The sequence below is a fragment of the Tripterygium wilfordii genome, chromosome 17 (genome assembly GCF_013401445.1).
Source record: "Tripterygium wilfordii isolate XIE 37 chromosome 17, ASM1340144v1, whole genome shotgun sequence".
NCBI lineage: Eukaryota > Viridiplantae > Streptophyta > Magnoliopsida > Celastrales > Celastraceae > Tripterygium > Tripterygium wilfordii.
In genome coordinates, this window is record NC_052248.1 from 8,131,500 (window position 1) to 8,419,857 (window position 288,358).

Here is a 288,358-nt window from a genome sequence, read left to right on the forward strand (position 1 = left end):
ATTTCAAACGTAACTTGGTCCACTCGCATCGTTACCTCGTGAAATGTTGAACGAAACCTAAACTAGCAAGTCAGACTTCTAAGAACACTTAATGAAGCAGAACGGCACACATTGATCCTTTGAAATTGCTCAACTCTCTCCATAGACGAGTGCGTCACGTTTTTGTGCCATTTGAAACGTAACTTGGTCCACTCACATCATTACCTTACGAAACATTGAACGAAAGCTAAACTAGAGAAGTCAAACTTTTAAGAACACTAAATAGAGTACAATGGTACACATCGATGCTTTCGAATCTCTCAACTCTCTCCATGGATGAGCGTTTCACCTTTATGCGCCACTTCAAACATAACTTGGTCCACTCGCATAGTTACCTTACGAAACGTTGAACGAAACCTAAACTAGCATGTCGGACTTCTAAGAACAATAAATAGAGTACAACGATACACATTAATGCTTTGGAAATGCTCAACTCTCTCCATAGATGAGCGTTTCACATTTTTGTGCCATTTCAAACATAACTTGGTCCTCTCGCATCGTTACCTTACGAAACATTGAACAAAACCTAAACTAGCAAGTCAGACTTCTAAGAACACTAAATGCAGCACAACGGGCCACTTTGACGCTTTAGAATTGCTCAACTCTCGCCATATACAAGCATTTCACATTTCTGAGCAATTCCAAAATAACTTGTTCAACTCGCATCGTTACCTTACGAAACATTGAACGAAAGCTAAACTAGCAAGTAAGACTTCTAAGAACACTAAATAAAGGATAAAGGTCCACTTTGACGCTTTGGAATTGCTCAACTCTCACCATAGACAAGGATTTCACATTTCTGAGCAATTCCAAACATAACTTGTCCTACTCGCATCGTTACCTTACTAAACGTTGAACGAAAGCTAAACTAGCAATTTAGACTTCTAAGAACACTAAATGGAGTAAAACATTACCCATTGATGCTTTGGAATTGCATATTTCTCTCCATATACGATCGTTTCTCGTTTTTGTGCAATTTCAAACATAACTTGGTCTATTCACATTGTTAACTTACGAAACGTTGAACGAAACCTAAACTAGCAAGTCAGACATCTAAGAACACTTAATGGAGTACAACGGTACACATTGATGCTTTTGAATTGCTCACCTCTCTCCATAGATGAGAGTGTCACTTTTTTGTGCCATTTGAAACATAACTTGGTCTATTCGCATCGTTACCTTACGAAACGTTGAACGAAAGCTAAACTAGCAAGTCAGACTGCTAAGAACACTAAATAGAGTACAACGGTACACATTGATGCTTTGGAATCTCTCAACTCTCTACATAGATGAGCGTTTCACGTTTATACGCCATTTCAACCGTAACTTGGTCCACTCGCATTATTACCTTACTCAAGGTTGAACGAAACCTAAACTAGCAAGTCAGACTTCTAAGAACACTAAATAGAGTACAATGGTACATATTGATGCTTTGGATATGCTCAACTCTCTCCATAGATGAGCATGTCACGTTTTTGTGCCATTTGAAACATAACTTGGTCCACTCACGTCGTTGCCTTACGAAACGTGGAACGAAAGCTAAACTAGTACGTCAAACTTCTGAGAACACTAAATGGAGTACAATGGCACACATTGGTGCTTTGGGATCTCTCAACTGTCTCCATGGATGAGCATTTCACGTTTATGCGCCATTTGAAACATAACTTGGTCTACTCGCATCGTTACCTTACGAAATGTTGAACGAAGCCTAAACTAGCAACTCAGACTTCTAAGAACACTAAATGGAGTACAACGGTACACATTGATGCTATGGAATTGCTCAACTCTCTCCATAGATGTGCGTGTCAAGTTTTTGTGCCATTTGAAACATAACTTGATCCACTCACATCGTTACCTTACGAAACGTTGAACAAAACCTAAACTAGCAAGTCAGACGTCTAAGAACACTAAATGCAGCACAACGGTCCACTTTGACGATTTAGAATTGCTCAACTCTCGCCATAGACAAGCATTTCACATTTTTGAGCAATTCCAAACATAACTTGTTCTACTCGCATCGTTACCTTACGAAACGTTGAACGAACGCTAAACTAGCAAGGCAGACTTCTAAGAACACTAAATAAAGGATAAAGGTCCACTTTGACGCTTTGGAATTGCTCAACTCTCGCCATAGACAAGGATTTCACATTTCTCAGCAATTCCAAACATAACTTGTTCCACTCGCATCGTTACCTTACTAAACGTTGAACGAAAGCTAAACTAGCAATTCAGACTTCTAAGAACTTTAAATGGAGTACAACGGTACACATTGATGCTTTGGAATCTCTCAACTCTCTCCATAGATGAGCGTTTCACGTTTATGCGCTATTTCAAACGTAAGTTGGTCCCCTCGCATCGTTACCTTACGAAACGTTGAACGAAATCTAAACTAGTAGGTCAGACTTCTAAGAACACTAAAGGGAGTACAATGGTACACATTGACACTTTGGAATTGCTAAACTCTCTCCATGGATGAGCGTTTCACGTTTTTGGGCCATTTCAAACATAACTTGGTCTATTCGCATCGTTACCTTACGACGCGTTGAACGAAACCTAAACTAGCAAGTCAGACTTCTAAGAACACTAAATGGAGTACAATGGTACACATTGATGCTTTGGAATTGCTCAACCCTCCCAATAGATGAGCGTTTCACATTTTTATGCCATTTCAAACATAAGTTGGTCTATTCACATTGTTACCTTACGACCTGTTGAACGAAACCTAAACTACTAAGTCAGACTTCTAAGAACACTAAATAGAGTACAACAGACATATTGATGCTTTGGAATCTCTCAACGCTCTCCATAGATGAGCGTTTCACGTTTATGCGCCATGTCAAACGTAACTTGGTCCTCTCGCATCGTTACTTTACGAAACGTTGAGTGAAAGCTAAACTAGCAAGTCAGACTTCACAGAACACTAAATGGAGAACAAAGGTCCATTTTGACGCTTTGGAATTGCTCAACTCTCGCCATCGACAAGGATTTCACATTTATGAGCAATTCCAAACATAACTTGTTCTACTCGCATCGTTTCCTTACGAAACGTTGAACAAAAGCTAAACTAGCAATTCAGACTTCTAAGAACGCTAGATGGAGTACAACGGTACACATTGATGCTTTGGAATCTCTCAACTCTCTCCATAGATGAGCGTTTCACGTTTATGCGCCATTTCAAACGTAACTTGGTCCACTCGCATCGTTACCTTACGAAACGTTGAATGAAACCTAAACTAGCAAGTCAGACTTCCAAGGACACTAAATGGAGTACAATGGTACACATTGATGCTTTGGAATTGCTCAACCCTCTCCATAGATGAGCGTTTAACGTTTTTGTGCCATTTCAAACATAACTTGGTCATTCACATCGTTACCTTACGACACGTTGAACAAAAGCTAAACTAGCAAGTCAGATGCTAAGAACACTAAATAGAGTACACCGGTACACATTGATGCTTTGGAATCTCTCAACTCTCTACATAGATGACCGTTTCAAGTTTCTGCGCCATTTCAAACGTAACTTGGTCCATTCAAATCGTTACCTTACAAAACGTTGAACGTAACCTAAACTTGCAAGTCAGACTTCTAAGAACACTAAATGGAGTAGAACTGTACACAATGATGCTTTAGAATTGCGCAACTCTCTCCATAGACGAGCGTGTCACGTTTTTGTGCCATTTGAAACATAACTTGGTCCACTCACATCGTTACCTTACGAAACGTTGAACGAAAGCTAAACTAGTAAGTCAAACTTCTGAGAACACTAAATGGAGTACAATGGTACACATTGGTGCTTTGGAATCTCTCAACTCTCTCAATGGATGAGCGTTTCACGTTTATACGCCATTTCAACCGTAACTTGGTCCACTCGCATTATTACCTTACTCAACGTTGAACGAAACCTAAACTAGCAAGTCAGACTTCTAAGAACACTAAATGGAGTACAACAGTATACATTGATGCTATGGAATTGCTCAACTCTCTCCATAGATGAGCGTCTCACGTTTTTTTGCCATTTGAAACATAACTTGGTCCACTAGTATCGTTACCTTACGAAACGTTGAACGAAACCTAAACTTGCAAGTCAAACTTTTAAGAACACTAAATGGAGTACAACGGTACACATTGATGCTTTGGAATTGCTCAACTCTCTCCATAGATGAGCGTTTCACATTTTTGTGCCATTTAAAACATAAGTTGGTCCATTCGCATCGGTACCTTATGGAATGTTGAACGAAAGCTAAACTAGCGAGTCAGACTTCTAAGAACACTAAATGGAGAACAAAGGTCCACTTTGACGCTTTGAAATTACTCAACTCTCGCCAAAGACAAGGATTTCACATTTCTGAGCAATTCCAAACATAACTTGCTCTATTCGTATCATTACCTTACGAAACGTTGAACGAAAGCTAAACTAGCAATTCAGACTTCTACGAGCGCTAAATGGAGTACAATGGTACACATTGATGCTTTGGAATCTCTCAACTCTCTCCATAGATGAGCGTTTCACGTTTATGCGCTATTTGAAACGTAAGTTGGTCCGCTCGCATCGTTACCTTACGAAACGTTGAAAGAAATCTAAACTAGCAAGTCAGACTTCTAAGAACACTAAATGGAGTACAATGGTACACATTGATGCTTTGGAATTGCTCAACCCTCCCAATAGATGAGCGTTTCACCTTTTTGTGCCATTTCAAACATAAGTTGGTCTATTCGCATTGTTACCTTACGACACGCTGAACGAATGCTAAACTAGTAAGTCAAACTTCTAAGAACACTAAATAGAGTACAACGGTACACATTGATGCTTTGGAATCTCTCAACTCTCTCCATAGATGAGCGTTTCACGTTTATGCGCCATGTCAAACGTAACTTGGTCCACTCAAATCGTTACCTTACGAAACGTTGAACGGAACCTAAACTACCAAGTCAGACTTCGAAGAACACTAAATGGAGTAGAACGGTGCACGTTGATGCTTTGGAATTGCTCAAATCTCCTCATAGATGAGTGTTTCACGTTTTCGTGCCATTTCAAACATAACTTGGTCCACTCGCATCGTTACCTTACGAAACGTTGAACAAAACCTAAACTAGCAAGTCAGACATCTAAAAACACTAAATAGAGTACAAATGATACACATTAATGCTTTGGAATTGCTCAACTATCTCCATAGACGAGTATTTCACGTTTTTGGGCCACTTCAAACATAACTTGGTCCTCTCGCGTCGTTACCTTACGAAACATTGAACAAAACCTAAACTAGCAAGTCAGACTTCTAAGAACACTAAATGCAGCACAACGGTCACTTTGACGCTTTAGAATTGCTCAACTCTCGCCATAGACAAGGATTTAACATTTCTGAGCAATTCCAAACATAACTTGTCCTACTCGCATCGTTACCTTACTAAACGTTGAGCGAAAGCTAAACTAGCAAGTCAAACTTCAAAGAACACTAAATGGAGTACAACAGTACACATTGATGCTTTGGAATTGCTCAACTCTCTCCATGGATGAGCGTGCCACGTTTTTATGCCATTTGAAACATAACTTGGTCCACTCACATCGTTACCTTACGAAACATGGAACGAAAGCTAAACTAGTAAGTCAAACTTCTGGGAACACTAAATGGAGTACAATGGTACACATTGGTGCTTTGGAATCTCTCAACTCTCTCCATGGATGAGGGTTTCACGTTTATGCGCCATTTCAAACATAAGTTAGTCCACTCGCATTGTTACCTTACGAAACGTTGAACGAAACCTAAACTAGCAAGTCAGACTTCTAAGAACACTAAATGGAGAACAAAGGTCTGCTTTGACGCTTTGAAATTGCTCAACTGTCGCCATAGATGAGCGTGTCCCGTTTCTGAGCAATTCCAAACATAACTTGCTCTACTCGCATCGTTACCTTACGAAACGTTGAAGGAAAGCTAAACTAGCAATTCAGACTTCTAGGAACGCTAAATGGAGTACAATGGTACACATTGATGCTTTGGAATTGCTCAACCCTCCCAATAGATGAGCGTTTCACCTTTTTGTGCCATTTCAAACATAAGTTGGTCTATTCGCATTGTTACCTTACGACACGCTGAGCGAAAGCTAAACTAGCAAGTCAAACTTCAAAGAACACTAAATGGAGTACAACAGTACACATTGATGCTTTGGAATTGCTCAACTCTCTCCATGGATGAGCGTGCCACGTTTTTATGCCATTTGAAACATAACTTGGTCCACTCACATCGTTACCTTACGAAACATGGAACGAAAGCTAAACTAGTAAGTCAAACTTCTGGGAACACTAAATGGAGTACAATGGTACACATTGGTGCTTTGGAATCTCTCAACTCTCTCCATGGATGAGGGTTTCACGTTTATGCGCCATTTCAAACATAAGTTAGTCCACTCGCATTGTTACCTTACGAAACGTTGAACGAAACCTAAACTAGCAAGTCAGACTTCTAAGAACACTAAATGGAGAACAAAGGTCTGCTTTGACGCTTTGAAATTGCTCAACTGTCGCCATAGATGAGCGTGTCCCGTTTCTGAGCAATTCCAAACATAACTTGCTCTACTCGCATCGTTACCTTACGAAACGTTGAAGGAAAGCTAAACTAGCAATTCAGACTTCTAGGAACGCTAAATGGAGTACAATGGTACACATTGATGCTTTGGAATCTCTCAACTCTCTCCATGGATGAGCGTTTCACTTTTATGCGCCATTTCAAACGTAACTTGGTCCCCTCGCATCGTTACCTTACGAAACGTTGACGAAACCTAAACTAGCAAGTCAGACTTCTAAGAACACTAAATGGAGTACAACGGTACACATTGATGCTTTGGAATTGCTCAACTCCCTCCATAGATAAGCGTGTCACGTTTTTGTGCCATTTGAAACATAACTTGATCCACTCACATCGTTACCTTACGAAACGTTGAACGAAAGCTAAACAGTAAGTCAAATTTCTAAGAACACTAAATAGAGTACAACAAAATGCATTGATGCTTTGGAATTGCTCAAATCTCTCCATAGATGAGCGTTTAACGTTTTTGTGCCATTTCAAACATAACTTGGTCCACTCGCTTCGTTACCTTATGAAACGTTGAACGAAACCTAAACTAGCAAGTCAGACTTCTAAGAACACTAAATAGAGTACAACTATACACATCAATGCTTTGGAATTGCTTAACTCTCTCCATAGATGAGCGTTTCACGTTTTTGTGCCATTTCAAACATAACTTGGTCCTCTCGCATCGTTACCTTACGAAACGTTGAACAAAACCTAAACTAGCAAGTCAGACTTCCAAGAACACTAAAGGCAGCACAACGGTCCACTTTGACCCTTTAGAATTGCTCAACTCTCGCCATAGACAAGCATTTCACATTTTTGAGCAATTCCAAACATAACTTGTTCTACTCGCATCGTTACCTTACGAAACGTTGAACGAAAGCTAAAGTAGCAAGTCAGACTTTTAAGAACACTAAATAGTGGATAAAGGGCCACTTTGACGCTTTGGAATTGCTCAACTCTCGCCATAGACAAGGATTTAACATTTCTGAGCAATTCCAAACATAACTTGTTCTGCTCGCATCGTTACCTTACTAAACGTTGAACGGAAGCTAAACTAGCAATTCAGACTTCTAAGAACATTAAATAGAGTACAACGGTACACATTGATGCTTTGGAATTGCTCATTTCTCTCCATATACGAGTGTTTCTCGTTTTTGTGCAATTTCAAACATAACTTGGTCTTTTCACATTATTGCATTACGAAACATTGAACGAAAGCTAAACTAGCAAGTCAGACTTCTAAGAACACTAAATAGAGTACAATGGTACACATTGATGCTTTGGAATTGCTCAACTCTCTCCATAGACAAGCATTTCACTTTTTTGTGCCACTTCAAACATAACTTGGTCCACTCGCATCGTTATCTGACGAAACGTTGAACGAACCCTAAACTGGCAAGTCAGACTTCTAAGAACACTAAATGGAGTACAATGGTACACATTGATGCTTTGGAATTGCTCAACCCTCTCCATAGATGAGCGTTTAACGTTTTTGTGCCATTTCAAACGTAACTTGGTCTATTCGCATCGTTACCTTAGGACAAGTTGAACGAAAGCTAAACTAGCAAGTCAGACTGTTAAGAACACTAAATAGAGTATAACGGTACTCATTGATGCTTTGGAATTGCTCAAATCTCTCCATAGATGAGCGTTTCACGTTTATGCGCCATTTCAAACGTAACTTGGTCCACTCGAATCGTTACCTTACGAAACATTGACGAAACTTATACTAGCAAGTCAGACTGCTAAGAACACTAAATAGAGTACAACGGTACACATTGATGCTTTGGAATCTCTCAACTCTCTCCATAGTTGAGCGTTTCACGTTTATACGCCATTTGAATCGTAACTTGGTCCACTCGCATCGTTACCATACGAAACGTTGAACGAAACCTAAACTAGCAAGTCAAACTTCCAAGAACACTAAATGGAGTACAACGGTACACATTGATGATTTGAAATTGCTCAACTCTCTCGATAGATGAGCATGTCACGTTTTTGTGCCATTTGAAACATAACTTGGTCCACTCACATCGTTACATTACGAAACGTGGAACGAAAGCTAAACTAGCAAGTCAAACTTCTGAGAACACTAAATGGAGTACAATGGTACACATTGGTGCTTTGGAATCTCTCAACTCTCTCCATGGATGAGCGTTTCACGTTTATGCGCCATTTCAAACATAATTTGGTCCACTCGCATCATTACCTTACGAAACGTTGAACGAAACCTAAACCAGCAAGTCAGACTTCTGAGAAAACTAAATGGAGTACAACGGTACACATGGATGCTTTGGAATTGCTCAACTCTCTCCATAGATTAGCGTTTCACGTTTTTGTTCCATTTAAAACATAAGTTGGTCTATTCGCATCGGTACCTTACGGAACGTTGAATGAAAGCTAAACTAGTAATTCAGACTTCTAAGAACACTAAATAGAGTACAACGGTAGACATTGGTGCTTTGGAATTGCTCATTTCTCTCCATATACGAGCGTTTCTCGTTTTTGTGTAATTTCAAACATAACTTGGTCTTTTCGCATTGTTACACTACGAAACATTGAATGAAAGCTAACCTAGCAAGTCAGACTTCTAAGAACACTAAATAGAGTACAATGGTACACATTGATGCTTTGGAATTGCTCAACTCTCTCCATAGAGCAGCATTTCACGTTTTTGCGCCACTTCAAACATAACTTGGTCCACTCACATCGTTACCTTACGAAACGTTGAACGAACCCTAAACTAGCAAGTCAGACTTCTAAGAACACTAAATGGAGTACAATGGTACACATTGATGCTTCGGAATTGCTCAACCCTCTCCATAGACGAGCGTTTCACATTTTTGTGCCATTTCGAGCATAACTTGGTCTATTCGCATCGTTACCCTACGACAAGTTGAACGAAAGCTAAACTAGCAAGTCAAACTGCTAAGACCCCTAAATAGAGTATAACGGTACACATTGGTGGTTTGGAATCTCTCAACTCTCTCCATGGATGAGCGTTTCACGTTTATGCGCCATTTCAAACAAAACTTGGTCTACTTTGACGCTTTTGAATTGCTCAACTCTCACCATAGACAAGGATTTCACATTTATGAGCAATTCCAAACATAGCTTGTTCTGCTCGCATCGTTACCTTACTAAACGTTGAACGAAAGCTAAACTAGCAATTCAGAAATAGAGTACAACGGTACACATTGATGCTTTGGAATTGCTCATTTCTCTCCATATACGAGCGTTTCTCATTTTTCTGTAATTTCAAACATAACTTGGACTTTTCGCATCGTTACCTTACGAAACGTTGAACAAAAGCTAAACTAGCAAGTCAGACTTCTAAGAACACTAAATGGAGTACAACGGTACACATTGATGCTTTGGAATTGCTCAACTCTCTCCATAGATGAGAGTTCCACATTTTTGTGCCATTTAAAACATAAGTTGGTCTATTCGCATCGGTACCCTACGGAACGTTGAACGAAAGCTAAACTAGCAAGTCAGACTTCTAAGAACACTAAATGGAGAACAAAGGTCCACTTTGACGCTTTGAAATTGCTCAACTCTCGCCATAGACAAGGATTTCACATTTCTGAGCTATTCCAAACATAACTTGCTATACACGCATCGTTAACGTACGAAACGTTGAACGAAAGCTAAACTAGCAATTCAGACTTCTTAGAACGCTAAATGGAGTACAACGGTACACATTGATGCTTTGGAATCTCTCAACTCTCTCCATAGATGAGTGTTTCACGTTTATGCGCCATTTCAAATGTAACTTGGTCCACTCGCATCGTTACCTTACGAACCGTTGACGAAACCTAAACTAGCAAGTCAGACTTCTAAGAACACTAAATGGAGTACAACGGTACACATTGATGCTTTGGAATTGCTCAACTCTCTCCATAGATGAGCGTGTCACGTTTTGTGCCACTTGAAACATAACTTGATCCACTCACATCGTTACCTTACGAAACGTTGAACGAAAGATAAACTAGTAAGTCAAACTTCTAAGAACGCTAAATGGAGTACAACAAAATACATTGATGCTTTGGAATTGCTGAAATCTCTCCATAGATGAGCGTTTAACGTTTTTGTGCCATTTCAAACATAACTTGGTGCACTCGCTTCGTTACCCTATGAAACGTTGAACGAAACCTAAACTGGCAAGTCAGACTTCTAAGAACACTAAATAGAGTACAACGATACACATGAATGCGTTGGAATTGCTTAAATCTCTCCATAGATAAGCGTTTCACATTTTTGTGCCATTTCAAACGTAACTTGGTCCTCCGCATCGTTACCTTACGAAACGTTGAACAAAACCTAAACTAGCAAGTTAGACTTCCAAGAACACTAAAGGCAGCACAACGGTCCAGCACAACGGTCCACTTTGACCCTTTAGAATTGCTCAACTCTCGCCAAAGACAAGCACTTCACATTTTTGAGCAATTCCAAACATAACTTGTTCTAGTCGCATCGTTAGCTTACGAAACGTTGAACGAAAGCTAAAGCAGCAAGTCAGACTTTTAAGAACACTAAATAATGGATAGAGGGCCACATTGACGCTTTGGAATTGCTCAACTCTCACCATAGACAAGGATTTCACATTTCTGAGCAATTCCAAACAGAGCTTGTTCTACTCGCATCGTTACCTTACTAAACGTTGAACGAAAGCTAAACTAGCAATTCAGACTTCTAAGAACACTAAATAGAGTACAACGGTACACATTGATGCCTTGGAATTGCTCATTTCTCTCCATATACGAGCGTTTCTCGTTTTTGTGTAATTTCAAACATAACTTGGTATTTTCGCATTGTTACACTACGAAACATTGAACGAAAGCTAACCTAGCAAGTCAGACTTCTAAGAACACTAAATAGAGTACAATGGTACACATTGATGCTTTGGAATTGCTCAACTCTCTCCATAGAGAAGCATTATACGTTTTTGCGCCACTTCAAACATAACTTGGTCCACTCACATCGTTACCTCATGAAACGTTGAACGAAAGCTAAACTAGTAAGTCAAACTTCTACAAACACTAAATAGTGTACAACAAAATACATTGATGCTTTGGAATTGCTCAACTCTCTCCATGGATGAGCTATTCGTGTTTTTGTGCCATTTCAATCATAACTTGGTCCACTCGCATCGTTACCTTACGAAACGTTGAACGAAACCTAAACTAGCAAGTCAGACTTCTAAGAACACTAAATGGAGTACAACGGTACACATTGATACTTTGGAATTCCTCAACTCTCTCCATAGATGAGCGTTTCATATTTTTGTGCCATTTCAAACATAACTTGGTCTATTCGCATCGGTACCTGACGAAATGGTGAACGAAAGCTAAACTAGCAAGTCAGACTTCTAAGAACACTAAATGGAGGGCAAAGGTCTACTTTGACGCTTTGGAATTGCTCAACTCTCGCCATAAACAAGGATTTCACATTTCTGAGCAATTCTAAACATAACTTATCCTACTCGCATCATTACCTTATGAAACGTTAGACGAAAGCTAAACTAGCAATTCATACTTTTAAGAACAATAAATGGAGTACAACGGTACACATTGATGCTTTGGAATCTCTCAACTCTGTCCATAGATGAGCGTTTCACGTTTATGTGCCATTTCAAACGTAACTTGGTCCAGTCGCATCGTTACCTTACGAAACATTGAACGAAACCTAAACTAGCAAGTCAGACTTCTAAGGACACTAAATAGAGTACAATGGCACACAATGATGCTTTGGAATTGCTCAACCCTCTCCATAGATGAGCGTTTCACGTTTTTACGCCATTTCAAACCTAACTTGGTCCACTCGCATCGTTACCCTATGAAACGTTGAACAAAACCTAAACTAGCAAGTCAGACTTCTAAGAACACTAAATAGTGTACAACAAAATACGTTGATGCCTTGGAATTGCTCAACTCTCTCCATAGATGAGCGTGTCACATTTTTGTACCATTTGAAACATAACTTGGTCCACACACATCGTTACCTTACGAAACATTGAACGGAAGCTAAACTAGTAAGTCAAACTTCTATGAACACTAAATGGAGTACAATGGTACACATTGGTGCTTTGGAATCTCTGAACTCTCTCCATGGATGAGCGTTTCACGTGTATGCGCCATTTCAAACATAACTTGGTCCACTCGCATCGTTACCTTATGAAACATTGAACGAAACCTAAACTAGCAAGTCAGACTTCTAAGAACACGAAATGGAGTACAACGGTACACATTGATGCTTTGGAATTGCTCAACTCTCTCCATAGATGAGTGTGTCACGTTTTTGTGCCATTTGAAACAGAAGATGATCCACTCACATCGTTACCTTACGAAACGTTGAACGAAAGCTAAACTAGTAAGTGAAACTTCTACAAACACTAAATAGTGTACAACAAAATACGTTGATGCTTTGGAATTGCTCAACTCTCTCCATGGATGAGCGTTTCGTGTTTTTGTGCCATTTTAAACATAACTTGGTCCACTCGCATCGTTACCTTACGAAACGTTGAACGAAACCTAAACTAGCAAGTCAGACTTCTATGAACACTAAAAGGAGTACAAAGGTACACATTGATGCTTTGGAATTGCTCAACTCTCTCTATAGTTGAGCGTTTCACATTTTTGTGCCATTTCAAACATAACTTGATCTATTCGTATCGGTACCTTACGAAACGTTGAACGAAAGCTAAGCTAGCAAGTCAGACTTCTAAGAACACTAAATGGAGGGCAAAGGTCCACTTTGACGCTTTGGAATTGCTCAACTCTCGCCATAGGTAAGGATTTCACAATTCCGAGCAATTCCAAACATAACTTGTTCTACTCGCATCGTTACCTTATGAAACGTTGAACGAAAGCTAAACTAGCAATTCAGACTTTTAAGAACGCTAAATGGAGTACAACGGTACACATTGATGCTTTGGAATCTCTCAACTCTCTCCATCGATGAGCGTTTCACGTTTATGCGCCATTCCAAACATAACTTGGTCCACTTGCATCGTTACCCTACGAAACGTTGAACGAAACCTAAACTAGCAAGTCCGACTTCTAAAAACACTAAATGGAGTACGACGGTACACATTGATGTTTAGGAATTGCTCAACTCTGTCCATAGATGAGCGTGTCACATTTTTGTGCCATTTGAAACATAACTTGGTCCACACAGATTGTTGCCTTACGAAACGTTGAACGAAAGCTAAACTAGTAAGTCAAACTTCTATGAACACTAAATGGAGTACAATGGTACACATTGGTGCTTTGGAATCTCTCAACTCTCTCCATGGATGAGCGTTTCACGTGTATGCGCCATTTCAAACATAACTTGGTCCACTCGCATTGTTACCTTATGAAACGTTGAACGAAACCTAAACTAGCAAGTCAGACTTCTAAGAACACGAAATGGAGTACAACGGTACACATTGATGCTTCGGAATTGCTCAACTCTCTCCATACATGACTGTGTCACATTTTTCTGCCATTTGAAACATATGATGATCCACTCACATCGTTACCTTACGAAACTTTGAACGAAAGGTAAACTTGTAAGTCAAACTTCTACAAACACTAAATAGTGTACAACAAAATACATTGATGCTTTGGAATTGCTCAACTCTCTCCATGGATGAGCGTTTCGCGTTTTTGTGCTATTTCTAACATAACATGGTCCACTCGCATCGTTACCTTACGAAACGTTGAACGAAACCTAAACTAGCAAGTCAGACTTCTAAGAAAACTAAATGGAGTACAACGGTACATATTGATGCTTTGGAATTGCTCAACTCTTTCCATAGATGAGCGTTTCACATTTTTACGCCATTTCAAACATAACTTGATCTATTCGCATCGGTACCTTACGAAACGTTGAACGAAAGCTAAACTAGTAAGTCAGACTTCTAAGAACACTAAATGGAGGGCAAATGTCTACTTTGACGCTTTGGAATTGCTCAACTCTCACCATAGACAAGGATTTCACATTTCTGAGCAATTCTAAACATAACTTGTCCTACTCGCATCGTTACCTTATGAAACGTTATACGAAAGCTAAACTAGCAATTCAGACTTTTGAGAACGCTAAATGGAGTACAACGGTACACATTGATGCTTTGGAATCTCTCAACTCTCTCCATGGATGAGTGTGTCACGTTTTTATGCCATTTGAAACAGAAGATGATCCACTCACATCGTTACCTTACGAAACGTTGAACGAAAGCTAAACTAGTAAGTGAAACTTCTACAAACACTAAATAGTGTACAACAAAATACGTTGATGCTTTGGAATTGCTTAACTCTCTCCATGGATGAGCGTTTCGTGTTTTTGTGCCATTTTAAAAATAACTTGGTCCACTCGCATCGTTACCTTACGAAACGTTGAACGAAACCTAAACTAGCAAGTCAGACTTCTATGAACACTAAAAGGAGTACAAAGGTACACATTGATGCTTTGGAATTGCTCAACTCTCTCTATAGTTGAGCGTTTCACATTTTTGTGCCATTTCAAACATAACTTGATCTTTTCGTATCGGTACCTTACGAAACGTTGAACGAAAGCTAAGCTAGCAAGTCAGACTTCTAAGAACACTAAATGGAGGGCAAAGGTCCACTTTGACGCTTTGGAATTGCTCAACTCTCGCCATAGGTAAGGATTTCACAATTCTGAGCAATTCCAAACATAACTTGTTCTACTCGCATCGTTACCTTACGAAACGTTGAACGAAAGCTAAACTGGCAATTCAGACTTTTAAGAACGCTAAATGGAGTACAACGGTACACATTGATGCTTTGGAATCTCTCAACTCTCTCCATCGATGAGCGTTTCATGTTTATGCGCCATTCCAAACATAACTTGGTCCACTTGCATCTTTACCCTACGAAACGTTGAACGAAACCTAAACTAGCAAGTCCGACTTCTAAGAACACTAAATGGAGTACGACGATACACATTGATGTTTAGGAATTGCTCAACTCTGTCCATAGATGAGCTTGTCACATTTTTGTGCCATTTGAAACATAACTTGGTCCACACAGATTGTTCCCTTACGAAACGTTGAACGAAAGCTAAAGTAGTAAGTCAAACTTCTATGAACACTAAATGGAGTACAATGGTACACATTGGTGCTTTGGAATCTCTCAACTCTCTCCATGGATGAGCGTTTCACGTGTATGCGCCATTTCAAACATAACTTGGTCCACTCGCATTGTTACCTTATGAAACGTTGAACGAAACCTAAACTAGCAAGTCAGACTTCTAAGAACACGAAATGGAGTACAACGGTACACATTGATGCTTCGGAATTGCTCAACTCTCTCCATACATGACTGTGTCACATTTTTCTGCCATTTGAAACATAAGATGATCCACTCACATCGTTACCTTACGAAACTTTGAACGAAAGGTAAACTTGTAAGTCAAACTTCTACAAACACTAAATAGTGTACAACAAAATACATTGATGCTTTGGAATTGCTCAACTCTCTCCATGGATGAGCGTTTCGCGTTTTTGTGCTATTTATAACATAACATGGTCCACTCGCATCGTTACCTTACGAAACGTTGAACGAAACCTAAACTAGCAAGTCAGACTTCTAAGAAAACTAAATGGAGTACAACGGTACATATTGATGCTTTGGAATTGCTCAACTCTTTCCATAGATGAGCGTTTCACATTTTTACGCCATTTCAAACATAACTTGATCTATTCGCATCGGTACCTTACGAAACGTTGAACGAAAGCTAAACTAGTAAGTCAGACTTCTAAGAACACTAAATGGAGGGCAAATGTCTACTTTGACGCTTTGGAATTGCTCAACTCTCACCATAGACAAGGATTTCACATTTCTGAGCAATTCTAAACATAACTTGTCCTACTCGCCTCGTTACCTTATGAAACGTTATACGAAAGCTAAACTAGCAATTCAGACTTTTGAGAACGCTAAATGGAGTACAACGGTACACATTGATGCTTTGGAATCTCTTAACTCTCTCCATAGATGAGCTTTTCACGTTTATGCGATATTTCAAACGTAACTTGGTCCAGTCGCATCGTTACCTTACGAAACATTGAACGAAACCTAAACTAGCAAGTCAGACTTCTAAGGACACTAAATAGAGTACAATGGTACACATTGATGCTTTGAAATTGCTGAACCCTCTCTATAAATGAGCGTTTCACGTTTTTGTGCCATTTTAAACATAACTTGGTCTATTCGCATCGTTACCTTACGACACGTTGAACGATAGCTAAACTAGCAAGTCAGACTGCTAAGAACACTAAATAGAGTACAATGGTACATATTGATGCTTTGGAATCTCTCAACTCTCTCCATAGATGAGCGTTTCACGTTTATGCGCCATTTCAAATGTAACTTGGTCCACTCGCATCGTTACCCTCTGAAACGTTGAACGAAACCTAAACTAGCAAGTCAGACTTCTAAGAACACTAAATGGAGTACAACGGTACACAATGATGCTCTGGAATTGCTCAACTCTCTCCATAGAAGAGCGTGTCACATTTTTGTGCCATTTGAAACATAACTTGGTCCACACACATCGTTATCTTACGAAAAGTTGAACGAAAGCTAAACTAGTAAGTCAAACTTCTATGAACACTAAATGGAGTACAATGGTACACATTGGTGCTTTGGAATCTCTCAACTCTCTCCACGGATGAGCGTTTCACGTGTATGCGCCATTTCAAACGTAACTTGGTCCCCTCGCATCGTTACCTTATGAAACGTTGAACGAAACCTAAACTAGCAAGTCAGACTTCTAAGAACACGAAATGGAGTACAACGGTACACATCGATGCTTTGGAATTGCTCAACTCTCTCCATAGATGAGTGTGTCACATTTTTGTGTCATTTGAAACATAAGATGATCCACTCATATCGTTACCTTACGAAACGTTGAACGAAAGCTAAATTAGTAAGTCAAACTTCTACAAACACTAAATAGTGTACAACAAAATACGTTGATGCTTTGGAATTGCTCAACTCTCTCCATGGATGAGCGTTTCGTGTTTTTGTGCCATTTTAAACATAACATGGTCCACTCGCATCGTTACCTTATCAAACGTTGAACGAAACCTAAACTAGCTAGTCAGACTTCTAAAAACACTAAATGGAGTACAACGGTACACATTGATGCTTTGGAATTGCTCAACTCTCTCCATAGATGAGCGTTTCACATTTTTGTGCCATTTCAAACATAACTTGATCTATTCGCATCGGTACCTTACGAAACGCTGAACGAAAGCTAAGCTAGCAAGTCAGACTTCTAAGAACACTAAATGGAGGGCAAAGGTGCACTTTGACACTTTGGAATTGCTCAACTCTCGCCATAGGCAAGGATTTCACAATTCCGAGCAATTCCAAACATAACTTGTTCTACTCGCATCGTTACCTTACGAAACGTTGAATGAAAGCTAAACTAGCAATTCAGACCTTTAAGAACGCTAAATGGTGTACAACGGTACACATTGATGCTTTGGAATCTCTCAACTCTCTCCATCGATGAGCGTTTCACGTTTATGCGCCATTTGAAACGTAACTTGGTCCACTCGCATCGTTACCCTACGAAACGTTGAACGAAACCTAAACTAGCAAGTAAGACTTCTAAGAACACTAAATGGAGTACAACGGTACACATTGATGTTTAGGAATTGCTCAACTCTCTCCATAGATGAGCATGTCACATTTTTGCGCCATTTCAAACATAACTTGGTCCACTCGCATCGTTACCTTACGAAACGTTGAACGAAACCTAAACTAGCAAGTCAGACTTCTAAGAACACAAAATGGAGTACAACGGTGCACATTGATGCTTCGGAATTGCTCAACTCTCTCCATACATGAGTGTGTCACGTTTTTGTGCCATTTGAAACATAAGATGATCCACTCACATCGTTACCTTACGAAACGTTGAAGGAAAGCTAAACTAGTAAGTCAAACTTCTACAAACACTAAATAGTGTACAACAAAATAAATTGATGCTTTGGAATTGCCCAACTCTCTCCATGGATGAGCGTTTCGCGTTTTTGTGCCACTTCAAACATAACATGGTCCACTCGCATCGCTACCCTACGAAACGTTGAACGAAACCTAAACTAGCAAGTCAGACTTCTAAGAACACTAAATGGAGTGCAACGGTACATATTGATGCTTTGGAATTGCTCAACTCTTTCCATAGATGAGCGTTTCACATTTTTGTGCCATTTCAAACAGAACTTGATCTATTCGTATGGGTACCTTACGAAACGTTGAACGAAAGCTAAACTAGCGAGTCAGACTTCTAAGAACACTAAATGGAGGGCAAAGGTCCACTTCGATGCTTTGGAATTGCTCAACTCTCTCCATAGATGAGCGTTTGACGTTTATGCGCCATTTCAAACGTAACTTGGTCCACCCACATCGTTACCCTACGAAACGTTGAACGAAACCTAAACTAGCAAGTACAACGGTACACATTGATGTTTAGGAATTGCTCAACTCTCTCCATAGATGAGCGTGCCACATTTTTGTGCCATTTGAAACATAACTTGGTCCACTCACATCGTTACCTCACGAAACGTTGAACGAAAGGTAAACTAGTAAGTCAAACATCTAAGAACACTAAATGGAGTACAATGGTACACATTGGTGATTTGGAATCTCTCAACTCTCTCCATGGATGAGCGTTTCACGTTTATGCGCCATTCCAAACATAACTTGGTCCACTCGCATCGTTACCTTACGAAACGTTGAACGAAACCTAAACTAGCAAGTCAGACTTCTAAGAACACGAAATGGAATACAACGGTACACATTGATGCTTTGGAATTGCTCAACTCTCTCCATAGATGAGTGTGTCACGTTTTTGTGCCATTTGAAACGTAACTTCATCCACTCACATCGTTACCTTACGAAACGTTGAACGAAAGCTAAACCAGTAAGTCAAACTTCTACAAACACTAAATAGAGTACAACAAAATACATTGATGCTTTGGAATTCCTCAACTCTCTCCATAGATGAGTGTTTCGCGTTTTTGTGCCATTTCAAACATAACTTGGTCCACTCGCATCGTTAGCTTACGAAACGTTGAATGAAACCCAAACTACTAAGTCAGACTTCTAAGAACACTGATTGGAGTACAACGGTACACATTGATGCTTTGGAATTGCTCAACTCTGTCCATAGATGAGCGTTTCACTTTTTTGTGCCATTTCAAACATAACTTGGTCTATTCGCATTGGTACCTTATGAAACGTTGAAAGAAAGCTAAACTAGCAAGTCAGACTTCTAAGAACACTAAATGGAGAACAAAGGTCCACTTTGACACTTTGGAATTGCTCAACTCTCGCTATAGACAAGGATTTCACATTTCTGAGCAATTCCAAACATAACTTTTTCTACTCGCATCGTTACCTTATGAAACATTGAATGAAATATAAACTAGCAATTTAGACCTTTAAGAACGCTAAATGGAGTAAAACGGTACACATTGATGCTTTGGAATCTCTCAACTCTCCCCATGGATGAGCGTTTCACGTTTATGCGCCATTTCAAACATAACTTGGTCCACTCGCATCGTCACCTTACGAAACGTTGAACGAAACCGAAACTAGCAAGTCAGACTTCTAAGAACACTAAATGGAGTACAATGGTACACATTGATGCTTTGGAATTGCTCAACCTCTCCATAGATGAACGTTTCACATTTTTGTGCCATTTCAAACATAACTTGGTCTATTCGCATCGTTACCTTATGACACGTTGAACGAAAGCTAAACTAGCAAGTCAGACTGCTAAGAACATTAAATTTTGTACAACGGTACACATTGACGCTTTGGAATCTCTCAACTCTCTCCATACATGAGCGTTTCACGTTTATACGCCATTTCAAACGTAACTTGGTCCACTCGCATCGTTACCCTACAAAACGTTGAACAAAACCTAAACTAGGAAGTCAGACTTCTAAGAACACTAAATGGAGTACAACGGTACACATTGATGTGTTGGAATTGCTCAACTCTGTCCATTGATGAGCGTGTCACATTTTTGTGCCATTTGAAACATAACTTGGTCCACTCACATCGTTACGTTACGAAACATTGAACGAAACCTAAACTAGCAAGTCAGACTTCTAAGAACACGAAATGGAGTACAACGGTACACATTGATTCTTTGGAATCTCTCAACTCTCTCCATGGATGAGCGTTTCACGTTTATGTGCCATTTCAAACATAACTTGGTCCACTCGCATCGTTACCTTACGAAACATTGAACGAAACCTAAACTAGCAAGTCAGACTTCTAAGAACACTAAATGGAGTACAACGGTACATTTGATGCTTAAGAATTTCTCAACTCTCTCCATAGAGGAGCGTGTCACATTTTGGTGCCATTTGAAACATAACTTGGTCCACTCACATCGTTACCTTACGAAACGTTAAACGAAAGCTAAACTAGTAAGTCAAACTTCTAAGAACACTAAATGGAGTACAACGGTACACATTGGTGATTTGGAATCTCTCAACTCTCTCCATGGATGAGCGTTTCACGTTTATGCGCCATTTCAAACATAACTTGGTCCACTCGCATCGTTACCTTACGAAACGTTGAACGAAACCTAAACCTGGAAGTCAGACTTTTAAGAACACGAAATGGAGTACAACGGTACACATTGATGCTTTGGAATTGCTCAACTCTCTCCATAGATAAGTGTGTCATGTTTTTGTGCCATTTGAAACATAACTTGATCCACTCACATCGTTACCTTATGAAACGTTGAACGAAAGCTAAACTAGTATATCAAACTTCTACAAACACTAAATGGAGTACAACAAAATACATTGATGCTTTGGAATTGCTCAACTTTCTCCATATATGAGTGTTTCGCGTTTTTCTGCCATTTCAAACATAACTTGGTCCACTCGCATCGTTAGCTTACGAAACGTTGAATGAAAACCAAACTACCGAGTCAGACTTCTAAGAACACTAAATGGAGTACAACGGTACACATTGATGCCTTGGAATTGCTCAACTCTCTCCGTAGATGAGCGTTTCACTTTTTTGTGCCATGTCAAACATAACTTGGTCTATTCGCATCAGTACCTTACTAAACGTTGAACGAAAGCTAAACTAGCAAGTCAGACTTCTAAGAACACTAAATGGAGAACAAAGGTCCACTTTGACGCTTTGGAATTGCTCAACTCTCGCTATAGACAAGGATTTCACATTTCTGAGCAATTCCAAACATAACTTGTTCTACTCGCATCGTTACCTTATGAAACATTGAACGAAAGATAAATTAGCAATTTAGACTTTTAAGAACGCTAAATGGAGTACAACGGTACACATTGATGCTTTGGAATCTCTCAACTCTCTCCATAAATGAGCGTTTCACGTTTATGCGCCATTTCAAACGTAACTTGGTCCACGCGCATCGTTACCTTACGAAACGTTGAACAAAACCTAAACTAGCAAGTCAGACTTCTAAGAAAACTAAATGGAGTACAATGGTACACATTGATGCTTTGGAATTGCTCAACCTCTTCATAGATGAGCGTTTCACGTTTTTGTGCCTTTGCAAATCTAACTTGGTCTATTCGCTTCGTTACCTTACGACACGTTGAACGAAAGCTAAACTAGCAAGTCAGACTGTAAAGAACATTAAATATAGTACAACGGTACACATTGATGCTTTGGAATCTCTCAACTCTCTCCACAGATGAGCGTTTCACGCTTATGGGCCATTTCAAACGTAACTTGGTCCACTAGCATCGTTACCCTACGAAACGTTGAACAAAACCTAAACTAGCAATTCAGACTTCTAAGAACACTAAATGGAGTACAATGGTACACATTCATGCATTGGAATTGCTCAACCCTCTCCATAGATGAGAGTTTCACGTTTTTGTGCCATTTCAAACATAACTTGGTCTATTCGCATCGTTACGTTACGACAAGTTGAACGAAAGCTAAACTAGTAAGTCAAACTTCTAAGAGCACTAAATGGAGTACAATGGTACTCATTGGTGTTTTGGAATCTCTCAACTCTCTCCATGGATGAGCATTTCACGTTTATGCACCATTTTCGACATAACTTGGTCCACTCGCATCGTTACCTTACGAAACGTTGAACGAAACCTAAACTAGCAAGTCAGACTTCTAGGAACACGAAATGGAGTACAACGGTACACATTGATGCTTTGGAATTGCTCAACTCTCTCCATAGATGAGTGTGTCACGTTGTTGTGCCATTTTAAACATAACTTGATCCACTCACATCTTTAGCTTACGAAACATTGAACGAAAGCTAAACTAGCAAGTCAAACTTCTGCAAACACAAAATAGAGTACAACAAAATACATTGATGCTTTGGAATTGCTCAACTCTCCCCATGGATGAGCGTTTCGCGTTTTTGTGCCATTTCAAACATAACTTGGTCCACTCGCATCGTCACCTTACGAAACGTTGAACGAAACCTAAACTAGCAAGTCAGACTTCTAAGAACACTAAATGGAGTACAACGGAACACATTGATGCTTTGGAATTGCTCAACCCTCTCCATAGATGAGCGTTTCACATTTTTGTGTCATTTCAAACATAACCTGGTCTATTCGCATCGGTACCTTACGAAACATTGGACGAAAGCTAAACTAGCAAGTCAGACTTCTAACAACACTAAATGGAGGGCAAAGGTCCACTTTGACGCTTTGGAATTGCTCAACTCTCGCCATAGACAAGGATTTCACATTTCTGAACATTTCCAAACATAACTTTTTCTACTCGCATCGTTACGTTACGAAACGTTGAACGAAAGCTGAGCTAGCAATTCAGACTTTTAAGAACGCAAAATGGAGTACAACGGTACACATTGATGCTTTGGAATATCTCAGCTCTCTCCATAGATGAGCGTTTCACGTTTATGCGCCATTTCAAACATAATTTGGTCCACTCGCATCGTTACCCTACGAAACGTTGAACGAAACCTAAACTAGCAAGTCAGACTTCTAAAAAAACTAAATGGAGTACAATGGTACACATTGATGCTTTGGAATTTCTCAACCCTCTCCATAGACTAGCGTTTCACTTTTTGTGCCATTTCAAACATAACTTGGTCTATTCGCATCGTTACCTTACGACACGTTGAACGAAAGCTAAACTAGCAAGTCAGACTGCTAAGAACACTAAATAGAGTACAATGGTACACATTGATGCTTTGGAATCTCTCAACTCTCTCCATAGATGAGCGTTTGACGTTTGTGCGCCATTTCAAACGTAACTTGGTCCACTCGCATCGTTACCTATGAAACGTTAAACGAAACCTAAACTAGCAAGTCAGACTTCTAAGAACGCTAAATGGAGTACAATGGTACACATTGATGCTTTGGAATTGCTCAACTCTCTCCATTGCTGAGCGTGTCACATTTTTGTGCCATTTGAAACATAACTTGGTCCACTCACATCGTTACCTTACGAAACATTGAACGAAACCTAAACTAGCAAGTCAGACTTCTAAGAACACGAAATGGAGTACAACGGTACACATTGATGCTTTGGAATCTCTCAACTCTCTCCATGGATGAGAGTTTCACGTTTATGCGCCATTTCAAACATAACTTGGTCCACTCGTATCGTTACCTTACGAAACATTAAACGAAACGTAAACTAGCAAGTCAGACTTCTAAGAACATGAAATGGAGTACAACGGTACACATTGATGCTTTGGAATTGCTCAACTCTCTCCATGGATGAGTGTGTCACGTTTTTGTGCCATTAGAAACATAACATGATCTACTCACATCGTTACCATACGAAAAGTTGAACGAAAGCTAAACTAGTAAGTCAAACTTCTACAAACACTAAATAGTGTACAACAAAATACATTGATGCTTTGGAATTTCTCAACTCTCTCCATAGATGAGTGTTTCGCGTTTTTGTGCCATTTCAAACATAACTTGGTCCACTCGCATCGTTACCTTACGACACGTTGAACAAAAGCTAAACTAGCAAGTCAGACTGCTAGGAACACTAAATATAGTACAACGGTACACATTGATGCTTTGGAATCTCTCAACTCTCTCCATACATGAGCGTTTCACGTTTATGCGCCATTTCAAACGTAACTTGGTCCACTCGAATCGTTACCCTACGAAACGTTGAACAAAACCTAAACTAGCAAGTCAGACATCTAAGAACACTAAATGGAGTACAACGGTACACATTGATGCTTTGGAATTGGTCAACTCTCTCCATTGATGAGCGTGTCACATTTTTATGCCATTTGAAACATAACTTGGTCGACTCACATCGTTACCTTACGAGACATTGAACGAAACCTAAACTAGCAAGTCAGACTTCTAAGAACACGAAATGGAGTACAGCCGTACACATTGATGCTTTGGAATCTCTCAACTCTCTCCATGGATGAGCGTTTCACGTTTAAGCGCCATTTCAAACATAACTTGGTCCACTTACGAAACATTGAACGAAACCTAAACTAGCAAGTCAGACCTCTAAGAACACGAAATGGAGAACAACGGTACGCATTGATGCTTTGGAATTGCTCAACTCTCTCCATAGATGAGTGTGCCACGTTTTTGTGCCATTAGAAACAGAACTTGATCTACTCACATCGTTACCGTACGAAATGTTGAACGAAAGCTAAACTAGTAAGTCAAACTTCTACAAACACTAAATAGTGTACAACAAAATACATTGATGCTTTGGAATTGCTCAACTCTCTCTATGGATGAGCGTTTCGCGTTTTTGTGCCATTTCAAACATAACTTGGTCCACTCGCATCGTCACCTTACGAAACGTTGAACAAAACCTAAACTAGCAAGTCAGACTTCTCAGAAAACTAAATGGAGTACAATGGTACACATTGATGCTTTGGAATTGCTCAACCTCTTCATAGATGAGCGTTTCACGTTTTTGTGCCTTTTCAAACCTAACTTGGTCTATTCGCTTCGTTACCTTACGACACGTTGAACGAAAGCTAAACTAGCAAGTCAGACTGTAAAGAACATTAAATATAGTACAACGGTACACATTGATGCTTTGGAATCTCTCAACTCTCTCCACAGATGAGCGTTTCACGCTTATGGGCCATTTCAAACGTAACTTGGTCCACTAGCATCGTTACCCTACGAAACGTTGAACAAAACCTAAACTAGCAATTCAGACTTCTAAGAACACTAAATGGAGTACAATGGTACACATTGATGCATTGGAATTGCTCAACCCTCTCCATAGATGAGAGTTTCACGTTTTTGTGCCATTTCAAACATAACTTGGTCTATTCGCATCGTTACATTACGACAAGTTGAACGAAAGCTAAACTAGTAAGTCAAACTTCTAAGAACACTAAATGGAGTACAATGGTACTCATTGGTGTTTTGGAATCTCTCAACTCTCTCCATGGATGAGCATTTCACGTTTATGCACCATTTTCGACATAACTTGGTCCACTTGCATCGTTACCTTACGAAACGTTGAACGAAACCTAAACTAGCAAGTCAGACTTCTAGGAACACGAAATGGAGTACAACGGTACACATTGATGCTTTGGAATTGCTCAACTCTCTCCATAGATGAGTGTGTCACGTTGTTGTGCCATTTGAAACATAACTTGATCCACTCACATTTTTACCTTACGAAACATTGAACGAAAGCTAAACTAGCAAGTCAAACTTCTGCAAACACAAAATAGAGTACAACAAAATACATTGATGCTTTGGAATTGCTCAACTCTCCCCATGGATGAGCGTTTCGCGTTTTTGTGCCATTTCAAACATAACTTGGTCCACTCGCATCGTCACCTTACGAAACGTTGAACGAAACCTAAACTAGCAAGTCAGATTTCTAAGAACACTAAATGGAGTACAACGGAACACATTGATGCTTTGGAATTGCTCAACCCTCTCCATAGATGAGCGTTTCACATTTTTGTGTCATTTCAAACATAACCTGGTCTATTCGCATCGGTACCTTACGAAACATTGGACGAAAGCTAAACTAGCAAGTCAGACTTCTAACAACACTAAATGGAGGGCAAAGGTCCATTTTGACGCTTTGGAATTGCTCAACTCTCGCCATAGACAAGGATTTCACATTTCTGAACATTTCCAAACATAACTTTTTCTACTCGCATCGTTACGTTACGAAACGTTGAACGAAAGCTGAACTAGCAATTCAGACTTTTAAGAACGCAAAATGGAGTACAACGGTACACATTGATGCTTTGGAATATCTCAGCTCTCTCCATAGATGAGCGTTTCACGTTTATGCGCCATTTCAAACATAATTTGGTCCACTCGCATCGTTACCCTACGAAACGTTGACCGAAACCTAAACTAGCAAGTCAGACTTCTAAAAAAACTAAATGGAGTACAATGGTACACATTGATGCTTTGGAATTTCTCAACCCTCTCCATAGACTAGCGTTTCACTTTTTGTGCCATTTCAAACATAACTTGGTCTATTCGCATCGTTACCTTACGACACGTTGAACGAAAGCTAAACTAGCAAGTCAGACTGCTAAGAACACTAAATAGAGTACAATGGTACACATTGATGCTTTGGAATCTCTCAACTCTCTCCATAGATGAGCGTTTGACGTTTGTGCGCCATTTCAAACGTAACTTGGTCCACTCGCATCGTTACCTATGAAACGTTAAACGAAACCTAAACTAGCAAGTCAGACTTCTAAGAATGCTAAATGGAGTACAATGGTACACATTGATGCTTTGGAATTGCTCAACTCTCTCCATTGCTGAGCGTGTCACATTTTTGTGCCATTTGAAACATAACTTGGTCCACTCACATCGTTACCTTACGAAACATTGAACGAAACCTAAACTACCAAGTCAGACTTCTAAGAACACGAAAAGGAGTACAACGGTACACATTGATGCTTTGGAATCTCTCAACTCTCTCCATGGATGAGAGTTTCACGTTTATGCGCCATTTCAAACATAACTTGGTCCACTCGTATCGTTACCTTACGAAACATTAAACGAAACGTAAACTAGCAAGTCAGACTTCTAAGAACATGAAATGGAGTACAACGGTCCACATTGATGCTTTGGAATTGCTCAACTCTCTCCATAGATGAGTGTGTCACGTTTTTGTGCCATTAGAAACATAACATGATCTACTCACATCGTTACCATACGAAAAGTTGAACGAAAGCTAAACTAGTAAGTCAAACTTCTACAAACACTAAATAGTGTACAACAAAATACATTGATGCTTTGGAATTGCTCAACTCTCTCCATAGATGAGTGTTTCGCGTTTTTGTGCCATTTCAAACATAACTTGGTCCACTCGCATCGTTACCTTACGACACGTTGAACAAAAGCTAAACTAGCAAGTCAGACTACTAAGAACACTAAATATAGTACAACGGTACACATTGATGCTTTGGAATCTCTCAACTCTCTCCATACATGAGCGTTTCACGTTTATGCGCCATTTCAAACGTAACTTGGTCCACTCGAATCGTTACCCTACGAAACGTTGAACAAAACCTAAACTAGCAAGTCAGACTTCTAAGAACACTAAATGGAGTACAACGGTACACATTGATGCTTTGGAATTGGTCAACTCTCTCCATTGATGAGCGTGTCACATTTTTATGCCATTTGAAACATAACTTGGTCGACTCACATCGTTACCTTACGAGACATTGAACGAAACCTAAACTAGCAAGTCAGACTTCTAAGAACACGAAATGGAGTACAGCCGTACACATTGATGCTTTGGAATCTCTCAACTCTCTTCATGGATGAGCGTTTCACGTTTAAGCGCCATTTCAAACATAACTTGGTCCGCTTACGAAACATTGAACGAAACCTAAACTAGCAAGTCAGACCTCTAAGAACACGAAATGGAGAACAACGGTACGCATTGATGCTTTGGAATTGCTCAACTCTCTCCATAGATGAGTGTGCCACGTTTTTGTGCCATTAGAAACAGAACTTGATCTACTCACATCGTTACCGTACGAAATGTTGAACGAAAGCTAAACTAGTAAGTCAAACTTCTACAAACACTAAATAGTGTACAACAAAATACATTGATGCTTTGGAATTGCTCAACTCTCTCTATGGATGAGCGTTTCGCGTTTTTTTGCCATTTCAAACATAACTTGGTCCACTCGCATCGTCACCTTACGAAACGTTGAACGAAACCTAAACTAGCAAGTCAGACTTCTAAGAACACTAAATGGAGTACAACGGTACACATTGATGCTTTGGAATTGCTCAACCCTCTCCATAGATGAGCGTTTCACATTTTTGTGTCATTTCAAACATAACTTGGTCTATTCGCATCGGTACCTTACGAAACATTGAACGAAAGCTAAACTATTAAGTCAGACTTCTAACAACATTAAATGGAGGGCAAAGGTCCACTTTGACGCTTTGGAATTGCTCAACTCTCGCCATAGACATGGATTTCACATTTCTGAACATTTCCAAACATAACTTTTTCTACTCGCATCGTTACGTTACGAAACGTTGAACGAAAGCTGAACTAGCAATTCAGACTTTTAAGAACGCAAAATGGAGTACAACGGTACACATTGATGCTTTGGAATATCTCAGCTCTCTCCATAGATGAGCGTTTCACGTTTATGCGCCATTTCAAACATAATTTGGTCCACTCGCATCGTTACCCTACGAAACGTTGAACGAAACCTAAACTAGCAAGTCAGACTTCTAAGAAAACTAAATGGAGTACAATGGTACACATTGATGCTTTGGAATTTCTCAACCCTCTCCATAGACTAGCGTTTCACTTTTTGTGCCATTTCAAACATAACTTGGTCTATTCGCATCGTTACCTTACGACACGTTGAACGAAAGCTAAACTAGCAAGTCAGACTGCTAAGAACACTAAATAGAGTACAATGGTACACATTGATGCTTTGGAATCTCTCATCTCTCTCCATCGATGAGCGTTTGACGTTTGTGCGCCATTTCAAACGTAACTTGGTCCACTCGCATCGTTACGTATGAAACGTTAAACGAAACCTAAACTAGCAAGTCAGACTTCTAAGAACGCTAAATGGAGTACAATGGTACACATTGATGCTTTGGAGTTGCTCAACTCTCTCCATTGATGAGAGTGTCACATTTTTGTGCCATTTGAAACATAACTTGGTCCACTCTCATCGTTACCTTACGAAACATTGAACGAAACCTAAACTAGCAAGTAAGACTTCTAAGAACACGAAATGGAGTACAACGGTACACATTGATGCTTTGGAATCTCTCAACTCTCTCCATGGATGAGCGTTTCACGTTTATGCGCCATTTCAAACATAAATTGGTCCACTCGCATCGTTACCTTACGAAACATTGAACGAAACGTAAACTAGCAAGTCAGACTTCTAAGAACACGAAATGGAGTACAACGGTACACATTGATGCTTTGGAATTGCTCAACTCTCTCCATAGATGAGTGTGTCACGTTTTTGTGCCATTAGAAACATAACATGATCTACTTACATCGTTACCATACGAAAAGTTGAACGAAAGCTAAACTAGTAAGTCAAACTTCTACAAACACTAAATAGTGTACAACAAAATACATTGATGCTTTGGAATTGCTCAACTCTCTCCATAAATTAGTGTTTCGCGTTTTTGTGCCATTTCAAACATAACTTGGTCCACTCGCATCGTTACCTTACGACACGTTGAACAAAAGCTAAACTAGCAAGTCAGACTGCTAAGAACACTAAATATAGTACAACGGTACACATTGATGCTTTGGAATCTCTCAACTCTCTCCATACATGAGCGTTTCACGTTTATGTGCCATTTCAAACGTAACTTGGTCCACTCGAATCGTTACCCTACGAAACGTTGAACAAAACCTAAACTAGCAAGTCAGACTTCTAAGAACACTAAATGGAGTACAACGGTACACATTGATGCTTTGGAATTGGTCAACTCTCTCCATTGATGAGCGTGTCACATTTTTATGCCATTTGAAACATAACTTGGTCGACTCACATCCTTACCTTACGAGACATTGAACGAAACCTAAACTAGCAAGTCAGACTTCTAAGAACACGAAATGGAGTACAGCCGTACACATTGATGCTTTGGAATCTCTCAACTCTCTCCATGGATGAGCGTTTCACGTTTAAGCGCCATTTCAAACATCACTTGGTCCACTTACGAAACATTGAACGAAACCTAAACTAGCAAGTCAGACTTCTAAGAACACGAAATGGAGTACAACGGTACGCATTGATGCTTTGGAATTGCTCAACTCTCTCCATAGATGAGTGTGCCACGTTTTTGTGCCATTAGAAATAGAACATGATCTACTCACATCGTTACCTTACGAAATGTTGAACGAAAGCTAAACTAGTAAGTCAAACTTCTACAAACACTAAATAGTGTAAAACAAAATACATTGATGCTTTGGAATTGCTCAACTCTCTATATGGATGAGCGTTTCGCGTTTTTGTGCCATTTCAAACATAACTTGGTCCACTCGCATCGTCACCTTAGGAAACGTTGAACGAAACCTAAACTAGCAAGTCAGACTTCTAAGAACACTAAATGGAGTACAACGGTACACATTGATGCTTTGGAATTGCTCAACAATCTCCATAGATGAGCGTTTCACATTTTTGTGTCATTTCAAACATAACTTGGTCTATTCGCATCGGTACCTTACGACACGTTGAACGAAAGCTAAACTAGCAAGTCAGACTGCTAAGAACACTAAATAGAGTACAATGGTACACATTGATGCTTTGGAATCTCTCAACTCTCTCCATAGATGAGCGTTTGACGTTTGTGCGCCATTTCAAACGTAACTTGGTCCACTCGCATCGTTACCTATGAAACGTTAAACGAAACCTAAACTAGCAAGTCAGACTTCTAAGAACGCTAAATGGAGTACAACGGTACACATTGATGCTTTGGAATTGCTCAACTCTCTCCATAGATGAGCGTTTCGCGTTTTTGTGCCATTTCAAACGTAACTTGGTCCACTCGCATCGTTACCTTACGAAACGTTAAACGAAACCTAAACTAGTAAGTCAGACTTCTAAGAACACTAAATAGAGTACAACGGTACACATTGATGCTTTGAAATTGCTCAACCCTCTTCATAGATGAGTGTTTAACGTTTTTGTGCCATTTCAAACATAACTTGGTCTATTCGCATCGTTACCTCACGACACGTTGAACGAAAGCTAAACTAGCAAGTCAGACTGCTAGGAACACTAAATAGAGTACATTGGTACACATTGATGCTTTGGAATCTCTCAACTCTCTCCATAGATGAGCGTTTCACGTTTATGCGCCATTTCAAATGTAACTTGGCCCACTCGCATTGTTACCCTACGAAACGTTGAACGAAACCTAAACTGCCAAGTCAGACTTCTAAGAACACTAAATGGAGTACAATGGTACACATTGATGCTTTGGAAATGCTCAACCCTCTCCATAGATGAGCGTTTCACGTTTTTGTGCCATTTCAAACATAACTTGGTCTATCCGCATCGTTACTTTACGACACGTTGAACGAAAGATAAACTAGCCAATCAGACTTCTAAGAACACTAAATGGAGAACAAAGGTCCACTTTGATGCTTTGGAATTGCTCAACTCTCGCCATAGACAAGGATTTCACATTTCTGAGCAAGTCCAAACATAACTTCTTCTACTCGCATCGTTACCTTACGAAACGTTGAACGAAAGCTAAACTAGCAATTCAGACTTTTAAGAACGTTAAATGCAGTACAACGGTACACAGTGATGCTTTGGAATCTTTCAACTCTCTCCATAAATGAGCGTTTCACGTTTATTCGCCATTTCAAACGTAACTTGGTCCACCCGCATCGTTACCTTACGAAACGTTGAACGAAACCTAAACTAGAAAGTCAGACTTCTAAGAACACTAAATGGAGTACAATGGTACACATTGATTGTTTGGAAATGCTCATCCTCTCTATAGATGAGCGTTTCACGTTTTTGTGCCATTTCAAACATAACTTGGTCTATTCGCATCATTACCTTAAGACACGTTGAACGAAAGCTAAACTAGCAAGTCAGACTGCTAAGAACACTAAATATAGTACAACGGTACACATTGATGCTTTGAAATCTCTCAACTCTCTCCAAACATGAGCATTTCACGTTTATGCGCCATTTCAAACGTAACTTGGTCCACTCGCATCGTTACCCTACGAAACGTTGAACAAAACCTAAACTAGCAAGTCAAACTTCTAAGAACACTAAATGGAGTACAACGGTACACATTGATGCTTTGGAATTGCTCAACTTTCTCCATTGATGTGCGTGTCACATTTTTGTGCCATTTGAAACATAACTTGGTCCACTCACATCGTTACCTTACGAAACATTGAAAGAAACCTAAACTAGCAAGTAAGACTTCTAAGAACACGAAATGGAGTACAACGGTACACATTGATGCTTTGGAATCTCTCAACTCTCTCCATGGATGAGCATTTCACGTTTATGCGCCATTTCAAACATAACTTGGTCCACTCGCATCGTTACCTTAGGAAACCTTGAACGAAACCTAAACTAGCAAGTCAGACTTCTAAGAATACGAAATGGAGTACAACGGTACACATCGATGCTTTGGAATTGCTCAACTCTCTCCATAGATGAGTGTGTCACGTTTTTGTGCCATTAGAAACATAACATGATCTACTCACATTGTTACCTTACGAAATGTTGAACGAAAGCTAAACTAGTAAGTCAAACTTCTACAAACATTAAATAGTGTACAACAAAATACATTGATGCTTTTGAATTGCTCAACTCTCTCTATGGATGAGCGTTTCGCGTTTTTGTGCCATTTCAAACATAACTTGGTCCACTCGCATCGTTACCTTAGGAAACGTTGAACGAAACATAAACTAGCAAGTCAGACTTCTAAGAATACTAAATGGAGTACAACGGTACACATTGATGCATTGGAATTGCTCAACTCTCTCCATAGATAAGCGTTTCACATTTTTGTGTCATTTCAAACATAACTTGGTCTATTCGCATCGGTACCTTACGAAACATTGAACGAAAGCTAAACTAGCAAGTCAGACTTCTAGGAACACTAAATAGAGTACAATGGTAGACATTGATGCTTTGGAATCTCTCACCTGTCTCCATAGATGAGCGTTTCACGGTTATGCGCCATTTCAAACGTAACTTGGTCCACTCGTATCGTTACCTATGAAACGTCGAACAAAACCTAAACTAGCAAGTCAGACTTCTAACAACACTCAATGGAGGGCAAAGGTCCACTTTGACGCTTTGGAATTGCTCAACTCTCGCCATAGACAAGGATTTCACATTTCTGAACATTTCCAAACATAACTTGTTCTGCTCGCATCGTTACCTTACGAAACGTTGAACGAAAGCTGAACTAGCCAATGGAGTACAATGGTACACATTGATGCTTTGGAATATCTCAACTCTCTCCAAAGATGATCGTTTCACGTTTATGCGCCTTTTCAAATATAATTTGGTCCACTCGCATCGTTACCCTACGAAACATTGAACGAAACCTAAACTAGCAAGTCAGACTTCTAAGAAAACTAAATGGAGTACAATGGTACACATTGATGCTTTGGAATTGCTCAACCCTCTCCATAGATGAGCGTTTCACGTTTTTGTGCCATTTCAAACATAACTTGGTCTATTCACATCGTTACCTTGCGACACGTTGAACGAAAGCTAGACTAGCAAGTCAGACTGCTAAGAACACTAAATAGAGTACAATGGTACACATTGATGCTTTGGAATCTCTCAACTCTCTCCATAGATGAGCGTTTCACGTTTATGCGCCATTTCAAACGTAAGTTGGTGCACTCGCATCGTTACCTACGAAAGGTTGAACGAAACCTAAACTAGCAAGTCAGACTTCTAAGAACACTAAATGGAGTACAACGGTACACATCGATGTTTTGGAATTGCTCAACTCTCTCCATAGATGAGCGTGCGACATTTTTACGCGATTCGAAACATAACTTGGTCCACTCACATTGTTACCTTACGAAACGTTGAACGAAAGCTAAACTAGTAAGTCAAACTTCTAAGAACACTAAATGGAGTACAATGGTACACATTGGTGCTTTGGAATCTCTCAACTCTCTCCATGGATGAGCGTTTCACGTTTATGCGCCATTTCAAACATAACTTGGTCCACTCGCATCGTTACCTTACGAAACATTGAATGAAACCTAAACTAGAAAGTCAGACTTCTAGGAACACTAAATGGAGTACAATGGTACACATTGATGCTTTGGAATTGCTCAACCTCTCCATAGACAAGCATTTCACGTTTTTGTGCCATTTCAAACATAACTTGGTCTTTTCGCATCGTTACCTGAAGACACGTTGAACGAAAGCTAAACTAGCAAGTCAGACTGCTAAGAACACTAAATAGAGTACAACGGTACACATTGATGCTTTGGAATGTCTCACCTCCCTCCATAGAAGAGCGTTTCACGTTTATGCGCCATTTCAAACGCAACTTGGTCCACTCGCATCGTCACCCTACGACACGTTGAACAAAAGCTAAACTAGCAAGTCAGACTGCTAAGAACACTAAATAGAGTACAATGGTACACATTGATGCTTTGGAATCTCTCAACTCTCTCTATAGATGAGCGTTTCACGTTTATACGCCATTTCAAACGTAACTTGGTCCACCCGCATCGTTACCCTACTAAACGTTGAACGAAACCTAAACTAGCAAGTCAGACTTCTAAGAACACTAAATGGAGTACAATGGTACACATTGATGCTTTGGAATTGCTCAACCCTTTCCATAGATGAGCGTTTCACGTTTTTGTGCCATTTCAAACATAACTTGGTCGATTCACATCGTTAACTTACGACACGTTGAACGAAAGCTAAACTAGCAAGTTAGACTGCTAGGAACACTAAATGGAGTACAATGGTACACATTGATGCTTTGGAATTGCTCAACCCTTTCCATAGATGAGCGTTTCACGTTTTTTTGCCATTGGAAACATAACTTGGTCTATTCCCATCGTTACCTTACGACACGTTGAACGAAAGCTAAACTAGCAAGTAAGACTGCTAGGAACACTAAATAGAGTACAATGGTACACATTGATGCTTTGGAATCTCTCAACTCTCTCCATAGATGAGCGTTTCACGTTTATGCGCCATTTCAAACGTAACTTGGTCCACTCGCATCGTTACCCTACGAAACGTTGAACGAAACCTAAACTACCAAGTCAGACTTCTAAGAACACTCAATGGAGTACAATGGAACACATTGATGCTTTGGAATTGCTCAACCCTCTCCATAGATGAGCGTTTCTCGTTTTTGTGCCATTTCAAACATAACTTGGTCTATTCGCATCGTTACCTTACGACACGTTGAACGAAAGCTAAACCAGCAAGTCAGACTACTAGGAACACTAAATAGAGTATAATGGTACACATTGATGCTTTGGAATCTCTTAACTCTCTCCATAGATGAGCGTTTCACGTTTATGTGCCATTTCAAACGTAACTTGGCCCACTCATATCGTTACCCTACGAAACGTTGAACGAAACCTAAAGTAGCAAGTCAGACTTCTAAGAACACTAAATGGAGTACAATGGTACACATTGATGATTTGGAATTGCTCAACTCTCTCCATTGATGAGCGTGTCACATTTTTGTGCCATTTGAAACATAACATGGTCCACTCACATCGTTACCTTACGAAACATTGAACGAAAGCTAAACTAGTAAGTCAAACTTCTAAGAACACTAAATGGAGTACAACGGTACACATTGAGGTTTTGGAATTGCTCAACTCTCTCCATAGATGAGTGTGTCTCGTTTTTGTGCCATTTATAACATAACTTGATCCACTCACATTGTTACCTTACAAAACGTTGAATGAAATCTAAACTAGCAAGTCAAACTTGTACAAACACTAAATAGAGTCTAACAAAATATATTGATGCTTTGGAATTGTTCGACTGTCTCCATAGATGAGCGTTTCACATTTTTGTGCCATTTCACACATAACTTCGTCTATCCACATCGGTACCTTACGAAACGTTGAACGAAAGCTAAACTAGCAAGTCAGACTTCCAAGAGCACCAAATGGAGAACAAAGGTACACTTTGATGCTTTGGAATTTCTCAACTGTCGCCATAGACAAGGATTTCACATTTCTGAGCAATTCCAAACATAACTTGTTCTACTCGCATCGTTTCCGTACGAAACGTTGAACGAAACCTAAACTAGCCATTCAGACTTTTAAGAACGCTAAATGGAGTACAATGGCACACATTGATGCTTTGGAATCTCTCAACCCTCTCCATAGATGAGCGTTTCACGTTTATGCGCCATTTCAAACGTAACTTGGTCCACTTGCATCGTTACCTTACGAAACGTTGAACGAAACCTAAACTCGTAAGTCAGACTTCTAAGACTACTAAATGGACTACAATGATACACATTGATGCTTTGGAATTGCTCAACCTCTCCATAGATGAGCGTTTCACGTTTTTGTGCCATTTCAAACATAACTTGGTCTATTCGCATCGTTACCTTACGACACGTTGAACGAAAGCTAAACTAGCAAGTCGGACTGCTAAGAACGCTAAATAGAGTACAACGGTACACATTGATGCTTTGGAATCTCTCAACTCTCTCCATAGATGAGCGTTTCAAGTTTATGCGCCATTTCAAACGTAACTTGGTCCACTCGCATCGTCACCCTACGAAACGTTGAACGAAACCTAAACTAGCAAGTCGGACTTCTGAGAACACTGAATGGAGTACAACGGTACACATTGATGCATTGGAATTTCTCAACTCTCTTCATAGATGAGCGTGTCACATTTTTGTGCCATTTGAAACATAACTTGGTCCACTTATATCGTTACCTTATGAAACGTTGAACGAAAATTAAACTAGTAAGTCAAACTTCTAAGAACACTAAATGGAGTACAATGGTACATATTGGTGGTTTGGAATCTCTCAAGTATCTCCATGGATGAGCGTTTGACGTTTATGCGCCATTTCAAACATAAGTTGGTCCACTCACATTGTTACCTTACGAAACGTTGAACGAAACCTAAACTAGCAAGTCAGACTTCTAAGAACACTGAATGGAGTATAACGGTACACATTGATGCTTTGGAATTGCTCAACTCTCTCCATAGATGAGTGTGTCACGTTTTTGTGCCATTTGAAACATTACTTGATCGACTCACATCGTTACCTTACGAAATGTTGAACGAAACTAAACTAGTAAGTCAAACTTCTAAGAACACTAAATAGAGTACAAAAAAATATATTGATGCTTTGGAATTGCTCAACTCTCTCCATAGATGAGCGTTTCACGTTTTTGTGCCATTTCAAACATAACTTGGTCCACTCGCATCGTTACCCTACGAAACGTTGAACGAAACCTAATCTAGCAAGTCAGACTTCTATGAACACTAAATAGAGGACAACGGTCCACTTTGACGTTTTGGAATTGCTCAACTGTCGCCATAGACAAGCATTTCACATTTCAGAGCAATTCCAAACATAACTAATTTTACTCGCATCGTTACATTATGAAACGTTGAACGAATGCTACACTAGCAAGTCGGACTTCTAAGAACACTAAATGGAGTACAATGATACACATTGATGCTTTGAAAATGCTCAACTCTCTCCATATACGAGTGTTTATCCTTTTTGTGCAATTTTAAACTTAACTTGGCCTATGTGCATCGTTAGCTTACGAAACGTTGAACGAAAGCTAAACTAGCAAGTCAGACTTCTAAGAACACTAAATAGGGTACAATGGTATAGATTGATGCTTTGGAATTGCTCAACTCTCTCCGTAGATGAGCGTTTCACGTTTTTGTGCCATTTCAAACATAACTTGGTCTATTCGTATCGTTACCTTACGAAACGTTGAACGAAAGCTAAACTAGCAAGTCAGACTTCTAACAACACTAAATAGAGAACAACGGTCCACTTTAACGCTTTGAAATTGCTCAACTCTCGCCATAGACAAGCGTTTCACATTTATGATCAATTCCAAACATAACTTGTTCTACTCGCATCGTTACATTACGAAACGTTGAACGAAAGCTAAACTAGCAAGTCAGACTTCCAAGAACAATAAATGGAGTACAAGGGTACACATTGATGCTTTGGAATTGCTCAACTCTCTCCATATACGAGCGTTTCTTGTTTTTACGCAATTTCAAACATAACTTGGTCTATTCGGATCATTACCTTACGAGACGTTGGACCAAAGCTAAACTAGCAATTCATACTTCTAAGAACACCAAATAGAGTACAATGGTACAGATTGATGCTTTGGAATTGCTAAACTCTCTCCATAAATGAGCATTTCACGTTTTTGTGCCATTTCAAACATAACTTGGTCTATTCGTACCGTCACCTTACGAAACGTTAAATGAAAGCTAAACTAGTAAGTCAAACTTCTACGAACACTAATTAGAGCACAACCAAATACATTGATGCTTTGGAATTGCTTAACTCTCTCCATAGATGCGCGTGTCACGTTTTTGTGCCATTTCAAACATAACTTCGTCCACTCGCATCGTTTGCCTTATGAAACATTGAACGAAAGCTAAACTAGTAAGTCAAACTTCTAAGAACACTAATTAGAGTACAACCAAATACATTGATGCTTCGGAATTGCTCAACTCTCTCCATAGATGAGTGCTTCACGATTTTGTGCCATTCCAAACATAACTTGGTCCACGCGTATCGTTCCCTTATGAAACGTTGAACGAAACCTAAACTAGCAAGTCAGACTTCTAAGAACACTAAATAGAGTACAACGGTACACATTGATGCTTTGGAATTGCTCAACTCTCTCCATAGATGAGCGTTTCACGTTTTTGTGCCATTTGAAACATAACTTGGTCCACTCGCATCGTTACCTTACGAAATGTTGAACGAAAGCTAAACTAGCAAGTCAGACTTCTAAGAACACTAAATAGAGTACAACAAACTACATTGATGCTTTGGAATTGCTTAACTCTCTCCATAGATGAGCGTTTCACGTTTTTGTGCCATTTAAAAGATAACTTGGTCCACTCACATAGTTACCTTATGAAACGTTGAACGAAACCTAAACTAGCAAGTCAAACTTCTAAGAACACTAAATAGAGTAGAACGGTACACATTAATGCTTTGGAATTGCTCAACTCTCTCCATACATGAGCGTGTCACGTTTTTATCCCATTTCAAACATAACTTGGTCCTCTAGCATCGTTACCTTAGGAAACGTTGAACGAAACCTAAACTAGCAAGTCAGACTTCTAAGAACACCAAATGCAGTACAATGGTCCACTTTGACGCTTTGGAATTGCCCAAATTTCGCCATAGACAAGCATTTCACATTTCTGAGCAATTCCAAACATAACTTGTTCTACTCGCATCGTTACCTTACGAAACGTTGAACGAAAGTTAAACTAGCAAGTCAGACTTCTAAGAACACTAAATGGAGCACAATGGTACATATTGATGCTTTGGAAATGCTCAACACTCTCCGTATACAAGCGTTTCTCCTTTTTGTGCAATTTTAAACTTAACTTGGCCTATGTGCATCGTTAGCTTACGAAACGTTGAACGAAAGCTAAACTAGCAAGTCAGACTTCTAAGAACACTAAATAGGGTACAATGGTATAGATTGATGCTTTGGAATTGCTCAACTCTCTCCGTAGATGAGCGTTTCACGTTTTTGTGCCATTTCAAACATAACTTGGTCTATTCGTATCGTTACCTTACGAAACGTTGAACGAAAGCTAAACTAGCAAGTCAGACTTCTAACAACACTAAATAGAGAACAACGGTCCACTTTAACGCTTTGAAATTGCTCAACTCTCGCCATAGACAAGCGTTTCACATTTATGATCAATTCCAAACATAACTTGTTCTACTCGCATCGTTACATTACGAAACGTTGAACGAAAGCTAAACTAGCAAGTCAGACTTCCAAGAACAATAAATGGAGTACAAGGGTACACATTGATGCTTTGGAATTGCTCAACTCTCTCCATATACGAGCGTTTCTTGTTTTTACGCAATTTCAAACATAACTTGGTCTATTCGGATCATTACCTTACGAGACGTTGGACCAAAGCTAAACTAGCAATTCATACTTCTAAGAACACCAAATAGAGTACAATGGTACAGATTGATGCTTTGGAATTGCTAAACTCTCTCCATAAATGAGCATTTCACGTTTTTGTGCCATTTCAAACATAACTTGGTCTATTCGTACCGTCACCTTACGAAACGTTAAATGAAAGCTAAACTAGTAAGTCAAACTTCTACGAACACTAATTAGAGCACAACCAAATACATTGATGCTTTGGAATTGCTTAACTCTCTCCATAGATGCGCGTGTCACGTTTTTGTGCCATTTCAAACATAACTTCGTCCACTCGCATCGTTTGCCTTATGAAACATTGAACGAAAGCTAAACTAGTAAGTCAAACTTCTAAGAACACTAATTAGAGTACAACCAAATACATTGATGCTTCGGAATTGCTCAACTCTCTCCATAGATGAGTGCTTCACGATTTTGTGCCATTCCAAACATAACTTGGTCCACGCGTATCGTTCCCTTATGAAACGTTGAACGAAACCTAAACTAGCAAGTCAGACTTCTAAGAACACTAAATAGAGTACAACGGTACACATTGATGCTTTGGAATTGCTCAACTCTCTCCATAGATGAGCGTTTCACGTTTTTGTGCCATTTGAAACATAACTTGGTCCACTCGCATCGTTACCTTACGAAATGTTGAACGAAAGCTAAACTAGCAAGTCAGACTTCTAAGAACACTAAATAGAGTACAACAAACTACATTGATGCTTTGGAATTGCTTAACTCTCTCCATAGATGAGCGTTTCACGTTTTTGTGCCATTTAAAAGATAACTTGGTCCACTCATATAGTTACCTTATGAAACGTTGAACGAAACCTAAACTAGCAAGTCAAACTTCTAAGAACACTAAATAGAGTAGAACGGTACACATTAATGCTTTGGAATTGCTCAACTCTCTCCATACATGAGCGTGTCACGTTTTTATCCCATTTCAAACATAACTTGGTCCTCTAGCATCGTTACCTTAGGAAACGTTGAACGAAACCTAAACTAGCAAGTCAGACTTCTAAGAACACCAAATGCAGTACAATGGTCCACTTTGACGCTTTGGAATTGCCCAAATTTCGCCATAGACAAGCATTTCACATTTCTGAGCAATTCCAAACATAACTTGTTCTACTCGCATCGTTACCTTACGAAACGTTGAACGAAAGTTAAACTAGCAAGTCAGACTTCTAAGAACACTAAATGGAGCACAATGGTACATATTGATGCTTTGGAAATGCTCAACACTCTCCGTATACAAGCGTTTCTCCTTTTTGTGCAATTTTAAACTTAACTTGGCCTATGTGCATCGTTAGCTTACGAAACGTTGAACGAAAGCTAAACTAGCAAGTCAGACTTCTAATAACACTAAATAGGGTACAATGGTATAGATTGATGCTTTGGAATTGCTCAACTCTCTCCGTAGATGAGCGTTTCACGTTTTTGTGCCATTTCAAACATAACTTGGTCTATTCGTATCGTTACCTTACGAAACGTTGAACGAAAGCTAAACTAGCAAGTCAGACTTCTAACAACACTAAATAGAGAACAACGGTCCACTTTAACGCTTTGAAATTGCTCAACTCTCGCCATAGACAAGCGTTTCACATTTATGATCAATTCCAAACATAACTTGTTCTACTCGCATCGTTACATTACGAAACGTTGAACGAAAGCTAAACTAGCAAGTCAGACTTCCAAGAACAATAAATGGAGTACAAGGGTACACATTGATGCTTTGGAATTGCTCAACTCTCTCCATATACGAGCGTTTCTTGTTTTTACGCAATTTCAAACATAACTTGGTCTATTCGGATCATTACCTTACGAGACGTTGGACCAAAGCTAAACTAGCAATTCATACTTCTAAGAACACCAAATAGAGTACAATGGTACAGATTGATGCTTTGGAATTGCTAAACTCTCTCCATAAATGAGCATTTCACGTTTTTGTGCCATTTCAAACATAACTTGGTCTATTCGTACCGTCACCTTACGAAACGTTAAATGAAAGCTAAACTAGTAAGTCAAACTTCTACGAACACTAATTAGAGCACAACCAAATACATTGATGCTTTGGAATTGCTTAACTCTCTCCATAGATGCGCGTGTCACGTTTTTGTGCCATTTCAAACATAACTTCGTCCACTCGCATCGTTTGCCTTATGAAACATTGAACGAAAGCTAAACTAGTAAGTCAAACTTCTAAGAACACTAATTAGAGTACAACCAAATACATTGATGCTTCGGAATTGCTCAACTCTCTCCATAGATGAGTGTTTCACGATTTTGTGCCATTCCAAACATAACTTGGTCCACGCGTATCGTTCCCTTATGAAACGTTGAACGAAACCTAAACTAGCAAGTCAGACTTCTAAGAACACTAAATAGAGTACAACGGTACACATTGATGCTTTGGAATTGCTCAACTCTCTCCATAGATGAGCGTTTCACGTTTTTGTGCCATTTGAAACATAACTTGGTCCACTCGCATCGTTACCTTACGAAATGTTGAACGAAAGCTAAACTAGCAAGTCAGACTTCTAAGAACACTAAATAGAGTACAACAAACTACATTGATGCTTTGGAATTGCTTAACTCTCTCCATAGATGAGCGTTTCACGTTTTTGTGCCATTTAAAAGATAACTTGGTCCACTCACATAGTTACCTTATGAAACGTTGAACGAAACCTAAACTAGCAAGTCAAACTTCTAAGAACACTAAATAGAGTAGAACGGTACACATTAATGCTTTGGAATTGCTCAACTCTCTCCATACATGAGCGTGTCACGTTTTTATCCCATTTCAAACATAACTTGGTCCTCTCGCATCGTTACCTTAGGAAACGTTGAACGAAACCTAAACTAGCAAGTCAGACTTCTAAGAACACCAAATGCAGTACAATGGTCCACTTTGACGCTTTGGAATTGCCCAAATTTCGCCATAGACAAGCATTTCACATTTCTGAGCAATTCCAAACATAACTTGTTCTACTCGCATCGTTACCTTACGAAACGTTGAACGAAAGTTAAACTAGCAAGTCAGACTTCTAAGAACACTAAATGGAGCACAATGGTACATATTGATGCTTTGGAAATGCTCAACACTCTCCGTATACAAGCGTTTCTCCTTTTTGTGCAATTTTAAACTTAACTTGGCCTATGTGCATCGTTAGCTTACGAAACGTTGAACGAAAGCTAAACTAGCAAGTCAGACTTCTAAGAACACTAAATAGGGTACAATGGTATAGATTGATGCTTTGGAATTGCTCAACTCTCTCCGTAGATGAGCGTTTCACGTTTTTGTGCCATTTCAAACATAACTTGGTCTATTCGTATCGTTACCTTACGAAACGTTGAACGAAAGCTAAACTAGCAAGTCAGACTTCTAACAACACTAAATAGAGAACAACGGTGCACTTTAACGCTTTGAAATTGCTCAACTCTCGCCATAGACAAGCGTTTCACATTTATGATCAATTCCAAACATAACTTGTTCTACTCGCATCGTTACATTACGAAACGTTGAACGAAAGCTAAACTAGCAAGTCAGACTTCCAAGAACAATAAATGGAGTACAAGGGTACACATTGATGCTTTGGAATTGCTCAACTCTCTCCATATACGAGCGTTTCTTGTTTTTACGCAATTTCAAACATAACTTGGTCTATTCGGATCATTACCTTACGAGACGTTGGACCAAAGCTAAACTAGCAATTCATACTTCTAAGAACACCAAATAGAGTACAATGGTACAGATTGATGCTTTGGAATTGCTAAACTCTCTCCATAAATGAGCATTTCACGTTTTTGTGCCATTTCAAACATAACTTGGTCTATTCGTACCGTCACCTTACGAAACGTTAAATGAAAGCTAAACTAGTAAGTCAAACTTCTACGAACACTAATTAGAGCACAACCAAATACATTGATGCTTTGGAATTGCTTAACTCTCTCCATAGATGCGCGTGTCACCTTTTTGTGCCATTTCAAACATAACTTCGTCCACTCGCATCGTTTGCCTTATGAAACATTGAACGAAAGCTAAACTAGTAAGTCAAACTTCTAAGAACACTAATTAGAGTACAACCAAATACATTGATGCTTCGGAATTGCTCAACTCTCTCCATAGATGAGTGTTTCACTATTTTGTGCCATTCCAAACATAACTTGGTCCACGCGTATCGTTCCCTTATGAAACGTTGAACGAAACCTAAACTAGCAAGTCAGACTTCTAAGAACACTAAATAGAGTACAACGGTACACATTGATGCTTTGGAATTGCTCAACTCTCTCCATAGATGAGCGTTTCACGTTTTTGTGCCATTTGAAACATAACTTGGTCCACTCGCATCGTTACCTTACGAAATGTTGAACGAAAGCTAAACTAGCAAGTCAGACTTCTAAGAACACTAAATAGAGTACAACAAACTACATTGATGCTTTGGAATTGCTTAACTCTCTCCATAGATGAGCGTTTCACGTTTTTGTGCCATTTAAAAGATAACTTGGTCCACTCACATAGTTACCTTATGAAACGTTGAACGAAACCTAAACTAGCAAGTCAAACTTCTAAGAACACTAAATAGAGTAGAACGGTACACATTAATGCTTTGGAATTGCTCAACTCTCTCCATACATGAGCGTGTCACGTTTTTATCCCATTTCAAACATAACTTGGTCCTCTCGCATCGTTACCTTAGGAAACGTTGAACGAAACCTAAACTAGCAAGTCAGACTTCTAAGAACACCAAATGCAGTACAATGGTCCACTTTGACGCTTTGGAATTGCCCAAATTTCGCCATAGACAAGCATTTCACATTTCTGAGCAATTCCAAACATAACTTGTTCTACTCGCATCGTTACCTTACGAAACGTTGAACGAAAGTTAAACTAGCAAGTCAGACTTCTAAGAACACTAAATGGAGCACAATGGTACATATTGATGCTTTGGAAATGCTCAACACTCTCCGTATACAAGCGTTTCTCCTTTTTGTGCAATTTTAAACTTAACTTCGTCTATTCGCATCGTTACCTTACGAAACATTGAACGAAAGCTAAACTAGCAAGTCAGACTACTAAGAAAACTAAATGGAGTGCAATGATACAGATTGATGCTTTGGAATTGCTCAACTCTCTCCATAGATGAACGTTTCACGTTTTTGTGCCATTTCAAACATAACTTCGTCCACTCGCATCGTTACCTTACGAAATGTTGAACGAAAGCTAAACTAGCAAGTCAGATTTCTAAGAACAATAAATGGAGTACAATGGTACACATTGATGCTTCGGAATTGCTCAACCCTTTCCATAGATGAGCGTTTCACGTTTTTGTCCCATTTCAAACATAACTTGGTCCTCTCGCATCGTTACCTTAGGAAACGTTGAACGAAACCTAAACTAGCAAGTCAGACTTCTAAGAACACCAAATGCAGTACAATGGTCCACTTTGACGCTTTGGAATTGCCCAACTTTCGCCATAGACAAGCATTTCACATTTCTGAGCAATTCCAAACATAACTTGTTCTACTCACATCGTTACCTTACGAAACGTTAAACGAAAGCTAAACTAGCAAGTCAGACTTCTAAGAACACTAAATGGAGCACAATGGTACACATTGATGCTTTGGAAATGCTCAACACTCTCTGTATACATGCGTTTCTCCTTTTTGTGCAATTTTAAACTTAACTTCGTCTATTCGCATCGTTACCTTACGAATCATTGAACGAAAGCTAAACTAGCAAGTCAGACTACTAAGAAAACTAAATGGAGTGCAATGATACAGATTGATGCTTTGGAATTGCTCAACTCTCTCCATAGATGAACATTTCATGTTTTTGTGCCATTTCAAACATAACTTCGTCCACTCGCATCGTTACCTTACGAAATGTTGAACGAAAGCTAAACTAGCAAGTCAGACTTCTAAGAACACTAAATGGAGTACAATGGTACACATTGATGCTTCGGAATTGCTCAACCCTTTCCATAGATGAGCGTTTCACGTTTTTGTGCCATTTCAAACATAACTTGGTCGATTCGCATCGTTACCTTACGACACGTTGAACGAAAGCTAAACTAGCAAGTTAGACTGCTAGGAACACTAAATGGAGTACAATGGTACACATTGATGCTTTGGAATTGCTCAACCCTCTCCATAGATGAGCGTTTCACGTTTTTGTGCCATTTCAAACATAACTTGGTCTATTCGCATCGTTACCATACGACACGTTGAACGAAAGCTAAACTAGCAAGTCAGACTGCTAGGAACACTAAATAGAGTACAATGGTACACCTTGATGCTTTGGAATCTCTCAACTCTCTCCATAGATGAGCGGTTCACGTTTATGCGCCATTTCAAATGTAACTTGGTCCACTCGCATCGTTACCCTACGAAACGTTGAACGAAACTTGAACTACCAAGTCAGACTTCTATGAACACTAAATGGAGTACAATGGTACACATTGATGCTTTGGAATTGCTTAACCCTCTCCATAGATGACCGTTTCACGTTTTAGTGCCATTTCAAACAAAACCTGGTCTATTCGCATCGTTACCTTACGACACGTTGAACGAAAGCTAAACCAGTAAGTCAGACCGCTAGGAACACTAAATAGAGTATAATGGTACACTTTGATGCTTTGGAATCTCTCAACTCTCACCATAGATGAGCGTTTCACGTTTATGCGCCATTTCAAACGTAACTTGGTCCACTCACATCGTTACCCTACGAAACGTTGAATGAAACCTAAACTAGCAAGTCAGACTTCTAAGAACACTAAATGGAGTACAACGGTACACATTGATGTTTTGGAATTGCTCAACTCTCTCCATAGATGAGCGTGTCACATTTTTGTGCCATTTGAAACATAACTTGGTCCACTCACATCGTTACCTTACGAAACATTGAACGAAAGCTAAACTAGTAAGTCAAACTTCTAAGAACACTAAATGGAGTACAATGGTACACATTGGTGCTTTGAAATCTCTCAACTCTCTCCATGGATGAGCGTTTCACGTTTATGCGCCATTTCAAACATAACTTGGTCCACTCGTATCGTTACCTTACGAAATGTTGAACGAAAGCTAAACTAGTAAGCCAAACTTCTAAGAACACTAAATGGAGTACAATGGTACACATTGGTGCTTTGAAATCTCTCAACTCTCTCCATGGATGAGCGTTTCACGTTTATGCGCCATTTCAAACATAACTTGGTCCACACATATCGCTACCTTACGAAATGTTGAACGAAAGCTAAACTAGCAAGTCAGACTTCTAAGAACGCTAAATGGAGTACAATGGTACACATTGATGCTTCGGAATTGCTCAACCCTTTCCATAGATGAGCGTTTCACGTTTTTGTGCCATTTCAAACATAACTTGGTCGATTCGCATCGTTAACTTACGACACGTTGAACGAAAGCTAAACTAGCAAGTTAGACTGCTAGGAACACTAAATGGAGTACAATGGTACACATTGATGCTTTGGAATTGCTCAGCCCTCTCCATAGATGAGCGTTTCACGTTTTTGTGCCATTTGAAACATAACTTGGTCTATTCTCATCGTTACCTTACGACACGTTGAACGAAAGCTAAACTAGCAAGTCAGACTGCTAGGAACACTAAATAGAGTACAATGGTACACATTGATGCTTTGGAATCTCTCAACTCTCTCCATAGATGAGCGTTTCACGTTTATGCGCCATTTCAAACGTAACTTGGTCCACTCGCATCGTTACCCTACGAAACGTTGAACGAAACCTAAACTACCAAGTCAGACTTCTAAGAACACTCAATGGAGTACAATGGTGCACATTGATGCTTTGGAATTGCTCAACCCTCTCCATAGATGAGCGTTTCTCGTTTTTGTGCCATTTCAAACATAACTTGGTCTATTCGCATCGTTACCTTACGACACGTTGAACGAAAGCTAAACCAGCAAGTCAGACTACTAGGAACACTAAATAGAGTATAATGGTACACATTGATGCTTCGGAATCTCTTAACTCTCTCCATAGATGAGCGTTTCACGTTTATGCGCCATTTCAAACGTAACTTGGTCCACTTGCATCGTTACCTTACGAAACGTTTAACGAAACCTAAACTCGTAAGTCAGACTTATAAGAATACTAAATGGAGTACAATGATACACATTGATGCTTTGGAATTGCTCAACCTCTCCATAGATGAGCGTTTCACGTTTTTTTGCCATTTCAAACATAACTTGGTCTATTCGCATCGTTACCTTACGACACGTTGAACGAAAGCTAAACTAGCAAGTCGGACTGCTAAGAACGCTAAATAGAGTACAACGGTACACATTGATGCTTTGGAATCTCTCAACTCTCTCCATAGATGAGCGTTTCAAGTTTATGCGCCATTTCAAACGTAACTTGGTCCACTCGCATCGTCACCCTACGAAACGTTGAACGAAACCTAAACTAGCAAGTCAGACTTCTAAGAACACTAAATGGAGTACAACGATACACATTGATGCATTGGAATTTCTCAACTCTCTTCATAGATGAGCGTGTCACATTTTTGTGCCATTTGAAACATAACTTGGTCCACTCATATCGTTACCTTATGAAACATTGAACGAAAGCTAAACTAGTAAGTCAAGCTTCTAAGAACACTAAATGGAGTACAATGGTACATATTGGTGGTTTGGAATCTCTCAAGTATCTCCATGGATGAGCGTTTGACGTTTATGCGCCATTTCAAACATAAGTTGGTCCACTCACATTGTTACCTTACGAAACGTTGAACGAAACCTAAACTAGCAAGTCAGACTTCTAAGAACACTGAATGGAGTATAACGGTACACATTGATGCTTTGGAATTGCTCAACTCTCTCCATAGATGAGCGTGTCACGTTTTTGTGCCATTTGAAACGTAACTTGATCGACTCACATCGTTACCTTACGAAATGTTGAACGAAACTAAACTAGTAAGTCAAACTTCTAAGAACACTAGATAGAGTACAAAAAAATATATTGATACTTTGGAATTGCTCAACTCTCTCCATAGATGAGCGTTTCCCGTTTTTGTGCCATTTCAAACATAATTTGGTCCACTCGCATCGTTACCCTACGAAACGTTGAACGAAACCTAATCTAGCAAGTCAGACTTCCATGAACACTAAATAGAGGACAACGGTCCACTTTGACATTTTGGAATTGCTCAACTGCAGCCATAGACAATCATTTCACATTTCAGAGCAATTCCAAACATAACTAGTTTTACTCGCGTCGTTACATTATGAAACGTTGAACGAATGCTACACTAGCAAGTCGGACTTCTAACAACACTAAATGGAGTACAATGATACACATTGATGCTTTGAAAATGCTCAACTCTCTCCATATACGAGTGTTTATCCTTTTTGTGCAATTTTAAACTTAACTTGGTCTATGTGCATCGTTAGCTTATGAAACGTTGAACGAAAGCTAAACTAGCAAGTCAGACTTCTAAGAACACTAAATAGGGTACAATGGTATAGATTGATGCTTTGGAATTGCTCAACTCTCTCCGAAGATGAGCGTTTCACGTTTTTGTGCCATTTCAAACATAACTTGGTCTATTCCTATCGTTACCTTACGAAACGTTGAACGAAAGCTAAACTAGCAAGTCAGACTTCTAACAACACTAAATAGAGAACAACGGTCCACTTTGACGCTTTGAAATTGCTCAACTCTCGCCATAGACAAGCATTTCACATTTCTGATCAATTCCAAACATAACTTGTTCTACTCGCATCGTTACATTACGAAACGTTGAACGAAAGCTAAACTAGCAAGTCAGACTTCTAAGAACAATAAATGGAGTACAACGGTACAAATTGATGCTTTGGAATTGCTCAACTCTCTCCATATATGAGCGTTTCTTGTTTTTACGCAATTTCAAACATAACCTGGTCTATTCGCATCATTACCTTACGAGACGTTGGACCAAAGCTAAACTAGCAATTCATACTTCTAAGAACACCAAATAGAGTACAATGGTACAGATTGATGCTTTGGAATTGCTAAACTCTCTCCATAAATGAGCATTTCACGTTTTTGTGCCATTTCAAACATAACTTGGTCTATTCGTACCGTCACCTTACGAAACGTTAAATGAAAGCTAAACTAGTAAGTCAAACTTCTAAGAACACTAGATAGAGTACAAAAAAATATATTGATACTTTGGAATTGCTCAACTCTCTCCATAGATGAGCGTTTCCCGTTTTTGTGCCATTTCAAACATAATTTGGTCCACTCGCATCGTTACCCTACGAAACGTTGAACGAAACCTAATCTAGCAAGTCAGACTTCCATGAACACTAAATAGAGGACAACGGTCCACTTTGACATTTTGGAATTGCTCAACTGCAGCCATAGACAAGCATTTCACATTTCAGAGCAATTCCAAACATAACTAGTTTTACTCGCGTCGTTACATTATGAAACGTTGAACGAATGCTACACTAGCAAGTCGGACTTCTAAGAACACTAAATGGAGTACAATGATACACATTGATGCTTTGAAAATGCTCAACTCTCTCCATATACGAGTGTTTATCCTTTTTGTGCAATTTTAAACTTAACTTGGTCTATGTGCATCGTTAGCTTATGAAACGTTGAACGAAAGCTAAACTAGCAAGTCAGACTTCTAAGAACACTAAATAGGGTACAATGGTATAGATTGATGCTTTGGAATTGCTCAACTCTCTCCGAAGATGAGCGTTTCACGTTTTTGTGCCATTTCAAACATAACTTGGTCTATTCGTATCGTTACCTTACGAAACGTTGAACGAAAGCTAAACTAGCAAGTCAGACTTCTAACAACACTAAATAGAGAACAACGGTCCACTTTGACGCTTTGAAATTGCTCAACTCTCGCCATAGACAAGCATTTCACATTTCTGATCAATTCCAAACATAACTTGTTCTACTCGCATCGTTACATTACGAAACGTTGAACGAAAGCTAAACTAGCAAGTCAGACTTCTAAGAACAATAAATGGAGTACAACGGTACAAATTGATGCTTTGGAATTGCTCAACTCTCTCCATATATGAGCGTTTCTTGTTTTTACGCAATTTCAAACATAACCTGGTCTATTCGCATCATTACCTTACGAGACGTTGGACCAAAGCTAAACTAGCAATTCATACTTCTAAGAACACCAAATAGAGTACAATGGTACAGATTGATGCTTTGGAATTGCTAAACTCTCTCCATAAATGAGCATTTCACGTTTTTGTGCCATTTCAAACATAACTTGGTCTATTCGTACCGTCACCTTACGAAACGTTAAATGAAAGCTAAAATAGTAAGTCAAACTTCTACGAACACTAATTAGAGTACAACCAAATACATTGATGCTTTGGAATTGCTTAACTCTCTCCATAGATGCGCGTGTCACGTTTTTGTGCCATTCCAAACATAACTTCGTCCACTCGCATCAATTGCCTTATGAAACATTGAACGAAAGCTAAACTAGTAAGTCAAACTTCTAAGAACACTAATTAGAGTACAACCAAATACATTGATGCTTCGGAATTGCTCAACTCTCTCCATAGATGAGTGTTTCACGATTTTGTGCCATTCCAAACATAACTTGGTCCACGAGTATCGTTCCCTTATGAAACGTTGAAGGAAACCTAAACTAGCAAGTCAGACTTCTAAGAACACTAAATAGAGTACAATGGTACACATTGATGCTTTGGAATTGCTCAACTCTCTCCATAGATGAGCGTTTCACGTTTTTGTGCCATTTCAAACATAACTTGGTCCACTCGCATCGTTACCTTACGAAACGCTGAATGAAAGCTAAACTAGCAAGTCAGACTTCTAAGAACACTAAATAGAGTACAACAAACTACATTGATGCTTTGGAATTGCTTAACTCTCTCCATAGATGAGCGTTTCACGTTTTTGTGCCATTTAAAAGATAACTTGGTCCACTCGCATAGTTACCTTATGAAACGTTGAACGAAACCTAAACTAGCAAGTCAAACTTCTAAGAACACTAAATAGAGTAGAACGGTACACATTAATGCTTTGGAATTGCTCAACTCTCTCCATACATGAGCGTGTCACGTTTTTGTCCCATTTCAAACATAACTTGGTCCTCTCGCATCGTTACCTTAGGAAACGTTGAACGAAACCTAAACTAGCAAGTCAGACTTCTAAGAACACCAAATGCAGTACAATGGTCCACTTTGACGCTTTGGAATTGCCCAACTTTTGCCATAGACAAGCATTTCACATTTCTGAGCAATTCCAAACATAACTTGTTCTACTCGCATCGTTACCTTACGAAACGTTGAACGAAAGTTAAACTAGCAAGTCAGACTTCTAAGAACACTAAATGGAGCACAATGGTACACATTGATGCTTTGGAAATGCTCAACACTCTCCGTATACAAGCGTTTCTCCTTTTTGTGCAATTTTAAACTTAACTTCGTCTATTCGCATCGTTGCCTTACGAAACATTGAACGAAAGCTAAACTAGCAAGTCAGACTACTAAGAAAACTAAATGGAGTGCAATGATACAGATTGATGCTTTGGAATTGCTCAATTCTCTCCATAGATGAACGTTTCACGTTTTTGTGCCATTTCAAACATAACTTCGTCCACTCGCATCGTTACCTTACGAAATGTTGAACGAAAGCTAAACTAGCAAGTCAGACTTCTAAGAACACTAAATGGAGTACAATGGTACACATTGATGCTTCGGAATTGCTCAACCCTTTCCATAGATGAACGTTTCACGTTTTTGTGGCATTTTAAACATAACTTGGTCGATTCGCAACGTTACCTTACGACACGTTGAACGAAAGCTAAACTAGCAAGTCAGACTGCTAGGAACACTAAATGGAGTACAATGGTACACATTGATGCTTTGGAATTGCTCAACCCTCTCCATTGATGAGTGTTTCACGTTTTTGTGCCATTTCAAACATAAATTGGTCTATTCGCATCGTTAGCATACGACACGTTGAACGAAAGCTAAACTAGCAAGTCAGACTGCTAGGAACACTAAATAGAGTACAATGGTACACATTGATGCTTTGGAATCTCTCAACTCTCTCCATAGATGAGCGGTTCACGTTTATGCGCCATTTCAAACGTAACTTGGTCCACTCACATCGTTACCCTACGAAACGTTGAATGAAATCTAAACTACCAAGTCAGACTTCTAAGAACACTAAATGGAGTACAACGATACACAATGATGTTTTGGAATTGCTTAACTCTCTCCATAGATGAGCGTGTCACATTTTTGTGCCATTTGAAACATAACTTGGTCCACTCACATCGTTACCTTACGAAACATTGAACGAAAGCTAAACTAGTAAGTCAAACTTGAAATCTCTCAACTCTCTCCATGGATGAGCGTTTCACGTTTATGCGCCATTTCAAACATAACTTGGTCCACTCGTATCGTTACCTTACGAAACGTTGAACGAAAGCTAAACTAGTAAGCCAAACTTCTAAGAACACTAAATGGAGTACAATGGTACACATTGGTGCTTTGAAATCTCTCAACTCTCTCCATGGATGAGCGTTTCACGTTTATGCGCCATTTCAAACATAACTTGGTCCACACGTATCGCTACCTTACGAAACGTTGAACGAAACCTAAACTAGCAAGTCAGACTTCTAAGAACACGAAATGGAGTACAACGGTACACATTGAGGTTTTGGAATTGCTCAACTCTCTCCATAGATGAGTGTGTCACGTTTTTGTGCCATTTGAAACATAACTTGAGCCACTCACATTGTTACCTTACGAAACGTTGAATGAAATCTAAACTAGTAAGTCAAACATCTACAAACACTAAATAGAGTATAACAAAATACATTGATGCTTTGGAATTGCTCAACTCTCTCCATAGATGAGCGTTTCACATTTTTGTGTCATTTCACACATAACTTGGTCTATCCGCATCGGTACCTCACGAAACGTTGAACAAAAGCTAAACTAGCAAGTCAGACTTCCAAGAGCACTAAATGGAGAACAAAGGTACACTTTGACGCTTTGGAATTGCTCAACTGTCGCCATAGGCAAGGATTTCACATTTCTGAGCAATTCCAGACATAACTTGTTCTACTCGCATCGTTACTATACGAAACGTTGAACGAAAGCTAAACTAGCAATTCAGACTTTTAAGAACGCTAAATGGAGTACAATGGCACACATTGATGCTTTGGAATCTCTCAACCCTCTCCATAGATGAGCGTTTCACGTTTATGCGCCATTTCAAACGTAACTTGGTCCACTTGCATCATTACCTTACGAAACGTTGAACGAAACGTAAACTCGCAAGTCAGACTTCTAAGAACACTAAATGGAGTACAATGATACACATTGATGCCTTGGAATTACTCAACCTCTCCATAGATGAGCGTTTCACGTTTTTGTGCCATTTCAAACATAACTCGGTCTAATCGCCTCGTCACCTTACGACACGTTGAACAAAAGCTAAACCAGCAAGTCAGACTACTAAGAACACTAAATAGAGTACAACGGTGCACATTGATGCTTTGGAATCTCTCAACTCTCTCCATAGATGAGTGGTTCATGTTTATGCACCATTTCAAACGTAACTTGGTCCACTCGCATCGTTACCCTACGAAACATTGAACGAAACCTGAACTACCAAGTCAGACTTCTAAGAACACTAAATGGAGTACAATGGTACACATTGATGCTTTGGAATTGCTCAACCCTCTCCATAGATGACCGTTGCACGTTTTTGTGCCATTTCAAACATAACTTGGTCTATTCGCATCGTTACCTTACGACACGTTGAACCAAAGCTAAACCAGCAAGTCAGACTGCTAGGAACACTAAATAGAATATAATGGTACACATTGATGTTTTGGAATCTCTCAACTCTCTCCATAGATGAGCGTTTCACGTTTATGCGCCATTTCAAACGTAACTTGGTCCACTCGCATCGTTACCCTACTAAACGTTGAACGAAACCTAAACTAGCAGTCACACTTCTAAGAACACTAAATGGAGTACAACGGTACACATTGATGTTTTGGAATTGCTCAACTCTCTCCATAGATAAGCGTGTCACATTTTGGTGCCATTTGAAACATAACTTGGTCCACTCACATCGTTACCTTACGAAACATTGGACGAAAGCTAAACTAGTAAGTCAAACTTCTAAGAACACTAAATGGAGTACAATGGTACACATTGGTGCTTTGAAATCTCTCAACTCTCTTCATGGATGAGCGTTTCACGTTTATACGCCATTTCCAACATAACTTGGTCCACTTGTATCGTTACCTTACGAAACGTTGAACGAAAGCTAAACAAGTAAGTCAAACTTCTAAGAACACTAAATGGAGTACAATGGTACACATTGGTGCTTTGAAATCTCTCAACTCTCTCCATGGATGAGCGTTTCACGTTTATGCGCCATTTCAAACATAACTTGGTCCACACGTATCGTTACCTTACGAAACGTTGAACGAAACCTAAACTAGCAAGTCAGACTTCTAAGAACACGAAATGGAGTACAACGGTACACATTGAGGTTTTGGAATTGCTCAACTCTTTCCATAGATGAGTGTGTCACGTTTTTGTGCCATTTGAAACATAACTTGATCCACTCACATTGTTACCTTACGAAACGTTGAATGAAATCTAAACTAGTAAGTCAAACTTCTACAAACACTAAATAGAGTATAACAAAATACATTGATGCTTTGGAATTGCTCAACTCTCTCCATAGATGAGCGTTTCACATTTTTGTGCCATTTCACACATAACTTGGTCTATCCGCATCGGTACCTTACGAAACGTTGAACAAAAGCTAAACTAGCAAGTCAGACTTCCAAGAGCACTAAATGGAGAACAAAGGTACACTTTGACGCTTTGGAATTGCTCAACTGTCGCCATAGACAAGGATTTCACATTTCTGAGCAATTCCAAACATAAGTTGTTCTACTCGCATCGTTACCTTACGAAACGATGAACGAAAGCTAAACTTGCAATTCAGACTTTTAAGAACGCTAAATGGAGTACAATGGCACACATTGATGCTTTGGAATCTCTCAACCCTCTCCATAGATGAGCGTTTCACGTTTATGCGCCATTTCAAACGTAACTTGGTCCACTTGCATCGTTACCTTACGAAACGTTGAACGAAACCTAAACTCGCAACTCAGACTTCTAAGAACACTAAATGGAGTACAATGATACACATTGATGCTTTGGAATTGCTCAACCTCTCCATAGATGAGCGTTTCACGTTTTTGTGCCATTTCAAACATAACTTGGTCTATTCGCATCGTTACCTTACGACACGTTGAACGAAAGCTAAACTTGCAAGTGAGACTGCTAAGAACGCTAAATAGAGTACAATGGTACACATTGATGCTTTGGAATCTCTCAACTCTCTCCATAGATGAGCGTTTCACGTTTATGCGCCATTTCAAACGTAACTTGGTCTATTCGCATCGTCACCCTACGAAACGTTGAACGAAACCTAAACTAGCAAGTCAGACTTCTAAGAACACAAAATGGAGTACAACGGTACACATTGATGTATTAGAATTTCTCAACTCTCTTCATAGATGAGCGTGTCACATTTTTTTGCCATTTGAAACATAACTTGGTCCACTCATATCGTTACCTTATGAAACGTTGAACGAAAGCTAAGCTAGTAAGTCAAACTTCTAAGAACACTAAATGGAGTACAATGGTACATATTGGTGCTTTGGTCTCAAATCTCTCCATGGATGAGCGTTCGATGTTTATGCGCCATTTCAAACATAAGTTTGTCCACTCGCATTGTTACCTTACGAAACATTGAACGAAACCTAAACCAGCAAGTCAGACATCTAAGAACACTAAATGGATTATAACGGTACACATTGATGCTTTGGAATTGCTCAACTCTCTCCATAGATGAGCGTGTCACGTTTTTGTGCCATTTGAAACATAACTTGATCGACTCACATTGTTACCTTACGAAATGTTAAACGAAACTAAACTAGTAAGTCAAACTTCTAAGAACACTAAATAGAGTACAACAAAATACATTGATGCTTTGGAATTGCTCAACTCTCTCCATAGATGAGCGTTTCGCGTTTTTGTGCCATTTCAAACATAACTTGGTCCACTCGCATCGTTACCTTACGAAACGTTGAACGAAACCTAAACTCGCAACTCAGACTTCTAAGAACACTAAATGGAGTACAATGATACACATTGATGCTTTGGAATTGCTCAACCTCTCCATAGATGAGAGTTTCACGTTTTTGTGCCATTTCAAACATAACTTGGTCTATTCGCATCGTTACCTTACGACACGTTGAACGAAAGCTAAACTTGCAAGTGAGACTGCTAAGAACGCTAAATAGAGTACAACGGTACACATTGATGCTTTGGAATCTCTCAACTCTCTCCATAGATGAGCGTTTCACGTTTATGCGCCATTTCAAACGTAACTTGGTCTACTCGCATCGTCACCCTACGAAACGTTGAACGAAACCTAAACTAGCAAGTCAGACTTCTAAGAACACTAAATGGAGTACAACGGTACACATTGATGTATTAGAATTTCTCAACTCTCTTCATAGATGAGCGTGTCACATTTTTGTGCCATTTGAAACATAACTTGGTCCACTCATATCGTTACCTTATGAAACGTTGAACGAAAGCTAAGCTAGTAAGTCAAACTTCTAAGAACACTAAATGGAGTACAATGGTACATATTGGTGCTTTGGTCTCAAATCTCTCCATGGATGAGCGTTCGATGTTTATGCGCCATTTCAAACATAAGTTTGTCCACTCGCATTGTTACCTTACGAAACATTGAACGAAACCTAAACCAGCAAGTCAGACATCTAAGAACACTAAATGGATTATAACGGTACACATTGATGCTTTGGAATTGCTCAACTCTCTCCATAGATGAGCGTGTCACGTTTTTGTGCCATTTGAAACATAACTTGATCGACTCACATCGTTACCTTACGAAATGTTAAACGAAACTAAACTAGTAAGTCAAACTTCTAAGAACACTAAATAGAGTACAACAAAATACATTGATGCTTTGGAATTGCTCAACTCTCTCCATAGATGAGCGTTTCGCGTTTTTGTGCCATTTCAAACATAACTTGGTCCACTCGCATCGTTACCTTACGAAACGTTGAACGAAACCTAATCTAGCAAGTCAGACTTCTATGAACACTAAATAGAGGACAACGGTCCACTTTGACTCTTTGGAATTGCTCAACTGTCGCCATAGACAAGCATTTCACATTTCAGAGCAATTCCAAACATAACTTGTTCTACTCGCGTCATTACATTATGAAACGTTGAACGAATGCTACACTAGCAAGTCGGACTTCTAAGAACACTAAATGGAGTACAATGATACACATTGATGCTTTGAAAATGCTCAACTCTCTCCATATACGAGTGTTTATCCTTTTTGTGCAATTTTAAACTTAACTTAGTCTATATGCATCGTTAGCTGTTGGGTCTAAATTAACCTTACTAGCAAGTGTACTAGTCGGCGACTACAGCACAATGATAAGCAAGGGTCGAATCCACAGGGACGGTGTTATGTCTAATCCAAATGTATATTTATATGTATATATGGACAATGCAATCAAAAGTAAAGTTCAACTCAAGATTGTTTGGTTTGGTAATTAAACTAAAACAAGCAAATAGCAAAGTGTTTTTGGAATTTTCTTAGAATAAGGATGCAACTAATGCAAATGAGATTAGTTAACGAATATGAGATGAACACCAAGGCTTTGGAATCCCCCTTGGGAAATGACTTGCAATGACACAAATTCACACACATATTTGCTAATTCGGGCATAACGAATCCGTACCTAAGTCGGTTTTAGCGCACTTAAGCCAAATCACCCTAAAATCGATTACTAGCCATCTTATTGGTCTAGGTCGGATCTTCCTAAATACATTCTAGCCATCTTATTGTTCTAAACATGCATAGGAATTCATGGAGTTCTATGGAGATTAGAATTCATACAAATTGTCACCTAATTAAAGGGAGACACATTCATAATCAAGTGTTTCAAGAAGCATAATCTACTTGACATATTATTGTCTAAGCAAATTCTCCAAACAATTTCATCCAAAAACCTGAAGTGTTGGCCAAACACTACAAGCATGAAGAAATTGCAATCAAACATAGAAACACAAGATTTATACCCAAATCAACTCATATATATGTAAATCAAGTCATAAACAAAGTCATCAAACCCAAGGCTTCAACCTAGCCTTGGCAAAGAGGTTTAGTTACACATAATAAGAGAAAAACACAAGAAAAGAGATGAGAAAATCATGAATAAACCCAATTAGTTGAGTAAATCCAAGTTGAGCTGAAGAATCTCTCCTCCTAGCTCCAAGAGTCGCCTTCCCCCTCTGGTTTCGCTCTCCAGAAAATCAGTTCGAAGTCAAAAAGTCCCTTCCGCTCGGGAAAATTGCGAATTAAAACACACCCAAAATCTGCCTTTTGCGCCTAGGCGTGTTGAATTCACGCCTAGGCGCACCACGCCTAGGCGCACACCTAGGCGCACGCCTAGGCGCGTTCCTAGGCGTGCACCACTTCACTTTCAAGTCGATCTCTCTGGACTGGGCGTGCAGGAGTGATTCTGGGCGTGCACAAATATTGCGCCTAGGCGTGGAATGATTCCAAAATCTCCATACGACGTCCAATTTGCACGATTTTAGCGTCTACGGAAAGCTTGAGATGTCTAGTTTCCAATGCCTTTTATTTCGCTCGATTCCGATAACATGACAAAAAGTTATAAGTATTTGAACACACGAAGGTCGGTGGACATTTTCTTCAATTCAGCCCTTTTTTTCATCACTTTTCATCCAAACCGCAATCAACCTATCAAAATACAAATCAACACATAAATACACTCATTATTTATTTAAAGGAAGCTTAAGAGGGGGAAATTCCTACCAAAAACAATAGGTATTATCACACCTATCAAACACCCCACACTTAAACCTTACTTGTCCTCAAGTAAAACTAGACTAAGTACATGTACCACTAACATCTTAACTCACTAACGCAGGAATCGCGGTTGCATTTAGCATATGCAACAAGCCTTTAAACCCCTAGGTGTCCCTAGTGGAGGAGTTGTGTCTCCTGAGGGCTTAAAAGAACGACACCCGCAAACGTTTTAGTCTCAAGATATCAAGCACCCCACACTTCATCCGCACGATATACTCATGGAAAAATTTCAGCCTACTCAATTAATCTTTTTAGATGGCATGAAGTGCTAAGAGGAAATGCATAAAAATGTGGCTTCCAAGAGTTTATACATGCTAAACATAGTCACATTCCAAGACTCCCAAGAACAACCAAGCAATGATACCAAGGCACATTTATTTATATACATACTACTCTGTCTAAATGTCTTCTCTTTTTTTTTATCTAGGACTGTGCAATGCTCACTCCATTAAACTTTCTAGTCAACCCATGTAGCGAGTTCTCAACCAATGACTCCCAACCAGCTGGTTTAGGGCATTAGGTGACAAAGCACCCCTCGGATCAATTTCTCGAGTTGACAAGGTTTCGAAGTTAAGCTGGCCTAGTATGTTCATCATGACTGCCTCACCTTTTTACGCGAAACTCAAGTTGGTTAGACAAGAGCCCCGGTTACTCAGCAAAAACACATGAGCGGAACATGATTTTCATCAATTTTCGAGTCTTCTTCTTCTTCTTCTTTTTTTTTTTTTTTTTTTTTTTTTTTCGTTGTAATTGTATACAAATAATTAGTGCCAATGATATTACTGACATGATGTTCTGGCTCATCTAAGAGAAAATCCATATTCCACACATACATCCAACCAAGTCATACCCCACTACATTTCAATGCAAGTGAATCAATTTCGTAAATAATCAAGTAGGCATCAATGATTCCTCAAGCATATAAGGGGATAAGATGGGTTCGCAACTCAAATATGAAACATAAGGGAGTCCATCCAAGCACAGATTAACAGAAAATAAGTGGGCATCATCCATAGTACTTGACCGTAATAACAGCATAAAATAAGACTACCCAACCACCCCACTGTTAGAACAAGCTTTGTCCTCAAAGCATAAGATAGGAAGAAACTGAACAAAATAAAATGGAGGACAAGCGTAGAACAATACAACCTGCAGGGGAAACTACTGAGAGGGGCCACCAGAGGTCTTGTGGCGAACATAAGTGAGATTTTTGTCGCGCCGCATCTCCTGGAGCGTGGATAGGACATCAGCAATCTGCTGACCCTGAGTCTGGAACTGCTGCTGGACATACTCAGCATGAGACTGGAAGGTTTGCTCAAGACGAGTCAGCTGGTCGCTCATCTCCTTGAGCCGAGTATCATGATCAGCAGCATCGGCATCACTCTGAGCGGTGTCATCCTCCTCGTCCTCCTCCGCATACTGCTGAACACCCGGAGCATATCGAGCTCTCCCAGCAGGGGCAGAGCGAATACGAGCTATACTAATACGCCAGTTGCTCAAATCATACGCCTCCATGGGAAGAGGGACAGACTGCAGAGTCAGAGGTAGCACCTGGAGATATTTCAGCAAGCAAGTGATGATCCGCGGCAGAAAGAGCCTCTTCACCTTTACTTTGGTGTCCTCCACGCTCCGACGGATAGCCAAAAAGGACTGAATATAATATTGGCCGAGATCAAACCAAGTACCAGTCCAGATACAATAAAGAATCTCCAATGCCTCCTCCCTCCTCTCACTCTGGTGCCCAGTTGGCCATAAGTTTCCATGCACTAGCCGGTCCACAAGATACATAACCTGCGGAAGAGCAGATTTCCGAACAAATTTTCCCCGCCGACTAGTAAAATGTTGGACAATCCACTCATGATTTTCCAGCTGGGCAGAAGGAATAGGTGGCTGGAAACCACTATCAGGAGGCTGGGAAGTAGGATGTCCAATACTGGCACTAACATCAGCAGCAGAAAAAGTAATCATCCCGGAAGGCAATATAGCTTGGTAGAGGCCAGTCCCTGTTGCTTCCACGGTGCGATAGAATGCATGCACCAGGTTTGGATAGACCGGAACATCAGCAGCAGAAACATCCGGGGTAGCAATGAAAGAACAAAAGTGGCAGAGCCGGCCGAAAGGCTCACTTCTTACCCCAACCTTGTTCAACAGATCAGCTGATAAATATATCTTCGACACAAGAGTAGCAATGTCAAAGTAATCAGTGGCAGCTCCAGAAGTAGACCCCTCTGCTGCAGGAGGTGGCTGAGGTGTTGTAGACTGAGAAGTGCGCTTCTTGCGCATGGTTGCCAATATCTTTTGCCGCGGCATAATTCCTGATGCGCTTAGACAGTCGCTTAGGCGAGGATTGGAGAGGTGCGCCTAGGCACGCGGTAAAGAGAGAGCTCGGCGTGGGTATGTGAGTGAGTGTACAGTTTGTGTGGTATATAATCAAGATTTTTATTTTTTTATTTTTTATTTTTTTATTTTTTTATTTTTATATATATGTATACACGCCTAGGCGTGGATAAGCTGCGCCTAGGCGTGGATATGCACGCCTAGGCGTGGTATGGCTGTAACATATTGCCCAGAAATTTCAATTTTCCTGCAGCCAGATTCCAGCACATGCAAACTAACATCCACACAAAATTTTGCCAATAAAAATACACAAAAGGATATACTGCATTGGGTTGCCTCCCAAATAGCGCTAAGTTTAATGTCTTCAGCCAGACGTAGCGGTACTGAGATCTTCAAAGGGATGGAGGATCTTCCAAGCGTAACTTGTACTTTTCCATATCAAAAGAAGTCTCAAAATAGGGCTTGAGGCGGTGACCATTTACTTGTTGCTCAAAACCTGTGCGAGGGTCCTTGATAAATATAGATCCATAAGGAAGAACTTTAATCACCTCATACGGACCACTCCACCTTGATCGAAGCTTTCCCGGAAAAAATCGAAGGCGAGCATTATACAGCAAGACTTTTTGACCTGGTTCAAATACCTTCCTTGAGACATGTTTATCATGAAAGAGTTTGGTCTTTTCCTTGTAGATTTTAGCATTCTCATAGGAGTCATTCCGAAGCTCATCAAGCTCATTAAGTTGGAGCTTCCTCATATTGCCAGCTTCCTGGAGATCAAAGTTCAAAACCTTGATTGCCCAGTATGCTCGATGTTGCAGCTCCACCGGTAAATGACAAGGCTTCCCAAAGACTAACCGGTAGGGAGACATGCCAATAGGAGTTTTAAAAGCGGTCCGATAAGCCCAAAGAGCATCATTAAGCTTAATACTCCAATCCTTTCTATTAGAGGAAACCGTTTTCTCAAGAATATGCTTGATCTCCCGGTTCGATATCTCCACTTGGCCACTCGTTTGCGGGTGGTAAGGTGTAGAAACCTTGTGAGTTACCCCACATTTTTTCATCAATTTCTCAAAGTACTTGTTGCAAAAATGCGATCCACCGTCACTAATAATAGCTCTTGGAGTTCCAAGCCTTGCAAAGATCATATTTTTCAAGAAATTCACAACCACACCATGATCATTGGTTTTGCACGGTAGAGCTTCCACCCATTTACTCATATAATCAACCGCCACCAAAATATATAGATTTCCATGGGAATTGGGGAATGGACCCATGAAGTCAATCCCCCACACATCAAATAGCTCAATAGTCAATATATTGTTCAATGGCATTTGATCTCTTGCTGAAATATTCCTGGTGCGTTGGCATCGATCACATGTCAAACAGAAAGAATGAGCATCTTTGAACAAAGAGGGCCAATAAAATCCACATTGAAGTACCTTGGCAGAAGTTTTCTTCCCCCCAAAATGCCCTCCACACACATGAGAGTGGCAAAAGTGAAGAACACTTTCTTGCTCATTAACAGGAATACATCGTCTGATAATCTGATCAGGACAACATCTGAATAAATAAGGATCATCCCAATAGTAATATTTGATGGAGGATAGAAACTTGTTTTTCTCATGTGTGGTCATGCCTGGAGGTAACTTTCGGCTTACCAGGTAATTAACTATATCTGCATACCAAGGAACCTCCTCGACCTCAAATAAATGCTCATCTTGAAAGGTCTCATTGAAATCCATATCTCTTTCACCGCTTTCCTTGATAGCGAGCCGAGAGAGATGATCAGCAACTATATTCTCGCACCCCTTTTTATCCCGAATCTCCAAATCAAACTCTTGGAGAAGCAGTACCCAACGAATGAGCCTTGGCTTGGAGTCTTTCTTTGACAATAAATACCGCAATGCTGCATGGTCAGAGTAGACAATCACTTTAGAGCATGCTAAATATTGACGAAACTTGTCCAAGGCAAAGACAATGGCCAACAACTCTTTCTCGGTGGTGGTATAATTAACTTGAGCATCATTGAGTGTTTGGCTTGAATAATATATAACATGAGACTTCTTGTCAACTCGTTGACAAAGCACCGCTCCAATGGCAAAGTCAGAAGCATCGCACATAATTTCGAATGGCAAAGAAAAATCCGGAGGCATCATAATTGGAGCAGTAGTAAGTTTCTCTTTCAACAAATCGAATGCCCTCATACAAGCTTCATCGAATAGAAAAATTGCATCTTTGGCCAAAAGGTTGCATAAAGGCCTAGCAATTTTAGAAAAATCTTGAATGAACCTCCTATAGAACCCTGCATGTCCCAGAAAAGAACGAATTCCTTTCACATTGATCGGAGGAGGAAGCTTTGATATAAGCTCAATCTTTGTCGGATCAACTTCAATTCCATTTTTGGAGATAATATGCCCCAACACATTTCCTCGTTGCACCATAAAGTGGCATTTTTCCCAATTTAGAACCAAATTGGTTTCTTCACATCTCCTCAACACAATAGACAGATTTTTAAGGCAATTGTCAAAACTTGACCCAAAGACAGAAAAATCATCCATAAATATCTCAATAAAACGCTCCACCATGTCAGAGAAGATGCTTATCATGCAACGCTGAAATGTTGCAGGAGCATTGCATAGGCCGAAAGGCATCCGACGATAAGCAAATGTTCCAAATGGACAAGTGAAAGTAGTCTTGTCTTGATCTTCGGGAGCAATGGCAATTTGGTTATAACCAGAATAACCATCCAGGAAGCAATAATACTCATGCCCTGCCAGTCTCTCAAGCATCTGATCAACAAAAGGTAATGGGAAGTGATCTTTTCGGGTAACTAAATTCAGTTTCCAATAATCAATACAAACTCGCCACCCTGTGACCTTCCGAGTAGGAATAAGCACATTGTTCTCATTGGCTTCGACAGTAATCCCAGATTTCTTCGGCACAAGATGAACTGGACTCACCCATTTGGAATCAGAAATAGGATAAATAACGCCAACATCCAAGAGCTTCAAAATCTCACTCCGGACAACTTCTTTCATGTTGGGATTTAATCTTCTTTGTCCTTCTCTAGTGGCTTTAGTTCCGTCCTCCATCAAAATGCGATGCATGCACACAGAGGGGCTAATGCCACGAATATCCGCAATGGTCCACCCAATTGCACTCTTGTATTCTCTGAGAACACGGAGCAATTTCTCTTCTTCCAAGAGAGAAAGATTAGAAGAAATAATAACAGGAAGAGTTTTAGAGTTACCTAAGAATGCATATCGCAAGTGTGCTGGCAAAGGCTTCAACTCTAGCTCTGGCGGACTCACTATAGATGGTACTAGCTTCTCAAGATTTGGAGAGTCCCTCAAATTTTCAAAAGTCGGACGCCACTTGTGTTGATAACTAGGAGAAGCCTCAAACATGTTTACAACTTCTTGAGTATCATTGTCCAAAGTCCTCTCAATATATCCCATTAGAAAAGCTTCCAAAGCAATGGTTTTATCATTTCTATGCAGCTCCATGTCGACTCTTCTATCGACCACATCCACCCAAAAACAAGTCTTTGAATCATTAGAATGTCTCATGGCCTCAAAGAGCCGAAACTGAATAGTTTTATCAAAAACTGTCATAGTAAGAACTCCCATCTTGACATCAATGATGGTGTTGGTGGTTGCCATAAAACCGCGGCCCAGAATGATTGGTACATCTTTTCCCGGATTAGGTTCACCCTCCATATCAAGCACTAAAAAATCCACCGGAATAACAAACTCTCCCACCTTCACTAGAACATCTTCAACTAGCCCAAAAGGATGCACTAAAGAGCAATCCGTTAATTGGAGAGTGACTGAGGTTGGTTTCAACTCATCGATCTTCAATGTAGTGTAAACAGAATAAGGCATGATATTCACACTTGCACCAAGATCCATCAAGGCTTTTTCAATTTCTTTCTCTCCAATAATACAAGGAATGGTAAAGCTACCCGGATCTTTTAATTTGGGTGGGAGCTTCTTTTGTAAAATAGCACTTGTCTCTTTGGAGAGAAATACTTCTTCATGATCACCAATCTTTCTTTTGTTAGTGCACAACTCCTTCAAAAATTGTTCATATGCGGGAATAGACTTAATTGCCTCAATAAGTGGAATATTAATCTCCACTTTCTTCAAAACTTCAAAAATATCTCGATTATACTTGTTTTTCTTAGCTGGTGCAAGACGAGATGGAAAAGGCACTATTGGAACAACCTCTTCTTCTTCCGGCTTTTCCTTCTCAACATGAGGTGTGGTGGGAGCACTCGGTTCCACCACTATAGGTTCATCATGACCCTCACCATCAAGCCCTTGATATTCAATCTTGTTATCCACCTTTTTCCCACTTCGCAAGACAGTAATAGCATTAGCATCTTCATGCTGTTTAGGATTTACCTCAGGTTGACTCGGAAGCTTTCCCGGCTGTCTTTCACTCAAAGCCTGAGCAAGTTGTCCTACTTGCATTTCAAGCTTTGCGATGGACTGAGTATTACTGGAAACCGTTTGTTGCAATTGAGTCATCGAATTGCTCATCTCTGCTTGGGAATGCTGCATTGTGACTTGTGATTGAGCAAGTTGGGTGATAAGGTCCTCCATAGCAGACTTCTTTGCATCTTGAGAAGGTGGTCCTTGTCGTGGAGCTTGCCAAGGTCTGGGCCCCTGATTGAAATTCTGGGATGAAGCATACGAGAAATTTGGGTGATTCTTCCATCCTGGGTTATATGTGTGAGAAAATGGATCATTCTGCTGCCTATGAAAAGGTTGAACTGCATTAACTTCAGCTTCAGGAAATGTCCCACTTCTAGAACATACATGAGTAGGATGATCGGTGCCTCCACAAATGCCACAAGGCTCCAAATTTCTGCTCAGCAAAGTTACTACCGCATCCAATTTCCTAGCCACAGATGCCATCTCTGAATTTGAAGCACTGTCCTCATAAACCATGTGTCTAGGAGCATCAAGATCACGATTATCCCATTGTGAGGAATTTGCTACCACAGTCTCAATAATTTCATTGGCTTCAGTCGGTTCCTTAGCCATAATATTTCCTCCGGCAGCTGCATCTAACCTATGGCGGCATTCATCAGCCAGATGTTGGTAAAAGTATGATATAATCTGCCATGGCAAGAATTGATGATGTGGGCAACCAATCAATAAAGTTTTATATCGCTCCCAAGCCTTAAAAAGTGGTTCTCCCTTGTTCTGCCTGAAATGGAAAATCTTATCCCTAAGCCTCTGTGTCCTTGACTGAGTATAGAACTTCTGAATAAACTTAGCAGAAAGTTGATCCCAAGAAATGATAGAATTTGGTGGCAAAGTCTTGAACCAGATCTTAGCACTTTCCTTAAGAGAAAAAGGAAATAGCTTCAACCGTATGAACTCTTCAGATATGCCTTGAATTTTTTGAGTGCCACAAATCTCCAGAAAATTATCAATGTGATCACTAGCATCTTGATTTTCCGCTCCTGAGAATGATGGGAGCATGTTAATCACATGACATTTAAGCTCATAAGATAGATTTGGCGGAATGGTTGGTAATACGATGCAAGATTGTCTAGTAGAGAATTGTGGCATAGAGTAGTCCATGATGGTAACAGGAGCATTTGCATTGTTGGCATTGTTGCCAACTTCTTCACGATTTTCAGCCATGCTCGCTTGTTCAGAATGTTCTCCCAAAGTATTGTCACTAGATGAACTAGAGCTGAATGTAGGAGAGATAGACCGAGTGGAAGATTGCTCCTCAAGGGGGTCCTTGTCTCTCTTGTTCCTTCGTGCACGTTCCAAGTCTAGATCAACAGGAAGAATTTCTGTATCTTGAGAACGCCTTCCTTGCATGAACTACAAACAAGAAGGAATCGTATAAGGATCACTAATTGTCAAGTAAGTAAAAACTAAACTAAGTATGTAAGTATCTATGTATATAAACAAGAATGGATCAAATATAAGCAACCGTCCCCGGCAACGGCGCCATAAACTTGTTGGGTCTAAATTAACCTTACTAGCAAGTGTACTAGTCGGCGACTACAGCACAATGATAAGCAAGGGTCGAATCCATAGGGACGGTGTTATGTCTAATCCAAATGTATATTTATATGTATATATGGACAATGCAATCAAAAGTAAAGTTCAACTCAAGATTGTTTGGTTTGGTAATTAAACTAAAACAAGCAAATAGCAAAGTGTTTTTGGAATTTTCTTAGAATAAGGATGCAACTAATGCAAATGAGATTAGTTAACGAATATGAGATGAACACCAAGGCTTTGGAATCCCCCTTGGGAAATGACTTGCAATGACACAAATTCACACACATATTTGCTAATTCGGGCATAACGAATCCGTACCTAAGTCCGTTTTAGCGCACTTAAGCCAAATCTCCCTAAAATCGATTACTAGCCATCTTATTGGTCTAGGTCGGATATTCCTAAATACATTCTAGCCATCTTATTGGTCTAAACATGCATAGGAATTCATGGAGTTCTATGGAGATTAGAATTCATACAAATTGTCACCTAATTAAAGGGAGACACATTCATAATCAAGTGTTTCAAGAAGCATAATCTACTTGACATATTATTGTCTAAGCAAATTCTCCAAACAATTTCATCCAAAAACCTAAAGTGTTGGCCAAACACTACAAGCATGAAGAAATTGCAATCAAACATAGAAACACAAGATTTATACCCAAATCAACTCATATATATGTAAATCAAGTCATAAACAAAGTCATCAAACCCAAGGCTTCAACATAGCCTTGGCAAAGAGGTTTAGTTACACATAATGAGAGAAAAACACAAGAAGAGAGATGAGAAAATCATGAATAAACCCAATTAGTTGAGTAAATCCAAGTTGAGCTGAAGAATCTCTCCTCCTAGCTCCAAGATTCGCCTTCCCCCTCTGGTTTCGCTCTCCAGAAAATCAGTTCGAAGTCAAAAAGTCCCTTCCGCTCGGGAAAATCGCGAATTAAAACACACCCAAAATCTGCCTTTTGCGCCTAGGCGTGTTGAATTTTGCGCCTAGGCGTGCACCACTTCACTTTCAAGTCGATCTCTCTGGACTGGGCGTGCAGGAGTGATTCTGGGCGTGCACAAATATTGCGCCTAGGCGTGGAATGATTCCAAAATCTCCATACGACGTCCGATTTTCACGATTTTAGCGTCTACGGAAAGATTGAGATGTCTAGTTTCCAATGCCTTTTATTTCGCTCGATTCCGATAACATGACAAAAAGTTATAAGTATTTGAACACACGAAGGTCGGTGGACATTTTCTTCAATTCAGCCCTTTTTTTCATCACTTTTCATCCAAACCGCAATCAACCTATCAAAATACAAATCAACACATAAATACACTCATTATTTATTTAAAGGAAGCTTAAGAGGGGGAAATTCCTACCAAAAACAATAGGTATTAACACACCTATCATTAGCCTACGAAACGTTGAACGAAAGCTAAACTAGCAAGTCAGACTTCTAAAAACACTAAATAGGGTACAATGGTACAGATTGATGCTTTGGAATTGCTCAACTCTCTCCATAGATGAGCGTTTCACGTTTTTGTGCCATTTCAAACATAACTTGGTCTATTCGTATCGTTACCTTACGAAACGTTGAACGAAAGCTAAACTAGAAAGTCAGACTTCTAACAACACTAAATAGAGAACAACGGTCCACTTTGACGCTTTGAAATTGCTCAACTCTCGCCATAGACAAGCATTTCACATTTCTGATCAATTCCAAACATAACTTGTTCTACTCGCATCGTTACATTACGAAACGTTGAACGAAAGCTAAACTAGCAAGTCAGACTTCTAACAACAATAAATGGAGTACAACGGTACAAATTGATGCTTTGCAATTGCTCAACTCTCTCCATATACGAGCGTTTCTTGTTTTTACGCAATTTCAAACATAACTTGGTCTATTCGCATCATTACCTTACGAGACGTTGGACCAAAGCTAAACTAGCAATTCATACTTCTAAGAACACCCAATAGAGTACAATGGTACAGATTGATGCTTTGGAATTGCTAAACTCTCTCCATAAATGAGCATTTCACGTTTTTGTGCCATTTCAAACATAACTTGGTCTATTCGTACCGTCACCTTACGAAACGTTAAATGAAAGCTAAACTAGTAAGTCAAACTTCTACGAACACTAAATAGAGTACAACCAAATACATTGATGCTTTGGAATTGCTCAACTCTCTCCATAGATGCGCCTGCCACTCTTTGTGCCATTTCAAACATAACTTCGTCCACTCGCATCGTTTGCCTTATGAAACATTGAACGAAAGCTAAACTAGTAACTCAAACTTCTAAGAACACTAAATAGAGTACAACGAAATATATTGATGCTTCGGAATTGCTCAACTCTCTCCATAGATGAGCGTTTCACGATTTTGTGCCATTTCAAACATAACTTGGTCCACGCGCATCGTTCCCTTATGAAATGTTGAACGAAACCTAAACTAGCAAGTCAGACTTCTAAGAACACTAAATAGAGTACAACGGTACACATTGATGCTTTGGAATTGCTCAACTCTCTCCATAGATGAGCGTTTCACGTTTTTATGCCATTTCAAACATAACTTGGTCCACTCGCATCGTTACCTTACGAAACGTTGAACGAAAGCTAAACTAGCAAGTCAGACTTCTAAGAACACTAAATAGAGTAGAACGGTACACATTAACGCTTTGGAATTGCTCAACTCTCTCCATAGATGAGCGTGTCACGTTTTTGTCCCATTTCAAACATAACTTGGTCCTCTCGCATCGTTACCTTAGGAAACGTTGAACGAAACCTATACTAGCAAGTCAGACTTCTAAGAACACTAAATGCAGTACAACGGTCCACTTTGACGCTTTGGAATTGCCCAACTTTCGCCATAGACAAGCATTTCACATTTCTGAGCAATTCCAAACATAACTTGTTCTACTCTCATCGTTACCTTACGAAATGTTGAACGAAAGCTAAACTAGCAAGTCAGACTTCTAAGAACACTAAATGGAGAACAATGGTACACATTGATGCTTTGGAAATGCTCAACACTCTCCATATACAAGCGTTTCTCCTTTTTGTGCAATTTTAAACTTAACTTGGTCTATTCGCATCATTACCTTACGAAGCATTGAACGAAAGCTAAACTAGCAAGTCAAACTACTAAGAACACTAAATGGAGTACAATGATACAGATTGATGCTTTGGAATTGCTCAACTCTCTCCATAGATGAAAGTTTCACGTTTTTGTGCCATTTCAAACATAACTTCGTCCACTCGCATCGTTACCTTACGAAACGTTGAACGAAAGCTCAACTAGCAAGTCAGACTTCTAAGAACACTAAATGGAGTACAATGGTATGCATTGATGCAATGGAATTGCTCAACTCTCTCCATGGATGAGCGTTTCATGTTTTTGTGCTATTTCAAACATAACTTGGTCCATTCGCATCGTTATCTTATGAAACGTTGAACGAAAGATAAACTAGCAAGTCAGACTTCTAAGAACACTAAATGGAGTACAACAGTACACATTGATGCTTTGGAATTGCTCAACTCTCTCCATAGATGAGCGTTTCTCATTTTTGTGCCATTTCAAACATAACTTGGTTTATTCGCATCGTTACCTTACGAAACGTTGAACGAAAGCTAGACTAGCAAGTCAGAGTTCTAAGAACACTAAATGGAGGACAAAGGTCCACTTTGACGATTTCGAATTGCTCAACTCTCGCCATAGACAAGGATTTCACATTTCTGAGCAATTCCAAACGTAACTTGTTCCTCTCGCATCGTTACGTTACGAAACGTTGAACGAAAGCTAAACTAGTAAGTCAAACTTCTCAGAACACTAAATAGAGTACAACGAAATACATTGATGCTTTGGAATTGCTCAACTCTCTCCATAGATGAGCGTTTCACGTTTTTGTGCCATTTCAAACATAACTTGGTCTATTCGTATCGTTACCTTACGAAACGTTGAACGAAAGCTAAACTAGAAAGTCAGACTTCTAACAACACTAAATAGAGAACAACGGTCCACTTTGACGCTTTGAAATTGTTCAACTCTCGCCATAGACAAGCATTTCACATTTCTGATCAATTCCAAACATAACTTGTTCTACTCGCATCGTTACATTACGAAACGTTGAACGAAAGCTAAACTAGCAAGTCAGACTTCTAACAACAATAAATGGAGTACAACGGTACAAATTGATGCTTTGCAATTGCTCAACTCTCTCCATATACGAGCGTTTCTTGTTTTTACGCAATTTCAAACATAACTTGGTCTATTCGCATCATTACCTTACGAGACGTTGGACCAAAGCTAAACTAGCAATTCATACTTCTAAGAACACCCAATAGAGTACAATGGTACAGATTGATGCTTTGGAATTGCTAAACTCTCTCCATAAATGAGCATTTCACGTTTTTGTGCCATTTCAAACATAACTTGGTCTATTCGTACCGTCACCTTACGAAACGTTAAATGAAAGCTAAACTAGTAAGTCAAACTTCTACGAACACTAAATAGAGTACAACCAAATACATTGATGCTTTGGAATTGCTCAACTCTCTCCATAGATGCGCCTGCCACTCTTTGTGCCATTTCAAACATAACTTCGTCCACTCGCATCGTTTGCCTTATGAAACATTGAACGAAAGCTAAACTAGTAACTCAAACTTCTAAGAACACTAAATAGAGTACAACGAAATACATTGATGCTTCGGAATTGCTCAACTCTCTCCATAGATGAGTGTTTCACGATTTTGTGCCATTTCAAACATAACTTGGTCCACGCGCATCGTTCCCTTATGAAATGTTGAACGAAACCTAAACTAGCAAGTCAGACTTCTAAGAACACTAAATAGAGTACAACGGTACACATTGATGCTTTGGAATTGCTCAACTCTCTCCATAGATGAGCGTTTCACGTTTTTATGCCATTTCAAACATAACTTGGTCCACTCGCATCGTTACCTTACGAAACGTTGAACGAAAGCTAAACTAGCAAGTCAGACTTCTAAGAACACTAAATAGAGTAGAACGGTACACATTAACGCTTTGGAATTGCTCAACTCTCTCCATAGATGAGCGTGTCACGTTTTTGTCCCATTTCAAACATAACTTGGTCCTCTCGCATCGTTACCTTAGGAAACGTTGAACGAAACCTATACTAGCAAGTCAGACTTCTAAGAACACTAAATGCAGTACAACGGTCCACTTTGACGCTTTGGAATTGCCCAACTTTCGCCATAGACAAGCATTTCACATTTCTGAGCAATTCCAAACATAACTTGTTCTACTCTCATCGTTACCTTACGAAATGTTGAACGAAAGCTAAACTAGCAAGTCAGACTTCTAAGAACACTAAATGGAGAACAATGGTACACATTGATGCTTTGGAAATGCTCAACACTCTCCATATACAAGCGTTTCTCCTTTTTGTGCAATTTTAAACTTAACTTGGTCTATTCGCATCATTACCTTACGAAGCATTGAACGAAAGCTAAACTAGCAAGTCAAACTACTAAGAACACTAAATGGAGTACAATGATACAGATTGATGCTTTGGAATTGCTCAACTCTCTCCATAGATGAAAGTTTCACGTTTTTGTGCCATTTCAAACATAACTTCGTCCACTCGCATCGTTACCTTACGAAACGTTGAACGAAAGCTCAACTAGCAAGTCAGACTTCTAAGAACACTAAATGGAGTACAATGGTATGCATTGATGCAATGGAATTGCTCAACTCTCTCCATGGATGAGCGTTTCACGTTTTTGTGCCATTTCAAACATAACTTGGTCCACTCGCATCGTTACCTTACGAAACGTTGAATGAAACATAAACTAGCAAGTCAGACTTCTAAGAACACTAAGTGGAGTACAACAGTACACATTGATGCTTTGGAATTGCTCAAATCTCTCCATAGATGAGCGTTTCTCATTTTTGTGCCATTTCAAACATAACTTGGTTTATTCGCATCGTTACCTTACGAAACGTTGAACGAAAGCTAGACTAGCAAGTCAGAGTTCTAAGAACACTAAATGGAGGACAAAGGTCCACTTTGACGATTTCGAATTGCTCAACTCTCGCCATAGACAAGGATTTCACATTTCTGAGCAATTCCAAACGTAACTTGTTCCTCTCGCATCGTTACGTTACGAAACGTTGAACGAAAGCTAAACTAGTAAGTCAAACTTCTCAGAACACTAAATAGAGTACAACGAAATACATTGATGCTTTGGAATTGCTCAACTCTCTCCATAGATGAGTGTTTCACGTTTTTGTGCCATTTCAAATATAACTTGGTCCACTCGCATCGTTCCCTTAGGAAATGTTGAACAAAACCTAAACTTGCAAGTCAGACTTCTAAGAACACTAAATAGAGTAGAACAAACTACATTGATGCTTTGGAATTGCTCAACTCTCTCCATATATGAGCGTTTCATGTTTTTGTGCCATTTAAAAGATAACTTGGTCCACTCGCATAGTTACCTTACGAGACGTTGAACGAAACCTAAACTAGCAAGTCATACTTCTAAGAACACTAAATAGAGTAGAACAGTACACATTAATGCTTTGGAATTGCTCAACTCTCTCCATAGATGAGCGGGGCACGTTTTTGTCCCATTTCAAACATAACTTGGTCCTCTCGCATCGTTACCTTAGGAAACGTTGAACGAAACCTAAACTAGCAAGTCAGACTTTTAAGAACACTAAATGTAGTACAACGGACCACTTTGACGCCTTGGAATTGCTCAACTCTCACCATAGACAAGCATTTCACATTTCTGAGCAATTCCAAACATAACTTGTTCTACTCAATCGTTACCTAACGAAACGTTGAACGAAAGCTAGACTAGCAAGTCAGACTTCTAAGAACACTGAATGGAGGACAAAGGTCCACTTTGATGCTTTGGAATTGCTCAACTCTCGCCATAGACAAGGATTTCACATTTCTGAGCAATTCCAAACGTAACTTGTTCTACTCACATCGTTACGTTACGAAACGTTGAACGAAAGCCAAACTAGTAAGTCAAACTTCTCAGAACACTAAATAGAGTACAACGAAATACATTGATGCTGTGGAATTGCTCAACTCTCTCCATAGATGAGTGTTTCACGTTTTTGTGCCATTTCAAACATAACTTGTCCACTCGTATCATTCCCTTAGGAAACGTTGAACGAAACCTGAACTAGCAAGTCAGACTTCTAAGAACACTAAATAGAGTACAACGGTACACATTGATGCTTTGCAATTGCTCAACTCTCTCCATAGATGAGCGTTTCACGTTTTTTTGCCATTTCAAACATAACTTGGCCCACTCGCATCGTTACGTTACGAAACGTTGAACGAAAGCTAAACTAGCAACTCAGACTTCTAAGAACACTAAATGGAGGGCAAAGGTCCACTTTGATGCTTCGGGGTTGCTCAACTCTCGCCATAGACAAGGATTTCACATTTCTGAGCAATTCCAAACGTAACTTGTTCTACTCGATTCGTTACGTTATGAAACGTTGAACAAAAGCTAAACTAGCAATTAAGACTTCTAAGAACACTAAATGGAGTGCAACGGTGCACATTGATGCTTTGGAATTGCTCATTTCTCTATATACGAGCGTTTCTCATTTTTTTGCAATTTCTAACATAACTTGGTCTATTCGCATTTTTACCTTACGAAACGTTGAACAAAAGCTAAACTAGCAAGTCAGACATCTAAGAACACTAAATAGAGTACAATGGTACACATTGATGCTTTGGAATTGCTCAACTCTCTCCATAGATGAGCATTACACTTTTTGTTCCATTTCAACCATAACTTGGTCCACTCACATTGTTACCTTACGAAACTTTGAACGAAACCTAAACTAGCAAGTCAGACTTCTAAGAACACTAAATGATGTACAATGGTACACATTGATGCTTTGGAATTGCTCAACTCTCTCCATTGATGAACGTTTCACGTTTTTGTGCCATTCCAAGCATAACTTGGTCTATTCATAACGTTACCTTACGACACGTTGAACGAAATCTAAACTAGCAAGTCAGATTGCTAAGAACACTAAATAGAGTACAACAGTATATGTTGATGCTTTGGAATTGCTCAACTCTCTCCATAGATGAGCGTTTCACGTTTTTGCGGCATTTGGAACATAACTTTGTCCACTCGCATCGTTACCTTGCGAAACATTGAACAAAGCCTAAACTAGCAAGTTAGACTTCTAAGAACACTAAATGAAGTACAACGGTACACATTGTTGCTTTGGAATTGCTCAACTCTTTGCATAGATGAGCGTGTCACGTTTTTGTGCCATTTGAAACATAACTTGGTCCACTCGTATCGTTACCTTACAAAACGTTGAACGAAAGCTAAACTAGCCAGTCAAACTTCTAAGAACACTAAATGGAGTATAACAAACTACATTGATGCTTTGGAATTGCTCAACTCTCTCCATAGATGAGCGTTTCACGTTTTTGCGCCATTTCATAGATAACTTGGTCCACTCGCATAGTTACCTTACGAAACATTGAACGAAACCTAAACTAGCAAGTCAGACTTCTAAGAACACTAAAAAGAGTAGAACGGTACACATTAATGCTTTGGAATTGCTCAACTCTCTCCATAGATTAGCGTTTCACGTTTTTGTCCCATTTCAAACATAACTTGGTCCTCTCGCATTGTTACCTTAGCAAACGATGAACGAAACCTAAACTAGCAAGTCAGACTTCTAAGAACACTAAATGCAGTACAACGGTCCACTTTGACACTTTGGAATTGCTCAACTCTCGCCATAGACAAGCATTTCACATTTCTGAGCAATTCCAAACATAACTTGTTCTACTCGCATCGTTACCTTACGAAACGTTGAACGAAAGCTAGACTAGCAAGTCAGACTTCTAAGAACACTAAATGGAGGACAAAGGTCCACTTTGATGCTTTGGAATTGCTCAACTCTCGCCATAGACAAGGATTTTACATTTCTGAGCAATTCCAAACGTAACTTGTTCTACTCGCATCGTTACGTTACGAAACGTTGAACGAAAGCTAAACTAGTAAGTCAAACTTCTCAGAACACTAAATAGAGTACAACGAAAGACATTGATGCTGTGGAATTGCTCAACTCTCTCCATAGATGAGTGTTTCACGTTTTTGTGTCATTTCAAACATAACTTGGTCCACTCGCATCATTCCCTTAGGAAACGTTGAACGAAACCTAAACTAGCAAGTCAGACTTCTAAGAACACTAAATAGAGTACAACGGTACACATTGATGCTTTGGAATTGCTCAACTCTCTCCATAGATGAGCGTTTCACGTTCTTGTGCCATTTCAAACATAACTTGGCCCACTCGCATCGTTACGTTACGTTAGGAAACGTTGAACGAAAGCTAAACTAGCAATTCAGACTTCTAAGAACACTAAATGGAGTATAATGGTACACATTGGTGCTTTGGAATTGCTCATTTCTCGCCATATACGAGCGTTTCTCAATTTTGTACAATTTCCAACATAACTTGGTCTATTCGCATTGTTACCTTACGAAACGTTGAACAAAAGCTAAACTAGCAAGTCAGACTTCTAAGAACACTAAATAGAGTACAATGGTACACATTGATGCTTTGGAATTGCTCAACTCTCTCCATAGATGAGCATTTTACGTTTTCTGCCATTTCAACCATAACTTGGTCCACTCGCATCATTACCTTATGAAACGTTGAACGAAACCTAAACTAGCAAGTCAGACTTCTAAGAACACTAAATGATGTACAATGGTACACATTGATGCCTTGGAATTGCTCAACTCTCTCCATAGATGAACGTTTCACGTTTTTGTGCCATTTCAAACATAACTTGGTCCACTCGCATCGTTACCTTATGAAACGTTGAACGAAAGCTAAACTAGCAAGTCAAACTTCTAAGAACACTAAATGGAGTACAATGGTACACATTGATGCAATGGAATTGCTCAACTCCCTCCATAGATGAGCGTTTCACGTTTTTGTGTCATTTCAAACATAACTTGGTCCACTCGCATCGTTACCTTACGAAACGTTGAATGAAACATAAACTAGCAAGTCAGACTTCTAAGAACACTAAATGGAGTACAACAGTACACATTGATGCTTTGGAATTGCTCAAATCTCTCCATAGAAGAACGTTTCTCATTTTTGTATCATTTCAAACATAACTTGGTTTATTCGCATCGTTACCTTACGAAAGGTTGAACGAAAGCTAGACTAGCAAGTCAGACTTCTAAGAACACTAAATGGAGGACAAAGGTCCACTTTGATGCTTTGGAATTGCTCAACTCTCACCATAGACAAGGATTTCACATTTCTGAGCAATTCCAAACGTAACTTGTTCTACTCGCATCGTTATGTTACGAAATGTAGAACGAAAGCTAAACTAACTTCTCAGAACACTAAATAGAGTACAACGAAATATATTGAAGCTGTGGAATTCCTCAACTCTCTCCATAGATGAATGTTTCACGTTTTTGTGCCATTTCAAACATAACTTGGTCCACTCGCATCATTCCCTTAGGAAACGTTGAACGAAACCTAAACTAGCAAGTCAGACTTCTAAGAACACTAAATAGAGTACAACGGTACACATTGATGCTTTGGAATTGCTCAACTCTCTCCATAGATGAGCGTTTCACGTTTTTGTGCCATTTCAAACATAACTTGGCCCACTCGCATCGTTACGTTACGAAACGTTGAACGAAAGCTAAACTAGCAATTCAGACTTCTAAGAACACTAAATGGAGTACAACGGTACACATTGGTGCTTTGGAATTGTTCATTTCTCACCATATGTGAGCGTTTCTCAATTTTGTGCAATTTCCAACATAGCTTGGTCTATTCGCATTGTTACCTTACGAAACGTTGAACAAAAGCTAAACTAGCGAGTCAGACTTCTAAGAACACTAAATAGAGTACAATGGTACACATTGATGCTTTGGAATTGCTCAACCCTCTCCATAGATGAGCATTTTACATTTTTCTGCCATTTCAACCATAACTTGGTCCACTCGCATCGTTACCTGAAGAAACGTTGAACGAAACCTAAACTAGCAAGTCAGACTTCTAAGAACACTAAATGATGTACAATGGTACATATTGATGCTTTGGAATTGCTCAACTCTCTCCATAGATGAGCGTTTCACGTTTTTGCGGCATTTCGAACATAACTTTGTCCACTCGCATCGTTACCTACGAAATGTTGAACAAAGCCTAAACTAGCAAGTTAGACTTCTAAGAACACTAAATGAAGTACAACGGTACACATTGATGCTTTGGAATTTCTCAACTCTCTGCATAGATGAGCGTGTCACGTTTTTGTGCCATTTGAAACATAACTTGGTCCTCTCATATCGTTACCTTACGAAACGTTGAACGAAAGCTAAACTAGCCAGTCAAACTTCTAAGAACACTAAATAGAGTACAACAAACTGCATTGATGCTTTGGAATTGCTCAACTCTCTCCATAGATGAGCGTTTCACGTTTTTGTGCCATTTAAAAGATAACTTGGTCCACTCGCATAGTTACCTTACGAAACATTGAACGAAACCTAAACTAGCAAGTCAGACTTCTAAGAACACTAAATAGAGTAGAATGGTACACATTAATGCTTTGGAATTGCTCAACTCTCTCCATAGATGAGTGTTTTACGTTTTTGTCCCATTTCAAACATAACTTGGTCCTCTCGCATCGTTACCTTAGGAAACATTGAACGAAACCTAAACTAGCATGTCAGACTTTTAAGAACACTAAATGGAGAGCAAAGGTCTACTTTGACGCTTTGGAATTGCTCAACTCTCGCCATAGACAAGCATTTCACATTTCTGAGCAATTCCAAGCATAACTTATTCTACTCGCATCGTTACCTTACGAAACGTTGAACGAAAGCTAAACTAGCAAGTCAAACTTCTAAGAACACTAAATAGAGGACAACGGTCCACTTTGACGCTTTGGAATTGCTCGACTCTCACCATAGACAAGCATTTCACATTTCTGAGCAATTCCAAACATAACTTGTTCTACACGCACCGTTACATCATGAAACGTTGAACGAAAGCTAAACTAGCAAGTCAGAATTCTAAGAACACTAAATGGAGCACAATGATACAGATTGATGCCTTGGAAATGCTCAACTCTCTCCATATGCAAGCGTTTCTCCTTTTTGTGCAATTTTAAACTTAACTTGGTCTATTCGCATCTTTACCTTACGAAACGTTGAAGGAAAGCTAAACTAGCAAGTCAGACTACTAAGAACACTAAATGGAGTACATTGATACAGATTGATGCTTTGGAATTGCTCAACTCTCTCCATAGAAGAACGTTTCACGTTTTTGTCCCATTTCAAACATAACTTGGTCCACTCGCATCGTTACCTTACGAAATGTTGAACAAAAGCTAAACTAGCAAGTCAGACTTCTAAGAACACTAAATGGAGTACAATGGTACACATTGATGCAATGGAATTGCTCAACTCTCTCCATAGATGAGCGTTTCACGTTTTTATGCCATTTCAAACATAACCGTGTCCACTCGCATCGTTACCTACGAAATGTTGAACAAAGCCTAAACTAGCAAGTTAGACTTCTAAGAACACTAAATGAAGTACAACGGTACACATTGATGCTTTGGAATTGCTCAACTCTCTGCATAGATGAGCGTGTCACGTTTTTGTGCCATTTGAAACATAACTTGGTCCTCTCATATCGTTACCTTACGAAACGTTGAACGAAAGCTAAACTAGCCAGTCAAACTTCTAAGAACACTAAATAGAGTACAACAAACTGCATTGTTGCTTTGGAATTGCTCAACTCTCTCCATAGATGAGCGTTTCACGTTTTTGTGCCATTTAAAAGATAACTTGGTCCACTCGCATAGTTACCTTACGAAACGTTGAACGAAACCTAAACTAGCAAGTCAGACTTCTAAGAACACTAAATAGAGTAGAAAGGTACACATTAATGCTTTGGAATTGCTCAACTCTCTCGATAGATGAGCGTTTTACGTTTTTGTCCCATTTCAAACATAACTTGGTCCTCTCGTATCGTTACCTTAGGAAACATTGAACGAAATCTAAACTAGCATGTCAGACTTTTAAGAACACTAAATGGAGAACAAAGGTCCACTTTGACGCTTTGGAATTGCTCAACTCTCGCCGTAGACAAGCATTTCACATTTCTGAGCAATTCCAAACATAACTTGTTCTACTCGTATCATTACCTTACGAAACGTTGAACGAAAGCTAAACTAGCAAGTCAAACTTCTAAGAACACTAAATAGAGGACAACGGTCCACTTTGATGCTTTGGAATTGCTCGACTCTCGCCATAGACAAGCATTTCACATTTCTGAGCAATTCCAAACATAACTTGTTCTACACGCATCGTTACATTATGAAACGTTGAACGAAAGCTACACTAGCAAGTCAGAATTCTAAGAACACTAAATGGAGCACAATGATACACATTGATGCTTTGGAAATGCTCAACTCTCTCCATATACAAGCGTTTCTCCTTTTTGTGCAATTTTAAACTTAACTTGGTCTATTCGCATCTTTACCTTACGAAACATTGAAGGAAAGCTAAACTAGCAAGTCAGACTACTAAGAACACTAAATGGAGTACAATGATATAGATTGATGCTTTGGAATTGCTCAACTCTCTCCATAGATGAACGTTTCGCGTTTTTGTCCCTTTTCAAACATAACTTGGTCCACTCGCATCGTTACCTTATGAAATGTTGAACAAAAGCTAAACTAGCAAGTCAGACTTCTAAGAACACTAAATGGAGTACAATGGTACACATTGATGCAATGGAATTGCTCAACTCTCTCCATCGATGAGTGTTTCACGTTTTTTTGCCATTTCAAACATAACTTGGTCCACTCGCATCGTTACCTTACGAAACGTTGAATGAAACATAAACTAGCAAGTCAGACTTCAAAGAACACTAAATGGAGTACAATAGTACACATTGATGCTTTGGAATTGCTCAAATCTCTCCATAGATGAGCATTTCTCATTTTTGTGCCATTTCAAACATAACTTGGTTTATTCGCATCGTTACCTTACGAAACGTTGAATGAAACCTAGACTAGCAAGTCAGACTTCTAAGAACACTAAATGGAGGGCAAAGGTCCACTTTGACGCTTCGGATTGCTCAACTCTCACCATAGACAAGGATTTCACATTTCTGAGCAATTCCAAACGTAACTTGTTCTACTCGATTCGTTACGTTATGAAACGTTGAACGAAAGCTAAACTAGCAATTCAGACTTCTAAGAAAACTAAATGTAGTGCAACGGTGCACATTGATGCTTTGGAATTGCTCATTTCTCTATATACGAGCGTTTCTCATTTTTTTGTAATTTCCAACATAACTTGTTCTATTCGCAGTGTTACCTTACGAAACGTTGAACAAAAGCTAAACTGGCAAGTCAGACATCTAAGAACACTAAATACAGTACAACGGTACACATTGAAGCTTTGGAATTGCTCAACTCTCTCCATTGATGAACGTTTCACGTTTTTGTGCCATTCCAAGCATAACTTGGTCTATTCGTAACGTTACCTTACGACACGTTCAATGAAATCTAAACTAGCAAGTCAGATTGCTAAGAACACTAAATAGAGTACAACAGTATATATTGATGCTTCGGAATTGCTCAACTCTCTCCATAGATAAGCGTTTCACGTTTTTGCGGCATTTCGAACATAACTTTGTCCACTCGCATCGTTACCTTGCAAAACATTGAACAAAGCCTAAACTAGCAAGTTAGACTTCTAAGAACACTAAATGAAGTACAACGGTACACATTGTTGCTTTGGAATTGCTCAACTCTTTACATAGATGAGCGTGTCACGTTTTTGTGCCATTTGAAACTTAACTTGGTCCACTCGTATCGTTACCTTACAAAACGTTGAACGAAAGCTAAACTAGCCAGTCAAACTTCTAAGAACACTAAATGGAGTACAACAAACTACATTGATGCTTTGGAATTGCTCAACTCTCTCCATAGATGAGCGTTTCACTTTTTGCGCCATTTCATAGATAACTTGGTCCACTCGCATAGTTACCTTACGAAACGTTGAACGAAACCTAAACTAGCAAGTCAGACTTCTAAGAACACTAAATAGAGTAGAACGGTACACATTAATGCTTTGGAATTGCTCAACTCTCTCCATAGATGAGCGTTTCACGTTTTTGTCTTATTTCAAACATAACTTGGTCCTCTCGCATTGTTACCTTAGGAAACGTTGAACGAAACCTAAACTAGCAAGTCAGACTTCTAAGAACACTAAATGCAGTACAATGGTCCACTTTGACGCTTTGGAATTGCTCAAGTCTTGCCATAGACAAGCATTTCACATTTTTGAGCAATTCCAAACATAACTTGTTCTACTCACATCGTTACCTTACGAAACGTTGAACGAAAGCTAAACTAGCAAGTCAGACTTCTAAGAACACTAAATAGAGGACAACGGTCCACTTTGACGCTTTGGAATTGCTCGACTCTCGCCATAGACAAGCATTTCACATTTCTGAGGAATTCCCAACATAACTTGTTCTACACGCATCGTAACATTATGAAACGTTGAATGAAAGCTACACTAGCAAGTCAGAATTCAAAGAACACTAAATGGAGCACAATGGTACATATTGATGCTTTGAAAATGCTCAACTCTCTCCATATACAAGCGTTTCTCCTTTCTGTGCAATTTTAAACTTAACTTGGTCTATTCGCATCATTACCTTACGAAACTTTGAACGAAAGCTAAACTAGCAAGTCAGACTACAAAGAACACTAAATAGAGTACAATGATACAGATTGATGCTTTGGAATTGCTCAACTCTCTCCATAGATGAACGTTTCACGTTTTTGTCCCATTTCAAACATAACTTGGTCCACTCGCATCGTTACCTTACAAAACGTTGAACGATAGCTAAACTAGCAAGTCAGACTTCTAAGAACACTAAATGGAGTACAATGGTACACATTGATGCAATGGAATTGCTCAACTCTCTCCATATATGAGCGTTTCACCTTTTTATGCCATTTCAAACATAACTTGGTCTATTTACATTGTTACCTTACGACACGTTGAACGAAAGCTAAAGTAGCAAGTTAGACTTCTAAGAACACTAAATACAGTACAATGGTACATATTGATTCTTTGGAATTGCTCAACTCTCTCCATTGATGAGCGTTTCACGTTTTTGTGCCATTTCAAACATAACTTGGTCCACTCGCATCGTTACCTTACGAAACGTTGAATGAAACATAAACTAGCAAGTCAAACTTCTAAGAACACCAAATGGAGTACAACGGTACACATTGATGATTTGGAATTGCTCAACTCTCTCCATAGATGAGCGTGTCACGTTTTTGTGCCATGTGAAACATAACTTCGTCCACTCACATCGTTACCTTACGAAACGTGGAACGAAAGCTAAACTAGTAATTCAAACTTCTGAGAACACTACATGGAGTACAATGGTACACATTGGTGCTTTGGAATCTCTCCACTCTCTCCATGGATGAGCGTCTCACGTTTATGCGCCATCTCAAACATAACTTGGTCCACTCGCATCGTTTCCTTACGAAATCTTGAACGAAACCTAAACTAGCAAGTCAGACTTCTAAGAACACTAAATGGAGTACAATGGTACACATTGATGCTTTGGAATTGCTCAACTCACTCCATAGAAACATAACTTGATCTACTCACATCGTTACCTTACGAAACGTTCAACGAAAGCTAAACTAGTAAGTCAAACTTCTAAGAACACTAAAGAGAGTACAAGAAAATACATTGATGCTTTGGAATTGCTCAACTCTCTCCAGAGATGAGCGTTTCATGTTTATGCGCCATTTAAACCGTAACTTGGTCCACTCGCATCGTTACCTTACGAATCGTTGAACGAAACCTAAACTAGCAAGTCAGACTTCTATGAACACTAAATAGAGTACAACGATATACATTAATGCTTTGGAATTGCTCAACTCTCTCCATAGAAGAGCGTTTCACGTTTATGCGCCATTTCAAACGTAACTTGGTCCTCTCGCATCGTTACCTTACAAAACATTGAACAAAACCTAAACTAGCAAGTCAGACTTCTAAGAACACTAAATGCAGCACAACGGTCCACTTTGACGCTTTAGAATTTCTCAACTCTCACCATAGACAAGCATTTCACATTTTTGAGCAATTCCAAACATAATTTGTTCTACTCGCATCATTACCTTACGAAACATTGAACGAAAGCTAAACTAGCAAGTCAAACTTTTAAGAACACTAAATAGAGGATAAAGGTCCACTTTGACGCTTTGGAATTGCTCAACTCTAGCCATAGACAAGGATTTCACATTTCTGAGCAATTCCAAACGTAACTTGTTCTACCCGCATCGTTACCTTAATAAACGTTGAACGAAAGCTAAACTAGCAATTCAGACATCTAAGAACACTAAATGGAGTACAACGGTACACATTGATGCTTTGGAATTGCTCAACTCACTCCATAGACAAGCATTTCATGTTTTTGTGCCACTTCAAACATAACTTGGTCCATAGGCATCGTTACCTTACGAAACGTTGAATGAACCCTAAACTAGCAAGTCAGACCTCTACGAACACTAAATGGAGTACAACGGTACACATTGATGATTTGGAATTGCTCAACTCTCTCCATAGATGAGCGTGTCTCGTTTTTGTGCCATTTGAAACATAACTTGGTCCACTCATATCGTTACCTTACGAAACATGGAACGAAAGCTAAACTAGTAAGTCAAACTTCTGAGAACACTAAATGGAGTACAATGGTACACATTGATGCTTTCGAATCTCTCAACTCTCTCCATGGATGAGCGTTTCACGTTTATGTGCCATCTCAAACATAACTTGGTCCACTCGCATCGTTACCTTACGAAATCTTGAACGAAACCTAAAGTAGCAAGTCAGACTTCTAAGAACACTAAATGGAGTACAACGGTACACATTGATACGTTGAAATTGCTCAACTTTCTCCATAAATGAGCGTGTCACATTTTTGTGCCATTCGAAACATAACTTGGTCCACTCGCATCGTTACCTTACGAAACGGTGAACGATAGCTAAACCAGTAACTCAAACTTCTACAAACACTAAATAGAGTACAACAAAATACACTGATGCTTTGGAATTGCTCAACTCTATCCATAGATGAGTGTTTCGCGTTTTTACGCCATTTCAAACATAACTTGGTCCATGCGCATCGTTACCTCACGAAACGTTAAACGAAACCTAAACTAGCAAGACAGACTTCTAAGAACACTAAATGGAGTACAATGGTGCACATTGATGTTTTGGAATTGCTCAACTCTCTCCATAGATGAGTGTTTCACATTTTTGTGCCATTTCAAACATAACTTGGTCTATTCGCATCGGTACCTTACGAAACGTTGAACGAAAGCTAAACTAGCAAGTCAGACTTCTAAGAACACTAAATGGAGAACAAAGGTCCACTTTGACGCTTTGGAATTGCTCAACTCTCGCCATAGACAAGAATTTCACATTTCTGAGCAATTCCAAAAATAACTTGTTTTACTCCCATCGTTACCTTACGAAACGTTGAATGAAAGCTAAACTAGCAAGTTAGACTTCTAAGAACACTAAATGGAGTACAATAGTACACATTGATGCTTTGGAATTGCTCAACCCTCTCCATTGATGAGCGTTTCACGTTTTTGTGCCATTTCAAACATAACTTGGTCTATTTGCATCGTTACCTTATGACACGCTGAACGAAAGGTAAACTAGCAAGTCAGACTGCTAAGAACACTAAATAGAGTACAACGGTACACATTGATGCTTTGGAATCTCTCAACTCTCTCCATAGATGAGCGTTTCACGTTTATGCGCCATTTCAAACGTAACTTGGTCGACTCGCATCGTTACCTTGCGAAACATTGAAGGAAACCTAAACTAGCAAGTCAAACTTCTAAGAACACTAAATGGAGTACAACAGTACATATTGATGCTTTGGAATTGCTGAACTCTCTCCATAGCTGAGCGTTTCTCATTTTTGTGCCATTTCAAACATAACTTGGTCTATTCGCATCGGTACCTTATGAAACGTTGAACGAAAGCTAAACTAGCAAGTCAGACTTTTAAGAACTCTAAATGGAGAGCAAAGGCCCACTTTGACACTTTGGAATTGCTCAACTCTCACCATAGATAAGGATTTCACATTTTCGAGCAATTCCAAACATAACTTGTTCTATTCGCATCGTTACCTTATGAAACGTTGAACGAAAGCTAAACTAGCAATTTAGACTTTTAAGAACGCTAAATGGAGTACAACGGTACACATTGATGCTCTAGAATCTCTCAATTCTCTCCATAGATGAGCGTTTCACATTTTTGTGCCATTTCTAACATAACTTGGTCTATTCGCATTGTTACCTTATGACACGTTGAACGAAAGCTAAGATAGCAAGTCAGACCGCTAAGAACACTAAATAGAGTACAACGGTATACATTGATGCTTTGGAATCTCTCAACTCTCTCCATAGATGAGCGTTTCACGTTTATGCGCCATTTCAAACGTAATTTGGTTCACTCGCATCGTTACCCTATGAAACGTTGAATGAAACCTAAACTACCGAGTAGATTTCGAAGAACACTAAATGGAGTACAATGGTACACATTGATGCTTTGGAATTGCTCAACTCTCTCCATAGATGAGCGTGTCACATTTTTATGCCATTTGAAATATAACTTGGTCCACTCACATCGTTACCTTACGAAACGTTGACCGAAAGCTAAACTAGTAAGTCAAACTTCTAAGAACACTAAATGGAGTACAATGGTACACATTGGTGCTTTGAAATCTCTCATCTCTCTCCATGGATGAGCATTTGACATTTATGCGCCATTTCAAACATAACTTGGTCCACTGGCATTGTTACCTTACGAAACGTTGAACGAAACCTAAACTAGCAAGTCAGACTTCTAAGAACACTAAATGGAGTACAACGGTACACATTGATGCTTTGTAATTGCTCAACTCTCTCCATAGATGAGCGTGTCATGTTTTTGTGCCATTGGAAACATAACTTGATACACTCACATCGTTACCTTACAAAACGTTGAACGAAAGCTAAACTAGTAAGTCAAACTTCTAAGAACACTAAATAGAGTACAAAAAAATACATTGATGCTTTGGAATTTCTCAACTCTCTCCATAGATGAGCGTTTCCCGTTTTTGTGCCATTTCTAACGTAAATTGGTCCACTCGCATCGTTACCTTACGAAACGTTGAACGAAACCTAAACTAGCAAGTCAGACTTCTAAGAATACTAAATAAAGTACAATGGTACAGAATGATGCTTTGGAATTGCTCAACTCTCTGCATGGATGAGCGTTTCACGTTTTTGTGCCATTCCAAACATAACTTGGTCTATTCGTATCGTTACCTTACGAAACATTGAACCAAAGCTAAACTAGCAAGTCAGACTTCTAAGAACACTAAATAGAGGACAAGGGTCCACTTTGACGCTTTGAAATTACGCAACTCTCGCCATAGACAAGTGTTTCACGTTTCTGATAAATTCCAAACATAACTAGTTCTACTCGTATCGTTACATTACGAAACATTGAACGAAAGCTAAACTAGCAAGTTAGACTTCAAAGAACAATAAATGCATTACAACGGTACACATTGATGCTTTGGAATTGCTCAACTCTCTCCATATACGAGCATTTCATGTTTTTACGTAATTTCAAAGATAACTTGGTCTATTCGCATTGTTACCTTACGAAACGCTGAACCAAAGCTAAACTAGCAATTCATACTTCTAAGAACACCAAATAGAGTACAATGGTACAGATTGATGCTTTGGAATTGCTAAACTCTCTCCATAAATGAGCATTTCACGTTTTTGTGCCATTTCAAACATAACTTGGTCTATTCGTACTGTCACCTTACGAAACGTTAAACGAAAGCTAAACTAGTAAGTCAAACTTCTAAAACACTAAATAGAGTACAACCAAATACATTGATGCTTTGGAATTGCTCAACTCTCTCCATAGATGAGCGTGTCACGTTTTTGGGCCATTTCAAACATAACTTCGTCCACTCACATCGTTTGCCTTATGAAACGTTGAACGAAAGCTAAACTGGTAAGTCCAACTTCTAAGAACACTAAATAGAGTACAACGAAATACATTAATGCTTTGGAATTGCTCAACTCTCTCCATAGATGAGCGTTCCACGTTTTTGTGCCATTCCAAACATAACTTGGTCCACTCGCATCGTTACCTTACGAAATTTTGAACGAAACCTAAACTAGCAACTCAGACTTCTACGAACACTAAATAGAGTGCAATGGTACACATTGATGCTTTGGAATTGCTCAACTCTCTCCATAGATGAGCGTTTCACGTTTTTGTGTGATTTCAAACATAACTTGGTCCACTCACATCGTTACCTTATGAAACACTGAATGAAAACTAAACTAGCAAGTCAAACTTCTAAGAACACTAAATGGAGGACAATGGTACACATTGATGCATTGGAATTGCTCAACTCTCTCCATAGATGAGCGTTTCACGTTTTTATGCCATTTCAAACATAGCTTGGTCTATTCGTATCGTTACCTTATGACACGTTGCACGAAAGCTAAACTAGCAAGTCAGACTTCTAAGAACACTAAATACAGTACAATGGCACATATTGATGCTTTGGAATTGCTCAACTCTCTCCATAGATGAGCGTTTCACGTTTTTGTGTCATTTCAAACATAACTTGGTCCACTCACATCGTTACCTTACAAAACGTTGAATGAAACATAAACTAGCAAGTCACACTTCTAAGAACACTAAATGAAGTACAACAGTACACATTGATGCTTTGGAATTGCTCAAATCTCTCCATAGATGAGCGTTTCTCATTTTTGTGCCATTCCAAACGTAACTTGGTCTATTCGCATCGTTACCTTATGAAACATTGAACGAAAGCTAAACTAGCAAGTCAGACTTCTAAGAACACTAAATGGAGGACAAAGGTCCACTTTGACGCTTTGGAATTGCTCAGCTCTCGCCATAGACAAGGATTTCACATTTCTGAGCAATTCCAAACGTAACTTGTTCTACTCGCATCGTTACCTTACGAAACGTTGAACGAAAGCTAATCTAGCAATTCAGACTTCTAAGAACACTAAATGGAGTACAACAGTACACATTGATGCTTTGGAATTGCTCATTTCTCTCCATAGATGAGCATTTCACGTTTTTGTGCCATTTTCAACATAACTTGGTCCACTCGCATCGTTACCTTATGAAATGTTGAACGAAACCTAAACTAGTAAGTCAGACTTCTTAGAACACTAAATGAAGTACAACGGTACACGTTGATGCTTTGGAATTGCTCAAATCTCTCCATAGATGAGCGTTTCTCATTTTTGTGCCATTTCAAACGTAACTTGGTCTATTCGCATCGTTACCTTACGAAACGTTGAATGAAAGCTAAACTAGCAAGTCAGACTTCTAAGAACACTAAATGGACAACAAAGGTCCACTTTGACGCTTTGGAATTGCTCAACTCTCGCCATAGACAAGGATTTCACATTTCTGAGCAATTCCAAACGTAACTTGTTCTACTCGCATCGTTACGTTACGAAATGTTGAACGAAAGCTAAACTAGCAATTCAGACATCTAAGAACACTAAATGGAGTACAACAGTACACATTGATGCTTTGGAATTGCTCATTTCTCTCCATAGATGAGCATTTCACGTTTTTGTGTAATTTCCAATATAACTTGGTCTATTCGTATTGTTACCTTACGAAACGTTGAACAAAAGCTAAACTAGCAAATTAGACTTCTAAGATCACTAAATAGAGTATAACGGTACACATTAATACTTTGGAATTGCTCAACTCTCTCCATATATGAGCATTTCACGTTTTTGTGCCATTTCAAACATAACTTGGTCCACTCGCATTGTTACCTTACGAAACGTTGAACGAAACCTAAACTAGCAAGTCAGACTTCTAAGAACACTAAATGAAGTACAATGGTACACATTGATTCTTTGGAATTGCTTAACTCTCTCCATAGATGAACGTTTCACGCTTTTGTGCCATTCCAAGCATAACTTGGTCTATTCGCAACGTTACCTTACGACACGTGGAACGAAATCTAAACTAGCAAGTCAGATTGCTAAGAACACTAAATAGTACAACGGTACACATTGATGCTTTGGAAGCTCTCAACTCTCTCCATAGATGAGTGTTTCACGTTTATGCGCCATTTCAAATGTAACTTGGTCCACTCGCATCGTTACCCTATGAAACAATGCACGAAACCTAAACTAGCAAGTCAGACTTCTAAGAACACTAAATGGAGTACAACGGTGCACATTGATGCTTTGGAATTGCTAAACTCTCTCCATAGCTGAGCGTTTCACATTTTTGTGCCATTTCAAACATAACTTGGTCTATTCGCATCGTCACCTTATGAAACATTGAACGAAAGCTAAACTAGCAAGTCAGACTTCTAAGAACACTAAATGGAGAACAAAGGTCCACTTTGACACTTTGGAATTGCTCAACTCTCGCCATAGACAAGGATTTCACATTTCTGAGCAATTCCAAAAATAACTTGTTTTACTCCCATCGTTACCTTACGAAACGTTGAATGAAAGCTAAACTAGCAATTCAGACTTTTAAGAATGCTAAATGGAGTATAACGGTATGCATTGATGCTTTGGAATCTCTCAACTCTCTCCATAGATGAGCGTTTCACGTTTATGCGCCATTTCAAGCGTATCTTGGTCCACTTGCATCGTTACCTTACGAAACGTTGAACGAAACCTAAACTAGCAAGTTAGACTTCTAAGAACACTAAATGGAGTACAATGGTACACATTGATGCTTTGGAATTGCTCAACCCTCTCCATAGATGAGCGTTTCACGTTTTTGTGCTATTTCAAACATAACTTGGTCTATTTGCATCGTTACCTTATGACACGCTGAACGAAAGGTAAACTAGCAAGTCAGACTGCTAAGAACACTAAATAGAGTACAACGGTACACATTGATGCTTTGGAATCTCTCAACTCTCTCCATAGATGAGCGTTTCACGTTTATGCGCCATTTCAAACGTAACTTGGTCCACTCGCATCGTTACCTTACGAAACATTGAACGAAACCTAAACTAGCAAGTCAAACTTCTAAGAACACTAAATGGAGTACAACAGTACACATTGATGCTTTGAAATTGCTGAACTCTCTCCATAGCTGAGCGTTTCACATTTTTGTGCCATTTCAAACATAACTTGGTCTATTCGCATCGTCACCTTATGAAACATTGAACGAAAGCTAAACTAGCAAGTCAGACTTCTAAGAACACTAAATGGATAACAAAGGTCCACTCTGACACTTTGGAATTGCTCAACTCTCGCCATAGACAAGGATTTCACATTTCTGAGCAATTCCAAACATGTTCTATTCGCATCGTTACCTTACGAAACGTTGAACGAAAGCTAAACTAGCAATTCAAACTTTTAAGAACGCTAAATGGAGTACAACGGTACACATTGATGCTTTGGAATCTCTCAACTCCCTCTATAGATGAGCGTTTCACGTTTATGCATGATTTCAAACGTAACTTGGTCCACTTACATCGTTACCTTACGAAACGTTGAACGAAACCAAAACCAGCAAGTCAGACTTCTAAGAATACTAAATGGAGTACAATGGTACATATTGATGCTTTGTAATTGCTCAACCCTCTCCATAGATGAGCGTTTCACGTTTTTGTGCCATTTGTAACATAACTTGGTCGAGTCGCATCGTTACCTTACGACACGCTGAACGAAAGCTAAACTAGCAAGTCAGACCGCTAAAAACACTAAATAGAGTACAACGGTACATATTGATACTTTGGAATCTCTCAACTCTCTCCATAGTTGAGCGTTTATCCTTTTTGTGCAATTTTAAACTTAAGTTGGTCTGTTCGCATCATTACCTTACGAAACGTTGAACGAAAGCTAAACTAGCAAGTCAGACTTCTAGGAACACTAAATGGAGTACAATGGTACAGAATGATGCTTTGGAATTGCTCAACTCTCTGCATGGATGAGCGTGTCACATTTTTGTGCCATTTGAAACATAACTTGGACCACTCACATCGTTACCTTACGACACGTTGACCGAAAGCGAAACTAGTAAGTCAAACTTCGAAGAACACTAAATGGAGTACAATGGTACATATTGGTGCTTTTGAATCTCTCAACTCTCTCCATGGATGAGCGTTTGACGTTTATGCGCCATTTCAAACATAACTTGGTCCACTCGCATTGTTACCTTACGAATCGTTGAACGAAACCTAAACTAGCAAGTCAGACTTCTAAGAACACTAAATGGAGTACAACGGTACACATTGATGCTTTGTAATTGCTCAACTCTCTCCATAGATGAGCGTGTCATGTTTTTGTGCCATTGGAAACATAACTTGATCCACTCACATCGTTACCTTACGAAACGTTGAACGAAAGCTAAACTAGTAAGTCAAACTTCTAAGAACACTAAATAGAGTACAAAAAAATACATTGATGCTTTGAAATTTCTCAACTCTCTCCATAGATGAGCGTTTCGTGTTTTTGTGCCATTTCTAACATAACTTGGTCCACTCGCATCGTTACCTTACGAAACTTTGAACGAAACCTAAACTAGCATGTCAAACTTCAAAGAACACTAAATAGAGGACAATGGTCCACTTTGATGCTTTGGAATCGCTAAACTCTCGCCATAGACAAGCATTTCACATTTCTGAGCAATTCCAAACATAACTTGTTCTACTCGCGTCATTACGTTATGAAACGTTGAACGAATGCTACACTAGAAAGTCAGACTTCGAAGAACACTAAGCGGAGTACAACGATACACATTGATGCTTTGAAAATGCTCAACTCTCTCCATATAGGAGCGTTTATCCTTTTTGTGCAATTTTAAACTTAAGTTGGTCTGTTCGCATCGTTACCTTACGAAACATTGAACGAAAGCTAAACTAGCAAGTCAGACTTCTAAGAACACTAAATGAAGTACAACATTACACATTGATGCTTTGGATTTGCTCAAATCTCTCCATAGATGAGCGTTTCTCATTTTTGTGCCATTTCAAACGTAACTTGGTCTATTCGCATCTTTACCTTACGAAACGTTGAACGAAAGCTAAACTAGCAAGTCAGACTTCTAAGAACACTAAATGGAGGACAAAGGTCCACTTTGACGCTTTGGAATTGCTCAACTCTCGCCATAGACAAGGATTTCACATTTCTGAGCAATTCCAAACGTAACTTGTTTTACTCGCATAGTTACGTTACGAAACGTTGAACGAAAGCTAATCTAGCAATTCAGGCTTCTAAGAACACTAAATGGTGTACAACGGTACACATTGATGCTTTGGAATTGCTCATTTCTCTACATAGATGAGCATTTCACGTTTTTGTGCCATTTCAAACATAACTTGGTCCACTCGCATCGTTACCTTATGAAACGTTGAACGAAACCTAAACTAGCAAGTCAGACTTCTTAGAACACTAAATGAAGTACAACGGTACACATTGATGCTTTGGAATTGCTCAAATCTCTCCATAGATGAGGGTTTCTCATTTTTGTGCCATTTCAAACGTAACTTAGTCTATTCGCATCGTTACCTTACGAAACGTTGAATGAAAGCTAAACTAGCAAGTCAGACTTCTAAGAACACTAAATGGAGAACAAAGGTCCACTTTGACGCTTTGGAATTGCTCAACTCTCGCCATAGACAAGGATTTCACATTTCTGAGCAATTCCAAACGTAACACGTTCCACTCGCATCGTTACGTTACGAAATGTTGAACGAAAGCTAAACTAGCAATTCAGACATCCAAGAACACTAAATGGAATACAACGGTACACAATTGATGCTTTGGAATTGCTCATTTCTCTCCATAGATGAGCATTTCACGTTTTTGTGTAATTTCCATCATAACTTGGTCTATTCGCATTGTCACCTTACGAAACGTTGAACAAAAGCTAAGCTAGCAAGTCAAACTTCTAAGAACACTAAATAGAGTACAACGGTACACATTGAAGCTTTGGAATTGCTCAACTCTCTCCATAGATGAGCATTTCACTTTTTTGTGCCATTTCAAACATAACTTGGTCTACTCGCATCGTTACCTTACGAAACGTTGAATGAAACCTAAACTAGCAAGTCAGAATTCTAAGAACACTAAATGAAGTACAGCGGTACACATTGATGCTTTGGAATTGGTCAACTCTCTCCAAGGTTGAACGTTTCACATTTTTGTGCCATTCCAAGCATAACTTGGTCTATTCGCAACGTTACCTTATGACACGTCGAACGAAATCTAAACTAGCAAGTCAGATTGCTAAGAACACTAAATAGTACAACGGTACACATTGATGCTTTGGAATCTCTCAACTCTCTCCATAGATGAGCGTTTCACGTTTATGCGTCATTTCAAACGTAACTTGGTCCACTCGCATCGTTACCCTATGAAACGTTGCACGAAACATAAACTAGCAAGTCAGACTTCTAAGAACACTAAATGGAGTACAACGGTACACATTGATGCTTTGGAATTGCTGAACTCTCTCCATAGCTGAGCGTTTCACATTTTTGTGCCATTTCAAACACAACTTGGTCTATTCGCATCGGTACCTTATGAAACGTTGAACGAAAGCTAAACTAGCAAGTCAGACTTCTAAGAACACTAAATGGAGAACAAAGGTCCACTTTGACACTTTGGAATTGCTCAACTCTCGCCATAGACAAGGATTTCACATTTCTGAGCAATTCCAAACATAACTTGTTCTATTCGCATTGTTACCTTACGAAACGTTGAACGAAAGCTAAACTAGCAATTCAGACTTTTAAGAACGCTAAATGGAGTACAACGGTACACATTGATGCTTTGGAAACTCTCAACTCTCTCCATGGATGAGCGTTTCACGTTTATGCGCCATTTCAAACGTAACTTTGTCCACTTGCATCGTTACCTTACGAAACGTTGAACGAAACCTAAACCAGCAAGTGAGACTTCTAAGAACACTAAATGGAGTACAATGGTACACATTGATGCTTTGTAATTGCTCAACCCTCTCCATAGATGAGTGTTTCACATTTTTGTGCCATTTCTAACATAACTTGGTCGATTCGCATCGTTACCTTACGAAACGTTGAGCGACACCTAAACTAGCAAGTCAGACTTCTAAGAACACCAAATGGAGTACAACGGTACACATTGATGCTTTGTAATTGCTCAACTCTCCATAGATGAGCGTGTCATGTTTTTGTGCCATTGGAAACATAACTTGATCCACTCACATCGTTATCTTATGAAACGTTGAACGAAAGCTAAACTAGTAAGTCAAACTTCTAAGAACAGTAAATAGAGTACAAAAAAATACATTGATTCTTTGGAATTTCTCAACTCTCTCCATAGTTGAGCGTTTCGCGGTTTTTTTGCCATTTCTAACATAACTTGGTCCACTCGCATCGTTACCTTACGAAACGTTGAACGAAACCTAAACTATGAAGTCAGACTTCTAAGAACACTAAATAGAGGAGAATGGTCCACTTTGATGTTTTGGAATTGCTCAACTCTCTCCATAGACGAGCATTTCACATTTCTGAGCAATTCCAAACATAACTTGTTCTACTCGCGTCATTACGTTATGAAACGTTGAACGAATGCTACACTAGAAAGTCAGACTTCTAAGAACACTAAGCGGAGTACAACGATACACATTGATGCTTTGAAAATGCTCAACGCTCTCCATATACGAGCGTTTATCCTTTTTGTGCAATTTTAAACTTAAGTTGGTCTGCTCGCATCATTACCTTACGAAACGTTGAACGAAAGCTAAACTAGCAAGTCAGACTTCTAAGAATACTAAATAGAGTACAACGGTACAAAATGATGCTTTGGAATTGCTCAACTCTCTGCATGGATAAGCGTTTCACGTTTTTGTGCCATTCCAAACATAACTTGGTCTATTCGTATCGTTACCTCATGAAACGTTGGACGAAAGCTAAACAAGCAAGTCAGACTTCTAAGAACACTAAATAGAGGACAACGGTCCACTTTGACGCTTTGAAATTGCTCAACTCTCGTCATAGACAAGTGTTTCACATTTCTGATCAATTCCAAACATAACTAGTTCTACTCGTATCGTTACATTACAAAACGTTGAACGAAAGCGAAACTAGCGAGTCAGACTTCTAAGAACAATAAATGGAGTACAACGGTACACATTGATGCTTTGGAATTGCTCAACTCTCTCCATATACGAGCGTTTCATGTTTTTACGTAATTTCAAACATAACTTGGTCTATTCGCATCGTTACCTTACGAAACGTTGAACCAAAGCTAAACTAGCAATTCATACTTCTAAGAACACCAAATAGAGTACAATGGTACAGATTGATGCTTTGGAATTGCTAAACTCTCTCCATAAATGAGCATTTCACGTTTTTGTGCCATTTCAAACATAACTTGGTCTATTCGTACCGTCACCTTACGAAATGTTAAACGAAAGCTAAACTAGTAAGTCAAACTTCTAAAACACTAAATAGAGTACAACCAAATACATTGATGCTTTGGAATTGCTCAACTCTCTCCATAGATAAGCGTGTCACGTTTTTGTGCCATTTCAAACATAACTTCATCCACTCGCATCGTTTGCCTTATGAAACGTTGAACGAAAGCTAAACTAGTAAACATCTAAGAACACTAAATAGAGTACAACGAAATATATTGACGCTTTGGAATTGCTCAACTCGTGATAGACAAGGATTTCACATTTCTGAGCAATTCCAAACGTAACTTGTTCTACTCGCATCGTTACGTTACGAAATGTTGAACGAAAGCTAAACTCGCAATTCAGACATCTAAGAACACTAAATGGAGTAGAACGGTACACATTGATACTTTGGAATTGCTCATTTCTCTTCATAGCTGAGCATTTCACGTTTTTGTGTAATTTCCAACATAACTTGGTCTATTCGCATTGTTACCTTACGAAACGTTGAACAAAAGCTAAACTAGCAAGTCAGACTTCTAAGAGCACTAAATAGAGTACAACGGTACACATTGATGCTTTGGAATTGCTCAACACTCTCCATAGATGAGCATTTCACCTTTTTGTGCCATTTCATACTTAACTTGGTCCACTCGCATCGTTGCCTTACGAAACGTTGAAGGAAACCTAAACTAGCAAGTCAGACTTCTAGGAACACTAAATGAAGTACAATCGTACACATTGATGCTTTGGAATTGCTCAACTCTCTCCATAGATGAACGCCTCACGTTTTTGTGCCATTCCAAGCATAACTTGGTCTATTCGCAACGTTACCTTACGACACGTCGAACGAAATCTAAACTGGCAAGTCAGATTGCTAAGAACACTAAATAGAGTACAACGGTACAAATTGATGCTTTGGAATCTCTCAACTCTCTCCATAGATGAGCATTTCACGTTTATGTGCCATTTCAAACGTAACTTGGTCCACTCGCATCGTTACCCTATGAAACGTTGCACGAAACCTAAACTAGCAAGTCAGACTTCTAAGAACACTAAATGGAGTACAACGGTACACATTGATGCTTTGGAATTGCTGAACTCTCTCCATAGCTGAGCGTTTCACATTTTTGTGCCATTTCAAACATAACTTGGTCTATTCGCATCGGTACCTTATGAAACGTTGAATGAAAGCTAAAGTAGCAAGTCAGACTTCTAAGAACACTAAATGGAGAACAAAGGTCCACTTTGACACTTTGGAATTGCTCAACTCTCGCCATAGACAAGGATTTCACATTTCTGAGCAATTCACAACATAACTTGTTCTATTCGAATCGTTACCTTACGAAACGTTGAACGAAAGCTAAACTAGCAACTCAGACTTTTAAGAACGCTAAATGGAGTACAATGGTACACATTGATGCTTTGAAATCTCTCAACTCTCTCCATAGATGAGGGTTTCACGTTTATGCACCATTTCAAACGTGACTTGGTCTTCTTGCATCATTACCTTATGAAACGTTGAACGAAATTTAAACCAGCAAGTCAGACTTCTGAGAATACTAAATGGAGTACAATGGTACGTATTGATGCTTTGTAATTGCTCAACCCTCTCCATAGATGAGCGTTTCACGTTTTTGTGCCATTTCTAACATAACTTGGTCGATTCGCATCGTTACCTTACGACACGTTGAACGAAAGCTAAACTAGCAAGTCAGACCGCTCAGAACACTAAATAGAGTAGAACGGTACACATTGATGCTTTAGAATCTCTCAACTCTCTCCATAGTTGAGCGTTTCACGTTTATACGCCATTTCAAACGTAACTTGGTCCACTCGCATCGTTACCCTATGAAACATTGAATGAAACCTAAACTAGCAACTCAGATTTCTAACAACACTAAATGGAGTACAACGGTATGAATTGATGCTTTGGAATTGCTCAACTCTCTCCATAGATGAGCGTGTCACATTTTTGTGCCATTTGAAACATAACTTGGTCCACTCACATCGTTACCTTACGAAACGTTGACCGAAAGCTAAACTAGTAAGTCAAACTTCTAAGAACAGTAAATAGAGTACAATGGTACATATTGATGCTTTCGAATCTCTCAACTCTCTCCATGGATGAGCGATTGACGTTTACGCGCCATTTCAAACATAACTTGGTCCACTCGCATTGTTACCTTACGAAATGTTGAACGAAACCTAAACTAGCAAGTCAGACTTCTAAGAACACTAAATGGAGTACAACGGTACACATTGATGCTTTGTAATTGCTCAACTCTCTCCATAGATGAGCGTGTCATGTTTTTGTGCCATTGGAAACATAACTTGATCCACTCACATTGTTACCTGACGAAACGTTGAACGAAAGCTAAACTAGTAAGTCAAACTTCTAAGAACACTAAATAGAGTACAAAAAAATACATTGATGCTTTAGAATTTCACTACTCTCTCCATAGATGAGCGTTTCGCGTTTTTGTGCCATTTCTAACATAACTTGGTCCACTCGCATCGTTACCTTACGAAACGTTGAACGAAACCTAAACTAGCAAGTCAGACTTCTAAGAACACTAAATAGAGGAGAATGGTCCACTTTGACACTTTGGAATTGCTCAACTCTCTCCATAGATGAGCATTTCACATTTCTGAGCAATTCCAAACATAACTTGTTCTACTCGCGTCATTACGTTATGAAACGTTGAACGAATGCTACACTAGAAAGTCAGACTTCTAAGAACACTAAGCGGAGTACAACGATACACATTGATGCTTTGAAAATGCTCAATGCTCTCCATATACGAGCGTTTATCCTTTTTGTGCAATTTTAAACTTAAGTTGGTCTGTTCGCATCATTACCTTATGAAACGTTGAACGAAAGCTAAACTAGCAAGTCAGACTTCTAAGAACACTAAATAGAGTACAATGGTATAGAATGATGCTTTGGAATTGCTCAACTCTCTGCATGGATGAGCGTTTCACGTTTTTGTGCCATTCCAAACATAACTTGGTCTATTCGTATCGTTAACTCACGAAACGTTGGACGAAAGCTAAACTAGCAAGTCAGACTTCTAAGAACACTAAGTAGAGGACAACGGTCCACTTTGACGCTTTGAAATTGCTCAACTCTCGCCATAGACAAGTGTTTCACATTTCTGATCAATTCCAAACATAACTAGTTCTACTCGTATCGTTACATTACAAAACGTTGAACGAAAGCGAAACTAGCAAGTCAGACTTCTAAGAACAATAAATGGAGTACAAAGGTACACATTGATGCTTTGGAATTGCTCAACTCTCTCCATATACGAGCGTTTCATGTTTTTACGTAATTTCAAACATAACTTGGTCTATTCGCATCGTTACCTTACGAAACGTTGAACCAAAGCTAAACTAGCAATTCATACTTCTAAGAACACCAAATATAGTACAATGGTACAGATTAATGCTTTGGAATTGCTAAACTCTCCCCATAAATGAGCATTTCACGTTTTTTTGCCATTTCAAACATAACTTGGTCTATTCATACCGTCACCTTACGAAACGTTAAACGAAAGCTAAACTAGTAAGTCAAACTTCTAAAACACTAAATAGAGTACAACCAAATACATTGATGCTTTGGAATTGCTCAACTCTCTCCATAGATGAGCGTGTCACGTTTTTGTGCCATTTCAAACATAACTTCATCCACTCGCAACGTTTGCCTTATGAAACGTTCAATGAAAGCTAAACTAGTAAGTCCAACTTCTAAGAACACTAAATAGAGTACAACGAAATACATTGACGCTTTGAAATTGCTCAACTCTCGCCATAGACAAGGATTTCACATTTCTGAGCAATTCCAAATGTAACTTGTTCTACTCGCATCGTTACGTTACGAAATGTTGAACGAAAGCTAAACTTGCAATTCAGACATCTAAGAACACTAAATGGAGTACAGTGGTACACACTGATGCTTTGGAATTGCTCATTTCTCTCCATAGATGAGCATTTCACGCTTTTGTGTAATTTCCAACATAACTTGGTCTATTCGCATTGTTACCTTACGAAACGTTGAACAAAAGCTAAACTAGCAAGTCAGACTTCTAAGAACACTAAATAGAGTACAACGGTACACGTTGATGCTTTGGAATTGCTCAACTCTCTCCATAGATGAGCATTTCACGTTTTTGTGCCATTTCAAACATAACTTGGTCCACTCGTATCGTTGCCTTACGAAATGTTGAAGGAAACCTAAACTAGCAAGTCAGACTTCTAGGAACACTAAATGAAGTACAATGGTACACATTGATGCTTTGCAATTGCTCAACTCTCTCCATAGATGAAAGTTTCACGTTTTTGTGCCATTCCAAGCATAACTTGGTCTATTCGCAACGTTACCTTACGACACGTCGAACGAAATCTAAACTGGCAAGTCAAATTGCTAAGAACACTAAATAGAGTACAACGGTACAAATTGATGCTTTGGAAACTCTCAACTCTCTCCATAGATGAGCGTTTCACGTTTATGCGCCATTTCAAACGTAACTTGGTCCACTCGCATTGTTACCCCACGAAACGTTGCACGAAACCTAAACTAGCAAGTCAGACTTCTAAGAACACTAAATGGAGTACAACGGTACATATTGATGCTTTGGAATTGCTGAATTCTCTCCATAGCTGAGCGTTTCACTTTTTTGTGCCATTTCAAACATAACTTGGTCTTTTCGCATCGGTACCTTATGAAACGTTGAACGAAAGCTAAACTATCAAGTCAGACTTCTAAGAACACTAAATGGAGAACAAAGGTCCAGTTTGACACTTTGGAATTGCTCAACTCTCGCCATAGACAAAGATTTCACATTTCTGAACAATTCACAACATAGCTTGTTCTATTCGCATCGTTACCTTACGAAATGTTGAACGAAAGCTAAACCAGCAATTCAGACTTCTAAGAACGCTAAATGGAGTACAACGGTACACATTGATGCTTTGGAATCTCTCAACTCTCTCCATAGATGAGCGTTTCACGTTTATGCGCTATTTCAAACGTAACTTGGTCTTCTTGCAATGTTACCTTACGAAACGTTGAACGAAACCTAAACCAGCAAGTCAGACTTCTAAGAATACTAAATGGAGTACAATGGTACACATTGATGCTTTGTAATTGCTCAACCCTCTCCATAGATGTGCGTTTCACGTTTTTGTGCCATTTCTAACATAACTTGGTCGATTCGCATCGTTACCTTACGACACGTTGAACGAAAGCTAAACTAGCAAGTCAGACCGCTAAGAACACTAAATAGAGTACAACGGTACACATTGATGCTTTGGAATCTCTCAACTCTCTCCATAGATGAGCGTTTCACGTTTATGCGCCATTTCAAATGTAACTTGGTCCACTCGCATCGTTACCCTATGAAACGTTAAACGAAGCCTAAACTAGCAAGTTAGATTTCTAACAACACTAAATGAAGTACAACGGTACACATTGATGCTTTGGAGTTGCTCAACTCTCTCCATAGATGAGCGTGTCACATTTTTGTGCCATTTGAAACATAACTTGGTCCACTCACATCGTTACCTTACGAAACGTTGACCGAAAGCGAAACTAGTAAGTCAAACTTCTAACAACACTAAATGGAGTACAATGGTACACATTGGTGCTTTCGAATCTCTCAACTCTCTCCATGGATGAGCGTTTGACGTTTATGCGCCATTTCAAACATAACTTGGTCCACTCGCATTGTTACCTTATGAAACGTTGAGCGAAACCTAAACTAGCAAGTCAGACTTCTAAGAACACTAAATGGAGTACAACGGTACACATCGATGCTTTGTAATTGCTCAACTCTCCATAGATGAGCGTGTCATGTTTTTGTGCCATTGGAAACATAACTTGATCCACTCACATCGTTATCTTACGAAACGTCGAACGAAAGCTAAACTAGTAAGTCAAACTTCTAATAACACTAAATAGAGTACAAAAAAATACATTGATGCTTTGGAATTTCTCAACTCTCTCCATAGATGAGCGTTTCGCGTTTTTTTTCCATTTCTAAGATAACTTGGTCCACTCGTATCGTTACCTTACGAAACGTTGAACGAAACCTAAACTATGAAGTCAGACTTCTAAGAACACTAAATAGAGGAGAATGGTCCACTTTGACGCTTTGGAATTGCTCAACTCTCTCCGTAGACGAGCATTTCACATTTCTGAGCATTTCCAAACATAACTTGTTCTACTCGCGTCATTACGTTATGAAACGTTGAACGAATGCTACACTAGAAAGTCAAACTTCTAAGAACACTAAGCGGAGTACAACGATACACATTGATGCTTTGAAAATGCTCAACGCTCTCTACATACGAGCGTTTATCCTTTTTGTGTAATTTTAAACTTAAGTTGGTCTGTTCGCATCATTACCTTACGAAACGTTGAACGAAAGCTAAACTAGCAAGTCAGACTTCTAAGAACACTAAATAGAGTACAATGGTACAGAATGATGCTTTGGAATTGCTCAACTCTCTACATGGATGAGCGTTTCACGTTTTTGTGCCATTCCAAACATAACTTGGTCTATTCGTATCGTTACCTCACGAAACGTTGGACGAAAGCTAAACAAGCAAGTCAAACTTCTAAGAACACTAAATAGAGGACAACGGTCCACTTTGACGCTTTGAAATTGCTCAACTCTCGTCATAGACAAGTGTTTCACATTTCTGATCAATTCCAAACATAACTAGTTCTACTCGTATCGTTACATTACAAAACGTTGAATGAAAGCGAAACTAGCGAGTCAGACTTCTAAGAACAATAAATGGAGTACAACGGTACACATTGATTCTTTGGAATTGCTCAACTCTCTCCATATACGAGCGTTTCATGTTTTTACGTAATTTCAAACATAACTTGGTCTATTCGCATCGTTACCTTACGAAACGTTGAACCAAAGCTAAACTAGCAATTCATACTTCTAAGAACACCAAATAGAGTACAATGGTACAGATTGATGCATTGGAATTGCTAAACTCTCTCCATAAATGAGCATTTCACGTTTTTGTGCCATTTCAAACATAACTTGGTCTATTCGTACCGTCACCTTACGAAACGTTAAACGAAAGCTAAACTAGTAAGTCAAACTTCTAAAACACTAAATAGAGTACAACCAAATACATTGATGCTTTGGAATTGCTCAACTCTCTCCATAGATAAGCGTGTCACGTTTTTGTGCCATTTCAAACATAACTTCATCCACTCGCATCGTTTGCCTTATGAAATGTTGAACGAAAGCTAAACTAGTAAGTCCAACATCTAAGAACACTAAATAGAGTACAACGAAATACATTGACGCTTTCGAATTGCTCAACTCGCGATAGACAAGGATTTCACATTTCTGAGCAATTCCAAACGTAACTTGTGCTACTCGCATCGTTACGTTACGAAATGTTGAATGAAAGCTAAACTAGCAATTCAGACATCTAAGAACACTAAATGGAGTAGAACGGTACACATTGATACTTTGGAATTGCTCATTTCTCTTCATAGCTGAGCATTTCACGTTTTTATGTAATTTCCAACATAACTTGGTCTATTCCAATTGTTACCTTACGAAATGTTGAACAAAAGCTAAACTAGCAAGTCAGACTTCTAAGAGCACTAAATAGAGTACAACGGTACACATTGATGCTTTGGAATTGCTCAACACTCTCCATAGATGAGCATTTCACATTTTTGTCCCATTTCATACATAACTTGGTCCACTCGCATCGTTGCCTTTTGAAACGTTGAAGGAAACCTAAACTAGCAAGTCAGACTTCTAGGAACACTAAATGAAGTACAATGGTACACATTGATGCTTTGGAATTGCTCAACTCTCTCCATAGATGAACGCTTCACGTTTTTGTGCCATTCCAAGCATAACTTGGTCTATTCGCAACGTTACCTTACGACACGTCGAACGAAATCTAAACTGGCAAGTCAGATTGCTAAGAACACTAAATAGAGTACAACGGTACAAATTGATGCTTTGGAATCTCTCAACTCTCTCCATAGATGAGCATTTCACGTTTATGCGCCATTTCAAACGTAACTTGGTCCACTCGCATCGTTACCCTATGAAACATTGCACGAATCCTAAACTAGCAAGTCAGACTTCTAAGAACACTAAATGGAGTACAACGGTACACATTGATGCTTTGGAATTGCTGAACTCTCTCCATAGCTGAGCGTTTCACATTTTTGTGCCATTTCAAACATAACTTGGTCTACTCGCATCGGTACCTTATGAAACGTTGAACGAAAGCTAAACTAGCAAGTCAGACTTCTAAGAACACTAAATGCAGAACAAAGGTCCACTTTGACACTTTCGAATTACTCAACTCTCGCCATAGACAAGGATTTCACATTTCTGAGCAATTCACAACATAACTTGTTCTATTCGCATCGTTACCTTACGAAACGTTGAACGAAAGCTAAACTAGCAACTCAGACTTTTAAGAACGCTAAATGGAGTACAACGGTACACATTGATGCTTTGGAATCTCTCAACTCTCTCCATAGATGAGCATTTCACGTTGATGCACCATTTCAAACGTGACTTGGTCTTCTTGCATCGTTACCTTACGAAACGTTGAACAAAACCTAAACCAGCAAGTTAGACTTCCAAGAATACTAAATGGAGTACAATGGTACGTATTGATGCTTTGTAATTGCTCAACCCTCTCCATAGATGAGCGTTTCACGTTTTTGTGCCATTTCTAACATAACTTGGTCGATTCACATCGTTACCTTACGACACGTTGAACGAAAGCTAAACTAGCAAGTCAGACCGCTAAGAACAATAAATAGAGTACAACGGTACACATTGATGCTTTGGAATCTCTCAACTCTCTCCATAGTTGAGCGTTTCACGTTTATGCACCATTTCAAACGTAACTTGGTCCACTCGCATCGTTACCCTATGAAACATTGAACGAAACCTAAACTAGCAACTCAGATTTCTAACAACACTAAATGGAGTACAACGGTATGAATTGATGCTTTGGAATTGCTCAACTCTCTCCATAGATGAGCGTGTCACATTTTTGTGCCATTTGAAACATAACTTGGTCCACTCACATTGTTACCTTACGAAACGTTGACCGAAAGCTAAACTAGTAAGTCAAACTTCTAAGAACAGTAAATGGAGTACAATGGTACATATTGGTGCTTTCGAATCTCTCAACTCTCTCCATGGATGAGCGATTGACGTTTATGCGCCATTTCAAACATAACTTGGTCCACTCGCATTGTTACCTTACGAAACGTTGAACAAAACCTAAACTAGCAAGTCAGACTTCTAAGAACACTAAATGGAGTACAACGGTACACATTGATGCTTTGTAATTGCTCAACTCTCTCCATAGATGAGCGTGTCATGTTTTTGTGCCATTGGAAACATAACTTGATCCACTCACATCGTTACCTGATGAAACGTTGAACGAAAGCTAAACTAGTAAGTCAAACTTCTAAGAACACTAAATAGAGTACAAAAAAATACATTGATGCTTTGGACTTTCACTACTCTCTCCATAGATGAGCGTTTCACGTTTTTGTGCCATTTCTAACATAACTTGGTCCACTCGCATCGTTACCTTGCGAAACGTTGAACAAAACCTAAACTAGCAAGTCAGACTTCTAAGAACACTAAATAGAGGAGATTGGTCCACTTTGACGCTTTGGAATTGCTCAACTCTCTCCATAGATGAGCATTTCACATTTCTGAGCAATTCCAAACATAACTTGTTCTACTCGCGTCATTACGTTATGAAACGTTGAACGAATGCTACACTAGAAAGTCAGACTTCTAAGAACACTAAGCGGAGTACAACGATACACATTGATGCTTTGAAAATGCTCAATGCTCTCCATATACGAGCGTTTATCCTTTTTGTGCAATTTTAAACTTAAGTTGGTCTGTTCGCATCATTACCTTACGAAACGTTGAACGAAAGCTAAACTAGCAAGTCAGACTTCTAAGAACACTAAATGGAGTACAATGGTACAGAATGATGCTTTGGAATTGCTCAACTCTCTGCATGGATGAGCGTTTCACGTTTTTGTGCCATTCCAAACATAACTTGGTCTATTCGTATCGTTAACTCACGAAACGTTGGACGAAAGCTAAACTAGCAAGTCAGACTTCTAAGAACACTAAGTAGAGGACAACGGTCCACTTTGACGCTTTGAAATTGCTCAACTCTCGCCATAGACAAGTGTTTCACATTTCTGATCAATTCCAAACATAACTAGTTCTACTCATATCGTTACATTACAAAACGTTGAACGAAAGCGAAACTAGCAAGTCAGACATCTAAGAACAATAAATGGAGTACAACGGTACACATTGATGCTTTGGAATTGCTCAACTCTCTCCATATACGAGCGTTTCATGTTTTTACGTAATTTCAAACATAACTTGGTCTATTCGCATCGTTACCTTACGAAACGTTGAACCAAAGCTAAACTAGCAATTCATACTTCTAAGAACACCAAATAGAGTACAATGGTACAGATTAATGCTTTGGAATTGCTAAACTCTCCCCATAAATGAGCATTTCACGTTTTTGTGCCATTTCAAACATAACTTGGTCTATTCGTACCGTCACCTTACGAAACGTTAAACGAAAGCTAAACTAGTAAGTCAAACTTCTAAAACACTAAATAGAGTACAACCAAATACATTGATGCTTTGGAATTGCTCAACTCTCTCCATAGATAAGCGTGTCACGTTTTTGTGCCATTTCAAACATAACTTCATCCACTCGCATCGTTTGCCTTATGAAACGTTGAACGAAAGCTAAACTAGTAAGTCCAACATCTAAGAACACTAAATAGAGTACAACGAAATACGTTGACGCTTTGGAATTGCTCAACTCGCGATAGACAAGGATTTCACATTTCTGAGCAATTCCAAACGTAACTTGTTCTACTCACATCGTTACGTTACGAAATGTTGAACGAAAGCTAAACTAGCAATTCAGACATCTAAGAACACTAAATGGAGTAGAACGGTACACATCGATACTTTGGAATTGCTCATTTCTCTTCATAGCTGAGCATTTCACGTTTTTGTGTAATTTCCAACATAACTTGGTCTATTCGCATTGTTACCTTACGAAACGTTGAACAAAAGCTAAACTAGCAAGTCAGACTTCTAAGAGCACTAAATAGAGTACAACGGTACACATTGATGCTTTGGAATTGCTCAACACTCTCCATAGATGAGCATTTCACCTTTTTGTGCCATTTCATACATAACTTGGTCCACTCGCATCGTTGCCTTACGAAACGTTGAAGGAAACCTAAACTAGCAAGTCAGACTTCTAGGAACACTAAATGAAGTACAATGGTACACATTGATGCTTTGGAATTGCTCAGCTCTCTCCATAGATGAACGCCTCACGTTTTTGTGCCATTCCAAGCATAACTTCGTCTATTCGCAACGTTACCTTACGACACGTCGAATGAAATCTAAACTGGCAAGTCAGATTGCTCAGAACACTAAATAGAGTACAACGGTGCAAATTGATGCTTTGGAATCTCTCAACTCTCTCCATAGATGAGCATTTCACGTTTATGCGCCATTTCAAACGTAACTTGGTCCACTCGCATCGTTACCCTATGAAACGTTGCACGAAACCTAAACTAGCAAGTCAGACTTCTAAGAACACTAAATGGAGTACAACGGTACACATTGATGCTTTGGAATTGCTGAACTCTCTCCATAGCTGAGCGTTTCACATTTTTGTGCCATTTCAAACATAACTTGGTCTATTCGCATCGGTACCTTATGAAACGTTGAACGAAAGCTAAAGTAGCAAGTCAGACTTCTAAGAACACAAAATGGAGAACAAAGGTCCACTTTGACACTTTGGAATTGCTCAACTCTCACCATAGACAAGGATTTCACATTTCTGAGCAATTTACAACATAACTTGTTCTATTCGCATCGTTACCTTACGAAACGTTGAACGAAAGCTAAACTAGCAACTCAGACTTTTAAGAACGCTAAATGGAGTACAATGGTACACATTGATGCTTTGGAATCTCTCAACTCTCTCCATAGATGAGGGTTTCACGTTTATGCACCATTTCAAACGTGACTTGGTCTTCTTGCATCGTTACCTTACGAAACGTTGAACGAAACCTAAACCAGCAAGTCAGACTTCTGAGAATACTAAATGGAGTACAATGGAACGTATTGATGCTTTGTAATTGCTCAACCCTCTCCATAGATGAGCGTTTCACTTTTTTGTGCCATTTCTAACATAACTTGGTCGATTCGCATCGTTACCTTACGACACGTTGAACGAAAGCTAAACTAGCAAGTCAGACCGCTAAGAACACTAAATAGAGTACAACGGTACACATTGATGCTTTGGAATCTCTCAACTCTCTCCATAGATGAGCGTTTCACGTTTATGCGCCATTTCAAACGTAACTTGGCCCACTCGCATCGTTACCATATGAAACATTGAACGAAACCTAAACTAGCAAGTTAGATTTCTAACAACACTAAATGGAGTACAACCGTATGAATTGATGCTTTGGAATTGCTCAACTCTCTCCATAGACGAGCGTGTCACATTTTTGTGTCATTTGAAACATAACTTGGTCCACTCACATCGTTACCTTACGTAACGTTGAGCGAAAGCTAAACTAGTAAGTCAAACTTCTACGAACAGTAAATGGATTACAATGGTACATATTGGTGCTTTCGAATCTCTCAACTCTCTCCATGGATGAGCGCCTGACGTTTATGCGCCATTTCAAACATAACTTGGTCCACTCGCATTGTTACCTTACGAAACATTGAACGAAACCTAAACTAGCAAGTCAGACTTCTAAGAACACTAAATGGAGTACAACGGTACACATTGATGCTTTGTAATTGCTCAACTCTCTCCATAGATGAGCGTGTCATGTTTTTATGCCATTGGAAACATAACTTGATCCACTCACATCGTTACCTGACGAAACGTTGAACGAAAGCTAAACTAGTAAGTCAAACTTTTAAGAACACTAAATAGAGTACAAAAAAATACATTGATGCTTTGGAATTTCACTACTCTCTCCATAGATGAGCGTTTCGCGTTTTTGTGCCATTTGTAACATAACTTGGTCCACTCGCATCGTTACCTTACGAAACGTTGAACGAAGCCTAAACTAGCAAGTCAGACTTCTAAGAACACTAAATAGAGGAGAATGGTCCACTTTGACGCTTCGGAATTGCTCAACTCTCTCCATCGATGAGCATTTCACATTTCTGAGCAATTCCAAGCATAACTTGTTCTACTCGCGTCATTACGTTATGAAACGTTGAACGAATGCTACACTAGAAAGTCAGACTTCTAAGAACACTAAGCGGACTACAACGATACACATTGATGCTTTGAAAATGCTCAATGCTCTCCATATACGAGCGTTTATCCTTTTTGTGCAATTTTAAACTTAAGTTGGTCTGTTCACATCATTACCTTACGAAACGTTGAACGAAAGCTAAACTAGCAAGTCAGACTTCTAAGAACACTAAATAGAGTACAATGGTACAGAATGATGCTTTGGAATTGCTCAACTCTCTGCATGGATGAGCATTTCACGTTTTTGTGCCATTCCAAACATAACTTGGTCTATTCGTATCGTTAACTCACGAAACGTTGGACGAAAGCTAAACTAGCAAGTCAGACTTCTAAGAACACTAAGTAGAGGACAACGGTCCACTTTGACGCTTTGAAATTGCTCAACTCTCGCCATAGACAAGTGTTTCACATTTCTGATCAATTCCAAACATAACTAGTTCTACTCGTATCGTTACATTACAAAACGTTGAACGAAAGCGAAACTAGCAAGTCGGACTTCTATGAACAATAAATGGAGTACAACGGTACACATTGATGCTTTGGAATTGCTCAACTCTCTCCATATACGAGCGTTTCATGTTTTTACGTAATTTCAAACATAACTTGGTCTATTCACATCGTTACCTTACGAAACATTGAACCAAAGCTAAACTAGCAATTCATACTTCTAAGAACACCAAATAGAGTACAATGGTACATATTAATGCTTTGGAATTGCTAAACTCTCCCCGTAAATGAGCATTTCACGTTTTTGTGCCATTTCAAACATAACTTGGTCTATTCGTACCGTCACCTTACGAAACGTTAAACGAAAGCTAAACTAGTAAGTCAAACTTCTAAAACACTAAATAGAGTACAACCAAATACATTGATGCTTTGGAATTGCTCAACTCTCTCCATAGATGAGCGTGTCACGTTTTTGTGCCATTTCAAACATAACTTCATCCACTCACAACGTTTGCCTTATGAAACGTTCAACGAAAGCTAAACTAGTAAGTCCAACTTCTAAGAACACTAAATAAAGTACAACGAAATACATTGGCGCTTTGAAATTGCTCAACTCTCGCCATAGACAAGGATTTCACATTTCTGAGCAATTCCAAATGTAACTTGTTCTACTCGCATCGTTACGTTACGAAATGTTGAACGAAAGCTAAACTAGCAATTCAGACATCTAAGAACACTAAATGGAGTACAATGGTACACATTGATGCTTTGGAATTGCTCATTTCTCTCCATAGATGAGCATTTCACGTTTTTGTGTAATTTCCAACATAACTTGGTCTATTCGCATTGTTACCTTACGAAACGTTGAACAAAAGCTAAACTAGCAAGTCAGACTTCTAAGAACACTAAATAGAGTACAACGGTACACGTTGATGCTTTGGAATTGCTCAACTCTCTCCATAGATGAGCATTTCACGTTTTTGTGCCATTTCAAACATAACTTGGTCCACTCGTATCGTTGCCTTACGAAATGTTGAAGGAAACCTAAACTAGCAAGTCAGACTTCTAGGAACACTAAATGAAGTACAATGGTACACATTGATGCTTTGGAATTGCTCAACTCTCTCCATAGATGAAAGTTTCACGTTTTTGTGCCATTCCAAGCATAACTTGGTCTATTCGCAACGTTACCTTACGACACGTCGAACAAAATCTAAACTGGCAAGTCAGATTGCTAAGAACACTAAATAGAGTACAACGGTACAAATTGATGCTTTGAAATCTCTCAACTATCTCCATGGATGAGCGTTTCACGTTTATGCGCCATTTCAAACGTAACTTGGTCCACTCGCATTGTTACCCTATGAAACGTTGCACGAAATCTAAACTGGCAAGTCAGATTGCTAAGAACACTAAATAGAGTACAACGGTACAAATTGATGCTTTGGAATCTCTCAACTATCTCCATAGATGAGCGTGTCACGTTTTTGTGCCATTTCAAACATAACTTCATCTACTCGCATCGTTTGCCTTATGAAATGTTGAACGAAAGCTAAACTAGTAAGTCCAGCATCTAAGAACACTAAATAGAGTAGAACGAAATACATTGACGCTTTGGAATTGCTCAACTCGCGATAGACAAGGATTTCACATTTCTGAGCAATTCCAAACGTAACTTGTTCTACTCGCATCGTTACGTTACGAAATGTTGAACGAAAGCTAAACTAGCAATTCAGACATCTAAGAACACTAAATGGAGTAGAACGGTACACATTGATACTTTGGAATTGCTCATTTCTCTTCATAGCTGAGCATTTCACGTTTTTGTGTAATTTCCAACATAACTTGGTCTATTCGCATTGTTACCTTACGAAACGTTGAACAAAAGCTAAACTAGCAAGTCAGACTTCTAAGAGCACTAAATAGAGTACAACGGTACACATTGATGCTTTGGAATTGCTCAACACTCTCCATAGATGAGCATTTCACGTTTTTGTGCCATTTCATACATAACTTTGTCCACTCGCATCGTTGCCTTTTGAAACGTTGAAGGAAACCTAAACTAGCAAGTCAGACTTCTAGGAACACTAAATGAAGTACAACGGTACACATTGATGCTTTGGAATTGCTCAACTCTCTCCATAGATGAACGCTTCAAGTTTTTGTGCCATTCCAAGCATAACTTGGTCTATTTGCAACGTTACCTTACGACACGTCGAACGAAATCTAAACTGGCAAGTCAGATTGCTAAGAACACTAAATAGAGTACAACGGTACAAATTGATGCTTTGGAATCTCTCAACTCTCTCCATAGATGAGCATTTCACGTTTATGCACCATTTCAAACATAACTTGGTCCACTCGCATCGTTACCCTATGAAACGTTGCACGAAACCTAAACTGGCAAGTCAGACTTCTAAGAACACTAAATGGAGTACAACGGTACACATTGATGCTTTGGAATTGCTGAACTCTCTCCATAGCTGAGCGTTTCACATTTTTGTGCCATTTCAAACATAACTTGGTCTATTCGAATCGGTACCATATGAAACGTTGAACGAAAGCTAAACTAGCAAGTCAGACTTCTAAGAACACTAAATGGAGAACAAAGGTCCACTTTGACACTTTCGAATTGCTCAACTCTCGCCATAGACAAGGATTTCACATTTCTGAGCAATTCACAACATAACTTGTTCTATTCGCATCGTTACCTTACGAAACGTTGAACGAAAGCTAAACTAGCAACTCAGACTTTTAAGAACGCTAAATGGAGTACAATGGTACATATTGGTGCTTTGGAATCTCTCAACTCTCTCCATAGTTGAGCGTTTCACGTTTATGCGCCATTTCAAACGTAACTTGGTCCACTCGCATCGTTACCCTATGAAACATTGAACGAAACCTAAACTAGCAAGTCAGATTTCTAACAACACTAAATGGAGTACAACGGTATGAATTGATGCTTTGGAATTGCTCAACTCTCCCCATAGATGAGCGTGTCACATTTTTGTGCCATTTGAAACATAACTTGGTTCACTCACATCGTTACCTTATGAAACGTTGACCGAAAGCTAAACTAGTAAGTCAAACTTCTAAGAACACTAAATGGAGTACAATGGTACACATTGGTGCTTTCGAATCTCTCAACTCTCTCCATGGATGAGCGATTGACGTTTATGCGCCATTTCAAACATAACTTAGTCCACTCGCATTGTTACCTTACGAAACGTTGAACGAAACCTAAACTAGCAAGTCAGACTTGTAAGAACACTAAATGGAGTACAACGGTACACATTGATGCTTTGTAATTGCTCAACTCTCTCCATAGATGAGCGTGTCATGTTTTTGTGCCATTGGAAACATAACTTGATCCACTCACATCGTTACCTGACGAAACGTTGAACGAAAGCTAAACTAGTAAGTCAAACTTCTAAGAACACTAAATAGAGTACAAAAAAATACATTGATGCTTTGGAATTTCACTACTCTCTCCATAGATGAACGTTTCGTGTTTTTGTGCCATTTCTAACATAACTTGGTCCACTCGCATCGTTACCTTACGAAACGTTGAACGAAACCTAAACTAGCAAGTCAGACTTCTAAGAACACTAAATAGAGGAGAATGGTCCACTTTGACGCTTTGGAATTGCTCAACTCTCTCCATAGATGAGCATTTCACATTTCTGAGCAATTCCAAACATAACTTGTTCTACTCGCGTCATTACGTTATGAAACGTTGAACGAATGCTACACTAGAAAGTCAGACTTCTAAGAACACTAAGCGGAGGACAACGATATTCATTGATGCTTTGAAAATGCTCAACGCTCTCCATATACGAGCGTTTATCCTTTTTGTGCAATTTTAAACTTAAGTTGGCCTGTTCGCATCATTACCTTATGAAACGTTGAACGAAAGCTAAACTAGCAAGTCAGACTTCTAAGAACACTAAATAGAGTACAATGGTACAGAACGATGCTTTGGAATTGCTCAACTCTCTACATGGATGAGCGTTTCACGTTTTTGTGCCATTCCAAACATAACTTGGTCTATACGTATCGTTACCTCACGAAACGTTGGACGAAAGCTAAACTAGCAAGTCAGACTTCTAAGAACACTAAGTAGAGGACAACGGTCCACTTTGACGCTTTGAAATTGCTCAACTCTCCCCATAGACAAGTGTTTCACATTTCTGATCAATTCCAAACATAACTAGTTCTACTCGTATCGTTACATTACAAAACGTTGAACGAAAGCGAAACTAGTAAGTCAGACTTCTAAGAACAATAAATGGAGTACAACGGTACACATTGATGCTTTGGAATTGCTCAACTCTCTCCATATACGAGCGTTTCACGTTTTTCTGCCATTTCAAACATAACTTGGTCTATTCGTACCGTCACCTGACGAAACGTTAAACGAAAGCTAAACTAGTAAGTTAAACTTCTAAAACACTAAATAGAGTACAACCAAATACATTGATGCTTTGGAATTGCTCAACTCTCTCCATAGATGAGCGTGTCACGTTTTTGTGCCATTTCAAACATAACTTCATCCACTCGCAACGTTTGCCTTATGAAACGTTCAACGAAAGCTAAACTAGTAAGTCCAACTTCTAAGAACACTAAATAGAGTACAACGAAATACATTGACGCTTTGAAATTGCTCAACTCTCGCCATAGACAAGGATTTCACATTTCTGAGCAATTCCAAACGTAACTTGTTCAACTCGCATCGTTACGTTACGAAATGTTGAACGAAAGCTAAACTACCATTTCAGACATCTAAGAACACTAAATGGAGTACAATGGTACACATTGATGCTTTGGAATTGCTCATTTCTCTCCATAGATGAGCATTTCACGTTTTTGTGTAATTTCCAACATAACTTGGTCTATTCGCATTGTTACCTTGCGAAACGTTGAACAAAAGCTAAACTAGCAAGTCAGACTTCTAAGAACACTAAATAGAGTACAACGGTACACATTGATGCTTTGGAATTGCTCGACTCTCTCCATAGATGAGCATTTCACGTTTTTGTGCCATTTCAAACATAACTTGGTCCACTCGTATCATTGCCTTATCAAACGTTGAAGGAAACCTAAACTAGCAAGTCAGACTTCTAGGAACACTAAATGAAGTACAATGGTACACATTGATGCTTTGGAATTGCTCAACTCTCTCCATAGACGAAAGTTTCACGTTTTTGTGCCATTCCAAGCATAACTTGGTCTATTCGCAACGTTACCTTACGACACGTCGAACGAAATCTAAACTGGCAAGTCAGATTGCTAAGAACACTAAATAGAGTACAATGGTACAAATTGATGCTTTGGAATCTCTCAACTCTCTCCATAGATGAGCGTTTCACGTTTATGCGCCATTTCAAACGTAACTTGGTCCACTCGCATCGTTACCCTATGAAACGTTGCACGAAACCTAAACTTGCAAGTCAGACTTCTAAGAACACTAAATGGAGTACAAAGGTACACATTGATGCTTTGGAATTGCTGAATTCTCTCCATAGCTGAGCGTTTCACTTTTTTGTGCCATTTCAAACATAACTTGGTCTATTCGCATCGGTACCTTATGAAACGTTGAACGAAAGCTAAACTAGCAAGTCGGACTTCTAAGAACACTAAATGGAGAACAAAGGTGCACTTTGACACTTTGGAATTGCTCAACTCTCGCCATTGACAAGGATTTCACATTTCTGAGCAATTCACAACATAGCTTGTTCTATTCGCATCGTTACCTTACGAAACGTTGAACGAAAGCTAAACTAGCAATTCGGACTTCTAAGAACGCTAAATGGAGTACAACGGTACACATTGATGCTTTGGAATCTCTCAACTCTCTCTATAGATGAGCGTTTCACGTTTATGCGCTATTTCAAACGTAACTTGGTCTTCTTGCAATGTTACCTTACGAAACGTTGAAAGAAACCTAAACCAGCAACTCAGACTTCTAAGAATACTAAATGGAGTACAATGGTACACAATGATGCTTTGTAATTGCTCAACCCTCTCCATAGATGAGCGTTTCACGTTTTTGTGCCATTTCTAACATAACTTGGTCGATTCACATCGTTACCTTATGACACGTTGAACGAAAGCTAAACTAGCAAGTCAGACCGCTAAGAACACTAGATGGAGTGCAACGGTACACATTGATGCTTTGGAATCTCTCAACTCTCTCCATAGATGAGCGTTTCACGTTTATGCGCCATTTCAAAAGTAACTTGGTCCACTCGCATCGTTACCCTATGAAACGTTGAACGAAACCTAAACTAGCAAGTCAGATTTCTAACAACACTAAATGAAGTACAACGGTACACATTGATGCTTTGGAGTTGCTCAACTCTCTCCATAGATGAGCGTGTCACATTTTTGTGCCTTTTGAAACATAACTTGGTCCACTCACACGTTACCTTACGAAACGTTGACCGAAAGCTAAACTAGTAAGTCAAACTTCTAAGAACACTAAATGGAGTACAATGGTACACATTGGTGCTTTCGAATCTCTCAACTCTCTCCATGGATGAGCGTTTGACGTTTATGCGCCATTTCAAACATAACTTGGTCCACTCGCATTGTTACCTTACGAAACGTTGAACGAAACCTAAACTAGCAAGTCAGACTTCTAAGAACACTAAATGGAGTACAGCGGTACACATTGATGCTTTGTAATTGCTTAACTCTCTCCATAGATGAGCGTGTCATGTTTTTGTGCCATTGGAAACATAACTTGATCCACTCACATCGTTACCTTACGAAACGTTGAACGAAAGCTAAACTAGTAAGTCAAACTTCTAAGAACACTAAATAGAGTACAAAAAAATACATTGATGCTTTGGAATTTCTCAACTCTCTCCATAGATGAGCGTTTCGCGTTTTTGTGCCATTTATAACATAACTTGGTCCACTCGCATCGTTACCTTACGAAACGTTGAACGAAACCTAACCTAGCAAGTCAGACTTCTAAGAACACTAAATAGAGGACAATGGTCCACTTTGACGCTTTGGAATTGCTTAACTCTCGCCATAGACAAGCATTTCACATTTCTGAGCAATTCCAAACATAACTTGCTCTACTCGCGTCATTACGTTATGAAACGTTGAACGAATGCTACACTAGAACGTCAGTACAACGATACACATTGATGCTTTGAAAATGCTCAACTTTCTCCATATACAAGCGTTTATCCTTTTTGTGCAATTTTAAACTTAAGTTGGTCTGTTCGCATCATTACCTTACGAAACATTGAACGAAAGCTAAACTAGCAAGTCAGACTTCTAAGAACACTAAATAGAGTACAATGGTACAGAATGATGCTTTGGAATTGCTCAACTATCGCCATAGACAAGGATTGCACATTTCTGAGCAATTCCAAACATAACTTGCTCTATTCGTATCGTTACCTTACGAAACGTTGGACGAAAGCTAAACTAGCAAGTCAGACTTCTAAGAACACTAAATAGAGGACAACAGTCCACTTTGACGCTTTCAAATTGCTCAACTATCGCCATAGACAAGGATTGCACATTTCTGAGCAATTCCAAACATAACTTGCTCTATTCGCATCGTTACCTTACGAAAGGTTGAACGAAAGCTAAACTAGCAATTTAGAGTTTCAAGAACGCTAAATGGAGTACAACGGTACACATTGATGCTTTGGAATCTCTCAACTCTCTCCGTAGATGAGCGTTTCACGTTTATGCTCCATTTCAAACGTAACTTGGTCCACTCGCATCGTTACCTTATGAAACGTTTCACGAAACCTAAACTAGCAAGTCAGACTTCTAAGAACACTAAATGGAGTACAATGGTACACAATGATGCTTTGTAATTGCTCAACCCTCTCCATAGATGAGCGTTTCACGTTTTTGTGCCATTTCTAACATAACTTGGTCGATTTGCATCGTTGCCTTACGACACGTTGAACGAAAGCTAAACTAGCAAGTCAGACCGCTAAGAACACTAAATAGAGTACAACGGTACACATTGATGCTTTGAAATCTCTCAATTCTCTCCATAGATGAGCGTTTCACGTTTATGTGCCATTTCAAACGTAACTTGGTCCACTCGCATCGTTACCCTATGAAACGTTGAACGAAACCTAAACTAGCAAGTCAGATTTCTAACAACACTAAATGGAGTACAACGGTACACATTGATGCTTTGGAATTGCTCAACTCTCTCCATAGATGAGCGTGTCACATTTTTGTGCCTTTTGAAACATAACTTGGTCCACTCACATCGTTACCTTACGAAACGTTGACCGAAAGCTAAACTAGTAAGTCAAACTTCTAAGAACACTAAATGGAGTACAATGGTACACATTGGTGCTTTGGAATCTCTCAACTCTCTCCATGGATGAGCGTTTCACGTTTATGCGCCATTTCAAACATAACTTGGTCTATTCGCATCGGTACCTTATGAAACGTTGAACGAAAGCTAAACTAGCAAGTCAGACTTCTAAGAATACTAAATGGAGAACAAAGGTCCAGTTTGACACTTTGGAATTGCTCAACTCTCGCCATAGACAAGGATTTCACATTTCTGAGCAATTCCAAAAATAACTTGTTCTATTCGCATTGTTACCTTACGAAACGTTGAACGAAAGCTAAACTAGCAATTTAGACTTTCAAGAACGCTAAATGGAGTACAACGGTACACATTGATGCTTCGGAATCTCTCAACTCTCTCCATAGATGAGCGTTTCACGTTTATGCGCCATTTCAAACGTAACTTGTGTTGGACAGGAATTTTATTCTAGGGTATAAAGAACACTGTCTATTCCATCTGCAACAGATCCAAGTTGTACTGTGATCTCAGTGATTGCTTCGTGCAATTTATCTGGGTCATGAGTACTTGCTTGTCTGCCCCATGACATATATCGAACACCTTGTATGGCATACCTTGAAACCATAAGTTGCCTTTTGTAGTCTTGAACTTTGTCGGTTGCTTTTTAAGTCTCCTTTTGGTTTCCATCAAAGCTTCTTGTAGAGATTCGATGGTTTTCTGGGGATCGTCCTCGTATACGTCTTCCCTTATAGGGGAGAGGTTGAATCTGGGATCATCTCCACCTTCTTCTTCTTTAGAAGTAGAACCTTCATCAGTTCTAGACCTTTTTGCAGGTGGAGAGTTAGGAGTATCCATCCTTGAAGATTTCTTGAGGAAGATATTGGTTTATGCTGATTCTTAGTTTTGAATATTTATACGAATGGAATATGAAGGAAGTGTTGGACTAAGACTCAGTGTCTAGGTCAACATTGTGTTTTTGATGATTGTGTATGATTGTATACTAAAATGTGTGTGAGCATGCTTGACTTGAACATATCCTAAAATGCTAGAAAACATGCTTAAATGGTTACTTGGTTAATTGTTTAATATCTTAATTGTGCATATACAAATGAAGGCTTATGTATATCTCTATGTGAATTTGGTATCTATATATTTTTGAGATAGTGCTGGAAATTAAGTTTTGGAAACAAACATACATGGACAAAGTTAGGGCATTAATCTTCTAATGATCATAATTTATCTTACTTAGGTCCAAATGACTTGAAACTTGAACCACATGCACATGAAGGTCTAATATATGTTCTAGGACTATAATCATGATAAATTAAGTGCATCACATATATATTTGGTCATATGCTTAAATTCCGCCAAAACTAGGTTTTACCTAATTTTGTGCATATGTGTTCTTTGTGAACGTGGTGAACCAAATGAACTCCGATTTAAATGAAATTTCGTGTGCATCTTAGTTTCATCACTATGAACATATTTGATTTAGTAAAGTTCAAGAGAAAAGGTCATTTACACAGAGTTTGCAAAATGACTTTGAATTTACACTTAGAATTTATCGGTTTCACTATTAGTGATCTAATTGCTTGGTTGAGTGACCAAACGATTTCCGATTGTTATGAAATTTTACCTGGACATTCTAATACATATAAAATGATTTATCATGCAGTAATATGAATTTTCTGGGTTGTTTTTCTAATGTAATTAACTTATGCGCTCCATATGAAGCTCTTTGAGTTTACATGCAATTGGGGAGTTCTACCTCCTATTTCTTTGTAGGTTAATCATCATTGTGGTCTCATATGACTCAGAATTCAGTATGAGCTTGGATCTCTAGAAAACCAAGAAAAACCTATGTTCATCAACCTTCCACTAAGGCATTTTGATTGATGATTGGAACTAGCCTTAGGGCTATATAATATGGATATATTGGTGCTGCCAAATTCAGAGTTTGAAGTCAAGATTGGAGGGGCATGTTTGGTCACGTGAAGGATCTCTTATCTTCATCAAACAAGATCTTGCACATGCTTCCTTTATTGAGGTCAATGATCAGATTTTTGTGAGAAGACAATTGATGAAGCTAAAGGACAAATGCAATGGTTGAAATTTGTAAGAGATGAGAAAGTATATTTTGCAACTAGACAAGACTTAGATTATGAAGATATTCTTGAAGACTACAAGCCCCAATGGTACACTAATCTATGGCTGAGATTGAATTGTTTTGAATTATGAATAGATCAGATTACAACAAGACTTGAAGGGTTAAGATGACCATTTAAAAGGTGAATCCAATGGTTGTGCATAAGACCATATTCTTGCTTGCAATTTTTGACTTAAAAGAAGATCTTACTTGATTTTTGGAGTCAAAGATGGTTGCAAGTTGCTACACATTTTGTAGGAAATCATTGGAGATACCAAGGCCAAGATTTGGTGTAAGTTTGATCAAATGGTCAAAGATGACAAAATTGTTGGAGATACCAAGGTCAAGATTTGGTGTAAGTTTGATCAAATTGTCAAAGATGGCTGCAAGTGCACATGACAACTCAAATCTTGGAAAGCTAGACTTGGAAAATAATGCAAGTGCAACGGCTACATATTGTAAGGTCAAGATTTAATGATCTATTCATTAAATGGCCAAGATTTGCACATGTAATTGAAGGTCGAGATTTGAAGATGGAAAAAGATCCAATGGTGGAAATCACAAGAGCTTGGTAAATTATAAAGAGGGGTTCTTCCTCATTCCAACTTGGAGAAGCCAAAATTACATTGAAGAAATTCTTGTTCTCAAAGCTTCCAAGCTAGTTTGTGCCATTGAATCCAAGCTTCTACCCAAGCCACTCTAAAGGCTTCCTCACTATTTTGCTTTTGCAAAGAGGGAGTGCTTCTCATTTGGCTTCTTATTTTCAGATTCGAAAATCCTCATTATTCTTCATTTTCTATCCAACCCGTGAGGTGATATTGTGATTCTTGAGTGTTCCTCAACCCCATTTGCTTAGTGCAAACCTTGAGTGAACCATTTATACCGAACACTTGTAAAAGTCCCTTCATTGGGCAAAAACCTTGTTGAGGTTGAGTTTAAGGGAGTGCTTGAAACCCTTGGTTGTAAAGTTTGAAGATTATCTTGAAATCTTCAGTTTTAAGGGTGACCTAAAAACCCTTGTGAGTTTTGTGGAGCTCTTGAGAAAACCACATCCTTAGTGGAGGTTGGAAAATCCTAGGTTGGTGAACCTAGGTAGTAGATGTAGGAGAAGAGTCTCCAAACTACTATAAATTGCTGTGTGGACTTTCTTGATTGCATTGCTTGCTTCTTGATTGATTAAGTGTTTTGATTGCAGAATTTTCTGAACCACTAGTCTGTCCGTGCACTGTTCACATAGCTAAACTTTGAATTTTAATCTGAATTTTTGATATAGTATTCATTAGGTTGTTGTGATACTGCATACCAAATTTCATTGAATTCTGACTTGATTTGCTAGGTGAAATTTGAGTTGTAAAATCTGTGTGCAGTGCGTTATTTAAAAAAATCTGTTTTTGCAATTCCTTGATTATTTGATAATTGATCATTCACCATATTGTATCACGTCTTGCATTGAAATGAATATTGATTAAGATAATCATTAGAGTCCAAATTTGTGTGCTAATTGTTAATTGACATTGATTTCCTTTTAAATTATAAAAAGAGATTCCTATCGGAATTTGGGGACACAATTCACCCCCCTCTTGTGTTAAGTACGATCCATCAACTTGGTCCACTTGCATCGTTACCTTACGAAACGTTGAACGAAACCTAAACCAGGAAGTCAAACTTCTAAGAACACTAAATGGAGTACAATGGTACACATTGAGGCTTTGTAATTGGTCAACCCTCCCCATAGATGAGCGTTTCACGTTTTTGTACAATTTCTAACATAACTTGGTCGATTCGCATCGTTACCTTCTGACCCGTTGAACGAAAGCTAAAGTAGCAAGTCAGACCGCTAAGAACACTAAATAGAGTACAACGGTACACATTGATGCTTTGGAATTGCTCAACTCTCTCCATAGATGAGCGTGTCACATTTTTGTGCCATTTGAAACATAACTTGGTCCACTCACATCGTTACCTTACGAAACGTTGACCGAAAGCTAAACTAGTAAGTCAAACTTCTAAGAACACTAAATGGAGTACAATGGTACACATTGGTGCTTTGGAATCTCTCAACTCTCTCCATGGATGAGCGTTTCACGTTTATGCGCCATTTCAAACGTAACTTGGTCCACTCGCATCGTTACCCTATGAAACGTTGAACGAAACCTAAACTAGCAAGTCAGATTTCTAAGAACACTAAATGGAGTACAATGGTACACATTGATGCTTTGTAATTGCTCAACTCTCTCCATACATGAGCGTGTCATGTTTTTGTGCCATCGGAAACATAACTTGATCCACTCACATCGTTACCTTACGAAACATTGCACGAAAGCTAAACTAGTAAGTCAAACTTCTAAGAACACTAAATAGAGTACAAAAAAATACATTGATGCTTTGGAATTTCTCAACTCTCTCCATAGAAGAGCGTTTTGCGTTTTTGTGCCATTTCTAACATAACTTGGTCCACTCGCATCGTTACCTTACGAAACGTTGAACGAAACCTAAACTAGCAAGTCAGACTTCTAAGAACACTAAATAGAGGACAATGGTCCACTTTGACGCTTTGGAATTGCTCAACTCTTGCCATAGACAAGCATTTCACATTTCTGAGCAATTCCAAACATAACTTGTTCTACTCGCGTCATTATGTTATGAAACGTTGAACGAATGCTACACTAGAAAGTCAGACTTCTAAGAACACTAAGAGGAGTACAACGATACACATTGATGCTTTGAAAATGCTCAACTCTCTCCATATATGAGCGTTTATCCTTTTTGTGCAATTTTAAACTTAAGTTGGTCTGTTCGCATCATTACCTTACGAAACGTTGAACGAAAGCTAAACTAGCAACTCAGACTTCTAAGAACACTAAATAGAGTACAATGGCACAGAATGATGCTTTGGAATTGCTCAACTCTCTCCATAGATGAGCGTTTCACGTTTTTGTGCCATTCCAAACATAACTTGGTCTATTCATATCGTTACCTTACGAAACGTTGGACGAAAGCTAAACTAGCAAGTCAGACTTCTAAGAACACTAAATAGAGGACAACGGTCCACTTTGACGCTTTGAAATTGCTCAACTCTCTCCATATACGAGCGTTTCATGTTTTTGTGCCATTTCAAACATAACTTGGTCCACTCGCATCGTTACTTTACGAAACGTTGAACGAAACCTAAACTAGCAAGTCAGACTTCTAAGAACACTAAATAGAGTGCAACGGTACACATTGATGCTTTGGAATTGCTCAACTCTCTCCATAGATGAGCGTTTCACATTTTTGTGCGATTTCAAACATAACTTGGTCCACTCGCATCGTTACCCTACCAAACATTGAACGAAAGCTAAACTAGCAAGTCAGACTTCTAAGAACACTAAATGGAGGACAAAGGTCCACTTTGACGCTTTGGAATTGCTCAACTCTCGCCATAGACAAGGATTTCACATTTTTGAGCAATTCCAAACGTAACTTGTTCTACTCGCATCGTTACATTACGAAACGTTGCACGAAAGCTAAACTAGCAATTCAGACTTCTAAGAACACTAAATGGAGTACAACGGTACACATTGATGCTTTGGAATTGCTCATTTCTCTCTATAGATGAGCATTTCACATTTTTGTGCAATTTCCAACCTAACTTGGTCTATTCGCATTGTTACCTTACGAAACGTTGAACAAAAGCTAAACTAGCAAGTCAGACTTCTAAGAACACTAAATAGTGTACAACGGTACACATTGATGCTTTGGAATTGCTCAACTCTCTCCATAGATGAGCATTTCACGTTTTTGTGCCATTTCAAACATAACTTGGTCCACTCGCATCGTTACCTTACGAAACGTCGAACGAAATCTAAGCTAGCAAGTCAAACTTCTAAGAACACTAAATGAAGTACAATGGTACACATTGATGCTTTAGAATTGCTCAACTCTCTCCATAGATGAACGTTTCACGTTTTTGTGCCATTCCAAGCATAACTTGGTCTATTCGCAACGTTACCTTATGACACGTCGAACGAAATCTAAACTAGCAAGTCAGATTGCTAAGAACACTAAATAGAGTACAACAATACATATTGATGTTTTGGAATTGCTTAACTCTCTTCATAGATGAGCGTTTCACGTTTTTGTGCCATTTCAAAGATAACTTTGTCCACTCGCATCGTTACCTTACGAAATGTTGAACAAAGACTAAACTAGCAAGTTAGACTTTTAAGAACAGTAAATGGAGTACAATGGTACACATTGATGCTTTGGAATTGCTCAACTCTCTCCATAGATGAGCTTGTCACGTTTTTGTGCCATTTGAAACAAAACTTTGTCCACTCGTATTGTTACCTTACGAAACGTTGAACGAAAGCTAAACTAGTAAGTCAAACTTCTAAGAACACTGAATAGAGTACAACAAACTACATTGATGCTTTGGAATTGCTCAACTCTCTCCATAGATGAGCGTTTCACGTTTTTGTGCCATTTAAAACATAACTTGGTCCACTCGCATAGTTACCTTATGAAACGTTGAACGAACCTAAACTAGCAAGTCAGACTTCTAAGAACACGAAATAGAGTAGAACGGTACACATTAATGCTTTGGAATTGCTCAACTCTCTCCATAGATGAGCGTTTCACGTTTTTGTCCCATTTCAAACATAACTTGGTCCTCTCGCATCGTTACCTTACGAAACGTTGAACGAAACCTAAACTAGCAAGTCAGATTTCTAGGAACACTAAATGGAGTACAACGGTACACATTGATGCTTTGGAATTGCTCAACTCTCTCCATAGATGAGCGTTTCACGTTTTTGTGCCATTTCAAACATAACTTGGTCCACTCGCATAGTTACATTACGAAACGTTGAACGAAACCTAAACTAGCAAGTCAAACTTCTAAGAACACTAAATAGAGTAGAACGGTACAGATTAATGCTTTGGACTTGCTCAACTCTCTCCATCGATGAGCATTTCACATTTTTGTCCCATTTCAAACATAACTTGGTCCTCTCGCATCGTTACCTTATGAAACAGTGAATGAAAGCTAAACTAGCAAGTTAGACATCTAAGAACACTAAATAGAGCACAATGGTCCACTTTGACGCTTTGGAATTGCTCGACTCTCGCCGTAGACAAGCATTTCACATTTCTGAGCAATTCAAAACATAACTTGTTCTACTCGCATCGTTACCTTACGAAACGTTGAATGAAAGCTAAACTAGAAAGTCAGACTTCTAAGAACACTAAATAGAGGACAACGGTCCACTTTGACGCTTTGGAATTGCTCGACTCTCGCCATAGACAAGCATTTCACATTTCTGAGGAATTCCAAACATAACTTGTTCTACATGCATCGTTATATTAGGAAACGTTGAACGAAAGCTACACTAGCAAGTCAGAATTCTAAGAACACTAAATGGAGTAAAATGATACACATTGATGTTTTGGAAATGCTCAAATCTCTCCATATACGAGCGTTTCTCCTTTTTGTGCAATTTTAAACTTAACTTGGTCTATTCGCATCGTTACCTTATGAAACGTTGATAGAAAGCTAAACTAGCAAGTCAGTCTGCTAAGAACACTAAATAGAGTACAATGATATAGATTGATGCTTTGGAATTGCTCAACTCTCTCCATAGATGAGCATTTCACGTTTTTGTGCCATTTCAAACATAAGTTGGTCTTTCGTATCGTTACCTGACGAAACGTTGAACGAAAGCTAAACTAGTAGGTAAGACTTCTAAGAACACTAAATAGAGGACAACGGCCCACTTTGACGCTTTAGAATTGCTCAACTCTCGCCATAGACAAGCATTTCACATTTCTGAGCAATTCCAAACATAACTTGTTCTACTCGCATCGATACGTTACGAAAGGTTGAACGAAAGCTAAACTAGCAATTCAGACTTCTAAGAACACTAAATGGAGTACAACGGTACACATTGATGCTTTGGAATTGCTCATTTCTCTGCATATACGAGCGTTTCTTGTTTTTGTCCAATTTCAAACATAACTTGGTGTATCCGCATCGTTAGCTTACGAAACGTTGAACGAAAGCTAAACTAGCAAGTCAAACTTCAACACTAAATAGAGTACAATGGTACAAATTGATGCTTTGGAATTGCTCAATTCTCTCCATAGATGAGCGTTTCAACTTTTAGTACCATTACAAAAATAACTTGGTCTATTCGTATCGTTACCTTACAAAACGTTGAACGAAAGCTAAACTAGTAAGTAAGACTTCTAAGAATACTAAATTGAGTGCAACGAAATACATTGATGCTTTGGAATTGCTCAACTCTCTCCACAGATGAGCGTTTCACGTTTTTGTGCCATTCCAAACATAATTTGGTCCACTTGCATCGTTACCTTACGAAACGTTGAACGAAACCCAAACTACCAAGTCAGACTTCTAAGAACACTAAATGGAGTACAACGGTACACATTGATGCTTTCGAATTGCTCAACTCTCTTCATAGATGAGCGTTTCACATTTTTCTGCCTTTTCAAACATAACTTGGTCTATTCGCATCGTTACCTTACGAAACGTTGCACGAAAGCTAAACTAGCAAGTCAGACTTCTAAGAACTCTAAATAGAGGACAACGGTCCACTTTGATGATTTGGAATTGCTCAACTCTCGCCATAGACAAGCATTTCACATTTCTGAGCAATTCCAAACATAACTTGTTCTACTCGGATCGTTACGTTATGAAACATTGAACGAAAGCTACACTAGCAAGTCAGGATTCTAAGAACACTAAATGGAGTACAACAGTACACATTGATGCTTTGGAAATGCTCAACTCTCTTCATATACGAGCGTTTCTCATTTTTGTGCAATTCCAAACATAACTTGGTCTATTCGCATCGTTACCTTACGAAACGTTAAACGAAACCTAAACTACCAAGTCAGACTTCTAAGAACACTAAAAGGAGTACAACAGTACACATTGAGTCTTTTGAATTGCTCAACTCTCTCCATAGATGAGCGTTTCACATTTTTGTTAAATTTCAAACATAACTTGGTCTATTCGCATTGTTACCATATGAAACGTTGAACGAAACCTAAACTAGCAAGTCAGACTTCTAAGAACACTAAATGGAGTACAACGGTACACATTGATGCAAGGGAATTGCTCAACTCTCTCCATAGATGAGCGTGTCACGTTTTTATGCCATTTGAAACATAAAACATAACTTGGTCCACTCACAACGATACCTTATGAAACGTTGAACGAAAGCTAAACTAGTAAGTCAAACTTCTAAGAACACTAAATAGAGTACAACCAAATACATTGATGCTATGGAATTGCTCAACTCTCTCCATAGATGAGCGTTTCACGTTTTTGTGCCATTTCAAACATAACATGGTCCATTTGCATCGTTACCTTACGAAAAATTGAACGAAACCTAAACTAGCAGGTCACACTTCTAAGAACACGAAATGGAGTACAACGTACACATTGATGCTTTGGAATTGCTCAACTCTCTCCATAGATGAGCGTTTCACATTTTTGTGCCATTTCAAACATAACTTGGTCAACTAGCATCGTTACCTTACGAAACGTTGAACGAAAGCTAAACTAGCAAGTCAAACTTCTAAGAACACTAAATGGAGAACAAAGGTCCACTTTGACGCTTTAGAATTGCTCAACTCTCGCCATAGACAAGGATTTCACATTTCTGACCAATTCCAAACATAACTTGTTCTACTAGCCGCGTTACGTTACGAAACGTTGAATGAAAGCTAAACTAGTAATTCAGACTTTCAAGAACACTAAATGGAGTATAACGGTACACATTGATGCATTGGAATTGCTCATTTCTCTCCATATACGAGCGTTTCTCGTTTCTGTGCTATTTCAAACATAACTTGGTCTATTCGCATTGTTACCTTACGAAACGTTGAATGAAAGCTAAACTAGCTAGTCAGACTTCTAAGAACACTAAATAGAGTACAATGGTACACATTGATGCTCTGGAATTCCTCAACTCTCTCCAAAGACAAGTACTTCACGTTTTTGTGCCATTTCAAGCATAACTTGGTCCACTCGCATCGATACCTTACGAAACGTTGAACGAACCCTAAACTAGCAAGTCAGACTTCTAAGAACACTAAATGGAGTACAACGGTACACATTGATGCTTTGGAATTGCTCAACTCTCTCCATAGATGAGCGTTTCATATTTTTGTGCCTTTTCAAACATAACTTGGTCTATTAGCATCTTTATCGTACGAAACGTTGAACGAAAGCTAAACTAGCAAGTCAGACTTCTAAGAACACTAAATGGAGAATAAAGGTCCACTTTGACGCTTTGGAATTGCTCAACTCTCGCCATAGAAAGGGATTTCACATTTCTAAGCAATTCCAAACATAACTTGTTCTACTCGTATTGTTACATCACGAAACGTTGAACGAAAGCTAAATTGGCAATTCAGACTTCTAAGAACACTAATTGGAGTAGAACGGTACACATTGATGCTTTGCATTTGCTCATTTCTCTTCATATACGAGTGTTTCCCGTTTTTGTGCAATTTCAAACATAACTTGGTCTATTCGCATTGTTACCTTACGAAACGTTGAACGAAAGCTAAACTAGCAAGTCAGACTTCTAAGAACACTAAATAGAGTACAATGGTACACATTTATGCTCTCGAATTGCTCAACTCTCTCCGTAGACAAGCATTTCACGTTTTTGTGCCATTTCAAACATAATTTGGTCCACTCGCATCGTTACCTTATGAAACGTTGAACGAAACCTAAACTAGCAAGTCAGACTTCTAAGAACACTAAATGGAGTACAATGGTACACAATGATGCTTTGGAATTGCTCAACTCTCTCCATAGATGAGCGTTTCATGCTTTTGTGCCATTTCAAACATAACTTGGTGCATTCACATCGTTACCTTATTACACATTCAACGAAAGCTAAACTAGCGAGTCAGACTGCTAAGAACACTAAATAGAGTACAATGGTCCACATTGATGCTTTGGAATCTCTTAACTCTCTCAATGGATGAGCGTTTCACGTTTATGCGCCATTTCAAACATAACTTGGTCCACTCGCATCGTTACCTTACGAAACGTTGAACGAAACCTAAACTAGCAAGTCAGACTTCTAAGAACACTAAATGGAGTACAACGGTACACAGTGATGCTTTGGAATTGCTCAACTCTCTCCATAGATGAGCGTCTCACGTTTTTGTGACATTTGAAACATAACTTGGTCCACTCACGTCATTACCTTACGAAACGTTGAACGAAAGCTAAACTAGTAAGTCAAACCTCTAAGAACACTAAATAGAGTACAACAAAATACATTGATGCTATGGAATTGTTCAACTCTCTCCATAGATGAGCGTTTGACGTTTTTGTGCCATTTCAAACATAACTTGGTCCACTCGCATCGTTACCTTACGAAACGTTGAACGAAAGCTAAATTAGCAAGTCATACTGCTAAGGACACTAAATAGAGTACAACGGTACATATTGATGCTTGGGAATCCCTCAATTCTCTCCATAGATGAGCGTTTCACGTTTATGCGCCATTTCAAACGTAACTTGGTCCACTCACATCGTTACCTTACGAAACGTTGAACGAAAGCTAAACTAGCAGGTCAGACTGCTAAGAACACTAAAGAGAGCACAACGGTACACATTGATGCTTTGGAATTGCTCAACTCTCTCCATAGACAAGCATTTCACGTTTTTGAGCCATTTCGAACATAACTTGGTCCACTCACATCGTTACCTTACGAATCGTTGAACGAAACCTAAACTTGCAAGTCATACCTCTAAGAACACTAAATGGAGTACAATGGTACACATTGATGCTTTGGAATTGCTCAACCCTCCCCATAGACGAGCGTTTCACGTTTTTGTGCCATTTCAAACATAACTTGGTGTATTCGCATCGTTAACTTACGACACGTTGAACGAAAGCTAAACTAGCAAGTCAGACTGCTAAGAACACTAAATAGAGTACAACGGTACACATTCATGCTTTGGAATTGCTCAACTCTCTCCATAGACAAGCATTTCACGTTTTTGAGCCGTTTCAAACATAACTTGGTCCACTCACATCGTTACCTTAGGAAACGTTGAAGGAAACCTAAACTAGCAAGTCAGACTTCTAAGAACACTAAATGGAGTACAATGGTACACATTGATGCTTTGGAATTGCTCAACCCTCTCCATTGATAAGCGTTTCAGGTTTTTGTGCCATTTCACTCATAACTTGGTCTATTCGCATCGTTGCCTTAGGACACGTTGAACGAAAGCTAAACTAGCAAGTCAGACTGCTAAGAACACTAACTAGAGTACAACGGTACACATTGATGCTTTTGAATCTCTCAACTCTCTCCATAGATGAGCGTGTCTAGTTTATGCACCATTTCAAACGTAACTTGGTCCACTCGCATCGTTACCTTCTGAAACGTTGAACGAAACCTAAACTAGCAAGTCAGACTTCAAAGAACACTAAATAGAGTACTACACATTGGTGCTTTGGAATTGCTCAACGCTCTCCATAGATGAGCGTTTCACATTTTTTTGCCATTTCAAACATAACCTGGTCTATTCGCACCGTTACCTTACGACCCGTTGAACGAAAGCTAAATTAGCAAATCGGACTACTAAGAACACTAAATAGAGTACAGCGGTATACGTTGATGCTTTGGAATCTCTCAACTCTCTCCATAGATGAGCGTTTCACGTTCATGTGCCATTTCAAACGTAACTTGGTCCACTCGCATCGTTAGCTTATGAAACGTTGAACGAAATCTAAACTAGCAAGTCAAACTGCTAAGAACACTAAATAGAGTAAAACGATGCACATTAATGCTTTGGAATTGCTAAACTCTCTCCATAGACAAGCATTTCATGTTTTTGTGCCATTTCAAACATAACTTGGTCCACTCGCATCGTTACCTTATGAAACTTTGAACGAAACCTAAACTAGCAAGTCAGACTTCTAAGAACACTAAATCACTAAATGGAGTACAATGGTACACATTGATGCTTTGGAATTGGTCGACCCTCTCCTTAGATGAGCGTTTCACATTTTTATGCGATTTCAAACATAACTTGGTCTATTCGCAACGTTACCTTACGACACGTTGAACGAAAGCTAAACTAGAAAATCAGACTGCTAAGAACACTAAATAGAGTACAGCGGTTGATGCTTTGGAATCTCTCAACTCTCTCCATAGATGAGCGTTTCACGTTTATGCGCCATTCCAAACTTAACTTGGTCCACTTGCATCGTTACCTTACGAAACGTTGAACGAAAGCTAAACTAGTAGGTCAAACTTCTAAGAACACTAAATAGAGTACAAAAAAATACATTGATGCTATGGAATTGCTCAACTCTCTCCATAGATGAGTGTTTCATTTTTTTTTGCCATTTCAAACATAACTTGGTCCACTCGCATCGTTACCTTACAAAACGTTGAACGAAACCTAAACTAGCAAGTCAGACTTCTAAGAACACTAAATGGAGTACAATAGTACACATTGATGCATTGGAATTGCTCAACTCTCTCCATAGATGAGCATGTCATGTTTTTGCGCCATTTGAAACATGACTTGGTCTACTCACATCGTTACCTTACGAAACGTTGAACGAAACCTTAACTAGCAAGTCAGACTTCTTAGAACACTAAATGGAGGACAACAGTACAGATTGATGCTTTGGAATTGCTCAACTCTCTCCATAGATGAGCGTTTCACATTTTCGTGCCATTTCAAACATAACTTGGTCTATTCGCATTGTTACCTTATGAAACATTGAACGAAAGCTAAACTAGCAAGTCAGACTTCTAAGAACACTAAATAGAGTACAATGGTACACATTGATGCTTTGGAATTGCTCAACTCCCTCCATAGATGAGCGTTTCACATTTTTATGCCATTTCAAACATAACTTGGTCTATTCACATCGTTACCTTATAGCACGTTACACGAAAGCTAAAATAGCAAGTCAGACTGCTAAGAACACTAAATAGAGTACAACGGTAGACATTGATGCTTTGGAATCTCTCAACTCTCTCCATAGATGAGCGTTTCACATGTATACATAATTTCAATCGTAACTTGGTCCACTCGCGTCGTTACCTTATGAAATGTTGAACGAAACCTAAACAAGCAAGTCTGACTTCTAAGAACACTAAATGGAGTACAATGGTACACATTGATGCTTTGGAATTGCTCAACTCTCTTCATAGATGAGCGTTTCACTTTTTCTGCCATTTCAAACATAACTTGGTCTATTCGCATCGTTACCATACGACACGTTCAACGAAAGCCAAACTAGCAAGTCAGACTTCTAAGAACACTAAACGGAGTACAACGGTACACGTTGATGCTTTGGAATTGCTCAACTCTCTCCATAGATAAGCATGTCATGTTTTTGTGCCATTTCAAACATAGCTCGGTCCTTTCGCATCGTTACCTTACGAAACATTGAACAAAACCAAAACTAGCAAGTCAATGGTCCACTTTGCCACTTCAGAATTGCTGAACTCTCGCCATAGACAAGCATTTCAAATTTCTGAGCAATTCCAAATATAACTTGTTCTACTCGCGTCATTACGTTATGAAACGTTGAACGAATGCTACACTAGCAAGTCAAACTGCTAAGAACAATAAATGGAGTACAACGTTACACATTGATGCTTTGGAATTGCTCAACTCTCGCCATAGACAAGCATTTCACATTTCTAATCAATTCCAAACATAACTTGTTCTACTCGCATCGTTACGTTATGAAACGTTGAACGAAAGCTAAATTAGCAAGTCAAACTGCTAAGAACAATAAATGGAGTACAACGGTACACATTGATGCTTTGGAATTGCTCAACTCTCTCCATATACGAGCGTTTCTTATTTCTACGTAACTTCAAACATAACTTGATCTATTTGCATCATTCCTTACGAAACGTTGAACGAAAGCTAAACCAGTAATTCAGACTTCTAAGAACACCAAATAGATTACAATGGTACAGATTAATGCTTTGGAATTGCTAAACTCTCTCCATAAATGAGCGTTTCACGTTTTTGTGCCATTTCAAACATAACTTGGTCAATTCGTACCGTAACGTCACCTTACGAAACGTTCAACGAAAGCTAAACAAGTAAGTCTAACTTCTAAGAACACTAAATAGAGTACAATGAAATACATTGATGCCTTGAAATTGCTCAACTCTCTACATAGATGAGCGTTTCACGTTTTTGTGCCATTTCAAACGTAACTTGGTCCACTCGCATCGTTACCTTATGAAACGTTGAACGAAACCAAAACTAGCAAGTCAGACTTCTAAGAACACTAAATAGAGTACAGCGGTATACGTTGATGCTTTGGAATCTCTCAACTCTCTCCATAGATGAGCGTTTCACGTTCATGTGCCATTTCAAACGTAACTTGGTCCACTCGCATCGTTAGCTTATGAAACGTTGAACGAAATCTAAACTAGCAAGTCAAACTGCTAAGAACACTAAATAGAGTAAAACGATGCACATTAATGCTTTGGAATTGCTAAACTCTCTCCATAGACAAGCATTTCATGTTTTTGTGCCATTTCAAACATAACTTGGTCCACTCGCATCGTTACCTTATGAAACTTTGAACGAAACCTAAACTAGCAAGTCAGACTTCTAAGAACACTAAATCACTAAATGGAGTACAATGGTACACATTGATGCTTTGGAATTGGTCGACCCTCTCCTTAGATGAGCGTTTCACATTTTTATGCGATTTCAAACATAACTTGGTCTATTCGCAACGTTACCTTACGACACGTTGAACGAAAACTAAACTAGAAAATCAGACTGCTAAGAACACTAAATAGAGTACAGCGGTTGATGCTTTGGAATCTCTCAACTCTCTCCATAGATGAGCGTTTCACGTTTATGCGCCATTCCAAACTTAACTTGGTCCACTTGCATCGTTACCTTACGAAACGTTGAACGAAAGCTAAACTAGTAGGTCAAACTTCTAAGAACACTAAATAGAGTACAAAAAAATACATTGATGCTATGGAATTGCTCAACTCTCTCCATAGATGAGTGTTTCATTTTTTTTTGCCATTTCAAACATAACTTGGTCCACTCGCATCGTTACCTTACAAAACGTTGAACGAAACCTAAACTAGCAAGTCAGACTTCTAAGAACACTAAATGGAGTACAATAGTACACATTGATGCATTGGAATTTCTCAACTCTCTCCATAGATGAGCATGTCATGTTTTTGCGCCATTTGAAACATGACTTGGTCTACTCACATCGTTACCTTACGAAACGTTGAACGAAACCTTAACTAGCAAGTCAGACTTCTAAGAACACTAAATAGAGTACAACAGTACAGATTGATGCTTTGGAATTGCTCAACTCTCTCCATAGATGAGCGTTTCACATTTTTGTGCCATTTCAAACATAACTTGGTCTATTCGCATTGTTACCTTATGAAACATTGAACGAAAGCTAAACTAGCAAGTCAGACTTCTAAGAACACTAAATAGAGTACAATGGTACACATTGATGCTTTGGAATTGCTCAACTCTCTCCATAGATGAGCGTTTCACATTTTTATGCCATTTCAAACATAACTTGGTCTATTCACATCGTTACCTTATAGCACGTTACACGAAAGCTAAAATAGCAAGTCAGACTGCTAAGAACACTAAATAGAGTACAACGGTAGACATTGATGCTTTGGAATCTCTCAACTCTCTCCATAGATGAGCGTTTCACATGTATACATAATTTCAATCGTAACTTGGTCCACTCGCGTCGTTACCTTATGAAATGTTGAACGAAACCTAAACAAGCAAGTCTGACTTCTAAGAACACTAAATGGAGTACAATGGTACACATTGATGCTTTGGAATTGCTCAACTCTCTTCATAGATGAGCGTTTCACGTTTTTCTGCCATTTCAAACATAACTTGGTCTATTCGCATCGTTACCATACGACACGTTCAACGAAAGCCAAACTAGCAAGTCAGACTTCTAAGAACACTAAACGGAGTACAACGGTACACGTTGATGCTTTGGAATTGCTCAACTCTCTCCATAGATAAGCATGTCATGTTTTTGTGCCATTTCAAACATAGCTCGGTCCTTTCGCATCGTTACCTTACGAAACATTGAACAAAACCAAAACTAGCAAGTCAACGGTCCACTTTGCCGCTTCAGAATTGCTGAACTCTCGCCATAGACAAGCATTTCAAATTTCTGAGCAATTCCAAATATAACTTGTTCTACTCGCGTCATTACGTTATGAAACGTTGAACGAATGCTACACTAGCAAGTCAAACTGCTAAGAACAATAAATGGAGTACAACGTTACACATTGATGCTTTGGAATTGCTCAACTCTCGCCATAGACAAGCATTTCACATTTCTAATCAATTCCAAACATAACTTGTTCTACTCGCATCGTTACGTTATGAAACGTTGAACGAAAGCTAAATTAGCAAGTCAAACTGCTAAGAACAATAAATGGAGTACAACGGTACACATTGATGCTTTGGAATTGCTCAACTCTCTCCATATACGAGCGTTTCTTATTTCTACGTAACTTCAAACATAACTTGATCTATTTGCATCATTCCTTACGAAACGTTGAACGAAAGCTAAACCAGTAATTCAGACTTCTAAGAACACCAAATAGATTACAATGGTACAGATTAATGCTTTGGAATTGCTAAACTCTCTCCATAAATGAGCGTTTCACGTTTTTGTGCCATTTCAAACATAACTTGGTCAATTCGTACCGTAACGTCACCTTACGAAACGTTCAACGAAAGCTAAACAAGTAAGTCTAACTTCTAAGAACACTAAATAGAGTACAATGAAATACATTGATGCCTTGAAATTGCTCAACTCTCTACATAGATGAGCGTTTCACGTTTTTGTGCCATTTCAAACGTAACTTGGTCCACTCGCATCGTTACCTTATGAAACGTTGAACGAAACCAAAACTAGCAAGTCAGACTTCTAAGAACACTAAATAGAGTACAGCGGTATACGTTGATGCTTTGGAATCTCTCAACTCTCTCCATAGATGAGCGTTTCACGTTCATGTGCCATTTCAAACGTAACTTGGTCCACTCGCATCGTTAGCTTATGAAACGTTGAACGAAATCTAAACTAGCAAGTCAAACTGCTAAGAACACTAAATAGAGTAAAACGATGCACATTAATGCTTTGGAATTGCTAAACTCTCTCCATAGACAAGCATTTCATGTTTTTGTGCCATTTCAAACATAACTTGGTCCACTCGCATCGTTACCTTATGAAACTTTGAACGAAACCTAAACTAGCAAGTCAGACTTCTAAGAACACTAAATCACTAAATGGAGTACAATGGTACACATTGATGCTTTGGAATTGGTCGACCCTCTCCTTAGATGAGCGTTTCACATTTTTATGCGATTTCAAACATAACTTGGTCTATTCGCAACGTTACCTTACGACACGTTGAACGAAAGCTAAACTAGAAAATCAGACTGCTAAGAACACTAAATAGAGTACAGCGGTTGATGCTTTGGAATCTCTCAACTCTCTCCATAGATGAGCGTTTCACGTTTATGCGCCATTCCAAACTTAACTTGGTCCACTTGCATCGTTACCTTACGAAACGTTGAACGAAAGCTAAACTAGTAGGTCAAACTTCTAAGAACACTAAATAGAGTACAAAAAAATACATTGATGCTATGGAATTGCTCAACTCTCTCCATAGATGAGTGTTTCATTTTTTTTTGCCATTTCAAACATAACTTGGTCCACTCGCATCGTTACCTTACAAAACGTTGAACGAAACCTAAACTAGCAAGTCAGACTTCTAAGAACACTAAATGGAGTACAATAGTACACATTGATGCATTGGAATTGCTCAACTCTCTCCATAGATGAGCATGTCATGTTTTTGCGCCATTTGAAACATGACTTGGTCTACTCACATCGTTACCTTACGAAACGTTGAACGAAACCTTAACTAGCAAGTCAGACTTCTTAGAACACTAAATGGAGGACAACAGTACAGATTGATGCTTTGGAATTGCTCAACTCTCTCCATAGATGAGCGTTTCATATTTTCGTGCCATTTCAAACATAACTTGGTCTATTCGCATTGTTACCTTATGAAACATTGAACGAAAGCTAAACTAGCAAGTCAGACTTCTAAGAACACTAAATAGAGTACAATGGTACACATTGATGCTTTGGAATTGCTCAACTCCCTCCATAGATGAGCGTTTCACATTTTTATGCCATTTCAAACATAACTTGGTGTATTCACATCGTTACCTTATAGCACGTTACACGAAAGCTAAAATAGCAAGTCAAACTGCTAAGAACACTAAATAGAGTACAACGGTAGACATTGATGCTTTGGAATCTCTCAACTCTCTCCATAGATGAGCGTTTCACATGTATACATAATTTCAATCGTAACTTGGTCCACTCGCGTCGTTACCTTATGAAATGTTGAACGAAACCTAAACAAGCAAGTCTGACTTCTAAGAACACTAAATGGAGTACAATGGTACACATTGATGCTTTGGAATTGCTCAACTCTCTTCATAGATGAGCGTTTCACGTTTTTCTGCCATTTCAAACATAACTTGGTCTATTCGCATCGTTACCATACGACACGTTCAACGAAAGCCAAACTAGCAAGTCAGACTTCTAAGAACACTAAACGGAGTACAACGGTACACGTTGATGCTTTGGAATTGCTCAACTCTCTCCATAGATAAGCATGTCATGTTTTTGTGCCATTTCAAACATTGCTCGGTCCTTTCGCATCGTTACCTTACGAAACATTGAACAAAACCAAAACTAGCAAGTCAATGGTCCACTTTGCCGCTTCAGAATTGCTGAACTCTCGCCATAGACAAGCATTTCAAATTTCTGAGCAATTCCAAATATAACTTGTTCTACTCGCGTCATTACGTTATGAAACGTTGAACGAATGCTACACTAGCAAGTCAAACTGCTAAGAACAATAAATGGAGTACAACGTTACACATTGATGCTTTGGAATTGCTCAACTCTCGCCATAGACAAGCATTTCACATTTCTAATCAATTCCAAACATAACTTGTTCTACTCGCATCGTTACGTTATGAAACGTTGAACGAAAGCTAAATTAGCAAGTCAAACTGCTAAGAACAATAAATGGAGTACAACGGTACACATTGATGCTTTGGAATTGCTCAACTCTCTCCATATACGAGCGTTTCTTATTTCTACGTAACTTCAAACATAACTTGATCTATTTGCATCATTCCTTACGAAACGTTGAACGAAAGCTAAACCAGTAATTCAGACTTCTAAGAACACCAAATAGATTACAATGGTACAGATTAATGCTTTGGAATTGCTAAACTCTCTCCATAAATGAGCGTTTCACATTTTTGTGCCATTTCAAACATAACTTGGTCCACTCGCGTCGTTACCTTGCGAAACGTTAAACGAAAGCTAAACTAGTAAGTCAAACTTCTAAGAACACTAAATAGAGTACAACCAAACACACTGACGCTTTGGAATTGCTCAACTCTCTCCATAGATGAGGGTGTCACGTTTTTGTGCCATTTCAAACATAACTAAGTCCACTCGCATCGTTATCTTACGAAACGTTGAACGAAACGTATTCTAGCAAGTCACACTTCTAAGAACACTAAATAAAGTACAACAGTACACATTGATGCTTTGGAATTGCTCAACTCTCTCCATAGATGAGCTTTTCACGTTTTTGCGCCATTTGAAACATAACTTGGTCCACTCGCATCGTTACCTTACGAAACGTTGAACGAAACCTAGACTAGCAAGTCAGACTTCTAAGAACACTAAATGGAGTACAATGGTACACATTGATGCATTGCAATTGCTCAACTCTCCCCATAGATGAGCGTTTCACGTTTTTATGCCATTTCAAACATAACTTGGTCTATTCGCATCCTTACCTTACGACACGTTGAACGAAAGCTAAACTAGCAAGTCGGACTTGTAAGAACGCTAAATAGAGTACAATGGTACATATTGATGCTTGGGAATTGCTCGACTCTCTCTATAGCTGAGCGTTTCACGTTTTTGTGCCATTACAAACATAACTTGGTCCACTCGCATCGTTACCTTACGAAACATTAAACGAAAGCTAAACTAGTAAGTCAACCTTCTAAGAACACTAAATAGAGTACAACCAAATACATTGATGCTTTGGAATTGCTTAACTCTTTCCATAGATGAGCGTTTCACGTTTTTGTGCCATTTCAAACATAACTTGGTCCACTCGCATCGTTACCTTATGAAACGTTGAACAAAACCTAGACTAGCAAGTCAGACTTCTAAGAACACTAAATGGAGTACAATGGTACACATTGATGCATTGGAATTGCTCAACTCCCTCCATAGATGAGCGTTTCACGTTTTTATGCCATTTCAAACATAACTTAGTCTATTCGCATCCTTACTTTGCGACACGTTGAACGAAAGCTAAACTAGCAAGTCGGAGTTGTAAGTACACTAAATAGAGTACAATGCTACACATGGATGCTTTGGAATTGCTCAACTCTCTCTATAGCTGAGGGTTTCACGTTTTTGTACCATTTCAAACATAACTTGGTCCACTCGCATCGTTCCCTTACGAAACGTTGAACGAAACCTAGACTAGCAAGTCAGACTTCTAAGAACACTAAATGGAGTACAATGGTACACATTGATGCATTGGAATTGCTCAACTCTCTCCATAGATGAGCGTTTCACGTTTTTATGCCATTTCAAACATAACTTGGCCTATTCGCATCGTTACCTTACGAGACGTTGAACGAAAGCTAAACTAGCAAGTCAGACTGCTAAGAACACTAAATAGAGTACAACGGTACACATTGATGCTTTGAAATCTCTCAACTCTCTCCATAGATGAGCGTTTCATGTTTATGCGCCATTTCAAACGTAACTTGGTCCACTTGCATCGTTACCTTACGAAACGTTGAACGCAATCTAAACTAGCAATTCAGACTGCTAAGAACACTAAATAGAGCACAACGATGCACATTAATGCTTTGGAATTGCTCAACTCTCTCCATAGACAAGCATTTCATGTTTTTGTGCAATTTCAAACATGACTTGGTCCACTCGCATCGTTACGTTATGAAATGTTGAACGAAACCTAAACTAGCAAGTCAGACTTCTAAGAACACTAAATGGAGTACAATGGTACACATTGATGCTTTGGAATTGCTCGACCCTCTTCTTAGAGGAGCGTTTCACGTTTTGGTGCCATTTCAAACATAACTTGGTCTATTCACACCGTTACCTTACGACACGTTGAACGAAAGCTAAACTAGCAAGTCAGACTGCTAAGAACACTAAATAGAGTACAACGGTATAATTGATGCTTTGGAATCTCTCAACTCTCTCCATAGATGAGCGTTTCACATTTATGCGCCATTTCAAACGTAACTTGGTCCACTCGCATCGTTACTTTACGAAACGTTAAACGAAAGCTAAACTAGCAAGTCAGACTTCTAAGAAGACTAAATGGAGTACAACAGTACACACTGATGCTTTGGAATTGCTCAACTCTCTCCATAGATGAGCGTGTCACGTTTTTGTGCCGTTTGAAACATGACTTTGTCCACTCACATCGTTACCTTACGGAACGTTGAACGAAACCTAAACTAGCAAGTCAGACTTCTTAGAACACTAAATGGAGGACAACAGTACAGATTCATGCTTTGGAATTGCTCAACTCTCTCCATAGATGAGCATTTCACATTTTTTTGCCAGTTCAAACATAACTTGGTCTATTCGCATCGTTACCTTACGACACGTTGAACGAAAGCTAAAATAGCAAGTCAGACTGCTAAGAACACTAAATAGAGTACAACGGTAGACATTGATGCTTTGGAATCCCTCAACTATCTCCATAGATGAGCGTTTCACATTTGTACGGAATTTCAAACGTAAATTGGTCCACTCGCGTTGTTGCCTTACGAAATGTTGAACGAAACCTAAACTAGCAAGTCAGACTTCGAAGAACACTAAATGGAGTACAACGGTACACATTTATGCTTTGGAATTGCTCAACTCTTTCCATAGATGAGCGTGTCACGTTTTTGTGCCATTTGAAACAGAACTTGGTCTATTCGCATCGTTACCATACGAGACGTTGAACGAAAGCCATACTAGTACTTCAGACTTCTAAGAAGACTAAATGGAGTACAACGGTACACGTTGATGCTTTGGAATTGCTCAACTCTCTCCATAGATAAGCGTGTCACGTTTTTGTGCCATTTCAAACATAACTCAGTCCTCTCGCATCGTTACCTTACGAAACATTGAAGAAAACCAAAACCTGCAAGTCGATGGTCCACTTTGACGCTTTAGAATTGCTCAACTCTCGCCATAGACAAGCATTTCAAATTTCTGAGCAATTCCAAACATAACTTGTTCTACTCGCGTCGTTACATTATGAAACGTTGAACGAATGCTACACTAGCAAGTCACACTTCTAAGAAATGCTCAACGCTCTCCATATACGAGCGTTCATCCTTTTTGTTCAATTTTAAATTTAACCTGGTCTATTCCCATCATTACCTTACGAAACGTTGAACGAAAGCTAAACTAGCAAGTCTGACTTTTAAGAACACTAAATAGAGTACAATGGTACAGATTGATGCTTTGGGATTGCTCAACTCTCTCCATAGATGAGCGTTTCACGTTTTTGGTCCACTCATATCGTTACCTTATGAAACGTTGAACGAAAGCTAAACTAGCAAGTCAGACTTCTAAGAACACAAAATAAAGGACAACGGTCCACTTTGACGCTTCAAAATTGCGCAACTCTCGCCATAGACAAGCATTTCACATTTCTGATCAATTCCAAACATAACTTGTTCTACTCGCATAGTTACGTTACGAAACGTTGAACGAAAGCTAAATTAGCAAGTCAGACTTCTAAGAACAATAAATGGAGTACAATGGTACAGATTAATGCTTTGGAATTGCTAAACTCTCTCCATAAATGAGCGTTTCACGTTTTTGTGTCATTTCAAACATAACTTGGTCAATTCGTACCGTAACGTCACCTTACGAAACGTTCAACGAAAGCTAAACTAGTAAGTCTAACTTCTAAGAACACTAAATAGAGTACAACGGTACACATTGATGCTTTGGAATTGCTCAACTCTCTCCATAGATGAGCGTTTCACGTTTTTGTGCCATTTCAAACATAACTTGGTCCACTCGCATCGTTACCTTACGAAACGTTAAACGAAAGCTAAACTAGTTAGTCAAACTTCTAAGAACACTAAATAGAGTACAACGGTACACATTGATGCTTTGGAATTGCTCAACTCTCTCCATAGATGAGTGTTTCCCGTTTTTGCACCATTTGAAACATAACTTGGTCCACTCGCATCGTTACCTTACGAAACGTTGAACGAAACTTAGACTAGCAAGTAAGACTTCTAAGAACACTAAATGGAGTACAATGGTACACATTGATGCATTGGAATTGCTCAACTCTCTCTACAGCTGAGCGTTTCACGTTTTTGTGCCATTTCAAACATAACTTTGTCTATTCGTATCGTTACCTTAGGAAACGTTGAACGAAAGCTAAACTAGTAAGTCAGACTTCAGAGAACACTAAATAGAGTACAACGAAATACATTGATGCTTTGGAATTGCACAACTCTCTCCATAGATTAGCGTTTCACGTTTTTGTGCCATTACAAACATAACTTGGTCCACTCGCATCGTTACCTTACGAAACGTTGAACGAAACCTAAACTAGCAAGTCAGACTTCTAAGAACACTAAATAGAGTACAACGGTACACATTGATGCTTTGGAATTGCTCAACTCTCTCCATAGATGAGCGTTTCACGTTTTTGTGTCATTTCAAACATAACTTGGTCCACTCGCATCGTTACCTTACGAAACGTCGAACGAAACCTAGACTAGCAAGTCAGACTTCTAAGAACACCAAATGGAGTACAATGGTACACATTGATGCATTGGAATTGCTCAACTCTCTCCATAGATGAGCGTTTCACGTTCTTATGCCATTTCAAACATAACTTGGTCTATTCGCATCCTTACCTTACGACACGTTGAACGAAAGCTAAACTAGCAAGTCGGACATCTAAGAACATTAAATAGAGTACAATGGTACATATTGATGCTTTGGAATTGCTCGACTCTCTCTATAGCTGAGCATTTCACGTTTTTGTGCCATTTCAAACATAACTTGGTCCACTCGCATCGTTACCTTACGAAACGTTAAACGAAAGCTAAACTAGTAAGTAAAACTTCTAAGAACACTAAATAGTGTACAACCAACTACATTGATGCTTTGGAATTGCTCAACTCTCTCGATAGATTAGCGTGTCATGTTTTTGTGCTGTTTCAAACATAACTTGGTCCACTCGCATCGTTACCTTACGAAACGTTGAACGAAACCTAAACTAGCAAGTCAGACTTCTAAGAACACTAAATAGAGTACAACGGTACACATTGATGCTTTGGAATTGCTCAACTCTCTCCATAGATGAGCGTTTCACGTTTTTATGCCATTTCAAACATCACATGGTCCACTCGCATCGTTACCTTAGGAAACGTTGAACGAAAGCTAAACTAGTAAGTAAAACTTCTAAGAACACTAAATAGTGTACAACCAACTACATTGATGCTTTGGAATTGCACAACTCTCTCCATAGATGAGTGTTTCACGTTTTTATGCCATTCCAAACATAACTTGGTCCACTCGCATCGTTACCTTATGAAACGCTGAACGAAACCTAGACTAGCAAGTCAGACTTCTAAGAACACTAAGTAGAGTACAACGGTACACATTGATGCTTTGGAATTGCTCAACTCTCTCCATAGATGAGCGTTTCACGTTTTTATGCCATTTCAAACATCACATGGTCCACTCGCATCGTTACCTTACGAAACGTTGAACGAAAGCTAGACTAGCAAGTAAGACTTCTAAGAACACTAAATGGAGTACAATGGTACACATTGATGCTTTGGAATTGCTCAACTCTCTCCATAGATGAGCGTTTCACGTTTTTATGCCATTTCAAACATAACTTAGTCTATTCGCATCCTTACCTTACGACACGTTGAACGAAAGCTAAACTAGCAAGTCGGACTTCTAAGAACACTAAATAGAGTACAATGGTACATATTGATGCTTTGGAATTGCTCAACTCTCTCTATAGCTGAGCGTTTCACGTTTTTGTACCATTTCAAACATAACTTAGTCTATTCGTATCGTTACCTTAGGAAACGTTGAACGAAAGCTAAACTAGTAAGTCAGACTTCAGAGAACACTAAATCGAGTACAACGAAATACATTGATGCTTTGGAATTGCTCAACTCTCTCCATAGATTAGCGTTTCACGTTTTTGTGTCATTTCAAACATAACTTGGTCCACTCGCATCGTTACCTTACGAAACGTTGAACGAAACCTAGACTAGCAAGTCAGACTTCTAAGAACACTAAATAGAGTACAATGGTACATATTGATGCTTTGAAATTGCTCGACTCTCTCTATAGCTGAGCGTTTCACGTTTTTGTGTCATTTCAAACATACCTTGGTCTATTCGCATCCTTACCATATGACTCGTTGAACGAAAGCTAAACTAGCAAGTCGGACTTCTAAGAACACTAAATAGAGTACAATGGTACATATTGATGCTTTGGAATTGCTCGACTCTCTCTATAGCTGAGCGTTTCACGTTTTTGTGCCATTTCAAACATACCTTGGTGCACTCGGATCGTTACCTTACGAAACGTTAAACGAAAGGTAAACCAGTAAGTCAAACTTCTAAGAACACCAAATAGAGTATAACCAAATACATTGATGCTTTGGAATTGCTCAACTCTCTCCATAGATGAGCGTTTCACCTTTTTTTGCCATTTCAAACATAACTTGGTCCGCTCGCATCGTTACCTTACGAAACGTTGAACGAAACCTAGACTAGCAAGTCAGACTTCTAAGAACACTAAATAGAGTACAACAGTACACATTGATGCTTTGGAATTGCTTAACTCTCTCCATAGATGAGCGTTTCACGTTTTTATGCCATCTCAAACATAACTTGGTCCACTCGCATCGTTACCTTACGAAACGTTGAACGAAACCTAGACTAGCAAGTAAGACTTCTAAGAACACTAAATGGAGTACAATGGTACACATTGATGCTTTGGAATTGCTCACTCTCTCCATAGATGAGCGTTTCACGTTTTTATGCCATTTCAAACATAACTTAGTCTATTCGCATCCTTACCTTACGACACGTTGAACGAAAGATAAACTAGCAAGTCGGACTTCTAAGAACACTAAATAGAGTACAATGGTACATGTTGATGCTTTGGAATTGCTCAACTCTCTCTATAGCTGAGCGTTTCACGTTTTTGTGCCGTTTCAAACATAACTTAGTCTATTCGTATCGTTACATTAGGAAACGTTGAACGAAAGCTAAATTAGTAAGTCAGACTTCAGAGAACACTAAATAGAGTACAACGAAATACATTGATGCTTTGGAATTGCTCAACTCTCTCCATAGATTAGCGTTTCACGTTTTTGTGCCATTTCAAACATAACTAGGTCCACTAGCATCGTTACCTTACGAAACATTGAACGAAAGTTAAACTAGTAAGTTAGACTTCAGAGAACACTAAATAGAGTACAACGAAATACATTGATGCTTTGGAATTGCTCAACTCTCTCCATAGATTAGCGTTTCACGTTTTTGTGCCATTTCAAACATAACTTGGTCCACTCGCATCGTTACCTTACGAAACGTTGAACGAAACCTAGACTAGCAAGTCAGACTTCTAAGAACACTAAATAGAGTACAATGGTACATATTGATGCTTTGAAATTGCTCGACTCTCTCCATAGCTGAGCGTTTCACGTTTTTGTGCCATTTCAAACATACCTTGGTCTATTCGCATCCTTACCTTATGACTCGTTGAACGAAAGCTAAACTAGCAAGTCCGACTTCTAATAACACTAAATAGAGTACAATGGTATATATTGATGCTTTGGAATTGCTCGACTCTCTCTATAGTTGAGCGTTTCACGTTTTTGTGCCATTTCAAACATACCTTGGTGCACTCGCATCGTTACCTTACGAAACGTTAAACGAAAGCTAAACCAGTAAGTCAAACTTCTAAGAACACCAAATAGAGTATAACATAATACATTGATGCTTTGGAATTGCTCAACTCTCTCCATAGATGAGCGTTTCACGTTTTTATGCCATTTGAAACATAACTTGGTCCACTCGCATCGTTACCTTACGAAACGTTGAACGAAACCTAGACTAGCAAGTCAGGCTTCTAAGAACACTAAATGGAGTACAATGGTACACATTGATGCATTGGAATTGCCCAACTCTCTCCATAGATGAGCGTTTCACGTTTTATGGCATTTCACACATAACTTAGTCTATTCGCATCCTTACCTTATGACACGTTGAACGAAAGCTAAACTAGCAAGTCGGACTTCTAAGAACACTAAATAGAGTACAATGGTACATATTGATGCTTTGGAATTGCTCAACTCTCTCTATAGCTGAGCATTTCACGTTTGTGTGCCATTTCAAACATAACTTAGTCTATTCGTATCGTTACCTTAGGGAAACGTTGAACGAAAGCTAAACTAGTAAGTCAGACTTCAGAGAACACTAAATAGAGTACAACGAAATACATTGATGCTTTGGAATTGCACAACTCTCTCCACAGATTAGCGTTTCACGTTTTTGTGCCATTTCAAACATAACTTGGTCCACTCGCATCGTTACCTTACGAAACGTTGAACGAAACCTAAACTAGCAAGTCAGACTTCTAAGAACACTAAATAGAGTACAACGGTACACATTGATGCTTTGGAATTGCTCAACTCTCTCCATAGATGAGCGTTTCACGTTTTTGTGCCATTTCAAACATAACTTGGTCCACTCGCATCGTTACCTTACGAAACGTCGAACGAAACCTAGACTAGCAAGTCAGACTTCTAAGAACACCAAATGGAGTACAATGGTACACATTGATGCATTGGAATTGCTCAACTCTCTCCATTGATGAGCGTTTCACGTTCTTATGCCATTTCAAACATAACTTGGTCTATTCACATCCTTACCTTACGACACGTTGAACGAAAGCTAAACTAGCAAGTCGGACATCTAAGAACATTAAATAGAGTACAATGGTACATATTGATGCTTTGGAATTGCTCGACTCTCTCTATAGCTGAGCATTTCACGTTTTTGTGCCATTTCAAACATAACTTGGTCCACTCGCATCGTTACCTTACGAAACGTTAAACGAAAGCTAAACTAGTAAGTAAAACTTCTAAGAACACTAAATAGTGTACAACCAACTACATGGATGCTTTGGAATTGCTCAACTCTCTCGATAGATTAGCGTGTCATGTTTTTGTGCTGTTTCAAACATAACTTGGTCCACTCGCATCGTTACCTTACGAAACGTTGAACGAAACCTAAACTAGCAAGTCAGACTTCTAAGAACACTAAATAGAGTACAACGGTACACATTGATGCTTTGGAATTGCACAACTCTCTCCATAGATGAGTGTTTCACGTTTTTATACCATTCCAAACATAACTTGGTCCACTCGCATCGTTACCTTATGAAACGTTGAACGAAACCTAGACTAGCAAGTCAGACTTCTAAGAACACTAAGTAGAGTACAACGGTACACATTGAATCTTTGGAATTGCTCAACTCTCTCCATAGATGAGAGTTTCACGTTTTTATGCCATTTCAAACATCACATTGTCCACTCGCATCGTTACCTTACGAAACGTTGAACGAAAGTTAGACAAGCAAGTAAGACTTCTAAGAACACTAAATGGAGTACAATGGTACACATTGATGCTTTGGAATTGCTCAACTCTCTCCATAGATGAGCGTTTCACGTTTTTATGCCATTTCAAACATAACTTAGTCTATTCGCATCCTTACCTTACGACATGTTGAACGAAAGCTAAACTAGCAAGTCGGACTTCTAAGAACACTAAATAGAGTACAATGGTACATATTGATGCTTTGGAATTGCTCAACTCTCTCTATAGCTGAGCGTTTCACGTTTTTGTACCATTTCAAACATAACTTAGTCTATTCGTATCGTTACCTTAGGAAACGTTGAACGAAAGCTAAACTAGTAAGTCAGACTTCAGAGAACACTAAATAGAGTACAACGAAATACATTGATGCTTTGGAATTGCTCAACTCTCTCCATAGATTAGCGTTTCACGTTTTTGTGCCATTTCAAACATAACTTGGTCCACTCGCATCGTTACCTTACGAAACGTTGAACGAAACCTAGACTAGCAAGTCAGACTTCTAAGAACACTAAATAGAGTACAATGGTACATATTGATGCTTTGAAATTGCTCGACTCTCTCTATAGCTGAGCGTTTCACGTTTTTGTGCCATTTCAAACATACCTTGGTCTATTCGCATCCTTACCTTATAACTCGTTGAACGAAAGCTAAACTAGCAAGTCGGACTTCTAAGAACACTAAATAGAGTACAATGGTACATATTGATGCTTTGGAATTGCTCGACTCTCTCTATAGCTGAGCGTTTCACGTTTTTGTGCCATTTCAAACATACCTTGGTGCACTCGCATCGTTACCTTACGAAACGTTAAACGAAAGCTAAACCAGTAAGTCAAACTTCTAAGAACACCAAATAGAGTATAACCAAATACATTGATGCTTTGGAATTGCTCAACTCTCTCCATAGATGAGCGTTTCACGTTTTTTTGCCATTTCAAACATAACTTGGTCCGCTCGCATCGTTACCTTACGAAACGTTGAACGAAACCTAGACTAGCAAGTCAGACTTCTAAGAACACTAAATAGAGTACAACGGTACACATTGATGCTTTGGAATTGCTTAACTCTCTCCATAGATAAGCGTTACACGTTTTTATGCCATTTCAAACATAACTTGGTCCACTCGCATCGTTACCTTACGAAACGTTGAACGAAACCTAGACTAGCAAGTAAGACTTCTAAGAACACTAAATGGAGTACAATGGTACACATTGATGCTTTGGAATTGCTCAACTCTCTCCATTGATGAGCGTTTCACGTTTTTATGCCATTTCAAACATAACTTAGTCTATTCGCATCCTTACCTTACGACACGTTGAACGAAAGATAAACTAGCAAGTCGGACTTCTAAGAACACTAAATAGAGTACAATGGTACATATTGATGCTTTGGAATTGCTCAACTCTCTCTATAGCTGAGCGTTTCACGTTTTTGTGCCATTTCAAACATAACTTAGTCTATTCGTATCGTTACCCTAGGAAACGTTGAACGAAAGCTAAATTAGTAAGTCAGACTTCAGAGAACACTAAATAGAGTACAACGAAATACATTGATGCTTTGGAATTGCTCAACTCTCTCCATAGATTAGCGTTTTACGTTTTTGTGCCATTTCAAACATAACTTGGTCCACTCGCATCGTTACCTTACGAAACGTTGAACGAAAGTTAAACTAGTAAGTCAGACTTCAGAGAACACTAAATAGAGTACAACGAAATACATTGATGCTTTGGAATTGCTCAACTCTCTCCATAGATTAGCGTTTCACGTTTTTGTGCCATTTCAAACATAACTTGGTCCACTCGCATCGTTACCTTACGAAACGTTGAACGAAACCTAGACTAGCAAGTCAGACTTCTAAGAACACTAAATAGAGTACAATGGTACATATTGATGCTTTGAAATTGCTCGACTCTCTCTATAGCTGAGCGTTTCACGTTTTTGTGCCATTTCAAACATACCTTGGTCTATTCGCATCCTTACCTTATGACTCGTTGAACGAAAGCTAAACTAGCAAGTCCGACTTCTAATAACACTAAATAGAGTACAATGGTATATATTGATGCTTTGGAATTGCTCGACTCTCTCTATAGTTGAGCGTTTCACATTTTTGTGCCATTTCAAACATACCTTGGTGCACTCGCATCGTTACCTTACGAAACGTTAAACGAAAGCTAAACCAGTAAGTCAAACTTCTAAGAACACCAAATAGAGTATAACATAATACATTGATGCTTTGGAATTGCTCAACTCTCTCCATAGATGAGCGTTTCACGTTTTTATGCCATTTCAAACATAACTTGGTCCACTCGCATCGTTACCTTACGAAATGTTGAACGAAACCTAGACTAGCAAGTCAGGCTTCTAAGAACACTAAATGGAGTACAATGGTACACATTGATGCATTGGAATTGCCCAACTCTCTCCATAGATGAGCGTTTCACGTTTTATGGCATTTCACACATAACTTAGTCTATTCGCATCCTTACCTTATGACACGTTGAACGAAAGCTAAACTAGCAAGTCGGACTTCTAAGAACACTAAATAGAGTACAATGGTACATATTGATGCTTTGGAATTGCTCAACTCTCTCTATAGCTGAGCATTTCACGTTTGTGTGCCATTTCAAACATAACTTAGTCTATTCGTATCGTTACCTTAGGGAAACGTTGAACGAAAGCTAAACTAGTAAGTCAGACTTCAGAGAACACTAAATAGAGTACAACGAAATACATTGATGCTTTGGAATTGCACAACTCTCTCCATAGATTAGCGTTTCACGTTTTTGTGCCATTTCAAACATAACTTGGTCCACTCGCATCGTTACCTTACGAAACGTTGAACGAAACCTAAACTAGCAAGTCAGACTTCTAAGAACACTAAATAGAGTACAACGGTACACATTGATGCTTTGGAATTGCTCAACTCTCTCCATAGATGAGCGTTTCACGTTTTTGTGCCATTTCAAACATAACTTGGTCCACTCGCATCGTTACCTTACGAAACGTCGAACGAAACCTAGACTAGCAAGTCAGACTTCTAAGAACACCAAATGGAGTACAATGGTACACATTGATGCATTGGAATTGCTCAACTCTCTCCATTGATGAGCGTTTCACGTTCTTATGCCATTTCAAACATAACTTGGTCTATTCACATCCTTACCTTACGACACGTTGAACGAAAGCTAAACTAGCAAGTCGGACATCTAAGAACATTAAATAGAGTACAATGGTACATATTGATGCTTTGGAATTGCTCGACTCTCTCTATAGCTGAGCATTTCACGTTTTTGTGCCATTTCAAACATAACTTGGTCCACTCGCATCGTTACCTTACGAAACGTTAAACGAAAGCTAAACTAGTAAGTAAAACTTCTAAGAACACTAAATAGTGTACAACCAACTACATGGATGCTTTGGAATTGCTCAACTCTCTCGATAGATTAGCGTGTCATGTTTTTGTGCTGTTTCAAACATAACTTGGTCCACTCGCATCGTTACCTTACGAAACGTTGAACGAAACCTAAACTAGCAAGTCAGACTTCTAAGAACACTAAATAGAGTACAACGGTACACATTGATGCTTTGGAATTGCACAACTCTCTCCATAGATGAGTGTTTCACGTTTTTATACCATTCCAAACATAACTTGGTCCACTCGCATCGTTACCTTATGAAACGTTGAACGAAACCTAGACTAGCAAGTCAGACTTCTAAGAACACTAAGTAGAGTACAACGGTACACATTGATGCTTTGGAGTTGCTCAACTCTCTCCATAGATGAGAGTTTCACGTTTTTATGCCATTTCAAACATCACATTGTCCACTCGCATCGTTACCTTACGAAACGTTGAACGAAAGTTAGACAAGCAAGTAAGACTTCTAAGAACACTAAATGGAGTACAATGGTACACATTGATGCTTTGGAATTGCTCAACTCTCTCCATAGATGAGCGTTTCACGTTTTTATGCCATTTCAAACATAACTTAGTCTATTCGCATCCTTACCTTACGACATGTTGAACGAAAGCTAAACTAGCAAGTCGGACTTCTAAGAACACTAAATAGAGTACAATGGTACATATTGATGCTTTGGAATTGCTCAACTCTCTCTATAGCTGAGCGTTTCACGTTTTTGTACCATTTCAAACATAACTTAGTCTATTCGTATCGTTACCTTAGGAAACGTTGAACGAAAGCTAAACTAGTAAGTCAGACTTCAGAGAACACTAAATAGAGTACAACGAAATACATTGATGCTTTGGAATTGCTCAACTCTCTCCATAGATTAGCGTTTCACGTTTTTGTGCCATTTCAAACAAAACTTGGTCCACTCGCATCGTTACCTTACGAAACGTTGAACGAAACCTAGACTAGCAAGTCAGACTTCTAAGAACACTAAATAGAGTACAATGGTACATATTGATGCTTTGAAATTGCTCGACTCTCTCTATAGCTGAGCGTTTCACGTTTTTGTGTCATTTCAAACATACCTTGGTCTATTCACATCCTTACCTTATAACTCGTTGAACGAAAGCTAAACTAGCAAGTCGGACTTCTAAGAACACTAAATAGAGTACAATGGTACATATTGATGCTTTGGAATTGCTCGACTCTCTCTATAGCTGAGCGTTTCACGTTTTTGTGCCATTTCAAACATACCTTGGTGCACTCGCATCGTTACCTTACGAAACGTTAAACGAAAGCTAAACCAGTAAGTCAAACTTCTAAGAACACCAAATAGAGTATAACCAAATACATTGATGCTTTGGAATTGCTCAACTCTCTCCATAGATGAGCGTTTCACGTTTTTTTGCCATTTCAAACATAACTTGGTCCGCTCGCATCGTTACCTTACGAAACGTTGAACGAAACCTAGACTAGCAAGTCAGACTTCTAAGAACACTAAATAGAGTACAACGGTACACATTGATGCTTTGGAATTGCTTAACTCTCTCCATAGATAAGCGTTACACGTTTTTATGCCATTTCAAACATAACTTGGTCCACTCGCATCGTTACCTTACGAAACGTTGAACGAAACCTAGACTAGCAAGTAAGACTTCTAAGAACACTAAATGGAGTACAATGGTACACATTGATGCTTTGGAATTGCTCAACTCTCTCCATTGATGAGCGTTTCATGTTTTTATGCCATTTCAAACATAACTTAGTCTATTCGCATCCTTACCTTACGACACGTTGAACGAAAGATAAACTAGCAAGTCGGACTTCTAAGAACACTAAATAGAGTACAATGGTACATATTGATGCTTTGGAATTGCTCAACTCTCTCTATAGCTGAGCGTTTCACGTTTTTGTGCCATTTCAAACATAACTTAGTCTATTCGTATCGTTACCCTAGGAAACGTTGAACGAAAGCTAAATTAGTAAGTCAGACTTCAGAGAACACTAAATAGAGTACAACGAAATACATTGATGCTTTGGAATTGCTCAACTCTCTCCATAGATTAGCGTTTCACGTTTTTGTGCCATTTCAAACATAACTTGGTCCACTCGCATCGTTACCTTACGAAACGTTGAACGAAAGTTAAACTAGTAAGTCAGACTTCAGAGAACACTAAATAGAGTACAACGAAATACATTGATGCTTTGGAATTGCTCAACTCTCTCCATAGATTAGCGTTTCACGTTTTTGTGCCATTTCAAACATAACTTGGTCCACTCGCATCGTTACCTTACGAAACGTTGAACGAAACCTAGACTAGCAAGTCAGACTTCTAAGAACACTAAATAGAGTACAATGGTACATATTGATGCTTTGAAATTGCTCGACTCTCTCTATAGCTGAGCGTTTCACGTTTTTGTGCCATTTCAAACATACCTTGGTCTATTCGCATCCTTACCTTATGACTCGTTGAACGAAAGCTGAACGAAAGCTAAACTAGCAAGTCGGACTTCTAATAACACTAAATAGAGTACAATGGTACATATTGATGCTTTGGAATTGCTCGACTCTCTCTATAGCTGAGCGTTTCACGTTTTTGTGCCATTTCAAACATACCTTGGTGCACTCGCATCGTTACCTTACGAAACGTTAAACGAAAGCTAAACCAGTAAGTCAAACTTCCAAGAACACCAAATAGAGTATAACATAATACATTGATGCTTTGGAATTGCTCAACTCTCTCCATAGATGAGCGTTTCACGTTTTTATGCCATTTCAAACATAACTTGGTCCACTCGCATCGTTACCTTACGAAACGTTGAACGAAACCTAGACTAGCAAGTCAGGCTTCTAAGAACACTAAATGGAGTACAATGGTACACATTGATGCTTTGGAATTGCCCAACTCTCTCCATAGATGAGCGTTTCACGTTTTATGCCATTTCACACATAACTTAGTCTATTCGCATCCTTACCTTATGACACGTTGAACGAAAGCTAAACTAGCAAGTCGGACTTCTAAGAACACTAAATAGAGTACAATGGTACATATTGATGCTTTGGAATTGCTCAACTCTCTCTATAGCTGAGCATTTCACGTTTTTGTGCCATTTCAAACATAACTTAGTCTATTCGTATCGTTACCTTAGGAAACGTTGAACGAAAGCTAAACTAGTAAGTCAGACTTCAGAGAACACTAAATAGAGTACAACGAAATACATTGATGCTTTGGAATTGCTCAACTCTCTCCATAGATTAGCGTTTCAAGTTTTTGTGCCATTTCAAACATAACTTGGTCCACTCGCATCGTTACCTTACGAAACGTTGAACGAAACCTAAACTAGCAAGTCAGACATCTAAGAGCATTAAATAGAGTACAACGGTACAGATTGATGCTTTGGAATTGCTCAACTCTCTCCACAGATGAGCGTTTGACATTTTTGTGCCATTTCAAACATAACTTGGTCCACTCACATCGTTACCTTACGAAACGTTAAACGAAAGCTAAACTAGCAAGTCAAACTTCTAAGAACACTAAATAGAGGACAACGGTACACATTGATGTTTTCGAATTGCTCAACTCTCTCCATAGATGAGCGTTTCACTTTTTGTGCCATTTGACACATAACTTGGTTCACTCGCATCGTTACCTTACGAAACGTCGAACGAAACCTAGACTAGCAAGCAAGACTTCTAAGAACACTAAATGGAGTACAAAGGTACACATTGATGCATTGGAATTGCTCAACTCTCTCCATTGATGAGCGTTTCACGTTTTTATGCCATTTCAAAGATAACTTGGTCTATTCGCTTCCTTACCTTACGACACGTTGAACGAAAGCTAAACTAGCTAGTCGGACTCGTAAGAACACTAAATAGAGTACAATGGTACATATTGATGCTTTGGAATTGCTCAACTCTCTCTATAGCTGAGCATTTCACGTTTTTGTGCCATTTCAAACATAACTTGGTCCACTCGCATCGTTACCTTACGAAACGTTAAATGAAAGCTAAAGTAGTAAGTCAAACTTCTAAGAACACTAAATAGAGTACAACCAAATACATTGATGCTTTGGAATTGCTCAACTCTTTCCATAGATAAGCGTTTCACGTTTTTCTGCCCTTTCAAACATAACTTGGTCCACTCGCATCGTTACCTTACGAAACGTTGAACGAAACCTAGACTAGCAAGTCAGACTTCTAAGAACACTAAATGGAGTACAATGGTACACATTGATGCATTGGAATTGCTCAAATCTCTCCATAGATGAGCGTTTCACGTTTTTCTGCCCTTTCAAACATAACTTGGTCCACTTGCATCGTTACCTTACGAAACGTTGAACGAAACTTAGACTAGCAAGTCAGGCTTCTAAGAACACTAAATGGAGTACAATGGTACACATTGATGCTTTGGAATTGCCCAACTCTCTCCATAGATGAGCGTTTCACGTTTTATGCCATTTCACACATAACTTAGTCTATTCGCATCCTTACCTTATGACACGTTGAACGAAAGCTAAACTAGCAAGTCGGACTTCTAAGAACACTAAATAGAGTACAATGGTACATATTGATGCTTTGGAATTGCTCAACTCTCTCTATAGCTGAGCATTTCACGTTTTTGTGCCATTTCAAACATAACTTAGTCTATTCGTATCGTTACCTTAGGAAACGTTGAACGAAAGCTAAACTAGTAAGTCAGACTTCAGAGAACACTAAATAGAGTACAACGAAATACATTGATGCTTTGGAATTGCTCAACTCTCTCCATAGATTAGCGTTTCAAGTTTTTGTGCCATTTCAAACATAACTTGGTCCACTCGCATCGTTACCTTACGAAACGTTGAACGAAACCTAAACTAGCAAGTCAGACTTCTAAGAGCATTAAATAGAGTACAACGGTACAGATTAATGCTTTGGAATTGCTCAACTCTCTCCACAGATGAGCGTTTGACATTTTTGTGCCATTTCAAACATAACTTGGTCCACTCACATCGTTACCTTACGAAACGTTAAACGAAAGCTAAACTAGCAAGTCAAACTTCTAAGAACACTAAATAGAGGACAACGGTACACATTGATGTTTTCGAATTGCTCAACTCTCTCCATAGATGAGCGTTTCACTTTTTGTGCCATTTGACACATAACTTGGTTCACTCGCATCGTTACCTTACGAAACGTCGAACGAAACCTAGACTAGCAAGCAAGACTTCTAAGAACACTAAATGGAGTACAAAGGTACACATTGATGCATTGGAATTGCTCAACTCTCTCCATTGATGAGCGTTTCACGTTTTTCTGCCATTTCAAAGATAACTTGGTCTATTCGCTTCCTTACCTTACGACACGTTGAACGAAAGCTAAACTAGCTAGTCGGACTCGTAAGAACACTAAATAGAGTACAATGGTACATATTGATGCTTTGGAATTGCTCGACTCTCTCTATAGCTGAGCATTTCACGTTTTTGTGCCATTTCAAACATAACTTGGTCCACTCACATCGTTACCTTACGAAACGTTAAATGAAAGCTAAAGTAGTAAGTCAAACTTCTAAGAACACTAAATAGAGTACAACCAAATACATTGATGCTTTGGAATTGCTCAACTCTTTCCATAGATAAGCGTTTCACGTTTTTCTGCCCTTTCAAACATAACTTGGTCCACTCGCATCGTTACCTTACGAAACGTTGAACGAAACCTAGACTAGCAAGTCAGACTTCTAAGAACACTAAATGGAGTACAATGGTACATATTGATGCATTGGAATTGCTCAACTCTCTCCATAGATGAGCGTTTCACGTTTTTCTGTCGTTTCAAACATAACTTGGTCCACTCGCATCGTTACCTTACGAAACGTTGAACGAAACCTAGACTAGCAAGTCAGGCTTCTAAGAACACTAAATGGAGTACAATGGTACACATTGATGCATTGGAATTGCCCAACTCTCTCCATAGATGAGCGTTTCACGTTTTATGCCATTTCACACATAACTTAGTCTATTCGCATCCTTACCTTATGACACGTTCAACGAAAGCTAAACTAGCAAGTCGGACTTCTAAGAACACTAAATAGAGTACAATGGTACATATTGATGCTTTGGAATTGCTCAACCCTCTCTATAGCTGAGCATTTCACGTTTTTGTGCCATTTCAAACATAACTTAGTCTATTCGTATCGTTACCTTAGGAAACGTTGAACGAAAGCTAAACTAGTAAGTCAGACTTCAGAGAACACTAAATAGAGTACAACGAAATACATTGATGCTTTGGAATTGCTCAAGTCTCTCCATAGATTAGCGTTTCAAGTTTTTGTGCCATTTCAAACATAACTTGGTCCACTCGCATCGTTACCTTACGAAATGTTGAACGAAACCTAAACTAGCAAGTCAGACTTCTAAGAACACTAAATAGAGTACAACGGTACACATTGATGCTTTGGAATTGCTCAACTCTCTCCACAGATGAGCGTTTGACATTTTTGTGCCATTTCAAACATAACTTGGTCCACTCACATCGTTACCTTACGAAACGTTAAACGAAAGCTAAACTAGTAAGTCAAACTTCTAAGAACACTAAATAGAGCACAACGGTACACATTGATGCTTTGGAATTGCTCACCTCTCTCCATAGATGAGCGTTTCACTTTTTGTGCCATTTGAAACATAACTTGGTTCACTCACATCGTTACCTTACGAAACGTCGAACGAAACCTAGACTAGCAAGCAAGACTTCTAAGAACACTAAATGGAGTACAAAGGTACACATTGATGCATTGGAATTGCTCAACGCTCTCCATTGATGAGCGTTTCACGTTTTTCTGTCGTTTCAAACATAACTTGGTCCACACCATCGTTACCTTACGAAACGTTGAACGAAACCTAGACTAGCAAGTCAGACTTCTAAGAACACTAAATGGACTACAATGGTACACATTGATGCTTTAGAATTGCTCAAATCTCTCCATAGATGAGCGTTTCTTATTTTTGCGCCATTTCAAACATAACTTGGTCTATTCGCATCGTTACCTTACGAAACGTTGAACAAAACCTAAACTAGCAAGTCAGACTTCTAAGAACACTAAATGGAGGACAAAGGACCACTTTGACGCTTTGGAATTGCTCAACTCTCACCATAGACAAGGATTTCACATTTCTGAGCAATTCCAAACGTAACTTGTTCTACTCGCATCGTTACGTTATGAAACGTCGAACGAAAGCTAAACTACCAATTCAGACTTCTAAGAACACTAAATGGAGTACAACGGTACACATTGATGCTTTGGAATTGCTCATTTCTCTCCACAGCATTTCAAACAAAACTCGGTCCTCCCGCATCGTTACCTTATGAAACATTGAACGCAACCTAAACTAGCAAGTCAGACTTCTAAGAACACTAAATGGAGTACAATGGTAGACATTGATGCTTTGGAATTGCTCAAATGTCTCCATAGATGAGCGTTTCACGTTTTTGTGCCATTCCTAATATAACTTGGTGTATTCGCATCGTTACCATACGACACGTGGAACGAAATCCAAACTAGCAAGTGAGATTGCTAAGAACACTAAATAGAGTACAACAGTACACGTTGATGCTTTGGAATTGCTCAACTCTCTCCATAGATGAGCGTTTCACGTTTTTACGCCATTTCAAACATAACTTCGTCTACTCGCATCGTTACCTTACGAAACGTTGAACAAAACCTAAACTAGCAAGTCAGACTTTTAAGAACACTAAATGGAGTACAACGGTACACATTGATGCTTTGGAATTGCTCAACTCTCTCCATAGATGAGCGTGTCACGTTTTTACGCCATTTGAAACATAACTTGGTCCACTCGTATCATTACCTTACGAAACGTTGAACGAAAGCTAAACTAGTACAACAAACAACATTGATGCTTTGGAATTGCTCAACTCTCTCCATAGATGAGCGTTTCACGTTTTTGTGCCATTTAAAACATAACTTGGTCCACTCGCATAGTTACCTTACGAAACGTTAAACGAAACCTAAACTAGCAAGTCAAACTTCTAAGAACACTAAATAGAGTTCAACGGTACACATTAATGCTTTTAAATTGCTCAACTCTCTCCGTAGATGAGCGTTTCACGTTTTTGTCCCATTTCAAACGTAACTTGGTCATCTCGCATCGTTATCCTATGAAATGTTGAATGAAACCTAAACTACCCAGTCAGACTTCTAAGAACACTAAATGCAGTACAACGGTCCACTTTGAGGCTTTGGAATTGCTCAACTCTCGCCATAGACAAGCATTTCACATTTCTGAGCAATTCCAAACATAAGTTGTTCTACTCGTACTATTACCTTACGAAACGTTGAACGATAGCTAAACTAGCAAGTCAGACTTCTAAGAACACTAAATAGAGAACAACGGTCCACTTTGACGCTTTGGAATTGCTCAACTCTCGCCATAGACAAGCATTTCACATTTCTGAGCAATTCCAAACATAACTTGTTCTACACACATAGTTACGTAATGAAACACTGAACAAAAGCTACACTAGCAAGTCAGAATTCTAAGAACACTAAATGGAGTACAATGGTACACATTGATGCTTTGTAAATGCTCAACTCTCTCCATATACGAGCATTTCTCCTCTTTGTGTAATTTTAAACTTAACTTGGTCTATTCTCATCGTTACCTAACGAAACGATGAACGAAAGCTAAACTAGCAAGTCAGACTTCTAAGAACACTAAATAGAGTACAATGGCATAGATTGATGCTTTGGAATTGCTCAACTCTCTCCGTAGATGAGCGTTTCACGTTTTTGTGGCATTTCAAACATAACTTGGTCTATTCGTATCGTTACCTGACGAAACGTTGAACAAAAGCTCAACTAGTAAGTAAGACTTCAAAGAACACTAAATAGTGGACAACGGTCCACTTTGACGCATTGGAATTGCTCAACCCTCGCATTAGACAAGCATTTCACATTTCTGAGTAGTGGACAACGGTCCACTTTGACGCATTGGAATTGCTCAACCCTCGCATTAGACAAGCATTTCACATTTCTGAGCAATTCCAAACATAACTTGCTCTATTCGCATTGTTACCTTATGAAACGTTGAACGAAAGCTAAACTAGCAAGTCAGACTTCTAAGAAGACTAAATAGAGTACAATGGTACACATTGATGCTTTGGAATTGCTCAACTCTCTCCATAGATGAGCATTTCATGTTTTTGTGCCATTTCAAACATAACTTGGTCCACCCGCATCGTTACCTTATGAAACGTTGAACGAAACCTAAACTAGCAAGTCAGCCTTCTAAGAAAACTAAGTGGAGTACAATGGTACACATTGATGCTTTGGAATTGCTCAATTCTCTCCATAGATGAGCGTTTCACGTTTTTGTACCATTCCAACCATAACTTGGTCTATTCGTATCGTTCCCTTTTGACACGTTGAACGAAATCTAAAATAGCAAGTCAGATTGCTAAGAACACTAAATAGAGTACAACGGTACACATTGATGCTTTGGAATTGCTCAACTTCTCCATAGATGAGCGTTTCACGTTTTTGCGCCATTTCGAACATAACTTTGTCCACTTGGATCGTTACCTTACGAAACGTTCAACGAAACCTAAACTAGCAAGTTAGACTTCTAAGAACACTAAATGCAGTACAATGGTCCACTTTGACGCTTTGGAATTGCTCAACTCTCGCCATCGACGACCATTTCACATTTCTGAGCAATTCCAAACATAACTTGTTCTACTCGCTTAGTTACCTTACGAAACGTTTAGCGAAAGCTAAACTGGCAAGTCAGACTTCTAAGAACACTAAATAGAGTACAACGGTACACATTAATGCTTTGGAATTGCTCAACTCTCTCCATAGATGAGCGTGTTTCACATTTTTGTCCCATTTCGAACATAACTTGGTCCAGTCGCATTGTTACCTTACGAAACGGTGAACAAAAGCTTAACTAGCAAGTCAGACTTCTAAGAACACTAAATGTAGCGCAATGGTCCACTTTGAAACTTTGGAATTGCTCAACTCTCGCCATAGACAAGCATTTCACATTTCTGAGCAATTCCAAACATAACTTGTTCTACTCGCATCGTTATCTTATGAAACGTTGAACGAAAGCTAAACTAGCAAGTCAGAACAACACTAAATAGAGGACAATGGTCCACTTTGACGCTTTGGAATTGCTCAACTCTCGCCATAGACAAGCATTTCACATTTCTGAGCAATTCCAAACATAACTTGTTCTACACGCATCATTACGTTATGAAACATTGAACGAAAGCTACACTAGCATGTCAGAATTCTAAGAACACTAAATGAAGTACAATGGTACACATTGACGCTTTGGAAATGCTCAACTCTCTCCATATACGAGCGTTTCTCCTTTTTGTGCAATTCTGAACTTAACTTGGTCTATTCACATCGTTACCTTACGAAATGTTGAACGAAAGCTAAACTAGCAAGTCAGACTTGTAAGAACACTAAATAGAGTACAGTGGTACATATTGATGCTTTGGAATTGCTCAACTTTCTCCATAGATGAGCGTTTCACGTTTTTGTGCCATTTCAAACATAACTTGGTCATTTCGTATCGTTACCTGATGAAACGTTGAACGAAAGCTCAACTAGCAAGTCAGACTTCCAAGAACACTAAATAGAGGACAACGGTCCTCTTTGACATTTTGGAATTGCTCAACTCTCACCATCGACAAGCATTTCACATTTCTAAGCAATTCCAAACATAACTTGTTCTACTCGCATCGTTACGTTACGAAACGTTGAATGAAAGCTAAACTAGCAATTTAGACTTCTAAGAACACTAAATGGAGTACAACAGTACACATTGATGCTTTGGAATTGCTCATTTCTCTCCATATACGAGCGTTTCCCATTTTTACGCAATTTCAAACAAAACTTGGTCTTTTCGCATCGTTACCTTACGACACATTGGACAGAAGCTAAACTAGCAAGTTAGACTGCTAAGAAAAGTAAATAGAGTACAATGGTACACATTGATGCTTTGGAATTGCTCAACTCTCTCCATAGATGAGCGTTTCACGTTTTTGTGCCATTTCAAACATAACTTGGTCCACTCCCATCGTTACCTTATGAAAAGCTGAACGAAACCTAAACTAGCAAGTCAGACTTGTAAGAACACTAAATGGAGTACAACGGTCCACTTTGACGCTTTGGAATTGCTCAACTCTCACCATAGACAAGCATTTCACAGTTCTGAGCAATTCAAAACATAACTTGTTCTACTCGCATCGTTACTATATGAAACGTTAAACGAAAGCTAAACTAGCAAGTCAGACTTCAAAGAACTGTAAATAGAGGACAACGGTCCACTTTGACGCTTTGGAATTGCTCAATTGTCGCCATTGACAAGCATTTCACATTTCTGAGCAATTTCAAACATAACATGTTCTACTCGCATCGTTACGTTACGAATCATTGAACGAAAGCTGAACCAGCAATTCAGACTTCTAAGAAAACTAAATGGAGTACAACGGTATAAATTGATGCTTTGGAATTCCTCAACTCTCTCCATATACAAGCGTTTCTCGTTTTTGTGCAAGTTAAAAAATAACTCGGTCTATTTGCATCGTTACCTTACGAAACGTTGAACGAAAGCAAAACTAGCAAGTCAGACTTCTAACAACACTAAATAGAGTACAATGGCACACATTGATGCTTTGGAATTGCTCAACCCTCCCCCTAGATGAGCGTTCCACGTTTTTGAGTCATTTCAAGCATAACTTGGTCCACTCGCATCGTTACCTTACGAAACGTTAAACGAAACCTAAACTAGCAAGTCAGACTTCTAAGAACACTAAATGGAGTACAATGGTACACATTGATGCTTTGGAATTGCTCAACTCTCTCCCTAGATGAGCGTTTCAGGTTTTTATGCCATTTCAAACATAACTTTGTCGACTCGCATCGTTACCCTACGACACGTTGAACGAAAGCTAAACTAGCAAGCCAGGCCGCTAAGAACACTAAATAGAGTACAATGCTACACATTGATGCTTTGGAACTGCTCAACTCTCTCCCTAGGTGAGCGTTTCAGGTTTTTATGCCATTTCAAACATAACTTTGTCGACTCGCATCGTTACCCTACGACACGTTGAACGAAAGCTAAACTAGCAAGTCAGGCCGCTAAGAACACTAAATAGAGTACAATGCTACACATTGATGCTTTAGAACTGCTCAACTCTGTCCATAGATGAGCGTTCCACATTTTTGTGCCATTTCAAACATAACTTGGTCCACTCGCATCGTTACCTTACGAAACGTTGAACGAAACCTACACTAGTAAGTCATACTTCTAAGAACAATGAATGGAGTGCAACGGTACACATTGATGCTTTGGAATTGCTCAACTCTCTCCATATACGAGCGTTTCTCATATTTGTGTAATTTGAAACATAACTTGGTCTATTCGCATCGTTACCTTATGAAACGTTGAAAGAAAGCTAAACTAGCAAGTCAGACTTCTAAGAACACTAAATAGAGTACAATGGTACAGATTGATGCTTTGGAATTGCTCAACTCTCTCCATAGATGAGCGTTTCACGTTTTAGTGCCATTTCAACCATAACTTGGTCTTTTCACATCGTTACCTTACGACACATTGAACAAAAGCTAAACTAGCAAGTTAGACTGCTAAGTACAGTAAATAGAGTACAACGGTACACATTGATGCTTTGGAATTGCTCAACTCTCTCAATAGATGAGCGTTTCACGTTTTTGTGCCATTTCAAACATAACTTGGTCCACTCGCATTGTTACCTTATGAAATGTTGAACGAAACCTAAACTAGCAAGTCAGACTTCTAAAAACACTAAATGGAGTACAACGGTCCACTTTGACGCTTTGAAATTGCTCAACCTTCGCCATAGACAAGCATTTCATAGTTCTGAGCAATTCAAAACATAACTTGTTCTACTCGCATCGTTACAATACGAAACATTAAACGAAAGCTAAACTAGCTAGTCAGACTTCTAAGAACACTAAATAGAGGACAACGTTCATTTTGACGCTTTGGAATTGCTCGACTGTCGCCATAGACCAGCATTTCACATTTCTAAGCAATTTCAAACATAACATGTTCTACTCGCATCGTTACGTTACGAAACGTTGAACGAAAGCTGAACCAGCAATTCAGACTTCTAAGAACACTAAATGGTGTACAACGGTACAAATTGATGCTTTGGAATTGCTCAACTCTCTCCATATACGAGCGTTTCTCATTTTTGTGCAATTTAAAAAATAACTTGGTCTATTGACATCGTTACCTCACGAAACGTTGAACGAAAGCTAAACTAGCAAGTCAGACTCTAACAACACTAAATAGAGTACAATGGCACACATTGATTCCTTGGAATTGCTCAACTCTGTCCATAAATGAGCGTTTCATGTTTTTGTCCGATTTCAAACATAACTTGGTCCACTTGCACCGTTACCTTACGAAACATTGAACGAAACCTAAAGTAGCAAGTCTGACTTCAAAGATCACTAAATGGAGTACAATGGTACACATTGATGATTTAGAGTTGCTCAACTCTCTCCATAGAAGAGGGTTTCATGTTTTTATGCCATTCCAAACATAACTTGGTCGATTAGCATCGTTACCTTACGACAAGTTGAACGAAAGCTAAACTAGCAAGTCAGACTGCTAAGAACACTAAATAGAGTACAACGCTACACATTGATGATTTGGAATTACTCAACTCTCTCCATAGATGAGCGTTTCACATTTTCGTGTCATTTCAGGCATAACTTGCTCCACTCGCATCGTTACCATACGAAACGTTGAACGAAACCTAAACTAGCAAGTCAGACTTCTAAGAACACTAAATAGAGTACACTGATACACATTGATGCTTTGGAATTGCTGAACTCTCTCCATAGATGGGCGTTCCACATTTTTGTGCCATTTCAAACATAACTTGGTCCACTCGCATCGTTACCTTACGAAACATTGAACGAACCCTAAACTACGAAGTCAGACTTCTCGGAACACTAAATAGAGTACAATGGTACACATTGATGCTTCAGAATTGCTCAACTCTCTCCATAAATGGGCGTTTCGTGTTTTTGTGCTATTTCAAACATAACTTGGTCCACTCCCATCGTTACCTTATGAAACGTTGAACAAAACCTAAAATAGCAAGTCAGACTTCTAAGAACACTAAATGGAGTACAATGGTCCACATTGATGCTTTGGAATTGCTCAACTCTCTCCATAGATGAGCGTTTCACGGTTTTGTGCCATTTGAAACATAACTTGGTCCACTCGCATTGTTACCTTACGAAACGTTGAACGAAACCTACACTAGCAAGTCAGACTTCTAAGAACACTGAATGGAATACAACGGTACACAGTGATGCTTTGGAATTGCTCAACTCTGTCCATATACGAGCGTTTCTCATTTTTGTGTAATTTGAAACATGACTTGGTCTATTCGCATCATTACCTTACGACACGTTGAACGAAAGCTAAACTAGCAAGTCAGACTGCTGAGAACACTAAAGAGAGTACAACGCTATACATTGATGCTTTGGAATTGCTCAACCCTCTCCATAGATTAGCGTTTCACATTTTTTGTGCCATTTCAAACATAACTTGGTTCACTCACATCGTTACCTTATGAAACGTAGAACAAAACCTAAACTAGCAAGTCAGACTTCTAAGAACACTGAATGGAGTACAACGGTACAAATTGATGCTTTGGAATTGCTCAACTCTCTCCATATACGAGCGTTTCTCATTTTTGTGCAATTTGAAACATAACTTGGTCTATTCGCATCCTTACATTACGAAACGTTGAAAGAAAGCTAGACTAGCAAGTCAGACTTCTAAGTACACTAAATAGAGCACAATGGTACCGATTGACGCTTTGGAATTGCTGAACTCTCTCGATAGATGAGCGTTTCACGTTTTTGTGCCATTTCAAACATAACTTAGTCCACTAGCATCGTTACTTTACGAAACATAGAACAAAACCTAAACTAGCAAGTCAGACTTCTAAGAACACTGAATGGAGTACAACGGTACACATTGATGCTTTGGAATTGCTCAACTCTGTCCATATACGAGCGTTTCTCCTTTTTGTGTAATTTGAAACATAACTTGGTCTTTTCGCATTGTTACTTTACGACACATTGAACAAAAGCTAAACTAGCAAGTTAGACTGCTAAGTGCAGTAAATAGAGTACAACGGTACACATTGATGCTTTGGAATTGCTCAACTCTCTCCATAGATGAGCGTTTCACGTTTTTGTGCCATTTCAAACATAACTTGGTCCACTCGCATCGTTACCCTATGGAACGTTGAACGTAACCTAAACTAGCAAGTCAGACTTCTAAGAATACTAAATGGAGTTCAACGGTCCACTTTGACGCTTTGGAATTGCTCAACCCTCGCCATAGACAAGCGTTTCACAGTTCTGAGCAATTCAAAACATAACTTGTTCTACTCGCATCGTTACCATACGAAACGTTAAACGAAAGCTAAACTAGCATGTCAGACTTCTAAGAACACTAAATAGAGGACAACGGTCCACTTTGACGCTTTGGAATTGCTCAACTGTCGCCAAAGACAAGCATTTCACATTTCTAAGCAATTTCAAACATAACATGTTCTACTCGCATCGTTACGTTACGAAACGCTGAACGAAACCTAAACTAGCAAGTCAGACTTCTAAGAACAATAAATGGAGTACAATGGTACACATTCATGCTTTGGAATTGCTCAAGTCTCTCCATAGATGAGCGTTTCAGGTTTTTATGCCATTTCGTACATAACTTGGTCGATCCGCATCGTTACCCTATGACACTTTGAACGAAAGCTAAACTGGCAAGTCAGACTGCTAAGAACACTAAATAGAGTACAACGCTACACATTGATGCTTTGGAATTGCTCAACTCTCTCCATAGATGCGCGTTTCACGTTTTTGTGCCATTTCAAAGATAACTTGGTCCACTCGCATCGTTACCTTACGAAACATTGAACGAAACCTAAACTAGCAAGTCAGACTTCTAAGAACACTGAATGGAGTACAACGGTACACATTGATGCTTTGGAATTGCTCAACTCTCTCCATATACGAGCGTTTCTCTTTTTTGTGCAATTTGAAACATAACTTGGTCTATTCGCATCGTTACCTTACGAAACGTTGAAAGAAAGCTAGACTAGCAAGTCAGACTTCTAAGAACACTAAATAGAGCACAATGGTACAGATTGATGCTTTGGAATTGCTAACTCTCTCCATAGATGAGCGTTTCACGTTTTTGTGCCATTTCAAACATAACTTGGTCTTTTCGCATCGTTACATTACGACACAATGAACAAAAGCTAAACTAGCAAGTTAGATAGCTAAGTACAGTAAATAGAGTACAACGGTACACATTGACGCTTTGGAATTGCTGAACTCTCTCCATAGATGAGCGTTTCACGTTTTTGTGCCATTTCAAACATAACTTAGTCCACTCGCATCGGTACCTTACGAAACATAGAACAAAACCTAAACTAGCAAGTCAGACTTCTAAGAACATTGAATGGAGTACAACGGTACACATTGATACTTTGGAATTGCTCAACTCTGTCCATATACGAGCGTTTCTCCTTTTTGTGTAATTTGAAACATAACTTGGTCTTTTCGCATCGTTACTTTACGACACATTGAACAAAAGCTAAACTAGCAAGTTAGACTGCTAAGTGCAGTAAATAGAGTACAACGGTACACATTGATGCTTTGGAATTGCTCAACTCTCTCCATAGATGAGCGTTTCACGTTTTTGTGCCATTTCAAACATAACTTGGTCCACTCGCATCGTTACCTTATGAAACGTGGAACGAAACCTAAACTAGCAAGTCAGACTTCTAAGAATACTAAATGGAGTACAACGGTCCACTTTGACGCTTTGGAATTGCTCAACCCTCGCCATAGACAAGCATTTCACAGTTCTGCATAATTCAAAACATAACTTGTTCTACTCGCATCGTTACCATACGAACGTTAAACGAAAGCTAAACTAGCATGTCAGACTTCTAAGAACACTAAATAGAGGACAACGGTCCACTTTGACGCTTTGGAATTCCTCATCTGTCGCCATAGACAAGCATTTCACATTTCTAAGCAATTTCAAACATAACATGTTCTACTCGCATCGTTACGTTATGAAATGTTGAACGGAAGCTGAACCAGCAATTCAGACTTCTAAGAACACTAAATGGAGTACAATGATGCAAATTGATGCTTTGGAATTGCTCAACTCTCTCCATATACGAGCGTATCTCGTTTTTGTGCAATTTAAAAAATAACTTGGTCTATTCGCATCGTTACCTCACGAAACGTTGAACGAAAGCTAAACTAGCTAGTCAGACTTCTGACAACACTAAATAGAGTACACTGGCACACATTGATGCTTTGGAATTGTTCAACTCTCTCCATAGATGAGCGTTCCACGTTTTTGTGCCATTTGATACATAACTTGGTCCACTCGCGTCGTTACCTTACGAAACGTTGAACGAAACCTAAACTAGCAAGTCAGACTTCCAAGAACACTAAATAGAGTACAATGGTACACATTGATGCTTTGGAATTGTTCAACTCTCTCCATAGATGAGCGTTCCACGTTCTTGTGCCATTTGATACATAACTTGGTCCACTCACGTCGTTACCTTACGAAACGTTGAACGAAACCTAAACTACCAAGTCAGACTTCTAAGAACACTGAATGGAGTACAATGGTACACATTGATCCTTTGGAATTGTTCAACTCTCTCAATTTACGAGTGTTTCTCATTTTTGTGCAATTTGAAACATAACTTGGTCAATTCGCATCGTTACCTTATGAAACGTTGAAAGAAAGCTAAACTAGCTAGTCTAACTTCTAAGAACACTAAATAGAGTACAATGGTACAGATTGATGTTTTGGAATTGCTCTACTCTCTCCATAGATGAGCGTTTCACGATTTTGTGCCATTTCAAACATAACTTGGTCCACTCGCGTCGTTACCTTACGAAACGTTGAACGAAACCTAAACTAGCAAGCCATAGATGAGCGTTTCAGGTTTTTATGTCATTTCATACATAACTTGATCGATTCGCATGTTACCCTACGACACGTTGAACGAAAGCTAAACTGGCAAGTTAGACTGCTAAGAACACTAAATAGAGTACAATGCTACACATTGATGCTTTGGAATTGCTCAACCCTCCATAGATGAGCGTTTCATGTTTTTGTGCCATTTCAAACATAACTTGGTCTATTTGCATCGTTACCTTACGAAACGTTGAACGAAACCTACACTAGCAAGTCAGACTTCTAAGAACGCTGAATTGAGTACAATGATACACATTGATGCTTTGGAATTGCTCAATTCTCTCCATTTACGAGCGTTTCTCATTTTTGTGCAATTTGAAACATAACTTGGTCTAGTCGCATCGTTACCATACGAAACGTTGAAAGAAAGCTAAACAAGCTAGTCAGACTTCTAAGAACACTAAATAGAGTACAATGGCACAGATTGATACTTTGGAATTGCTCAACTCTCTCCATAGATGAGCGTTTCACTTTTTGTGCCATTTCAAGCAAAACTTGGTCCACTCACATCGTTACCTTGCGAAACGTTGAAAAAAACCTAAACTAGCAATTCAGACTTCTAAGAGCACTAAATAGAGTACAATGCTACACATTGTTGCTTTGGAATTGCTCAACTCTCTCCATAGATGAGCGTTTCACGTTTTTGTCCCATTTCAAACATAACTTGGTCCACTCGTATCGTTACCTTACGAAATGTTGAACGAAACCTAAACTAGCAAGTCAGACTTCTAAGAACACTAAATGGAGTGCAACGGTCCACTTTGACGCTTTGGAGTTGCTCAACTCTCGCCATAGACAAGCATTTCACAGTTCTGAGAAATTCGAAACATAACTTCTTCTACTCTCATCGTTACCCTACGAAACGTTGAACGAAAGCTAAACTAGCAAGTTAGACTTCTAAGAACACTAAATGGAGTACAACGGTCCACTTTGACGCTATGGAATTGCTCAACTCTCGCCATAGACAAGCATTTCACATTTCTGAGCAATTTCAAATATAACTTGGTCTATTCGCATCGTTACCTTACAAAACGTTGAACGAAAGCTAAACTAGCAGGTCAGACTTCTAAGAACACTAGAAGGAGTACCATGGTACAGATTGATGCTTTGTAATTGCTCAACTCTCTCCATAAATGAGCGTTTCACGTTTTTGTGCCATTTCAAAGATAACTTGGTCCACTAGCATTGTTACCTTATGAAACGTTGAACGAAACCTAAACTAGCAAGTCAGACATCTAAGAACACTAGATGGAGTACAACGGTACAAATTGATGATTTGGAATTGCTCAACTCTCTCCATAGATGAGCGTTTCACATTTTTGTGCCATTTCAAACATAACTTGATCTATTCGCATCGTTACCTTACGAAACGTTGAACGAAATCTAAACTAGTAAGTCATACTACTAAGAACACTCAATAGAGGACAATAGTCCACTTTGACGCTTTGGAATTGCTCAACTGTCGCCATAGACAAGCATTTCACAGTTCTGAGAAATTCAAAACATAACATGTTCTATTCACATCGTTACCTTACGAAACGTTGAACGAAAGCTAAACTAGCAAGTCAGACTTCTGAGAACACTAAATGGAGTACAACGGTCCACTTTTACGCTTTGGAATTGCTCAACTCTCGCCATAGACAAGCATTTCACATGTCTGAGCAATTCCAAACATAACTTGTTCTACTCGCATTGTTACTTTACGAAAATTTGAACGAAAGCTAAACTAGCGAGTCAGACTTCTAATAACACTAAATAGAGTACAATGGTACATATTGATGCTTTGGAATTGCTCAACTCTCTCCATAGATGAGCGTTTCATGTTTTTGTGCCATTTCAAACATAACTTTGTCGATTCGCATCGTTACCATACGACACGTTGAACGAAAGCTAAACTAGCAAATCAGGCCGCTAAGAACACTAAGTAGAGTACAACGCTACACATTGATGCTTTGGAATTGCTCAACTCTCTCCATAGATGAGCGTTTCATGTTTTTATGCCATTTCAAACATAACTTGGTCGATTCACATCGTTACCTTACGACACGTTGAACGAAAGCTAAACTAGCAAGTCAGACTACTAAGAACACTAAATAGAGTACAATGCTACACATTGATGCTTTGGAATTACTCAACTCTCTCCATAGATGAGCATTTCACGTTTTTGTGTCATTTCAAGCATAACTTGCTCCACTCGTATCGTTACCATACGAAATGTTGAACGAAACCGAAACTAGCAAGTCAGACTTCTAAGAACACTAAATAGAGTACAACGCTACACATTGATGCTTTGGAATTGCTCAACTCTCTCCATAGATGAGCGTTCCACGTTTTTGTGCCATTTCAAACATAACTTGGTCCACTCGCATTATTACCTTACGAAACATTGAACGAAACCTAAACTACCAAGCCAGACTTCTCAGAACACTAAATAGAGTACAATGGTACACATTGATGCTTTGGAATTGCTCAACTCTCTCCAGAGATGGGCGTTTCAAGTTTTTGTGCCTTTTCAAACATAACTTGGTCCACTCGCATCGTTACCTTATGAACGTTGAACGAAACCTAAACTAGCAAGTCAGACTTCTAAGAACACTAAATGGAGTACAACGGTACACATTGATGCTTTGGAATTGCTCAACTCTCTCCATAGATGAGCGTTTCAGGTTTTTATGCCATTTCAAACATAACTTTGTCGATTCACATCGCTACCCAATGACACGTTGAACGAAAGCTAAACTAGCAAATAAGGCCGCTAAGAACACTAAATAGAGTACAACGCTATCCATTGATGCTTTGGAATTGCTCAACTCTCTCCATAGATGAGTGTTTCACGTTTTTGTGCCATTTCAAACATAACTTGGTCCACTCGCATTGTTACCTTACGAAACGTTGAACGAAACCTACACTAGCAAGTCAGACTTCTAAGAACACTGAATGGAGTACAACGGTACATATTGATGCTTTGGAATTGCTCAACTCTGTCCATATACGAGCGTTTCTCATTTTTGTGTAATTTGAAATATAACTTGGTCCACTCGCATCGTTACCTTTCGAAACGTTGAACAAAACCTAAACTAGCAAGTCAGACTTCTAAGAACACTAAATGGAGTACAACGGTCCACTTTGACGCTTTGGAATTGCTCAACTCTCACAGTTTTGAGAAATTCAAAACATAACTTGTTCTACTCGCATCGTTACTCTATGAAACATTGAACAAAAGCTAAACTAGCAAGTCAGACTTCTAAGAACACTAAATGGAGTACAACGGTCCACTTTGACGCTTTGGAATTGCTCAACTCTCGCCATAGACAAGCATTTCACATTTCTGAGCAATTTCAAACATAACTTGGTCTATTCGCATCGTTACCTTACAAAACGTTGAACGAAAGCTAAACTAGCAGGTCAGACTTCTAAGAACACTAAATGGAGTACCATGGTATAGATTGATGCTTTGTAATTGCTCAACTCTCTCCATAAATGAGCGTTTCACGTTTTTGCGCCATATCAATGATAACTTGGTCCACTAGCATTGTTACCTTATGAAACGTTGAACGAAACCTAAACTAGCAAGTCAGACATCTCAGAACACTAAATGGAGTACAACGGTACAAATTAATGATTTGGAATTGCTCAACTCTCTCCATAGATGAGCGTTTCACATTTTTGTGCCATTTCAAACAAAACCTGGTCTATTCGCTTCGTTACCTTACGAAACATTGAACGAAAGCTAAACTTGTAAGTCAGACTACTAAGAACACTAAATAGAGGACAATGGTCCACTTTGACGCTTTGGAATTGCTCAACTCTCGCCATAGACAAGCTTTTCACAGTTCTGAGAAATTCAAAACATAACATGTTCTACTCGCATCAATACCTTACGAAACGTTGAACGAAAGCTAAACTAGTAAGTCAGACTTCTGAGAACACTAAATGGAGTACAACGGTCCACTTTGATGCTTTGTAATTGCTCAACTCTCTCCATAGACAAGCATTTCACATTTCTGGGCAATTCCAAACATAACTTGTTCTACTCACATTGTTACTTTACGAAACTTTGAATGAAAGCTAAACTAGTGAGTCAGACTTCTAATAACACTAAATAGAGTACAATGGTACACATTGATCCTTTGGAATTGCTCAACTCTCTCAATTTACGAGTGTTTCTCATTTTTGTGCAATTTGAAACATAACTTGGTCTATTCGCATCGTTATCTTACGAAACGTTGAAAGAAAGCTAAACTAGCTAGTCTAACTTCTAAGAACACGAAATAGAGTACAGTGGTACAGATTGATGCTTTGGAATTGCTCAACTCTCTCCATAGATGAGCGTTTCACGTTTTTGTGCCATTTCAAACATAACTTGGTCCATTCGCATCGTTACCTTACGAAACGATGAACGAAACCTAAACTAGCAAGTCAGACTTCTAAAAACACTAAATGGAGTACAATGGTACACATTCTTGGAATTGCTCAAGTCTCTCCATAGATAGAGTTTCAGGTTTTTATGCCATTTCATACATAACTTGGTCGATTCCCATCGTTACCCTATGACACGTTGAGAACGAAAGCTAAACTGTCAAGTCAGACTGCTAAGAACACTAAATAGAGTACAACGTTACACATTGATGCTTTGGAATTGCTCAACTCTCCCCATAGATGAGCGTTTCATGTTTTTGTGCCATTTCAAACATAACTTGGTCCACTCGCATCGTTACCTTACGAAACGTTGAACGAAACCTATACTAGCAAGTCAGACTTCTAAGAACACAGAATGGAGTGCAACGGTACACATTGATGCTTTGCAATTGCTCAACTCTCTCCATATACGAGCGTTTCTCATTTTTGTGCAATTTGAAATATAACTTGGTCTATTCGCATCGTTACCTTACAAAACGTTGAACGAAACCTATACTAGCAAGTCAGACTTCTAAGAACACAGAATGGAGTGCAACGGTACACATTGATGCTTTGCAATTGCTCAACTCTCTCCATATACGAGCGTTTCTCATTTTTGTGCAATTTGAAATATAACTTGGTCTATTTGCATCGTTACCTTACGAAACGTTGAACGAAACCTACACTAGCAAGTCAGACTTCTAAGAACGCTGAATTGAGTACAATGATACACATTGATGCTTTGGAATTGCTCAATTCTCTCCATATACGAGCGTTTCTCATTTTTGTGCAATTTGAAACCTAACTTGGTCTAGTCGCATCGTTACCATACGAAACGTTGAAAGAAAGCTAAACCAGCTAGTCAGACTTCTAAGAACACTAAATAGAGTACAATGGCACAGATTGATACTTTGGAATTGCTCAACTCTCTCCATAGATAAGCGTTTCACGTTTTTGTGCCATTTCAAGCAAAACTTGGTCCACTCACATCGTTACCTTGCGAAACGTTGAAAAAAACCTAAACTAGCAATTCAGACTTCTAAGAGCACTAAATAGAGTACAATGCTACACATTGTTGCTTTGGAATTGCTCAACTCTCTCCATAGATGAGCGTTTCACATTTTTGTGCCATTTCAAACATAACTTGGTCCACACTTATCGTTACCTTACGAAATGTTGAACGAAACCTAAACTAGCAAGTCAGACTTCTAAGAACACTAAATGGAGTGCAACGGTCCACTTTGACGCTTTGGAGTTGCTCAACTCTCGCCATAGACAAGCATTTCACAGTTCTGAGAAATTCGAAACATAACTTCTTCTACTCTCATCGTTACCCTACGAAACGTTGAACGAAAGCTAAACTAGCAAGTTAGACTTCTAAGAACACTAAATGGAGTACAACGGTCCACTTTGACGCTATGGAATTGCTCAACTCTCGCCATAGACAAGCATTTCACATTTCTGAGCAATTTCAAACATAACTTGGTCTATTCGCATCGTTACCTTACAAAACGTTGAACGAAAGCTAAACTAGCAGGTCAGACTTCTAAGAACACTAGAAGGAGTACCATGGTACAGATTGATGCTTTGTAATTGCTCAACTCTCTCCATAAATGAGCGTTTCACGTTTTTGTGCCATTTCAAAGATAACTTGGTCCACTAGCATTGTTACCTTATGAAACGTTGAACGAAACCTAAACTAGCAAGTCAGACATCTAAGAACACTAGATGTAGTACAACGGTACAAATTGATGATTTGGAATTGCTCAACTCTCTCCATAGATGAGCGTTTCACATTTTTGTGCCATTTCAAACATAACTTGATCTATTCGCATCGTTACCTTACGAAACGTTGAACGAAATCTAAACTAGTAAGTCATACTACTAAGAACACTCAATAGAGGACAATAGTCCACTTTGACGCTTTGGAATTGCTCAACTGTCGCCATAGACAAGCATTTCACAGTTCTGAGAAATTCAAAACATAACATGTTCTATTCACATCGTTACCTTACGAAACGTTGAACGAAAGCTAAACTAGCAAGTCAGACTTCTGAGAACACTAAATGGAGTACAACGGTCCACTTTTACGCTTTCGAATTGCTCAACTCTCGCCATAGACAAGCATTTCACATTTCTGAGCAATTCCAAACATAACTTGTTCTACTCGCATTGTTACTTTACGAAAATTTGAACGAAAGCTAAACTAGCGAGTCAGACTTCTAATAACACTAAATAGAGTACAATGGTACATATTGATGCTTTGGAATTGCTCAACTCTCTCCATAGATGAGCGTTTCATGTTTTTGTGCCATTTCAAACATAACTTTGTCGATTCGCATCGTTACCATACGACACGTTGAACGAAAGCTAAACTAGCAAATCAGGCCGCTAAGAACACTAAGTAGAGTACAACGCTACACATTGATGCTTTGGAATTGCTCAACTCTCTCCATAGATGAGCGTTTCATGTTTTTATGCCATTTCAAACATAACTTGGTCGATTCACATCGTTACCTTACGACACGTTGAACGAAAGCTAAACTAGCAAGTCAGACTACTAAGAACACTAAATAGAGTACAATGCTACACATTGATGCTTTGGAATTACTCAACTCTCTCCATAGATGAGCATTTCACGTTTTTGTGTCATTTCAAGCATAACTTGCTCCACTCGTATCGTTACCATACGAAATGTTGAACGAAACCTAAACTAGCAAGTCAGACTTCTAAGAACACTAAATAGAGTACAACGCTACACATTGATGCTTTGGAATTGCTCAACTCTCTCCATAGATGAGCGTTCCACGTTTTTGTACCATTTCAAACATAACTTGGTCCACTCGCATTATTACCTTATGAAACATTGAACGAAACCTAAACTACCAAGCCAGACTTCTCAGAACACTAAATAGAGTACAATGGTACACATTGATGCTTTGGAATTGCTCAACTCTCTCCAGAGATGGGCGTTTCAAGTTTTTGTGCCTTTTCAAACATAACTTGGTCCACTCGCATCGTTACCTTATGAACGTTGAACGAAACCTAAACTAGCAAGTCAGACTTCTAAGAACACTAAATGGAGTACAACGGTACACATTGATGCTTTGGAATTGCTCAACTCTCTCCATAGATGAGCGTTTCAGGTTTTTATGCCATTTCAAACATAACTTTGTCGATTCACATCGCTACCCAATGACACGTTGAACGAAAGCTAAACTAGCAAATAAGGCCGCTAAGAACACTAAATAGAGTACAACGCTATCCATTGATGCTTTGGAATTGCTCAACTCTCTCCATAGATGAGTGTTTCACGTTTTTGTGCCATTTCAAACATAACTTGGTCCACTCGCATTGTTACCTTACGAAACGTTGAACGAAACCTACACTAGCAAGTCAGACTTCTAAGAACACTGAATGGAGTACAACGGTACATATTGATGCTTTGGAATTGCTCAACTCTGTCCATATACGAGCGTTTCTCATTTTTGTGTAATTTGAAATATAACTTGGTCCACTCGCATCGTTACCTTTCGAAACGTTGAACAAAACCTAAACTAGCAAGTCAGACTTCTAAGAACACTAAATGGAGTACAACGGTCCACTTTGACGCTTTGGAATTGCTCAACTCTCACAGTTTTGAGAAATTCAAAACATAACTTGTTCTACTCGCATCGTTACTCTATGAAACATTGAACAAAAGCTAAACTAGCAAGTCAGACTTCTAAGAACACTAAATGGAGTACAACGGTCCACTTTGACGCTTTGGAATTGCTCAACTCTCGCCATAGACAAGCATTTCACATTTCTGAGCAATTTCAAACATAACTTGGTCTATTCGCATCGTTACCTTACAAAACGTTGAACGAAAGCTAAACTAGCAGGTCAGACTTCTAAGAACACTAAATGGAGTACCATGGTATAGATTGATGCTTTGTAATTGCTCAACTCTCTCCATAAATGAGCGTTTCACGTTTTTGCGCCATATCAATGATAACTTGGTCCACTAGCATTGTTACCTTATGAAACGTTGAACGAAACCTAAACTAGCAAGTCAGACATCTCAGAACACTAAATGGAGTACAACGGTACAAATTAATGATTTGGAATTGCTCAACTCTCTCCATAGATGAGCGTTTCACATTTTTGTGCCATTTCAAACAAAACCTGGTCTATTCGCTTCGTTACCTTACGAAACATTGAACGAAAGCTAAACTTGTAAGTCAGACTACTAAGAACACTAAATAGAGGACAATGGTCCACTTTGACGCTTTGGAATTGCTCAACTCTCGCCATAGACAAGCTTTTCACAGTTCTGAGAAATTCAAAACATAACATGTTCTACTCGCATCAATACCTTACGAAACGTTGAACGAAAGCTAAACTAGTAAGTCAGACTTCTGAGAACACTAAATGGAGTACAACGGTCCACTTTGATGCTTTGTAATTGCTCAACTCTCACCATAGACAAGCATTTCACATTTCTGGGCAATTCCAAACATAACTTGTTCTACTCGCATTGTTACTTTACGAAACTTTGAATGAAAGCTAAACTAGTGAGTCAGACTTCTAATAACACTAAATAGAGTACAATGGTACACATTGATCCTTTGGAATTGCTCAACTCTCTCAATTTACGAGTGTTTCTCATTTTTGTGCAATTTGAAACATAACTTGGTCTATTCGCATCGTTATCTTACGAAACGTTGAAAGAAAGCTAAACTAGCTAGTCTAACTTCTAAGAACACGAAATAGAGTACAGTGGTACAGATTGATGCTTTGGAATTGCTCAACTCTCTCCACAGATGAGCGTTTCACGTTTTTGTGCCATTTCAAACATAACTTGGTCCATTCGCATCGTTACCTTACGAAACGTTGAACGAAACCTAAACTAGCAACTCAGACTTCTAAAAACACTAAATGGAGTACAATGGTACACATTCATGCTTTGGAATTGCTCAAGTCTCTCCATAGATAGCGTTTCAGGTTTTTATGCCATTTCATACATAACTTGGTCGATTCCCATCGTTACCCTATGACACGTTGAGAACGAAAGCTAAACTGTCAAGTCAGACTGCTAAGAACACTAAATAGAGTACAACGTTACACATTGATGCTTTGGAATTGCTCAACTCTCTCCATAGATGAGCGTTTCATGTTTATGTGCCATTTCAAACATAACTTGGTCCACTCGCATCGTTACCTTACGAAACGTTGAACGAAACCTATACTAGCAAGTCAGACTTCTAAGAACACAGAATGGAGTGCAATGGTACACATTGATGCTTTGCAATTGCTCAACTCTCTCCATATACGAGCGTTTCTCATTTTTGTGCAATTTGAAATATAACTTGGTCTATTCGCATCGTTACCTTACGAAACGTTGAACGAAACCTACACTAGCAAGCCAGACTTCTAAGAACACTGAATTGAGTACAATGATACACATTGATGCTTTGGAATTGCTCAACTCTCTCCATATACGAGCGTTTCTCATTTTTGTGCAATTTGAAACATAACTTGGTCTATTCGCATCGTTACCGTACGAAACGTTGAAAGAAAGCTAAACAAGCTAGTCAGACTTCTAAGAACACTAAATAGAGTACAATGGTAGAGATTGATGCTTTGGAATTGCTCAACTCTCTCCATAGATGAGCGTTTCACGTTTTTGTGCCATTTCAAACATAACTTGGTCCACTCGTATCGTTACCTTATGAAACGTTGAACAAAACCTAAACTAGCAAGTCAGACTTCTAAGAACACTAAATGGAGTACAATGGCACACATTGATGCTTTGGAATTGGTCAACTCTCTCCATAGATGAGTGTTTCATGTTTTTATGCCATTTTAAACATCACTTGATCCATTCGCATCGTTATTACGAAATGTTGAAAAAAAGCTAAACTAGCTAGTCTAACTTCTAAGAACACTAAATAGAGTAAAATGGTACAGATTGATGCTTTGGAATTGCTCAACTCTCTCTATAGATGAGCGTTTCATGTTTTTGTGTCACTTCAAACATAACTTGGTCCACTCGCATCGTTACCTTTTGAAACATTGAACAAAACCTAAACTAGCAAGTCAGACTTCTAAGAACACTAAATGGAGTACAACGGTCCACTTTGACGCTTTGGAATTGCTCAACTCTCACAGTTTTGAGAAATTCAAAACATAACTTGTTCTACTCGCATCGTTACTCTATGAAACATTGAACAAAAGCTAAACTAGCAAGTCAGACTTCTAAGAACACTAAATGGAGTACAACGGTCCACTTTGACGCTTTGGAATTGCTCAACTCTCGCCATAGACAAGCATTTCACATTTCTGAGCAATTTCAAACATAACTTGGTCTATTCGCATCGTTACCTTACAAAACGTTGAATGAAAGCTAAACTAGCAGGTCAGACTTCTAAGAACACTAAATGGAGTACCATGGTATAGATTGATGCTTTGTAATTGCTCAACTCTCTCCATAAATGAGCGTTTCACGTTTTTGCGCCATATCAATGATAACTTGGTCCACTAGCATTGTTACCTTATGAAACGTTGAACGAAACCTAAACTAGCAAGTCAGACATCTCAGAACACTAAATGGAGTACAACGGTACAAATTAATGATTTGGAATTGCTCAACTCTCTCCATAGATGAGCGTTTCACATTTTTGTGCCATTTCAAACAAAACCTGGTCTATTCGCTTCGTTACCTTACGAAACATTGAACGAAAGCTAAACTTGTAAGTCAGACTACTAAGAACACTAAATAGAGGACAATGGTCCACTTTGACGCTTTGGAATTGCTCAACTCTCGCCATAGACAAGCTTTTCACAGTTCTGAGAAATTCAAAACATAACATGTTCTACTCGCATCAATACCTTACGAAACGTTGAACGAAAGCTAAACTAGTAAGTCAGACTTCTGAGAACACTAAATGGAGTACAACGGTCCACTTTGATGCTTTGTAATTGCTCAACTCTCACCATAGACAAGCATTTCACATTTCTGGGCAATTCCAAACATAACTTGTTCTACTAGCATTGTTACTTTACGAAACTTTGAATGAAAGCTAAACTAGTGAGTCAGACTTCTAATAACACTAAATAGAGTACAATGGTACACATTGATCCTTTGGAATTGCTCAACTCTCTCAATTTACGAGTGTTTCTCATTTTTGTGCAATTTGAAACATAACTTGGTCTATTCGCATCGTTATCTTACGAAACGTTGAACGAAAGCTAAACTTGTAAGTCAGACTACTAAGAACACTAAATAGAGGACAATGGTCCACTTTGACGCTTTGGAATTGCTCAACTCTCGCCATAGACAAGCTTTTCACAGTTCTGAGAAATTCGAAACATAACTTGTTCTACTCTCATCGTTACCCTACGAAACGTTGAACGAAAGCTAAACTAGCAAGTTAGACTTCTAAGAACACTAAATGGAGTACAACGGTCCACTTTGACGCTATGGAATTGCTCAACTCTCGCCATAGACAAGCATTTCACATTTCTGAGCAATTTCAAACATAACTTGGTCTATTCGCATCGTTACCTTACAAAACGTTGAACGAAAGCTAAACTAGCAGGTCAGACTTCTAAGAACACTAAATGGAGTACCATGGTATAGATTGATGCTTTGTAATTGCTCAACTCTCTCCATAAATGAGCGTTTCACGTTTTTGCGCCATATCAATGATAACTTGGTCCACTAGCATTGTTACCTTATGAAACGTTGAACGAAACCTAAACTAACAAGTCAGACATCTCAAAACACTAAATGGAGTACAACGGTACAAATTAATGATTTGGAATTGCTAACTCTCTCCATAGATGAGCGTTTCACATTTTTGTGCCATTTCAAACAAAACCTGGTCTATTCGCTTCGTTACCTTACGAAACATTGAACGAAAGCTAAACTTGTAAGTCAGACTACTAAGAACACTAAATAGAGGACAATGGTCCACTTTGACGCTTTGGAATTGCTCAACTCTCGCCATAGACAAGCTTTTCACAGTTCTGAGAAATTCAAAACATAACATGTTCTACTCGCATCAATACCTTACGAAACGTTGAACGAAAGCTAAACTAGTAAGTCAGACTTCTGAGAACACTAAATGGAGTACAACGGTCCACTTTGACGCTTTGGAATTGCTCAACTCTCACCATAGACAAGCATTTCACATTTCTGGGCAATTCCAAACATAACTTGTTCTACTCGCATTGTTACTTTACGAAACTTTGAATGAAAGCTAAACTAGTGAGTCAGACTTCTAATAACACTAAATAGAGTACAATGGTACAGATTGATGCTTTGGAATTGCTCAACTCTCTCCATAGATGAGCGTTTCACGTTTTTGTGCCATTTCAAACATAACTTGGTCTATTCGTGTCGTTACCTTACGAAACGTTGAATGAAAGCTAAACTAGTAAGTCAGACTTCTAAGAACACTAAATTGAGCACAACGAAATACATTGATGCTTTGGAATTGCTCGACTCTCCCCATAGATGAGCGTTTAACGTTTTTGTGCCATTTCAAACATAACTTGGTCTATTCGTATCGTTACCTTACGAAACTTTGAACGAAAGATAAACTAGGAAGTCAGATTTCTAAGAACACTAAATAGAGTACAATGAAGTACATTGATGCTTTGGAATTGCTCCACTCTCTCCATAGATGAGCGTTTTACATTTTTGTGCCATTTCAAAGATAACTTGGTCCACTCGCATCGTTACCATACAAAACGTTAAACGAAACCTAAACTAGCAAGTCAGACTTCTAAAAACACTAAATAGAGGACAACGGTACACATTGACGCTTTGGATTTGCTCAACTGTCGCCAGAGACAAGCATTTCACATTTCTGAGCAATTTCAAACATAACATGTTCTATTCGCATCGTTACGTTATGACACGTCGAACGCCAGCTGAACCAGCAATTCAGACTTCTAAGAACACTAAATGGAGTACAACGGTACAAATTGATGCTTTGGAATTGCTCAAGTCTCTCCTTATACGAGCGTTTCTCGTTTTTGTGCAATTTAATAAATAACTTGGTCTATTCACATCGTTACCTTACAAAATGTTGAACGAAAGCTAAACAAGCAAGTCAGACTTCTAACAACACTAAATAGAGTACAATGGCACACATTGATGCTTTGCAATTGCTCAACTCTCTCCATAGATGATCGTTTCACGTTTTTGTGCCATTTCAAACATAACTTGGTCCACTTGCATCGTTACCTTACGAAACATTGAACGAAACCTAAAGTAGCAAGTCTGACTTCTAAGAACACTAAATGGAGTACAATGGTACACATTGATGCTTTGGAGTTGCTCAACTCTCTCCATAGATGAGCGTTTCACATTTTTGTGCCATTTCAAACTTAACTTGGTCTATTCGTGTCATTACCTTACGAAACGTTGAACGAAAGCTAAACTAGCAAGTCAGACTTTTAAGAACACTAAATAGAGTACAACGCTACACATTGATGCTTTGGAATTACTCAACTCTCTCCATAGATGAGCGTTTGACGTTTTTGTGTCATTTCAAGCATAACTTGGTCTATTCGTATCGTTACCTTATGAAACTTTCAACGAAAGATAAACTAGGAAGTCTGATTTCTAAGAACACTAAATAGAGTACAACGAAATACAATGATGCTTTGGAATTGCTGAACTCTCTCCATAGATGAGCATTTCACGTTTTTGTGCCATTTCAAAGATAACTTGGTCCACCGCATCGTTACCATACGAAACGTTAAACGAAACCTAAACTAGCAAGTCAGACTTCTAACAACACTAAATAGAGGACAACGGTACACATTGACGCTTTGAATTTCCTATACTGTCGCCAGAGACAAGCATTTCACATTTCTGAGCAATTTCAAACATAACATGTTCTATTCGCATCGTTACGTTATGAAAGGTCGAACTCCAGCTGAACCAGCAATTCAGACTTCTAAGAACACTAAATGGAATTCAACGGTACAAATTGATGTTTTGGAATTGTTCAACTCTCTCCATATACGAGCGTTTCTCGTTTTTGTGCAATTTAAAAAATAACTTGGTCTATTCACATCGTTACCTTACGAAACGTTGAACGAAAGCTAAACTAGAAAGTTAGACTTCTAACAACACTAAATAGAGTACAATGGCACACATTGATGCTTTGGAATTGCTCAACTCTCTCCATAGATGAGCGTTTCACGTTTTTGTGCCATTTCAAACATAACTTGGTCCACTTGCATCGTTACCTTACGAAACATTGAACGAACCTAAAGTAGCAAGTCTGACTTCTCAGAACACTAAATGGAGTACAATGGTACACATTGATGCTTTGGAATTGCTCAACTCTCTCCATAGATGAGGGTTTCACATTTTTATGCCATTTCAAACATAACTTGGTCGATTCGCATCGTTACCTTACGACAAGCTGAACGAAAGCCAAACTAGCAAGTCAGACTGCTAAGAACACTAAATAGAGTACAACGGTACACATTGATGCTCTGGAATTGCTAAACTCTCTCCATAGATGGGCGTTTCACGTTTTTGTGCCATTTCAAACATAACTTGGTCCACTCGCATCGTTACCTTATGAAACGTTGAACGAAACCTAAACTAGCAAGTCAGACTTCTAAGAACACTAAATGGAGTACAATGGTACACATTGATGCATTGGAATTGCTCATCTCTCTCCATAGATGAGCGTTTCACATTTTTGTGTCATTTCAAACGTAACTTGGTCCACTCGTATCGTTACCTTACGAAACGTTGAACGAAACCTAAACTAGCGAGTCAGACTTCTAAGAACACTGAATGGAGTACAACGGTACACATTGATGCTTTGGAATTGCTCAACTCTGTCCATATACGAGCGTTTCTCATTTTTGTACAATTTGAAACATAACCTGGTCTTTTCGCATCATTACCTTACGACACGTTGAACGAAAGCTAAACTAGCAAGTGAGACTGCTAAGAACACTAAATAGAGTACAACGCTACACATTGATGCTGTGGAATTGCTCAACCCTCTCCATAGATGAGCGTTTCACGTTTTTTGTGCCATTTCAAACATAACTTGGTTCACTCACATCGTTACCTTACGAAACGTAGAACGAAACCTAAACTAGCAAGTCAGACTTCTAAGAACACTGAATGGAGTACAATGGTACACATTGACGCTTTGGAATTGCTCAACTCTCTCCATATATGAGCGTTTCTCATTTTTGTGTAATTAGAAACATAACTTGGTCTATTCGCATCGTTACCTTACGAAACGTTGAAAGAAAGTTAACTAGCATGTCAGACTTCTAAGAACACTAAATAGAGTACAATGGTACAGATTGATGCTTTGGAATTGCTCAACTCTCTCCATAGATGAGCGTTTCACGTTTTTGTGCCATTTCAAACATAACTTGGTCTTTTCGCATCGTTACCTTACGACACATTGAACAAAAGCTAAACTAGCAAGTTAGACTGCTAAGTACAGTAAATAGAGTACAGCGGTGCACATTGACGCTTTGGAATTGCTCAACTCTCTCCATAGATGAGCATTTCACGTTTTTATGCCATTTCAAACATAACTTGGTCCACTTGTATCGTTACCTTACGAAACGTTGAACGAAACCTAAACTAGCAAGTCTGACTTCTAAGAACACTAAATGGAGTACAATGGTACACATTGATGCTTTGGAGTTGCTCAACTCTCTCCAAAGATGAGTGTTTCACTTTTTTATGACATTTCAAACATAACTTGGTAGATTCGCATCGTTATCTAACGACACGTTGAACGAAACCTAAACTAGCAAGTCGGACAGCTAAGAACACTAAATAGAGTACAACGCTACACATTGATGCTTTGGAATTACTCAACTCTCTCCATAGATGAGGGTTTCACGTTTTTGTGGCATTTCAAGCATAACTTGCTCCACTTGTATCGTTACCTTACGAAATGTTGAACGAAACCTAAACTAGCAAGTCAAACTTCTGAGAACACTAAATAGAGTACAACGCTACACATCGATGCTTTGGAATTGCTGAACTCCCTCCATAGATGAGCGTTTCACGTTTTTGCGCCATTTCATACATAACTTGGTCCACTCGCGTCGTTACCTTATGAAACGTTGAACGAAACCTAAACTAGCAAGTCATACTTCTAGGAACACTAAATGGAGTACAATGGTACACATTGATGCTTTGGAATTGCTCAACTCTCTCCATAGATGAGCGTTTCACGTTTTTGTGCCATTTCAAACATAACTTGGTCCACTTGCATCGTTACCTTATGAAACGTTGAACGAAACCTACACTACTGTGTCAGACTTCTAAGAACACTGAATGGAGTACAACGGTACACATTGATGCTTTGGAATTGCTCAACTCTGTCCATATACGAGCGTTTCTCATTTTTGTGCAATTTCAAACATAACCTGGTCTTTTCGCATCATTAACTTACGACACGTTGAACAAAAGCTAAACTAGCAAGTCAGACTGCTAAGAACACTAAATAGAGTACAACGCTACACATTGATGCTGTGGAATTGCTCAACCCTCTCCATAGATGAGCTTTTCACGGTTTTTGTGCCATTTCAAACTTAACATGGTTCACTCGCATTGTTACCTTACGAAACGTAGAACGAAACCTAAACTAGCAAGTCAGACTTCTAAGAACACTGAATGGAGTACAATGGTACACATTGATGCTTCGGAATTGCTCAACTCTCTCCATATACGAGCGTTTCTCATTTTTGTGTAATTAGAAACATAACTTGTTCTATTCGCATCGTTACCTTACGAAACGTTGAAAGAAAGCTAAACTAGCAAGTCAGGCTTCGAAGAACACTAAATAGAGTACAATGGTACAGATTGATGCTTTGGAATTGCTCAACTCTCTCCATGGATGAGCGTTTCACGTTTTTGTGCCATTTCAAACATAACTCGGTCTTTTCACATCGTTACCTTACGACACATTGAACAAAAGCTAAACTAGCAAGTTAGACTGCTAAGTACAGTAAATAGAGTACAACGGTGCACATTGACGCTTTGGAATTGCTCAACTCTCTCCATAGATGAGCATTTCACGTTTTTATGCCATTTCAAACATAACTTGGTCCACCTGTATCGTTACCTTACGAAACGTTGAACGAAACCTAAACTAGCAAGTCTGACTTCTAAGAACACTAAATGGAGTACGATGGTACACATTGATGCTTTGGAGTTGCTCAACTCTCTCCAAAGATGAGTGTTTCACTTTTTTATGCCATTTCAAACATAACTTGGCAGATTCGCATCGTTATCTAACGACACGTTGAACGAAACCTAAACTAGCAAGTCAGACAACTAAGAACACTAAATAGAGTACAACGCTACACATTGATGCTTTGGAATTACTCAACTCTCTCCATAGATGAGGGTTTCACGTTTTTGTGGCATTTCAAGCATAACTTGCTCCACTTGTATCGTTACCTTACGAAATGTTGAACGAAACCTAAACTAGCAAGTCAAACTTCTGAGAACACTAAATAGAGTACAACGCTACACATCGATGGTTTGGAATTGCTGAACTCTCTCCATAGATGAGCGTTTCACGTTTTTGCGCCATTTCATACATAACTTGGTCCACTCGCGTCGTTACCTTATGAAACGTTGAACGAAACCTAAACTAGCAACTCAACCTTCTAAGAACACTGAATGGGGTACAATGGCACACATTGATTCTTTGGAATTGCTCAACTCTCTCCATATACGAGTGTTCCTCATTTTTGTGCAATTTGAAACATAACTTGGTCTATTCGCATCATTACCTTACGAAACGTTGAACGAAACGTAAACTAGCAAGTCAGACTTCTAAGAACACTAAATGGAGTACAATGGTACACATTGATGCTTTGGAATTGCTCAACTCTCTCCATAGATGAGCGTTTCACGTTTTTATGCCATTTCAAACATAATTTGGTCGATTCACATCGTTGCCCTACGACACGTTGAACGAAAGCCAAACTAGCAAGTCAGACTGCTAAGAACACTAAATGGAGTACAACGCTACACATTGATGTTTTGGTATTGCTCAACTCTCTCCATAGATGAGCGTTTCATGTTTTTGTACCATTTCAAACATAACTTGGTCCACTCGCATCGTTACCTTACGAAACGTTGAACGAAACCTACACTAGCAAGTCAGACTTCTAAGAACACTGAATGGAGTACAATGGTACACATTGATGCTTTGAAATTGCTCAACTCTGTCCATATTCGAGCGTTTCTCATTTTTGTGCAATTTGAAACATAACCTGGTCTATTCGCATCATTACCTTATGACACGTTGAACGAAAGCTAAACTACCAAGTCAGACTGCTAAGAACACTAAATAGAGTGCAACGCTACACATTGACGCTGTGGAATTGCTCAACCCTCTCCTTAGGTGAGCGTTTCATGTTTTTTGTGCCATTTCAAACATAACTTGGTTCACTCACATCGTTACCTTACGAAACGTAGAACGAAACCTAAACTAGCAAGTCAGACTTTTAAGAACACTGAATGGAGTACAATGGTACACATTGATGCTTTGGAATTGCTCAACGCTCTCCATATACGAGCATTTCTCATTTTCGTGCAATTTGAAACATAAGTTGGTCTATTCGTATCGTTACCTTGCGAAACGTTGAAAGAAAGCTAAACTAGCAAGTTAGACTTCTAAGAACACTAAATAGAGTACAATGGTACAGATTGATGCTTTGGAATTGCTCAACTCTCTCCATAGATGAGCGTTTGACGTTTTTGTGCCATTTCAAACATAACTTGGTCTTTTCGCATCATTACCTTACGACACATTGAACAAAAGCTAAACTAGCAAGTTAGACTGCTAAGTACAGTAAATAGAGTACAACGCTACACACTGATGCTTTGGAATTACTCAACTCTCTCCATAGATGAGCGTTTCACGTTTTTGTGGCATTTCATGCATAACTTGCTCCACATGTATCGTTACCTTACGAAACGTTGAACGAAACCTAAACTAGCAAGTCAGACTTCTGAGAACACTAAATAGAATACAACGCTACACATTGACGCTTTGGAATTGCTGAACTCTCTCCATAGATGAGCGTTTCACGTTTTTGTGCCATTTCATACATAACTTGGTCCACTCGCGTCGTTACCTTACGAAACGTTGCACGAAACTTAAACTAGCAAGTCAGACTTCTAAGAACACTGAAAAGAGTACATTGGTACACATTGATGCTTTGGAATTGCTCAACTCTCTCCATATACGAGTGTTTCTCATTTTTGTGTAATTTGAAACATAACTTGGTCTATTCGCATCGTTACCTTACGAAACGTTGAACGAAAGCTAAACTAGCTAGTCTAACTTCTAAGAACACTAAATAGAGTACAATGGTAAAGATTGATGCTTTGGAATTGCTCAACTCTCTCCCTAGATGAGGGTTTCATGTTTTTGTACCATTTCAAACATAACTTGGTCCACTTGCATCGTTACCTTACGAAACATTGAACGAAACCTAAACTAGCAAGTCAGACTTCTAAGAACACTAAATGGAGTGCAATGGCACATATTCATGCTTTGAAATTGCTCAACTCTCTCCATAGATGAGCGTTTCATGTTTTTATGCCATTTCAAACATAAGTTGTTAGATTCGCATCATTACCCTTCTATACGTTGAACGAAAGGTAAACTGGCAAGTCAGACTGCTAAGAACACAAAATAGAGTACAACGCTACGCATTGATGCTTCGGAATTGCTCAACTCTCTCCATAGATGAGCGTTTCACGTTTTTGTGCAATTTCAAACATAACTTCGTCCACTAGCATCGTTACCTTAGGAAACGTTGAACGAAAGCTACACTAGCAAGTCAGACTTCTAAGAACACTGAATGGAGTACAATAGTACACATTGATGCTTTGGAATTGCTCAACTCTCTCCATATACGAGCGTTTCTCATTTTTATGCAATTTTGAAACATAACTTGGTCTATTCGCATCATTACCTTACGACACGTTGAACAAAAGCTAAACTAGCAAGTCAGACTGCTAAGAACACTAAATAGAGTACAACACTGCACATTGATGCTTTGGAATTGCTCAACCCTCTCCATAGATGAGCGTTTTACATTTTTTGTGCCATTTCAAACATAACTTGGTTCACTCGCATCGTTACCTTACGAAACGTAGAACGAAACCTAAACTAGCAAGTCAGACTTCTAAGAACACTGAATGGAGTACAACGGTACACATGGATGCTTTAGAATTGCTCAACTCTCTCCATATACGAGCGTTTCTCATTTTTGTGCAATTTGAAACATAACTTGGTCTATTCGCATCGTTACCTTATGAAACGTTGAAAGAAAGCTAAACTAGCAAGTCAGACTTATAAGAACACTAAATAGAGTACAATGGTACAGATTGATGCTTTGGAATTGCTCAACTCTCTCCATAGATGAGCGTTTCACGTTTTTCTGCCATTTCAATCATAACTTGGTCTTTTCGCATCGTTACCTTATGACACATTGAACAAAAGCTAAACTAGTAAGTTAGACTGCTAAGTACAGTAAATAGAGTACAATGGTACATATTGATGCTTTGGAATTCCTCAATTCTCTCTATAGATGAGCGTTTCACGTTTTTGTGTCATTTCGAGCATAACTTGGTCCACTCGCATCGTTACCTTATAAAACGTTGAACGAAACCTAAACTAGCAAGTCAGACTTCTAAGAACACTAAATGGAGTACAACGGTCCACTTTGACGCTTTGGAATTGCTCAACTCTCGCCATAGACAAGCATTTCACAGTTCTGAGCAATTCAAAACATAACTTGTTCTACTCGCATCGTTACCATACGAAACGTTAAACGCAAGCTAAACTAGCAAGTCATACTTCTAAGAACACTAAATAGAGGACAACGGTCCACTTTGACGCTTTGGAATTGCTCACTTGTCGCCATAGACAAGCATTTCACATTTCTGAGCAATTTCAAACATAACATGTTCTACGCGCATTGTTACGTTACGAAAGGTTGAACGAAAGCTGAACCAGCAATTCAGACTGCTAAGAACACTAAAAGGGGTACAACGGAACAAATTGAAGCTTTGGAATTGCTCAACTCTCTCCATTTATGAGCGTTTCTCGTTTTTATGTAATTTAAAAAATAACTTGGTCTATTCGCATCGTTACCTCACGAAACCTTGAACGAAAGCTAAACAAGCAAGTCAGACTACTAACAACACCAAATAGAGTACAATGGCACACAATGATGCTTTGGAATTGCTCAACTCTCTCTATAGATGAGCATTTCACGTTTTTGTGCCGTTTCAAACATAACTTGGTCCACTTGTATCGTTACCTTACGAAATGTTGAACGAAACCTAAACTAGCAAGTATGAGTTCTAAGAACACTAAATGGAGTACAATGGTACACTTTGATGCTTTGGAGTTGCTCAACACTCTCCAAAGATGAGCGTTTCACTTTTTTGTGCAATTTCAAACATAACATGGTCGATTCGCATCGTTACCTAACGACACTTTGAACGAAAGCTAAACTAGCAAGTCAGACTGCTAAGAACAGTAAATAGAGTACAACGCTACACATTGATGCTTTGGAATTACTCAACTCTCTCCATAGATGAGCGTTGCACGTTTCTGTGGCATTTGAAGCATAACTTGCTCCACTCGCATCGTTACCATATGTAACGTTGAACGAAACCTAAACTACATGTTAGACTTCTTAGAAAACTAAATAGAGTACAACGCTACACATTGACGCTCTGGAATTGCTGAACTCTCTCCGTAGATGAGCGTTTCACGTTTTTATGCCATTTCAAACATAACTTGGTCCACTCGCATCGTTACCTTACGAAACGTTGAACGAAACCTAAACTAGCAAGTCAGACTTCTAAGAACACTGAATGGAGTACAATGGTACACATTGATACTTTGGAATTGCTCAACCCTCTCCATATACGAGTGTTTCTCATTTTTGTGCAATTTGAAACATAACTTGGTCTATCCGCATCGTTACCTTACGAAACGTTGAAAGAAAGCTAAACTAGCTAGTCTAACTTCTAAGAACACTAAATAGAGTATAATGGTACAGATTGATGCTTTGGAATTGCTCAACTCTCTCCATAGATGAGCGTTTCACGTTTTTGTGCCATTTCAAACATAACTTGGTCCACTCGCGTCGTTACCTTATGAAACGTTGAACGAAACCTAAATTAGCAAGTCAGACTTCTAAGAACACTAAATGGAGTACAATGGTACACATTCATGCTTTGTAATTGCTCAACTCTCTCCATAGATGAGCGTTTCAAGTTTTTATGCCATTTCAAACATAACTTGTTCGATTCGTATTGTTACCCTACGACACGTTGAAGGAAATCTAAACTGGGCAAGCCAGACTAATAAGAACACTAAATAGAGTACAATGCTACACACTGATACTTTGGAATTGCTCAACTCTCTCCATAGATGAGCGTTTCACGTTTATGTGCCATTTCAAACGTAACTTGGTCCACTCGCATCGTTACCTTATGAAACGGTGAACGAAACCTACACTAGCAAGTCAGACTTCCAAGAATGCTGAAGGGAGTACAATAGTACACGTTGATGCTTTCGAATTGCTCAACTTTCTCCATATACGAGCGTTTCTCATTTTTGTGCAATTTGAAACATAACTTGGTCTATTCGCATCGTTACCTTACGAAAGGTTGAACGAAACCTACACTAGCAAGTTAGACATCTAAAAACACTGAATTGAGTACAACGGTACACATTGATGGTTTGGAATTGCTCAACTCTCTCCATATACGATCGTTTCTCATTTTTATGCAATTTGAAACATAACTTGGTCCACTCGCATCGTTACCTTATGAAACGTTGAACGAAACCTAAACTAGCAAGTCAGACTTCTAAGAACACTAAATGGAGTACAATGGTACACATTCATGCTTTTGAATCGCTCAACTCTCTCCATAGATGAGCGTTTCAGGTTTTTATGCCATTTCAAACATAACTTGGTCAATTCGCATCGTTACCCTACGACACGTTGAACGAAAGCTAAACTAGCAAGTCAGACTGCTAAGAACACTAAATAGAGTACAACGCTACACATTGATGCTTTGGAATTACTCAACTCTCTCCATAGATGATCGTTGCACGTTTCTGTGGCATTTCAAGCATAACTTGCTCCACTCGCATTGTTACCATATGTAACGTTGAACGAAACCTAAACTAGCAAGTTTGACTTCTTAGAAAACTAAATAGAGTACAACGCTACACATTGACGCTCTGGAATTGCTGAACTCTCTCCATAGATGAGCGTTTCACGTTTTTGTGCCATTTCAAACATAACTTGGTCCACTCGCATCGTTACCTTACCAAATGTTGAACAAAACCTAAACTAGCAAGTCAGACTTCTAAGAACACTAAATGGAGTACAATGGTACACATTGATGCTTTGGAATTGCTCAACTCTCTCCATATACGAGTGTTTCTCATTTTTGTGCAATTTGAAACATAACTTGGTCTATTCGCATCGTTACCATACGAAACGTTGAAAGAAAGCTAAACTAGCTAGTCTAACTTCTAAGAACACTAAATAGAGTATAATGGTACAGATTGATGCTTTGGAATTGCTCAACTCTCTCCATAGATGAGCGTTTCACGTTTTTGTGCCATTTCAAACATAACTTGGTCCACTCGCGTCGTTACCTTATGAAACGTTGAACGAAACCTAAATTAGCAAGTCAGACTTCTAAGAACACTAAATGGAGTACAATGGTACACATTCATGCTTTGTAATTGCTCAACTCTCTCCATAGATGAGCGTTTCAGGTTTTTATGCCATTTCAAACATAACTTGTTCGATTCGTATTGTTACCCTACGACACGTTGAAGGAAATCTAAACTGGGCAAGCCAGACTAATAAGAACACTAAATAGAGTACAATGCTACACACTGATACTTTGGAATTGCTCAACTCTCTCCATAGATGAGCGTTTCACGTTTTTGTGCCATTTCAAACGTAACTTGGTCCACTCGCATCGTTACCTTATGAAACGGTGAACGAAACCTACACTAGCAAGTCAGACTTCCAAGAATACTGAATGGAGTACAATAGTACACGTTGATGCTTTCGAATTGCTCAACTTTCTCCATATACGAGCGTTTCTCATTTTTGTGCAATTTGAAACATAACTTGGTCTATTCGCATCGTTACCTTACGAAAGGTTGAACGAAACCTACACTAGCAAGTTAGACATCTAAAAACACTGAATTGAGTACAACGGTACACATTGATGGTTTGGAATTGCTCAACTCTCTCCATATACGAGCGTTTCTCATTTTTATGCAATTTGAAACATAACTTGGTCCACTCGCATCGTTACCTTATGAAACGTTGAACGAAACCTAAACTAGCAAGTCAGACTTCTAAGAACACTAAATGGAGTACAATGGTACACATTCATGCTTTTGAATCGCTCAACTCTCTCCATAGATGAGCGTTTCAGGTTTTTATGCCATTTCAAACATAACTTGGTCAATTCGCATCGTTACCCTACGACACGTTGAACGAAAGCTAAACTAGCAAGTCAGACTGCTAAGAACACTAAATAGAGTACAACGCTACACATTGATGCTTTGGAATTACTCAACTCTCTCCATAGATGATCGTTGCACGTTTCTGTGGCATTTCAAGCATAACTTGCTCCACTCGCATTGTTACCATATGTAACGTTGAACGAAACCTAAACTAGCAAGTCTGACTTCTTAGAAAACTAAATAGAGTACAACGCTACACATTGACGCTCTGGAATTGCTGAACTCTCTCCATAGATGAGCGTTTCACGTTTTTGTGCCATTTCAAACATAACTTGGTCCACTCGCATCGTTACCTTACCAAATGTTGAACAAAACCTAAACTAGCAAGTCAGACTTCTAAGAACACTAAATGGAGTACAATGGTACACATTGATGCTTTGGAATTGCTCAACTCTCTCCATATACGAGTGTTTCTCATTTTTGTGCAATTTGAAACATAACTTGGTCTATTCGCATCGTTACCATACGAAACGTTGAAAGAAAGCTAAACTAGCTAGTCTAACTTCTAAGAACACTAAATAGAGTATAATGGTACAGATTGATGCTTTGGAATTGCTCAACTCTCTCCATAGATGAGCGTTTCACGTTTTTATGCCATTTCAAACATAACTTGGTCCACTCGCGTCGTTACCTTACGAAACGTTGAACGAAACCTAAACTAGCAAGTCAAACTTCTAAGAACACTAAATGGAGTACAATGGTACACATTCATGACGGATCGAGTTTAACACAAGAGGGGGGGTGAATTGTGTCCCCAAATTCCAATTGGAATCCCTTTTTCAATTTAAACAAATTAATGGCAATTAACAAGTAGCACACAAATTTGGACTCTAATGATTTTCCTAATCAATATTCAATCCAATGCAAGATGTGATGCAATATAGTGAATGACCAAATATCAAATAATCAAGAATTGCACAAAACAGATTTTCAAGTAACACACTGCACACAGATTTTTCAACTCAGATTTTACCTATCAAATGATGTCGAAATGCAACGAAATTTTATATGCAATGTCACAACATCTTAATAAACACTATATCAAAATTTCAGATCAAAATTCAAAGTTTAAGGCAGTCTGCTAATCTCGGAAAGATTAGGGTTTTGAAAATCCTGCAGTTTGAAACAAGTAGTAAATATAAACAAGTAAACAAAGAAATCAACACAGTGATTTATAGTAGTTCGGAGACCCTTCTCCTACGTCTACTACCTAGATTCACCAACCTAGGATTTTCCCAACTCCACTAAGGTGTGGTTTTAAGAGACCCACAAAACTCCTTACACCAAGGGTTTCTAAGAACTCCCTCAAACTTCAATGTTTACAATTTCCCCTAACAAAGGGAATTTCTCAATGGGATTTTCAGCCAAGGTTCTCACAGGTTACCTCAAAGGTATTTGGTGTGGAACTCTCAAGATTACAGCAACACTCTCAAAGATAGGATTTTAAGAACAAGAGAGGTTTAGATTGTAAGTAAACAAAGCCTAAAGGATATAGGAACTTCCCTTTTGCAAAAGCAAGAGTAGTGAGAAGTCCTTGATTGTAGAGGCTTGTATTGGAGAAGATTGTTGTAGCAAATAGCAAGAAAGCTTGATGATTGATGAACTTGATAGCAAGAGGTTTCTCTCAAGGATAATTTTCAATTTGCTTCTCCAAGTTGTATGAAAGGGAAGATCCTCTTTTAAAGGCAATTCTCTCCTATGCTTGCAGCCATTGGATCAAACTTCAAGAGTTGATCTCTACCATCCATTGCAGCTCCTAATCTTGGTCATTGATGATTTGAGCAAACAAATCTCCACCATAGAGCATATAGACGTTGGAAGCTTGAGAGAAGTCAAGTTGTACCTTTCTTCCATAAATGTTGTCACAAGCACAACCCTTTGATCAATGTATGTCTTCAAATCTTGACCATTCAAACTCTCTTTAATTCTCAACCATGGATGTAGATTGTACTATGCCATCTTGTCCCTTCATTTTGAATCAAAGACTTCAAAAGTGATCTCTTAGTCAAGGATCTTGTTTGATTGCACCAATCCTAACTTTCTTGGTAGCACATGTCTTGAGTGAAAATGTCAAGGATCTTGTTTGATTGCACCAATCCTAACTTTCTTGGTAGCACATTTCTTGAGTGAAAATGTCAAGAATCTTGTTTGATTGCACCAATCCTAACTTTCTTGGTGGCACATGTCTTGAGTGAAAATGTCAAGGATCTTGTTTGATTGCACCAACCTAACTTTCTTGGTAGCACATGTCTTGAGTGAAAATGTCAAACAAGAATATATCACTAATGATAGAGAGGACAAGGTTTGTCCCACATGTTTGAAAAGAGTTGTATCTCCATGAAGACCACAACCAATAGCCTCAATGTTGGATTCATTCAACTTGATTAAATGCCCTAGTGGAAAGTTGGCAAATATAGGATTTTTCATAGTTTCCTAAAGCTCCAAGCTCATTCTTAGAAACAGGACTTCGACCATTCTTGAACATACTGAATTCTGAGCCATATGAGACCACAATGATGATTAACCTACAAGGAAATAGGAGGTAGAACTCCCCAATTGCATGTAAGCTCAAAGAGCTTCATATAGAGCGCATAGGTTAATTACATTAGAAAAACAACCCAGAAAATTCATATTACTGCATGATAAATCATTTTATATGTATTAGAATGTCCACGTAAAATTTCATAACAATCGGAAATTGTTTGGTCACTCAACCAAGCAATTAGATTACTAATAGTGAAACCGATAAATTCTAAGTGTAAATTCAAAGTCATTTTGCAAACTCAGTGTAAATGACCTTTTCTCTTGAACTTTGCTAAATCAAATATGTTCATAGTGATGAAACTAAGATGCACACGAAATTTCATTTAAATCGGAGTTCATTTGGTTCACCACGTTCACAAAGAACACATATGCACAAAATTTGGTAAAACCTAGTTTTGGCGGAATTTAAGCATATGACCAAATATATATGTGATGCACTTAATTTCTCATGATTATAGTCCTAGAACATATATTAAACCTTCATGTGCATGTGGTTCAAGTTTCAAGTCATTTGGACCTAAGTTGGTTAAGATATGATAATTGGAAAATTGATGCTCTAACTTAGTCCATGTATGTTTGTTTTCAAAACTTAATTTCCAGCACTATCTCAAAAATATATAGTCATTTAAATTCAATTCATATAAATCAAATATTGCTTTAATGTTTCATTATCATTTATAAATGATTTAATATCATCAAAATTAGACATATAGGACCATAGGTCCAACAATTCATGCATTGGAATTGCTCAACTCTCTCCATAGATGAGCGTTTCAGGTTTTTATGCCATTTCAAACATAACTTGGTCGATTCGTATCGTTACCCTACGACACGTTGAACGAAATCTAAACTGGGCAAGCCAGACTGATAAGAACACTAAATAGAGTACAATGCTACAGATTGATGCTTTGGAATTGCTCAACTCTCTCCATAGATGAGCGTTTCACGTTTTTGTGCCATTTCAAACGTAACTTGGTCCACTCGCATCGTTACCTTATGAAACGTTGAACGAAACCTACACTAGCAAGTCAGACTTCCAAGAACATTGAATGGAGTACAACAGTACACGTTGATGCTTTCGAATTGCTCAACTCTCTCCATATACGAGCGTTTCTCATTTTTGTGCAATTTGAAACATAACTTGGTCCACTCGCATCGTTACCTTATGAAACGTTGACCGAAACCTAAACTAGCAAGTCAGACTTCTAAGAACACTAAATGGAGTACAATGGTACACATTGATGCTTTGGAATTGCTCAACTCTCTCCATAGATGAGCGCTTCAGGTTTTTATGCCATTTCAAACATAACTTGGTCGATTCGCATCGTTACCCTACGACACGTTGAACGAAAGCTAAACTAGCAAGTCAGACTACTAAGAACACTAAATAGAGTACAACGCTACACATTGATGCTTTGGAATTACTCAACTCTCTCCATAGATGAGCGTTGCACGTTTCTGTGGCATTTCAAGCATAACTTGCTCCACTCGCATTGTTACCATATGTAACGTTGAACGAAACCTAAACTAGCAAGTCTGACTTCTGAGAAAACTAAATAGAGTACAACGCTACACATTGACGCTCTGGAATTGGTGAACTCTCTCCATGGATGAGCGTTTCACGTTTTTGTGCCATTTCAAACATAACTTGGTCCACACCTAAACTAGCAAGTCAGACTTCTAAGAACACTAAATGTAGTACAATGGTACACATTGATGCTTTGGAATTGCTCAACTCTCTCCATATACGAGTGTTTCTCATTTTTGTGCAATTTGAAACATAACTTGGTCTATTCGCATCGTTACCATACGAAACGTTGAAAGAAAGCTAAACTAGCTAGTCTAACTTCTAAGAACACTAAATAGAGTATAATGGTACAGATTGATGCTTTGGAATTGCTCAACTCTCTCCATAGATGAGCGTTTCACGTTTTTGTGCCATTTCAAACATAACTTGGTCCACTCGCGTCGTTACCTTACGAAACGTTGAACGAAACCTAAACTAGCAAGTCGGACTTCTAAGAACACTAAATGGAGTACAATGGTACACATTCATGCATTGGAATTGCTCAACTCTCTCCATAGATGAGCGTTTCAGGTTTTTATGCCATTTCAAACATAACTTGGTCGATTCGTATCGTTACCCTACGACACGTTGAACGAAATCTAAACTGGGCAAGCCAGACTGATAAGAATACTAAATAGAGTACAATGCTACAGATTGACGCTCTGGAATTGCTCAACTCTCTCCATAGATGAGCGTTTCACGTTTTTGTGCCATTTCAAACGTAACTTGGTCCACTCGCATCGTTACCTTATGAAACGTTGAACGAAACCTACACTAGCAAGTCAGACTTCCAAGAACACTGAATGGAGTACAACAGTACACGTTGATGCTTTCGAATTGCTCAACTCTCTCCATATACGAGCGTTTCTCATTTTTGTGCAATTTGAAACATAACTTGGTCCACTCGCATCGTTACCTTATGAAACGTTGAACGAAACCTAAACTAGCAAGTCAGACTTCTAAGAACACTAAATGGAGTACAATGGTACACATTGATGCTTTGGAATTGCTCAACTCTCTCCATAGATGGGCGCTTCAGGTTTTTATGCCATTTCAAACATAACTTGGTCGATTCGCATCGTTACCCTACGACACGTTGAACGAAAGCTAAACTAGCAAGTCAGACTGCTAAGAACACTAAATAGAGTACAACGCTACACATTGATGCTTTGGAATTACTCAACTCTCTCCATAGATGAGCGTTGCACGTTTCTGTGGCATTTCAAGCATAACTTGCTCCACTCGCATCGTTACCATATGTAACGATGAACGAAACCTAAACTAGCGAGTCAGACTTCTTAGAAAACTAAATAGAGTACAACGCTACACACTGACGCTCTGGAATTGCTGAACTCTCTCCATAGATGAGCATTTCACGTTGTTGTGCCATTTCAAACATAACTTGGTCCACTCGCATTGTTACCTTACGAAACGTTGAACGAAGCCTACACTAGCAAGTCAGACTTCTAAGAACATTGAATGGAGTACAACGGTACACATTGATGCGTTGGAATTGCTCAACTCTGTCCATATACGAGCGTTTCTCATTTTTGTGCAATTTGAAACATAACTTGGTCTATTCGCATCATTACCTTACGACACGTTGAACGAAAGCTAAACTAGCAAGTTAGACTTCTAAGAACACTAAATAGAGTACAATGGCATAGATTGATGCTTTGGAATTGCTCAACTCTCTCCATAGATGAGCGTTTCACTTTTTTGTGCCATTTCTAACATAACTTGGTCTTTTCGCATTGTTACCTTACGACACATTGAACAAAAGCTAACTAGCAAGTTAGACTGCTAAGTACAGTAAATAGAGTACAACGGTACACATTGATGCTTTGGAATTGCCCAACTCTCTCCATAGATGAGCGTTTCACGTTTTTGTGCCATTTCAAGCATAACTTGGTCCACTCTCATCGTTACCTTATGAAACATTGAACGAAACCAAGACTAGCGAGTAAGACTTGTAAGAACACTAAATGGAGTACAACGGTCCACTTTGACGCTTTGGAATTGCTCAACTCTCGCCATAGAGAAGCATTTCACAATTCTGAGCAATTCAAAACATAACTTGTTCTACTCGCATCATTACCATACGAAATGTTAAACGAAGGCTAAACTAGCAAGTCAGACTTCTAAGAACACTAAATAGAGGACAACGGTCCACTTTGACGCTTTGGAATTGCTCAACTGTCGCCATAGACAAGCATTTCACATTTCTGAGCAATTTCAAACATAACATGTATTACTCGCATTGTTACATTACGAAACGTTGAACGAAAGCTGAACCAGCAATTCAGACTTCAAAGAACACTAAATGGAGTACAATGGTACAAATTGATGCTCTGGAATTGCTCAACTCTCTCCATATACGAGCGTTTCTCGTGTTTGTGCAATTTAAAAAATAACTTGGTCTATTCGCATCGTTACCTCATGAAACGTTAAACGAAAGCTAAACTAGCCAATCAGACTTCTAAGAACACTAAGTAGAGTACAATGGTACAGATTGGCGCTTTGGAATTGCTCAAATCTCTCCATAGATGAGTGTTTCACGTTTTTGTGCCATTTTAAACATAACTTGGTCCACTCGCGGCGTTACCTTACGAGGCGTTGAACGAAACCTAAACTAGCAAGTCTAACTTCTAAGAACACTAAATGGAGTACAACGGTACATATTGATGCTTTGGAGTTGCTCAACTCTCTCCAAAGATGAGCATTTCAATTTTTTATGCCATTTCAAACAAAACTTGGTCGATTCGCATCGTTACCTAACGACACGTTGAACGAAAGCTAAACTAGCAAGTCAGACTGCTAAGAACACTGAATGGAGTACAACGCTATACATTGATGCTTTGGAATTACTCAACTCTCTCCTTAGATGAGCGTTTCACGTTTTTGTGGCATTTCAAGCATAACTTGCTCCACTCGCATCGTTACCATACGAAACGTTGAACGAAACCTAAACTAGCAAGTCAGACTTCTAAGAACACTAAATGGAGTACAACGGTCCACTTTGACGCTTTGGAATTGCTCAACTGTCGCCATAGACAAGCACTTCACAGTTATGAGCAATTCAAAACATAACTTGTTCTACTCGCATCGTTACCATACGAAACGTTAAACGAAAGCTAAACTAGCCAGTCAGACTTCTAAGAACACTAAATAGAGGACAACGGTCCACTTTGACGCTTTGGAATTGCTCAACTGTCGCCTTAGACAACCATTTGACATTTCTGAGCAACTTCAAACATAACATGTTCTACTCGCATCGTTACGTTACGAAACATTGAACGAAAGCTGAACCAGCAATTCAGACTTCTAAGAACACTAAATAGAGTACAACGGTACAAATTGATGCTTTGGAATTGCTCAACTCTCTCCATATATGAGCGTTTCTCGTTTTTGTGCAATTTAAAAAATAACTTGGTCTATTCGCATTGTTACCTCACGAAACGTTGAACGAAAGCTAAACTAGCAAGTCAGACTTCTAACAACACTAAATAGAGTACAATGGCACACAATGACGCTTTGGAATTACTCAACTCTCTCCACAAATGAGCATTTCACGTTTTTGTGCCATTTCAAACATAACTTGGTCCACTCGCATTGTTACCTTACGAAGCGTTGAACGAAACCTAAACTAGCAAGTCAGACTTCCAAGAACACTAAATAGAGTACAATGGTACACATTGATGCTTTGGAATTGCTCAACTCTCTCCACAGATGAGCGTTTCACGTTTTTGTGCCATTTCATACATAATTTGGTCCACTCGCGTCGTTACCTTACGAAACGTTGAACGAAACCTAAACTAGCAAGTCAGACTTGTAAGAACACTGAATGGAGTACAACGGTACACATTGATGCTTTGGAATTGCTCAACTCTCTCCATATACGAGTGTTTCTCATTTTTATGCTATTTGAAACATAACTTGGTCTATTCGCATCGTTACCTTACGAAACGTTGAAGGAAAGCTAAACTAGCTAGTCTAACTTCTAAGAACACTAAATAGAGTACAATGGTACAGATTGATGCTTTGGAATTTCTCAACTCTCTCCATAGATGAGCGTTTCACGTTTTTGTGCCATTTCATACATAACTTGGTCCACTCGTGTCGTTACCTTACGAAACATTGAATGAAACCTAAACTAGTAAGTCTGACTTCTAAGAACACTAAATGAAGTACAATAGTACACATTGGTGCTTTGGAGTTACTCAACTCTCTCCAAAGATGAGCGTTTCACTTTTTTATGCCATTTCAAGCATAACTTGGTCGATTCACATCGTTACCCTACGACACGTTGAACGAAATCTAAACTGGGCAAGCCAGACTGATAAGAAAACTAAATAGAGTACAATGCTACACATTGACGCTTTGGAATTGCTCAACTCTCTCCATAGATGAGCGTTTCACATTTTTGTGCCATTTCAAACGTAACTTGGTCCACTCGCATCGTTACCTTATGAAACGTTGAACGAAACCTACACTAGCAAGTCAGACTTCCATGAACACTGAATGGAGTACAACAGTACACGTTGATGCTTTCGAATTGCTCAACTCTCTTCATATACGAGCGTTTCTCATTTTTGTGCAATTTGAAACATAACTTGGTCTATTCGCATCGTTACCTTACGAAACGTTGAACGAAACCTTCACTAGCAAGTCAGACTTCTAAGAACACTGAATTGAGTACAACGGTACACATTGATGGTTTGGAATTGCTCAACTCACTCCATATACGAGCGTTTCTCATTTTTGTGCAATTTGAAACATAACTTGGTCCACTCGTATCATTACCTTATGAAACATTGAACGAAACCTAAACTAGCAAGTCAGACTTCTAAGAACACTAAATGGAGTACAATGGTACACATTGATGCTTTGGAATTGCTCAACTCTCTCCATAGATGAGCGTTTCAGGTTTTTATGCCATTTCAATTTCAAACATAACTTGGTCGATTCGCATTGTTACCCTACGACACGTTGAACGAAAGCTAAACTAACAAGTCAGACTGCTAAGAACACTAAATAGAGTACAACGCTACACATTGATGCTTTGGAATTACTCAACTGTCTCCATAGATGAGCGTTGCATGTTTCTGTGGCATTTCAAGCATAACTTGCTCCACTCGCATCGTTACCATATGTAACGTTGAACGAAACCTACACTAGCAAGTCAGACTTCCATGAACACTGAATGGAGTACAACAGTACACGTTGATGCTTTCGAATTGCTCAACTCTCTTCATATACGAGCGTTTCTCATTTTTGTGCAATTTGAAACATAACTTGGTCTATTCGCTTCGTTACCTTACGAAACGTTGAAGGAAAGCTAAACTAGCTAGTCTAACTTCTAAGAACACTAAATAGAGTACACTGGTACAGATTGATGCTTTGGAATTTCTGAACTCTCTCCATAGATGAGCGTTTCACGTTTTTGTGCCATTTCATACATTACTTGGTCCACTCGTGTCGTTACCTTACGAAACATTGAATGAAACCTAAACTAGTAAGTCTGACTTCTAAGAACACTAAATGAAGTACAATAGTACACATTGGTGCTTTGGAGTTACTCAACTCTCTCCAAAGATGAGCGTTTCACTTTTTTATGCCATTTCAAGCATAACTTGGTCGATTCACATCGTTACCCTACGACACGTTGAACGAAATCTAAACTGGGCAAGCCAGACTGATAAGAAAACTAAATAGAGTACAATGCTACACATTGACGCTTTGGAATTGCTCAACTCTCTCCATAGATGAGCGTTTCACATTTTTGTGCCATTTCAAACGTAACTTGGTCCACTCGCATCGTTACCTTATGAAACGTTGAACGAAACCTACACTAGCAAGTCAGACTTCCATGAACACTGAATGGAGTACAACAGTACACGTTGATGCTTTCGAATTGCTCAACTCTCTTCATATACGAGCGTTTCTCATTTTTGTGCAATTTGAAACATAACTTGGTCTATTCGCATCGTTACCTTACGAAACGTTGAACGAAACCTTCACTAGCAAGTCAGACTTCTAAGAACACTGAATTGAGTACAACGGTACACATTGATGGTTTGGAATTGCTCAACTCATTCCATATACGAGCGTTTCTCATTTTTGTGCAATTTGAAACATAACTTGGTCCACTCGTATCATTACCTTATGAAACATTGAACGAAACCTAAACTAGCAAGTCAGACTTCTAAGAACACTAAATGGAGTACAATGGTACACATTGATGCTTTGGAATTGCTCAACTCTCTCCATAGATGAGCGTTTCAGGTTTTTATGCCATTTCAAACATAACTTGGTCGATTCGCATTGTTACCCTACGACACGTTGAACGAAAGCTAAACTAACAAGTCAGACTGCTAAGAACACTAAATAGAGTACAACGCTACACATTGATGCTTTGGAATTACTCAACTGTCTCCATAGATGAGCGTTGCATGTTTCTGTGGCATTTCAAGCATAACTTGCTCCACTCGCATCGTTACCATATGTAACGTTGAACGAAACCTACACTAGCAAGTCAGACTTCCATGAACACTGAATGGAGTACAACAGTACACGTTGATGCTTTCGAATTGCTCAACTCTCTTCATATACGAGCGTTTCTCATTTTTGTGCAATTTGAAACATAACTTGGTCTATTCGCATCGTTACCTTACGAAACGTTGAACGAAACCTTCACTAGCAAGTCAGACTTCTAAGAACACTGAATTGAGTACAACGGTACACATTGATGGTTTGGAATTGCTCAACTCACTCCATATACGAGCGTTTCTCATTTTTGTGCAATTTGAAACATAACTTGGTCCACTCGTATCATTACCTTATGAAACATTGAACGAAACCTAAACTAGCAAGTCAGACTTCTAAGAACACTAAATGGAGTACAATGGTACACATTGATGCTTTGGAATTGCTCAACTCTCTCCATAGATGAGCGTTTCAGGTTTTTATGCCATTTCAAACATAACTTGGTCGATTCGCATTGTTACCCTACGACACGTTGAACGAAAGCTAAACTAACAAGTCAGACTGCTAAGAACACTAAATAGAGTACAACGCTACACATTGATGCTTTGGAATTACTCAACTGTCTCCATAGATGAGCGTTGCATGTTTCTGTGGCATTTCAAGCATAACTTGCTCCACTCGCATCGTTACCATATGTAACGTTGAACGAAACCTACACTAGCAAGTCAGACTTCCATGAACACTGAATGGAGTACAACAGTACACGTTGATGCTTTCGAATTGCTCAACTCTCTTCATATACGAGCGTTTCTCATTTTTGTGCAATTTGAAACATAACTTGGTCTATTCGCTTCGTTACCTTACGAAACGTTGAACGAAACCTTCACTAGCAAGTCAGACTTCTTAGAAAACTAAATAGAGTACAACGCTACACATTGACGCTCTGGAATTTCTGAACTCTCTCCATAGATGAGCGTTTCACGTTTTTGTCCCATTTCAAACATCATTTGGTCCACTCGCATTGTTACCTTACGAAACGCTGAACGAAGCCTACACTAGCAAGTCAGACTTCTAAGAACACTGAATGGAGTACAACGGTACACATTGATGCTTTGGAATTGCTCAACTCTGTCCATATACGATCGTTTCTCATTTTTGTGCAATTTGAAACATAATTTGGTCTATTGGTATCATTACCTTACGACACGTTGAACGAAAGCTAAACTAGCAAGTCAGACTGCTAAGACCACTAAATAGAGTACAACGCTACACATTGATGCTTTGGAATTGCTCAACCCTCTCCATAGATGAGCGTTTCACGTTTTTTGTGCCATTTCAAACATAACTTGGTCCACTCGCATCGTTACCTCACGAAACGTAGAACGAAACCTAAACTAGCAAGTCAGACTTCTAAGAACACTGAATGGAGTACAACGGTACACATTGATGCTTTGGAATTGCTCAACTCTCTCCATAGATGAGCGTTTCATGTTTTTGTGCCATTTCAAACATAACTTGGTCTTTTCGCATTGTTACCTTACGACACATTGAACAAAAGCTAAACTAGCAAGTTAGACTGCTAAGTACAGTAAATGGAGTATAACGGTACACATTGATGCTTTGGAATTGCCCAACTCTCTCCATAGATGAGCGTTTCACGTTTTTTGTGCCATTTCAAACATAACTTGGTCCACTCACATCGTTACCTTATGAAACGTTGAACGAAACCAAGACTAGCGAGTAAGACTTCTAAGAACACTAAATGGAGTACAACGGTCCACTTTGACGCTTTGGAATTGCTCAACTCTCGCCATAGACAAGCATTTCACAATTCTGAGCAATTCAAAACATAACTTGTTCTACTCACATCATTACCATACTAAACGTTAAACGAAAGCTAAACTAGCAAGTCAGACTTCTAAGAACACTAAATAGAGGACAACGATCCACTTTGACGCTTTGGAATTGCTCAACTGTCGCCATAGACAAGCATTTCACATTTCTGAGCAATTTCTAACATAACATGTATTACTCGCATTGTTACATTACGAAACGTTGAACGAAAGCTGAACCAGCAATTCAGACTTCAAAGAACACTAAATGGAGTAGAATGGTACAAATTGATGCTCTGGAATTGCTCAACTCTCTCCATATACGAGCGGTTCTCGTTTTTGTGCAATTTAAAAAATAACTTGGTCTATTCGCATCGTTACCTCACGAAACGTTTAACGAAAGCTAAACTAGCCAGTCAGACTTCTAAGAACACTAAGTAGAGTACAATGGTACAGATTGACGCTTTGGAATTGCTCAAATCTCTCCATAGATGAGCGCTTCACGTTTTTGTGCCATTTCAAACATAACTTGGTCCACTCGCGGCGTTACCTTACGAAGCGTTGAGCGAAACCTAAACTAGCAAGTCTGACTTCTAAGAACACTAAATGGAGTACAACGGTACATATTGATGCTTTGGAGTTGCTCAACTCTCTCCAAAGATGAGCATTTGAATTTTTTATGCCATTTCAAACAAAACTTGGTCGATTCGCATCGTTACCTAACGACACGTTGAACGAAAGTTAAACTAGCAAGTCAGACTGCTATGAACACTGAATGGAGTACAATGCTATACATTGATGCTCTGGAATTACTCAACTCTCTCCTTAGATGAGCGTTTCACGTTTTTGCGGCATTTCAAGCATAACTTGCTCCACTCGCATCGTTACCATACGAAACGTTGAACGAAATCTAAACTGGCAAGTCAGACTTCTAAGAACACTAAATGGAGTACAACGGTCCACTTTGACGCTTTGGAATTGCTCAACTCTCGCCATAGACAAGCACTTCACAGTTCTGAGCAATTCAAAACATAACTTGTTCTACTCGCATCGTTACCATACGAAACGTTAAACGAAAGCTAAACTAGCCAGTCAGACTTCTAAGAACACTAAATAGAGGACAACGGTCCACTTTGACGCTTTGGAATTGCTCAACTGTCGCCATAGACAAGCATTTGACATTTCTGAGCAACTTCAAACATAACATGTTCTACTCGCATCGTTACGTTACGAAACATTGAACGAAAACTGAACCAGCAATTCAGACTTCTAAGAACACTAAATGGAGTACAACGGTACAAATTGATGCTTTGGAATTGCTCAACTCTCTCCATATATGAGTGTTTCTCGTTTTTGTGCAATTTAAAAAATAACTTGGTCTATTCGCATCGTTACCTCACGAAACGTTGAAAGAAAGCTAAACTAGCAAGTCAGACTTCTAACAACACTAAATAGAGTACAATGGCACACAATGATGCTTTGGAATTGCTAAACTCTCTCCACAGATGAGCGTTTCACGTTTTTGTGCCATTTCAAACATAACTTGGTCCACTCGCATTGTTACCTTACGAAGCGTTGAACGAAACCTAAACTAGCAAGTCAGACTTCCAAGAACACTAAATAGAGTACAATGGTACACATTGATGCTTTGGAATTGCTCAACTCTCTCCACAGATGAGCGTTTCACGTTTTTGTGCCATTTCATACATAATTTGGTCCATTCGCGTCGTTACCTTACGAAACGTTGAACAAAACCTAAACTAGCAAGTAAGACTTCTAAGAACACTGAATGGAGTACAACGGTACACATTGATGCTTTGGAATTGCTCAACTCTCTCCATATACGAGTGTTTCTCATTTTTGTGCAATTTGAAACATAACTTGGTCTATTCGCATCGTTACCTTACGAAACGTTGAAAGAAAGCTAAACTAGCTAGTCTAACTTCTAAGAACACTAAATAGACTACAATGGTACAGATTGATGCTTTGGAATTTCTCAACTCTCTCCATAGATGAGCGTTTCACGTTTTTATGCCATTCCAAACAAAACTTGGTCCACTCGTGTCGTTACCTTACGAAACATTGAATGAAACCTAAACTAGTAAGTCTAACTTCTAAGAACACTAAATGAAGTACAATAGTACACATTGGTGCTTTGGAGTTACTCAACTCTCTCCAAAGATGAGCGTTTCACTTTTTTATGCCATTTCAAACATAACTTGGTCGATTCGCATCGTTACCTAACGACACGTTGAACGAAAGCTAAAGTAGCAAGTCGGACTGCTAAGAACACTAACTAGAGTACAACGCCACACATTGATGCTTTGGAATAACTCAACTCTCTCCATAGATAAGCGTTTCACGTTTTTGTGGCATTTCAAGCATAACTTGCTCCACTTGCATCGTTACCATACGAAATGTTGAACGAAACCTAAAGTAGCAGGTCCGACTTCTAAGAACACTAAATAGAGTACAACGCTACACATTGACGCTTTCGAATTGCTGAACTCTCTCCATAGATGAGCGTTTGTATCGTTACCATACGAAACATTGAACGAAACCTAAACTAGCAAGTCAGACTTCTAAGAACACTGAATGGAGTACAACGGTACACATTGATGCTTTGAAATTGCTCTACTCTCTCCATATACGAGTGTTTCTCCGTTTTGTGCAATTTGAAACATAACTTGGTCTATTCGCATTGTTACCTTACGAAACGTTGAAAGAAAGCTAAACTAGCTAGTCTAACTTCTAACAACACTAAATAGAGTACAATGGTACAGATTGATGCTTTGTAATTTCTAAACTCTCTCCATAGATGAGCGTTTCACGTTTTTGTGCCATTCCTAACATAACTTGGTCCACTCGCGTCGTTACCTTACGAAACATTGAACGAAACCTAAACTTGTAAGTCTGACTTCTAAAAACACTAAATAAAGTACAATGGTACACATTGGTGCTTTGGAGTTGCTCAACTCTCTCCAAAGATGAGCGTTTCACTTTTTTATGCCATTTCAAACATAACTTGGTCGATTCGCATCGTTACCTATCGACACGTTGAACGAAAGCTAAACTAGCAAGTCAGACTGCTAAGAACACTAAATAGAGTACAACGCTACACATTGATGCTTTGGAATTACTCAACTCTCTCCTTAGATGAGCGTTTCATGTTTTTGTAGCGTTTCAAGCATAACTTGCTCCACTCGCATCGTTACCATATGAAATGTTGAACGAAACCTAAACTAGCAAGTTAGACTTCTAAGAACACTAAATTGAGTACAACGTTACACATTGACGCTTTGGAATTGCTGAACTCTCTCCATAGATGAGCGTTTCACGTTTTTGTGCCATTTCAAACATAACTTGGTCCACTCGCATCGTTACCTTACGAAGCGTTGAACGAAAGCTAAACTAGCAAGTCAGACTTCCAAAAACACTAAGTAGAGTACAATGGTACACATTGATGCTTTGGAATTGTTCAACTCTCTCCATAGATGATCGTTTCATGTTTTTGTGCCATTTCATACATAACTTGGTCCACTTGCATCGTTACCTTACGAAGCGTTGAACGAAAGCTAAACTAGCAAGTCAGACTTCCAAGAACACTAAATAGAGTACAATGGTACAGATTGATGCTTTGGAATTGCTCAACTCTCTCCCTAGATGAGCGTTTCATGTTTTTGTACCATTTCAAATATAACTTGCTCCACTCACGTCGTTACCTTACCAAACGTTGAACGAGACCTAAACTAGCAAGTCAGACTTTTAAGAACACTAAATGGAGTTCAATGGTACACATTCATGCTTTGGAATTGCTCAACTCTCTCCATAGATGAGCGTTTCAGGTTTTTATCCCATTTTAAACATTTCTTGGTCGATTCGCATCGTTACGCTACGACACGTTGAACGAAAGCTAAACTGGCAAGTCAGACTGCTAAGAACACTAAATAGAGCACAACGCTACACATTGATACTTTGGAATTGCTCGACTCTCTCCATAGATGAGTGTTTCACGTTTTTGTGCCATTTCAAACTTAACTTGGTCCACTCGTATCGTTACCTTACAAAACGTTGAACGAAACCTACACTAGCAAGTCAGACTTCTAAGAACACTGAATGGAGTACAACAGTACACATTGATGCTTTGGAATTGCTCAACTCTCTCCATATACGAGCGTTTCTCATTTTTTTCCAATTTGAAACATAACTTGGTCTATTCGCATCGTCACCTTATGAAACGTTGAACGAAACCTACACTAGCAAGTCAGACGTCTAAGAACACTGAATTGAGTACAACGATAGACATTGATGCTTTGGAATTGCTCAACTCTCTCCATATACGAGCGTTTCTCATTTTTGTGCAATTTGAAACATAACTTGGCCTATTCGCATCATTACCTTACGAAATGTTGAAAGAAAGCTAAACTAGCTAGTCAGACTTCTAAGAACACTAAATAGAGTACAATGGTACAGATTGATGCTTTGGAATTGCTCAACTCTCTCCATAGATGAGCGTTTCACGTTTTTGTGCCTTTTGAAACATAACTTGGTCCACTCGCATCGTTACCTTACGAAACGGTAAACGAAACCTAAAGTGGCAAGTCAGACTTCTAAGAGCACTAAATAGAGTACAATGCTACACATTGATGCTTTGGAATTGCTCAACTCTCTCCATAGATGAGCGTTTCACGCTTTTGTGCCATTTCAAAGATAACCTGTTCCACTCGTATCGTTACGTTACGAAACATTGAACGAAACCTAAACTAGCAAATCAGACTTCTAAGAAGACTAAATAGAGTACAATGGTACACATTGATGCTTGGGAATTGCTCAACTCTCTCCATAGATGAGCGTTTCACGTTTTTATGCCATTTCAAACATAACTTGGTCGATTCGCATCGTTACTCTACGACACGTTGAACGAAAGCTAAACTAGGAAGTCAGACTGCTAAGAATACTAAATAGAGTACAACACTACACATTGATGCTTTGGAATTGCTCAACCCTCTCCATAGATGAGCGTTTCACGTTTTTGTGCCATTTCAAACATAACTTGGCCCACACGCATCGTTACCAAATGAAACGTTGAACGAAACCTAAACTAGCAAGTCAGACTTCTAAGAACACTAAATGGAGTACAATGGTACACATTGATGCTTTGGAATTGCTCAACTCTCTCCATAGATGAGCGTTTCACGTTTTAATGCCATTTCAAACATAACTTGGTCGATTCGCATTGTTACCCTACGACACGTTGAACGAATGCTAAACTAGCTAGTCAGACTGCTAAGAACACTAAATAGAGGACAACGGTCCACTTTGACGCTTTGGAATTGCTCAACTGTCGCCATAGAAAAGCATTTCACATTTCTGAGCAATTTCAAACATAACATGTTCTACCCGCATCGTTACGTTACGAAACATTGAACGAAAGCTGAACCAACAATTCAGAGTTCTAAGAACACTAAATGGAGTACAACGGTACAAATTGATGCCTCGGAATTGCTCAACTCTCTCCATATACGAGCGTTTCTCATTTCTGTGCAATTTAAAAAATAACTTGGTCTATTCGCATCGTTACCTCACGAAACGTTGAACGAAAGCTAAACTAGCAAGTCAAACTGCTAAGAACACTAAATAGAGTACAGCGCTACACATTGATGCTTTGGAATTACTCAACTCTCTCCATAGATGAGCGTTTCACGTTTTTATGGCATTTCAAGCATAAATTGCTCCACTCGCATCGTTACCATACGAAACGTTAAACGAAACCTAAACTAGCAAGTCAGACTTCTAAGAACACTAAATAGAGTACAACGCTACACATTGACGCTTTGGAATTGCTGAACTCTCTCCATAGATGAGCGTTTCACGTTTTTGTGCCATTTCAAACATAACTTGGTCCACTCGCATCGTTGCCTTACGAAGCGTTGAACGAAACCTAAACTAGCAAGTCAGACTTCCAAGAACACTAAATAGAGTACAATGGTACACATTGATGCTTTGGAATTGCTCAACTCTCTCCATAGATGAGCGTTTCAGGTTTTTATGCCATTTCAAACATAACTTGGTTGATTCGCATCGTTACCCTACGACACGTTGAACGAAAGCTAAACTGGCAAGTCAGACTGCTAAGAACACTAAATAGAGTACAACGCTACACATTGATGCTTTGGAATTGCTCAACTCTCTCCATAGCTGAGCGTTTTACGTTTTTGTGTCATTTCAGACATAACTTGGTCCACTCGCATCTTTACCTTACGAAACGTTGAACGAAACCTAAACTAGCAAGTCAGACTTCTAAGAACACTAAATGGAGTACAATGGTACACATTCATGCTTTGGAATTGCTCAACTCTCTCCATAGATGAGCGTTTCAGGTTTTTATGCCATTTCAAACATAACTTGGCCGATTCGCATCGGTACCCTAGGACACGTTGAACGAAAGCTAAACTGGCAAGTCAGACTGCCAAGAACACTAAATAGAGTATAACGCTGCACATTGATGCTTTGGCATTGCTCAACTCTCTCCATAGATGAGCGTTTCACGTTTTTGTGCCATTTCAAACATAACTTGCTCCATTCGCATCGTTACCTTACGAAACATTGAACGAAACCTAAACTAGCAAGTCGGACTTCTAAGAACACTGAATGGAGTACAACAGTACACATTGATGCTTTGGAATTCCTCAACTTTCTCCATATACGAGCGTTTCTCATTTTTGTGTAATTTGAAACATAACTTGGTCTATTCGCATCGTTACCTTACGAAACGTTGAAAGAAAGCTAAACTACCAAGTCAGACTTCTAAGAACACTAAATAGAGTACAACGGTACAGATTGATGCTTTGGAATTGCTCAACTCTCTCCATAGATGAGCGTTACACGTTTTTGTGCCATTTCAAACATAACTTGGTCCACTCGCATCGTTACCTTATGAAACGTTGAACGAAACTTAAACTAGCAAGTCAGACTTCTAAGAGCACTAAATAGAGTACAATGCTACACATTGATGCTTTGGAATTGCTCAACTCTCTCCATGGATGGGCGTTTCACGTTTTTGTGCCATTTCAAACATAACTTGGTTCACTCGTATCGTTACCTTACGAAACGTTGAACGAAACCTAAACTAGCAGGTCAGACTTCTAAGAACACTAAATGGAGTACAATGGTGCATATTGATGCTTTGGAATTGCTCAACTCTCTCCATAGATGCGCATTTCACGTTTTTATTCCATTTCAAACATAACTTGGTCGATTCACATCGTTACCCTACGACACGTTGAACGAAAGCTAAACTAGGAAGTCAGACCGCTAAGAACACTAAATAGAGTACAACGCTACACATTGATGCTTTGGAATTGCGCAACTCTCTCCATAGATGAGCGTTTCACGTTTTTGTGCCATTTCAAACATAACTTGGTTGATTCGCATCGTTACCCTACGACACGTTGAACGAAAGCTAAACTAGCAAGTCAGACTGCTAAGAACACTAAATAGAGTACAACGCTACACATTGATGCTTTGGAATTGCTCAACTCTCTCCATAGATGAGCGTTTCACGTTTTTGTGCCATTTCAGACATAACTTGGTCCACTCGCATCTTTACCTTACGAAACGTTGAACGAAACCTAAACTAGCAAGTCGGACTTCTAAGAACACTAAATGGAGTACAATGGTACACATTCATGCTTTGGAATTGCTCAACTCTCTCCATAGATGAGCGTTGCAGGTTTTTAGGCCATTTCAAACATAACTTGGCCGATTCGCATCGTTGGCCTACGACACGTTGAACGAAAGCTAAACTGGCAAGTCAGACTGCTAAGAACACTAAATAGAGTATAACGCTGCACATTGACGCTTTGGCATTGCTCAACTCTCTCCATAGATGAGCGTTTCACGTTTTTGTGCCATTTCAAAGATAACTTGGTCCATTCGCATCGTTACCTTACGAAACGTTGAACGAAACCTACACTAGCAAGTCAGACTTCTAAGAACACTGAATGAAGTACAACAGTACACATTGATGCTTTGGAATTGCTCAACTCTCTCCATATACGAGTGTTTCTCATTTTTGTGCAATCTGAAACATAACTTGGTCTATTCACATCGTTATCTTACGAAACGTTGAAAAAAAGCTAAACTAGCTAGTCTAACTTGTAAGAACACTAAATAGAGTACAATGGTATAGATTGATGCTTTGGAATTGCTCAACTCTCTCCATAGATGTGCGTTTCATGTTTCTGTGCCAATTCAAACATAACTTGGTCCACTCGCATCGTTACCTTAAGAAACGTTGAACGAAACCTAAACTAGCAAGTCAGACTTCTAAGAACACTAAATGGAGTACAACGGTCCACTTTGACTCTTTGGAATTGCTCAACTCTCGCCCTAGACAAGCATTTCACAGATCTAAGAAATTCAAAACATAACTTGTTCTACTCGCATCGTTACCCTACGAAACGTTGAACGAAAGCTAAACTAGTAAGTCAGACTTCTAAGATTATTAAATAGAGCACAATGAAATACATTGACACTTTGAAATTGCTCAACTCTCGCCATAGACAAGCATTTCACATTTCTGAGCAATTTCAAACATAACTTGTTCTACTCGCATCGTTACGTTATGAAACGTTGAACGAAAGCTACACTAGCTAGTCAGACTTCTAAGAACACTAAACGGAGTACAACGGTACACATTGATGCTTTGGAAATGGTCATCTCTCTCCATATACGAGCGTTTCTCATTTTTGTGCAATTTCAAACAGAACTTGGTCTATTCGCATCGTTACATTACGAAACGTTGAACGAAAGCTAAACTAGCAGGTCAGACTTCTAAGAACACTAAATAGAGTACCATGGTACAGATTGATGCTTTGTAATTGCTCAACTCTCTCCAGAAATGAGCATTTCACGTTTTTGTGCCATTTCAAAGATAACTTGGTCCACTAGCATTGTTACCTTAGGAAAAGTTGGACGAAACCTATACTAGCAAGTCAAACTTCTAAGAACACTAACTGGAGTACAACGGTACAAATTGATGATTTGGAATTGCTCAACTCTCTCCATAGATGAGCGTTTCACATTTTTGTGCCATTTTAAACATAACTTGGTCTATTCGCATCGTTACCTTATGAAACGTTGAACAAAAGCTAAACTAGTAAGTCAGACTACTAAGAACACTAAATAAAGGACAATGGTCCACTTTGACACTTTGGAATTGCTCAACTCTCGCCATAGACAAGCATTTTACAGTTCTGACAAATTCAAAACATAACAAGTTCTACTCGCATCGTTACCTTATGAAACGTTGAACGAAGGCTAAACTAGCAAGTCAGACTTCTGAGAACACTAAATGGAGTACAACAGTCCACTTTGACGCTTTGGAATTGCTCAACTCTCGCCATAGACAAGCATTTCACATTTCTGAGCAATTCCAAACATAACTTGTTCTACTCGCATTGTTACTTTACGAAACTTTGAACGAAAGCTAAACTAGCGAGTCAGACTTCTAATAACACTAAATAGAGTACAATAGTACTGATCGATGCTTTGGAATTGCTCAACTCTCTCCATAGATGAGCGTTTCACGTTTTTGTGCCATTTCAAACATAACTTGGTCTATTCGTATCGTTACCCTACGAAACGTTGAACGAAAGCTAAACTAGTAAGTTAGACTTCTAAGAACACTAAATTGAGCACAACAAAATACATTGACGCTTTGGAATTGCTCGACTCTCTCCATAGATGAGCGTTTCACATTTTCGTGCCATTTCAAACATAACTTGGTCTATTCGCATCATTACCTTACGAAACGTTGAACGACAGCTAAACTAGTAAGTCAGACTTCTAAGAACACTAAATAGAGGACAATGGTACACTTTGACGCTTCGGAATTCCTCAACTCTCGCCATAGACAAGCATTTCACATTTCTGAGCAATTTCAAACATAACTTGTTCTATTCCCATCGTTACCTTACGAAAGGTTGAAAGAAAGCTAAACTAGCAAGACAGACTTCTAAGAACACTAAATAGAGTACAATGGTACAGATTGATGCTTTGGAATTGCTCAACTCTCTCCATAGATGAGCGTTTCACGTTTTTGTGCCATTTCAAACATAACTTGGTCCACTCGTATCGTTACCTTAGGAAACGTTGCACGAAACCTACACTAGCAAGTCAGACTTCTAAGAACACTAAATGGAGTACAATGGTACACATTCATGCTTTGGAATTGCTCAACTCTCTCCATATACGAGTGTGTCTCATTTTTATACAATTTGAAACATAACTTGGTCTATTCGCATCGTTACCTTACGAAACATTGAAAGAAAGCTAAACTAGCTAGTCAAACTTCTAAGAACGCTAAATCGAGCACAATGGTACAGATTGATGCTTTGGAATCGCCAAACTCTCTCTATAGATGAGCGTCTCATGGTTTTGTGCCATTCCAAACATAACATGGTCTTTTTGCATCGTTACCTTACGACACGTTGAACAAAAGCTAAACTAGCAAGTTAGACTGCTAAGAATGGTAAATAGAGTACAACGGTACACATTGATGATTTGGAATTGCTCAACTCTATCCATAGATGAGCGTTTCACGTTTTTGTGCCATTTGAAACATAACTTGGTCCAGTCGCATCATTACCTTACGAAACGTTGAACGAAACCTAAACTAGCAAGTCATACTTCTAAGAACACTAAATGGAGTACAACGGTCCACTTTGACACTTTGGAATTGCTCAACTCTCGCCATAGACAAGTATATCACATTTCTGAGCAATTCCAAACATAACTTGTTCTACTCGCATCGTTACGTTATGAAACGTTGAACAAAAGCTACAGTAGCAAGTTAGACTTCTAAGAACACTAAATGGAGTACAACGGTACACATTGATGCTTCGGAAATGGTCAACTCTCTCCATATACGAGCGTTTCTCATTTTTGTGCAATTTCAAACATAGTATGGTCTATTCGCATCGTTACCTTACAAAACGTTGAACGAAAGCTAAACTAGCAGGTCAAACTGCTAAGAACACTAAATAGAGTACAACGCTACACATTGATGCTTTGGAATAGCTAAACTCTCCCCATAGATGAGCATTTCATGTTTTTGTGCCATTTGAAACATAACTTCGTCCACTCGCATCGTTACCTTCCGAAACGTTGAACGAAACCTAAACTAGCAAGTCAGACTTCTAAGAACAGTAAATGGAGTACAACGGTCCACTTTGATGCTTTGGAATTGCTCAACTCTCACCATAGACAAGCTTTTACATTTCTGAGCAATTCCAAACATAACTTGTTCTACTCGTACTGTTAGTTTACGAAACATTGAACGAAAGCTAAACTAGCGACTCAGACTTCTAATAACACTAAATAGAGTACAATGGTACATATTGATGCTTTGGAATTGCTCAACTCTCTCCATAGATGAGCGTTTCACGTTTTTGTGCCATTTCAAACATAACTAGGTCTATTCGTATCATTACCTTACGAAACGTTGAACGAAAGATAAACTAGTAAGTTAAACTTCTAAGGACACTAAATAGAGTACAAAGAAATACATTGATGCTTTGGAATTGCTAGACTCTCTCCGTATATGAGCGTTTCATGTTTTTGTGCCATTTCAAACATAACTTGGTCTATTCGTATCGTTACCTTACGAAACGTTGAACGAAAGCTAAACTAGTAAGTCAGACTTCTAAGAACACTAAATAGAGCACAACGAAATACATTGATGCTTTGGAATTGGTCGACTCTCTCCATAGATGAGCATTTCACGTTTTTGTACCATTTCAAACATAATTTGATCTATTCGTATTGTTACCTTACGAAACGTTGAACGAAAGATAAACTAGTTAGTCAGACTTCTAAGAATACTAAATAGAGTACAACGAAATACATTGATGCTTTGGAATTTCTCCACTCTCTCTATAGATGAGCGTTTCACGTTTTTTTGCCATTGCAAAGATAACTTGGTCCACTAGCATTGTTACCTTATGAAACGTTGAACGAAACCTAAACTAGCGAGTCATACTTCTAAGAACACTAAATGGAGTACAATGGTCCACTTTGACGCTTTGAAATTGCTCAACTCTCGCCATAGACAAGCATTTTGCATTTCTGAGCAATTCCAAACATAACTTGTTCTACTCTTATTATTCCTTTACGAAATGTTGAACAAAAGGTAAACTAGAGAGTCAGACTTCTAATAACACTAAATAGAGTACAATGGTACATATTGATGCTTTGGAATTGCTCAACTCTCTCCATAGATGAGCGTTTCACGTTTTTGTGCCATTTCAAACATAACTTGGTCTATTCGTATCGTTACCTTATGAAACGTTGAATGAAAGCTAAACTAGTAAGTCAGACTTCTAAGAACACTAAATAGAGCACAACGAAATACATTGATGCTTTGGAATTGCTCGACTCTCTCCATTGATGAGCGTTTCATGTTTTTGTGCCATTTCAAATATAACTAGGTCTATTCGTATCATTACTTTACGAAACATTGAACGAAAGATAAACTAGTAACTCAAACTTCTAAGAACACTAAATAGAGTACAACGAAATACATTGATGCTTTGGAATTGCTCAACTCTCTCCATAGATGAGCGTTTCACATTTTTGTGCCATTTCAAAGATAACTTGGTCCACTAGCATTGTTACCTTATGAAACGTTGAACGAAACCTGAACTAGCAAGTCAGACTTCTAAGAACACTAAATGGAGTACAACGGTACATATTGATGATTTGGAATTGCTCAACTCTCTCCATAGATGAGCGTTTCACATTTTTGTGCCGTTTCAAACATAACTTGGTCTATTCGCATCGTTATCTTATGAAATGTTGAACGAAAGCTAAACTAGTTAGTCATACTTCTAAGAACACTAAATAGAGCACAACGAAATACATTGATGCTTTGAAATTGCTCAACTCTCGCCATAGACAAGCATTTTGCATTTCTGAGCAATTCCAAACATAACTTGTTCTACTCTTATTATTCCTTTACGAAATGTTGAACAAAAGGTAAACTAGAGAGTCAGACTTCTAATAACACTAAATAGAGTACAATGGTACATATTGATGCTTTGGAATTGCTCAACTCTCTCCATAGATGAGCGTTTCACGTTTTTGTGCCATTTCAAACATAACTTGGTCTATTCGTATCGTTACCTTATGAAACGTTGAACGAAAGCTAAACTAGTAAGTCAGACTTCTAAGAACACTAAATAGAGCACAGAGAAATACATTGATGCTTTGGAATTGCTCGACTCTCCATAGATGCGCGTTTCACGTTTTTGTGCCATTTCAAACATAACTAGGTCTATTCGTATCATTACCTTACGAAACGTTGAACAGAAGATAAACTAGTAAGTCAAACTTCTAAGAACACTAAATAGAGTACAACGAAATACATTGATGCTTTGGCATTGCTCAACTCTCTCCATAGATGAGCGTTCTACGTTCTTGTGCCATTTCAAAGATAACTTGGTCCACTAGCATTGTTACCTTACGAAACGTTGAACGAAACCTAAACTAGCATGTCAGACATCTAAGAACACTAAATGGAGTACAACGGTACATATTGATGATTTGGAATTGCTCAACTCTCTCCATAGATGAGCGTTTCACATTTTTGTGCCATTTCAAACATAACTTGGTCTATTCGCATCGTTTCCTTACGAAACGTTGAACGAAACCTAAACTAGTAAGTCAGACTTCTAAGAACACTAAATGGAGTACAACGGCACATATTGATGATTCGGAATTGCTCAACTCTCTCTATAGATGAGCGTTTCACATTTTTGTGCCATTTCAAACATAACTAGGTCTATTCGTATCATTACCTTACGAAACGTTGAACGAAAGATAAACTAGTTAGTCAGACTTCTAAGAACACTAAATAGAGTACAACAAAATACATTGATGCTTTGGAATTGCTCAACTCTCTCCATAGATGAGCGTTTCACGTTTTTGTGCCATTTCAAAGATAACTTGGTCAACTAGCATTGTTACCTTACGAGACGTTGAATGAAACCTAAACTAGCAAGTCGTACATCTAAGAACACTAAATGGAGTACAACGGTACATATTGATGATTTGGAATTGCTCAACTATCTCCATAGATGAGCGTTTCACATTTTTGTGCCATTTCAAACATAACTTGGTCTATTCGCATCGTTACCTTACGAAACGTTGAACGAGAGCTAAACTAGTAAGTCAGACTTCTAAGAACACTAAATAGAGGACAACAGACCACTTTGATGCTTCGGAATTCCTCAACTCTCGCCATAGACAAGCATTTCACATTTATGAGCAATTCCAAAAATAACTTGTTCTCCTAGCATTGTTACGTTACGAAACGTTGAACGAAAGCTAAACTAGCATGTTAGACTTCTAAGAACAATAAATGGAGTACAACGGTATACATTGATGCTTTGGCATTGCTCAACTCTCTCCATATACGAGCGTTTCTCATTTTCGTGCAATTTGAAACATAACTTGGTCTATTCGCATCGTTACCTTACGAAACATTGAAGGAAAGCTAAACTAGCAAGTCAGACTTCTAAGAACACTAAATAGAGTACAATGGTACAGATTGATGCTTTGGAATTGCTCAACTCTCTCCATAGATGAGCGTTTCACGTTTTTGTGCCATTTCAAGCATAACTTGGTCTTTGCGCATCGTTACCTTACGGCACATTGAACAAATGCTAAACTAGCTAGTTAGACTGCTAAGAACAGTAAATAGAGTACAACAGTACACATTGATGCTTTGGAATTGCTCAACTCTATCCATAGATGAGCGTTTCACGTTTTTATGCCATTTCAAACATAACTTGGTCCACTCGTATCGTTACGTTACGAAACATTGAACGAAACCTAAACTAGCAAGTCAGACTTCTAAGAACACTAAATGGAGTACAACGGTCCACTTTGACGCTTTGGAATTGCTCAACTATCGCCACAGACAAGCATTTCACATTTCTGAGCAATTCTGAACATAATTTGTTCTACTCGCATCGTTACATTATGAAACGTAGAACGAAAGCTGAACTAGCAATTCAGACTTCTAAGAACACTAAATGGAGTACAACGGTACACATTGATGCTTTGAAATTGCTCAACTCTCTCCATATACGAGCGTTTTTCGTTTTTGTGCAATTTCAAACATAACTTGGTCCACTTGCATCGTTACCTTACGAAACGTTGAACGAAACCTAAACTAGCAAGTCAAACTTCTAAGAACACTAAATAGAGTACAATGGTACAGATTGATGCTTTGGAATTGCTCAACTCTCTCCATAGATGAGTGTTTCGCGTTTTTGTGCCATTTCAAGCATAACTTGGTCTTTGCGCATCGTTACCTTACGGCACATTGAACAAAAGCTAAACTAGCTAGTTAGACTGCTAAGAACAGTAAATAGAGTACAACAGTACACATTGATGCTTTGGAATTCCTCAACTCTCTCCATAGATGAGCGTTTCACGTTTTTATGCCATTTCAAACATAACTTGGTCCACTCGTATCGTTACGTTACGAAACATTGAACGAAACCTAAACTAGCAAGTCAGACTTCTAAGAACACTAAATGGAGTACAATGGTCCACTTTCACGCTTTGAAATTGCTCAACTATCGCCACAGACAAGCATTTCACATTTCTTAGCAATTCTGAACATAATTTGTTCTACTCGCATTGTTACATTATGAAACGTAGAACGAAAGCTGAACTAGCAATTCAGACTTCTAAGAACACTAAATGGAGTACAACGGTACACATTGATGCTTTGAAATTGCTCAACTCTCTCCATATACGAGCGTTTTTCGTTTTTGTGCAATTTCAAACATAACTTGGTCCACTTGCATCGTTACCTTACGAAACGTTGAACGAAACCTAAACTAGCAAGTCAAACTTCTAAGAACACTAAATGGAGTACAATGGTACACATTGATGCTTTGAAATTGCTCAACTCTCTCCATAGATGAGCGTTTCACGTTTTTATGTCATTTCGGACTTAACTTGGTCGATTCGCATCTTTACCTTATGACACGTTGAACGGAAGCTAAACTAGCAAGTCATACTGCTAAGCACACTAAATAGAGTACAACGCTACACATTGATGCTTTGGAATAGCTCAACTCTCCCCATAGATGAGCATTTCACGTTTTTATGCCATTTCAAACATAACTTGGTCCACTCGTATCGTTACCTTACGAAACGTTGAACGAAACCTAAACTAGCATGTCAGACTTCTAAGAACACTAAATAGAGTACAATGCTACACATTAATGCTTTGGAATTGCTCAACTCTCTCCATAGATGAGCGTTTCATGTTTTTGTGTCATTTCAAACATAACTTGGTCCACTCGCATTGTTACCTTACGAAACGTTGAACGAAACCTAAACTAGCAAGTCAGACTTCTAAGAACACTAAATAGAGTACAACGGTACACATTGATGCTTTGGAATTGCTCAACTCTCTCCATAGATGAGCATTTCATGTTTTTGTGTCATTTCGAACATAACTTGGTCCACTCGTATTGTTACTTTACGAAACGTTGAACGAAAGCTAAACTAGCGAGTCAGACTTCTAATAACACGAAATAGAGTACAATGGTACAGATTGATGCTTTGGAATTGCTCAACTCTCTCCATAGATGAGCGTTTCACGTTTTTGTGGTACACTAGTAAGTCAGACTTCTAAGAACACTAAATGGAGCACAATGAAATACATTGATGCTTTGGAATTGCTCGACTCTCTCCATAGATGAGCGTTTCACGTTTTTGTATAACACGGGCTTATGGCTGAAATCTGTGCTCGGGATCACTGTAGCCATTCCCGGTTTGGCTATGGTGTTCGGGATCATTTGAAGCCATTCCCGGCTTGGCTGATGGTGCTCGGGATCATTTGGAGCCATTCCCGGCTTGGCTATGGTGCTCGGGATCATTTGGAGCCATTCTCCGCTTGGCTAAAAAGATTTTTTGTTTTGAGAAAAGGTGCTCGGGATCACTGTAGCAATTCCCGGCTTGGCTGAAAATGATTTTTTGTTCTGAGAAAAGGTGCTCGGGATCACTGTAGCCATTACCGACTTGGCTGAAAAATGATTTTTTTGTTTTGAGAAAAGGTGCTGGGATCACTGTAGCCATTCTCGGCTTGGCTGAAAATTATTTTTTTGTTTTGAGAAAAGGTGCTCGGGCTCACTGTAGCCATTCCCGGCTTGGCTGAAAATGATTTTTGTTTTGCAGATGATATTCAAGAGTTTTTGTAATCTCGTCTTAACAGAAAGATGTTTCGAGCAAGTGATATGTTTTGATTTGAGGAAAATGACTATGTCCAAGCTGTACCTTCTACATAAACCTGCCATAATACAAAAAATACAAACCATATGCAACAATGATGCATGTAATGACCAATTTTGTTCAAATATGAATGTCTCATTAATGAGTGAATGCATGTTCTCTCAAGGCTTTGCCATCCTCAATCACGCGTACAGTTGTGAATTGCTAGAACAAATCTGCTTCTTTGTAAGGTTTGACTTTTTGACTCTGGATTGTCAATGCATCTTCTCTATGCTGATTAGTAAAGGCCGTCACTCATTCCAAACCCAACTCTTCAACTATCTCTCTTCCTTTTCTTTGCCTATTTGCATGTGCGCCCACTTTTGAGTTCAAGGCTGCCATTTCATTTGGATTTTCTTTATTCATTTTATTGTGCGCATCTTATGAATGTAATCCTCTCTTTCCTGCTAGTGCTTACCTTGTCTACAAGTTTTTCATTCACATCCTTTCCAGCTTAGGATGCCAAAATCTAATCAAATTCCTGTCAAAAGTAATGTCCCAATGCACTCCTCATATTTTCTGTTAAAACTTTGTTAGTGATAAATTCAATAGTATAGCCATGCATGTCAATTGCTGAATGCAAATGATAAACTTTTTGGAATATGGAACGAGAATGGAATTGGGATATGGAAAAAGATGTCACAAGTGACAAAACTGCAGAAATGAATTTCTTCACCATTTTTATTGAAAAGGATGGGTGACAATCGAAAAACCTTTAGAAAAAGATATGTGCAAGAATGTAGAGAAGTCAAAGGAAGAAAGGACAGACCAAGCTTCTCCAAGATGAAATATTGATAATTCAAAGATTCCACCAAAACTACCCCAGTTTTGGTGTGCACCCACTTAACAATGATCAAATCTGACTCGTATGAGGTTGCCTTTGAGTCGTCCATTTCTGCGAACAAACTTCTCATTCTGTTTAACAGACTAACACCTTCGCGAGGTGAAATATATGATAGCATAAGGAGCGCACCAAAAACTGCCCCAGTTTTGGGTGCATGTCCAATTGACTGTCTTCCAACCCAACAATTAGGAAGTCGATTTTGTACTCCGCACCAATGTCAATGCAAGACAAGTTAACAACCAACAGACTCATGTCTCAACCTCCTTTCTTCAAACAATCTACAACCGAAACTTGCGGCCATAATTAAAGTGCCCGTGAGGGTTTTCACTCCAATAAAATTTATTTTTGTCCCTAATTTTTGCCTAGAGCGCCCTTTCGGGTTTTCCCTCTAGCAGGATTTGTTCTTGTCCCTAATTTTTGCCTAGAGCGCCCTTTCGGGTTTTCACTCTAGCGGGATTTTTCTTGTCCCTAATTTTTGCCTAGAGTGCCCTTTCGGGTTTTCACTCTAGCGGGATTTTTTTTTTGTTTTTTTTTTTTGGTTACGCATAATACCGCCTGAGAACATCGACATTTACTGGGTGAGGCAAATCATCTCCATCCATCTTTGTCAAAATTACTGCTCCACCGGAGAATGCTTTCTTCACAACATATGGTCCCTCATAGGTAGGGGTCCATTTTCCATGGTGATCTTTTTGAGGTGACTGAATCATCTTTAGTACTAGATCCCCCATTCTAAAACAATGAGGACGCACTTTCTTGTGATGTGCTCTTATCATTCGTCTTTGGTAAAGCTGTCCTCTACAAAGTGCCCCCAATCTTCTCTCCTCAATAAAATTTAGATGTTCGTATCGGGTTCGGACCCATTCAGTCTCCTCCAAATTGGCCTTCACCACTACTCGTAACGAGTGAATTTCTACTTCAATGGGAAGAACCGCCTCTGTCCCGTATACTAAAGCAAAAGGACTTTCACCCGTGGACGTACGCACAGAAGTTCGATACCCATATAAAGCAAAAGGAAGCTTTTCATGCCAATTTTTGTAATTCTCCGTCATCTTCTGAATAATCTTCTTGATATTTTTGTTAGCCGCCTCAACAACCCCGTTCATCTTGGGACGATAAGGAGATGAATTATGATGCTTGATCTTGAACTGCTCACATAAATCATTCACTATCTTGCTGTTTAAATTCGTGCCATTGTCTGTAATGATCCTTTCAGGAACCCCATAACGACATACAATATCTTTTCTCAAAAATTGGGCGATAACGTTACTTGTCACTTTGGCATAAGAATTTGCTTCCACCCACTTTGTAAAATAATCAATTGCAACCAGAATAAAGCGGTGTCCGTTGGAAGCTTTAGGCTCAATAGGCCCAATAACATCTATACCCCACATCGAAAATGGCCAAGGTGCTGCTAATACCCGCAGAGGGTTTACTGGAACATGAGTCTTATCAGTATAAATCTGGCATTTATGGCATCTGATCGCTTACCTAATACAATCTCTTTCCATGATAAGCCAATAGTAGCCTGCCCGCAATATCTTCCTTGCCATTGAATATCTACTCGAATGAGTACCACATATTCCTTCGTGAAGGAGTACAAATCCCGAGCTTCTCTTATAGAACACATTTTTATCCAAGAAAAAGGAGCTTGAGAGCCTTTGGATGGTGCGTTTGTCATTATCTGAGGCCTCTGGAGGATATTCTCCTTTCTCCAAATACTGCTTCACATCATAATACCAAGGTTTGCCATCAAGTTCTGCTACTACATTCAAACAATGTGCCTGAATTTCACGCTTCTCAATCTTGATGACCTCTACTTCTCCTCGAGGGTCTAGATCAAACATGGCTGCCAGAGTGGCCAAGGCATCTGCCATCTGGTTTTCTTCTCTTGGAATATGATCAAATTCCACACAGTCGAAAAACTTAATCAACTCTTTGATATGTCGATAGTACGGGACTAACTTGGCATCCTTGGTTTCCCATTTGTCACACAATTGCCAAATCACCAACTGAGAGTCACCATAAACCTGAAGCTTCTTAATCCCGACATCAATAGCAGCTTGAATTCCCATGGCACAGGCCTCATACTCGGACACATTGTTAGTACAGTCAAAATAAAGCTTAGCAGTGAACGGGGTAACTTTGCCTTCTGGAGAAATAAGCACAGCCCCAATCCCATTACCAATGATATTAGAAGCACCATGAAACAACATGACCTATTTACCCGGATCCTTCTGACTCTCTATCTCTAAGGACAAGATTTCTTCGTCTGGGAACCCTGGATTCATCGGCTGAGATTCATTAATTGCCTACTCTGCTAAGCAATCCGCTATTGCACTTCCTTTCACTGCCTTTTGGGTAACATACAAAATGTCATATTCTGACAACAACATCTGCCATTTTGCAATCCTTCCCGAAAGAGATGGTTTTTCAAAAATGTACTTGATCTGGTCCATCCTCGAGATCAACCAAGTGGTGTGATACAACATATACTGCCTGAGCCTATACGCAGCCCATGCCAATGAACAACAAGTCTTCTCCAACATGGAGTCGTTGGTCTCACAACTCGTGAATTTCTTGCTCAAGTAGTAAATCGCATGTTCTATCCTCCCCGATGAATCGTGTTGCCATAACATACACCCCATCGAATTGTCCGATACAGTCAAGTAGAGAATAAGCGGTTTCCCAGCAACTGGAGGCATCAAGGCCGGTGGATTTTGTAAATACTGTTTGATTCTCTCAAAAGAACTTTGACACTCATCATTCCATTCTGACGGGTTATTCTTCCGAAGTAACTTAAAAATTGGCTCACACGTGGTTGTCAACTATGAAATGAACCTTGCAATATAATTGAGTCTCCCCAAGAAACCTCTGACTTCTTTCTCGATGCGAGGAGGCGGCATCTCCATGATCGCCTTCACTTTATCCGGATCTACTTCAATACCTCTTCTGCTCACAATGAAACCCAACAACTTCCATGAGGTTGCCCCAAATGTGCATTTCGAGGGGTTCAACTTCAGTTGGTGCCTTCTCAACCTCTTGAACAACTTCTCCAGATTAATCATGTGATCTTCATCTTCCTTTGATTTAGCAATCATGTCATCCACATACACCTCAATCTCTTTATGCATCATATCATGAAACAGAGTGACCATGGCTCGCTAGTAAGTAGCTCCCGCATTTTTTAGACCAAATGGCATGACTTTGTAACAAAAGGTACCCTATAAAGTGATGAAAATAGTTTTCTCCTGATCTTTCGGTGCAATCTTAATCTGATTATATCCTGAGAATCCATCCATGTAGGAGAACGCAAAATGTTTAGCCGTGTTGTCTACCAGTATGTCAATTTGGGGTAAAGGAAAGTCATCCTTCAAGCTCGCCAGATTAAGATCCCTGTAATCCACGTACATCCGAACCTTACCATCCTTCTTTGGGACTGGTACGATATTTGCAACCCATTCGAGGTATTTTGCCATAGCAAGGAATCCTGCATCAAATTTCTTTTTTACTTCATCTCTAATCTTCAAAAGCATCTCTGGCTTCAATCTCCTTAACTTTTGCTTCAGTGGCAGACAATCTAGTTTTAATGGCAGTCTATGGACCACTATGTTCGTATCAAGTCCTGGCATATCTTGATATGACCATGCCCTGGTATTCATGCAGTAAATCTATCAATCTTTCTCTATCTCCTCCTTCAAAAGCTGCACCAATCCTAACCTCCTTTTTCTGATCTTCAGTTCCCAAGTTAACAACCTCAGTAAGTTCTTTGTGCGGCTGAATTATCTTTTCTTCTTGATTAACTTGTCTCAACATTTCTGGCGATATCTCATATTCATCCTCAATGTCGGAGTCATATTCAACATTGTTAATGGGTGCCCCAAAATCTGGTTCATTTGGCTTATCTTTTTCATTATCATCAATTTCAGTCCTGTCAAAATGGAATGTATGAGATTTGAAATTTTGGAAGTGATAGATGAAATGAAGTGAATAGATGTGAGAATTTTGAACAAAGATTTTTATTTATGATAAGCATAGCAGAATCATCTGAAACATAAGAACATGCAAAGGCCATACTATGTGAATTCATCAAAAGATAAAGTAAAGACATGCTCATTACAAAAACCCAATCAGTGGCCGTGAGCTGGACCACAGATTATAGTGCATATGGAGATTACTCTTGAAGGCTGTTGATAGAGACTGGCAATTTGAAACTGGTCCAGTTGTTGAGCTGAAAACCTAGAGGCCGAGGGACAACATAATAAGACTTAGCAGCAAAGTTCTGATCCTCCTCTATAACAACAACATGAAAATCTTCAAACTGCTCACACAACTCTCCAAAATTTGCCCAGTTCGACTCTTTTCAACTTGATCAACAGGAAGATGAAGGATCAATTTCCCTGGAATTGCCTCTGCATTGAGCGGATTGACCTTTTCCAAGAAATCTCCAAACACGAAACTGTCATAAAGCCAGGGGATTGACTTTTTTGGGACATCCAGCTCTCGACCCTCAAAACGAGCGATTCGCTTTGCCTGTTTCTCAGCCTGGACCTGTATCCTATCAGCTCTACTTGGCTTATACCCAAGCCCCCAGCGTTCAGCCTGTTTCAATACAGCTATCGGCTTCTTTATCCCCTGCTCCTCTTTGCCTGAACCTCCTCCTGGTCAGAATCCCATCTTCAACATAATTCTTCCAATAAACTTAGCCACTTTTGACAAACGGGGTTGCACCAAAAGCTGCCCTTCCTTCACAAAACTAGCAATAGCAATCTCAAATGTAATTTTCTGGCTTAGCTTTTGGATCAGTTCCTTCTGCTGTTCGTTCTCTGTTGTCCTAGAAATTCTTAATTATAATCTGGTGCGATAAGGAAGACGGTGATATGAGTGAACCGGTGCTTTTCTTTTTTTATGTGCTACCTAAATGATGAAAGAAACCTTTATCAATTAATCAATTTTTTTATTTATGGATATGCATGACTGTGAGTTTATGTGCTTCCTAGATATCTTTGTAATTGGACAAGATGATTAGAACAGGGTCATCTTCTTTTATTTCTTCATTCATTCAAAGCATACATGAGAAACATCAGATTCAGTCCACTTGAACAACCGAAATTTCAACCATAAAAGCACCTCCTGCTTGTATTGCGTTCAACCTCTTCTGAAGCTCCTGTAAATCACTTTTCAAATTCTTCAAAAATGCCCATATCTTCGTCAACTCTGGCATTTCCAAAATAGGACTGGAACTCAACTTCTGCAGACGTCGTTCATAAACCTCAGCCCAATTTGACAGGGTCATCAAGCGACTCATCATCAACCTTACTTTGAATTTGGTACTTGCCTGCTCCTGTTGGACCTCCTCCAGCATTGAATGAAAATAATCATTTCGTTCTTTTGAAGTTGTGATCCCTTCCATCTGTTGTTGGTTCACTTCAAACATCTCATTCATCTGGTCTATCAATCTATCCTTCTCAGCTTCTATTCTTCTTTGCTCTTCTCTATCTGCATGCATCTGCAATTGTAGTTGATAAGCGTCTTCTTTCCAAGACGCAAGCTCTTCATTTAGCCTCTGAATCTGCTCCTGCATTTCTTGGAGTTCTGCTTGTGTCCTGCTATGCTTTGCTGAATCCTTCACTTTTCTTTTCTTCATTCTCTTCTACAGCTTCAAGAATTTTTCTTTCAGCATATCAAACTGTCCCTTTTCTGCTTCTCGGGCTTCCCTCTTCCCCTAGACCTTCTTCTTCAGTTTTTTGCATTTGTTCTTATATTTGTTATACTTTTCCTTCCATGAATTCTGTGTTGTTTCTACCTCTTCGTCAATTAAGGTGTCTACTTCTTCATTAAGCTCATTTGATGGTATTTCTAGACCTGAATTTTCATTTCCACCAGGTATCATGTCTTTCCTTTTCATGCTAGTAAAGCTACCACACTGGGTGATAGTCTTCTTCCTTCCTCGGAGCCATTGCACATATCGATCTTTCCCTTCCGAGTCTACAGTAAGCCTTCCACGCTCCATTATGTGGGTCCTTTTCCATGCTTCCACCGTTTGGTGAGACAGACATTTCCCCTTCTCATCTCCATGTGCAAATTCAAACTCCCACAAGCCATGTGTAACTGGCGTGCATAAATTACCAGCCTCTTGACGCAAGAACATTGTTGGTGCTTGGCTGGTGCCTCCCCAAGGTCCTACCAATGGCACCCAGTTGTAATTACCACATCTGTAAAGTAAACCTTTGGGCTTGTACCATATTGCTCGATCAAATGTCTCCTTCGGCTCTAATTCTTCTAGGAATTGTCTCCACACGCCAACAGCTGGTACATTAGATTGCATCTTCGCCGTCTTGAAATTATGAATAGGATCTCTAAGCATCCAGGTATGATCTTCAAATACCACCATTGGAGCTCCAATTCTTTTTGGGTACCTCAAGTGACTCACCAGCCAGAGTCCTAATAATTACGAACACCCTCGAAAACTGCCTTCTCCTTGAATGCGGCAATGATTAAGGGATCGGATTGTCTCGCATAAGATTGCAGGTATTGGATTGGTGCCGTACTTGACAAGGTGAACCAATTTGATCACATTCTTTTCTACATATCCTTCTGCACAAGGAAATAACACTACTCCATACACCGCAAGAGCAAAAGCCATCTACCCTTCTGGAGTTGCAAACCTCCCCTAAGCGAAACCCATAAGTCTGTCAATTGAAAACACTCAAATATTACCTTTATAAACCTTGTTCACATGTGGATCATATCCCAACAACTGACCATATTCTTCTAATAATGGAGACAAATCTGTTGTATTGAAAGTAAAGCAGCGATATGCAGGGTCCCAGTAATGCATATCAGCCTGAAGAAGAGTTACAGGTGTTTTGACAGTTAATAAATGCCCAATACGTCCATAAATTTTCCCAAAATTCTTGCGTGCTTCATTACTTTGTGCCTCCCAAAACTGCGCTAACCCTGGTGGTGCCTGTTCTTGAAACTGTGTCTTCCGAACAATTCCCAATGGTAAATGGTCTTTTAAACTATCTCCGAGTTCTGCCTGTAATTTCTCCAACGCATCTCTAGTTTCCCACGGGCTGTCTCGTCTTATGTCACTGGTTCCTATCACTGCTTCCGCAAACATCCTCTTATCAAATTGCAAAGAATGTGCCTAGTGAATGCATGGGGGCATGAAAAGGATGAGTATAATATGTGTATGAACATGTATGGGTGATTACAATCATGCAAGTATATATGGACATTTATGGGTATTTAACAAGTGTAAAAGCATATATGAAAATGTATGAGTGACTAACAAATGTGCAAGTATGTATCAATATGTATGGATAATTAGCAAGTGTACAAGTATGTATGAACATGCATGGATGATTAACAGATGTACAAGTATATATGGATATGTATGAATAATTAGCAGATATACAAGTATATATGAACATGCATGGATGATTAACAAGTGTACAAGCATATATGAACGATTAATAAGTGTACAAGCGTATATGGACATGTGCGAGTGTTTATATATGTACATGTATGAGTATACAAGTATATATGGACATGTATGGATAATGATCAAGCGTACATGATCATAACCTAGGCTAACATATATATGACAAGTGTATAAAAGATGTACATGTGTGTTTTGATGAATGTATACATACAGGTATGCATCAAGTACATATAAACATGTAAATAAGGAATAAAGGTACAGGGTATTTAAATGTACAGGAAATAAATAGAGTTAAGGATAGGAGAATCCCCCATTGTTCCTAAACAAAATCAGGTTCCTACAAACTTCTGAAGGTCTCGAACCAGATCTAAGAATGTGCAATGGGTGGCATATCTAACTATAACGCGGCTACACGAGAGGCCACTGGATCATGTTAGTTCACACCCCATATCTGGAAGTGGAACCCATCCCCCAATATCTTGAAGGGACGTCAATCCAGGAGGATGTCTTTCCTTGCTTACGTGAGGACAAAATCCATCAAAAGCAAAGATCAACCCTCACTAACCACTAGTAGGACCCAGTTTTTATGGGCCATTTGTGTGCATATGAATGGTGCTGTGTGTGCGGGGGATCATACCGTATCCTTAACAAACACTCAAATTTTATGAAACCAAAAACCTGTTATTTTATCTACAATCATGAACAAACACATTAGATTCCTCAAAATGTTGAAAGAAAAACGAACAACAAAATAAACAAATGAACCAAAATAGGAAAACAATAACACAAAAAGGCCCGACCCCTTTGTTACAACAACCATGGTCCCCAGTGAAGTCGCCAGCTGAAGCAACCGGCATGAAAAACAATGAAGTCGCCACCAATTGATTTTTAGGATGCAATTGGACATCCGTTCTGATCTACGAGAAAAATGGGCAAGGGGGTCTATTGAGCATGGGGAAGGTGTTAGGCACCCCACAACTCCCGAAAACGGTTACCTTCAAAAATGTTATCCTATTTGGCTCTAATTTGCTTTTGAAAATCTCATTGTGAATGTGATGAAAAATCCACTTGGAGTGGTTGAAAGAAAAAGGTGCACGGGATCACTGCAGCCATTCCCGGCTTGGCCAAAGATTAATAAAAATTCCACTTGGAGTGGATTTGGATGATTTGAAAAGAGGGTGCACGGGATCATTGAGGCCATTCCCGGCTTGGCCAAAGATGAATAAAAATTCCACTTGGAGTGGATTTGGATGATTTGAAAAAATGTGTGCACGGGATCATTGGGGCCATTCCCGGCTTGGCCAAAAAAATGTTTGTTTTGCTTAGTTTGGATGGAAAATTCCACTTAGAGTGGGTTTTGATGTTTTTGAAGAAGGGACTTTTTGGGAACTTGGTTGATGTGCCAAAAGGGCCCACAATCAAGGAGAAATGTTCAATTTAAGCCTTACTCACAATTATGTTCTTCATGAGAAAAGAAAGAATCCATTTAAAGCCCATCGGACGGGCCAAATATCTTTAAACCCCCTTTGGGTCCTTAAATAAATTCTCCTAATCCCTAAAAACATATTCGCTTTCCGGGTCCACGAAATCCAAATGTTTTGTATGAATGCCAATGGAATCCCAATATCTTCAAGGCTCCTTGGTATTTAAACGAAACATAAGGGTTCCGTAATTTAGTCTTGGTGTATTTATTAAAGTGAGACGGCTTGGATTAATTCTAATGACTAACGCGTTGCATTCAAACAATCCTAGCATACATCTAAGCATCATGGCATAGTGTGAAAAATCAAAGTCCTAAGCATGCATTCTAATGCAATCATCATTCACAAAATCAATTCCTAATTTCTATATGCTTCTAGCATCCTAGAATATCATGTATGCATTTTCTATTTTACATCCACTATTTTTGTTACACTATTACAAGGCTTACATTTTATAATTATGCATGACAAATAATAAAATGTACAAAAACCCAATATCACCCGCGAGGCCCATTGCTTCAATCCAGCCCAAATCCCCTAAGTATGCTCTCCAGCCCAAGTGGTTCATTCGACCCAAGCCCAACAAGTAAACACAAAAATGGGTCAAAATTGTGCTCAAATGCCATAGAAACTCAAATTAAATCCATATACATTATAAACACACATATACAAACACATATATTCAAATACTCATATACAAATATACAAAACGAGATGTATACATACAAACACAAATACAGAATATATATATATATATACATACACACACTGTATATATATATGCACGCTCACACTCATACACCATATATACATACACACACACCATATATATATATATATACCCACATATCGGCCATCATACATATACAAACACATATATGTACACATACCTATATATACACGCACTGATATCAAATAACTAACAAAAACTAAACGAACAGAGTCAGAGTTAGAGTCTGATATGGATCAACACATGTTGATATCAAATCCAAAGAATAACCGGGACAACAATGACCAAGTAAACAAAGAGTAAGCAGGGAGATCCAAACCGAGTATAAACAGAGAATAATTGGATATGAACTAGGTATAAACTGAGCATGAACAGGGGCATCAACATAGCATACACTACCGATACACACGACTTCAAGTCACAAAAACCAAATCCAGATTTTAACACAGTGCAAATTCCAGGTATCAATACGAAGATAAATGAATAAATAGGAAACAAAATCGTTACCTCTTCTCCCGATTGCTCTCTGTTTCCTTGCTTTCTCCCGGCTTTCCTCTCCTTTTCTCTCTTACTTGTGCAGCAACACCAAACCTCTCCTTTTTGTTTTTCTATGCTGCGGCTACTCTCCTTCTCTCTCCATCTTTCTTTCTTCCTTTCACCTCTCTGGTTTTCTCTCTTTTTGTCGGCGATCTGCTTGCTCTTTCTCTTCTCTCCTTCTCTATTTTTCTTTTCTTTTTCTCTCCACTTGCTCTCTTTTTGTTCTCTCTGGCCCGATTGCTCTTTTTTTCTTTTTTCTGACGACTCCCACTCCCTTCTCTTGTGTTGTGCGGCTGCCTCTTTCTATTGCTCTCTCCCTTTTGTTTGTGTGTTATGCGGTTGCTTTTTTTCTCTCTCAAAGAATGCTACCTTTCCTTTTATATTAAGAGAGAATGAGACCTCATCTCCTAAAACCCTAGTTCTTTCAATTTGTCCTTTTTACCCTTACTTTTTCTTTTCTTTTAACCAAGGTGGCTATTCTTTTTGATCTTTTCCACTTTTTAATTTTCCATTTAATTTATTTATTTTTATTCTCTAGATATTTTCTAGGGTTTTGTTGTATTGGGCTTGAGTTTGAATTTTATGGGCTTATGGTCCAAGAAATGGGTCTTAGGATTTGTGTATGTTTGTGGGTCCATGAAATAGGCTTTGAATTTTTGTGTAAGCATGTGGGCCTATAACACGGGCTCTTGAATTTTGAATTTTTACATTTTTGTATATATTTTTTTTAATTATTCCTCGACTGGACAGAAAATAGAGCACAACGAAATACATTGGTGCTTTGGAATTGCTCGACTCTCTCCATAGATGAGCGTTTCATTATATTGATGTTTGACCCATTTTTAGTGATATTGATATTGATGAGCGTTACATCGATGTTTGTGAATCTTTTAATATGATATTGGTTTGACCCATTTTTGTGTTTGATATTGGGTTTGGACTGAGTGGACTACTTGGGCCGAGGGCATACTTAGAAGATTTGGATCGGATTTGAGCAATGGGCCCCATGGGCAATATTCCAATTGTTGTATAATGTTTGTATTTCTCATTTTATATTTGTCTTTTGTACATAATTGTAAAGTGTAAGCCTTGTAATAGGATAGAAAATAGTGGATGTAAAATAGAAATGCATACATGATATTCTAGGATGCTAGAAGCATATAGAAATTAGGAATTGATTTTGTGAATTGAACATTTCTCCTTGATTGTGGGCCCTTTTGGTACATCAACCAAATCTTCAAGCATACCTTTCTCCAAAAACATCAAAACCCACTCAAAGTGGAATTTTTCATCCAGACTAAGCAAAACAAATCATCTTTGGCCAAGCCGGGAATGACCCCAATGATCCCGTGCACACCCTCTTTTCAAATCATCCAAATCCACTCCAAGTGGAATTTTTATTCATCTTTGGTCAAGCCGGGAATGGCCCCAATGATCCCGTGCACACCTTTTTTCAAATCATCCAAATCCGCACCAAATGGAATTTTTGTTCATCTTTGGCCAAGCCGGGAATGGCCCCAATGATCCCGTGCACCCTCTTTTCAAATCATCCAAATCCACTCCAAGTGGAATTTTTATTAATCTTTGGCCAAGCCGGGAATGGCCGCAGTGATCCCGTGCACCTTTTTCTGTCAACCATTCCAAGTGGATTTTTCATCACATTCACAATGAGATTTTCAAAAACAAATTAGAGCCAAATAGGAAAACATTTTTGAAGGTAACCGTTTTCGGGAGTTGTGGGGTGCCTAACACCTTCCCCATGCTCAATAGACCCCCTTGCCCATTTTTCTCGTAGATCAGAACGGATGTCCAATTGCATCCTAAAAATCAATTTGTGGCGACTTCATTGTTTTTCATGCCGGTTGCTTCGCTAGGTCTATTCGTATCATTACCTTACGAAACGTTGAACGAAAGATAAACTAGTAAGTCAAACTTCTAAGAACACTAAATAGAGTACAACGAAATACATTGATGCTTTGGAATTGCTCGACTCTTTCCATAGATGAGCGTTTCACATTTTTGTGCCATTTCAAACATAACTTGGTCTATTCCTATCGTTACCTTACGAAACGTTGAACGAAAGCTAAACTAGTAAGTCAGACTTCTAAGAACACTAAATAGAGCACAACGAAATACATTGATGCTTTGGAATTGCTCGACTCTCTCCATAGATGAGCATTTCACGTTTTTGTGCCCTTTCAAATATAATTTGGTCTATTCGTATTGTTACCTTACGAAACATTGAACGAAAGATAAACTAGTAAGTCAGACTTCTAAGAACACTAAATAGAGTACAACGAAATACATTGATGCTTTGGAATTTCTCAATTCTCTCAAAAGATGAGCATTTCGCGTTTTTGTGCCATTTCAAAGATAACCTGGTCCACTAGCATTGTTACCTTATGAAACGTTGAACAAAACCTAAACTAGCAAGTCATACTTCTAAGAACACTAAATGGAGTACAATGGTCCACTTTGACGCTTTGGAATTGCTCAACTCTCGCCATAGACAAGCATTTTGCATTTCTGAGCAATTCCAAACATAACTTGTTCTACTCGTATTGTTACTTTACGAAATGTTGAACGAAAGCTAAACTAGCGAGTCAGACTTCTAATAACACTAAATAGAGTACAATGGTACAGATTGATGCTTTGGAATTGCTCAACTCTCTCCTTAGATAAGCATTACACGTTTTCGTGCCATTTCAAACATAACTTGGTCTATTCGTATCATTACCATATGAAACATTGAACGAAAGCTAAACTAGTAAGTCAGACTTCTAAGAACACTAAATAGAGCACAACGAAATACATTGATGCTTTGGAATTGCTCGACTCTCTCCATAGATGAGCGTTTCACGTTTTTTTGCCATTTCAAACATAACTAGGTCTATTCGTATCATTACCTTACGAAACGTTGAACGAAAGATAAACTAGTAAGTGAGACTTCTAAGAACACTAAATAGACTACAACGAAATACATTGATGTTTTGGAATTGCTCAACTCTCTCCATAGATGAGCGTTTCACCTTTTTGTGCCATTTCAAAGATAACTTGGTCCACTAGCATTGTTACCTTATGAAACGTTGAACGAAACCTAAACTAGCAAGTGATACTTCTAAGAACACTAAATGGAGTACAACGGTACATATTGATGATTTGGAATTGCTCAACTCTCTCCATAGATGAGCGTTTCACATTTTTGTGCCATTTCGAACATAACTTGGTCTATTCACATCGTTACCTTACGAAACGTTGAACGAAAGCTAAACTAGTAAGTCAGACTTATAAGAACACTAAATAGCGCACAACGAAATACATTGATGCTTTGGAATTGCTCAACTCTCTCCATAGATGAGCGTTTCATGTTTTTGTGCCATTTCAAACATAGCTTGGTCCACTTGCATCGTTACCTTACGAAACGTTGAACGAAACCTAAACTAGCTAGTCAGACTTCTACGAACACTAAATAGAGTACAACGGTACACATTGATGCTTTGGAATTGATCAACTCTCTCCATAGATGAGCATTTCACGTTTTTGTGTCATTTCAAACATAACTTGGTCCACTCGTATCGTTACCTTACGAAACGTTGAACGAAACCTAAACTAGCAAGTCAGACTTCTAAGAACACTACATAGAGTGCAACGCTATACATTGATGCTTTGGAATTGCTCAACTCTCTCCATAGATGAGCGTTTCTCATTTTTGTGCAATCTGAAACATAACTTGGTCTATTCGCATCGTTACCTTACGAAACGTTGAAAGAAAGCTAAACTAGCAAGTAAGACATCTCATAACACTAAATAGAGTACAATGGTACAGATTGATGCTCTGGAATTGCTCAACTCTCTCCATAGATGAGCGTTTCACCTTTTTATGCCATTTAAAACATAACTTGGTCTTTTCGCATCGTTACCTGATGACACGTTGAACAAAAGCTAAACTAGCAAGTTAGACTGCGAAGAACAGTAAATAGAGTACAACGGTACACATTGATGCTTCGGAATTGCTCAAGTCTCTCCATAGATGAGCGTTTCACTTTTTGTGCCATTTCAAACATAACTTGGTCCACTCGCATCGTTACCTTGCGAAACGTTGAACGAAACATAAACTAGCAAGTCAGACTTCTAAGAACACTAAATGGAGTACAACGGTCCACTTTGACGCTTTGGAATTGCTTAACTCTCGCCATAGACAAGCATTTCACAATTCTGAGCAATTCAAAACATAACTTGTTCTACTCGCATCGATACCATACGAAACGTTGAACGAAAGGTAAACTAGCAAGTCAGACTTCTAAGAACACCAAATAGAGGACAACGGTCCACTTTCACGCTTTGGAATTGCTCAACTGTCGCCATAGACAAGCATTTCACATTTCTGAGCAATTCCAAACATAATTAACTTGTTCTAGTCGCATCGTTACTTTACGAAACGCTGAACGAAAGCTGAACTAGCAATTCAGACTTCTAAGAACACCAAATGGAGTGCAACGGGACACATTGATACTTTGGAATTGCACAACTCTCTCCATATACGAGCGTTTCTCTTTTTCTGCAATTTCAAATATAACTTGGTCTACTCGGATCGTTACCTTACAAAACATTGAACGAAACCTAAACTAGCATGTCAGACTTCTAAGAACACTAAATAGAGTACAATGCTACACATTGATGCTTTGGAATTGCTCAACTCTCTCCATAGATGAGCGTTTCATGTTTTTGTGCCATTTCAAACATAACATGGTCCACTCGCATCGTTACCTTACGAAACGTTGAACGAAACCTAAACTAGCAACTTAGACTTCCAAGAACACTAAATAGAGTACAACAGTACACATTGATGCTTTGGAATTGCTCCACTCTCTCCATGGATGAGCATTTCACGTTTTTGTGTCATTTCAAACATAACTTGGTCCACTCGTATCGTTACCTTACAAAACATTGAACGAAACCTAAACTAGCATGTCAGACTTCTAAGAACACTAAATAAAGTACAATGCTACACATTGATGCTTTGGAATTGCTCAACTCTCACCATAGATGAGCGTTTCATGTTTTTGTGCCATTTCAAACATAACTTGGTCCACTCGCATCGTTACCTTACGAAACGTTGAACGAAACCTAAACTAGCAAGTCAGACTTCTAAGAACACTAAATAGAGTACAACGGTACACATTGATGCTTTGGAATTGCTCAACTCTCTCCATAGATGAGCATTTCACGTTTTTGTGCCATTTCAAACATAACTTGGTCCACTCGTATCGTTACCTTACGAAACGTTCAATGAAACCTAAACTAGCAAGTCAGACTTCTAAGAACACTAAATAGAGTGCGACGCTACACATTGATGCTTTCGAATTGCTCAACTCTCTCCATAGATGAGCGTTTCTCATTTGTGGGGAATTTGAAACATAACTTGGTCTATTCTCATCGTTACCTTGCGAAATGTTGAAAGAAAGCTAAACTAACAAGTGAGACTTCTAAGAACACTAAATAGAGTACAATGCTACAGATTGATGCTCTGGAATTGCTCAACTCTCTCCATAGATGAGCGTTTCACCTTTTTGTGCCATTTCAAACATAACTTGGTCTTTTCACATCGTTACCTTATGACACATTGAACAAAAGCTAAACTAGCAAGTTAGACTGCTAAGAACTGTAAATAGAGTACAACGGTACACATTGATGCTTTGGAATTGCATAACTCTCTCCATAGATGAGCATTTCACGTTTTTGTGTCATTTCAAACATAACTTGGTCCACTCGTATCGTTACCTTACAAAACATTAAACGAAACTTAAACTTGCATGTCAGACTTCTAAGAACACTAAATAAAGTACAATGCTACATATTGATGCTTTGGAATTGCTCAACTCTCTCCATAGATGAGCATTTCATGTTTTTGTGCCATTTAAAACATAACTTGGTCCACTCGCAGCGTTACATTACGAAACGTTGAACGAAACCTAAACTAGCAAGTCAGACTTCTAAGACCACTAAATAGAGTACAACGGTACGCATTGATGCTTTGGAATTGCTCAACTCTCTCCATGGATGAGCATTTCACATTTTTGTGTCATTTGAAACATAACTTGGTCCACTCGTATCGTTACCTTATGAAACGCTGAACGAAACGTAAACTAGCAAGTCAGACTTCTAAGAACACTAAATAGAGTGCAACGCTACACATTGATGCTTTGGAATTGCTCAAGTCTCTCCATAGATGAGCATTTCACGTTTTTGTGCCATTTCAAACATAACTTGGTCCACTTGCTTCGTTACCTTACGAAACGTTGAACGAAACCTAAACTAGCATGCCAGACTTTTAAGAACACTAAATGGAGTACAACGGTGCACATTGATACTTTGGAATTGCACAACTCTCTCCATATACGAGGGTTTCTCTTTTTGTGCAATTTCAAATATAACTTGGTCTATTCGCATCATTACCTTACGAAACGTTGAACGAAAGCTAAACTAGCAAGTCAGACTTCTAACAATACTAAATAGAGTACAATGGTACACATTGATGCTTTGGAATTGCTCAACTCTCTCCATAGATGAGCATTTCACGTTTTTGTGCCATTTCAGACATAACTTGGTCCACTTGCATCGTTACCTTATGAAACGTTGAACGAAACCTAAACTAGCATGCCAGACTTCTAAGAACGCTAAATGGAGTACAATGGTACACATTGATGCTATGGAATTGCTCAACTCTCTCCATAGATGAGCGTTTCAGGTTTTTATGCCATTTCAAGCATAACTTGTCTACTCGCATCGTTACCTCACAAAACGTTGAACGAAACCTAAATTAGCAAGTCACACTTCTAAGAACACTAAATAGAGTACAACGGTACACATTGATGCTTTGGAATTGCTCAACTCTCTCCATAGATGAGCGTTTCAGGTTTTTATGCCATTTCAAGCATAACTTGGTCCACTCGCATCGTTACCTTGTGAAACGTTGAACGAAACATAAACTAGCAAGTCAAACTTCTAAGAACACTAAATGCAGTACAACGGTCCACTTTGACGCTTTGGAATTGCTCAACTCTCGCCATAGACAAGCATTTCACAGTTCTGAGCAATTCAAAACGTAACTTGTTCTACTCGCATCTTTACCATACGAAACGTTGAACGAAAGCTAAACTAGCAAGTCAGACTTCTAAGAACACCAAATAGAGGACAACGGTGCACTTTCATGCTTTGGAATTGCTCAACTGTCGCCATAGACAAGCTTTTCACATTTCTGAGCAATTCCAAACATAATTAACTTGTTCTAGTCACATCGTTACGTTACGAAACGCTGAACGAAAGCTGAACGAGCAATTCAGACTTCTAAGAACACCAAATGGAGTACAACGGTGCACATTGATACTTTGGAATTGCACAACTCTCTCCATATATGAGGGTTTATCTTTTTGTGCAATTTCAAATATAACTTGGTCTATTCGCATCATTACCTTACGAAACGTTGAACGAAAGCTAAACTAGCAAGTCAGACTTCTAACAATACTAAATAGAGTACAATGGTACACATTGATGCTTTGGAATTGCTCAACTCTCTCCATAGATGAGCATTTCACGTTTTTATGCCATTTCAGACATAACTTGGTCCACTTGCATCGTTACCTTATGAAACGTTGAACGAAACCTAAACTCGCATGCCAGACTTCTAAGAACGCTAAATGGAGTACAATGGTACACATTGATGCTATGGAATTGCTCAACTCTCTCCATAGATGAGCGTTTCAGGTTTTTATGCCATTTCAAGCATAACTTGGTCTACTCGCATCGTTACCTCACAAAACGTTGAACGAAACCTAAATTAGCAAGTCACACTTCTAAGAACACTAAATAGAGTACAACGGTACACATTGATGCTTTGGAATTGCTCAACTCTCTCCATAGATGAGCATTTCACGTTTTTGTGTCATTTCAAACATAACTTGGTCAACTCGTATCGTTAGCTTATGAAACGTTGAACGAAACCTAAACTAGCAAGTCAGACTTCTAAGAACACTAAATAGAGTGCGACGCTACACATTGATGCTTTCTAATTGCTCAACTCTCTCCATAGATGAGCCTTTCTCATTTTTGTGCAATTTGAAACATAACTTGTTCTATTCACATCGTTACCTTACGAAACGTTCAAAGAAAGCTAAACTAACAAGTGAGACTTCTATGAACACTAAATATAGTACAATGGTACAGATTGTTGCTCTGGAATTGCTCAACTCTCTCCATAGATGAGCGTTTCACCTTTTTGTGCCATTTCAAACATAACTTGGTCTTTTCACATCGTTACCTTACGAGACATTGAACAAAAGCTAAACTAGCTAGTTAGACTGCTAAGAACAGTAAATAGAGTACAACGGTAGACATAGATGCTTTGGAATTGCATAACTCTCTCCAGAGATGAGCATTTCACATTTTTGTGTCAGTTCAATCATAACTTGGTCCACTCGTATCGTTACCTTACGAAACGTTGAACGAAACCTAAACTAGCAAGTCAGACTTCTAAGAACACTAAATAGAGTGCGACGCTACACATTGATGCTTTCGAATTGCTCAACTCTCTCCATAGATGAGCGTTTCTCATTTTTGGGCAATTTGAAACATAACTTGGTCTATTCGCATCGTTACCTTGCGAAACGTTGAAAGAAAGCTAAACTAACAAGTGAGACTTCTAAGAACACTAAATAGAGTACAATGGTACAGATTGATGCTCTGGAATTGCTCAACTCTCCCCATAGATGAGCGTTTCACCTTTTTGTGCCATTTCAAACATAACTTGGTCTATTCACATCGTTACCTTACGACACATTGAACAAAAGCTAAACTAGCAAGTTAGACTGCTAAGAACTGTAAATAGAGTACAACGGTACACATTGATGCTTTGGAATTGCATAACTCTCTCCATAGATGAGCATTTCACGTTTTTGTGTCATTTCAAACATAACTTGGTCCGCTCGTATCGTTACCTTACAAAACATTGAACGAAACCTAAACTTGCATGTCAGACTTTTAAGAACACTAAATAGAGTACAACGCTACACATTGATGCTTTGGAATTGCTAAACTCTCTCCATAGATGAGCGTTTCATGTTTTTGTGCCATTTCAAACATAACTTGGTCCACTCGCATCGTTACCTTACGAAACGTTGAGCGAAACCTAAACTAGCATGCCAGACTTCTAAGAACACTAAATAGAGTGCAACGCTACACATTGATGCTTTGGAATTGTTCAAGTCTCTCCATAGATGAGCATTTCACGTTTTTGTGCCATTTCAAACATAACTTGGTCCACTTGCGTCGTTACCTTACGAAACATTGAACGAAACCTAAACTAGCATGCCAGACTTCTAAGAACACTAAATGGAGTACAATCGTACACATTGATGCTTTGGAATTGCTCAACTCTCTCCATAGATGAGTGTTTCAGGTTTTTATGCCATTTCAAGCATAACTTGGTCTACTCGCATCGTTACCTTGTGAAACGTTGAACGAAACATAAACTAGCAAGTCAAACTTCTAAGAACACTAAATGGAGTACAACGGTCCACTTTGACGCTTTGGAATTGCTCAACTCTCGCCATAGACAAGCATTTCACAGTTCTGAGCAATTCAAAACATAACTTGTTCTACTCGCATCGTTACCATACGAAACGTTGAACGAAAGCTAAACTAGCAAGTCAGACTTCTAAGAACGCCAAATAGAGGACAACGGTGCACTTTCACGCTTTGGAATTGCTCAACTGTCGCCATAGACAAGCATTTCACATTTCTGAGCAATTCCAAACATAATTAACTTGTTCTAGTCGCATCGTTACGTTACGAAACGCTAAACGAAAGCTGAACTAGCAATTCAGACTTCTAAGAACACCAAATGGAGTACAACGGTACACATTGATACTTTGGAATTGCACAACTCTCTCCATATACGAGCGTTTCTCTTTTTGTGCAATTTTAAATATAACGTTGCCGATTCGCATCATTACCTTACGAAACGTTGAACGAAAGCTAAACTAGCAAGTCAGACTTCTAACAACACTAAATAGAGTACAATGGTACACATTGATGCTTTGGAATTGCTCAACTCTCTCCATAGATGAGCATTTCACGTTTTTGTGCCATTTCAAACATAACTTGGTCCACTTGCATCGTTACCTTACGGAACGATGAACGAAACCTAAACTAGCATGCCAGACTTCTAAGAACACTAAATGGAGTACAATGGTAGATATTGATGCTTTGGAATTGCTCAACTCTCTCCATAGATGAGCGTTTCAGGTTTTTATGCCATTTCAAGCATAACTTGGTCGATTCGCATCGTTACCCTACGACACGTTGAACGGAAGCTAAACTAGCGAGTCAGGCTGCTAAGATCACTAAATAGAGTACAACGCTATACATTGATGCGTTGGAATAGCTCAACTCTCCCCATAGATGAGCATTTCACGTTTTTGTGCCATTTCAAACATAACTTGGTCCACTCGTATCGTTACCTTACGAAACATTGAACGAAACCTAAACTAGCATGTCAAACTTCTAAGAACACTAAATAGAGTACAATGCTAAACATTGATGTTTTGGAATTGCTTAACTCTCTCCATAGATGAGCGTTTCTTGTTTTTGTGCCATTTCAAACATAACTTGGTCTACTCGCATCGTTACCTTACAAAACGTTGAACGAAACCTAAACTAGCAACTCACACTTCTAAGAACACTAAATAGAGTACAATGGTACACAATGATGCTTTGGAATTGCTCAACTCTCTCCATAGATGAGCATTTCACGTTTTTGTGTCATTTCAAACATAACTTGGTCCACTCGTATCGTTACCATACAAAACGTTGAACGAAACCTAAACTAGCAAGTCAGACTTCTAAGAACACTAAATAGAGTGTGACGCTACACATTAATGCTTTCGAACTGCTCAACTCTCTCCATAGATGAGTGTTTCTCATTTTTGTGCAATTTGAGACATAACTTGGTCTATTCGCATCGTTACCTTACGAAAAGTTGAAAGAAAGCTAAACTAACATGTGAGACTTCTAAGAACACTAAATAGAGTACAATGGTACAGATTGATGCTCCGGAATTGCTCAACTCTCTCCATAGATGAGCGTTTCACCTTTTTGTGCCATTTCAAACATAACTTGGTCTTTTCACATCGTTAACTTACGACACATTGAACAAAAGCTAAACTAGCAACTTAGACTGTTAAGAACAGTAAATAGAGTACAACGGTACATATTGATGCTTTGGAATTGCATAACTCTCTCCATAGATGAGCATTTCACGTTTTTGTGTCATTTCAAACATAACTTGGTCCACTCGTATCGTTACTTTACAAAACATTGAACGAAACCTAAACTAGCATGTCAGACTTCTAAGAACTCTAAATAGAGTATAATGCTACACATTGATGCTTTGGAATTGCTCAACTCTCTCCGTAGATGAGCGTTTCATGTTTTTGTGCCATTTCAAACATAACTTGGTCCAGTCGCATCGTTACCTTACGAAACGTTGAACGAAACCTAAACTAGAAAGTCAGACTTCTAAGAACACTAAATAGAGTACAACGGTACACATTGATGCTTTGGAATTGCTCAACTCTCTCCATAGATGAGCAATTCCCGTTTTTGTGCCATTTCAAACATAACTTGGTCCACTTGCAACGTTACCTTACGAAACGTTGAACGAAACCTAAACTAGCATGTCAGACTTCTAAGAACACTAAAGGGAGTACAATGGTACACATTGATGCTTTGGAATTGCTCAACTCTCTCCATAGATGAGCGTTTCAAGTTTTTATGCCATTTCAAGCATAACTTGGTCGATTCGCATCGTTACCCTACGACACGTTGAACGGAAGCTAAACTAGCAAGTCAGGCTGCTAAGAACACTAAATAGAGTACAACGCTATACATTGATGCGTTGGAATAGTTCAACTCTCCCCATAGATGAGCATTTCACGTTTTTGTGCCATTTCAAACATAACTTGGTCCACTCGTATCGTTACCTTACGAAACATTGAACGAAACCTAAACTAGCATGTCAGACTTCTAAGAACACTAAATAGAGTACAATGCTACACATTGATGCTTTGGAATTTCTCAACTCTCTCCATAGATGAGCGTTTCTTGTTTTTGTGCCATTTCAAACATAACTTGGTCTACTCGCATCGTTACCTTACCAAATGCTGAACGAAACCTAAACTAGCAAGTCACACTTCTACGAACACTAAATAGAGTACAACGATACACATTGATGCTTTGGAATTGCTCAACTCTCTCCGTAGATGAGCAATTCACGTTTTTGTGTCATTTCAAACCTAACTTGGTCCACTCGTATCGTTACCTTACGAAACGTTGAACGAAACCTAAACTAGCATGTCACACTTCTAAGAACACTAAATGGAGTACAATGGTACACATTGATGCTTTGGAATTGCTCAACTCTCTCCATAGATGAGCGTTTCATGTTTTTATGCCATTTCAAACATAACTTGGTCTACTCGCATAAACGTTGAACGAAACCTAAACTAGCAAGTTACACTTCTACGAACACTAAATTGAGTACAACGATACACATTGAAGCTTTGGAATTGCTCAACTCTCTCCATAGATGAGCATTTCACGTTTTTGTGTCATTTCAAACCAAACTTGGTCCACTCGTATCGTTACCTTACGAAACGTTGAACGAAACCTAAACTAGCAAGTCAGACTTCTACGAACACTAAATAGAGTGCGATGCTTCACATTGATGCTTTCCAATTGCTCAACTCTCTCCATAGATGAGCGTTTCTCATTTTTGTGCAATTTGAAACATAACTTGTTCTATTCGCATCGTTACCTTACGAAACGTTGAAAGAAAGCTAAACTAACAAGTGAGACTTCTAAGAACACTAAATAGAGTACAATGGTACAGATTGATGCTCTGGAATTGCTCAACTCTCTCCATAGATGAGCATTTCACCTTTTTGTGTCATTTCAAACATAACTTGGTCCACTCGTATCGTTACTTTACAAAACATTGAACGAAACCTAAACTAGCATGTCAGACTTCTAAGAACTCTAAATAGAGTATAATGCTACACATTGATGCTTTGGAATTGCTCAACTCTCTCCGTAGATGAGCGTTTCATGTTTTTGTGCCATTTCAAACATAACTTGGTCCAGTCGCATCGTTACCTTACGAAACGTTGAACGAAACCTAAACTAGAAAGTCAGACTTCTAAGAACACTAAATAGAGTACAACGGTACACATTGATGCTTTGGAATTGCTCAACTCTCTCCATAGATGAGCAATTCCCGTTTTTGTGCCATTTCAAACATAACTTGGTCCACTTGCAACGTTACCTTACGAAACGTTGAACGAAACCTAAACTAGCATGTCAGACTTCTAAGAACACTAAAGGGAGTACAATGGTACACATTGATGCTTTGGAATTGCTCAACTCTCTCCATAGATGAGCGTTTCAAGTTTTTATGCCATTTCAAGCATAACTTGGTCGATTCGCATCGTTACCCTACGACACGTTGAACGGAAGCTAAACTAGCAAGTCAGGCTGCTAAGAACACTAAATAGAGTACAACGCTATACATTGATGCGTTGGAATAGTTCAACTCTCCCCATAGATGAGCATTTCACGTTTTTGTGCCATTTCAAACATAACTTGGTCCACTCGTATCGTTACCTTACGAAACATTGAACGAAACCTAAACTAGCATGTCAGACTTCTAAGAACACTAAATAGAGTACAATGCTACACATTGATGCTTTGGAATTTCTCAACTCTCTCCATAGATGAGCGTTTCTTGTTTTTGTGCCATTTCAAACATAACTTGGTCTACTCGCATCGTTACCTTACCAAATGCTGAACGAAACCTAAACTAGCAAGTCACACTTCTACGAACACTAAATAGAGTACAACGATACACATTGATGCTTTGGAATTGCTCAACTCTCTCCGTAGATGAGCAATTCACGTTTTTGTGTCATTTCAAACCTAACTTGGTCCACTCGTATCGTTACCTTACGAAACGTTGAACGAAACCTAAACTAGCATGTCACACTTCTAAGAACACTAAATGGAGTACAATGGTACACATTGATGCTTTGGAATTGCTCAACTCTCTCCATAGATGAGCGTTTCATGTTTTTATGCCATTTCAAACATAACTTGGTCTACTCGCATAAACGTTGAACGAAACCTAAACTAGCAAGTTACACTTCTACGAACACTAAATTGAGTACAACGATACACATTGAAGCTTTGGAATTGCTCAACTCTCTCCATAGATGAGCATTTCACGTTTTTGTGTCATTTCAAACCAAACTTGGTCCACTCGTATCGTTACCTTACGAAACGTTGAACGAAACCTAAACTAGCAAGTCAGACTTCTACGAACACTAAATAGAGTGCGATGCTTCACATTGATGCTTTCCAATTGCTCAACTCTCTCCATAGATGAGCGTTTCTCATTTTTGTGCAATTTGAAACATAACTTGTTCTATTCGCATCGTTACCTTACGAAACGTTGAAAGAAAGCTAAACTAACAAGTGAGACTTCTAAGAACACTAAATAGAGTACAATGGTACAGATTGATGCTCTGGAATTGCTCAACTCTCTCCATAGATGAGCATTTCACCTTTTTGTGTCATTTCAAACATAACTTGGTCCACTCGTATCGTTACATTACAAAACATTGAACGAAACCTAAACTTGCATGTCAGACTTCTAAGAACACTAAATAGAGTAAAATGCTACACATTGATGCTTTGGAATTGCTCAACTCTCTCCATAGATGAGCGTTTCATGTTTTTGTGCCATTTCAAACATAACTTGGTCCACTCGCATCGTTACCTTACGAAACGTTGAACGAAACGTAAACTAGCAAGTCAGACTTCTAAGAACACTAAATAGAGTACAACTGTACACATTGATGCTTTGGAATTGCTCAACTCTCTCCATAGATGAGCGTTTCAAGTTTTTATGCCATTTCAAGCATAACTTGGTCGATTCGCATCGTTACCCTATGACACGTTGAACGGAAGCTAAACTAGCAAGTCAGGCTGCTAAGAACACTAAATATAGTACAACGCTATACATTGATGCGTTGGAATACCTCAACTCTCCCCATAGATGAGCATTTCACGTTTTTGTGCCATTTCAAACATAAGGTCCACTCGTATCGTTACCTTACGAAACATTGAACGAAACCTAAACTAGCATGTCAGACTTCTAAGACCACTAAATAGAGTACAATGCTACACATTGATGCTTTGGAATTGCTCAACTCTCTCCATTGATGAGCGTTTCTTGTTTTTGTGCCATTTCAAACCTAACTTGGTCTACTCGCATCGTTACCTTACCAAACATTGAACGAAACCTCAACTAGCAAGTCAGACTTCTACGAACACTAAATAGAGTGCGACGCTTCACATTGATGCTTTCTAATTGCTCAACTCTCTCCATAGATGAGCGTTTCACGTTTTTGTGTCATTTCAAACCTAACTTGGTCCACTAGTATCGTTACCTTACGAAACGTTGAACGAAACCTCAACTAGCAAGTCAGACTTCTACGAACACTAAATAGAGTGCGACGCTTCACATTGATGCTTTCTAATTGCTCAATTCTCTCCATAGATGAGCGTTTCTCATTTTTGTGCAATTTGAAACATATATTGTTCTATTCGCATCGTTACCTTACGAAACGTTGAAAGAAAGCTAAACTAACAAGTGAGACTTCTAAGAACACTAAATAGAGAACAATGGTACAGATTGATGCTCTGGAATTGCTCAACTCTCTCCATAGATGAGCGTTTCACCTTTTTGTGCCATTTCAAACATAACTTGGTCTTTTCACATCGTTACCTTACGACACATTGAACAAAAGCTAAACTAGCAAGTTAGACTGCTAAGAACAGTAAATAGAGTACAACGGTACACATAGATGCTTTGGAATTGCATAACTCTCTCCATAGATGAGCATTTCACGTTTTTGTGTCATTTCAAATAGAACTTGGTCCACTCGTATCGTTACCTTACAAAACATTGAACGAAACCTAAACTTGCATGTCAGACTTCTAAGAACACTAAATAGAGTACAAGGCTACACATTGATGCTTTGGAATTGCTCAACTCTCTCCATAGATGAGCGTTTCATGTTTTTGTGCCAATTCAAACATAACTTGCTCCACTCGCATCGTTACCTTACGAAACGTTGAACGAAAGCTAAACTAGCAAGTCAGACTTCTAAGAACACTAAATAGAGTACAACGGTACACATTGATGCTTTGGAAATGCTCAAGTCTCTCCATAGATGAGCATTTCACGTTTTCGTGTCATTTTAAACACAACTTGGTCCACTGGTATCGTTACCCTATGAAATGTTGAACGAAACGTAAACTAGCAAGTCAAACTTCCAAGAACACTAAATAGAGTACAACGCTACACATTTATGCTTTGGAATTGCTCAACTTTCTCCATAGATGAGCGTTTCTCATTTTTGTGCAATTTGAAACATAACTTGGTCTATTCGCATCGTTACCTTACGAAACGTTGAAAGAAAGCTAAACTAGCAAGTCAGACTTCTCAGAACACTAAATAGAGTACAATGGTGCAGATTGATGCTCTGGAATTGCTCAACTCTCTCCATAGATGAGCGTTTCACCTTTTTGTGCCATTTCAAACATAACTTGGTCTTTTCGCATCGTTACCTTACGACACATTGAACAAAAGCTAAACTAGCAAGTTAAACTACGAAGAACAGTAAATAGAGTACAACGGTACACATTCAGCTTTGGAATTGCTCAACTATCTCCATAGATGAGCGTTTCACTTTTTGTGCCATTTCAAACATAACTTGGTCCACTCGCATCGTTACCTTGCGAAAACTTGACCGAAACATAAACTAGCAAGTCAGACTTCCAAGAACACTAAATGGAGTTCAACGGTCCACTTTGACGCTTTGGCATTGCCCAACTCTCGCCATAGACAAGCATTTCACAGTTTTGAGCAATTCAAAACATAACTTATTCTACTCGCATCGTTACCATACGAAACGTTGAACGAAAGCTAAACTAGCGAGTCAGACTTCTAAGAACACCAAATAGAGGACAACGGTATACTTTGACGCTTTGGAATTGCTCAACTGTTGCCATAGACAAGCACTTCACATTTCTGAGCAATTCCAAACATAATTAACTTGTTCTAGTCGCATCGTTACGTTACGAAACGTTGAACGAAAGCTGAACTAGCAATTCAGATTTCTAAGAACACCAAATGGAGTACAATGGTACACATTGATGCTTCGGAATTGCTCAACTCTCTCCATATACGAGCGTTTCTCTTTTTGTGCAATTTCAAAAATAACTTGGTCTATTCGCAACATTACCTTACGAAACGTTGAACGAAAGCTATACTAGCAAGTCAGACTTCAAACAACACTAAATAGAGTACAATGGTACACATTGATGCTTTGGAATTTCTCAACTCTCTCCATAGATGAGCATTTCACGTTTTTCTGTCATCTCAAACATAACTTGGTCCACTCGTATCGTTACCTTACGAAACGTTGAACGAAACCTAAACTAGCAAGTCAGACTTCTAAAAACACTAAATAGAGTGCAACGCTGCAAATTGATGCTTTGGAATTGCTCAACTCTCTCCATAGATGAGCGTTTCGCATTTTGTGCAATTTGAAACATAACTTGGTCTATTCGCATCGTTACCTTACGAAACGTTGAAAGAAACCTAAACTAGCAAGTCAGACTTCTCAGAAAACTAAATAGGGTACAATGGTACAGATTGATGCTCTGGAATTGCTCAACTCTCTCCATAGATGAGCATTTCACCTTTTTGTGCCATTTCAAACATAACTTGGTGTTTTCGCATCGTTACCTTATGACACATTGAACAAAAGCTAAACTAGCCAGTTAAACTACGAAGAACAGTAAATAGAGTACAACGGTACACATTCATGCTTTGGAATTGCTCAACTCTCTCCGTAGATGAGCGTTTCACTTTTTGTTGCATTTCAAACATAACTTGGTCCACTCGCATCGTTACCTTGCGAAACGTAGAACGAAATATAAACTAGCAAGTCACACTTCTAAGAACACTAAATGGAGTACAACAGTCCACTTTGACGCTTTGGAATTGCTCAACTCTCGCCATAGACAAGCATTTCACAGTTCTGAGCAATTCAAAACATAACTTGTTCTACTCGCATCGTTACCCTACGAAACGTTGAACGAAAGCTAAACTAGCAAGTCAGACTTCTAAGAACACCAAATAGAGGACAATGGTCTACTTTGATGCTTCGGAATTGCTCAACTGTCGCCATAGACAAGCATTTCACATTTCTGAGCAATTCCAAACATAATTAACTTGTTCTAGTAGCCTCGTTACGTTACGAAACGTTGAACGAAAGCTGAACTAGCAATTTAGACTTCTAAGAACACCAAATGGAGTATAACGGTACACATTGATGCTTTGGAATTGCTCAACTCTCTCCATATACGAGCGTTTCTCTTTTTGTGCAATTTCAAAAATAACTTGGTCTTGTCGCATCATTACCCTACGAAACGTTGAACAAAAGCTATACTTGCAACTCAGACTTCTAACAACACTAAATAGAGTACAATGGTACACATTGATGCTTTGGAATTGCTCAACTCTCTCCATAGATGAGCATTTCACGTTTTTGTGTCATTTCAAACATAACTTGGTCCACTCGTATCGTTACCTTACAAAACATTAAACGAAACTTAAACTTGCATGTCAGACTTCTAAGAACACTAAATAAAGTACAATGCTACACATTGATGCTTTGGAATTGCTCAACTCTCTCCATAGATGAGCATTTCATGTTTTTGTGCCATTTAAAACATAACTTGGTCCACTCGCAGCGTTACATTACGAAACGTTGAACGAAACCTAAACTAGCAAGTCAGACTTCTAAGACCACTAAATAGAGTACAACGGTACGCATTGATGCTTTGGAATTGCTCAACTCTCTCCATGGATGAGCATTTCACATTTTTGTGTCATTTGAAACATAACTTGGTCCACTCGTATTGTTACCTTATGAAACGCTGAACGAAACGTAAACTAGCAAGTCAGACTTCTAAGAACACTAAATAGAGTGCAACGCTACACATTGATGCTTTGGAATTGCTCAAGTCTCTCCATAGATGAGCATTTCACGTTTTTGTGCCACTTCAAACATAACTTGGTCCACTTGCATCGTTACCTTACGAAACGTTGAACGAAACCTAAACTAGCATGCCAGACTTTTAAGAACACTAAATGGAGTACAATGGTACACATTGATGCTTTGGAATTGCTCAACTCTCTCCATAGATGAGCGTTTCAGGTTTTTATGCCATTTCAAGCATAACTTGGTCCACTCGCATCGTTACTTTGTGAAACGTTGAACGAAACATAAACTAGCAAGTCAAACTTCTAAGAACACTAAATGGAGTACAACGGTCCACTTTGACGCTTTGGAATTGCTCAACTCTCGCCATAGACAAGCATTTCACAGTTCTGAGCAATTCAAAACGTAACTTGTTCTACTCGCATCTTTACCATACGAAACGTTGAACGAAAGCTAAACTAGCAAGTCAGACTTCTAAGAACACCAAATAGAGGACAACGGTGCACTTTCATGCTTTGGAATTGCTCAACTGTCGCCATAGACAAGCTTTTCACATTTCTGAGCAATTCCAAACATAATTAACTTGTTCTAGTCACATCGTTACGTTACGAAACGCTGAACGAAAGCTGAACGAGCAATTCAGACTTCTAAAAACACCAAATGGAGTACAACGGTGCACATTGATACTTTGGAATTGCACAACTCTCTCCATATACGAGGGTTTCTCTTTTTGTGCAATTTCAAATATAACTTGGTCTATTCGCATCATTACCTTACGAAACGTTGAACGAAAGCTAAACTAGCAAGTCAAACTTCTAACAATACTAAATAGAGTGCAATGGTACACATTGATGCCTTGGAATTGCTCAACTCTCTCCATAGATGAGCATTTCACGATTTTGTGCCATTTCAGACATAACTTGGTCCACTTGCATCGTTACCTAATGAAACGTTGAACGAAACCTAAACTAGCATGCCAGACTTCTAAGAACGCTAAATGGAGTACAATGGTACACATTGATGCTATGGAATTGCTCAACTCTCTCCATAGATGAGCGTTTCAGGTTTTTATGCCATTTCAAGCATAACTTGGTCTACTCGCATCGTTACCTCACAAAACGTTGAACGAAACCTAAATTAGCAAGTCACACTTCTAAGAACACTAAATAGAGTACAACGGTACACATTGATGCTTTGGAATTGCTCAACTCTCTCCATAGATGAGCGTTTCAGGTTTTTATGCCATTTCAAGCATAACTTGGTCCACTCGCATCGTTACCTTGTGAAACGTTGAACGAAACATAAACTAGCAAGTCAAACTTCTAAGAACACTAAATGGAGTACAACGGTCCACTTTGACGCTTTGGAATTGCTCAACTCTCGCCATAGACAAGCATTTCACAGTTCTGAGCAATTCAAAACGTAACTTGTTCTACTCGCATCTTTACCATACGAAACGTTGAACGAAAGCTAAACTAGCAAGTCAGACTTCTAAGAACACCAAATAGAGGACAACGGTGCACTTTCATGCTTTGGAATTGCTCAACTGTCGCCATAGACAAGCTTTTCACATTTCTGAGCAATTCCAAACATAATTAACTTGTTCTAGTCACATCGTTACGTTACGAAACGCTGAACGAAAGCTGAACGAGCAATTCAGACTTCTAAGAACACCAAATGGAGTACAACGGTGCACATTGATACTTTGGAATTGCACAACTCTCTCCATATACGAGGGTTTATCTTTTTGTGCAATTTCAAATATAACTTGGTCTATTCGCATCATTACCTTACGAAACGTTGAACGAAAGCTAAACTAGCAAGTCAGACTTCTAACAATACTAAATAGAGTGCAATGGTACACATTGATGCTTTGGAATTGCTCAACTCTCTCCATAGATGAGCATTTCACGTTTTTGTGCCATTTCAGACATAACTTGGTCCACTTGCATCGTTACCTTATGAAACGTTGAACGAAACCTAAACTAGCATGCCAGACTTCTAAGAACGCTAAATGGAGTACAATGGTACACATTGATGCTATGGAATTGCTCAACTCTCTCCATAGATGAGCGTTTCAGGTTTTTATGCCATTTCAAGCATAACTTGGTCTACTCGCATCGTTACCTCACAAAACGTTGAACGAAACCTAAATTAGCAAGTCACACTTCTAAGAACACTAAATAGAGTACAACGGTACACATTGATGCTTTGGAATTGCTCAACTCTCTCCATAGATGAGCGTTTCAGGTTTTTATGCCATTTCAAGCATAACTTGGTCCACTCGCATCGTTACCTTGTGAAACGTTGAACGAAACATAAACTAGCAAGTCAAACTTCTAAGAACACTAAATGGAGTACAACGGTCCACTTTGACGCTTTTGGAATTGCTCAACTCTCGCCATAGACAAGCATTTCACAGTTCTGAGCAATTCAAAACGTAACTTGTTCTACTCGCATCTTTACCATACGAAACGTTGAACGAAAGCTAAATTAGCAAGTCAGACTTCTAAGAACACCAAATAGAGGACAACGGTGCACTTTCATGCTTTGGAATTGCTCAACTGTCGCCATAGACAAGCTTTTCACATTTCTGAGCAATTCCAAACATAATTAACTTGTTCTAGTCACATCGTTACGTTACGAAACGCTGAACGAAAGCTGAACGAGCAATTCAGACTTCTAAGAACACCAAATGGAGTACAACGGTGCACATTGATACTTTGGAATTGCACAACTCTCTCCATATACGAGGGTTTCTCTTTTTGTGCAATTTCAAATATAACTTGGTCTATTCGCATCATTACCTTACGAAACGTTGAACGAAAGCTAAACTAGCAAGTCAGACTTCTAACAATACTAAATAGAGTACAATGGTACACATTGATGCTTTGGAATTGCTCAACTCTCTCCATAGATGAGCATTTCACGTTTTTGTGCCATTTCAGACATAACTTGGTCCACTTGCATCGTTACCTTATGAAACGTTGAACGAAACCTAAACTAGCATGCCAGACTTCTAAGAACGCTAAATGGAGTATAATGGTACACATTGATGCTATGGAATTGCTCAACTCTCTCCATAGATGAGCGTTTCAGGTTTTTATGCCATTTCAAGCATAACTTGGTCTACTCGCATCGTTACCTCACAAAACGTTGAACGAAACCTAAATTAGCAAGTCACACTTCTAAGAACACTAAATAGAGTACAACGGTACACATTGATGCTTTGGAATTGCTCAACTCTCTCCATAGATGAGCATTTCACGTTTTTGTGTCATTTCAAACATAACTTGGTCAACTCGTATCGTTAGCTTATGAAACGTTGAACGAAACCTGAACTAGCAAGTCAGACTTCTAAGAACACTAAATAGAGTGCGACGCTACACATTGATGCTTTCTAATTGCTCAACTCTCTCCATAGATGAGCATTTCTCATTTTTGTGCAATTTGAAACATAACTTGTTCTATTCACATCGTTACCTTACGAAACGTTCAAAGAAAGCTAAACTAACAAGTGAGACTTCTATGAACACTAAATATAGTACAATGGTACAGATTGTTGCTCTGGAATTGCTCAACTCTCTCCATAGATGAGCGTTTCACCTTTTTGTGCCATTTCAAACATAACTTGGTCTTTTCACATCGTTACCTTACGAGACATTGAACAAAAGCTAAACTAGCTAGTTAGACTGCTAAGAACAGTAAATAGAGTACAACGGTAGACATAGATGCTTTGGAATTGCATAACTCTCTCCATAGATGAACATTTCACATTTTTGTGTCAGTTCAATCATAACTTGGTCTACTCGTATCGTTACCTTACGAAACGTTGAACGAAACCTAAACTAGCAAGTCAGACTTCTAAGAACACTAAATAGAGTGCGACGCTACACATTGATGCTTTCGAATTGCTCAACTCTCTCCATAGATGAGCGTTTCTCATTTTTGGGCAATTTGAAACATAACTTGGTCTATTCGCATCGTTACCTTGCGAAACGTTGAAAGAAAGCTAAACTAACAAGTGAGACTTCTAAGAACACTAAATAGAGTACAATGGTACAGATTGATGCTCTGGAATTGCTCAACTCTCCCCATAGATGAGCGTTTCACCTTTTTGTGCCATTTCAAACATAACTTGGTCTATTCACATCGTTACCTTACGACACATTGAACAAAAGCTAAACTAGCAAGTTAGACTGCTAAGAACTGTAAATAGAGTACAACGGTACACATTGATGCTTTGGAATTGCATAACTCTCTCCATAGATGAGCATTTCACGTTTTTGTGTCATTTCAAACATAACTTGGTCCGCTCGTATCGTTACCTTACAAAACATTGAACGAAACCTAAACTTGCATGTCAGACTTTTAAGAACACTAAATAGAGTACAACGCTACACATTGATGCTTTGGAATTGCTAAACTCTCTCCATAGATGAGCGTTTCATGTTTTTGTGCCATTTCAAACATAACTTGGTCCACTCGCATCGTTACCTTACGAAACGTTGAGCGAAACCTAAACTAGCATGCCAGACTTCTAAGAACACTAAATAGAGTGCAACGCTACACATTGATGCTTTGGAATTGTTCAAGTCTCTCCATAGATGAGCATTTCACGTTTTTGTGCCATTTCAAACATAACTTGGTCCACTTGCGTCGTTACCTTACGAAACGTTGAACGAAACCTAAACTAGCATGCCAGACTTCTAAGAACACTAAATGGAGTACAATCGTACACATTGATGCTTTGGAATTGCTCAACTCTCTCCATAGATGAGTGTTTCAGGTTTTTATGCCATTTCAAGCATAACTTGGTCTACTCGCATCGTTACCTTGTGAAACGTTGAACGAAACATAAACTAGCAAGTCAAACTTCTAAGAACACTAAATGGAGTACAACGGTCCACTTTGACGCTTTGGAATTGCTCAACTCTCGCCATAGACAAGCATTTCACAGTTCTGAGCAATTCAAAACATAACTTGTTCTACTCGCATCGTTACCATACGAAACGTTGAACGAAAGCTAAACTAGCAAGTCAGACTTCTAAGAACGCCAAATAGAGGACAACGGTGCACTTTCACGCTTTGGAATTGCTCAACTGTCGCCATAGACAAGCATTTCACATTTCTGAGCAATTCCAAACATAATTAACTTGTTCTAGTCGCATCGTTACGTTACGAAACGCTATACGAAAGCTGAACTAGCAATTCAGACTTCTAAGAACACCAAATGGAGTACAACGGTACACATTGATACTTTGGAATTGCACAACTCTCTCCATATACGAGCGTTTCTCTTTTTGTGCAATTTCAAATATAACGTTGCCGATTCGCATCATTACCTTACGAAACGTTGAACGAAAGCTAAACTAGCAAGTCAGACTTCTAACAACACTAAATAGAGTACAATGGTACACATTGATGCTTTGGAATTGCTCAACTCTCTCCATAGATGAGCATTTCACGTTTTTGTGCCATTTCAAACATAACTTGGTCCATTTGCATCGTTACCTTACGGAACGATGAACGAAACCTAAACTAGCATGTCAAACTTCCAAGAACACTAAATAGAGTACAATGCTAAACATTGATGTTTTGAAATTGCTTAACTCTCTCCATAGATGAGCGTTTCTTGTTTTTGTGCCATTTCAAACATAACTTGGTCTACTCGCATCGTTACCTTACAAAACGTTGAACGAAACCTAAACTAGCAACTCACACTTCTAAGAACACTAAATAGAGTACAATGGTACACAATGATGCTTTGGAATTGCTCAACTCTCTCCATAGATGAGCATTTCACGTTTTTGTGTCATTTCAAACATAACTTGGTCCACTCGTATCGTTACCATACAAAACGTTGAACGAAACCTAAACTAGCAAGTCAGACTTCTAAGAACACTAAATAGAGTGTGACGCTACACATTAATGCTTTCGAACTGCTCAACTCTCTCCATAGATGAGTGTTTCTCATTTTTGTGCAATTTGAGACATAACTTGGTCTATTCGCATCGTTACCTTACGAAAAGTTGAAAGAAAGCTAAACTAACATGTGAGACTTCTAAGAACACTAAATAGAGTACAATGGTACAGATTGATGCTCCGGAATTGCTCAACTCTCTCCATAGATGAGCGTTTCACCTTTTTGTGCCATTTCAAACATAACTTGGTCTTTTCACATCGTTAACTTACGACACATTGAACAAAAGCTAAACTAGCAAGTTAGACTGCTAAGAACAGTAAATAGAGTACAACGGTACATATTGATGCTTTGGAATTGCATAACTCTCTCCATAGATGAGCATTTCACGTTTTTGTGTCATTTCAAACATAACTTGGTCCACTCGTATCGTTACTTTACAAAACATTGAACGAAACCTAAACTAGCATGTCAGACTTCTAAGAACACTAAATAGAGTATAATGCTACACATTGATGCTTTGGAATTGCTCAACTCTCTCCGTAGATGAGCGTTTCATGTTTTTGTGCCATTTCAAACATAACTTGGTCCAGTCGCATCATTACCTTACGAAACGTTGAACGAAACCTAAACTAGAAAGTCAGACTTCTAAGAACACTAAATAGAGTACAACGGTACACATTGATGCTTTGGAATTGCTCAACTCTCTCCATAGATGAGCAATTCCCGTTTTTGTGCCATTTCAAACATAACTTGGTCCACTTGCATCGTTACCTTACGAAACGTTGAACGAAACCTAAACTAGCATGTCAGACTTCTAAGAACACTAAAGGTAGTACAATGGTACACATTGATGCTTTGGAATTGCTCAACTCTCTCCATAGATGAGCGTTTCAAGTTTTTATGCCATTTCAAGCATAACTTGGTCGATTCGCATCGTTACCCTACGACACATTGAACGGAAGCTAAACTAGCAAGTCAGGCTGCTAAGAACACTAAATAGAGTACAACGCTATACATTGATGCGTTGGAATAGTTCAACTCTCCCCATAGATGAGCATTTCACATTTTTGTGCCATTTCAAACATAACTTGGTCCACTCGTATCGTTACCTTACGAAACATTGAACGAAACCTAAACTAGCATGTCAGACTTCTAAGAACACTAAATAGAGTACAATGCTACACATTGATGCTTTGGAATTTCTCAACTCTCTCCATAGATGAGCGTTTCTTGTTTTTGTGCCATTTCAAACATAACTTGGTCTACTCGCATCGTTACCTTACCAAATGCTGAACGAAACCTAAACTAGCAAGTCACACTTCTACGAACACTAAATAGAGTACAACGATACACATTGATGCTTTGGAATTGCTCAACTCTCTCCGTAGATGAGCATTTCACGTTTTTGTGTCATTTCAAACCTAACTTGGTCCACTCGTATCGTTACCTTACGAAACGTTGAACGAAACCTAAACTAGCATGTCACACTTCTAAGAACACTAAATGGAGTACAATGGTACACATTGATGCTTTGGAATTGCTCAACTCTCTCCATAGATGAGCGTTTCATGTTTTTATGCCATTTCAAACATAACTTGGTCGACTCGCATAAACGTTGAACGAAACCTAAACTAGCAAGTTACACTTCTACGAACACTAAATTGAGTACAACGATACACATTGAAGCTTTGGAATTGCTCAACTCTCTCCATAGATGAGCATTTCACGTTTTTGTGTCATTTCAAACCTAACTTGGTCCACTCGTATCGTTACCTTACGAAACGTTGAACGAAACCTAAACTAGCAAGTCAGACTTCTACGAACAGTAAATAGAGTGCGACGCTTCACATTGATGCTTTCCAATTGCTCAACTCTCTCCATAGATGAGCGTTTCTCATTTTTGTGCAATTTGAAACATAACTTGTTCTATTCGCATCGTTACCTTACGAAACGTTGAAAGAAAGCTAAACTAACAAGTGAGACTTCTAAGAACACTAAATAGAGTACAATGGTACAGATTGATGCTCTGAAATTGCTCAACTCTCTCCATAGATGAGCATTTCACCTTTTTGTGCCATTTCAAACATAACTTGGTCTTTTCACATCGTTACCTTACGACACATTGAACAAAAGCTAAACTAGCAAGTTAGACAGCTAAGAACAGTAAATAGAGTACAACGGTACACATAGATGCTTTGGAATTGCATAACTCTCTCCATAGATGAGCATTTCACGTTTTTGTGTCATTTCAAACAGAACTTGGTCCACTCGTATCGTTACATTACAAAACATTGAACGAAACCTAAACTTGCATGTCAGACTTCTAAGAACACTAAATAGAGTAAAATGCTACACATTGATGCTTTGGAATTGCTCAACTCTCTCCATAGATGAGCGTTTCATGTTTTTGTGCCATTTCAAACATAACTTGGTCCACTCGCATCGTTACCTTACGAAACGTTGAACGAAACGTAAACTAGCAAGTCAGACTTCTAAGAACACTAAATAGAGTACAACTGTACACATTGATGCTTTGGAATTGCTCAACTCTCTCCATAGATGAGCGTTTCAAGTTTTTATGCCATTTCAAGCATAACTTGGTCGATTCGCATCGTTACCCTATGACACTTTGAACGGAAGCTAAACTAGCAAGTCAGGCTGCTAAGAACACTAAATATAGTACAACGCTATACATTGATGCGTTGGAATACCTCAACTCTCCCCATAGATGAGCATTTCACGTTTTTGTGCCATTTCAAACATAAGGTCCACTCGTATCGTTACCTTACGAAACATTGAACGAAACCTAAACTAGCATGTCAGACTTCTAAGACCACTAAATAGAGTACAATGCTACACATTGATGCTTTGGAATTGCTCAACTCTCTCCATTGATGAGCGTTTCTTGTTTTTGTGCCATTTCAAACCTAACTTGGTCTACTCGCATCGTTACCTTACCAAACATTGAACGAAACCTCAACTAGCAAGTCAGACTTCTACGAACACTAAATAGAGTGCGACGCTTCACATTGATGCTTTCTAATTGCTCAACTCTCTCCATAGATGAGCGTTTCACGTTTTTGTGTCATTTCAAACCTAACTTGGTCCACTAGTATCGTTACCTTACGAAACGTTGAACGAAACCTCAACTAGCAAGTCAGACTTCTACGAACACTAAATAGAGTGCGACGCTTCACATTGATGCTTTCTAATTGCTCAATTCTCTCCATAGATGAGCGTTTCTCATTTTTGTGCAATTTGAAACATATATTGTTCTATTCGCATCGTTACCTTACGAAACGTTGAAAGAAAGCTAAACTAACAAGTGAGACTTCTAAGAACACTAAATAGAGAACAATGGTACAGATTGATGCTCTGGAATTGCTCAACTCTCTCCATAGATGAGCGTTTCACCTTTTTGTGCCATTTCAAACATAACTTGGTCTTTTCACATCATTACCTTACGACACATTGAACAAAAGCTAAACTAGCAAGTTAGACTGCTAAGAACAGTAAATAGAGTACAACGGTACACATAGATGCTTTGGAATTGCATAACTCTCTCCATAGATGAGCATTTCACGTTTTTGTGTCATTTCAAATAGAACTTGGTCCACTCGTATCGTTACCTTACAAAACATTGAACGAAACCTAAACTTGCATGTCAGACTTCTAAGAACACTAAATAGAGTACAAGGCTACACATTGATGCTTTGGAATTGCTCAACTCTCTCCATAGATGAGCGTTTCATGTTTTTGTGCCAATTCAAACATAACTTGCTCCACTCGCATCGTTACCTTACGAAACGTTGAACGAAAGCTAAACTAGCAAGTCAGACTTCTAAGAACACTAAATAGAGTACAACGGTACACATTGATGCTTTGGAATTGCTCAAGTCTCTCCATAGATGAGCATTTCACGTTTTCGTGTCATTTTAAACACAACTTGGTCCACTGGTATCGTTACCCTATGAAATGTTGAACGAAACGTAAACTAGCAAGTCAAACTTCCAAGAACACTAAATAGAGTACAACGCTACACATTTATGCTTTGGAATTGCTCAACTTTCTCCATAGATGAGCGTTTCTCATTTTTGTGCAATTTGAAACATAACTTGGTCTATTCGCATCGTTACCTTACGAAACGTTGAAAGAAAGCTAAACTAGCAAGTCAGACTTCTCAGAACACTAAATAGAGTACAATGGTGCAGATTGATGCTCTCGAATTGCTCAACTCTCTCCATAGATGAGCGTTTCACCTTTTTGTGCCATTTCAAACATAACTTGGTCTTTTCGCATCGTTACCTTACGACACATTGAACAAAAGCTAAACTAGCAAGTTAAACTACGAAGAACAGTAAATAGAGTACAACGGTACACATTCAGCTTTGGAATTGCTCAACTATCTCCATAGATGAGCGTTTCACTTTTTGTGCCATTTCAAACATAACTTGGTCCACTCGCATCGTTACCTTACGAAAAGTTGACCGAAACATAAACTAGCAAGTCAGACTTCCAAGAACACTAAATGGAGTTCAACGGTCCACTTTGACGCTTTGGCATTGCCCAACTCTCGCCATAAACAAGCATTTCACAGTTTTGAGCAATTCAAAACATAACTTATTCTACTCGCATCGTTACCATACGAAACGTTGAACGAAAGCTAAACTAGCGAGTCAGACTTCTAAGAACACCAAATAGAGGACAACGGTCTACTTTGACGCTTTGGAATTGCTCAACTGTTGCCATAGACAAGCACTTCACATTTCTGAGCAATTCCAAACATAATTAACTTGTTCTAGTCGCATCGTTACGTTACGAAACGTTGAACGAAAGCTGAACTAGCAATTCAGATTTCTAAGAACACCAAATGGAGTACAATGGTACACATTGATGCTTCGGAATTGCTCAACTCTCTCCATATACGAGCGTTTCTCTTTTTGTGCAATTTCAAAAATAACTTGGTCTATTCGCAACATTACCTTACGAAACGTTGAACGAAAGCTATACTAGCAAGTCAGACTTCAAACAACACTAAATAGAGTACAATGGTACACATTGATGCTTTGGAATTTCTCAACTCTCTCCATAGATGAGCATTTCACGTTTTTCTGTCATCTCAAACATAACTTGGTCCACTCGTATCGTTACCTTACGAAACGTTGAACGAAACCTAAACTAGCAAGTCAGACTTCTAAAAACACTAAATAGAGTGCAACGCTGCAAATTGATGCTTTGGAATTGCTCAACTCTCTCCATAGATGAGCGTTTCGCATTTTGTGCAATTTGAAACATAACTTGGTCTATTCGCATCGTTACCTTACGAAACGTTGAAAGAAACCTAAACTAGCAAGTCAGACTTCTCAGAAAACTAAATAGGGTACAATGGTACAGATTGATGCTCTGGAATTGCTCAACTCTCTCCATAGATGAGCATTTCACCTTTTTGTGCCATTTCAAACATAACTTGGTGTTTTCGCATCGTTACCTTATGACACATTGAACAAAAGCGAAACTAGCCAGTTAAACTACGAAGAACAGTAAATAGAGTACAACGGTACACATTCATGCTTTGGAATTGCTCAACTCTCTCCGTAGATGAGCGTTTCACTTTTTGTTGCATTTCAAACATAACTTGGTCCACTCGCATCGTTACCTTGCGAAACGTAGAACGAAATATAAACTAGCAAGTCACACTTCTAAGAACACTAAATGGAGTACAACAGTCCACTTTGACGCTTTGGAATTGCTCAACTCTCGCCATAGACAAGCATTTCACAGTTCTGAGCAATTCAAAACATAACTTGTTCTACTCGCATCGTTACCCTACGAGACGTTGAACGAAAGCTAAACTAGCAAGTCAGACTTCTAAGAACACCAAATAGAGGACAATGGTCTACTTTGATGCTTCGGAATTGCTCAACTGTCGCCATAGACAAGCATTTCACATTTCTGAGCAATTCCAAACATAATTAACTTGTTCTAGTAGCCTCGTTACGTTACGAAACGTTGAACGAAAGCTGAACTAGCAATTTAGACTTCTAAGAACACCAAATGGAGTATAACGGTACACATTGATGCTTTGGAATTGCTCAACTCTCTCCATATACGAGCGTTTCTCTTTTTGTGCAATTTCAAAAATAACTTGGTCTTGTCGCATCATTACCCTACGAAACGTTGAACAAAAGCTATACTTGCAACTCAGACTTCTAACAACACTAAATAGAGTACAATGGTACACATTGATGCTTTGGAATTGCTCAACTCTCTCCATAGATGAGCATTTCACGTTTTTGTGTCATTTCAAACATAACTTGGTCCACTCGTATCGTTAGCTTATGAAACGTTGAACGAAACCTAAACTAGCATGTCAGACTTCTAAGAACACTAAATAGAGTACAATGCTACACATTGATGCTTTGGAATTGCTCAACTCTCTCCATAGATGAGCAATTCAAGTTTTTGTGTCATTTCAAACATAACTTGGTCCACTCGTATCGTTACCTTATGAAACGTTGAACGAAATGTAAACTAGCAAGTCAGACTTCTAAGAACACTAAATAGAGTGCAATGCTACACATTGATGCTTTGGAATTGCTCAACTCTCTCCATAGATGAGTGTTTCTCATTTTTGTGCAATTTGAAACATAACTTGGTCTATTCACATCGTTACCTTACGAAACATTGAAAGAAAGCTAAACTAGCAAGTCAGACTTCTCAGAACACTAAATAGAGTACAATGGTACAGATTGATGCTCTGGAATTGCTCAACTCTCTCCATAGATGAGCGTTTCACCTTTTTGTGCCATTTCAAACATAACTTGGTCTTTTCGCATCGTTACTTTACGACACATTGAACAAAAGCTAAACTAGCAAGTTAGACTGCGAAGAACAGTAAATAGAGTACAACGGTATATATTGATGCTTTGGAATTGCTCAACTCTCTCCATAGATGAGTGTTTCACTTTTTGTGCCATTTCAAACATAACTTGGTCCACTCGTATCATTACATTGTGAAACGTTGAACGAAACATAAACTAGCAACTCAGACTTCTAAGAACACTAAATGGAGTACAATGCTACACATTGATGCTTTCGAATTGCTCAACTCTCTCCATAGACGAGCATTTCATGTTTTTGTGCCATTTCAAACATAACTTGGTCCACTTGCATCGTTACCTTACGAAACGTTGAACGAAATCTAAACTAGCAAGTCAGACTTCTATGAACACAAAATAGAGTACAACGGTACACATTGATGCTTTGGAATTGCTCAACTCTCTCCATAGATGAGCATTTCACGGTTTTGTGTCATTTCAAATATAACTTGGTCCCTTCGTATCGTTACCTTCTGAAAGGTTGAACGAAACCTAAACTAGCAAGTCAGACTTCTAAGAACACTAAATAGAGTGCAACGCTGCACATTGATGCTTTGGAATTGCTCAACTCTCTCCATAGATGAGCGTTTCTCATTTTGTCTACTTTGAAACATAACTTGGTCTATTCGCATCGTTACCTTACGAAACGTTGAAACAAACCTAAACTAGCAAGTCAGACTTCTTAGAAAACTAAATAGAGTACAATGGTACAGATTGATACTCCGGAATTGCTCAACTCTCTCCATAGATGAGCGTTTCACCTTTTTGTGCCATTTCAAACATAACTTGGTCTTTTCGCATCGTTACCTTATGACACATTGAACAAAAGCTAAACTAGCAAGTTAAACTACGAAGAACAGTAAATAGAGTACAACGGTACACATTCATGCTTTGGAATTGCTCAACTCTCTCCGTAGATGAGCGTTTCACTTTTTGTGCCATTTCAAACATAACTTGGTCCACTCGCATCGTTACCTTACGAAATGTTGAACGAAACATAAACTAGCAAGTCAGACTTCTAAGAACACTAAATGGAGCACAACAGTCCACTTTGACGCTTTGGAATTGCTCAACTCTCGCCATAGACAAGCATTTCACAGTTCTGATCAATTCAAAACATAACTTGTTATACTCACATCGTTACCATACGAAACGTTGAACGAAAGCTAAACTAGCGAGTCAGAGTTCTAATAACACCAAATAGAGGACAACGATCTACTTTGACGCTTTGGAATTGCTCAACTGTCGCCATAGACAAGCATTTCACATTTCTGAGCAATTCCAAACATAATTAACTTGTTCTAGTCGCATCGTTACGTTATGAAACGTTAAACGAAAACTGAACTAGCAATTCAGATTTCTAAGAACACCAAATGGAGTACAACGGTACACATTGATGCTTTGGAATTGCTCAACTCTCTCCATATACGATCGTTTATCTTTTTGTGCAACTTCAAAAATAACTTGGTCTATTCGCAACATTAGCTTACGAAACGTTGAACGGAAGCTATACTAGCAAGTCAGACTTCTAACAACACTAAATAGAGTACAATGGTACACATTGATGCTTTGGAATTGTACAATTCTCTCCATAGATGAGCATTTCACGTTTTTCTATCATCTCAAACATAACTTGGTACACTCGTATCGTTACCTTACGAAACATTGAAGGAAACCTAAACTAGCATGTCAGACTTCTAAGAACACTAAATAGAGTACAATGCTACACATTGATGCTTTGGAATTGTTCAACTCTCTCCATAGATGAGCGTTTCATGTTTTTGTGCCATTTCAAACATAACTTGGTCCACTCGCATCGTTACCTTACGAAACGTTGAACGAAACCTAAACTAGCAAGTTAGACTTCCAAGAACACAAAATAGAGTACAACGGTACTCATTGATGCTTTGTAATTGCTCAACTCTCTCCATAGATGAGCATTTCACGTTTTTGTGTCATTTCAAACATAACTTGGTCACTCGTATCGTTACCTTATGAAATATTGAACGAAACCTAAACTAGCAAGTCAGACTTCTAAGAACACTAAATAGAGTGCAACGCTGCACATTGATGCTTTGGAATTGCTCAACTCTCTCCATAGATGAGCGTTTCTCATTTTTTTGCAATTTGAAACATAACTTGGTCTATTCACATCGTTACCCTACGAAACGTTGAAAGAAAGCTAAACTAGCAAGTCAGACTTCTCAGAACACTAAATAGAGTACAATGGTACAGATGGATGCTCTGGAATTGCTCAACTCTCTCCATAGATGAGCGTTTCACCTTTTTGTGCCATTTAAAACATAACTTGGTCTTTTCGCATCGTTACCTTACGACACATTGAACAAAAGCTAAACTAGCAAGTTAGACTGCTAAGAACAGTAAATAGAGTACAACGGTACACATTGATGCTTTGAAATTGCATAAGTCTCTCCCTAGATGAGCATTTCACGCTTTTGTGTCATTTCAAACATAACTTGGTCCAGTCGTATTGTTACCTTACAAAACATTGAACGAAACCTAAACTAGCATGTCAGACTTCTAAAAACACTAAATAGAGTACAATGCTACACATTGATGCTTTGGAATTGCTCAACTCTCTCCATAGATGAGCATTTCATGTTTTTCTGCCATTTCAAACATAACTTGGTCCACTTGAATCGTTTCCTTACGAAACGTTGAACGATATCTAAACTAGCAAGTCAGACTTCTATGAACACAAAATAGAGTACAACGGTACACATTGATGCTTTGGAATTGCTCAACTCTCTCCATAGATGAGCATTTCACGGTTTTGTGTCATTTCAAACATAACTTGGTCCCTTCGTATCGTTACCTCAAGAAAGGTTGAACGAAACCTAAACTAGCAAGTCAGACTTCTAAGAACACTAAATAGAGTGCAACGCTACACATTGATGCTTAGGAATTGCTCAACTCTCTCCATAGATGAGCGTTTCTCATTTTGTGCACTTTGAAACATAACTTGGTCTATTCGCATCGTTACCTTACGAAACGTTCAAACAAACCTAAACTAGCAAGTCAGACTTCTTAGAAAACTAAATAGAGTACAATGGTACAGATTGATACTCTGGAATTGCTCAGCTCTCTCCATTGATGAGCGTTTCACCTTTTTGTGCCATTTCAAACATAACTTGGTCTTTTCGCATCGTTACCTTATGACACATTGAACAAAAGCTAAACTAGCAAGTTAAACTACGAAGAACAGTAAATAGAGTACAACGGTACACATTCATGCTTTGGAATTGCTCAACTCTCTCCGTAGATGAGCGTTTCACTTTTTGTGCCATTTCAAACATAACTTGGTCCACTCGCATCGTTACCTTACGAAACGTTGAACGAAACATAAACTAGCAAGTCAGACTTCTAAGAACACTAAATGGAGCACAACAGTCCACTTTGACGCTTCGGAATTGCTCAACTCTCGCCATAGACAAGCATTTCACAGTTCTGAGCAATTCAAAACATAACTTGTTCTACTCGTATCGTTACCAAACGAAACGTTGAACGAAAGCTAAACTAGCGAGTCAGACTTCTAACAACACCAAATAGAGGACCACGGTCTACTTTGACGCTTTGGAATTGCTCAACTGTCGCCATAGACAAGCATTTCACATTTCTGAGCAATTCCAAACATAATTAACTTGTTCTAGTCGCATCGTTACGTTACGAAACGTTAAACGAAAGCTGAACTAGCAATACAGATTTCTAAGAACACCAAATGGAGTACAACAATACACATTGACGCTTTGGAATTGCTCAACTCTCTCCATATACGAGCGTTTCTCGTTTTGTGCAATTTCAAAAATAACTTGGTCTATTCGCAACATTACCTTATGAAACGTTGAACGAAAGCTATACTAGCAAGTCAGACTTCTAACAACACTAAATAGAGTACAATGGTACACATTGATGCCTTGCAATTGCTCAACTCTCTCCATAGATGAGCATTTCACGTTTTTCTATCATCTCAAACATAACTTGGTCCACTCGTATCGTTACCTTATGAAACATTGAACGAAACCTAAACTAGCATGTCAGACTTCTAAGAACACTAAATAGAGTACAATGCTACACATTGATGCTTTGGAATTGCTCAACTCTCTCCATAGATGAGCGTTTCATGTTTTTGTGCCATTTCAAACATAACTTGGTCCACTCGCATCGTTACCTTACGAAACATTGAACGAAACCTAAACTAGCAAGTCAGACTTCTAAGAACACAAAATAGAGTACAACGGTACTCATTGATGCTTTGCAATTGTTCAACTCTCTCCATAGATGAGCATTTCACGTTTTTGTGTCATTTCAAACATAACTTGGTCCACTCGTATCGTTACCTTATGAAACGTTGAACGAAACCTAAACTAGCAAGTTAGACTTCTAAGAACACTAAATAGAGTACAATGGTACAGATGGATGCTCTGGAATTGCTCAACTCTCTCTATAGATGAGCGTTTCACCTTTTTGTGCCATTTCAAACATAACTTGGTCTGTTCGCATCGTTACCTTACGACACATTGAACAAAAGCTAAACTAGCAAGTTAGACTGCTAAGAACAGTAAATAGAGTACAACGGTACACATTGATGCTTTGGAATTGCATAACTCTCTCCCTAGATGAGCATTTCCCGCTTTTGTGTCATTTCAAACATAAGTTGGTCCACTCGTATTGTTACCTTACAAAACGTTGAACGAAACCTAAACTAGCATGTCAGACTTCTAAAAACACTAAGTGGAGTACAATGCTGCACATTGATGCTTTGGAATTGCTCAACTCTCTCCATAGACGAGCATTTCATGTTTTTGTGCCATTTCAAACAGAACTTGGTCCACTTGCATCGTTACCTTACGAAACGTTGAACGAAATCTAAACTAGCAAGTCAGACTTCTAAGAACACAAAATAGAGTACAACGGTACACATTGATGCTTTGGAATTGCTCAACTCTCTCCATAGATGAGCATTTCACGGTTTTGTGTCATTTCAAACATAACTTGGTCCCTTCGTATCGTTACCTTATGAAAGGTTGAACGAAACCTAAACTAGCAAGTCAGACACCTAAAAACACTAAATAGAGTGCAACGCTACACATTGATGCTTTGGAATTGCTCAAATCTCTCCATAGATGAGCGTTTCTCATTTTGTGCACTTTGAAACATAACTTGGTCTATTCGCATCGTTACCTTACGAAACGTTGAAACAAACCTAAACTAGCAAGTCAGACTTCTTAGAAAACTAAATAGAGTACAATGGTACAGATCGATACTCTGGAATTGCTCAGCTCTTTCCATAGATGAGCGTTTCACCTTTTTGTGCCATTTCAAATATAACTTGGTCTTTTCGCATCGTTACCTCATGACACATTGAACGAAAGCTAAACTAGCAAGTTAAACTACGAAGAACAGTAAATAGAGTACAACGGTACACATTCATGCTTTGGAATTGCTCAACTCTCTCCGTAGATGAGCGTTTCACTTTTTGTGCCATTTCAAACATAACTTGGTCCACTCGCATCGTTGCCTTACGAAACGTTGAACGAAACATAAACTAGCAAGTCAGACTTCTAAGAACACTAAATGGAGCACAACAGTCCACTTTGACGCTTTGGAATTGCTCAACTCTCGCCACAGACAAGCATTTCACAGTTCTGAGCAATTCAAAACATAACTTGTTCTACTCGTATCGTTACCATACGAAACGTTGAACGAAAGCTAAACTAGCGAGTCAGACTTCTAAGAACACCAAATAGAGGACCACAGTCTACTTTGACGCTTTGAAATTGCTCAACTGTCGCCATAGACAAGCATTTCACATTTCTGGGCAATTCCAAACATAATTAACTTGTTCTAGTCGCATCGTTACGTTACGAAACGTTAAACGAAAGCTGAACTAGCAATACAGATTTCTAAGAACACCAAATGGAGTACAACAGTACACATTGATGCTTTGGAATTGCTCAACTCTCTCCATATACGAGCGTTTCTCGTTTTGTGCAATTTCAAAAATAACTTGGTCTATTCGCAACATTACCTTACGAAACGTTGAACGAAAGCTATACTAGCAAGTCAGACTTCTAACAACACTAAATAGAGTACAATGGTACACATTGATGCTTTGGAATTGCTCAACTCTCTCCATAGATGAGCATTTCACGTTTTTCTATCATCTCAAACATAACTTGCTCCACTCGTATCGTTACCTTTGAAACATTGAACGAAACCTAAACTAGCATGTCAGACTTCTAAGAACACTAAATAGAGTACAATGCTACACATTGATGCTTTGGAATTGCTCAACTCTCTCCATAGATGAGGGTTTCATGTTTTTGTGCCATTTCAAACATAACTTGGTCCACTCGCATCGTTACCTTACGAAACGTTGAACGAAACCTAAACTAGCAAGTCAGACTTCTAAGAACACAAAATAGAGTACAACGGTACTCATTGATGCTTTGTAATTGCTCAACTCTCTCCATAGATGAGCATTTCACGTTTTTGTGTCATTTCAAACATAACTTGGTCCACTCGTATCGTTACCTTATGAAACGTTGAACGAAACCTAAACCAGCAAGTCAGACTTCTAAGAACACTAAATAGAGTACAATGGTACAGATGGATGCTCTGGAATTGCTCAACTCTCTCCATAGATTAGCGTTTCACCTTTTTGTGCCATTTCAAACATAACTTGGTCTGTTCGCATTGTTACCTTACGACACATTGAACAAAAGCTAAACTAGCAAGTTAGACTGCTAAGAACAGTAAATAGAGTACAACGGTACACATTGATGCTTTGGAATTGCATAACTCTCTCCCTAGATGAGCATTTCCCGCTTTTGTGTCATTTCAAACATAAGTTGGTCCACTCGTATTGTTACCTTACAAAACGTTGAACGAAACCTAAACTAGCATGTCAGACTTCTAAAAACACTAAGTAGAGTACAATGCTGCACATTGATGCTTTGGAATTGCTCAACTCTCTCCATAGACGAGCATTTCATGTTTTTGTGCCATTTCAAACAGAACTTGGTCCACTTGCATCGTTACCTTACGAAACGTTGAACAAAATCTAAACTAGCAAGTCAGACTTCTAAGAACACAAAATAGAGTACAACGGTACACATTGATGCTTTGGAATTGCTCAACTCTCTCCATAGATGAGCATTTCACGGTTTTGTGTCATTTCAAACATAACTTGGTCCCTTCGTATCATTACCTTATGAAAGGTTGAACGAAACCTAAACTAGCAAGTCAGACTCCTAAAAACACTAAATAGAGTGCAACGCTACACATTGATGCTTTGGAATTGCTCAAATCTCTCCATAGATGAGCGTTTCTCATTTTGTGCACTTTGAAACATAACTTGGTCTATTCGCATCGTTACCTTACGAAACGTTGAAACAAACCTAAACTAGCAAGTCAGACTTCTTAGAAAACTAAATAGAGTACAATGGTACAGATTGATACTCTGGAATTGCTCAGCTCTTTCCATAGATGAGCGTTTCACCTTTTTGTGCCATTTCAAACATAACTTGGTCTTTTCGCATCGTTACCTTATGACACATTGAACAAAAGCTAAACTAGCAAGTTAAACTACGAAGAACAGTAAATAGAGTACAACGGTACACATTCATGCTTTGTAATTGCTCAACTCTCTCCGTAGATGAGCGTTTCACTTTTTGTGCCATTTCAAACATAACTTGGTCCACTCGCATCGTTGCCTTACGAAACGTTGAACGAAACATAAACTAGCAAGTCAGACTTCTAAGAACACTAAATGGAGCACAACAGTCCACTTTGACGCTTTGGAATTGCTCAACTCTCGCCACAGACAAGCATTTCACAGTTCTGAGCAATTCAAAACATAACTTGTTCTACTCGTATCGTTACCATACGAAACGTTGAACGAAAGCTAAACTAGCGAGTCAGACTTCTAAGAACACCAAATAGAGGACCACAGTCTACTTTGACGCTTTGGAATTGCTCAACTGTCGCCATAGACAAGCATTTCACATTTCTGGGCAATTCCAAACATAATTAACTTGTTCTAGTCGCATCGTTACGTTACGAAACGTTAAACGAAAGCTGAACTAGCAATACAGATTTCTAAGAACACCAAATGGAGTACAACAGTACACATTGATGCTTTGGAATTGCTCAACTCTCTCCATATACGAGCGTTTCTCGTTTTGTGCAATTTCAAAAATAACTTGGTCTATTCGCAACATTACCTTACGAAACGTTGAACGAAAGCTATACTAGCAAGTCAGACTTCTAACAACACTAAATAGAGTACAATGGTACACATTGATGCTTTGGAATTGCTCAACTCTCTCCATAGATGAGCATTTCACGTTTTTCTATCATCTCAAACATAACTTGCTCCACTCGTATCGTTACCTTTGAAACATTGAACGAAACCTAAACTAGCATGTCAGACTTCTAAGAACACTAAATAGAGTACAATGCTACACATTGATGCTTTGGAATTGCTCAACTCTCTCCATAGATGAGCGTTTCATGTTTTTGTGCCATTTCAAACATAACTTGGTCCACTCGCATCGTTACCTTACGAAACGTTGAACGAAACCTAAACTAGCAAGTCAGACTTCTAAGAACACAAAATAGAGTACAACGGTACTCATTGATGCTTTGTAATTGCTCAACTCTCTCCATTGATGAGCATTTCACGTTTTTGTGTCATTTCAAACATAACTTGGTCCACTCATATCGTTACCTTATAAAACGTTGAACGAAACCTAAACCAGCAAGTCAGACTTCTAAGAACACTAAATAGAGTACAATGGTACAGATGGATGCTCTGGAATTGCTCAACTCTCTCCATAGATTAGCGTTTCACCTTTTTGTGCCATTTCAAACATAACTTGGTCTGTTCGCATTGTTACCTTACGACACATTGAACAAAAGCTAAACTAGCATGTTAGACTGCTAAGAACAGTAAATAGAGTACAACGGTACACATTGATGCTTTGGAATTGCATAACTCTCTCCCTAGATGAGCATTTCCCGCTTTTGTGTCATTTCAAACATCAGTTGGTCCACTCGTATTGTTACCTTACAAAACGTTGAACGAAACCTAAACTAGCATGTCAGACTTCTAAAAACACTAAATAGAGTACAATGCTACACATTGATGCTTTGGAATTGCTCAACTCTTTCCATAGATGAGCATTTCATGTTTTTGTGCCATTTCAAACAGAACTTGGTCCACTTGCATCGTTACCTTATGAAACGTTGAACAAAATCTAAACTAGCAAGTCAGACTTCTAAGAACACAAAATAGAGTACAACGGTACACATTGATGCTTTGGAATTGCTCAACTCTCTCCATAGATGAGCATTTCACGGTTTTGTGTCATTTCAAACATAACTTGGTCCTTTCGTATCGTTACCTTATGAAAGGTTGAACGAAACCTAAGCTAGCAAGCCAGACTTCTAAGAACACTAAATAGAGTGCAACGCTACACATTGATGCTTTGGAATTGCTCAAATCTCTCCATAGATGAGCGTTTCTCATTTTGTGCACTTTGAAACATAACTTGGTCTATTCGCATCGTTACCTTACGAAGCGTTGAAACGAACCTAAACTAGCAAGTCAGACTTCTTAGAAAACTAAATAGAGTACAATGGTAGAGATTGATACTCTGGAATTGCTCAACTCTCTCCATAGATGAGCGTTTCACCTTTTTGTGCCATTTCAAATATAACTTGGTCTTTTCGCATCGTTACCTCATGACACATTGAACGAAAGCTAAACTAGCAAGTTAGACTACGAAGAACAGTAAATAGAGTACAACGGTACACATTCATGCTTTGGAATTGCTCAACTCTCTCCGTAGATGAGCGTTTCACTTTTTGTGCCATTTCAAACATAACTTGGTCCACTCGCATCGTTACCTTACGAAACGTTGAACGAAACATAAACTAGCAAGTCAGACTTCTAAGAACACTAAATGGAGCACAACAGTCCACTTTGACGCTTTGGAATTGCTCAACTCTCGTCATAGACAAGCATTTCACAGTTCTGAGCAATTCAAAACATAACTTGTTCTACTCATATCGTTACCATACGAAACGTTGAACGAAAGCTAAACTAGCGAGTCAGACTTCTAAGAACACCAAATAGAGGACCACGGTCTACTTTGACGCTTTGGAATTGCTCAACTGTCGCCATAGACAAGCATTTCACATTTCTGAGCAATTCCAAACATAATTAACTTGTTCTAGTCGCATCGTTACGTTATGAAACGTTAAACGAAAGCTGAACTAGCAATACAGATTTCTAAGAACACCAAATGGAGTACAACGGTACACATTGATGCTTTGGAATTGCTCAACTCTCTCCATATACGAGCGTTGCTCGTTTTGTGCACTTTCAAAAATAACTTGGACTATTCGCAACATTACCTTACGAAACGTTGAACGAAAGCTATACTAGCAAGTCAGACTTCTAACAACACTAAATAGAGTACAATGGTACACATTGATGCGTTGGAATTGCTCAACTCTCTCCATAGATGAGCATTTCACATTTTTCTATCATCTCAAACATAACTTGGTCCACTCGTATCGTTACCTTATGAAACATTGAACGAAACCTAAACTAGCATGTCAGACTTCTAAGAACACTAAATAGAGTACAATGCTGCACATTGATGCTTTGGAATTGCTCAACTCTCTCCATAGATGAGCGTTTCATGTTTTTGTGCCATTTCAAACCTAACTTGGTCCACTCGCATCGTTACCTTACGAAACGTTGAACGAAACCTAAACTAGCAAGTCAGACTTCTAAGAACACTAAATAGAGTGCAACGCTACACATTGATGCTTTGGAATTGCTCAACTCTCTCCATAGATGAGCGTTTCTCATTTTGTGCACTTTGAAACATAACTTGGTCTATTCGCATCGTTACCTTACGAAACGTTGAAACAAACCTAAACTAGCAAGTCAGACTTCCTAGAAAACTAAGTAGAGTACAATGGTACAGATTGATACTCTGGAATTGCTCAGCTCTCTCCATAGATGAGCGTTTCACCTTTTTGTGCCATTTCAAACATAACTTGGTCTTTTCGCATCGTTACCTTATGACACATTGAACAAAAGCTAAACTAGCAAGTTAAACTACGAAGAACAGTAAATAGAGCACAACGGTACACATTCATGCTTTGGAATTGCTCAACTCTCTCCGTAGATGAGCGTTTCACTTTTTGTGCCATTTCAAACATAACTTGGTCCACTCGCATCGTTACCTTATGAAACGTTGAACGAAAAATAAACTAGCAAGTCAGACTTCTAAGAACACTAAATGGAGCACAACAGTCCACTTTGACGCTTTGGAATTGGTCGACTCTCGCCATAGACAAGCATTTCACATTTCTGAGCAATTCAAAACATAACTTGTTCTACTCGTATCGTTACCATACAAAACGTTGAACGAAAGCTAAACTAGCGAGTCAGACTTCTAAGAACACCAAATAGAGGACCACGGTCTACTTTGACGCTTTGGAATTGCTCAACTGTCACCATAGAGAAGCATTTCACATTTCTGAGCAATTCCAAACATAATTAACTTGTTCTAGTCGCATCGTTACGTTACGAAACGTTAAACGAAAGCTGAACTAGCAATACAGATTTCTAAGAACACCAAATGGAGTACAACGGTACACATTGATGCTTTGGAATTGCTCAACTCTCTCCATATACGAGCGTTTCTCGTTTTGTGCACTTTCAAAAATAACTTGGACTATTCGCAACATTACCTTACGAAACGTTGAACGAAAGCTATACTAGCAAGTCAGACTTCTAACAACACTAAATGGAGTACAATGGTACACATTGATGCTTTGGAATTGCTCAACTCTCTCCATAGATGAGCATTTCACGTTTTTCTATCATCTCAAACATAACTTGGTCCACTCGTATCGTTACCTTATGAAACATTGAACGAAACCTAAACTAGCATGTCAGACTTCTAAGAACACTAAATAGAGTACAATGTTGCACATTGATGCTTTGGAATTGCTCAACTCTCTCCATAGATAAACGTTTCATGTTTTTGTGCCATTTCAAACATAACTTGGTCCACTCGCATCGTTACCTTACGAAACGTTGAACGAAACCTAAACTAGCAAGTCAGACTTCTAAGAACACAAAATAGAGTACAATGGTACTCATTGATGCTTTGTAGTTGCTCAACTCTCTCCATAGATGAGCATTTCACGTTTTTGTGTCATTTCAAACATAACTTGGTCCACTCGTATCGTTACCTTATGAAACGTTGAACGAAACCTAAACTAGCAAGTCAAACTTCTAAGAACACTAAATAGAGTACAATGGTACAGATGGATGCTCTGGAATTGCTCAACTCTCTCCATAGATGAGCGTTTCACCTTTTTGTGCCATTTCAAACATAACTTGGTATGTTCGTATCGTTACCTTACGACACATTGAACAAAAGCTAAACTAGCAAGTTAGACTACTAAGAACAGTAAATAGAGTACAACGGTACACATTGATGCTTTGGAATTGCATAACTCTCTCCCTAGATGAGCATTTCCCGCTTTTGTGTCATTTCAAACATAAGTTGGTCCACTCTTATTGTTATCTTACAAAACGTTGAACGAAACCTAAACTAGCATGTCAGACTTCTAAAAACACTAAATAGAGTACAATGCTACACATTGATGCTTTGGAATTGCTCAACTCTCTCCATAGAGGAGCATTTCATGTTTTTGTGCCATTTCAAACAGAACTTGGTCCACTTGCATCGTTACCTTACGAAACGTTGAACGAAATCTAAACTAGCAAGTCAGACTTCTAAGAACACAAAATAGAGTACAACGGTACACATTGATGCTTTGGAATTGCTCAACTCTCTCCATAGATGAGCATTTCACGGTTTTGTGTCATTTCAAACATAACTGGGTCCCTTCGTATCGTTACCTTATGAAAGGTTGAACGAAACCTAAACTAGCAAGTCAGACTTCTAAGAACACTAAATAGAGTGCAACGCTACACATTGATGCTTTGGAATTGCTCAAATCTCTCCATAGATGAGCGTTTCTCATTTTGTGCACTTTGAAACATAACTTGGTCTATTCGCATCGTTACCTTACGAAACGTTGAAACAAACCTAAACTAGCAAGTCAAACTTCTTAGAAAACTAAATAGAGTACAATTGTACAGATTGATCCTCTGGAATTGCTCAACTCTCTCCATAGATGAGCGTTTCACCTTTTTGTGCCATTTCAAACATAACTTGGTCTTTTCGCATCGTTACCTCATGACAAATTGAATGAAAGCTAAACTAGCAAGTTAAACTACGAAGAACAGTAAATAGAGTACAACGGTACACATTTATGCTTTGGAATTGCTCAACTCTCTCCGTAGATGAGCGTTTCACTTTTTGTGCCATTTCAAACATAACTTGGTCCACTCGCATCGTTACCTTACGAAACGTTGAACGAAACATAAACTAGCAAGTCATACTTCTAAGAACACTAAATGGAGCACAACAGTCCACTTTGACGCTTTGGAATTGCTCAACTCTCGCCATAGACAAGCATTTCACAGTTCTGAGCAATTCAAAACATAACTTGTTCTACTCGTATCGTTACCATACGAAACGTTGAACGGAAGCTAAACTAGCGAGTCAGACTTCTAAGAACACCAAATAGAGGACCACGGTCTACTTTGACGCTTTGGAATTGCTCAACTGTCGCCATAGACAAGCATTTCACATTTCTGAGCAATTCCAAACATAATTAACTTGTTCTAGTCGCATCGTTACGTTACGAAACATTAAACGAAAGCTGAACTAGCAATACAGATTTCTAAGAACACCAAATGGAGTACAACGGTACACATTGATGCTTTGGAATTGCTCAACTCTCTCCATATACGAGCGTTTCTCGTTTTGTGCAATTTCAAAAATAACTTGGTCTATTCGCAACATTACCTTACGAAACGTTGAACGAAAGATATACTAGCAAGTCAGACTTCTAACAACACTAAATAGAGTACAATGGTACACATTGATGCTTTGGAATTGCTCAACTCTCTCCATAGATAAGCATTTCACGTTTTTCTATCATCTCAAACATTGCTTGGTCCACCCGTATCGTTACCTTATGAAATATTGAACGAAACCTAAACTAGCATGTCAGACTTCTAAGAACACTAAATAGAGTACAATGCTACACATTGATGCTTTGGAATTGCTCAACTCTCTCCATAGATGAGCGTTTCATTTTTTTTTTCATTTCAAACATAACTTGGTCCACTCGCATCGTTACCTTACGAAACGTTGAACGAAACCTAAACTAGCAAGTCAGACTTCTAAGAACACAAAATAGAGTACGACGGTACTCATTGATGCTTTGTAATTGCTCAACTCTCTCCATAGATGAGCATTTCACGTTTTTGTGTCATTTCAAACATAACTTGGTCCACTCGTATCGTTACCTTACGAAACGTTGAACGAAACCTAAACTAGCAAGTCAGACTTCTAAGAACACTAAATAGAGTACAATGGTACAGATGGATGCTCTGGAATTGCTCAACTCTCTCCATAGATGAGCGTTTCACCTTTTTGTGCCATTTAAAACATAACTTGGTCTGTTCGCATCGTTACCTTACGACACATTGAACAAAAGCTAAACTAGCAAGTTAGACTGCTAAGAACAGTAAATAGAGTACAACGATAGACATTGATGCTTTGGAATTGCATAACTCTCTCCCTAGATGAGCATTTCACGGTTTTGTGTCATTTCAAACATAACTTGGTCCCTTCGTATCGTTACCTTATGAAAGGTTGAACGAAACCTAAACTAGCAAATCAGACTTCTAAGAACACTAAATAGGGTGCAACGCTACACATTGATGCTTTGGAATTGCTCAACTCTCTCCATAGATGAGCGTTTCTCATTTTGTGCAGTTTGAAACATAACTTGGTCTATTCGCATCGTTACCTTACGAAACGTTGAAACAAACCTAAACTAGCAAGTTAGACTTCTTAGAAAACTAAATAGAGTACAATGGTACAGATTGATACTCTGGAATTGCTCAACTCTCTCCATAGATGAGCGTTTCACCTTTTTGTGCCATTTCAAACATAACTTGGTCTTTTCGCATCGTTACCTCATGACACATTGAACAAAAGCTAAACTAGCAAGTTAAACTACGAAGAACAGTAAATAGAGTACAACGGTACATATTCATGCTTTGGAATTGCTCAACTCTCTCCGTAGATGAGCGTTTCACTTTTTGTGCCATTTCAAACATAACTTGGTCGACTCGCATCGTTACCTTGCGAAACGTTGAACGAAACATAAACTAGCAAGTCAGACTTCTAAGAACACTAAATGGAGCACAACAGTCCACTTTGACGCTTTGCAATTGCTCAACTCTCGCCATAGACAAGCATTTCACAATTCTGAGCAATTCAAAACCTAACTTGTTCTACTCGCATCGTTACCATACGAAACGTTGAACGAAAGCCATAGCGAGTCAGACTTCTAAGAACACCAAATAGAGGACAACGGTCGACTTTGACGCTTTGGAATTGCTCAACTGTCGCCATAGACAAGCATTTCACATTTCTGAGCAATTCCAAACATAATTAACTTGTTCTAGTCGCATCGTTACGTTACAAAACGTTGAACGAAAGCTGAACTAGCAATTCAGATATCTAAGAACACCAAATGGAGTACAATGGTACACATTGATGCTTTGGAATTGCTCAACTCTCTCCATAGATGTGCATTTCACGTTTTTCTATCATCTCAAACATAACTTGGTCCACTCGTATCGTTACCTTACGAAACATTGAACGAAACCTAAACTAGCATGTCAGACTTCTAAGAACACTAAATAGAGTACAATGCTACATATTGATGCTTTGGAATTGCTCAACTCTCTCCATAGATGAGCGTTTCATGTTTTTGTGCCATTTCAAACGTAACTTGGTCCACTCGCATCGTTACCTTATGAAACGTTGAACGAAACCTAAACTAGCAAGTTAGACTTCTAAGAACACTAAATAGAGTACAATGGTACACATTGATACTTTGTAATTGCTGAACTCTCTACATAGATGAGCATTTCACTTTTTTGTGTCATTTCAAACATAACTTGGTCCACTCGTATCGTTACCTTATGAAACGTTGAACGAAACGTAAACTAGCAAGTCAAACTTCTAAGAACACTAAGTAGAGTGCAATGTTACACATTGATGCTTTGGAATTGCTCAACTCTCTCCATAGATGAGCGTTTCTCATTTTTGTGCAATTTGAAACATAACTTGGTCTATTCACATCGTTACCTTACGAAACGTTGAAAGAAATCTAAACTAGCATGTCAGACTTCTCAGAACACTAAATAGAGTACAATGGTACAGATTGATGCTCTGGAATTGCTCAACTCTCTCCATAGATGAGCGTTTCACCTTTTTATGCCATTCCAAACATAACTTGGTCTTTTCGCATCGTTACCTTACGACACATTGAACAAAAGCTAAACTAGCAAGTTAGACTGCGAAGAACAGTAAATAGAGTACAACGGCACATATTGATGCTTTGGAATTGCTCAACTCTCTCCATAGATGAGCGTTTCACTTTTTGTGCCATTTCAAACATAACTTGGTCCACTCGTATCGTTCACTTGTGAAACGTTGAACGAAACATAAACTAGCAAGTCAGACTTCTAAGAACACGAAATAGAGGACAAAGTTTACTTTGACGCTTTGGAATTGCTCAACTGTCGCCATAGACAAGCATTTCACATTTCTGAGCAATTCCAAACATAATTAACTTGTTCTAGTCGCATCGTTACATTATGAAACGTTGAACGAAAGCTGAACTAGCAATTCAGACTTCTAAGAACACCAAATAGAGTACAACGGTACACATGCATGCTTTGGAATTGCTCAACTCTCTCCGTATATGAGCGTTTCTCTTTTTGTGCAATTTCAAAAATAACTTGGTCTATGCGCATCATTACCCTACGAAACGTTGAACGAAAGCTATACTAGCAAGTCAGACTTCTATCAACACTAAATAGAGTACAATGGTACACATTGATGCTTTGGAATTGCTCAACTCTCTCCATAGATGAGCATTTCACGTTTTTGTGCCATTTCAAACATAACTTGGTCCACTTCCGTCGTTATCTTACGAAACGTTGGACGAAACCTAAACTAGCATGTCAGACTTCTAAGAACACTAAATGGAGTACAATGGTACATATTGGTGCTTTGGAATTGCTCAACTCTCTCCATAGATGAGCGTTTCATATTTTTATGCCATTTCGAACATAACTTGGTCGATTCGCATCGTTACCTTATGACACGTTGAACGAAAGCTAAACTAGCAAGTCAGACTGCTAAGAACACTAAATAGAGTACAACGCTGCACATTAATGCTTTGGAATTGCTCAACTCTCTCCATAGATGAGCGTTTCACATTTTTCTACCATTTCAAACATAACTTGGTCCACTCGCATCGTTACCTTGGGAAACGTTGAACGAAACCTAAACTAGCAAGTCACACTTCTAAGAACACTAAATAGAGTACAACAGTACACATTGATGCTTTGGAATTGCTCAACTCTCTCCATAGATGAGCATTTCAAATTTTTGTGCCATTTCAAACATAACTTGGTCCACTCGCATCGTTACCTTACGAAACGTTGAACGAAACCTAAACTAGCATGTCAGACTTCTAAGAACACTAAATGGAGTACAATGGTACACATTGACGCTTTGGAATTGCTCAACTCTCTCCATAGATGAGCGTTTCAAGTTTTTATGCCATTTCAAGCATAACTTGGTCGATTCGCATCGTTACCCTACGACATGTTGATCGAAAACTAAACTAGCAAGTCAGACTGCTAAGAACACTAAATAGAGTACAACGCTAAACATTGATGCTTTGGAATAGCTCAACTCTCCCCATAGATGAGCATTTCACGTTTTTATGCCATTCCAAACGTAACTTGGTCCACTCGTATCGTTACTTTACGAAACGTTGAACGAAACCTAAACTAGCACGTCAGACTATTAAGAACACTAAGTAGAGTACAATGCTGCAC

The 288,358-nt window shown here is 38.8% G+C and overlaps 1 protein-coding gene and 1 non-coding gene across 2 annotated transcripts; one reads left to right on the forward strand and one right to left on the reverse strand.

The window, feature by feature from the left end:
- Positions 1–63,516: 63,516 nt before the first annotated feature.
- LOC119981873 lies at positions 63,517–230,120 on the reverse strand. The gene is made up of 10 exons (XM_038825015.1): positions 229,961–230,120; positions 229,776–229,879; positions 229,374–229,508; positions 67,351–67,470; positions 66,375–66,711; positions 65,982–66,320; positions 65,543–65,822; positions 64,730–65,428; positions 64,097–64,432; positions 63,517–64,063 (listed from the first exon to the last, which is right to left on the reverse strand). Exons 1-10 carry the CDS (start codon positions 230,118–230,120, stop codon positions 63,517–63,519), a joined length of 3,057 nt encoding a protein of 1,018 aa, XP_038680943.1.
- On the forward strand, positions 68,264–68,370 carry LOC119983214. Its single transcript, XR_005464569.1, has one exon. It is a non-coding gene; the product is annotated as a small nucleolar RNA R71 (small nucleolar RNA).
- Positions 230,121–288,358: the final 58,238 nt, after the last annotated feature.

Coding starts and splice junctions, on each gene's coding strand:
- LOC119981873 (XM_038825015.1), bottom strand. CDS start 230,120: ATGGGAATTCAAGCTGCTATTGATGTCGGGATTAAGAAGCTTCAGGTT. Junction 67,471..229,373: donor ACGGACACCGCTTTATTCTG/GTTGCAATTGAT, acceptor AGTGGGAAAAAG/GTGGATAACAAGATTGAATA. Junction 66,712..67,350: donor AAAAGCCGGAAGAAGAAGAG/GTTGTTCCAATA, acceptor AAAACTATTCAG/TTTCGGCTCTTTGAGGCCAT.